The sequence below is a fragment of the Vidua macroura genome, chromosome 3, assembly GCF_024509145.1.
Source record: "Vidua macroura isolate BioBank_ID:100142 chromosome 3, ASM2450914v1, whole genome shotgun sequence".
Taxonomy (NCBI): Eukaryota; Metazoa; Chordata; class Aves; order Passeriformes; family Viduidae; genus Vidua; species Vidua macroura.
In genome coordinates, this window is record NC_071573.1 from 83914206 (window position 1) to 84202563 (window position 288358).

General features: G+C 39.6%; 4 protein-coding genes and 2 long non-coding RNA genes across 12 annotated transcripts; 5 read left to right on the forward strand and 1 right to left on the reverse strand.

The window, feature by feature from the left end:
- The first annotated feature begins 18826 nt into the window (after window positions 1-18826).
- FILIP1 (filamin A interacting protein 1) lies at window positions 18827-78970 on the forward strand. 3 transcript variants are annotated; one of them, XM_053972614.1, is made up of 6 exons: window positions 18827-19099; window positions 36528-36701; window positions 38737-38915; window positions 61430-64235; window positions 70268-70491; window positions 78183-78970. In XM_053972614.1, the coding sequence occupies exons 1-5, from the start codon at window positions 18827-18829 to the stop codon at window positions 70472-70474; spliced, it is 3639 nt and encodes a 1212-aa protein (XP_053828589.1). In that variant the 3' UTR covers window positions 70475-70491; window positions 78183-78970. The 3 variants fall into 3 exon arrangements, with proteins under 3 accessions (XP_053828589.1, XP_053828591.1, XP_053828588.1); XM_053972616.1 differs by having other exon boundaries at window positions 70268-70325; XM_053972613.1 differs by lacking the exon at window positions 78183-78970 and adding an exon at window positions 74085-74496 and having other exon boundaries at window positions 70268-70325.
- Window positions 78971-83645: 4675 nt separating this feature from the next.
- Window positions 83646-95950, forward strand: TMEM30A (transmembrane protein 30A). Its single transcript, XM_053972617.1, has 7 exons — window positions 83646-83946; window positions 89379-89495; window positions 90109-90216; window positions 90471-90558; window positions 91028-91171; window positions 92804-93010; window positions 93905-95950. Exons 1-7 carry the CDS (start codon window positions 83674-83676, stop codon window positions 94096-94098), a joined length of 1131 nt encoding a protein of 376 aa, XP_053828592.1. The 5' UTR covers window positions 83646-83673; the 3' UTR covers window positions 94099-95950.
- Window positions 95951-99203: 3253 nt separating this feature from the next.
- LOC128805735 (cytochrome c oxidase subunit 7A2, mitochondrial) lies at window positions 99204-103103 on the forward strand. The gene is made up of 4 exons (XM_053974615.1): window positions 99204-99312; window positions 100367-100456; window positions 101946-102030; window positions 102889-103103. Exons 1-4 carry the CDS (start codon window positions 99295-99297, stop codon window positions 102945-102947), a joined length of 252 nt encoding a protein of 83 aa, XP_053830590.1. The 5' UTR covers window positions 99204-99294; the 3' UTR covers window positions 102948-103103.
- Window positions 103104-110015: 6912 nt separating this feature from the next.
- Window positions 110016-119415, reverse strand: LOC128804711 (uncharacterized). The gene is made up of 3 exons (XR_008436168.1): window positions 119339-119415; window positions 112868-113007; window positions 110016-111711 (listed from the first exon to the last, which is right to left on the reverse strand). It is a non-coding gene; the product is annotated as an uncharacterized LOC128804711 (long non-coding RNA).
- Window positions 116644-215928, forward strand: COL12A1 (collagen type XII alpha 1 chain). 5 transcript variants are annotated; one of them, XM_053972769.1, is made up of 66 exons: window positions 116644-117053; window positions 119608-119715; window positions 128006-128122; window positions 128800-128943; window positions 129819-129875; window positions 130554-130817; window positions 130931-131095; window positions 131550-131723; window positions 132545-132835; window positions 133059-133661; window positions 135028-135300; window positions 137561-137833; window positions 138750-139022; window positions 150557-150826; window positions 152708-152974; window positions 154872-155064; window positions 156642-156763; window positions 159364-159513; window positions 159600-159719; window positions 160235-160399; window positions 160589-160735; window positions 161350-161489; window positions 162630-162759; window positions 163769-163914; window positions 164181-164310; window positions 165105-165244; window positions 165948-166077; window positions 167481-167620; window positions 167876-168008; window positions 168110-168136; window positions 168446-168588; window positions 170742-170871; window positions 171723-171862; window positions 172948-173077; window positions 173759-173901; window positions 174719-174848; window positions 175744-175886; window positions 177257-177386; window positions 177583-177702; window positions 178313-178459; window positions 179214-179330; window positions 179758-179904; window positions 179992-180066; window positions 180601-180740; window positions 182592-182715; window positions 182914-183057; window positions 184900-185064; window positions 187448-187486; window positions 187582-187720; window positions 189886-190028; window positions 190405-190514; window positions 195382-195531; window positions 195941-196018; window positions 196627-196713; window positions 197562-197615; window positions 198128-198223; window positions 199646-199699; window positions 200641-200694; window positions 201872-201925; window positions 203029-203100; window positions 208350-208385; window positions 208493-208559; window positions 209846-210034; window positions 211069-211137; window positions 212206-212376; window positions 212753-214428. In XM_053972769.1, the coding sequence occupies exons 2-66, from the start codon at window positions 119643-119645 to the stop codon at window positions 212761-212763; spliced, it is 9198 nt and encodes a 3065-aa protein (XP_053828744.1). In that variant the 5' UTR covers window positions 116644-117053; window positions 119608-119642; the 3' UTR covers window positions 212764-214428. The 5 variants fall into 5 exon arrangements, with proteins under 5 accessions (XP_053828744.1, XP_053828745.1, XP_053828742.1 ...); XM_053972770.1 differs by having other exon boundaries at window positions 213533-214428; XM_053972767.1 differs by lacking the exon at window positions 212753-214428 and adding an exon at window positions 214778-215928 and having other exon boundaries at window positions 116666-117053.
- A 35285-nt stretch (window positions 215929-251213) lies between these two features.
- Window positions 251214-253441, forward strand: LOC128805552 (uncharacterized). The gene is made up of 3 exons (XR_008436480.1): window positions 251214-251501; window positions 251836-252194; window positions 253279-253441. It is a non-coding gene; the product is annotated as an uncharacterized LOC128805552 (long non-coding RNA).
- Window positions 253442-288358: the final 34917 nt, after the last annotated feature.

The window sequence follows — 288358 nt, forward strand, 5'->3', positions numbered from 1 at the left end:
CCACTGTTGTATGCAGTTCATTAGATTTGTGACAGGGATCATTGAAGAAATGGGACCGGCATTTTGAAAGTTTGTTTGACAAAGTTTGACAATTATTGACTGGGAAAATTCCTATGAACACTGTATAATATTTGATGAACCTTTCCTGGAGAAGGTACAATTGCATTCACATGTTGCCCTTAAGAAATTTCAGCGACAGAGTTTGGAGGGTTGGAATTACCCTGGAATTACCTCTGCAGAGTGCTCCTGTTGGTGTGAGCCAATGGAAAGCAGAAGAGAATGTGGGTACAACTGATCTCACCACCTCCCAGGACACAGAGAAAAGGATGTTTGGTCAAATCCAGTATCCCCATGTCTCTTGTGCCATAGCTTCTTGGAGAACTCCAGGAGACTCCTGTCTGCCAGTTATTAAGACTGTGACAGCAATCTTTTTTTTGGCTGTTTTACTTGTAATCCTTACTGACTTGATAGTTTAATCAAGTTTCCAGGGGAGCTTCAGAGAGAAACTTTCCCCAGTTGTTCTGAGCCTGACATCCCAGTGCTTTGGATCTGGATCACTGCAGAACAGGATGTCTCTGTAAGTGTAAAGGAGAGATACTGGGGGAGCATTTGTTTTTCTACAGTCCTTCTTTTCTTGGGAATAAATAGGCTGATTTCCATTTTTCTGTCCTGTGGCAGAAGGCAAAAAGAGTTTTTGCAATATACAGTAGGAAAAGGGAAGCACAAATTTAAGTTACTACATGCACATATGAAGATCAATGAAAATGAAAGACTTCTAAAATACTTGAACAAGAGCAAAGGAGAATCCCAGCTGTGAATACAAGCAGTTAACTAGGCAATTAAAGAAATGCATGTCAGGGCACTGCAGGAGTGGCTGCTTTCTGAGGACTGGGGATGGCAATCCTCTGGGGAACAGAGACCTGAGGGAGACAGCTGGGCACAGCCCCAGGCCTTGGCATCAGACACATTCCTGGAGATAGGAGGAGTCCAGGATGGGCTGTGGGCCCATGGTGGCCTCCATGGATGGGCAGGGCAGGGTTGGGCTGTGTGGAGCTGTGTGGCAATCCTGGGACTGGGACAGGGGGGCTGATGTGGGGTCCTGGGTTCTTGGGGCACTGATAATAAATTAAATGGAACTATAATTCTAACAAACACTTCTGATAATAACAGTGATAGTCAAAGGGCTGATTTGATAGGAGAAGCTGTCACACACCTCCTGCCCCCATGGTGGCCTGTGGGTCGTGGGAAGGAGGTGCCCCTTCATGCACCCCAAAGCCTTGTGCAATGGTGCTGGTGGGGTGTAGGGTGCTTGACAAAATCAGCTTCATTTTGTGTCCTGTTCTGACTAACTGTGCACAGCCAGACCTCCACAGTAGCCCACCAGACAGTCTGTCCAGGACTTGCCCTTTGTTGTACGATGCCCAGTGTAGTTGCTGGGGCTTAGAGCTTGGAGTGAAAAGCAGCTTTGAGAGCTCTTTGCTTTCCCTGGCTTTTCCTTTGAAAATCCTGGGAATGGTGGCTTGTAGATCAATGGGAATATGGGGACTCTCACTGACACCTTTCATTAGGGCTTCTTGGCAAAGCTGCCAAAGAAAACTTCAGCTTTCTGCTGCGTTTGGTTTCCTGGTCCACGCTTCAGTGGGGAAGAGGGAGCATGTGTATGTGAGCAAAGAAAAACGAGAGGCTTTCTCCAAAACTAATCTACAGAGAATCAATAGCTTCTTACTATTCTGCTGAGAGTAACAAAGAAAAATTATTCTGCTTAGTGCACATGATAAAACTCTCAAGAGCTGGGATGGAAAAGGCAGCCCAAAAAGCTGTGATGTTATCACAGCCCTGCTAGGTTTAAGCTGCTCGTGAGGGAAAGTCTGCAACCAAAGCTTTGTCTTTCATTAGTCTAACAGGGGTTTAGGAGCATTTTGATGCACCTGTGTGATGTCTGTGAGTGAAGTATCAGCTGTGTTCAGATCAACAGCAAAATCTCATGGGCTTTTTAATACACCACAATGCTGTATAATGTGGAATAATTTAACTACTAAAGTGATATGCTCCTTGACTCTTTCTTTTGCTCACTATATTTATTGTATCATCACTTAATTAAAATGAAGAAGACATGTATAGGCATACATATTATCTTGATATATTTTAATGCTTAATGAAGAAAAAGCTTTTCCAAAGAGTATACCATGTCTACCTTATCCTGCTGCTTGGTCAAGTGGCAGAGGATGGAAATTACTTAAGTCCTATCTGTGTACCAGGATGTCTCTTTTTGGGAAGATATAGGTGTAATTACTACACTCGTAAAATGACTTTAGAACAATAAATAGTGGAAAGAAAGTACCTTAAGTGCCTATTTTAAACAATGTCTTCTGTGAACAAGGTTTCTACAAATCATGAATAATGCCGCTTTTGTTTGCTTACAGAACATCAGACTTCAATCTCATTTAGGCTGATGAAAACCCAGAGTAAGATCTCTAAACTCAGAAAAGTAAAGGCAAATGAGGTCAGAATTTGACCCACTAAGCCTTGGTCCACCCTTTTTGTATCTTAATAGCTAGTATGTGCTTGTTGACAGCAAACTCTTCTTTGTTTCTTACATTGTGTGAATTGCATTGCAAATTCAGCTCCTCATTACAAAAACATGACTCGTTTTCTTTTTCTAGGTCTAGATACTGTTAAAGACAGTAGTCTTGAGTTCTTCCTCCATTCAAATTAATGAAAAAAAACTCTCACTGAATTTTTTTGAAGGACAAACCTTTCACGAGCCAAAGAATTAATTATTGTAAATCCCATGTGCCTCATACAAGTTATCTCTGTTCTGCTTCTTGTGAATTGTCATGAGACATGTGATTTGGGGCTTGTGGGTATAATTGTGTGATAACCCGAATTCTTGCACACATAGGAAATGTTTTCTGCTATTCACAAATAAATAAATGGATGGGTAATTGCTCAATCTTTTCCAAGAAGTAGCTGCTCAAGATTGAAGTTCTCTAAGCAAATTTTCTAGAAAATTAAAATACTTATCAGTAAAATAACCTTCCTGTAAAGCTGTTTTCTTTAATATGTACGCACCAATTACAGCTGGTTAAGATTTCATTACTGTATCTCCCCTTATATTGCCCATAATCCAATAGGTCTTGTTCATTCCACTCAGAGCAAGGGAAAAAAGATACAAATTCCAAGTTGATACTTACTATTTTGCAAGGATTCTCATACAGTTTGTTAAGAAATAATAGGCAAATGGGTCATACACTGCTCAGAGTGCAACTGACTTCGATACTGCAGTAGTTCTGCTTTGTTCCTTGAATGGTAATGTTCCTTATATGACTATACTGTTATTAGGACTATATAAATTATTTAAATAACAGTCATTTTGTAGAGTTGAACAAAATTGCTACTGTTTTATTTAAAAAGATCACAGCTTCCCAGAACACCATGTTTTCCTTGCCAGGAAAGACCTCCACAGTCTCACAGCCCTCAGAATCTCTGCGAGCCCTCCAGTCCTGCCACTGAGCCTGCCTGGACACAGCTTTGCTCAGACCCACTGGCTCTGGTGTTTCCATGCCAGCTGTGTCTGGAGTGTATTTGACCTGCAAAACTTTGTCTGTGCCATAACCATGCTGCTCAGTCAGGAGGGTCAGGGCAGAATTCAGGGAGTCCACGATTCTGTTTGTTTATGCAACTTAATCAAATGCATGAATGTGCTTGTATCAACGTGAGACCCTGCCTTTGTCCAGTGTGATGGCTCTGATCCCCATCTGCCCAGCAACATCCCCTGGATGCTCTCCTGGAACAAAGCTCCTAGCTCCCTGCACATCTTCTATATCTCCACAGGATTTGGAATTGTCACCACGTCCCCAACCTTCCTTTGTTTTGTGGGCTGTGAGAGAGGGCGGTCTGCGTGTCTTGCTGTGCTGCAGGCTGGCAGCTCAGCCAGCCGCGGGAGTCCCGTGCTCCCGCTGAGCAGGCAGGACTCTGCAGGCTGCCTGCAGTGTCACTCATACTCTGCTGTCCTGTCACCACGTTGTGTCATTGCCCTGCACGTACTCGGCAGAGCTGCTCTACTCAGTGAGCAACCCAGCACATCACCTACCAGCTTTTCCCTTCCCTCATTACAGCTGCTTTTTTTTGGGGATGGAGGGATTTCTTGGTGTTGATTGCCAAATTACAGCAGAAAGCTGTGACTTGTGCTACAGCTCTTTGGAGGCAAAGGAAGTGTGAGGTTTCACCACCTCTGTACTGTATCAATCCTTCAACTGCCTCGCCTTGTGTATCCCGGATTCTTCAGGCCACTGTGCACTGTCACGGCTTTGGAAACACAAGGATAAAGTCAACAGGAGTCTCTAAATAAAATATATTACTATTTTCAAGCCACTTAAGGTGTGGAAGCCTGTGTTTTCTAGCTGGCCTGCTGGCTGGCTGGCAGACAAGCAGAACGTGCTGCTTCTCTCTTTGTCCTGGCATGCAGCCCCTGAGCCTTATCTCTTCTCTAGGGAGCAGCAGGGACCCCAGGCAGCCCAAGGTGGGAGCAGCAGAGCGATGGCACAGGGGCACCTCTACCCTCGGCTCCCTCCTCCCCACTCCGGACCTAGATTCTAGTGAAGCCCCTGCCCTGGGAGCATCCCTCGACACAGGTATTCCTGCACACCACGGGCTGTTCTGCTGACACACAGCTCCCAGCTGGAGCCACACTCCTAAAGAAGTAACATTCAGGATGTGCAGTTGCAGTAGCATGGCTGGAAAGCAATACCTGAGCTTGCTGCACATGTCAGCTTCAGGAGGTAACCAAAATGACTTATTTCAAACCAAGAGCATGTGAACATGAAAACCATGAGTTTTTCAAAGGCTCATCTGAATTGCAGAGCTGTTAAAGCCCTTGGAGACTGTTGATGATTCCCAAGGACATCCTCAATGCACATTATTTTCTCTGAAATTTTTTAGCATAATGAGTTAAAAATAAGCATCCTGAGTTAAGGACTTAGTGTAATGAGGAACTCTGCAGCAGGCACCAAGGAATCCTATGACCATATTACATGTCTTACAATATTCATCTTGGATTTTTCCTGTCTTTTAAAATCCCCATTGCTAGTATCCCATTGGTTAGACAGCATTCTTTATTTCCAGTTTTAAACTTCCTCAAGGTGCTAGAACATACTTTGAAACTGTGAACCCCGCTCAGAAACTGGAAGGCAAACACTAAATTATTTTATAAAAATTTCACTGCTTTTAGCTCAATATCATATCATATTTTTAAATGTCTGAGTCATTTGGAAAGTTCGGGACTGTCTGTATTAATTATGGCTCCAGAAGATCTATCCCAACAGTCAGAAAGCAACTCCATTTGTAGTCAAGGATTGCAAACACAATCTTCCTGGAACTGAAAGTTGCACATTGTGCAATTTTTATGGCTTGTATAGCTTTTCTATTTTTAGTTGTTTCAAACCTGCAATACATCATATAATCCTCGTTAAACTGTCATCCATAATGCTAATTGACACTAACTTGGCATAAGTGATTTGCTTTCTTAAATTTATATAGTTACTGTTTTATCTAACAATGTTACACAAAGAAAACTTCATTTTTCTCTGATATAAAATTGATGTGAGTACAAACTGGTAATGATGTATTTCTAGTTATGGACTTTAAAACAATTAACAAAAAAAAAATACTCCCCCTCCCAGTATTTTCTTTCTTTCTTTTAAAAATATGCATGTGTTATAAAGTCCAACAACTGTTCCATTATTTCAGCAAGCCATTTATTTAATATTTGCCTCTATAGACATTTGGAAAAGTTTCTCTGAGGTTTGAGGAAGACTAATATAATGGCACTTCTCAACTTTTTTGAATACACAATGAGAAGAACAATTTTCATGTTTTTTTCCTTTCTAGAAATGTATCTTCAAGGTATAAGAGATCAGTCAGTGACAAGTATTTACACAGAGCTCCCCAGCCTTGTTCTTGCTTACTTAAATAGTTGTTTGGCTGCCTGCAGAAATCCTTTGCAAGACCTTGTGCCACACCCTGGCTGAGCAGAGGACTGGGGACTTGCTACATCAGTTCATGACTTTTGTACCATAATCCTAAGTGTTGGGTTCTGCCAATACTTTCATTTTTTAGGCTTTCATATCCCTTTGATTGTAATTATTTGTCTTTGACATGTATGCTTATTCCACAAATCCAATGTTTGTCAAATCCTTGGTGTTTGCTGCTTCCACAGGGTATGGCTGGGTGAATTCTAGTGCCTGGAAATCCTGTGCTGCAGCCAAGTCATCCCACAACACTGGGATGTGCTGCTGAGCACTTTTTCATGCAGGCTTTTGCTTTTTCTTGATGGCAAAAAGAAATAACAGTACCAGAAGTACAGTCAGAATAAAGATACTTTTTGCAATGACAGCTACCTTAGGTTGAGCTCGTGGCCATCTGCCAGCTGCACAGAGTTTCTGTAAGTACTCTGGCCATTTCATAGCAGGGTGGTTTTGCAGGCCTAGAATTCACTAACAAACTGCTGACTGATTTTTCAATTTTTTGTTTTTAAATTTACGTTGGGGGTTTTTTTGCAGTCAATGGTGTTGTGCAGAATGGCTTTGCTGGCCCCACGTTGGGCTTCTCCCTGGGGGTTCCCCTGACGGGAGAAGCCCTCCTGGAGCAGTTCTGTGTCAGGAACCAGAGATGCATTGGACTTTTTTGGTCTTCAGTTTCTTGTTTATTGTTACCTTATCAAAACTTCAGCATGCCATCTGCAGCAGACCTTGCATGCAGGAAAACAGCACAAAAATGGCACCAGATGTACAGTTTCAAGGTCTTTTAAGGCTGAACTAAAACTAAACTACCCAATTAAGAAATGACACCTAGATTATTTTCCCTTTTAACCCAATAACTGATGCCTCAAGACCTGCAACGTGGACTTTTCTGTCCAATTGCAAGATACCACCCAAACCCATGAAGGAGGAAGAAGAAGGAATAAAAAGAACAACTTACCTCTGCCCTAAAACCTCCATCTTGCTTCATATCCATTACCATATTCTAAAAACCTAAACCTAAAGTTTTCCACCCTGTGATATGACACACTTCTAACTAACTACACACTTGTAATCCCAGTGCTATTAATCAAATTTGGAAGTCTTCTCCACAGCCTCAGGTCAAATGCAATATTCTCTTGTGGGTCTGCCTTTCAGCACAGAAAGTTTAAAATTCTCAGCATCCAGGATTCCAACAGTGGGGGAAGAATTGAAAAGATTTAGTAGGACACCATGTTTCTGAATTTACTTTGATTAAACGAGTTGCACAATTTAATATAGAGGCATAGGGTGTATGTATTCCTCAAATTCTATTTCATTTAGCAGAATCTTTCAGGTTTAAAGGTATAAAATATTCTTAATTAGTAGATGTAGGGAAAGGTATAAAATATTCTTAATTAGTAAAAGTAAGAAAATACTTATTCAACATGGGGACTTTGTTCTGATTTTTCTGAAAGTCTTGGGCAATATTTTCAGTATATACACAGTATATACAGCTGTTTAGTTTGAGCTTGCTTTTTTGGCACAGCTGTGCTTAGCAGTTGGCTATTGGATGCTCTGGAGACCTGCCCTTTAACTTTCATCTAGGCAGGTCTGAAAAAACCCTCTTACCTCTGAAATTCATGCAGTCTGCATGTGAACAAATGCAGATCAGGAAAAGCTCTTATCTGTGGTCCCTGTAGTGAATAGTACCACAGCAAGCAGTGGTAGTGAGAGCTCACTTACACACTTTCACTAGGCATATAAACCTGAGTGAAGTTTATTCTCACTGGGAGTAAACAGTAAATCAAATGAGAAATGTAAAACAGTAAATGAAATCTTGTTTCTTAAGTAGGTATAGCACCTTCAATATGACACTACATAACTGCAGGGTCAGACAGCTTTTCACTAAATAAAGAAAAGAAAACCAGTAATGTATTTATATGCTGCTTTCTTACCTGATCTACCAATAATATGCATCTCTCACCTCTCTCCTTTTTTTTTTTTTTTTTTTTTTTGGATGGTGACCAAAATTTTGGCATTATTGTGAAATGTCAAATCACTCTTTTAAATTTGTATTCCAAGACCTTCCAAGACCCAGTGATGCTTTAGTATTTAGAGACATCCTACCAATTATCTTCAACAACAGAGATCTCCACTGCTTTTCTATCACACAGCTCCTCATAAATAGGAACTTGAAAATTTTATGATTAATTTTTTTTCAGACTTTTCATTAATGAAAATTAATTTCTAGTTTCACTTTCCCTAACTGAAAGAAAGCTAAGGTAGATCCATTTTTATTGCTCTTTCTTAAATTAGTTGTTTTGTACAATTACAGCCAAATTCTCCCCACCCTTCCTCCCAAGAAAAGAGTTTAGCATGAGAGCTTGTAGCTGGAGTACCAAATGAGCTCATTTCCAAGGTAGGGAGCTCAGTAAGGGTCACCTATTGACTCTTTTCAGTGCTTGTTAGAAATACTGTGTTCTCTGCCCTCTCAGGCAGAAGTGTGCCTGCAGCACAAGTCTGATGCCTTGTAGAAAACCCATCCCAACAGCACGAGCCACTGCAGTTCGTGACTTCATTAATACAAAGTTGGCAGGGTCGCTTACAGCAGGACTGGGAGGGGTGGACACAGTCCCACAGCCTCTGCCTTGTCCTAACACTTGCCACCAAGTGTGGCACTGTGTCAGATACTGATAACGAGGTGCCAAATACCTGCTCTTGCCTCCCCACCCAGCAGCAAAATCGGCCTTTGTGATGATGCATTTCTGGATCCAGCCCTAGTCTATCAGTCAGTTCACTGATGTGCCCAAATTAAGGGTGCAACCTCTTTAGTGAGATTAACGCTGACTCAGAGGGGCAAAACTCTCCATGGAGAGGACTCCATGTCCTCTCACAGGGAGACTGGAACAACACCACCCTCTACCCAGCACCTTTTAGCACGGGAGGATAATCAGGGGATGCTTTCCCTGATAAATAGGAGCCAAGGAGGGCTTTAGCAGTGGTCACTGGAACTGCCTGACTGAGGAGGAGGACAGACCTGCAGTCCTAACACAGCCTCAGAGAGCTCAGGCTCTGTCTCAAAGACACTGCAGATTATGGATGAAACCTAAACTTCTACCTAAGTCACACAAGTGAAATACTTAAAGCTGAGCAGTATGAATTTATACCAGTGCAGACAACTTTAACATCACGTAGGCTTGTAAAACACCCACTCTGTTTGTTGGATCTCTTTTTAATATCTTTCCATGGCTCTGAGCTGAAATTACTTTCTAAGAAAAGCAGCTGAGAAAGTTTTTCTCTCTCCTAGTAAAAAAAAAAAAAAAAAAAAAAAAGAAAAAAAGAAAAAAAAGGAAAATTAAATCCTTTTAATGAAGTTAAGAAAGGTAGGGTGTTTGGCTAGTTGCAACAAGAAAAACACAATTAACTTCTATTTTATCCCTAATGAAATTGGATTTTAAGATGTCACGGACATTAAAGAATCTGGCAACAGGTAATCCTAGTAATGCTAATGGAAGACCAAGCCCATGCAGAAATATTTATTTGCTTCTTCCTTCTCCTTTCCTTCCTTACTCAAAGCAACTAATCTGTATTGTCAGCTTAGCCTGAATTTTTGCTCTGCATTAAAAAACCAGGTGAAGATTTAAGCAGATTAACATTAAAAGGCTGTTAAAAAAAAACATCAAAACCAGCTCAACCTGTACATGCAGGATAACTCTTTAGCTTCATTCTTTTCAAGTGAAGAAATTCTTGTCTAGGGATTTTGAAACCATGACATTACATTAGAAGATGCATGTAAATACGGTTTCTAAAAATAAAAACTATTAAAGTGGCTGAGGCCATTCTCAATGCCCAGGTGAGGTATCTGCAGGTTTTTGTGCTGCTCCCTGTCAGCATGAGACATTGGTATTATTTAAATCTTTTAGGCTGACATTTACTTCTTTACTTTCTTTGCCACAAGTTCTGAAGTCAGTGGAAAGCCTGCAGGATTACAGGGAAATGATGACAGTCACTGGGCTGGCACTGCCAGGAATGAAGTAAGACTCTCCTTCCCTTTTACCTCTTTGCAAACAGTAATGACAAGTGAAGGCCAGGGCTGTGAGTAATGCAAGGGTCACTCTGGAGCCTCACAGTGCTAGTCCCCTTATCAGTGACCCGAAGAGCTCCCAGTTTGTGCCACCAAGCCCAGCAAAAGCCAGGATAAGCCTGGTGTGAAGTGGGGATGATGTGCAACCTCTCTCTGTGCTTCAGCTTCTCTGTCTCTTCCTGCTCCTGCGGAGCCTCTCTATCACCAAAACATCCCTCAGTAGCAACTTAAAAATATGCCTCTAGAATAAGTACTAGAGTTCTGCATCCTTGACCTAACTTGAAAAATGCGGGTTTTTTCCTGTTTTCCCACCACCCACTGCTTATTTTCTCTCTCCAGACTGTGTATTTATGGTGAGTTGCACTTTCCCTTAGCACGGCTGAATAGTTTTCCATTTCCTTTGTTTGTAAAGGCTGTGGAAAGGAAAGGTTGTAAATTAAACAGCGAGGGGCATGAGCACAGATACTGGAAGGTGAAAGTCTGTCTGCTCTCATGCTAAACTCTTGGAGTGGTCCTTGGCACACTTCTGGCCAGGCTCTCAACACCCTCCCGACCCCTCTGAGAGCACGTTTTGGGAGTCAGCATGGGCTAGCAGCAATTCCCAGTGGGCAGTGTGGATGCAGCCAAGATGTTATGGATGCTAAGAGGGCTCAAGAGCCTGAAGTATTTTCCAGGACAGCTGGTCTCACAGTCAGAGAGGAGTCCTGGGCATGGTTAATCTCCAGTATACATGTAGCCAGAGGATTCTTTTTTTTTTTCCCAATGGGAAAAATATTATTGGAAAACCACCAAAACTGATAGTGAAACCCAAGGGCAGGTTTAGTATCAGAAACTATTTTTAACTCCTTGTTTTGAAACCAATTAAATTTCACAGAGGAGGAACCTTTTGGGAGGTGGAAGGCAGCCCAGTCTAATGGAGGGGGTTAAATTCACATCTCACCAGATGACAAGGCATTCATGTGCAAGCTGGTACTCTGTGTCTATCAACAACTGAAACTTCCTACAAAGGAGTCACTGACAGAGATTTGGAACTTGCTCCCTGCTTTGGTTGGCAGTTGAAATTTGAGATGCTGCAGATGGCTTTTTTTTACACTGTTGTCTCTTGGAGACTATATTTGTAGAAGATACAGGTCCTCTGTCTAATATATTTTTTTTCCTTTTTCTGCAAAATCTGTAAGGGTATCTACATTGTGATTATTTTTTTGTATTTTTTTTAAAACAAAAGAAAGATAAATTAGTCACATGTAAAATGTGGCTGTAGTTTACTGGTTTCAGCGAAATCAGAGCTGTGAAAATTATGGCTACTGAAAAGAAGATAGTTTCAAGATCTACATCAGGTCAGAAAGAGACAGCAAAATGAAAACTTAGAGTTTGCTTTTGGGACATTAATCTTCTTGTTTCATCTTATACTTGTTAAAAATACCAGTTAATTTTGAAATAAAAAGTAATTTCAAAGTGAAAAGTTGAAACTTATTTTGTAGAAAGCTAAGGACTTCCTCATTTTCTGATTGTATTTGCTATTTGCCCCATGGTTGATTCCTAGGTTAAAGCAGGCTTGCAAGGCTCAGGGAATGACTTTCGTTTCCGTGCTGTATTCCCTCAGTGATATATCATTTTTAGGTATTTTGGTTGGTCATAGTGAGGATACAAACAAGGCAAGACCTGTGAGGACTTTCAACCTGCTCCTGTGTACTGCTGCCTTCAGCAGTTTTCTACCATCTTGGCAGAAGACTGTGCATTGTTATAGGAGCAGTGGTCCTTAGAAACTACTTAGTAGAGATACTAGAGTTGTTCCTATGTCCATGGTGTATTTCACTTTGTGGGTTATCAGCTTGGTTCTATGCTGCCAACAAAACGAAATGACCAGTGCTTACCTAACACCAGAGATTTCCCAACTGCAGGAGTGAAAAATCTTTGGCAGGCCAGCTAATCTGCATCACCTCTCCTACCATTTTCCAGGCACGTTCTGGTTGTCAGGTGATAAAACAAATGTTTAGGAGGTTTGGACTGGAACTAATGGTGACACTGCTAGTGTTGTCTTAATGTGAAGTTCACAGTTTGATTTGAAATGGGTTAACTCAAAAGAGCAGAAAGCTGTAAAACAGTATGTGAGGAATCATGACAGGGCACAGTGCTCAATGCAGCACTCTGAGAGTGCCTGTGTCTCAAGACAGGCTTCATCAGCTGGGTGCAAAAAGCAGCAGCATTACTTTCCTCCAAAGATTCATTTTCCTTCAAATCAGAGATGTCCCTGGGCATGGGACACCCCAGTGGGCTGCGAAGAGGGATGATTAGTCCACCTCTCCCAGCTCAGCTGAAATGGGCTAGAAAGGCTGCACTGCTGCTGCCACCCTCCTTGCTCCTGCCTAGTCCCTTTCAGCCACATGGCCACTCCAGAGAATTAATGTCTCAGCCCTCTTCAGACCTTGTGGCATGTTTGTCTAGTGGTGTCAGCTACTTGAACTGTCTCCTCTGTGACTCCTGTTTGTACTTTCTGGCAGCTGGGAAGCACAGTAATCAAAACATGGGTAGGGTGATATATAAAAGTTTATTTTTTTGACTCAATTATGATCTAATAGCTTATCATTCCTCATGCCTCATGCATCCAAGATGTTTTTCCAGATGAAGCCTGGGAAACATGAATCTTTGTGAAACAAATCTATGTTACTTCTTAGTTGGTCAGCATGCATTACTCATGTAAAAGTATTCCAGATGAAACCACAAGTGTTCCTGAAAATGACAAAATTAATGGAATTATACCAGCATAAACCCTGTTCTTTATAAATCTGTGCCATAATTTAGCTAGAGAAGAGTTTACCTTGGAATTAGGAAAATGGAGTTAAAGTGGTATAAATCTGCCTTGGTGATGACTGTGTTTCCTCTTTTAATTTTGTGAAATCCTTTTCTGCTTTCATGCTGATTTTACTTATTTACAATGACACCTGGATATGGAATTTTCAGAAATCTATTTTCTTCCTTAGACTACATTTATGCTTATTCATCTTTTTTTTTTTTTCCCAAACAAAGGAAATATTGTTGATATAGTTCTTGGTGAACACAATCCATGAGTAACTATGCGGCACTGTTACAAGAATCAATTTTAAAATAAAAAACAAGTCTTTGATAAAGCAAAAAGGCTTTGCTGATTCTCATGCTGCACCTCAGCAAGTATGTCTGCTATAACTTTGCTACTTTTCTACACTACTTGCAAACAGCAAACCCCACCATGGCAGCAGTGTCAACAGGATGAAACAAATATTTATTCCTCAGCGCATGAGGGTCAGCAGTGGGGTGCTGTTTCTCTTAACACCTGAATGACAAACACTTTTCCAGGGCAGTAAGCAGACCAGGTGAAAGGATGAAAGCAGCAATGGTTTACATAGCCAGACTAGCCACAGGTCCTCTCCTAGTCTGTACAGGAATTACAGCCCTGTGGTTTGGTTATTCAAGCTGTTCACTAAATAGAGAATTGTCCTGATTCAAAGAGTATCCATAGCTCTGTGCCAAGAGTCCAACATGAAGGGCAAGCAGCAAACACGTGCTCTCACAAAAGCACATTGGCAAACTATAACACTGTCAAAAGGAACAAAGACCTTTTCTTGTTTGCTCAAATCATGATGCATATGAGGACAAGAGACTGGGGTTAGACAGCACAACGGATTAGTACTTTAGGCTTGAAAATTTAGAAATTCAGGAAACTCCAAGATTACTAAGGTCAGATATCTTTTCTGTTCTTCATTGTATTAGTCATTAGGTTTATGGCTCTCCTGTGACCATCATGACTGAAACAAACACTGGAATCATCTGCAAAAGCACATGCAAGAATGAGGTCTGCATTCCCTTGGCCAAGTTCATTCACAGTCTAGAGTCTGTCACATCCAGAGTCTGCTTCACGCAGCGTTAGAGTCCAACCACACAGCATTGCTCTTTCAACACAGCCACAGCTCCTACTGCTCCTAGCACAACCTCTGGGGAATGTGATTCCTTTTAATCTTGAAGCCAGACAAAATAATGAACATCTGCAGAGCCCAGGAAAATTACCTGGAATAACCAATATGAAAACTAATAATTTTAATCAGCCCCTGAGTTGGTATGAACAGTTGTATCTCTACATGATTGTCCTGTGAAAGTCACACCACTGAAGCCAGGTAAACTTAGTTGTGGCTATCCAGATCCCTTGGGGCTGAAGCCATCCATTCCCATCTGGGTGGTCCTTGCTGAGGACTTCTAAGCCAACAATGTCAATGTGATGCCCCCATCCTCCTCTCCTCCTGACATTTGAGAAAATGTCTTTTCCCTTCCCTTCCCTTCCCTTCCCTTCCCTTCCCTTCCCTTCCCTTCCCTTCCCTTCCCTTCCCTTCCCTTCCCTTCCCTTCCCTTCCCTTCCCTTCCCTTCCCTTCCCTTCCCTTCCCTTCCCTTCCCTTCCCTTCCCTTCCCTTCCCTTCCCTTCCCTTCCCTTCCCTTCCCTTCCCTTCCCTTCCCTTCCCTTCCCTTCCCTTCCCTTCCCGTCCCTTCCTTTCCCTCTTTTCTCTTGTCTTGTTTTTGATGTTTTTTTTTTAATTGGTACCTACTACTTTAAAATACAGGCTGACACTATTTTAAAAATTTTCTAGCTCTCCTCATTATTGGTGGGGTGTTTCAGATTTGATGGAGGTTTTGTATTATTTGGTCTCCAGTTTGAGTGTCTTTAAATTATTTTTCATTCCTAGTCCTATATATTGACCTGTAATCACCGGGCAGAAATTTGTCTTGCTCAGTGCTTGAGTTCTCCTCAATCAGCCCTGTGTACCCAGGCACTTCTGCACATCACTTTGCTCCTCTCCAAATTCCTGCACAGCAGAGCCCCTGAAAGATACAGTTCCCAAAGCCACAGCAGAGAAACAAATTCCAGTTTTGGTTCACTAACCCTGTTGCACTGTCCCTACAATACTTGGTTAGTCTGTCAGAAACCCACCACTTTCATGTCATACTCTAATCAGTTAGATCTGCAACTGAGATCCAGACTACAAACTTATTGCCAATGGCAACAACCATATCATGGCTTTCAATCAGCTCTTGTGCATGTGTGTATTATAACATTATTATTATTATTTCAGGGGAAAGTACAATGGAGCCAAAATCATCATGTCCAATTAGCAAGAGGGGCTACACATTAAGTTCAAAGAACCCCTTTGCGTTATCTGATTCTAACTGAACTAGTAACAGAGCCTAATCTAACCTGCCATTTCAAGAGCTTTAGGGAGAACAAATTGCCATCAGCAGGGGAAAGACTTGGAATAGCATGCAGCCTGTCCTCTCCTGACATCCTACTCAGCAAATTCCTCACAGATTTCCTCCTGATGTCAGTAAAACTAACATAAAGGTTATTTCATAAAATCTTGTGTGGATTCTAACTTGTGAAAACTGAAGGATCCATGCCCAGAACAACAATACAGGCTCATGTAAATAATCATAGCATTTGTCCTTTGTGCATGAAGCTTAACAAATGGATGAACCAGAGGAGGGGCTGAAGAGTTCCCATGCAGAGTACCAATGCTGTGAGCACATATTGAAATGAGTAGCCAATAAATGTCAAAATCAAGGTGACTGATCACATGAAGTCATCTTGTTTGACTGGAAATGGTTAGGAAAGGTTTCCAGTTTAATATGCAATATGATAAGGAGTGGGGAAAAAAAAAAAAAGTAGAGTTAAATTCTAAAGTTGTTATAAATCATATGAGTTATGTCTTTAGAGAACACAATCCCTTCAGCAGATCAGGAATGCTGTAAAATATGGAGATGTGATCAGGACTGACAGCAGGAGGTCATTTGTTCCCAGTGTTAGACTGGCAGTGTCCCCAGAATCGGTTTTGGAACCCTGGTGAAACAGCAGATAAGCAAAGTTTTGGGATTTGGATATTTGCATACTGAAATAAATACTCAGAAACTTTTCTTTATCGTGATGCCATCAGAAATGCAGACGGATATCCAAAATGATAACACTGAGCACTCCCTTCCAGCACACAGTATTGCAGCCAACATCACTGGTATGTTCTGGCTACTTCACGCTGCTCTAATTAAAACTCAGTCATCCTTACAGCTGCTTTGTGTCCCTGGAGCACTGCACAACAGCTGGATCATGCCGTTGATTTTGGCCCTTAAACTCCTTGGAAATGATAGTGTGAATATTGAAACCTTGGCCTTTTCTGTCACCATTTAAGCCTCTGTCACCTGCATCTCTGGTTTCAGCACATGACACCTTTGCATTTGGGTAACGTGTCGAGAAAGTATCAACATCATAAGGGAAGACAGAGTAAGTGTTAGCATTACTCTGATTTTGGCAGGCTTTCACACTAAGAAAAGCTGTTAGGGGCAGTGTCCCCAAGTGTGGCAGACTGTCTGCCACACTTGCTGTCAGGTAAGGCTTGCTGCAAAATAAATCTACAAGTTTAAAAGAAATTTTGAAAGGGGCCAAGTTTGATCTCTTTTTACAGCAATCATATGCTAATAATCCAGATGATATGGAACACCAGGTTAATTGGTTAAGCCTCTCTGTTGCCATTTTAATGAACATAACTTTGCATTTGTCCTTTGTGGGCCTCTACTGATTTACAATGAGCATAAGCACACTTGAAATATGCATTCCTAATCTCTCTGTTAACAGGTTGATAAGCCTGTAAGTCAAATGCTCAGTCTTTACATGGCCTCATGAATTGTTATCTCAGCTCCCACAAGGACAGAAGGATCAAAGTGGCTGTCTTGAGTTATGATGTGACTGGGTGACACACCACCTGTCATGAAGTCTAACATACTTAGCTAAGTGCACCTGGTTGATTATGCAATTTTCAGGTTGATGATGTGTCTCAACCAGACACAAGTTAAATTTAACTTTAATTGTGCACCTTCAGGTCTGTAAGTTGAGTTGTCTTACTACAGAGAAATCCCTAAAATGGCATGCTACTAAGCAGAATATACTGTAATATAATAATCTGTTTTACACTGCAAAACATATACAAGACAGTCTTCAAATATTTGTTCTTAAAACATGTGGGATGTCTTGGATCCATGAAGCTATTCACTGTAAGCCATAAAAAATAGGTTTGGTTTAGAGATGAAAGTGGCTGGAGGCTGTGACCCACAGGGACTCAGAAGGAAACACTTAGAAAATAGAGACAGATTGAATCCCAAGTGCTCTCTCCTGAGAGGAAGCATGGTTGGAAAGTTTCAAACCCATTAAAGTTAAACAAATTGAAAAGCCCTATCTGAGAGGAAACATAGTATTATGTTTATTTTTCCATTATAAATCTGAAACCTAAAAGATTTCCTGAGGTTCTCAGGTATTGTTCATGCTTATAATGGAGATCTGTTTTTAGAAAGTGTAATTCATGTATTTAATCCAAACTGTTTGATGAAAAACACCCTGCATAAGCATTCAGGAAGCTAAAGGCCATTGTATACCTGTATCACATATTGTTTGGATAAGAGCAGGCCTACAATGCAAGGAATCTCTTTGTGAAACTCTCTCACTCCAAAATATCGGGTCTAATTCTCTCCCTATTTATGCTGCTGGATGAATTCCACTGTATTAGTGAAGACATGAGTAACCAGTCACAATAAAAAGACAATCTTCATGCTGAGTGTGAAATTACAAAAGTGCAAGGCTAATTGTGGGAAGAGATTTATAATGCTGGCCTGCATCAAATATGCAGGCAAGTCACTGCAGTCCCAGTGTAATTTAGCAAAGCTGATAAGTCAATGTATTTTAGGTTTTGCTCCATCACTAGTGAACTGCTGCTCTGAACTCCTTATCAGAAGTGTGTGTGATGTTATTGATGATGAAAAGCATCTGTTTGACTAATGAACAAACTGCAAACTAACACTAGAGATTAATTTAAATGAGAGGAAATACTTGGAAACAGTGGAATATTTTTCATTAGATTTATTGCTATAAAAATTTAGCTATACATTTGGTCAAGTGACAGAGCTGAGGAATGTTTGCTGTCGTAGTCTAAGACTCAATGTAGATGCTTAAGAAGACAGAAATGTGAGCATTGAATAATAATGACACCTTTGGAGAAACCCTGAATTTTCTGGAAAGAGTGTGTTTACCTGTTAGTGATTTCATACCATTCATGCTCATTTTTCAAACTTCTTTTCAACTTTCCTTTATGGAACTTATTGTCTAATAATCCTGTGCAGTATTTGCCACCTGATTCATTCTGCATTCTCCATTTTTCTTGGTTACCTGCAAGAAAATCATTGCTTATTTCAGAGAAACAGCAGACTGGCATTTGTCATGCATTGGCACTGCACACTCGTAGAGAATTTATACTTCAGCAATATGCTTTTCAAAAATTTAATTCCATTTCTGTTTCTCAAGTAATGCACATGTTAAAATAAGATCTAGTTGACAACCTGCTTTGTTTTGTAGTGCTGAATTGTGAGTGATCAACATGTCAGCTGAAGAAAATAAAACACTGGAACATGTTGTCCCACATCAATTTTAAGTTCCATACATTTAAACTTGTATCAGCATTTGGCTTGCTGAAAAAGATGGCTAACCTTACCTCAGGACTCTCTGCCACACACAGAGTTGTTGGAATGGTTGAGCTTTCTACCACAGTCCCTTGAGCATGACAGTATTCTCCACTTTTTAGAAGACAGTTGTTCTTACCAAAGGCAGTATTTCCACTGTGGCTTTCTTTTTTTGTAAGTAATTTTGTTTATAAATGCATCTTTATGTTTGTTTCTTTCTAGGCAGGGATGAGGTCCCGAAACCAAGGTGGAGAAAGCTCGTCTAACGGGCACTTCTCCAGTTCCAAGCCTGTCATCAGCCACGCAGAGAATGAAAAACTTCAGGAGGACGCCAAGAAAAAGAACAAACCTCATCGGAAGGAAGATGAGGTCATGGTTTCAGCAACTGTCAAACGGCACTCAAAATCACCCGGTCCTAGTGAGCGAAAGAACAAGAAGTCCATAGAGCTTTCTAAAGAAGACTTGATAAAGCTACTCAGTATAATGGAAGGAGAATTGCAGGTAAATTAAAGATCTTCTAAACCATATTTTCTATGTACCTATCTATTTTTAGGTTGTCCAAAGAGCACAGGGCTGAACTGACAGGAACATCCATATTTAAGGCAAAGGACCACAAGGAGAGAGCAGTGGTAGCTGGTGTTTAACAGTCATAGTTTTAAGTGATGTTTCATTTACCACTGCAGCTACCCAAGCAAGATAAATTATAAACACCTGTCAAAGAAACACCTGACAAACAAATGTGGATCTGCAGGTGAGGCTGAAAACAACCACAGGGGAATCAGTGGTAGGTGGGAAGAAGGGAGTGGGGGGAAGACAAGTAAATATAGGGAATGTAATTACAATCATTATTGAAAATATTCAAGAGGCAAATATACAAGTCAGGAATACTGAAAATGGACTTAGGATGTCCCCTGGAACTTCTGCATATTTAGATGTTACTGAGGCCTCAGCCAAAGCTCTGCCTGTCTTGTCTGATTTCTGGAGTCCGGTGCTTTGCACATTCCTTGCCTTTCAAAGATCCATTAGTTTTATTTCATGGAGTAGTGCTTGCTTGAAAGTTTTCTCAGTTGTCCTGGTTTGCATGTTAATTCAGCCCAGTAGTAAGACCTTGATGGCAGTCAGCCAGATTTTGCACTTGTCCCCAAATGTCCATCCAGTTTTGAGATTCTCTTTAATGCTAATACATCATTGCACTCTCTGTAGCGTGAGCCTCCAGAGAATTTCAAAATAAGAAGCTGAAATGTGGTATTTCAAAAAGTCAGTATGAAGACTTGTGGCTTTTCAAAACTTATCCCCTTTTGTAGTAGGACTGCTTGTACTTTAGTGACCTTTCTCACTGAAACCATGGACAAGCAGAAAAAAGCCACCCAACCTGTGTGAAAACATTTTGTCTTAATCCCTTTATTCCAATTAACGATTACTGTTTAGCTTTTCATAGAAGGCTTTACTTTTCCCCTGAAACCCACATTGATAACATTATTACTTTAATGTTGAACATGTTACCATCTTATCTGATTATAAGCAAATGTTCTGTTAATTTTGGTACACGAATCACCATTAGCACAACTCTGAGATTCCATCTCAGTAAGTATCATTAAGTATCACTTTTTCTGCACATGATTCACCTCTAGTTTGTCAGAAACTACTGTCAAGTTACAACACATATGCATTCATAATAAATAATTTTGTCAAAGACAGAGAATGGTCATTTTACAATGACAAGCTGCAGGGAAAAAAAAAAAAGGAAGAAAATATGTTGAATGCAGTTTTGCAGAGGAAAAAATAAATTACCATTACAGAAAAGTAACCATTTTTACTATGCTTCATTTGACTTTATTCAAAAACTTGTATATGTAATTTCCATAGAGATGGAGCTAGCGTGCAGCTTCTGTGGTGAACAGAGCCAAACCTCAATACAAATGTATCATGCTCATGTTATTCTCAAAGATTTACCCTGAAGTCACCTTTGTGGTCTGGAAAGGGGAGGTGAAGAAAGTCACTAATGTTTCCTGTGTGGCAATAAATGTGGTCTTTATTGCTTGAGTAGTTCTCCTGTTCTTCACCATAGTCTTTCACTTTGTGGAGTAGTCACACAAGCTTTGGACTGCTCATGTTCTCATTATCCCTATGGGGATGATGGGAATAGATCCTGGACAATACTTTTAGGGTTTGTCATACATACAGACCCCAAAGAGATGCCAGGCACTGCTGAAGCTTCCTGGCTGGCAGGAGGGTATGGGGACACCCACACTGGTAGAGTGCATCTGTTCTTCTGCTCCTCGCAGACGGGCAGGGAAGAGAGTAATTCTTTTTAATCCACACAAGTTTTTAATTTCATGTCAAACCCCCCATTTTAGTTATTTCCCTGGTACCTGTGTTGACCCATTTCTGAAGTGGGCAAGGTACAGCACTTTGGCTTGAGATGAGAGCCTGGCTTTAACACTACAAAGGAAGATGAGCCAAGGAAGGCTTCAGCCAAAGTAAATACTCTGGTATTACCTCCTGGCTGTCACAGTGACCTAATGCACTGAGTCATTTCATGGCTTTTTATTTTCAGATATTTTCAGACATTTCTGGTGGCTGGCTGGCATTTTGTTGGACTGACAAATCATATTGTGGGTTTACTTTGAAGCAATTTCAATTCTGGCAAAACAAACATTATCTAGGCATATGTAAGAAGATTTTGTTTTGAGACTAACATCAGGCTGTACTTGTAGGGAGATGCATTATTTTCTGAATAAAAAAATGGGATAAAATACCATAATTGTTTACTCAACCATGAGCAGGGGGCATCTTATGCCCGTACCACGAGGGTGACACTGTCTTGGAACCCTCAAACAGCGAGCTAAACCATGGGAGGTAATCTGTGACCATGAGAACTGTGGGTTAGCAGGGTAAACTGGTAATGTATTCATATGCATCATGTGCTTAGTTCACTACTCACATCATCTGACAACACAGACCCACACCACATTGATCTTGGTATCAATACTGAGCACTTACTTCACAACTTGATGCTCTTCATTTTGAAGTCAAACGTGCCAGAAAACCAGGGAGAGATGCCCTGGAAATTATATTTATGTCCTTATTTCTACCTTGATTGGTTTTTAAAATTATAACACCCTCAGGTAGCTTGCTTGTGCTTTAGCTCCAAGTTGGACTCGGCTCTGCCTGTCTTCATGTTTCCTGGCTGGACCCTGTGCATTTACTGAATACAGAGAAGGAAAGCTTTTCATAAACATCTGGGGTAACCATAGCCTATGCCTTATTTTGTAAGAAAACAAAAGGGAAGAAAAAGTTTACAGAAGCTGCGGTGATGAGAATGTGTCCCAATATACATGGCAGGAGAGCTCTTAAGTACAGCCTCTCTGAAGGAGAGTGGGAAGCAAATGAACTGATGACAGGGATTTATTTTAATGGCCCTATAGCTCGGTGGAGTGTATTTTCTCTTGTGAGATCTAACTGCTCATATAAAAAAAGTAGTGATTACATGGTCTTTAAACCCATATTGAACATATAGTGGCAAAAAATCCATGAAAGATTGCTTCCTATACCTGGAAAAAAAATTCTAATTTTTAAATACTGTGAAGCTGATTTGAAAAGAAAACTTCAAATACCAGTAAAATAAATTGGACCACAAATGCATGGCATTAATTTGCCTGGTTGTTACAGTGATTTCAGTCAAACCCACATGTGAATATTATTAATTACAGAGCAGGGCAGGCAGTGTGGATCTTTACAATGATGATATAGTACTGTCTGTGGTTCACAGATTTTTGTCCAATTGCCTATGTATTTGTCCTGGCAGGAACATACTCTCTTTCTGTATGGTTTCTGAGCAGCAGCCATTAATCTTCAGCAATACCAACACTGATTTTCAACATTTCCTGACTGGGGGCCCAAAAGGAAATGAGGAGGAGTATTCCTACATGTTTACGACTCACTCTTTTATTGCATGTTTGGGGAAAAAACCCACAATAATAAAAGAATATTTATAAAGACAACATTTCACTACAAATCATTTGGTTTTTCAAGAAAAATAATTTCTTACCCAGATTGTGTGCCTATTGCTGGAGGGACAATTTAAGCTTGGGAGACAATTTCCTATATTTCACACCAATTCAAAAAGGAGCAACTTTTCCACTCAAGGCCTTTATTATAGTGCATGTTTTACTGTGTTTCTCCAGTGCCAATGTGGCATTCATCCCCTGCAGCTCACCCCCTCATTCCTGTCTAGGTCCCTTGCATGCTTTAGGGTTGAGGGAAATGTTTCCTGAGAGCCTGGCACTGTTGAGGAGCAGAGCTCCTCAAAGCCATGCAGCCATGGGCTGTAAAGGAAATACATGTTAAGTTGCCAGCTGCACATTTCCTCTGCTGCAGACCAGAGGGTGCAGATGGGCAATATGTGAAATGTGATGTCTTGAGGAGCAGTATGTGAAATATACAAGGAATATGTAAATTAAACAAAAGACACAATTTCTGACAAGTCCTCAGACTTCCAAATGGTCCAATGTAACACTGGGTTTGGTTTGATATTTGAAGGGAAACACTGTGTAGCAGCTATTCTGTGGTAAACCTCTTTCTATAGCATCCCTTGCTCAAAAGGAGACACCAAATCACTGTGCTGTCAAAGAAGTCCCTTCCTTACAAGTATTTAATCAAGACTGCATTTAATGGTTAATTGAGTGCTTACAGGAGGTGCCAGGGCAATAGCTTACTGAAGGGCAGGTATGGGAGGCTGCTTGCTGGTGGCTGAAACAAGACAGTCATGGGGGAAGGAGCTCTTTCATCCAACAGAGACAGGAGGAGCCACCTTCAGGTGGGCTGCAAGACTTTCTTCTCAACCTGGGAGGATCAGGGAAAGGTTAGCAGAGGACTCTGGGTTTTGTTCTCCCTGGTAAGGTCCTTATGAAACACTTTGGTACCAGTGGCTGCACGCCCTGCCACCAGGAAAATCCTCTCTCCTAACAAAGTCAATTAACTCACAAATGTATAGGTGATGAACTACCCATTGCATTTCAACATTTTAAAAGGTATTTTAGTATTTTTCTGTCTGTCTTTCTAGTAGAAAACTATGTAAATGCAAAGGAAAGGAAAATTCTTTACTGTTTCCATCTTTCTGCTTTCTACTTTCTTTCCCTTTTTAGGGCTACATATTATATAATACATTTTATTCCATAATTGCTCTGTTCAGCTCTTTTTCCTAAGATCTAAATTTCCCTATTCACTTTTCTTCCCTTCTTTATTTTTCTAGTTGTGACCTTTTCTCTTACTCTACCTTTTTGTCACTTCCCTCATCCTTATGGCTTCCCTCATCCTTATACTGCAAATGCATTGACTGACCTGAGAATTCTGGAGACAAAATTGTAGAAAATCTACTGTATATCAAATCCCATCATCTAATTTTTTAGCCAAATGCTCCCTTTAACCTTTGTTGTTAACTTAGTAAGCTGTGTTTTAAGATTAGGTAGGTTGTTTACTTTGACTACTCCTTTTGGAAAATAGTCCCAGAACTGAAAATCTTTAATGTTTATCTGATTTTTCCCTTTTGATTTCTGAAGCAATTTTAATTGTGCCTAGTGAAACCTTTATGAAACTCTGCTGTACAGTGATCCTGCTTTGAAAATCCACCTCTCTCCTCCTGCCTTTAATGCCTGATGTGTTTGTAGACGGGAGCCTTGCATCCTCTGAGCCTTTGTTTTTGCTGTGCTAGCCATAGCACATCCTTTCCATTTCCTCTGGCAAAATAGGCTCTCCACATCCTCATCACCCCTTGACCAGCAGCAGTTACACCCCGGGTTCACCCTTCTTGGTGTCTGTAGCTGGAACTGCACATGGTGCTTGCTGTAGGAGAGAGCTCCCTAGTGCCTTGTGCATTTGGTTTCATACTTGCCTTTCTCTTAAGGCATGGCATTACTTGGCCTTCCCATCACTTGTCAGTCTGACTAGTATAAGCAAGAGAATTTGACTCTGTAGCTGTTGTTGTGATGTTTTTCTCTCTGTCTCTTTTTCCTCTTGCTGCAATGTGTAAACTTGCATGTAATGCCTCAAATCGCTTTTGAATTGACTTTTCCAAGACATTCTAACAACACTGGGAGAGCCACCTAGTTGTTTAGTTAAAAAACACTGTACAAACGTATTTATTTTTCTTTGGTGCCCTTTTTTTAATACTCTTGCATTAATATTAATAAATACTAATAAATATTAATAAATACTAATTTATTAATATTAATAAATATTAATATTTATTAAACAAATATTTAATATTTAATATTTATTTAAAAGCTGAAAAAGCTCAAGCCTGAAAGCTCAAGCGAGGAATGTGGGATAGATAGGTGGGTAGAAACCAGATGTGTTTCTTGTGCAGGTACAGAAATCAGAAGAGAAAGCTGAGGCAAGCTGCCTTGGCACCAGAGATAGCAGTGAAGAGAAAGAGTTTTCAAATGGTCATTAGCAAAATAGCACAGATGAACAAACCGCAGATGAGCCAAGGCAGAAAGAACAGGCAAAGCCAGAGAAAAGTGCATGTAGGGTATCTGTGAAGTCTTGTTGATTGAATTGAAATAATTTAGGGTTTATGAGCATATCATAGATGAAATACAAATTCCCCACGGGAAAAACCTTGGCAAGTACAGAGCTACAGGGAAAAAGAGAAGATAGGGTTAATGTGAGGAGGGAGAGGTGACTTAAGCAGAATGGAATGAGGGGAAAGAGGCTGGGCAATAGAAGAAAAAGAGTGTAAGCAAAAGGGGAATACAACAGAGATAAATGGAGCCAAGCTAGAGACATGGAAAGTGGGCACAAAAAGGGCAAGAAAATGAAGGGAATGATGGTATCCACAGTATAGCAAAATAAGAGCCTAAAAACAAACCCTAAAAATGTCTGGCATATCAGTACAATGAGTTAAAAAATTCTCTCCTCTCTTACTGAACCCTGGTTTGTTTGTGTTTCCTGGTGAAGAATGCTTTTGCAGCACCAAAAAAACAAAAAAACCAAAAAAAACCCAAAAAAAACCCAACAACAAAAAAAAAACAACAACACGTTTTCAGACCATAGATGCTCTCTTCTATTTTTATTGAATAATTTATAACCAGAGATTAATTTTTTCCAGAATAGTATGGTTTATTTTCTGTAGCTTGCATTTGCTGCTGTGCAAAGCGCAGAACGTACCACAGGAGGTAAGAAGAACTTGTCTAGCAAATCCCAAAATCATCAATTTTAAAATAGAACCTGGCTGTTTTGTGAGAGGGAAAAAAAACCCAAAGGTAAGAGAGTATACTGGAATATAGTTAAATTGTGCTATTTAGGCAATTTCCCGCTCCATCTGAAATACAGGGCAGAGGTACTATCAACTGTAGGGATGAGAGCCAGCCATCTCTTCAGTACTAAAATTGCTTTAGAATTACATGTATGCTTTTCACAGTAACGATCCTCAGTGAAATGTCACTGTCACTGGACAGCTGTAGGCTGAAGACCTCTTTCACAAAGATATTTTAACATCCTTCTCTAGTAATGCCTGAGCTGTACTTAACAGTGCTGTATCTGTTGTGTTAGGCTTGAAGGATCAGAAGAGAGAGGAATAATTGGCAAGTGTCTCTGATCCATTGAACATCTTATCTAGAGTGGAAGGAAGAGTATGAACAGTTTGGGTTTTTTTTTCCAAAAATTCTTGGTCTTCTGTTCAAAACAGAACAGAATTGCCCACAACCAGCTTTTTAAGTCTTGGTTTTGTTCCAAACTGATCTTATCTTGCAAACTTTTAAAAATTAGTTTTAAATAATGACATAATTTGACTATTTATTTTTATTTTTCTTTACATTTACTTACTAGAAATTGTATATTCAGTGCAATAGCAATGAGGAGGTTTGTATCTTTTCTCATTTTTCTTGAACATTCACTCTGTGGGAGAGCACATGGCCAATCATTTTGCAATCAATGTTAAATGCATGAGCTTTCTGGCTTTAAAATATCTGGGATTCTTTGGAGAGCTTGCAATGAGCATATGTTTTATGTGTCATAATGCTGTCCAGTACTCTGAGTCACCAGTTGTTAATTTAACATTGCAGAGGTAGATGAACCTGTTTTTATTAACTTTGCTGCCCCAGTTCTGTGTTTATTAAGTTTTTGTCTGTTGTCCTCTAGCTGAGGATCAGATAAGCTCTTGAGAGCAAAACAGATTATTTTTTATCCAAAACAAGCTTTAATAAATGCAAATATAAATCTTTACATAATCATTGTGATAACATGGCTGAGAAAATGTCTTGTTTCTAGGGTTAAAGGCTCCACCTATTGGTTGACTAAAGTGAGAGAAATGTAACATTTTCACATAGAAAACTGCAGGTCCTACTGACCATCCTGTGCCTTGCCACATCTTACAAAATTGCTGCCTTGAGTGTTTGCGTGATGTCCAAAAGAAAAACTCTGACTTATTTCAGAGGGTGGCACCCAAAATGATGCACAGCTGAGGGAGGCACTATAGAGGGAAGTCCTTTCCTGAGACACAAAGGGTTTGGATTTTGCAAGTGATGTCTTTCTTACCCTGGAAATGATTGGTTTCCTGTGCAAAAAATTAGCATCAACTCTTCCATGCCAAAAAAATGAGTGGAACTGAACTAACTGAAATACAGTTGCATGGTAACTTCCAGACATTTGTCACCTTCAAGTATAAACAAATCAGAAACAGAATTATTGATGCAAATATGAAACCCCAATTCTCCAGTATTGGCTTGGGCAATCTCAGCAGTTCAGGTAATATAGTATTTTGAAGGGCTTCAGAGTCATTCCTGGAGTGCAGTGGGAGGATAGAGAGGGGAAAGGATGTCTTCAAGTGGGGCTTGGGGAGGGCAAAGGGAAGGACAGACACTGGGGGGAATCAGGGGGATTTTGGAGACAACTGAGGGCATCATGGGCATGGCTTGGAGCTCTCACTCTTGCACCTTTCATTGCCCACCCGCCCTAGATGCTTCATACTCAGAGTTTGGCCACTTCCCTCATTTCCTCTGACAACTCCATTCCAATAATTGTACTGGTGTGTGCTTGCTGTAATGCAGTCCTACTGTTCTTACCCATTCATCAGCCATCAGTAACTTGGATGTGCCTTGTGCAGCACAGAGTACTCAAAAACATCGTGTTGAAGCCAACAAAATGCTTGGACAAGAGAAAGCTGTGTATACAGTTTATTACACATGTACACAGACTTAGGTCTGTTAGTGTCCCACATGCTCCTGTCTCCACAGAGGAGGCAGAAGGATTGCCTCTGACTTCACCCTGCTGGCTCCAGCTTGTCTTGCTCATCCTGCTCCTTGTGTGCTTGTTCCTGCCAGAAGGCAGCAAGATCACTGTAGGAAAAAAAAATGCCTGGGCTGATTTGTTCCTCTTGGAGACAGGGTACTCACAGCAGCAGCTTGAAGTGCATCCCTGAAATTCAAGTCAGAGCATCTAATTTCAGATGCTTCTGTTCTTTATATTGCCAATATAGCACTTGCAAGGAGCAATTTAGACAAGATGAGTTACACGTCTAATGAAGATACCTTTTAGATTCTAATGGATTTCAACAAATTGGATGATAGTACAGAAGAACCTATACCTGGAGAAAATAAAATATAACAAATGGGGGAAAATTAATAGGAGAACAATGATATTGATGTCAGAGTGCCATATTTTTTGTAGCATTCACAGCATTTCTAGATCTTCTATGTACTTGGAAATTAAATCTCATTCATGAGAAATATTATTTCCTTTATGGAATGGAAATTGGAGCATAGTGGGGTTCATTTTATGTGTGAAGCATAAGAAAGAGGTTCTTGATCCATGGGTCTCTTGTGTCTTGGTCCAGACTTACTAATAGGGCCAGATGATAAGAGAAGAAAGAGGAAAATAAATGCTTTTCCTGTTATTGCCCTTTCATTAATCACTTTTGTTTTCCTCCTAAAGCGCTTCTAACGGATGACAAAATAAGTTCTGGTTACAAAAGGAACATGGCAACTTGATGGCTAGTTGGATCAGTCTGTGGTTTCTGCTTGCTGCTGGGTTTCAGGCCATGTGAAAAATATTGTACAGTTAATGCTGGCTGAGACAAAAACTCTATGACTGGATACAGCAAATGCAAAACAGCGGGTTTAGCCATTGTGAGGCATTGCTGGAGCATGTAGAACATATCCCAACATGCAGAGTCATGCACATATCTTGACAGTGACCCCCTGCCCTGGTGTCTCCTGTGCTGACTGGATCCTGACACTGTAATTCTATATGCTGCAGTAACTTCCCCATGGCTTGATAATATCAAGCAAAGCACTCTTTCAGTGTGAAAAGACAAGACAGGGTATCCCAGAGCATAATAATTCTGAAAACATCAAGCAGTGTGGAGTTAATACTTCTCAGGGCCTTGCCATGGGAATTTTGCTGGCTGTGGCCCAGACTACAGATAATTAATTATGTCAGTGAAAGGCTCTGGTGGCCTGTTTTCTTCAGAAAAAAGTGACATCATCCATGGAGCGCTCTGGCAATAAAGCAGAACAAAGCTGTGTGGGCAGGAAATAACAGACAGATGTCTTCTAGTGCTCATTTGATCTGTTTCGAGGCTTGCTGGAAGAAGTAATACATTGCTCAGTGCTGCTTCTCCTCAGCTCTGCAATCTTTAGCAGGGACTTTTTCAAACATAAGAGGCCAAATTAATTTCTGATGTAATTCTTCTGGAGCCACTTCAGAAGATTTATGCAGTGGCTGAGCTGGTCTATCATGTGCCTCTTCTCCAGTATTGATTTTAGAAGAGCTTTCTGAGCTATCACAAGATAAAGCATAATAAAATTAAAGACAGTGTAGAGCTCCAAAGGCTTCATACACAGACAGAAAGTTCTGCACGGTGTGGAGAAGACAGGACAGTTCTGTTCAATATCCTCAGGGTATTGAATGAACCCTCATACTCTGTTCAATATCCTCAGGGTATTGAACAGAGTATGAGGGTTCATTTGTATTTCTGGATATATATTTCACTTACCCTTTGTACAAAATCAACAGTGATTTTTCAGATATTTCATCACTGAAGTAATCTCTGCCTCCAGAGTACATCATGTACCTAGACTTGAATACAGAAAAGTTAAATTCATGCAAGTGAAATCCACAGTTTCAAGTATTAGGAAATTAAGCTAAGATGAAAGGTGTTAAAAAAGCTTTGCTGTACATAAAGTCTTCCATGCAAAAAACCCTGATGTATTCATGTTCCTGGTGCAGCCTTACTTTGACTTGAGTGTGTAGTTTTGGTGCCACAATATAAGAAAGATATAAAGCTATTAGAGCATGTCCAAAAAACAGCTGTGAAGATGGTGAAGGGTTTAGAGGGGAAGCCATAGAGCAGCTGGGGTCCCTTGGTTTGTTCAGTCTGGAGAAGACTGAGAAGAGACCTCACTGCAGTTACAATTTCCTCATCAGGGGAAGAGGAGGCACACCCTGATCTCTCCTCTGTGGTGACAGTGACAGGACCCCAGGCAATGGCCTGAAGCTGTGTCAGGGGAAGTTTAGGTTGGATATCAGGAAAAGGTTTCTTCACCCAGAGGGTGGTTGGGCACTGGAACAGCTCCCCAGGGAAGGGGTCACAGCACCAGCCTGACAGAGCTCAAGAAGTGTTTGGACAGTGCTCTCTGGCACATGGTGTGATTCTCGGGGCTGTCCTGTGCAGGGCCAGGATTTGGATTTGATATTCTCTATGAGTCCCTTCCAACTCAGGACTTCTATGATTCTATGATTTTATGTAATTAGCCAGCATTTTGCATCACTGAGTGAGTGATACAAACAAGGCTACTTCAGATATCTGGTAGAGGAGAAAAAAAAATTTACTGAATTTTTGGCGAAAAGATCCTTGTGTGATGCAATATGCAATAGAACATCTAACCTCCCCGCTTTGAAACCTGCTTTGTACAATAGAAGGGCTAGAGTGAGCAATCAGGCCTTTAACAAAAGTGTCATTCCAGCTGTCAGGAGTAGTTTTTATTACGTTCTGTGTACATATTTATAGTATTATGTGACAAAATTAAGAAAGTACAATTTCCTTCTAATTATTTTTGTTTCCTCCTAAGATAAGAATGAAGGGAAGTTACTGGTCTTAAACAGGGACTAGTGGATTAGTGTTAGGAAAGATTTTCAGATACAGGTGTTTGAGTACCCCTGCTTGAAGGTGCTTTCTTTCATTAAAATCAACTAATGAAGATAGTGATATCCACTCTCTGAGGTCTCTAATGGAACTTTTCAGAAATAAGGCTATTCCTGCCCTGATAGCAGCACATCATGTTCTGGATAGCATGGAAAGCAGTGTGAGAACATTTTCCTGATCTCCCTCTGGATGCCTTGAGTGTGATGTTTATTAACTCTAGGTGGAATATTTGTAAAGCCTAGTGGCATTTAGGAAATCAGTCACTGGTAAGACCCCAACATTACATGGATAACCTGTGACCTTATCTAGTTTCGGATGCTGAACAGAGCAGCTGTTGTGCTATAAATAACCTGAACTGTATGCAATGCAAGGAACAACAACACAAGTAGAAGTAAAGGTTCCTGTCTGTGGTTTCATAGTTATCTTTTGTCATTAATCACTGGCAAGAAAAATACAGCTTCATAAATATTAAACATCTGCTACTTAGTGCACTTCCTTGTGTAGGTATAATAAAGTGTCTTCATAACCAGAAAAGAAATATTCGAAAGCTGGAAATATCAGATTGCCAAAATATTACATAAACTGCATTTCTTGTAAACACTACTCCTGCTCCTGAATTTTCAAAACTTCTTTCATCTAATTAAGAGGATTGTTGTCGTGTTACTGAAATATTGAGATTTCTCTAAAGTAGTTAGGTGTAAAGCAGTTAGAGACCTCCAGACGTGGAGCTATGAAGGTAACAGTTACCAGTAACTGATTTTGAGAAAGACAAACTATAAATTTGCAGGAAGGCGACTTAGGAAAAAAAATCAGGAGAAGAGTTTAGGACATGTACTGGTAAATGATCTTGAGTTGGGTTTTACTCCTAGCTGACGGTGATTACTTCGACTCCATTTAACCCATCTTGAATACAACTGAATTTTTTCCCCGATTTACTAGATGCCTTATATGAAACGAGTTTGATCAGTTCAGTCCCATTTCCCAGGTGACAAATGGCCTGTGGCAAAAATTCCCTGTTTAGTGGGTGCTGAGTTTTGTCAGCAGGCTCATGGGAGAGGCCAAAGACTGTGGGAATGGGCAGAGAGGGCTGTGGTAAATTGGCAGGGCAGGGCATGAGGAAGAAGCACGTCTGAACGCCCAGCTCATGCAACAGTCTTTCCATTGACCAAGAATCTGGTTGCTAGGCTGCCGGACCCCTTTTACAAGCAGCAGAGTCATGCTATTGTTTCCTAAATGGTTTCAATTTTATGCAGGAACCTCTTTACATCCTTTCTATATCTTTTAAATATTTTACTAGGCATGTAGTAAAGCGAGGTTTGGAACACGGCCCCCTGCTCCGCTCAAGTCAGTGAGCAAAAGAAAGTCCTACTTTATTCTGCCAAAAAGTGAGTGTTTCAGGGTAGCCCTGTGTGTGAGGAGTGGGCTCACGTCAGCCTTCCATCTGGGCAAGCAGGGTGCACTCAGGAGAGAAAGGAAGCATTGTCTTGGATTTCCCAGGTACTAATGCAGACCCCATCTCTTTGGTAAGTGCACTCATGAGTGGGGAATAGAGGGGAGGGAAAGGAGAGCAGGCAAAACTTTGTGGGACAGCAGTGCTCCACAGCATCTCAGGCCCTCCATGGGTGGACTCAAGAACTGAGGTCATCAGCCTTTAGATTTTGGCACCTCCAGTGAGCATAAAACAGGCTTAGACATAGTTCAACTTTACAGTTCTTCTATCAGCGGGAGCAACCGAAGGAGTTAAATGAGTACATCTTTAATCTGTCTTTATTGCTCCTACTGCTTAGAGAATCTGATACTTGGGACACTTAATTAATGGAAAAGTCCCTTTATTTTCAAGAACTCATAATCTTAACAGTATAGACAGAAAGGTAGCTCAGAGTTTTCTGTAGGACAATTGAAGTAATGAAAAACGAATAAAAGTAAATTTTTAAAATTACGTATTTTGACTTTAAAGAGCTTCTCTGATTAATTGCAGTCTTCTGGACTTTTGCAAATAAGTTTCATTGTGTTACAAGCTGTTGCAATATGCGGTCTTCTTAAGCCTGGATGCTCTTTCTCATCACAGCACCAACAAAACAAAACAAAAGCAGGACTTGAGAGATGATTTTCCTGTGACAAATACCATGTTCCTTCTACCAAAACAGCTAAAAACTGCTCTCTGTGAGTTATACACAAGTTTACTTGCAGTTTGAAATATCTTCCTTGCGTTTGTCTCCTAGCTTACGATTTACACAAGACAGCATTGTGCTTTGGGGCAAGGGAGGCACCAGCAGTAGGTGCCCATAGGCAGCAACAGCTTGCCAGCAAAGTCCCCTCTTCTTAGCTAGGGCCCCCCACTTTGAGCCTCTCATGCTTCTTCACAGGTATGAATTTTGAAGTAGCCCCAGCGCTCCTCTGCAGGATTATTCTGACTTGTTTTCTGAAAATGGTCTGCTTCCTGCAGATCACTATACATTGGAAGAAAACATCTCTATCTGACTTCTCTTCTAGTTCTTTCAGGGGAATATTGGTCATCTGGAGAAATATGAAATCACAAGATGCACGGGCATGCTGTTTCAGCTCCTTCCCTCTATATTATCCTGAGGAGTTTTAGAGAGACTAACTGGAATTCACAAAACCCAAGGCTGATGGATGTTGCCTGGATGTCTTTGACATAGGTTAGCTGCCCTTCAGAATCTCCCTATGATGGAGCTTGTTTCTGACCAAATAAAAGCAAATTTGTCTCCAGTTTATTATTAGCATTAGGTTCCCTTTTTGGTCCAATGCTTCCTAGCAACCTGCGTGTCTGTTTGTCATTTGTTTTTCACAAACTGTTATCACAACTGAAACAAAGTACTTGGTGAATTAACCGATAGCCTTGAAAAGATAAGGCTAGGAGAAATGGCTGAGCCCAGAAAAGGCAAAAGGCAGCCTGCCACATTAACGTCATCAAATCCCGAGGGCCAGCAGAGTGCGGGGTACCCAGGAAGGGGTACAGGAGAGGGCAGCTGACTGTGCCCCTGGGGATGCTGCCACCCAGCCTGATTCTGGGCTAGGAACCCCCCCATGGGCTGCAGCACGGGGTGTTCAGTGCTGACTGTCCTACCCTCTTCCCTTGGAGCTAGGCACATCACTGCTTCCCTTTAAAGATGAAGCAATGAATGGGTTTTTTATTTCGAAGTTCTGAACTGAGCTTGGGCTCCTATTTTCCTTCTTGGGGTGTCAGTTCCTCCATTCAGCATCATCCGCTCCCCTGGCTTGGCTCCCTCTGGCTTGATTCCCTCTGGCTTTTGGCGACCCAAACCTGCAGCATCCAGAAGCCTGTCTTAGTTAGCAGGGACTTCAGGGACTCTTATTCCTACTCTCTTGTGCTAAAGTTGCTCCATTTTAACAGTGAGTGATGACAGACTAATGAAGCCTGAAGGAAAGTCAGGCAGCACACAACTGAACAGGGCCTGGGCACTTGCTGGGCAGAGCAGCTGCCTCCACCAGCTATTCCTGTATCAAATAACCACTGCAGGGACTGGAGTCCAGCTTTTTGCTCTGCCAATTCACAGTGTTAAATCCCTGATCCTGAGCTGTCTCTCTGTCTGCTCTGCCCAGCCCTGCCAGTGTTTAATTATGCCATCTGGGGTCCAACAGCTACAGTGTGAGAGAATGAACTCATCCTCCTCCCCTCCCAAATAGGGTCTGAGGTGTGCCTGTCCCTGAGGAAAGGGCTGTGTGGGGCATGAAGCTTTGTATGCTCAGAATCAAAACAAAAAGACGTTTCAACATGATTGGTTGTGTCCCTTGGAGCAGAGGGTAGAAGGGAGCTGCTCCCTCATCCCCATCCCTCTGTGCTGGTGCTCCCTTTGCACAGTGCTGTCCCTGAGCATGCCTGTGGCACAGGGCCCCTGCTGGGAGGCACACAGCAGGATACCAAATCAGCTCATTGGGACAGGATGAACCTCATGGCCTCAGAACTGCCTCTTCCTAAAAGGGCTTAAGACAACACATCATAAAATCTGGATATTTAGGAATTCCTCCATACTCCCATGCTATCCTATTGTATTTTTAAAGGCTTTTTCTTCAGTATAGAAGCATTGGCCTCATGGTGATGAAGACACTAAGACACCTGTTATTTCTACAGGAATAGAGAAAAGTAATACATTCTGAAACCTGTCAAGAACCTGCCTAAAATAACATTTTTCCTGTAATGAGAGAGGCACAGTCTCAGGATGTGATGTAGTGAGGTGCACATGCTCTTCTGTCTTTCTTTGAGACTAGCTCACATAATTCACATAGTTGTAACATCCATGAGTGATGAACCTTTCCCACTCTCATTTTGAAATAACATGAATTACCATTCCAATTTGCATTTTGTATCTTGCAGACAAGCGCAAAGACTTTAGTTAAGGTTACAAAATGTTATACAGTGTAATTGGGCTAGTTTTTAATTAGATGGCATGATCTTTGCCTGAAGTTCATTATTTATTTTCATGTTAGACTGTTTTAAATTAAAAAAAAAAGAAAGGGTCTTTGCCATTTCCCAAAATTATTTTCTTGCTTATTCTAAAATCAAGTTAAGTTTTGTTGAGCTGTGGTGCCTCTGTGGTTCTGGGTAAAGATTTAAGATTTGCTACAGGGATGAATTGAATGCTGTTATGAACAGCATGGAAAAGCGTGAAGAGTTGGTCAGTTCATAAATCTTGAAACACTCATTGCTTACATAGGGGCAGGATTTGTAAAGGATTTTTTCTTAAATGTCTGAACCTTTCCTTAGTGCTTAATTTACTTCCCAAACTCACATAGGTTGTCAGAAAGGCAGGCAAGAGAAAAATGCCCACATTCTTCTACTCCCCCATCCATTTGCACTTGTGGGAAAGATGTTCTCTAGGGAAATCCAGGAGCTCCCCTTTGCCCACCAAAAACCTGTAGGTTTTACAGTCTCTCCCTGGACTATGGCCTCATAAACATGCCTTGAAAGACAAGCAGGTGCCCTGCCCCCATTTTACAGATGGCTTAACAGGTGTTGGCAAGTATATTAGAAACAGGGCCCTGGCTTAAGTGTTTGTCCACAGCATAGCCCTAAAATGCTCCTCATTCACAGCCAGGTGGTCTCGCAGAGCTGTCTCGTCATGCCCAGATGTTTGCTCATGCTGCTGGAACTGGGGGCTTCCAGCTGGGGCAGGCAGCTCCAGGCTGCCCTTGGCCACAGGTGCACCCCTGCTCCCAGCCCCTGCTCCAGCAGCACAGCCATCCTCCATGGCTGGGAGGATCTGCTCAGACTTTCCATGTCTCGTTAGCTGGGGTCTGCAGCATGTCTAGGGTTTGTTTAAAGGAAAAAAAAAAACAAGAAAAATTTATTTTCAAAGTTACTTTAAAAGAGTATTTAGTTGCAAATTCAGTTAGGGAGTGACTAGGAAGTAGCTGTCTGAGAAATATTAGTTCAGCCCACTTGTGCTGCTTGTTCTCTTCATTTCCTTATCCGTTCAGGGAACAGCATGGGCAACAACTAAGATCAAGTGTATGAAGAATAATGATGTTCCCTGGCTATAGTTGCAACTCAGATAAAAATTCATAGCATTCAAATGTAATGTCATGCAGGAACAGAATAATTAATCCCTTATCTTCCCCTTTGTATTGTACAGATCATGTTTAATCTGAGATCTCCCAAAATTTTTATATTTGCATTGACAGCCTGTCATTTTTCTAATTTATTTTAGTGTATGCAGTCTGTACATATGAAATGCCCCTATTTTCTCCACGCTCCCTCTTGGTTCATAGGTTGACTCATGGTAGTGATTTGCAATATTACAGGCAAGGGAGGATGTGATCCACATGCTGAAGACAGAGAAAACCAAACCTGAAGTTTTAGAAGCTCATTATGGGTCTGCAACTCCAGAGAATGTGCTTCGAGTGCTACACAGGGATGCCATCCTTGCCCAAGAGAAGTCTGTAGGGGAAGATGTCTACGAGAAACCCATTTCAGAGGTAACTCTTCTTGATTGACAACATTATGTCTGTGCAGGGGGAAGCCTAACCAAAAGTGAAACTCCATATATTTTGGATGTACACAAAGCATGTAAGAAGGATAACACAGAATTTGTACACTGAAAATAAAATCTTTTTCACTCATATGCAGAATAATTTGTAAGCAAAGCCACTGGATTTGAACACAAACCATAAAGAGGTTGTATGCTTCCTAAGCCTGGTGTGTTAAGCAAGACCAAAATTTTTGGGTGCTAAATTTCTAGTTTTTAAATTCCTTTCAATTGCAGGCTTCAACCTCTACTGCTCACAGGCTTCAACCTCTAGCACTGGTAACTACTCCTTGATTTTCTTGGCATACTAGAACACTGTCATGAGGGTAGTTAAGGAAAGAAGACCTTTGGAGATTGACTTTGACCATATTTATGGGATCATAAATCCATATTCATTTTACATCACTTAAACTCTAGGACTGCAAAGTCAGTTCAGCCCCTAAAGGAGACTTATAGAATTCCTTGCTTTAAAATTTAAGCAATAAATGAATGTCAAGTAGACCTGAGAATGTCTGAGGCCAGAGTGAATGCCAAAATAAACAGCCATTGCTCCTGTTCCTAGTTTCATAACATTCCAGGTCATGGGGAAGGAGCATGCAACAACATAGTTCATCCAATTAGAACATTTAATTTATTCACCAGGAGTTGGGTCTACCATGGGCTATCTTTGTACTGTGTATTCTCATTGAAGCATCTCCTGGAATTTTTGGGATGTTAGTAAATAAGGAAATCGAACCATAGTATGTGGGAGCATACATAAAATACTCTCAGACTAGATTAAAATAGCTTAGCGAGGATTTTTCCAAAGAAGCTGATAATTTGACAGGGACCTCAATGTAAAGCTTTTGTCATGTGCAAATTCACAAGGCTTATATTGAAATAAAATAGAAAAATTCAGTGCAAAAATCTACTCTAAAAAGCTGAACCCAACCTGGCTCCTTTATAAAATGCAACGACTTTTTCATATTGACTACCATGGTCAGCTTTTGGAGAGCAAATTGCCATGGTCCTCCTACTCTCTTATTTCCCTCAGTTTACTGAGATATGCTGTGAAACAACAGCAGCCCAGGGCAGCTGGAGCTGAGGAAGAAGAGATTCTCACAGGATAAGGTTTGGGAGTGGGCAGAGCAGGCTCTGCCAACCACTACGCCAGGGGCAGGCAACCAGACAAGTACCAAAGCTGAGGGCTGCTTTGGCAGGGAGGAGGCTGGAGTTGGTCATCTGCCCCCAAGAAAAAGCAAAAGGAGCAACATGAATAGCCATGGTGGATTTAGAGTGCCCTGGCAATTTTTTAGACACACCTCCCTGGTTTTAATGTTTGTTTGAATAATAGTTGGCATATTAAATTAATAAAAAATGCAGAAGACAAAATGGGTAAAGGGTTGTGAATAAATAAAGAGAATTTCTGTCAAAAAACAGGCTGAGGGGAAACTCCTAAGGCTTATATTTAATTGTATTTGGTAATGTAAAACTGAATCTGGACAGAATCTAAATAATTTGGATCTTTTATCTCAGCAGACTTACAGGTGTATTAAAGATGCATAACTCAAATTTCAGCCTTCAGATTACACTTTATGCTCCACATGAAAGTGTCTAGTCCCCATACAGGTGTGTGAATGCAGGCTCCCAGGCTCTGAGTTCTGAGCTACAGCTTTTTCCTAGTGAAATTAAGAAAGTGTGCACAGCACCTCACCACAGGGGAAATACGGCACTGCAACAATATTATTTGTTACCCTAAAGCTAAGTGAAATTCTGTCCTTTGTGTATCTGAAAACTGTGCAAATGTTTATTGCTATTATGTCATCCAAATAAATCATTACTTTCACAGGGCAGTTACTCTTATTTCTAGTCACTGCTTTATGTAAAACCCAAGATATATAATTATGGGACTTGCATTTACCAAATACAACATTGTTGGTCAATAAATTAGATGCAGTAAGCAAGGAGACGTTTAAAACAGTCTGTTCTCCTTTCCTACAATTCAGCTGGACAGACTTGAAGAAAAGCAGAAAGAGACATACCGGCGCATGCTGGAACAGCTCCTGTTGGCAGAGAAGTGCCATCGTCGCACCGTTTACGAGCTAGAGAATGAGAAACATAAACATACAGATTACATGAACAAGAGCGATGACTTTACCAACCTCTTGGAACAGGAGCGGGAGAGGTGAGTAAAAGACTACCCCCAGTGTCCCAGTGCTTGTCCCTTCAGCAGTGACATGGCCTGGTATTTTCTGTGTTTAAATGACACTAAACTTATGTGTAAAACATCTGTTACGTGTTAGTCCACTCCTGTCATTTGTAGGTACGTTACTGTGCACATCTGGAGCTGGAGAAATACCACTGAATGTTCCTGTAGTGTGAGCTTGACTTAAGAAACAAATTTGTTTTGAATTAGTCATGCCCGTTTTGGGTTCACCTCCAGGTACCTTTTGATCAGATGTTATTTATGTTGGCTAAGTTTGGGACTGGCTTGCTTAGCTAAGTGCTAAGTTCTGTGAAAGACACAGCACTGTTGTCACAGCAGGAGGGCAGGGTAAGGAAAAACACAACACACATCAGGATACTGGCACACAAGTGGTAGGACTCTGCCATGCCCTTTGTGTTTAGGCTTGCAAAGTCACAAACCATTTGCCTTCTTTTTCACATTTTGAAGACACATGCCTCAGGCAGGTTATCTGGAAGAAAATATTATCATGCATTACAAGATGTGCCCAGCCTGTGATGGACTATCTGCGGCGTTTATCTCACAGTCTCATACACCCCAGATCTCTTTTTTTGGAGTGTGTATCCTGCTTTTTGGATGAGTAATTTGTTTTCTGTGTCTCTAAGAAAAGAAAGATCACCTACCTTAGCTGAAGACTGAGCACTCAGTAACAGCCTCAGTTTTTCAGTATGAATTTTTTGTGCTTATACCAAACTGCTTGAAATCAATCCATGTTGTATTGTTGTTGTTGTTTTTTTTTTTTTTTTTTAAAGGCTCTAAGAAAAATACTTAAGGCAAGTTCAAAGAAGAAATGCTTTTGAGGAAACCACAGGCTTGTGGCAGACATTTGCAAAAAGCCAGGAACAGAACTGTTTAGTGTATTTCCTGAATTCAGTTCAGCGCCAACTTTGAGTAGGTGGCACATGAGCTACAGTGACCATATTTCCTGGTTTAATAGGTTTTGGTTTTGTTCTGTCTTTACTTTCCTGGGTTGATTGGCAAAGTTTAAAGAACAAAGATGCTTCTGCATCTTAGCATATTGATTCTCACAGTAGAAAAGGAAAAATGTATTTTCAAGTAAGGACCAACTTCACATCTGATTCTCATAGAAGACATTTTGTCTCTCATATCCATGTATGTGTGGACATGCAGCCACTAAAACGCTACAGAAGTGGCATTAAAATACCATTTACTTTTGTCCTTACAGTTTAATATTCACATTCATTTGACAATTGTTGCCTTCTTATTATTCCCTCTCAATGTGTGAAAGCCACTAAATAGTCTAGTAGACTATTATGATGTGGGTTTAATTGACTTCTTTAATGAAGTGATTAAAGAGCTTTTTGTCAAGATATCATGTCCCATATCTGTGGGCATTTTCTCTTACCCTTCCTGCTCTCTCAAACTTCAAGTTTTCTACATTCTACAATTTTTGGAAAAACAGCAATAAGAAAAGGAAAATTTGAATTTGAATATGCCTTGAAAGCATATCTTTAAGAGCAACTAAATCCAGTGGTTTTATTCAGCAGTGCCTCTGTATTGGTGGCTGCAGGGGAATAATTGCAGTGCTGAAGCCCTTTTGATTTATGTTGAGTAACACCAGAAATCTTGATGTTTGCTATTGAATCCATTTTGTTTGTCTATGACACTAATTTGTTTCAAGATAGTAGTGACCAAGCAGAGAGAACGTGACATGCAGCTAAACATAGAAAACCAAGATGCATGTACCTCCCTCTTCAGGTTCCTCCTCTCAGATCACTTACAGAGCAGATTAGCAAAATCAGGATGGGCTGGAAACCACTCACTAAGCATAAAGTCTTAAACTATCTCAATTTCTTACCTTTGTTTTCTGAGTGCACATGAAACTGAGGCTGCACCCATGTCTTTGTAGGTATTAAAAACTAGAAGTAGTATTGTTTGAGGGCTATATTCACAAAGAAAGAGAGGGTGATAGGTTGACTTCTTAGGAAAGCCCCACAGTGGCAATAGATTTTGTCAAAAAGAAATAGTTTGAAGTGGAAAAATTAAATTGCAACAGATTAAAGCATACAAGAAACTCATACTCAATTTACATACTGGGACAGAGAACTGACCTGCCCAAAGGCATTTTTTAAGGTCCTGCATAGGCAATATTGTTTTATAAGTACCACTATAGATATAATTCATTTTACTGTGGTATTTGAGGGTTATTTTATTAAGAGCTGAACAGACTTGTAGTCTCCATGAAAACAAAAAAGGGACGCAGAGTTGAACTTTGCCCGTCAGCCACTCTGCTGCACTCACAGTTATAATATTAATGAGACAGGGTGAGCCAGAAGAAGAACAGTGCTGCAGGATGGCCATCTCACAGCAGTCTGCTGCAATGAGAGAAATAATAATTTCTGTACTGGATTTAAGTAATTTCAGCAGTTTCTTTCCTCACAGTAGTTTATCAATCTTCCCTAACCATTGTTGTCTACATCAACTTTCGCAGGCCACATCTGCTTTCTCTGTCTCGTGAAAGTTTGAACAAAGCAAAAAGGGAATTCTTTAAGAAAGAAATATGCTTCAGTTCAAAGTGATGTCTAACACTCTCTTAATGTATTTACTTTGGAATATTTTTTACATGCACTTTCATACATTATCTCTAATCCATCTACTACAACATGATATGAAAGCAAACAGCTCCTATGAGTGACTAATTATTAGGCCAGCTTCATACAGGAAGGAAGTAACAGGAAAACATGATTTCTCAAAAATAATGACACATGAAAAGTATAAGAGAGAGAAAACTGTTCACTGGGATATTCAAAACATAGACACCTGGGGATGTGGGGGTACACGGAGAAGGCTGAAGGGCCTCACTATTGCTGTTGGCTCTGCAAGACCAAGTGCAACTGACCTGAAGAAAGATTGTGGAAAAGGTTTGCATGTTACAGGAAAAGAGTAGTGATGACCATTTGCCAGGTGGAGATGAAAGAAATCTGGTACTTTTAGTGGAAGGTGCTTCTACAGACATGGTGGCTGAAGTGTTTTGGAAATTTCCCTATAGTAGTATAGTATCTAATGATGTTTGATAGTTACGGACAGTATTTTCTATTTTTCTATGCAATCAAATTTCCCTTTTCAACACTTGCCCACCTGAGCTGCTGTGCCTCTAACATCAAGTTGTACTTGGGTATCTCCGATTCTGGGGAATGCAGAAGCAGACATCTTCCTGGAGCCTCCTGAGGAGGCTGAGGAATATGGATAAGAGCTGGAGGCTCCCAGGCCCCCTCAAAGACTTGGATGATAGAGGGTGGTGTAAGGAGTCTCTGGTCTGAGAGGTGGAGAATGAAGGGTCTGGTCAGAAGTGCATTGATGCTGTGGCTTGCAGTGGGCACTTGGAGAGCAGCAGAGCAGGCATCAGCAGCCTCAGGGATAAAATTAGCCTTCCCAGCACAGGCACCCTCATGAACTTTAGTAGTGCTTTGGGGAGGGAGCTGGTGGCATGACTTTGGGCTGAGCTGGGCACAGCTAAACCCACTATTGGTACTTCATGACCCCAAAAATTATTGTATAAAGCAGGCTTAACATGTAATGGTACTTAGCTGTTCTCTATGTTGCCTAGTCCCAGCCCTCTAGCCTTCCCTTTTAGGGAATTGGGGGCAGGGTTGAGGGGAAATCTTTAGTTTATCAAATATAAACTTTTTCATTTGATCAGCAGGGCTTTTTTTCCTGGGGGAAAAGGGTAGAGATCTTTGTAATGTCAGCATTTCTTTGATGTTTTGATTAACCTAGGGGATGAGGTTTATAATGCTGACATTTTTAGAGGTTCTAATCTCTGAAATTTTTTCTTGTGCCCTTCTTTTAATCCTGTTGGTTGACAGCACATTTTGCTCCTATTAAAAGCACTGAAAGCTCCCGCTGATTTTAAAGGTTCAGAAAGAGGCTTGAGGTGAGGACCACTGAGCCAGTCCTGCCACCCAGGATGGATAGAAGAAATAGCCTGAAAGCCTGCAAAAATGGGAGAAGGAGGGAATTTCTTTTATATGGATGAGATGTAGATTGTTGAACAGAGGGTGTGATGTGGCAGAAAGGCTCTGTTGGAGCTCTGCTATGGGGGATCCATGCCACTGCTTTGTGCATGATTTGATCACTTCCAGCACGATCCCTGAGACTACTGAGACTGTCACCCCACCACACAGTGATCAGGAAATACACATCCAGTATCTCAGTGTTGCCTGTGCTAAAGGATAGATACGTTTTATTGTAAGACTTCACTGAAGTGATGAGGAATTAATATTGGTTCTTGCTTTCCTCAGTGCTTCAAATTATTCTTTACAACCACTGCAAGTGTTCTCAGTGCACTGAAGCATTTCATGTTTTCCTCAAAGGCAAGGCTGAGGATTCAGTCTGTACTTCCTAAGCACTGCCCTGCTAAATCTGGTTTTAGTTAAAACCTCTTTTTGAAGTACATGGCCATAATTAGATCTGCCTAGAGGAGACAGCAAGACTGTGACCCCAGCTCTTTCCTCCACAAAGTTCCCTTTCAGTCTTCACGTAAAATTGTCTCCTCTTTGCCTTCCCCATTGCAGCACCCCCAGCAAGGAATGCACTGGCAAGCCCTCGGAGGTCTGTGATAATACATTCCTCTGGACTTCAGTCATGCTGGCACCGAGATGCTCTTGGCTGCTCTGCTGGTGATGTAATTCTGGGCCCACATCACCTGCAAAGGAAACTGATCTGTGAGCTATAAAGCACACAGCCCTCTTGAAACAAAAATGGGAGTGTTGATGTTAACAAGTTCGCAAACTCCCTTTTTTCCCCTTTTTGCATTTCTGCTTTTATTACCAAAGCTTCCCTTCTCCCTTTTCCCACGAGACGGCAGCACCAAGCCTTTCACTGGGAAGTGCTTGCCTTTTTGTTTCCCTGTGTTTCATGGATCCAAGCAAGTGCAAAGGCTGGAGTGTGATATAGATTGGAGATTCTGTGTGTGTTGCCTTTCCAGTTTGTGTTTTACTCGATTTTTATGAAGTCTGTAAAATAAAGGAGCTGGCAGGAAGACAGCAGGGCAGAGTATCCACCAGTCAATTACTTGTTTAGAGAACAATCAAGCCAAAAATATGAAGTGTTCAGGACTAACAAATTTCTGTGATTTACCACCATAAAGCCAAATTCTGTGGTAAGAATAGGTCCATACAGAAGTATTGGGGTGAGGTATAAAATCCAAACATATAACACAGATTTTGATCTGTAACTATCATCTGTTGGTGAGTCCTCTAAAGTCTGGAAATTAGGTTACTTTACAGAAGTATTTTTGTCATCTTGTTTTTTTTTTTTTTCCCTGAGAGTTTTTAGCCATATTTGTACTCTGGCTTTTTTTCTCGTATGGAGATTGTTTCTGTGTCCTGGTTTCCAAATTGTGACCAAAAAAAAGGAAAAGCCATCCCAAAGGGACTTCACCATTGCCTACAGCAGTTACTCATCTTACCACACATTACTGGCCTTACTAGACCACTGAGTCACTCTGTCTACTTTTCAGTAATTGCACCTCTAAACTTTTAATATTATAATGTAGAAGACAAGGGCAGCAGTGCATTTTGTTCTTTCCTTTTCAGACTGACATACTATTGGTATGGTCTGGAAAAGCTGGTTATTTTCTGTCAATGTAATATATTCACAGGGTCACAGATCAGAAATTCTGGGGTAGTCTATTAAAAGAAATGAATTAAAAATCCTGGCAATGACAAACACAATTTCTGCACAGTTAAGTAAATCTGAAGGTCATCCATTTTGCAAGTCCTGTTTTACAGCTCTAGCTGACTGCAAGGTGGCGACAACTCAAAGTTTAACTAATGAATCTGGTCCCAACTTCCAACAAAATGGCTCCAAAGGTAATTTGAAAACGTGAGAACAAACAGGTACATCTGACTGTGGAGAAACAATATGAAAGTATTGCAAGTCTTACACAATGTGAGCTGGGACTAATCCAAATCCATCTCTTTACACTTGGATAGTCCTCAAAATTGTCCAGTCTTTCAGTCACTTCTGGGATTATATAAAATGGCATCATGTGTTGTTTCAGCTACTTTTCCAAATTTTTTTGTAAGCAGGCATCAACTTCACAGCCCTTGAGAGAGAATTATTATACAAAACTATATGTACTTCATTATTCCTAGCAAGTTTGCTTGCTAAAATCATCAATTCAAATGCTCCCAGGGTCAGACAGGGGGAAAAATTACTTCATTCAAAATCTACTCACGAACTCAAACTCTGTCCAGGGTGCAATAGGTAACAATTTTAACATTTAAGAGGCCTTTGGCATGTTTCAGAGTTATTATACTACTGAAATAAATATCAATTCACAGCTCTACTGAGGCCATCTTTTTACGTTGTCGTTTTTTAGGCAAAGAAAACAAGAACTGAATCAGGGTCATGTAGGGAAAATTGCTTCCTGATTCAGAAAGATTAGAAACAGGTTTCAGTTGAAATGCCAGGTTTCAGTGAATTTCTAAAAAATTTAAATAGATACCACTTATTTACAAGTATAAATATATAATAGGCTCTTGAGCTTGAATGTGTTGGATATTTGCTTTATGTTTAAGTTTACCTGGGCAGAGATGCACAGTCTAATTAGTGAAGTATATGACCTACTGCCCTAATGCCCTGCTAATATCCAAGACCTGTTCTGCGTGGTCTGATAACTTCTGTAAGTTGTATGAAGAACCTCAAGACATCATCTGACTAGGGGGGGTTATTCTGAATCAGTGAGCCTATATGGAAGCTTTCCTAACCCTAAACAGATGTGATGCTTTTTCTTTCCCCAAAAGGCTGCTAAGTCATGCATCTCTTCTCATTTCTGCAGTATCTCCAGCAGCAGTGGAGATTAGAAATAATGAGTTTTATATTTGCATCATTTCAGTTTTCATTTCTTTTTAAGGCTTGTATGCAAAGAAATCTTAAGGCAGAAATAAAACATCCAGGGGGTGCAAATATCCAGACAAAGCGTTCTTGTGAAATTTGACAAGGCCTGTGCAAATGTGAGGCCAGAGAAATGCAAAATGTGTAATTCACTTGTAAGGTACCTTAGCAGGTGCCTGACTATAATATCGTGTTGCCATAGGTAGTATTTCAACCAACTTTTTAAAAACTCATTAAGACATACCATTTTGGATGTAAGGCTATTATTAATGTCAACAAAGAAAATCTGGTGACCTAATTCACAAGACCAGCTAGTCAAAAAAAACCAAATCAAATAACCCTGTGATTATGCCACTCACCTGGACCACAACAGACTTTTAATCCTCTGTCAACTTGTTGGGACCTGAATCCACCTTTCACAGGAGGCCTTCCTGGTCACATCACTGGCTCCTTGGGGCATCTGTTCCCATTCTTCCTGGGGAAAATTGTTCTATATTAATTGTTATTTTTAAGCCACTTACATAATTTGGGGTTCGTTTCACCAAAGAGATGAAAATCTTCTTGTAGGTCAGGGCCTGAGTATTCAAATTTCCCAGACAGAGGAATTCACTGGTCCAGGCAGATCACTTCTGAAAAAGGGAGGATTTTTCACTTGTTGGTTTGGTGAATTGGGCCAAGCTACAGTCCTTTCTATCTCCTGCTTTTCTTAAAATGACAAAAATGGAAATGAAATTACTGATCTGAAACAAACAAATGTTTCACTGAAATCCACATGAAACACTTTTCTCACTTGAATGAGAGAAAAAAATTAAGCTTTTTAAAATATATTTTTTAAATTTTTGGTTTAGCTCTGAAACTGAAAAATCAATTACACAGCTTTGTTATGCAGTAGCTTATGTTAGGGAATGATTAATAGTAACGTAGCTGAACATGTAATGCCTTAATGAGGAAAGATAAAGAAATGAGCAGAAAATGAGGCTAAATTACAACGCAATGACAGCAATGTTTTTCTGATGATAGCAATTATGTCATAGCTGAAAAAGTGTCTCTTGGTGACAAGTGCATATATCACAGAATGAAAGTTCCTGTACAATTCCATTTAAATGTTCATTTTCAGAGGAACTAGAAAGGGATAGATGTATTCTCTTTCATCACTTAAATGTCTAGGCTTTTCCTAGATGACTTAACTTGTTTTAAAATGATGCACAGCTTTCAACATTTTTTATTTTGGAAATTACTGCCTGGGATGCAGCCGTGCTTTCCAAAACCAGCAGGGGCAGAGCGGTGTCCTTAGCAGGAGGGCAGCGTGGAGGACAGCTCATCATGGCACATGGGCACAGCTCATCCTGCACTAGAGGAGAGTCTGTCCTGCTTTCACTGCCTCGTGTCCTCACCTGACAGAGCAAGTGCTGTCGCTCCAACTCGCTTTCAGTGACAAGCACCATGGCCTTGTGCCCACCATTAGCACACCCAAGCTTTCCACATCCATCTTCTTCAGGTCTTAAGAAATAATTAATCCTGATGCTGGATTTTATGAGCACAAAGCTGGCTTTGTTGCAATTCCTTTGAAGTCAGTAGAGCTCTTCTTGATTAATGGGATTAATAGAATCAGAGTAGGAATTGTGAAATGTGTGTATGCTTGTACCTGTAGAAATCTATACATGCATATATAAATGTATTACATACAGCAGTTTCTTGGGTGGAATTATAGCTTCTGCATGGGAGTCTGCTCTCCAGAAAGTTAACTTGTCAGCAATACATATTTCCTGTAAAATAATATTATTATATAACTTAGAGATGCATTTTGGTTCATCATAGTAATTGCAATAACAATAGTAACAACACTAACAACAACAATAAACCATAATAGTAATAATAACAGTGATAACAATAATAATAGCAATAATAATAGCAATAGTTTTAATGACTATAATTTTTGCTACAACTTCCACAGCCAAATTACGCCTTTGTGTTTTGAATTATTTTTGGTCAGTATTGCCCATTGATTCTACCAAGGAGGCTGTAAGCTTTTGCCTCCTCCTGCCTGAGGCATCATTTGCACTTATGTCACTAGAAGATTTTAAGAAACAATAGTGATTTGTAAGTGAGGATGCTCAGTGAAAGTGAACACCTAACGACTGAATAACTGATTATAGGGCAACAGGGCCAGACTGCTTAAGCCCTGCAGTTATTTAGAGGGTAATACAGACATGGAAGAAAGAAATTTGAAGACAAAGGCAAGCACAGCACCTTCTAATTCCCACTTACTGTATGAAACTGGCCCAGTTTCTTCTTGCTTGCTCTCCATCTCGGAACCTGAGTTTTCCCTGTCCCTTTTTTTTTGCTGTTCATATACTCAACAGGCTACAGTCAGGACATGATCTTGGAAAGTGTAGTGCAAACTAAAAGCACTTCAGACTGAGGAGAGAAATAAAACCATACATGCTTTTTTTGTGGCAAGGGATGCACAGGGGCTGGTGCAAGTAAGTGTTTCTTTGAATGGAAGCACTGACAGCTCCTGTTCTTGTGCAAGGGCTGTGGTCAGCCCGTGTCTCTCTCGTCCTCAGAACAAAGCCCTTGCTTTTAAAGACTTTTATGTACTTCATAACACTCAAATAATCTCAGGTGAAGAATGACGTTCAGTTCAGGCAAGATGACAGGACTACCAAGGATGCGCAACAGCAAATCTGGGCAACCAAAATACAGATCTGCTCAAAAATCAGATGCCTGTGACCATTGATATTTGTATGTGTACTGGTTGGGTATTTTTGGTTTGGGTTGTTTGAGTTTTTTCTTTGTTTTTGTTTGTTTTCTTTTTATTTTCCTTTTAAAATTGTTCACTGATTGCATTCCAGATATTTATGGGAGTCTTTTTTGGATTCTGCTCTAAGCAACTAGAAGTAAAAGGTTAAAATAGCAGGCTCAAACCTTGGGTGAGTCTAGGCCGTGTGTGTTGGCCGGGGAGGGGAGCTGTGGGGACAGACTCTTCTCTAATTGTCTCTCAGTAGACACAAATCTAATGTAATCAGCAAACCTTAGAATTGTGTGAGCTGTAGTAAATAGCTATGTGGTAATCAAAAAGCTTTGTTTAGGTGCAGGGGGGTTTATTTGGTGTTTTTTCACAGGTGTGATGGGTTTGTTTTTTGTTTTTTGGAGGGGAGAGGCGCCCATTTATGCTGCACCTCCAGAACACAGGCAAAAAGCACTAGCAAATGTGGGGCTGTGGGATGGATGTGGTAGGCAAGTGTCTGCTCCTTTCTGTTCAAGGCAAGAGCTGAGGGGCCTGGCATGAAAAATAATGGAAATACCTTCACAGCCTTTCAGACTGAGAGCTGGGACATGGCATATTAGGATGTGGTGTGACAGCCAGGATGACTCGATGCTGATGTTGTTAAAATCTCAGTCCCTCTCTAGATCATAATAGCAGCTTCTGGCTGCTTTTTACAGCATTTGAAAATTTTTCTGAGGATTCATTATTTGCTAAATCATTGATAAGATGACACAAGGAAGTAATTTAAAAATCAAGAAGGAATCTCCATGAGAGTATTTATTTTTCTCTGCTTTTATAGGTGTGCATTGTATTATTCTTATGTCATTGTGACAAAGGTGGCTGAATATGATATGAACAAATGTACACAAAGGCTGTATTTCTAAAAATGTCTGAGATCCTGCATTGACAGAGATGAGTTTTTATATTGACTCCACTTGAATAGTTACTTGCTCTCAAGCTGCATTGCTCTTGTACAGCTGTGTGAGCTCCTCCATGCTTGACTAGCCCAGTATGTGTAATTATATTAATGATGCTATTCCCTAAATCCAGATTTTAGACTTTGTCACGCCTTTCTTTTTTTTTGGTGCACTTTCCAGTGTTTGCGACCCTCTTGTGGTGACTCCAGACACCCCGTCACTTGTATGGTTTGATGTTAAAATGAAGCAGGAATTCTTTGAATTCTGTTTTCTCTCATTTTTCCTGCCCACTAGTTTTACTCACTCTATCAAATTCTATATTCCAGTGGTGTATCAAATGCAGAGCAGTGAGGTACAAACCTTTAGTTTTAGGTGTAGGACCCAAGTGCCTTTCAATCCCAGTGAATTACTGGGTTACCTTGCTTGAAGGAAGGGTCAGTGGGAAGAAACATAAAAGAAAATAAAGTCCAGGAAAGGTCAGTAGGAGTGAGAGCAATGGGGCAAGAACTGAACTGATGGACCTGGATTGTTAAAAAATGAGGAATAGCAAAGAGACAGGCTGAGGCCAACAGAACAAAAGCAACAGAAAGGAGAAAATCAATCAGGATTAATTTTACATCCTGGACCCAGTTGGAGCAAAAGAGGCCAAGACACTCCCAAAAGACAAATTCTCTCTGGGTAAACTGAGAATAGGCATGGTTCTCCCTGCTTTTAAAGACTTGAGCTCACTCTTCCACTTAATTTTTCCCCATGAACACCTAGCACCTCAAAAGCCAGTAACTTAGAAGAACAAGGGTGGAGCCCAGAGCAGGCAGACAGCGTTAGTGAGGTGCTCTGATAGAGCACAGGTGGGTGAAGCAGCCAGAACTAACAATGGTGGGTGCACAGAGGGCAGCAGTGGCATACTGCCAAGTGTCCTTGTCTAAGCTCCTGGACACCTTTTCCTTGGCTCCCAAGACATTCTTGTTGAAGGGCCACAACAGGCTTCTATGAGACTCCCAATGCTTATTCCCAAAATATGACCAAATCATACTATGAAGCAATAACCATGACATAGGCAGGTCCTGCTTCAGCTGTGATCACTTTTACTTAAAAGAATCCCAGCAGTATTGGAGATACTGAGCTTTCCAGCTATCAAAAGGATGCACACAACTGCTAAGAAAGCAGAAAACCAAAAGGAAGGGGGTAGAGTGCAACGGGGAAAAAAAAAAGCCAGAAATGCTTTTGTTAAATTTTGAATCATGCTTCAACAAAATACAGCAGATCCCAACATAGGGTGATTTTCATGCAGTAATAAACAGAAAAATAATTTAAAACCTAGGCAGCATGACTTATTCTGAAGGATCTGAGGAGTAATAAAAAAGCCTGTGTGCAAACGTGTGTGTGCACACAGTTTCTTTAACAGCTGCATGGAACAACCTGTTTTAAATAAGAACAAAGGTGAACAAAGCCAGTTGTCAGGGCAGCTCACCAAATGAAGTTTTTTAATGTGCATGACGTATGCCATATAAAGTGTATTGCCTGAGATACAACAGCACAGAGTCCAACTTGAAGTATTTTTCTCAGGCTTTTCCTACAAAGTCATGTTTCAAGAATTTACTGCATTTATCTTCATTATTTATTTCTCTTCTCCAAAAGCCCAATGGATCACCTTGCTCACTATATCTTCAGCAGCAAATTAAAATCAGCCTCTTCCCTCCCTAAATATTCAAAATTTTCTTGTTCTATCAAGATGTCACTAAATCAATTTGTATCTGTTGCACTCAGAGCAGAAAACTGTAAGCAGAAAGTGGAGGTCAGGTCTGACTTACCGAATGAGTTTGACTTAATCAAGAGAAGGGAAAAAAAGAAAAACAAAACAGTGATGGAAGATTTTCACTGCTTTGAAGCTTTTGTGAACAAAAAAGAAAAAAGTCTGGCAAGCACACAGTGTACCTTTTCATGTATGTCAGTAAACACAAATTTAGGAAAAGCTTTGCTTTGCACAAACAGAAATCTTTGGGCTTTTTGTAACATGTTCGAGAACCTGGAGAGAGTTGCAACCTTTCTGCCTTCACTATAAATGTTACATGTGTTTCTGCACTGAAGGTAGAGAGGCAACTGAGAGCAGGGGCAATCTGCTGGGAAGGTTACAAAGCTCTGTTTACAGAGAATTTTAAAATCAGGCAATAATTTGTTACAAGTCTCAAAGATCCACAAGAGGAATCTATTGCTGCAAATAGTTAGAAAATTTTTAAAGAGAGCAGCTTATCAAATAAATGAGTAGTCTATTAGCACATCATTAATTTTTTATTTCTTTCTAATTCCATCTTTTGCTTCTCAGTTACTCTCCTCTGTAGTAGGCAATCATGCCAGATGCAAAGTATCATTTCTGACTTTCAGAGATGAGCTGAAATTTGGGATTCCTATCTATTCCCTGTGCTGCTTTTATTTCTTGTTGTTTTTCTTATCTGCTCTCACAATGTTGCAAGTGCTGCTTTACTCAGGAATGTGTTTCTTGAACTACTTCATCCCGATGAAATTGTGAACAAAAAAAAATCATGAGCAAGTTAAATTTCCCAGCCTTTGAAGTGACTTAAAGTTGAGGTACTCTTGAGAAATAACAACATATGGAGTACCTTTCTATTTTAATATAGACACAATGTGATTTCTAAGTAGTAAAAGAAAAACTGTAAATATTAAAAGGCCTGCCTGACCTTAGCTGTGACGTCCTACCTGATATCCCCTATAGGTCTGGTACTGGTGTAGTGCTGGGTACCCAGAGTTGTTGAAATGGTGATGGGAGAATACTTCAATTGTGAAATCTCATGGTGGTACAGACTTAACCAGTGCAGGTGTGTAGGCTCACCACTACTACACTGCACTTTCTCCAGCATCCTCTTGACATCCCTGACCTTTCCGCTCAGAGCTGAGACCATGAAAACACAGATGAGGGAACATGCATCGCTTGCAGTTCCAGCCTGGCCCAAGCTTGGCAACACAGACAAAGAACAGCCAGAACAGATACAAGAGGACATCCAGAAGGGTTGTTGATCCGGGAGAGGTGGGGGTTAGAAATGGAGTGCAGAGGTGAGGAGAAGCTGTGACTCAGCAGCAGGTGCAGCAGGACTGGGACAAGCTGTGCAGTGAGCTCAAAGCCCAGAGCCAGCTGGGATGGGGCGTGTGACCAGAGATCCTCCTGCCGAGCCAGCAGTGCTTGTGGAACAGAGCCTTGCTCCTGGCTGCTGCTGATCACAGCCAAACCCATCTGTCAGCAGATAGTTTTGAAACTTGCTTGCAAAGTGCTCTATGCCTTTCTAGTATCAAACTGCCTCGAGCCTGACACCCTGCTATTGCTATAAATTATTTTGTTAACTTAGAGTGCAGACTTTTATGCAGGTCATACAAAGGATCTAAGCTCTTCTGATGATCTATTAAAGTGCCCGTATAATGCCCCATCATTAAATTTCAATGGTCAAGATCTTAGTGTTTGCCATTGTGTATGCAATTTCCTCTTTTTAAAGAATGTTTAGCTCTTCCAAACCATTTTTGGGATTACAAAGGACACTGTAAGTAGAGTAAGCAGAACACTGGTCTGCTCAATGCACGTGATCATTTGTAATTGTACAATCAAACGCATTTTGTACAGAACCCTTTCCTCCAACACTGGAAAAATAGAAACAAACCAAGATGTATCAGCTTTGCACACAGGAAGCAACAATCTCTCTGTAGCTTCATCTTTTGGAAAGTATTTAGTAAATGAGGTAAGGGAATACGAAATGGGAGAGAATGATTAAGACTAGTATAGATTTCCCTGGAAAATGTGACTTTACTGTTGTGTTGGTGTGACGGATTTCCTACACGGTGCTAGTTAAGTCATGTGAAGCTAATTTACATGGATTGTGAATGTTTTTCACTCTAAGAATGGTTCTCATTTTGGGAAGCATATTGGATCTGGGCTCAGATGTGCAGGAGTCTGGAGCATCCATTCCTGGGTACAGGCAAAATCAGAGGATTGTGATCTGCATGCACCACCACCCCACTGCACTCTGAAACCCACACCCAATGTACTCCAGAGCAAGTGTCCAAAGCAAAGCCTTGGTCCCTTTGTACTTATACCTCCCACCCAGAAATTAATAATTCTGTTCTCAGCAGAGTCTGAAGAGGGTGAGGTAAATAGCATCTTGAATAAAAAGCATAAATTCAGTCTCTAAGCACCTGCTTTTCAAATGAGCTCTGCCCAGTCTATGGGCTGAAGGAGGGTCCTAAGAAAAAATAATGAAAGATCACTAAATTAGACAGTTTCTCAGAAATGTAAACTCACATCCATTTTTAGTGGATAATAATATGCTTTTGGCTATTGAAAGCTTCCTAAGAAAAGTGGAAAGTGAATGGGAAGGGAAAGAGGAAAGCAAAGGCAAAAGAGAAAGGGAAAGCGAAGGGAAGCCTTCTTCCTAGCTCCCCTCACGAAGTCTGAAAAAGTGACTGAGCAATACAGGGACTCATTAGGGAAATAGAAGGAATCCCCAAATTCTTTTATGCTGTGTTGGGAACAAAAGGGCTGGTTTAGGACTTCTTTAAAGCAGGGAGCTAGCAGAATGGTGCTTTTCAGACCTCACCAGACTTGGTTAGGCTTGCTACTATGCATGGATTTTCAAAAACAAACACGCCCGTATACTAAATCCCCAGGGGATTTTCTTCATGTATTCATGCCTTTATCAGCCGATCTTAAGATCAGCCAGCGCGTACCAGCAGTAGCACCGCCACTTCAAACACCGGCAAGACAAGAGGAAAGCAACAGGAACTTTTGTTGAGCCAGCGGAATGAATCGGCAGCTGGGACTGGGAAGCAGTAGCGCTTCGTGCTTCCCAGTCCAGTTAAGCAAAAGCAACTCCCAGCGGCTCTCTGCGATCAAATTATTATTTCTTAATCGCTCACCTATGAAGTGTACCTACACAGAGCCCGGAGGGACTGCCAATAATAAACCCCGGGAGAGGGGCTGCGGAGGGCAGCCCGAGCCGCGGCGCTCCGGCCCTGGCCCAGCGGCTGCAGCCCCGCCCGCCCGGGCGAGCGCAGAGCGAGGGGCGCAGCCTCACCTGGCAGGCCGGGCCCCGGCATCGCCCCCCTTCCTCGCTGTTCTGCTTGCTTTAAAAAACAAATATATAGGTCTAGTTATAAGGTAAGAGAATGTTTTTTTTTAAATTATTTTTTGGATTGTATTTTTAATTTGAGCGCCGCTAATTGCTGTGTGCATGCGCAATTCGCTGGTTCAGCGAGCGCACCGGGCACTGGCGTAGGCGCGGGCGGGACGGAGCGAAGCTGGAGCGGAGTGCGCGGCGAGCGGACGCGCCGGGATGCTCGGCGGCCCCGGCTCCGGGCGGGCTGGACGGAGCAGGACAGCGCTGAGGGGCCGGGCCGGCCCCGGGCTGATGTAGCGTTGGGCTGGAGCCTTGGAAGGTGCACCTGGTGGGGCTGTGCTGTGCGGTTTCCCCTCCCGAGCAGCGCACCGAGGGGTCAGGGAAGGATAACCGCAGCCCGGAGACAGGTTTGGCAATTCTCATCTCTCAGCTAAACGCTGCTTCGCCTTCGCTTTCTGATACTGTGTGCCTGCTTTCTGTGCATCCCCTTTCCCCTCTTCTAACCTCTGGAATTAATGTGGGTGTCGTCGGAATTAATGTACTGTTGTGTCGTCTGAAAGGATGTCGGTCGAGTTTTGTTCTTAAAGAGCTTTAGTGTTTTTCTTACGTGACCATTGTGCTGGAAAGGTAGGGGGGACACTGAATTTAGTAAGTGTTCGTATTCCAAAATACTACTTTCACTCACTGTTCAGTTGGAGTAAGACACTTTCAACACAAATGAACTATTTCAGCAAACTGGATTTTAATTTTTACAAAATCAGTGTTAGAAACAGAAGGTAAACTGTTGTAGATGACAAGCAATGTGTTCTCCTATGGAAGAAAATATCTACTTTCAGTATATTTTGGAAACTATCATGTAGTTTAGAAGCAGAAAGAATATTAATTTGCTTATAGTTTGATGTAGTTTTATATAGTTTGATACAATCACTTTCCAAAAGTTAATTCAGCACCAGAATTGAACACACACTGTTTTACACTTTGAGTTTGTATATTAGGTAGCCACATAAAATTGTCTTCAAGTTTACTAGAACTTTTTTAAACAAGCTTATGTTTGCTTTCAGAATTGACCCTCTGATAAACTGAACAAGAAGTTGGAAAGTTCTGTAGTAACGTCATTCAAACATTTTTCTCATTCCTTACCTTTAAAATATAATGGATAGTAAGGAGAAAGTAACACAGATGTGCTTTATTCTTTTTCTTGCCATGGGATCTGATCTCGTTTACATATTTCTTCTCCCAGTTGAGATGGATATATGGGAAGTAGTGAAGCTGATGATTCAAAAGTGTGACCTAATCGCCTAATTGAAGTCTTGGGCCCGATTGTTTTGTTTCCTAGAGAGCCTAGAGCCCCTTTGTTTCCTAGAGCCCTAGACCATCTTTTGGCTCTCTTTGACTTCAGCTCAAGTTGTAAATACTCAGAACTAGCAAAATTCAGCCTTTTGGATATCTCAGCCTGGCCCCAAACACAGAAGCACTGGGAAATAGTCCTGACATGTGGAGGATTTCCCAGTGGCTGTAGAAATAATCTTCAAAATCAGCTGTTGTACATTAAACAGGGAAAAAAAAAAAAAAGGGAACTCCTTTATTGAGTGAAACCACCTCTTGCTGGTTTTCATTGTCCTGGGATTACAGACTCTCGCATCACTTAATGGGCAGCAGCTTTCTAGCTGCCACTAGGAAGTTGTCCAGTCTCTCTAACTCTGCATGTACAGTAGCAAACTTTGGGTTTGAAGTGGAAAGATGAGTTTGTGAAGACATTTGCTTTCCCAGTGGAAATTCCCTTGGGATTGCTGTGTGACTGACACAGAAATGCTGTTGGCCCCTCAGGAGGAAGCAGCCTTCATCAGCCCTCAGTCAGCTGATCCTTAGAGTGACCAAGTCCTCATTAATGTATTTGCCTTAACCCCCACTTACTGGCCATCCGTGAAATGGGATAGAAGTCATTACACCCCATAGCAACAGACTTTTTGGAATGTAAATGGCAAAGTGAGGTACTACAGGAATGGCAAGTCACATGGCTTTGTGCTAGAGCAACAATGAGGAACTCTGTGGGTCTCCAGGCTGTGTATGAACTCAATTCATAAGGTCCCCTAGAGACCTTATCTGCTTGCCTCCTTTCCATTCTCTTCTAGTTGCTGTTCCTCCTGCTGCCGGTTTTGATAGCAGGAGAAATAGCTCTCCACTTCTCCAGATTGCCCTCTACATTAGCCCCTCCTTTGAGTGCTTAATTAAACACCGGGAGACACCTTGGGAAGCTTGGCTTTGTTTGTTTGCAGAGCAGGGGTCTAAAACAGGCCAACGCAGCTGAACTGTGGTGCTGAAATGTTGATCTGTATGCAAACCACGGGAGCAGCTTATGGCCTTTCAGGGCATCATTGGGCTTGCCCTGCTTTCCCAGGATTTCCTTGTGTAGGTGAGTGCCCATTTCTATGCTAGAGGTGGAAAAGGTTGTATGAGTACCTGTGATGTTTTCTCATCTTGACAGAAGTACAAACAGAAAGGCAGATACACATCTGGTATGATTTTCAGTAAATGGTTGGGAGGCTATTTGCTTTTGCATGCTCTGTTTTAAACATGTGGAAGTGAATGTTTTTTTGAGAGGAGCAATCACTAAAGAAATGAAGCTACATCTCTGGAGGGATAGAATTGTAGCTATCAGCATCCCACTGTACTTCTGTTGATCGATTTATAGCTTGGAGGCAGGAAGGGGAAGCAGAAAGGCTGTGCAGTGAAACACTTCAGCACCAAACCTAAAGGCAGGAGGAGAGGGAGAGCCTAGTTATTGCCCATCCCCTCCTACATTCCTCCTTGCTAGCTGCTTCAGCACACCTTTCATGAAAGTTGTTAAAACTAATTCCATAGTTGCTCTTCCTCCAGTCTGATGTCTGCTTTCTCTGCAACTGGGATTGGTTGTTGAAAGTTTTCAGGCTCCTGCCTCCCCAGCACGGCTGCCAACAGAGCTCCCCTGCTGCCCCAGCACTGCCTGGTGTGGCTGTGGACAGCTAAGGCTGGTGGGGATCCAGGAGAGGCAGCTCCCTGTGCAGCAGGGACCATGTCAGCTTGCAGCAGTAGCTTCCATACTCCAGCATCCTGCACCATGCCAGTCAGGCATCTTTCTTTATGGAACAAAATCGGAGCAGCAGCGTCCTGCTGTTTGTTTTTAACTGAGGCAGTTAACAGTTGTACACAGTTATCATACATGAGGGTTTGCTGCTTATTTATACAGTTCTGCAAGGGGTAATGTGCCTGTCTTGAGTAGTGGACCTGTTCCTCAAATACTGTGGCGTGGACAGATAGTAAGGAGAGGGAGAGACCACCAGGACCCCCGTGGCAGCCAAAGACCGTGTATTGAGGGACTGACTCGGGCTGCACGCTTTGCCATGGTACTTGTGGTAACTCGTGGGAAAAGAAGTGCCACACAGACTGCAGCAGTGCTGTCCACAGAAGGGCAGGCAGTGCCGTCCCTCTCTGGGCAAGGAACTGGATCACATCTCATGCTTTTTCCTGGGGTCTAGATGCCAAACCCCTGAGACTCTTGCTGATGAATGCAGGTTATCCAGTTGTATCCAAACATTTCTCATTTCTATTTCTAAAAAAACCAAGACACCACGGGCAGAGACTGGGCTAGGGCGTATCAAATTGTTGGATTGTCAGTGTTTTTGGTTGTATCTAATGTTTCAGTGTGAAAGGTTTTGTTTGTTTTGATTTTGATCCTGAATGCAGGTGTTTTCAGCCTCTTGACAATCCAGCATGCAGTTGCTCTGGCTAACACATGGAAGACCAGGTGCTGGGAGTCTGAAGGGCTTTTAGGGTTGCATAGGAGCCCATGTAGATCGGTGTTACTCAGCAAACATTAGCAGCAGCAGTCAGATGAAAAGCCAGATAGCAGCAAATGTGCTGTGAGGGTCAAGAGGGGACAACCTCACCTTGCAGTCCTGCTGAAATTCCAGTTTAACCACTGAGGTATAAAAGTTGTACAAAGATGGAAAAGTGGGAGCGAGCTTAAACTCAGCTTTATTTTAGTGTCTAGAAATAACACTGGAAAGGTGTAGATTTTTAAATTACTTTGGCAATTAACACATATATTTGTATGCTGCCTTCCAATTCCTCCCCCAGATCCAGATTTTAGAAGGACTTCCCATAGACATGAAAAACAGAAGTATTGTTAAGTATCTTCTCTGAAAGCTGGCTTGTCATATCTAAGACACGTAGTTTCCCTGTGCTAAAGCTGAGGCAGAATGAAGTGCTGAATGTTGTTTTATTTTCCCAGAGGGGCCAAGCTGCTTATTCCCCACTGCTAGCACTCCTGCAAGGCAGTGACAGCACCTAACATGTTTTCTTCTCTTGCTCAGCCTCATGACTGGCATTTTCTTGTCTTAGTTTAACAGGTATTTGCATTTTTTGTCAGTGGCTTTCTCGGCAGTATTCCCCAATAGACTCTCAGGTAATCACGTGGAACCACGTGTGGTCAGTGCATTATTTTGCACTCTGCTAAGCAGCCTGGCTGGTGTGTCCTGCCTGGAGCAATTGCTGGGTGAAAATCACATGTGCAGGTCTAGGAATTACAAATTAAAGACAGTTTTCTAAGCATCTCTAGGCATTTGGGTGTCAAGATTTTATTTTTTTAAAAGTTGTTTTCTGGGGTTTTTTAATTTATAGGGGTCACATTAAATTTTTCCTGTGGGACAAGGGAGGCTGGAAACATTCTCCTATATTTGTGCCTTTGGAAGATGTGCCATTTAGAGCACCACCAGGTTTGACTACGCTGTTCTGTCATGGCAAAGAGTATTTTTGTGGAAGGGTACATACTATTCCTTTAAAATGTAGCCTGGAGGAGATGAGGAACAGTTCTTGGCTGAAACATTTGCATGAAGCGCTGTGACAAAGCAACCAGGGAATATATTGCATGCTAATAAAGTTCCTTCTTCAGTGTGAGAAGTGCATGCTTTGTGAGTGACAGTGGGTCTTTTTTTACCTTTTGACATTCTTACTTGACCAATAATGAGGCATCCACCAGCACGCCTTTTCAGTCCTTTCCAAAGAGCTGCCACAACTAAAGAGACTTTTCTTTTGAGAATAATCTGTGACCCAGCAAGGCTGGCTGCAATGTTTGTTTGTTTTTCTCTCTACCGCTGGTTCCTACTATTCTCTTACTTCCACATCCTATCTGAGTCTTGTTTTCAAATGCATTCATTCTTCAGCCTTCTCCTTCCCTACCTACTGCATCCTGTGTTCTGCTTTCTGACTTCCTTCTCTTTTCTTACAGCTTTTCTTTTCAGTTCCTTTTGATTCTGGTCCCCCAGGAACAAGGAGTGAAACATTAACAGTTGCTGAGTACCGAGTTAATCTGGCTTTTGCTAGGAGTGTAGAGTTCAGGTGAGGGCTCTGGGAGACATCCTTTGTGTATAACATTGTGCCCCAGGGCCCTTGGCACCACTTCATTGCTGGAGTAGCAGAGAGGAATGTATATCTGTGCTCCACCTGCTGTCATCTACAATCCAACATGTAAGAGAAGAATATTGATAAAAGTTGATCTTTACTAAAATATGGCTATGGTTCCAGTTATTGCAAGTTAATTACCAGGCATTAATTGTTCTGTTATTATCACCTGGATGTGCATCTCAGTTATAAAAAGGAAGCTGAGAAGCTTCAGATTTAGGGTAAGGAAAGCAAGTGGATTTGAATTATCTCGTGTCTTGATAGAGGATGTGGGAATTGTAGGTGCTGTGACAGCGGTTTGGAAAAAATATTATTTCACAGTAAATTCAATGTGCATACCTGTGTCTTTCTAAGTCAGACTGCTGCTTTTACAATAAGGCTCTTAGATTGGTCGGGATACATCCCTGAGTTATCTGTACCCCTTTCAGTTGAGGATCACCAGCCTCATAAATCTGTGCTTAGAACATGTGCAGGAACTTCCTGAATATAAATCACAGGTATAAAATAGTTATATTACTCCATGTTGCATGGCTAAGGCTGGTAATGTATGCCATTGTTATCTTTCTGAGGAGACACCCAATTTGGATATATGGCAAGCTTTTATATTGTCTGAAAACGCAGCTTTAGAGACCACAGAGAAGAGCATTTTCCAGATGAGGTCAGCTATAGCCAAAGGTTTGACTAGTCTGGTCCTTGTGGTTCACAACATCTACTAAATGAAATGTAGAAGAAGAAACCTTTTAGCATAATAGTCACTGTGCTGGAAAATTTATCTTCCTGCTAATTTCATATGCCTGTGATGCCCAGATGGTTATCAGTTGTGTGCTACTGTAATCTTCTGTCCTGCTGGCTTGTTTGTAACCAGGATTGATTGGTCTGTTTATGTGTGGCTGCATATGGCAATTAGTTTAAGTCTTCTGCCTTACTTTACACATTTTTCTGTATGCAAGACATAAAGAGGAATCCACCTTGGCAAAACAAATTTGGTACAAATGGATTAGTGAGTAGATAATACCTGTCCTGTTGGGATATTATATACTTTTACCAACATCATCCTAACAAAGAAATAAATGTAAGGAAATTAAAACCTGATGTATTTGTTATCTGTACATCTATAAAATTTCAGATTTCTAGATGATTTTATGTATTTTTCATTTAACTTTTGTAATTCAAAATAATTGGTTTGGGAACACAACTGTAGTAGGTAGTTATTTCTTGAGGACTAAAATTTAATAAATTAATTATTAATTAATAAAAAAGAAGCTAAAATAAAGGTGATTTTAAAAATAGACAGATACACAGACATATATATACATTTTAGTCTAATGCATCTCTTTTGACTTGTTTCAGGCTGAAGAAACTTCTTGAGCAGGAGAAGATCTATCAAGCCCGGAAGGAGAAGGAGCATACAAAGAGAATCAATAAACTAAGAGAAGAACTAGTCAAGCTCAAATCATTTGCACTCATGCTGGTGGATGAAAGACAAATGCATATTGAACAACTTGGTCAACAAAGCCAGAAAATACAGGACTTAACCCAGAAACTAAAGGAAGAAGAAGAAAAGCTTAAAATTATTAGTGCAAAAACAAAAGAAGATGGACAAAAACTGATGAAATTAGAGGCAGAACTTGAACACAAAACATCATCATTTTGTCAAGAACATGAGGAGATGACTGCTAAACTGGCTAATCAAGAGTCACATAATAGACAACTAAGGCTCAAGCTAGTGGGGTTGACTCGCAGAATAGAGGAGCTAGAAGAAACTAACAAAAATCTTCAAAAGACTGAGGAAGAACTTCAAGAACTAAGAGATAAAATAGCAAAAGGGGAATGTGGGAACTCTAGCTTAATGGCAGAAGTGGAAAACCTCCGCAAGCGTGTGCTTGAAATGGAGGGGAAAGATGAAGAGATCACAAAAACCGAATCCCAGTGCAAAGAGCTGAAAAATAAACTGCAAGAGGAAGAGCATCATAGCAAAGAGCTGAAACTTGAAGTGGAAAAACTGCAGAAAAGAATGTCAGAATTAGAGAAGCTGGAAGAGGCTTTCAGTAAAAGTAAGTCGGAATGCACTCAGCTGCACTTAAACTTGGAGAAAGAAAAAAATTTGACTAAGGATTTGATAAATGAGTTGGAAGTGGTGAAGACTCGAGTGAAGGACCTTGAGACATCTGAAAGCAAGTTGGAAAAGGCTGAAATAAGCTTAAAAGATGACCTTACAAAGCTGAAGTCATTTACTGTAATGTTGGTTGATGAACGAAAAAATATGATGGAAAAAATAAAACAGGAGGAAAAAAAGGTTGAGGGCCTAAACAAGAATTTTAAAGTTGAACAAGGGAAAGTTATGGATGTAACAGAGAAATTGATAGAAGAAAGTAAGAAATTTTTGAAACTGAAATCTGAAATGGAGGAAAAAGTATCTAGTTTGACAAAGGAAAGGGATGAGTTAATTGGCAAACTGAGAAGTGAAGAAGAAAAATCATGTGAATTAAGCTGTAGAGTTGACCTATTGAAGAAAAGAATTGATGGTATGGAGGAAGTAGAAAGAGAAATTACGAGAGGTCGAACTAGGAAAGGAGCAGAGCATGGTTGTCATGAGGACAACAAGATTAAGGAACTTACCATTGAAATTGAAAGATTGAAAAAACGTCTCAAACAACTGGAAGTGGTTGAAGGAGATTTGATGAAGACTGAAGATGAGTATGATCAGCTAGAGCAGAAATTTAGGACTGAGCAGGATAAAGCTAATTTTCTTTCTCAACAGTTGGAGGAGATGAAACTCCAGATTGCCAAAACGAAAGCAATAGAAAAAGGTGAAGTGGTGAGCCAGGAGGCAGAGCTGAGACACCGGTTTCGTCTGGAAGAGGCCAAAAGCAGAGATTTGAAAGCAGAAGTTCAAGCACTTAAGGAAAAAATCCATGAGCTTATGAACAAAGAAGACCAGCTTTCTCAGCTCCAAGTCGATTATTCAGTTCTACAGCAGAGGTTTATGGAAGAGGAAAACAAAAACAAGAGCATGGGGCAGGAAGTTTTGAACTTAACAAGAGAGCTGGAGCTTTCTAAGCGTTACAGCCGCGCTCTGAGGCCCAGCATGAACGGCAGAAGAATGGTTGATGTTCCCGTGACATCCACTGGCGTGCAGACAGATGCTTTAAGCAATGAAGCAGCAGAAGAAGAAACTCCAGCAGTGTTTATAAGGAAATCCTTCCAGGAGGAGAATCATATCATGAGCAATCTGCGACAGGTAGGTCTGAAAAAACCCATGGAGCGTTCTTCAGTGCTTGAGAGATATCCTCCGGCAGCAAATGAGCTTGCTATGAGGAAATCCTGGATACCATGGATGAAAAAGAGGGAAGCTGGGGCTCAGACAGCTTCTGATAAAGGAGCCCGAGCCCACAGTAGTCCAGCACATCCTGGGGAGGTTGTCCTTTCACCAAAGCAGGGTCAACCTCTTCATATTCGGGTGACACCGGACCATGAGAACAGTACAGCAACTTTGGAGATAACCAGTCCATCCGCAGAGGAATTTTTTTCAAGTACCACTGTCATTCCTACTTTGGGAAATCAGAAGCCACGAATAACCATCATTCCCTCTCCAAATGTTATGCCACAAAAAGGAAAAGGCAGTGAAAGTCCCATGGGCCCAGATCGTTCCATGTCTCCAGTCACTATAACGACATTCTCCAGGGAAAAGTCCCCAGAGGGAGGGAGAGCACCCTTTGCTGACAGACCTGCATCACCAATTCAGATCATGACAGTATCGACGTCTGCAGCGCCGGCAGAAATCTCCGTCTCTCCGCAGTCACAAGATATGACCATGGGCAGGGCTGTTTTCAAAGTCACGCCGGAAAAGCAAACCGTCCCAACTCCAATCCGCAAGTACAATGCCAATGCCAACATTATTACAACAGAAGACAACAAAATCCACATCCACTTGGGTTCCCAGTTTAAACGTTCTCCCAGTGCCACGCCTGACGGCGCGAGCCCTGTGATAACAGTCCGACCAGTGAACATCGCGGCAGAGAAAGAGGTGGTAACTGGTACTGTCCTTCGATCACCTCGGAACAACCTGTCCCCGCGCCCTGCAGCCAGCAAGGTGACAAGTACTATCACCATAACCCCTGTTACAACATCTTCCACTCGAGGAACGCAATCAGTGGTAAGCAGTGTGGTCTCATGGTGTGGTCTTCCTGGTATGGAAAAGGACAAACTGTAGCTCGGGTTTGAGACACCAGCAGGGAAAATGGGAGAGGTGAGGAGAAACTCTTCCCTACATTTCTTCCAGGCTCAAGCTTAATTATATAATCAGAATTTGCTCAATTCATGTAGTTTTGTATCAGTGTTGGATGCTGGTACACTTTTGGTATTATCTCCCAAAGCAGTTAACTTCCAGAACGCCCTTCAAAGTTATTTTCATAATGGCAACCCAGCAAAATTACAAGTGAGAGACAGAGGGACAAAGAATGGTGGGCACGACAGAGCAGGAAACTATATTTTTATTTTTGATAAGTGCAATATCTAAATTTTGAAAATACACCTCATGTTTTTTTTGCTCAGCTGGCAAGTCTTTAGACTCTAATTATGCAGGCTGGCATTTCTTTGATACAATCCCATGATCCCCATATAATTCAGTTAATATCTGCTATATTACTGAGCTCCAAAGGAAAAAATAAGCAGACGTGTTATCATTGCTTACAGCTCCAAGCCTCTTTAGCCAGTGAATAGTAGAGCTCTTTCTGTTCCTCTGAACTTCTGTAAGTACTGTATTACAATAGAGCTTCCTGCATATTGTTTTTGCTTTCTCTTTGGGCTTCTGTGGTTGTACTCCGGCTTCTTTTTCATAGTGAAGGACTTCTCACCTCTATCTTTAACCATAGTGGGCAGTATTTATTGATAGTCCTTCCCCAGTTTATTACTGGACATACGTTTTTATTGCTTGAGTTGGAAATACTCTGGGAAAGAATTTAACCAGAGCAGAAAACCAGCAGTACTGTATTAGTCCAAAAACTTACTTAGCTAGACAGAGTCTGCAACAGATGCTTAGGGGAAGATTATTTTGAGTGGGTAAACACACTGTAATGTTTCCCTCAGTGTCTGTTCCCAGTTTTTGGCAATAGGTGGGTATTTCTCTCTGAACCAGAGCCTGTAGCCACATCTTTGTCTTTAATAGACCATGGCAGAGTTTTCTTCTATTTATTCTTTTAATTGCTTTTTGAACTCATTTACACTGTTGTTTCTACAACATCAGGGGGCAGTGAATTCAGCTGTGGGCTTTGGGAAAAGCTCTTTTGTTTGATACCTTTTATGCAATACCTTCATTGGTTACAGCCTTTTTCTTGTATCTTGACAAATACTGAATAGTCATCCCCTACTCATTTGTCCATGCTGCTCGGGAGTCAGCAGAGCCCTACAACACACTTTGTCAGCCATCTCTTCCCAAGCTGAAATGTTCATGTGTATTTAAGATACACTTTCACACTTCTGGAGAGAAGCTGCTATTCCCATTTAAGGCCTCTGAATTAAGAAAGCTTGCATTCACCACACAGATCTGTTTGGGATGGCACATGTGCTTGCTCTCTCTTTCCACTTATATAATGTAATGTAGATACTTTACTGTACAGTGTTTCCTTACATATTAGAGGCAACTGTTCATTTTTTAAAGCCTTGAATTAATTTACAAACTCCTTTGTCTCTCAGAAGCCTGGAAAACTTTTTTTTAAAACTTTTTCTTTTAACTAGATGTCTGTCTCTACTGTGATGATGCAGTGAACCATGGCAGACAAAACTTTTTTGTTTTTGTTTTTTGTTTTTTTCTTTTCTGTCTAAAAACTGGATTCTTTCTTCACTTTATCCTCCCTGATTTGGAATGTAAGGAAAATAGTTCAGCCATAAGATTTACTTTATCTTATACTTCCCTTTGTTTTTTAATGTCCCTAGTCAGCTGAGCAGGCAACTTGGAACAAGCTCAAATGTGTCTTTTCCTCCCCGGCCTTTTGGAAAGGAAAAAAAGTGTATTCACCATCTGTTTTGCAAATGACAACTTTACAAACACACTCCACTGCCCCTAGTCAGAAAACCCAAGCTGTGATCATTTACTCAGTAACCCTAGACGAAACCAACAGATACAATTTTGAGAGTTTAAGTTAATAAAATCGAACACGATGAACTGATACACAGCTGCTTTCTTAGCTCACTGGTTTTAATTTTTGTCTTAACTCTCCTCACACAAGATGCTTTGTACAATGTATTAATGCCTTTTTTATGGCAGCCTATGGATTTGGATAGTTCCCATAGAAATAGAAAAAATGGTGTTTAGTCCTCCTTAGCTTGATTAGAGTCAAACTCACTCCCAGGAAAATACTTGGACTATCCTAGCAGACCTAGGATATGATTTTTTTATTGCAAATGGACCACAGAGACCAGAGGATATGGAGATGAAAATGATCCTGCTTGTTAGTCTTCCCTTAGCACATTGGCCCAAATTTCTGTTCCCAGGACAGTTCATATCGTTTGCAGAAAAAATCCCACAGAATAAACCCAAGTATTCTTTGTGAAAAAACCCAAAACAGTGGTGCCTACATCCTGTTTGATTTAGGCCTTACATTTGATTATAGGATTACCGGTGAATGGGGATCTTCTTTGGCTACCATGATGGGTGTCAGTCCTAGAGTCACTTAATCCCTGTGCTGCCCTCCTCCTACAAGCCTGGCATCGAGTGCCATCTGTTTATGCTGCCAGGGTACACACTGACTCCAGTGCCATGCAGATCTGCAGGGAGCAGAGGGAATCCCGGCTGCAGCGGAGCCAGGACGGTGGCACCGCACCAACCATGCAGAGCATCCTGTGACCACGGCAGGAGGGCCCAGCTGAGAAGCTGCTGGGTGCCAGAGTGAAGGGGACAAGTGTTTATGTGGCTGTAAAGCCACTTGCAATTGGACAGCACTTACATTTAGATGCCAATCTCAAACTAACTCTGTGTAGGTGTCCCATGTCTGCTCTGAGCTGCTGCAGGAGCTCCTGGAGGTGCAGGGGGCAGCTCACCTGCCTGTGCAGAGGTGTCGTGGTGCTGGCTGCGTGCCTGTGGCAACTGAGACGTGTGTGAGGCTGGGAGGGATAACCAACCTGTACCTTTCTGCAGTGGCAGCTGATGGGACACCTCAGGTGGCACGAGATGCCTCAGTGTGAGCAACTGAGTCAGTCTGTAGTCATCAGTCCCCATGGCAGCACTGAGGCCTGTGTGCTGGCCTGTGGTGACTGGGGGGTGATCCAGCTGAGACAGGGCTAGCTTCTGTGTGAGCTGAATTGTCCACTGGCTCTGCTGACTGTATTGACTAGATCTCAAATGCCACCCTTTCAGGATAAAGTTACCTAATCATACTTTATTTTAGTGCCATTTTCAGTGCTGTCAAGTAGTCTACCTACCTTCCAGCTGCTTTATCAGAAGTTTTAGGTCTCCTCGGGTCATCTGTCTTGTCTGCCAGCCCTGTGTACATTGCTTGACTATCCCAGGGCATTTCAAATTGCACAAGCTGTCTTTTGGTCACTGAACAGAATCATTTCTGTCCAGGGCAATCTGGGGCCTGATCAGATTGAGAATAAATGCTGAAAAAGCACTTTTTTACTTAAAATATTCCAGAAGCCAGTATATGCATGAAAGCACTCTCTTTGTGCGTCAGTAAAATGCACCAAGCCAGATCTGTCACAAACTCCTCAAACATGCTACGTGTTCTGTATGTTCAGTTTGCTTTCTTCCTTTAATGGGACTGCCCAACCTTACTGCAACTTCACAGGTTAATACAGCTGTGTCTGCAGTGAAAGCTGATGATGACTGCACCATAGCAGCTGCATGTGTTCATCTCACTCTCAGTAACGTCCTGTGTAACCTCACTGGGTCCCTGTTCCAGCACCATGTCTTGCCTTGCCAGCTCAGATCCAGCATGCATTACCCGGTGTCTCACGGGGTCTCAGGCACTCCATTCCTGCTGTGGAAGGGTTAGTTTCTGGTTGGAGCCACATTCCAACCGGACCAACCAGAAGACAGCAGCCTACAGACAAACAGCTGGAAGGAATGGCTTTGAGTTCTTGAAGAAATGATGGAGAGACAGGCAGTCGTGTGGGTTCTCTGCCACAGATGCTGCAGACATGGACTGGATGTGTTCTCTGCTTGCTGCCCCTTCCCGTGCCCAAGGGGACAGCTGGCTGGGGAGGCACCTTTGTGCCACCTCACTTGGCAAACACAAAATGCTTTTGCAGCTGCCTGGGAAGCAAGCATTAGCTTCCAAGTTAGTATGCTGGAATGAAGGCAACTAAGAAATTTAAAGCAAGTTAGAGTCCTTTTCAAAATGCTTTTGAGTGATTTAGGCTTGAAATGAGTAACTTGAAAGCACCCAAATCCTTAGTTAATAATTTACATGTGAATAAAGCTGAAGAAATGCCTGAGATTCCAGCTACTCCATTTGATTGCCTCATGTTTACTCACTGTGGGACTCTTTCAGGGAGTGCAAGATGTTTGTCATTTGGGTTCCCTGGGATGTTGACATATTTTCCAAGGCTGATGGAATGCATTTGCATGTTTTGCCCTACAGAATTGTATGGGCCTAACTTGTTTTGACATCTACATGTGAGTTCCATATTAGCGTTTAGACTGCTATTGTAAATGTTGCTTTTAGTTATTGAAAATGGCTTCCTTCCTGTCAGGCAGACAGCATTCAAGTTTTCCAATTGTGATTTTTTTTGAGTGTACACATGGGGTTTTGAACTGTTCTTAGAAGATAAAGGAATGGTTTTCCTTTGCATGCTCAGGATGCAGACAGAAAGCTCTGATGCCACTGGCTGAAAAACATTTGTAGAGCAATTTTTAAGTAAATGTACAAATACATGTTGCAGCTGACATGGGCCCCCAGTCCAGTCTATTTCAGCAGTTAAGTTTTACTTTGCTTATATGTCATAAGTTGCAGAGTTTAGTCATTTAGCAGGTCTAGCTAGGATTCCAGGATCTTAGGAGAATTGTTCTTTTCTGTCAGATCAAAGTCTTAATCCATAATCTAAACAGAAATGTCAGTCACATAGGAAATTCAGCTGAGAGACTGAAGTTGTTACCAATAAATATCATTTGTGTCTGTATTGTACACTGCAGGAGATAAAGCCTGTTTTCTTTCCAGAATTGTCATGTTTATAAGTATTTTCTTAAAGTCATGGTTCATATGGGGTAGCTCCAGATTTGATCTTGAAGAGTACGTGCGTTATTGTCTGGCCAAAGCTGTGGAATAGCCTTGGCCTGGTCTCCACTTGGGGCTCCAGAAGGACACAGGAGGTGTGTTGGTTCTGCCAGCCCCAAGCCAACCACTTAGGCTGTTCATTTTTTTTATATAATTCTGATGTACTCAAACTTGAGGATAAGTGTGCTTGCTAGGCTGTTGTCCAGGGCAGAAGACTGGCAGAGATAGTAAAATTGCCATGTGCACACTGCCTGAAGGTATCCTTGGAAATCTGGATTAGCAGCTTCACCCTCACCAGAGTTTCTCAAGTCATGATTTGTGCTTGGACTGTGAGAACCCTTTCCCTTATCCCTCCTGCCACAGGAAAAGGAAATCCAAATATTTTCTCTGTCTCTTTCTCTCCCAACCCCCTGCTCTTCCCAGTGCAGAAATAAGTGGCCCCAGGCATGAGTTTAGCATACTTTGGGAAGTAAAATTCAATTTTATTTACAACGCTGAGTGATCATGCCTCAGCTCCTAAAATTTGGCAGTTACCCTGCGTTCATCATTAGCCTCACCTGACTATGCTGTTTTGAAGACCTGTCCTAGTGTCTATGCTCATCTGTTAGCAAGATGCTAATATTTTACCTGTCCTGACAGCCAAGCCAATGTTGTAGTTGCCTCTAAGGCCATCCTGCACTTTGTCATGCTGGAGAATGGGAGATTTGCACAAATTCCCATCCTTGTGACATCTTGATTCAAAACACTGCACCTCACCTCTGGGAAACTCGTTTGATTGCAACTGTGCCTTTGGCCCTATTCTAGCAGTATGTGCCATGGGCAGATTCCAAGTGTGAATATTACTTTGCTAATAGGTGTGATTTGGGGTATTGTTGTTTGAAATGTAAATGAAGAACCAAAGAAAAGTATAAGATGAGCATGTGTGAGAAGAAGTCCTTCATTCGCGGCATTTTTCTCTGTCTCTGTTTTGCAGACAGGACAGGATGGGTCATCCCCGAGACCTACACCCACCCGAATTCCTGTGTCAAAAGGTATGAAAGCAGGAAAGCCAGTAGTGGCAGCCCCAGGAGCAGGAAATGTGACAAAATTCGAGCCTCGTGCTGAGACTCAGTCTATGAAAATAGAACTGAAGAAATCTTCAGCCAGCAGCTCTGCCTCCCTGGGCGGGGGTCAGGGCTGATGGCAGTGGCTCAGGGGGTATGTTTTGCAGGTTTTACTGCTGCTATGGAAGTCAGCCAATTCCTCTGTCTGTGTAGTTGTTCACGTTTGCCTGTACTAGCAGCTGTCACTTAACAACAAACTAATAAGTGTGTGCATTGACTACTTAAATAACAAAATCCTTTTGTTTTCTTACTCAACTTAAAAAAAAAAAAAGAAAAGCTGTCAAAAACGCAATTTTATGCCAGGAAGGTTTTCTGTCTAGGAAGTGAGAATGAGGTAATTGCACTAGGTTATTCATCTAGTTCAGGAATTCTTAATGATAGACTTGGTCACTTTTTAGTAGATCAAAGGAGGTTTGATCACTTTTACTAGATTGTTTTCCACCTTAACGGATCACTTTCCACCTTTGCTGCTGCATGTCTACTTTCCTTCCTGCCTTGATCACACTGTTGAAATGCCACACGGCCTAGGGAAGCCATGCACACTTGAGGTCCTGTTTTAATGAAAGCCAGTACCTCATGTGTGGGAGAGGAAGAGAGGAAGGATGGGCACCATGTGGCCTTCTGTCTAGGAGCCTCCAATCAAAATCACCATTTCTCAGTGGTGAGCTGCTTTCTTAAGATAACTGTCTAAATTCAGGGGCATAGGGATGTTGCACAATGTTTGGCAGCAATTTAATTCTTCCAGAGAGAGGCAACACTTGTAGACAACACTTAGAACCAGGTCCCTGACTTACACACACTGGAATACTAGCTCAGGGCTCAGATGAAGGCTTGTGAGCCAGAAGGTGTTTAGTCTTCAGCAAAAGCTTAAGAAACACTATCTTTCAAAAATCAACACAGTTCATTTGTGCCTGCTCCAAAGACCACTAAAGGCTATGAAGCAACTCATTCCATTGACCTGACTAGGTTTTCAGTTTTCCTGGTTGGGTCTTATATTTAAACCTTACTTGCCAAACATCCTTATGTCTTAAAGGGTAAGTCAGCACAGCCTGCTGGTGGCAGGAATTGCTATCTAAAGGCACAGCTCAGGTACAGATAGTGAAAGAGAGAGGGTTTGGTAAGGAAAGTACCCTCAGTTTTCTGTTGTTTTAAAATATTTTGTCATAAAATGCAGACCACTTTACAATATCATGGTGATTCATCATTTTTCCTTCCCTCTTTGTGATTTCCTCATCTGTTATGTTTGCATTTTTTTAAGCATGTTTTAAGGAATTTTTCCAGCATGGAAATAGTGTGGATGCTGATGATTGTTATGGTTGTTTATTTAATAACAGTAGCGTTATTAAAGCACATTTCCATTAAGCGATCAATTTTCACAGAAGAAAGTCACAACCAAAAGAAATGAAGCTGACGAGACCAATAAATGATGGGTTTAAAGCTGCATAATGCTTCAACCACCTCAGCAAGCTGTGAAGGGCCCAGCGGTTAAAACAGAAAGCAAGGTGGTCAGACCACCAGTAAATTGTAAATAAAATTCACAGAAAGGAAAATGCACTGGTGGGTGAAATACGAAATTTGGCCTGGGAGAGGATATTTGATGGAAGAACTCTGTCACCGAAGGTCAACAAAACTATATTCAATCCAAGTAATGTTTAATTTTCCATCTGCTTTGCATTGCTGTCCAATTTCAGATCCAGATATGACAATTATCCCATTGTAAAGCTGGCATTTTATTATTCACATAAAGGGCATTTTTTCTTCGCCACATAAAAAAAAAAGTAGGTTTTGTTTTTTTACATGTGTAGCACCTAAAATGCCTGTTAATTTTAAGGTTCTAGTTCCTACGACATTCAAAAATCAGATTAGTATTAGTAGCATTATTTCATAATGCATATTCCCAGCACTTCAGATAAAACTTGGAAACTGGAATTAGCAAGCCACGTGAGTTAATATGTCAGAAATACATCAGATCCGCTCAAGGAATTCTTATCACTTAAAAGCCTCAGTATGTCAATAAAATGTTGCTGAGATCTTACTGTTCTTTTTGTAACACAGACTTTTTAACAGATATTGAAAGGAGAAAAAGGTCTTTTTTCTGCATATTCACTTTAAATACTGTTACTGAAGGAAGTTGTAAGGTCAAAACAGTCAAATAATACTGCAAACATGATCCCCAAGCTAATGTAGCTTGATACAGCTGCCTTAAGCCTTCCTTGTGTCAAAAAAAAACTTAGTTCCTTAGTTAACTGTTGCCATACTCAATGTTCTATGTGTGCCTGTGGTTTTTGTTTGAAGTCTAAGAAACTAATTAATCTGAAGAAACAAGCCAGTCTCACAGTACCTGAAATCTAGGGCACACAGACTGGCACAGCTAGAGCCAGAATTGCAGGCAGGAGTTGCTCCTGGAGAGTCAGTAGGATTAGATGAGACAGACTTCAGAAATTCCAGAGAGGTCAGACTTAGGATCCTGTTATTTTTCCCCAGGGGCTGCACAACAAAACCAGACTTTTGCTCTGCAGCAGAAGTCTAAAGAGTTGGAATCAGGCACTGGTTAAACTGTTAGCTAAAACCAGGTATTTTGCTATACTCTAAACTTTTGACATCTGTTTTAATTGACCTAATATTCTTGTTTCCTGAAGGTAGAAGAAGGGTAAGATGAAAAGAAAGCATATAGTTCAGAAGTCTTAAAAGTTCAAGCCTAACTATTTGTGTTACACTGAAATTTCCTCTGAATCTGAAGACAGTTATGTTTAGTGACTACAGTAAGATTCTCCATTCAGTAGGTCAGCTCCAAAAGACAATTTAAACAACCAAATCTAAAAACAATGGCTAAGCCCAAGAGGCATCCTGAAGATCATCCTGATGTTCTTCCACAGACCTTATCTAGTCAGTGTTTCTGTTACAACTTAAATGTAGCACTGCAGCCACTGTACCTCCCTGAGATCCCTAATTCTTGTATTTCCTCTGAGGCTTTTAAGTCAAGCCACAATTTCATGGTCACTTAAAGTCAGGATATAACTCCACACTGGACTGAAAAACTGTAGTCCTGTCTTTGTCACCTCCAGCCAAGAAAGTACTCACTGACTATGTGGTTGTCCTTTGAGCTGGTGCAAGTGTTTAACTGGGGAACTGATCTGAATTAAAAGGAATCTGGCAAAAAAAAAGCATAAAGGCTGGGTTTAATGTAACTTAGTGCCAGGCTCACAGGCCAGAAAAAGAAAGAAGGAGGGCACAGGAAACCAGTTGGCGTTTTAAAGTGACTGCAGGATCATGAGTGTCTTCTAATAGATCAAATACCACACAAACGCAGGGGTAGTGCTGCTTATTTTCAAAAGCTTTTGATTGAAACCTTTTTTCAAAGGTAGGAGACAGTATCTGAGGAGACTCAAACCCACATCAGCTGCAGGCAGGTTCACTAGTGGCACTGACAGCTGAGGAGGAAGAAGGTGGCATTCTCATTCCCTCCTGGAAAGGCTGTGCTGTTCTGCATGGAGTGCTTCAGTATTCACTGAGCAGAAAAGAGGGAGTGGTTGAGGGGTCAGGATATTGAACTAGGAAGGAGGCCCCCCCAAATGTGTGTCCCTGTTCCAAAGGCTGCCTTTGAGCCCGGCCTGGTTGAAAAGGAGGCTTACCAGATCAAGTGTCTGTGTTCATCCATCCTTCCATCTCTCCTTCCCTAATGAATAGCACTGAACAACCAGCCAATTTCATGCAAACCTGACAGAGCGATAGGGATCTCCAGAATAAGAAGTTTTTCCAGTTTAATGAAAAGGACGGCAGAGAAGAGGAGTAAGACCACAGTGCCTCACTGTGTGGAAGAGCAGGGCATGAGCTCACCTTCATACAGCATCAAAGAATGAACACAAGAGTGATGTCACAAATGCCACATGGACAAGCTTTGTTCAGACCTCAGATTTTACTAGGCACCAAAGAATCAAACTCTGACACATCGATCCAAAGGATAATAGGGATTTACAGGGCGTACGTGTATTCTCCATTACTGGATTATAGTGCATAATAAACTAAGCCTTCCTAAATGATCACTTGGAGTCACTCATCCTCATGCTTTCTCCCTCTTAACTTTTTTCTGTCATTTTGTTTGGGTGTTTTTGGTGTGTTTTTTTTCTTTTTTTTTTTTTCTTTTTTTTTTTTGTTTGTTTTTTTTTGTTTGTTTTGTTTTGTTTTGTTTTTATTTTGTTTGTTTTGTTTTTGTAATGAAGTGGAACAATTTCAGTAGCAAAATAATGCACTCAGAATCATAATGATAGTTACAATGCTTTGTCAGAAACTAAGATGACTGTGTAATCTTTGTACTTTTAGTCATATTCAGTGTCAGCTGGAGAGAAGCCCTGTTTTGGCTGGTGACATGGCCATATAAGCAGTTGTGATAACTCAAGGCCAGCAGTAGTAATACATGGCTGAGCACCAGCAGTAAGGTGGAGAGGGTGAATAGCAGGGAAAATGCCAGCCCATTCATGAGCAGCACACACGAGGTGCACCCTCAGTTCTCCAGATGATCTCTCTGATTTTAAGTCTGGTTCCTAACAAGTTTTCTACTGTGTTCCCTGAGTTAGATCCCATTGCCAGACTCACTGCTACATAGGGGTATTGCTAATGTAGTCATTAGTAGATAAATACATTTGAGTAAGTGTGACTGAAAAAGGAGCACAGAGCTTCAACTGTAATGCCTAGAGGGATTTCTCTCAGAACAGTAAACATCCTAAGCAAATGGTAGAAGAAAAATAGAGATTTTGATTTACTTTGCTCACCTTTTTTCATTTTGTGACACCCATTAGTGTGATTTTTCAAAACCCAAACACTTTGTGACTCTTTGTAATATGCCCATAGAGTACATGTCACTGTGTTTAAACCTCAAACCACTTACAGCACATAGTAATTGCCACCGTGGGAGTAATCTCTAAAGCCACATTAATATGTTGATCCATGCCAACAGGATGCCAAGTCATATGTCATTGCTTGAAATGTGCCATGCAGATTCTAAAATATGCTCAATATTTACATGAATATTCAGTAATGTTATTAATTACTAAATTAATATTTAGTAATTCTGATCAGATGTGGAAGAGCAGGTCTTTAGATAGAGTAAGCTACTATCCTGCTGGGTTTCAGGTACTTGGCATAAGCTGCAATAGTCAGGACAGTATTCAGACCAATTATATGTTCCCATCACACATCAGTGGCCAATTTAATTGAGTTGCTTTGAAACACATAGTTTGCTGGCAGGAGTTTTTGTGAGCTCATCTTTTGAACTTGCTTTCATTTAGGGGAATGGTTTTCTCCCCTCTGTCAGTGTGAGTTATCCTCTTTCTCTTTATTTTGCTTGAGCTCTCTTGGGCAAAATTATGTGCAGTATTTCTCATTATAGATATTAACTTTACTTTGAATCTTACTCCCTACACATTGCTCTTACCTTGGCTTTTTTTTCCTTAAAATGTAAGCAGGGTTAACTACTGTCATGTGCAGAGCTATCAGCTCTCGGGTATGAAACACTCAGGTGTGAATGGTTCTCTAAACAAAAGAAAAAAAACCCTCTCCTTGGGATTTTAAAAACAGAAATACTGATGTATGGTTCTCTTCTGTTGTTTGGGTGTGCATTGTCTGTGGTACATTCATTTTTGTATTATCTGGTGATACATGTATATATTGTAAGGAGAAATTAAACTTTATATGTTAAAATGTCACTTGATGTGCTTCATTATATGAACTGGTATCCTGATGTACTTCCTCAAGAAGTTCTGCTTTACATCAGTGGAACTGAAAGCAGAATTAGCTGTTTACATTAACTTCATTTTATTTTTCTGTCATTAAAATAAATTGTTTGGTTTAAGTGAATACTTAGCTCCTTGAAATATTCCAATCTGGAACCCTAAAAAAATTTATTTAATCATATCTTTCAAATATAATCATATTTCTACAGAGGGTGGCCCAAAAGAACTCTCACAAAATTTGCCCTACTCTAATTTTAGCTTAGTAACGTTCAGACACCTCTTTTAGTAACTACACGTGTGTGTGTGCACATATTACATATATTCATACATACAAATCAATATGTAAGGATCTCAAATAGAAACCACCGAGACAAACTTACAGTGTGTGTTCTCTAGGTGTGTGAGAAATGAATGAAAGATAAATATCAGTGGAAATTATTTGACTTTTTTAAAAATTATTTTTTTTCTCCTACTCTTTTCTGCACAGCTGCTGTCTACGTCTGTAGGAGAAAGGTGTCTGATTCAAACACCAACTGTAGTTGTGCTGTTTATTCAGTGACTGAGCCTTAACAAGGAGCATGATATTTTTCTGCTGCCCATTTTTTTAGAATTTTGTCTAAACTCGTTATTAAATGCACAGTGACTATTAAGAAAACAATTTTTATTTGAAAAATAGTATTTTTAATATTAAGAAAATAATTTGTAAATGTAGCTTTTAACATCATATTCCACAAGAGCTTCAAGTTAGAACAGCACTGGCTGTACGGTAAAATCATGCAATAAGTTTGTGGTTCTTTCACATTAACTGCTCAAATGTGGTGGAGCTGGTGTACATTTCTTGTTGAAAATAATTTGTTATTGATAAATTTGATGGAAAATAAATACTTCAATTCGGGAAATTCTATTATTTCATTGGCCTTAACGTATTTTATTGGACGTTGCCTCAACCCTGCTCTTGCTTCACCACGTATGAAAAGCAGCACTGGCGTCTGCCATCTAGTGGCAAAGTTCTGGCAGTAAGAGTACATGGAAAATATTTTTATTTTTCTTTCTTCTTAGAATGCAACTTCATGAAACACCTTGCTAATGGTTAGGAAGCAGATATAGGCAGAAGTCAATAAAAATGTAAAAGGCAAAAATTATATCAATAGTGTCATTTCTTGGGTCCCGTAAATTTTGAAAAATCTTCAGACTAGTAAGAAAGGAAGGTAACAAAAGTTATTTCAATTAAGATGAATATTTCTGAAAATGTATAACTGTATACTCTAATTAGTATTGGTACAGTTACATTATTTTAAATGCATAAAATACTCGTTTTCAGAGAAAAATGTTAATTGACAGTTAAATTCTTATATTAACAAAGTTGCCTGTAAGAGCTGTATATATAGGTAGAAGACAGAAGACCAGGCCGTTAGTACTTCGCAGAGCTCAGGGATTAATCAGGGGCAGGGACCTGTGGTACTACAGACAGGGAAGAATTAAATCCAGCCTTTTAAAGAAAATGCCAACATGTAGTTTTGCATGTGGCTGTGGCTGAAATTTATCCCCATTAAAGTCAGTTGCAAAATTCAAGAAGACTTGCTGAATATACACAGCATAGGTTTCTAAACCAAGTTTAAATTTAAAAAAATGAGAAATGACCCCATACCTCTTCCTCATCCCTATTTATGAATTGCCACCAGATTTGTGATGAAGTTGCTTAGACAAGATACTAGATGCCCAACTCCAAGTCTTTCTCTACCTAGTTTGGATGTGGAACTGGAACTTTGGTGTCCCTCTGCTTTAATCCATTCAACTGTACTACTCCTTTTTCCCTATGGACAACCAAATGATGGTCTTGACATTGAAGTGGAAGCCAAGGCTCTCTGAGCCCTTGACAGGTGCTAATTTAGTTTCCCTTTGTAGCATTAGCCAGGACAGTTTATCAAGCAGTGATGTGAGTTTGTGAGACTTTTTTAGAAAATGCCTTGCACTGCCATTGTAATTGTTCTTTCAAGTAAGCTGCAATGCGTTTGTAGTTTCACAAACCCAAATGTTTTGCTCTCTTTTCTTTTAGAGAGTGTCATCATTCACCAGTTACGCGTGAACTCTAGATGAGTTACCGCCTGCTAGAGCTCTCTGGGTGCACTACCCTCCATGCCTGTGGATGGACCACTGTAGAAGCTCTCTGCCATCAACACCAGGGTCACTTGTGCTACTGATTATTTGTGGAAGTATTAGTGCTTCCATTAGGTTTTATATATATATTTTTTTCTTGGTAGAGCTTTAAAAACCAATGGCCTTGCTGGTATTTTAAAAATATCTAATCAGAGAGAGAGCAGCAGTCTTTCTGCCAGCTGAATTTCACTCTTAATTGCAAAGCCTGAGGCACGTGCTTGATTTTGTTTGATATTTACCATATAATTTATTTTTATAATACACTTTGTAAAGTAGCTGTGCCAAAGTTGCTTATGACACATTTATTTGTAGAATACACTGTCAAATTTGCAATTTGATATTTTTGTTATAGAGAGTATGTGAAGAAAGAAAAATATAACTTCAGCAATGTTTTCTGTTTAAATGGAAAAGTATTCAGTACGTTTTTTTGCCACCATGAGATTCTGTGAGACTAAATACTCTGAAGACTGCTGTATGGAATTTGTTGTAGAATATTTCTTGCACTGTGTGATGGTTTGGCATAAAATTAAGTATTAAAGTCCAATGCCTTGAAATACAACCAAATTTACTCATTTAAAACTATGTAAGTCAGTTTTTAAAGCTGTGATTTTTTTCTATATAAAGTATGTTTTTATTCTGCCTGTACCAAAAAAGTTGATTTTCATTACACTGTAACTAATAAATTTTCACAACTATGCAAATGTAATCAGGTGTTTGCATTTCAACTCCAGTTTCTTATGGTTGGCAGTGCTCATCTATATATTTGTTTATGGGGACAGAATAAGGGTTAGGAAGTTCCTTTTTCTGACTGGTGTCTCATACAGTGCCACAGTACAGGGTGAAGCTGATTCACAAAATCATAGAATGGTTTGGGTTGGAAGGCCCTTAAAGATTGTGTAGTTCCAATCCCCCTGCCATGGGCAGGGACACCTTCCACTAGATCAAGTTTCTCAAAGCCCCATCCAACCTGGCCTTGAACACTTCCAGGAAAGCTGCTCAACAGCTTCTCTGGGCATTTTGTTCCAGTGTCTCACCACCCTCAAAGTGAAGAATTTCTTCCCAGTATCTAATGTAAACCTACTGGCCTTCAGTTTGAAACCATTCCTCCTTGTCCAACATGCCCGTGCAACTCTCCATCTTTCTTGTAGGCTCAGAAGTTAAGATACAGAGATGATCAATCACCAAGCCCTTAATGACTTAATTGTTTCTAAGCTTGTGCTTTCACAGCACAGGCAGGGATGTTTGACTGGTACTGTCAGAATCTTTGGTCCTGGACCAACACCTGGACTAGACACCAGGCACTCTGGCACATGCTGAGGAGCCCCTTTTATTATGGTGGCTGTAGCTTCTCAAATAGCATCCAGAGAGTTCTGTGGCAGCTATACTTAGGGTGATTTTTGATTGAATGATAAATAAAGCTACATGCAATCCAGGCAGGGTCTTTTTTTCTTTTACATTTCATAACCAATGATTTTTAATCTAAGTCATTGGCACATACTTAAAATACTGCAGATTTTTAACTGCAGAAGCTACTGGGAGAGATTACTTTTTTTGGAAAGGAAAACTGTTGCTTGCAGGAGATGTGCTGTGAGATGCCAGAAAGACTGCATTAATGCAGCATCCCACTGGAATGGTTAGGTTGGTCCATCTTTGAAGCTGGAATATCACATGGCTGCATAGTCAATTCTGCAGCAAATGCTGACACGCTAGAGAAGCAGGATATTCTGGGACCTGTATGAACTTTTGTGAAGTTGATCTCCATTGTGAAGAGTTTACTAATACAGCCATACTGAGGAATCAAAATGAAGTGCTGGTTATCCTGGCAGAAGAGTAATTTTGTTGGTATAGCTTATACTTAGCTGGTACACCATTTTTTTTAAGGAGTGTTTTTTTTTTTTTTGTACAACAGACAATATATGCCAATAACATAACTGTGTCTGTAGATTTACTTCAAGCTGAGAAAAATTCCAGCTTTTAGAGAGCAATACAGATGAGGTGAATAAAGTTTAGTGTGTGCCACATTTCAGTTTACTGCGCAGCAGAATGGACATTGTAGTGACCCAGATCTTCTATTTTCAAAACATTACTTGAGACTTGAAACCTATCCATGTTAAGATCTACACTAAGCTCAGCTGGACTGAAATTCCTGGCTACTTGAAAGTGACGGTGACATACCTGAAATAAACTTCAGCTTTTCAATATGAGTAGGACACAAGTAAAACGGTATTCCAAAATAGAGTCTAGATTTAAAAGGTCCCAGTCGAAGTAGAAAATATTTTTCCTTATCTAAATTTTAATATAAAGCCAATTCATTATGAGTGTAAGTTTATGATTCATAAACAAATACATAAACATTTATGGTTTTGCACTTATATTACGTTTTTAAGATTCCCAAAATAAAGCTTTGTTTAAAGCATACATACAATCATGGTGTATTGAAATGATTTGGATTTTAAAGTCTTTTTGATGAACTACAACACTTTGGAGTAGGAGACCGGTGATTTCATCTTGCATTTATGTTCCTAGTCAATTTTTTACATTACCTAACTTGGATATGAATCTAAGATAAATATGTAAAAAAAGTACATTAGCCACATAATTAGCCTGTATTTTGGGGAGACTCAGGAAGAAATCTATTAATATAGACTAAAGATGTGATTATTTTCTACAACTACTGTAATTTTAAAGGAGGTAATTGGGAAGAGCATTCACACTAAGATAATGTGAAATATAGATTTTATATATATATATGCTATAGATATCAGAAGCTTTTAAGCAATAGAAAACCAGCGAAAGATCTGCTTTTCCCTTAGAGATCTCTTACTGTCTAAAGAGGACTGAAAGACCTGTGTCGTATAATTATAATGATAAAATACAAAGTTTCAATCCATTAAAAAATCTCAAATACTTAGATTTCTAGAGATAAACTCTACAGCCTGTGAGTTTTCTTTTTGTCTTGTGAAACGCAATTAGACAAATTTAACATGCCCTTTCTTGCCAGTCCTCTTGTACCTGCGAGCATCAGGTCCCTGCTTCCCAATATTGCCCCTTGATTATCCTGCTGCCAGGGAAATTTCTTGCCATCTCTCACCACGGGATTATAAGATGTCTTGTTCCCTTGGGATCCCAGGTTGCATCTCCCTGGATTCTCTGTGACACTGTGGGAATAAAAGTTACTATAGCTGAAGGTAGTAATTGCAAACAGAAGATAATAAAGGCTGGTACTAGAGACAACGGGCTTACCTGGGGGGAATGGCAGCAAAAGTTGGGGTCCACAAGATAGTGGAAAAGATAAATTAGGAATGAAATACAGTCTTAGCATAGATGCCACAAGGAATATGATTAACTTTTGTACCCTATATAATTATTTAGGCACCAAATTAATACTTACATTTTAGATTTTTATATATATATCCGAATTTCCTACGCTATGTCAAGGAGGCCTTTTGTGCCTCCAGAGTGAAATACATTTGCACAAGTCAGGTGCTCCCCCCAGTGGTCTTGGCTGATGCTCTTGGTGCTCCAGAGAACTAAAAGGCATTTATTTTACATAAACTGTTCCACAGCCAGCTAAAAAGTCTTTAGATTGGACTACATGCTTATAAAGTATTTATTTAAATAGTTCTACTTACTTTTTTTTCATGAAATCAAGTAAATACATAAATACTTGCTGAAAGTGTATTTTGGCAGCACTCTATAGAGTGACTGCATAGGAAGGACTAGAGAGTCCTCACAAAACAGACTTTAATGCAGAAGTGCCAATGAAGTGAGAAACATGGATTTCCAAGGTTGCATTAGCTTGAGCAATGCCTGCTAAAGCAGGTATTCTGGGATACAAGTACATACTCCCACACTGTGTTCCACAAGGTGACTGCTTCTCCAGGGAAAGGGTTTTAACCACTGGAATAGGCGGCCCTGGAGGGGTGGTAGAGTCCCTGCTCCTGGAGGTGTTAAAGAACAGACTGTAAATGGTAGCCAGTGCCCTGGTGTAGTTGGCATGGTGGTGTTCAGTCAAAGGTTGGGCTCAGTGACCTCAGAGGTCTTTCCCAGCCTGTAATTCTATTTAACACAGTCAGATTAACTCCTAAGGGGAAACAACAACATCCATATGTGTAAGCATCTAAAGGGTGGGTGTCGAGTCAGAGGGAGTCAGACTCTTCTCAGTGGTACCAACAAACAGAAAAAGAGGCACCAGGCAGAAACTGATGCACAGGAAGTTCCACCTGAATATGAGGAAGAACTTCCCTGTATGGGTGACCATGCACTGGAACAGATTTCTCAGAGAGGCTGCAGAGTCTCCCTGCTGGAGATATTCAAAAACCACCTGGATGCAGTCCTCTGCCATGTGGCCTGGGATGACTCTGAGCAGGGGGGTTGGACCAGGTGACCCTCTGTGGTCCCTTCCAGCCTTACCCACTCTGTGATTCTGTATTCACTGCACTGATCCACTCTCACCTCCTGACAGCAGAGCAGGAGGACAGAGCAGAACAGCTCCCAAACGTGGTGGTCAGCACACACAACTCCATTGAGAGCAGCTCTCAAAACTCTCGTGCATTATTACATCTCTACAGTGGCACTAATCCTATTTATGAGGCTTGGAAGCCGAAGCTGACTTCTCCGTTTTTGACCCAATGGACGCTGGCTTGGGTGAGCACATGGCAGCAGGGAGGATGAAGGGCAGTGCTCCTGGAGCACTGACAGGGGTGACAAGGCTGCGGGCCCGGGTCTTACCCCAACCCTGGGCACGAGGTGGCAGGACCCCTGCCCAAAGTCTGGAATCCTAATCCTCACAGAGCAGAGCCTGCCTGGGCAGCACATAGAACACGTCCTGTGAGGAGCAGCTGAGCAAGCTGGGGGTGTTCAGCCTGAGGAAAAGGAGAGTTTGGGGGGGAACATCACTCTCTCTACAGCTCCCCGAGGAAAGGTTGGGGTGAGGCGGGACTGGTCTGTTCTGCCGTGCCTGCAATGAGGACAACAGGAAACGGCCTTAGCTGAGACAAGGGAGATTCAAATTAGATATTAGAAAGAAAATATTCACTATTAGGGTGGTCATTGGAAGAGGTTGCCCAGGAAGGTGGCAGTTACCATCCCTGGACGTGTTCCAGAGGTGACTGGATCTGGCACTGGGTGAGGTGGCTTAGTGGTTTAGGGGTCACAGGGGCAGTGCCGGGTGGATGCCCGGACCGGATGATCGAGCGGCTCCCTTCTAATCCGGACGATTCCGTGACTCCGTGACTCCGTGACTCCAAGGCGCCAAGATGCGGGCAGGCGCGTCACCGCCCGCGCGTCACCGCCCGCGCGCCCGCCCTGCCCCGTCCTGCGGCTGCCGCGGCCGAGTGCGCAGGCGCCGTGCCCCCGGTCACGTGTCGCGCGGCGGCGGCGGCGGCGCCATGGCGGTGAACTACAGCGCCAAGGAGGAGGCGGACGGGCACCCCTCGGGCGGCGTCGGCGTGCCGGGCGGCGGCGCGGTGGGCGGCGGCGGCGGGGGCGCCGTGAAGACCCGCAAGCCCGACAACACCGCGTTCAAGCAGCAGCGGCTGCCGGCTTGGCAGCCCATCCTGACAGCGGGCACGGTGCTGCCGGCCTTCTTCATCATCGGCCTCATCTTCATCCCCATCGGCATCGGCATCTTCGTCACCTCCAACAACATCCGCGAGTACGAGGTGCGCGGGGCGGGTGTCCCCGGGCCGGGGCTTTGGGAGCACCCGGGGCCCGCTCGGGGAGGCCGGGCCGGGCCGGGCGAGCGGGGATCGCCTGCCGGGAGGCCGCCTGCGACTCCGGGGAAATCCGCGGGGACCCAGGCGGGTTCTGTGCGGAGCGGACGCGGCGCTCGGTGGCTCCGATCCGGCCTAACGCCTGTGCTCGTCAGCACAGCGACCTTTAATTACCCTGAGCAGACACCGGGCTGCCAGCCATCTCCGCATAGGCTGTAGCTCTTCCGTGAGTTCTGTCAGTGCTCCCGAGGGAACTTCCCTGGAAGTTACTGCCTGCATTTAATCACACAGCCCAGTGCACGTTTTTTTCCTCAGCAGTACCGATAGTAAGCGCATCATCCGTGGGATAGCCTGTGGTAGTCCATTATTTATCTTCAAATGTTCCAGAGTAATTGTATTTTCAGGACAAAGCTCTGTGGTGAATGTATTGCTGTTATTCTTACCTGCACCGATGATTTAATGTTGATGGTGCTGTATGGGAGACCGAGGTGTTCAGAGTAAGCTTGGAAACAAGGATCGAAAAGTATGGCTTTTTCTAATTAACACTTATAAACTAGAGTGTGAGTTTATCAGATTTACAGTTTTATCAGATTTACAGCTGATAATCAGCCATGCTACTGCCGTGAAAAGTTGCTGAGCCTTAGCTGAAAACTGAACTGTATATCACAGATAGATCCAGTTGATAACAGAACTAGTTTGTGTTGAAAGGAAATAACTCACAGGGCTTAGGGATGGACAGCCTTGAGAAGCAATTGACAGCTATTATTAGTTTTGGTGAGCTAATATGACTGAGATTGATTGTAGGGAAGAAGGTGTGTGGTTGTTTGTTGTGTTTTTTTATTGGAGAGTATGAATTTTTGTGGATCAAATCACTCTAGTTACTGGACTAAGCTGCCACTTTCAAGTAAGTAGTGTTTAAGACAGTAGCTTGCCTGGTGGCAAGTTGTCACTGAAGCCAAATTAGCTAAAGAAATAATGAGGTAGGGAATGAATGGTGTTTCCATATTTCTCTTAAAATGCAAATAAGGTTATAATGAAACCAATTTTACTCCCTTTTATGTTAAGATATACAGTTACAGTTAAGGAGGAAAGCAGAAGGGAAAACCCCAAAAGCTGATGTGTATTTTACAGCATCCTAATTTGTATGTAAGCATATTTTTTAGAAAATAGTTGCTTCTTATATCAAGTGTTGGGATTGTGCTGAACATCTGAAAAATTGGCACAGGTGCTTCAGAGAACATGGCCAACCTGTCATGGGCACATAGGTTTTTAAATTGTCATGTGTAGCATATTTAAGGTAAATACAATTACAGGTTTTCAACAGTCCATGGAGAGAAGTATAAAAATATCCTTGCTAACTCTGATTTTTGTTGACCACTGCATTTAAAATAGCCATTTCTATAGTAAAGCAGTATGAGCAGTACGAAGTTTTATATCATTGTAATTGCACAAATGTATCCTTTTTCCATTATGACTGAATCTGCATTGATCTATGGGAACAAGAAATGCATGGGTTTCATGAGTCCAGAAACATACATGACTTATTGTGCCTATATTGCTGCTGTATGCATATACAGGATTTTTATATACTGCTGTTGCTTAAGCAGCTCAGTCAGGTACTCCTGGTAAGTTCCAGTGGAACCCAAAAATCAGCTGTTCCCACCTAACAATTGGCATAAAAGTCATAGGTGAGCTGGGAGCATTACCAATGCTCCACTACACAGTCAGGTTGTGTATATACAGCAGCAATAACCATTTGTAGTGGAGACAGCTGGCAGGCACAAGCCTTCAATCCTCTCTAATCTCAAAATACTCAAGACTGGAAAGAGTTTAATTTGTTTGTTTTACTGTATGGATTTACTCTTTCACCTTTTGAAATCATCAAAAATTTCTAGGCTTTTGTGAGGACAGAAGGGAGTTTGGAGTCTGTGGTAAGTCAGAAGGGGGAAACTCATGTTCTGTTGCCTGATCCTCGTACATGTTTTATGAAGTGCTTATCCAGTGACGTTCTGCAAGTGAGATTATCATCCTAAAGGCAGCTGAATTTCAAAAAAAAAAAAAAAAGCAAATTTAAATCAAAAAAGGCTTTACAGTTGCAGGCACAAAACACAGATAAAGCATTTTACCAATTAGGACCAGCATCTGGGCTCTAAACACCGCTGAGGGGTGCAGTTTAAGACACTGCTATCACATATGTGCTTAGATGGCATACATCCCTGCTTAGAACGCTGGCTTTTGTTATAACCTCCAAAAGTTACTCACAAACAGCTGTAAGTTTAGCTGTGGGAGACAAGACATCCAGAAGCTACATGCAGTGACTAAGCTTCTTTAGAAATGTAATGGGAGGAGGAAGCACAGGTGGTTATTTACATCTGCCTCCTAGGCAATAGCATACCTCTCAAATCTGTGTGTATATGCCTGTAAACTTAGTGTATTGGAATGGAATAGGATGTATAACTTGTGACCCTGGATACATATTTAGGTTCAAGTCACTCTTTCCTGAAATAAGGTATGGTAGCCATTAGTATCTCTGTGGACTGTGCTGTTCTTCTACAGGTGCAAGGACTGAGCAGCAAAATGTACCTCTTCCACTGATTTCCTTTATAAGATGTCTTGAATTCAAATGTGGAAGATTTCCAACAGTTTAAGTGTACTAGGACTATTGGGATTTTGTTATGTTTTCTCTAGCATTTTTTCATGGCTTCAAAAGGGTATAATCAGTCATTTATCTTGAGTCTGTTGTTAAAATAGTTCATTTGGGTGGAAAATTAATCAGTTATGCAAATGTCTTTTTGCCTGTTACTAAAGGATGAGAGAGTTCTGTATTTCCTGGAGGTGTTTTTTTTTCCCCTTTGGTTGTTTTTTGTTTTGTTGTTTTTTTTTTTTTTTAATATATATGAGTGAATAAGAAGCATTGATAGAGCATATTAATATATGATAAAATGTCAGGAATATACAAAGTATTAAATGTGTAGGAAAGAGATCTTTGTGCTGTGACTGCTGCTGTGAACTGCATAATGATAGATAAAAAGCCAGATTGACTTAAGGCATGGCTAGGAACAGATAACTGAAAGTAAGTACATTACTGTTGCCTACATCTTCAGCCTTGTGTGCAGTTCCTGTAGCCTCATGTCATAAATGATACAAAATTAATAAAACCTACAAAGAGGGACAGCAAAGAGGATCAGATTTATGGATTTCCTTTTATACAAGAAATGGTTAAGCAGAGTAGGACAAAATATGAAGTCTGCAAAATCACAAATAGTTTGGAGAATATGTGTATGCAGTAGTTAAGTTATTTCTATAGGTGTATGTCAGCTGGCAGACATCAACAGCCTGAAAGGCCATTGGTGTGGAGTAATGTGGATATACCCAATGTCCTTAAATCTGGAGTTATTTGGAAGGGCTCATGGTGTCTGGTTGTCAGATGTTGGCTGATCCCAGGGGACAGAACAGTGGGGTCAGGCAGGTTCTTGCCATGGACTCCATAGTCAGTCCTTAGCTCTCACAGTCAAAAGTGTTACTTTGTCAAGCGGTGAAGATGGATGCCTTCATCCTTTTAAAAAAAGCTCTCTTGAATGTAATCTGTAAACGTGGATGCAGAAAAATACACTTGTGTTGGCAGTTACTGTACAGGAAAGCTCTTTGATAGCATGCAAGCTGATAACAGTGCATCAAAGCATGGTACTGCTTCAATATGCATCAATTTCATGCTCCACAGAATTTAGTCAATTACGTTTTTAAAAGTGAGGTCTTTAGGTCTTTTGCAATCTTAGTCTTTAGTGTGTGCCCTTGACCTGAAACAACTTCTCACACTGGCAAGTTCTTTCTAAAGGAAATGCTTACTTTAGCTTACTTTAGCAGAACACACCCACCCCTGAGTTAGCCTTCAACAAATGAGATGCACTGTTCATTGAGAGCAGCAGTGGGGTCTGTCTGCTGCAGCTAAACAGAGCTCGTCATGGCTGCTGCAGCAGTGCTGTTTCTAGATCAGCATAAATTTAATATCGTGTTCAGCTGAGCAGCAAAGATCGTGATCCTCTCTTAATCTCCCTCTCTCTGGCAGGTAATAGCTTCTGAAGCTATCTAGTTTCAGCTAGGCTCATTAGCGTGTAGGTTTTGTCTGTCAGAAATCTGGCAGCAGAGCAAATGCCAGTCAATAAAAGTGCTTGCTGATGGAGCTGGTTGCAGCTTAATAGATATTGGAAAAATCACAGGAAGACAGACCCTGAAGAAGATGCCAAGGAAAATAGACTTCAGTCCTTTCCTGAACACACCCTGTTTGTCTATTTTAGCTAACCTTAATACGTGTATTGGGACCAATCATAAATCACTAGTTCTGGGTTATGCCTTTCACTACAAACATAAATCAGGACAAACCACTTGCAGCAGCCTTTCATATAACTGTATAGATGCTCTAGTTTAAATGCTACTGCTGCTGCACAGTTTTTTTGCAGTGAGGTATATATTTCACCTGAGTCTAAATTCTAAAATAGGTAATTCATGGTAAGTGTAGAAATACGTCTCTTATAGGTAGAGGTAAGCTTTACCCTGCCACACTTTCTGGAGCTACACATGAGAGAGCTGATGTGGTCAAGCTACTTGAGATGGCTTAGACTGTAGGGTGAACTTGTGGCTGCTAAGGCTGAATGTACAGATTTTTAAAAAATGCTTTTTAAGGGCTACAATAATCAAGACAGAACATACTGTATAAGCCAGATAAGTGCTGATCATCTTTCTTGTCCATATACTGATTATTTTACCATTCCTGACAAAACAATATTGGTGTAATAATCTTTCCTGTTTTAGGACAAGTTTTGCGCATTAAGTGATTTCTAAATTTTTTCTTGTAATTAGGTGACTAAAAATGGTCAACAAAGCAAGCTTTCTAATGCTTTCAAATCTTTTTTTTTTTATTAAATATCTAGACTTTTAAAAGCTTCATCTCTCTGGAAAGCATGTAAAAGTTGAGATCTTCTTTTCATAGTGTGTGTGTGTTTGGAAACATCATATTGTCTGGAGTGTCTGCTGGTTTTGTTTTGGTGTGGTTTTTTTTTTTTTTTTTTTTTTTTTTGTTGGTTGGTTTGGGGTGGGGTTGAGGCTCTGTGGGGGGCTTTTTGGTTTTGTTTGATTTTGCTCCAGGAGTAATTTCACCTCAGTGTTCAATTTGTTTGCATCTGAAATCAAGCATATAGTCAGAATCAAAAGCACATTTACATAATGGTTAAGGTTGGAAGAGACTTCTTCAGATTGTCAGATAGGCCTGAACGTGCTCTTGATGTTGAGATATGATTGCAAAATAAATGCCACAGCAACTCTCTTGCTTAATAATTTTTCTTTAGTCTCCCATTGTAAATTAATGACTGCTTTTCCTGTTACAGATTGACTATACGGGAACAGAACCTTCTAGTCCCTGCAACAAATGCTTAAATGTGTCCTGGGACAGCACACCCCCTTGTACATGCACCATCAATTTCACACTGGAACATTCATTTGAGGTATGCTGCCCTGGATGCAGGATGAAGTCAGAACAGTTTATATGATCTACTTCATATTGAAAATGAAGGTTTTGTCACTTAAGTTTTTTTTTTTTTCTGTTTTAGAGGATTAGTTTTAGTTTTCTTTTGAACTTGGATCTGATTTTTATGTTTCCTTTTTCATCAGGAGGGATGAGATGTTTCGTAATGCCTCCATTTATCTGGAAATGAAAAACATTAAGTGGAATGCTTGTGTTTTACACATTCAGAGTTACCCTATGGGTCACATAGCTGGAGAGTAGATCAGATATTCCTGGATGATACAAAAAATGTCAGTTTAACGGGAATTGGAAATAACAGATAAGTGCTTTCTGGAGATTGGAGGCAAATGGGGCTTATGGGTTCTGCATCGGACATGACAGCTATTGGGATTAGTGCCAGTGAATATCATTCTAATAGTTGGTGACATTTCTGTTGTTTGACTTCAGCCTTGTTAAGATAGTACTTTTATGTACTCAGTATGAAGTTTGAGGTTCTTACTTTATGAATGTTGCTATAAACCTAAGAGTTTAAGAACTTAAAACTGCAGGTTTGTGTGAACAAAATCCCTCTTTCCCCATCTTGCTTTTTGTAGAGCAATGTATTCATGTATTATGGACTTTCCAACTTTTATCAAAACCACCGTCGTTATGTGAAGTCTCGAGATGACAGCCAGCTAAATGGAGACAACAGTTCACTACTTGTAGGTATTCATGCTTGGATGTGAATGAGCAACTATTTTCTGACTATTGCATAAATCACCACATAGAGTATTTAGTTCCATGGTAATGAGGTACTAGAATTTTTGCATACCAGTAGGTAACCATAAGGAATTGATATTTTGTTTACTGAAAATAACTGTAAAGTAATATTATTCATGTTGATCGTGTAGTAAAAAGCAAGTTAGTTGTATAAACTAGCACAGACTCATTTGCCTTTTTTCTTTCTAACTGTCAGAATCCAAGTAAGGAATGTGAGCCTTACCGCACAAATGAAGACAAACCCATTGCTCCTTGTGGGGCTATTGCCAACAGTATGTTTAATGGTATGGTCACAATTTTAAGTTATCATTTATATGGGTCTGTGATCTAGTGTGTGTTTTCTGTTGTGTTGCACATTATTCTGGATAAAGACACCATGAGCTTTTTTTGTTTTGAATTAACAAATTTTCGTTGTTCAGAATAAAATAAATATCTTGTACTGCTTGTACTTGTTTAAAAATTGCTAGGAGAATTAATTTAATCTCATAGCATACAAAGGATGGAAATATGTGTTGTGAGAATCTGCTACTGCTGTGATGTAGAAACATAGATATCATACATGGATAATAAACTGCTGTCTCATATACACTGATTCTTACAGAACAGTTTGTTATTGTGTCAGGCAGAGAGTAAATGCCTTGCCCGGTTATTTTATTTTGTTTTCTCCTGGAGGTAATTGTCTCAGTGCTTATCGTGATCATCTAGCTAATGAATGTTTCTGCAGCTGGTTTTCTAATTTGATTTTGTCTTTAGATACACTGGAATTATACCGCATTGATAATGACACAAGGACTCCGATTACTTTGATCAAAAAAGGCATTGCATGGTGGACAGATAAAAATGTAAAGTTCAGGAATCCTACAGGAGATGGAAACAACTTAACTGCGCTCTTCCAAGGTAAAAAAAAAAAAGGAAAAAAGTGAAATTTTAGGGACAGCAAAATGCTTCAAACACCTTTTGATTTCAAACACATTTTGATTTCAGAGTTTTGCCTCACTGACATTTTACTGAATGTGCTAAATAAATGTTCTCTGAAGAAATTGAAGCTAAGGACTACTCTGCTATTTGAAAGGTTGTCTTTAAATAATAAAAGCTGCAAGTTTCTGATAAACATGTTTGGTTTTTACCTTTACTGTAATCATTAATTTGGTAGTTTTTAATTTCTGATTTTTTTTGTACTCTGAATACTAAAAAATATGTAATGTATACTTGGCAACTCAGCATCACACAGTGTCTCACTAACCATACCCTTGTTCAGTGGAAGGAAGAATTGGAAGGCTGAAAGTGAGAAGGCACATAGGTTGAGATAAAGACTGTTCAGTAATTAAAAAAAAAACCAAACCAAAAACACAGCAAGGAGAGAGGAAAATAAAACCTAAGAAAAATAAGTAATGCAAAAGAAAAATTTGCTCACTGCCATCTGAGTTCCTGAGCTAAAGTAGGCCCTCCCTACCTGTACCTGCCCTTTTCTATGGTATGGGATATCTCTTCGGTCAGCTGGGATCAGCTATTCCATCTGTGTCCCCTCCCAGTCTCTTCTGGACACCTCTCCTGTCTCCCCATAGGTGGGGTGAGGTGAGGAGCCAGAAGAAGCCTTGATGCTAGCAAATACTGCTTAACAATACAGAAACATCACTCTTTATCAACACTGTGTCCAGCACATATCCAAAACATTGTCCCATACAGGCCACTGTAAAGAAATTTAACTTTATTGCAGTCAAGACCAGTACAAGTTCTATTGTGTTTGGATTTAACTTACAAAGAAATCCTGCAGTTGTTGAATGAAACTCTTCATATGGAGTTTTCATTTAAATGTTGCTGTGGCTAAGTTGTGCTGTCCTCTAAAAAAATTGATTCTTTTTTTGTTATTAGAAGTGACTGTGTCTCATTTTTTAGGTTATACACAGTTTGGCAAATGAAATTTTCCTTTGGCTACTATGTCTGAAAAAGCCCGTTCTTAGTGCTCTAAGAGCATGTGTGTTTATGCAAGGTTTATAATAACTTCAGGCTTAACCTGATGTGGGTTTCTTGCTTAGTCATAGCCAAATTACATGTTGTCAGTGTGATGGCTACCCTTGGAGAAGCAGATACCTTTCCTTAATACAAGGTGGAATTGTATTTCCAATAACAGTAGCAAAAGCATTTGGACATAATCTGAAATAATGTTTACAATATTACATGCTCGTGGTTCAGGAAGTGGTTCTCAAATTCTGCCAAGTGAGCAGAGGGCTTATCGTCATAATGGAGAATTACCCACCAAGCAGTGCTTTGAGACATGACTTCCCACCTGTATGAGTTGTTTAAACAAATGGACAATTATATTATTTACTTATAGACTTTAAACTATTTAAGCTGCAAATAAAAAGTTCTTAATCAGCCTAGTGTGTTGTAATAGTAGTGAGTCAGCCTGTCTGTTCTTACTGTTTAGAAGTTAATGTGTTTTTTTGTGACATTAGAATGGATTTTGATGAGCCAGTGTGTTATTCAGTCCTGTATTTGAAATGCTTTATTATTTTTGTTTAATCCTAGGCACAACAAAACCTGTGAACTGGCCCAAGCCAGTGTATATGCTGGACTCAGAGCCTGACAACAACGGCTTTATTAATGAGGACTTCATCGTGTGGATGCGCACAGCTGCTCTGCCAACGTTTCGCAAGCTCTATCGTCTCATCGAAAGGAAGAATAACTTTCAGCCTACCTTACAGGCTGGAAAATATTCTCTAGATATTGCATACAGTATCCTTTGAAAGCAGGCCTTAGCTGGATTATGCAAATATATACCTGCAAGTTATCAGATGGAGCTAGCCTTTATTCTTAGCATCCCTAAAAAGAGACGGTATTGAGCTGTGATTGAAAACTGGCACTGAGACCCAGATAGACTGTTACCATCTTTTACTTCTGTGCTAGTTTTATAGCATTAATAGCTTCGTAGAGACTGGGAAATCAGATTGGTTGGGTGCTGGGAAGGAATTGAGAAAAGCATAGGAAAAGAGGAAAGAACAGAGGTAGCAGGTAGCTAAGGAATTTAAGAACTGTAACTTCAAGATGAAATGATATTTTGTAATGAAAGGCAGACTGACTCTGAAGGTCACAAAAATGACCTGTGGATCAAGTGAAGGTCTGTCATTCTTTTTTGGGGAGACTAAATATTATGTAGAAATGCAGGGGACTAGAGAAGGAGGGTTGTCATAGTTACTGAATTCTTAAAATTCAAAAGCACCTAATGATACTTTTTATATAGCTACTGCAGTGTTTTCCTTTGCTGTAAAACTGGGGAGTGCATGTAAAACTGAGAGAATGTAAAGAAAAATTTTGTAGTAAAATAGACACAAGGACTAAAATTTATATTTCCCTCACTTTATTTAAGCTGCTTTCATAAACACACAAAGTCATGCATTTTACTGTTCCTCAGGGTTAGTGTCTCCTAACATGGCTTTTGTTTTGAAGTAGCTGACAATGCCCAGATTAGTTTTATCCAAAAAGAACAGCTGAATGTTTCATATTTGCAATTCCAGTTCCAGAGGCAGCAGTTAGTATTTGGAACCTGAGTGAAACCACCCAAAATTTTCATGTGCCCACTTCAAGCTGGGTTTGGAAACTTGCTTCTTGTTTTCCTGAATGTTTTTTCAGATTATCCTGTACACAGTTTTGATGGACGAAAAAGGATGATCCTAAGCACCATCTCGTGGATGGGAGGCAAAAATCCCTTCCTGGGAATTGCTTACATCACTGTTGGGTCCATATGCTTCTTCTTAGGAGTGGTATTGCTGTTCATTCATCACAAATATGGCAATCGAAACACCAGTGCAGACATTCCCAATTAATCTTGCATTCTGAAAATAAATGTACTGCATGTGCATCAAGGCCAGTCCAGAATGGACCCAGTTTTTGAAAGACAAATCTCTACTTCTGTTATTTCTGAGACTGGGTGCATAATTTTAACCTAAAGTTCCCCTTTCCCATACTCTTGAAAATGACGGGTATACAATTAGCTGCATTGATTGTATCTCTGCCTATGTCAGAAACAGTTGTTCTGATGTTTGCCTCTAACTGGGCAGGCCACATGATGCATATAGCTCCTGCTCCCTTGATGCATCTGCTGCTTGTTCACGTGCTATGTAATGTCAGTATGATTCAGTACATTTAGATTGTGTGGAGAAAGATGGTTATAAGATATTGTAAATTGTTGACTTTCCATAATTCAGGTGTCAGTGCTGTTGGAAGAAGTCAAGTCTTAAATGTTTTCTTTGATTTACTGTCTTGTGTGCATGGGCTCCTACATTTCTTGCTGAGATTGTAATATATTTATACAAGTTGTTAAATATTTTTCCTATTTACCCACCTCTATTATATTAAATCCTTTAAGTGCTCTGTAAACTTCAGCACTCTGGATTCTTTGTATATTTACAATATATGTGCCTGGCCAGTAAATGAGCATCCTATGAAAATACCAGAAAACCTATTTGTTAATTATCTGTGTGAGACCCTTTAAAAGATTGGGACATGCTTGTTACAGATATAATCTTCTTCTAATTTTCTTCACTTTAAGTCATATCCAATCCTAGTTCACTTTTTGCTGGTTTTGCTTTTTATAAGCAGCACCAAGCATTAATCAAGAAGAACTTAAAAGGTTTTTTTCCATTCATACATTGGGGTGAATTCCTTTTACTGGGGTGACTTCCTTTTACTTGAGGAGTTTCCTAATTTTTTTAAAGCATATGTATTCTGAGCAGGCTTTGTTTTAAGGGAATTGTATGCTTTTTCCTTATTTTGAGTGAACACCACGTGATTTTTTGTGGTGTTAAGGAAGTAAACTACAGAAGTTCAGAAGCTGGGATGGCAGTGACATTCTTCCCTGAAATGCAGGTTTAGCTTGCTGTGAAACATAATTTAAATATTGCAGTTAGGCACAATGTGCAGGTTAGTGTCTTAAATTAAAGAAGGATTCACCTTTAGGTTAATTAAAAGTTAACTGCAATGTGTAAAATATTACTTTAGGTGACTTTTTTTTAGATGATGCACAGAAACTGTAATGTATATGGTGGAGATCACTTTATATGCAATTAGCTTGATAAAGTATGGAGTATATTAAAAGAGACCTAATAAATTCTGCAAACCATTTAATAAGAGGTTTGGTTTTGTTCTTGAACATACATTTATTTTTATCAGGATGAAAAGACATTTTTAAGTGTAAATGCAGTTTTAAATGAGTTGTATTTCTGGGATTGCATATTTATTACAAAACTGCGTGGTCCAATAGCTTAATCTACAGGCAACTTTAAACAAAACTATTTCTTTTTAACATAATCATATGACTGGTTTTACTTAATTACTTGTGTAGCCTAAGAGTTTAAATGTGTAAGTCTTGATAAACTGTGGAATGAGGCAGCATTTCCAGTGTGTGCTAGCTCTCTGTAACTACATAAAATAATTTATTTGCATAGTACAGCCTGGCAGAACAGGGCTTTCAAATAGTACCTTTCAAGAATTTATTTACAGTGTTGTATTCATGTTGCTGGAGTTACAGAATAACAGTAATGTACCCTTGAAAACTTCCAGAATGTGCTAAACTGGCTTTCAGCTGTGGAGTAGCTGCTAGTCCAAGATAGAGTAAATGAGCAAGGGGATGTCTCACAATTACTGGTTATTAAAATATTTCAGTTTTTAAAGTTTGTGTTTGTCACTTGAAATGCAATTATATTCTGCTTCATTCATAATTTCTATTTTTTCCAAGTGGGAAAAGCTGCTTTTTGGGCTGTGCTTAAAATTAAAAAATAAGTATTTTTCTGTCTTCACCTTGTAATATTTTTCAATGCCTTATTTTTTATTTTACTGACTATAGCTGTCAGTGTATCTTCAATCTCAATGAAATGCACCAGGGTGAGAATTGCTGTCTGGTTTTTATTGCAATTAAGTGGGTTCTCTGAGAACCTTTAGCAGTAAATACATGGGACAGTGTGCCTGTGGAGCTTAAAATGTGTACAAGAGTTCAAAATATTGGTCAAATTTGTAAACTCTTCCTTCACTCATGCTCATTTGTCTGGATGTCACGTTGGTAACAATGGAGATCCTTGGAGGATCCTTGGAATCTTTCAAGGATTAATTATGAATATCAAAACTTGAAGGTTGCAAGTCTTGTCTTTTTTTAATAGAAATCTTTAAGGGAAGAAAGGCCATGAGAGTGTAGGTCAAGTAACATCTGCAACTAGAGCAATGAGTATGGCTGGTTGGAGTGGATTCACAGGAAATGCTATTGACTGCACCCTTCTCTCACATGCCTTACTTGCAATGGGAGAACAGACTGAGTTGAAGAGAGTGCTTAGTGGAAAAGGTGATTTAAGGCTAAATCAGGTACCTACAGTAAATTTTAAAAAGTTACTGGAATGCAACCGCTGAAGAAGATAACTTTGCATAAACACAGAGTAATCCGATCTTCAAAGTTCCTGTGACAAGACAAGGGTTTCTGATCTTTCCTGAAAATGTGATCTACCCTTGATATTACATAAGTTGTTGGTTTTTTTTTTTGTTTGTTTGTTTGTTTTTTTTTGTTTGTTTTTTGTTTTTTTTTTTTTTAATTCAACAACTCAACGTGAAACCTCTCCAATACCCCAAAATGTTACACATACAAAAGGCTTGTCTGTATTGAACAACTTGCCCCAAATGCTCTCTTTTCAAAGGAGAAGAAAAAACTATGAAAATCTAAGTCAATTTTATTTGCTTCTTAGCAATGTGGCCAGTTTATAGAAGAGACTGCTTCTGGCTGTGTAAAAATAGACTCTGAAGATTATTTTCAGGAAGCCCAATTGTGAAAAGTTTTGGGATTTTACTTGTTTGATTAGTAGTAGTGTTAAATTTTCCTCAAAGCAGCAGAAGTATTTTAATGTAAGAATTCCCTCCCTTCTAGCTCACAGAATGTTTGGTCACCAGCCATGTTGCATTCTGTTGCCTACATGTGAAGTCTAATCTTATTTGACAGTATCAATTGAGACTGAAGACCATTATGAAATGCCTGATAAGAATTAGCAAGTCCTTTTATGACCTGAGTCTCAAGTAAGAAACTACCCCCTCATAAGCCTCCCAGGCTGAACATCTTTAGCCTGTGCTTTAAAGTGAAATGATACTGTCTGTTGTATTGTGTTACTTGGTTTCTCCCTGTTTTTCCCTCGGTTATAGTTTCATCCCAAGTTGTCTCCCCTTCTCTAAATGTCAATCCCATCCCCACTCCTCCCAAATCCCTAGAAATTATTAGAAACAAACACACTGCTTTTTCCTATCTGAATAGAGCAACGCTTGCATGTATTGCATTGTATAACAAAATTGTTTATCAAAACTCATTGTTGAACAGTTCTGTTTAAGCCATTTCTCATTCCCTCAAGTTTTAATTTCTTCACGAATTAGTCAACACTGAAGAGACCAGCTGTGCTTGCTCTGAGCAGTTATTATGTAGCTTTGATCAGTAGGTAACTCACATGCCAATCCTTAAGTATGGCTTTTCTGTTGTAAAGTGTAGTTTTACAGAAAATATCCCTGATATTAGATTCAGACCTACCAGAAAGTAGCCCACTCAGCAGAAATAATAATTTCTCTGTGAATTATGCTCCTTTTACCAGTATCTCAATACAACTAAGTGTATGAAAATCAGAATAAAATATTGTATACACTCATAAGACTGCAAGAGGAATGAATTTAGGTGTTATTCTATGGTTGCACTGCTTGAATGTTTGAAAACCATTTGTTAAATAATGCAACCAATTTCTTCCTTTGTTAAAGCACCTATTTGTCTATGACTGTGCTTTCAAAATGCTATTTTTAATATTCCTCACAGCTGAGGCTATACCTATAAATGCTTCTTCATCATTGCATTTTTAGTTTCTTTTTGGGACAGCTCCTAAGATTGAGAAGTGTTGTGCTTTGAGATATGATCCTTGTTATTTTCATACTGAATTGAACACTAATTTGTCATGTTTGACACACGTCGTTCATCATGAAGTTTGGCACCAGTGCAAAAGTATAGTAATGCCAAAAACTAAGTGCACTTAACTGCAGCAAAGCCAGGAAAGAGCATTCCCGACAGCATTTCAGCATAGCGTTGAAGCATGAGAAGATGCAATTACGGGGCACGATCTGCAATGCAGAAAAAGCACAGGCTTCTCAGAGTAGTTTCTTGAAGGGCAAATCATTCTTTCCTGAGACTCGAGTAGGTTTGTATTTCATACAGTTCCAGCATTTCTTCACTCTATGTGATTTATACATCGTGAAACACGAAGCTGAAGTTGGTTGGTTTTTGGTTTTTTTTTCCCCCCACATGCCGAGTACTCTTTATCCCAGCCACTGACGGAGTTTGAGGCAGTGAGCAGGTACTACATGGGGTAGTTTGGGGTTTTTTTGTGTAGTGGCCCAACAAAGGATGCCACATCCACCCAAGGGTGCCAGAACCCCTCCCCTGAGTCGGACGCAGGCTCTGCCTCGCTCGGCATCCTTGCCTGAAGTGGCGGCCCCTGGGGATGTGCAGCGAATCCATACGAACAGGCGCAGCCCAGGGTGCTGCTCTCCCAGGACACGCATCTCGCCCTCTGCACGTATTAAACTTTTCAACGAAAGGAGTTTTAAAATTCTGTATGTAGGAGCCCGGGGGGACGTTTCATGGATGTCCCAAAGCGCCTCCTGAAGGTGCAGGGAGGCGGCCGGCAACCACAGAATCCTGTGGCAGCGAGTTCCCCGCCGGGGCTGTGTGGCGTGGGCAATCAAACGCTCCCGGTGTGCCTCAGCCGCTGCCGGCCCTGCGTGTTCTGAGAGGTCACCGCTCCTCCTTCCCGGCGCTGGGGTCTCAGCCCGGGCTCCCGGGCCCCGGCCCCGCCGCGCTGCCCCGGCCGGGCCGGGCGGACTGGCGGGGGGCGCTGTGGGCTCTGCGGCGGCGCTCCGGGCCGCTCCCTCTATGATGTGTCCGCCGTGGGCGGGGGAGCCGCTTCCCCTTCCGCTGCCCTTGTTGCCGGCGGGAGGTGACAGGACCAACAGCCGCGATGTGGCGGAACGTGCAGGTGAGGCCCGGGGACAGCTGCTCGCTGCCTCGGCGGTGTGTGGGGCTCGCTCAGGGTGCCCGCCCGGCTGCGGGGCTCGGCCGTGGCGGCCTCTGTCCCTGCCGGGCGCTGCGGAGCGACCTGCGGGGGTCGGGGCAAGGTCCATGTAGTGCTGAGCTTCAGGGACTCGAGAGGATAAGGTTGAGTCGCGGGGCTCGGGTACGCTTAGCTCGTCTCTAAGGAGATATATTTTATAGTGTGTTTATTTGAGGTGGGTAAGGACAGGAGATGCCTGGTCCCGTTCCTTGCAGCTAGCATCACCTGTATGTTTGCTCGCCCCGTGGCTGCGTTTTCAGCGGTGGTAATTGTGTGGGGACGATATGTTGTTGTCCGTGTTGCTTGAAGGAGGCCGAGGCCGCTGGCAGCTTAGAGCTACCGCGCTTTAAGCCTTGACATTTTAGCAAAGGCAGATTAAAGAATTGTATATAGGTCATTGATTTTGGTAGGCTACCCTGTATGATCAGGCTGCGGAAACAGATTCCAGCTCAGGACACAGCAAGGTGATTTAAGCTGTGTGGTGGGATGAAGGTTCCTCCTTAGCACTGTGAAGGTTGTCTCCTGTGCTCGTGGCTCCTAGGTGAACTGCAGCAGTGACAGGAGTTCCTTGTCCTCACAAACACGTTTGTCAAAAATATGATTGTCCCTTTTGCTAGTCAGACACAGAAAATGGTGCCTAAAACTGAGGTCTAAGGGGCAGAGGCTGAGATTTCCCCTGAAAGGAAACCTGAAAGTTATGCTGCAGATCCATAAATCCGTTGTCTCTTACTGAAAGTCATTTTCCTGAGTTTCTCCTTTCCAGGGGTCTAGTTAAGCAGTCCTTTACATAGTTTGCTGGAAAATGTACTGAATTCAAAACTAGCATGTTTTGGTTAAGTTTTGTGTGTTTGTTTTTAAAAGCTTTTCTTTTTTTGCTATCCCACTTCTGTCTTGCTTTTCAAATAAGCAATTTCTACCCAGTGTGGGCAGAGCTGTAAAATGTCACTGTTATTAAAATATTGTTTATCTTTTATTTCAGGCTCTTCGCCAGATTTCCCAGAGAACCATAAGCACTGCTTCACGCAGGCAGCTTGAAAATAGAGTTTCTGAGAATCAGAAGCTATTTCAGGTAATGAATGAGTTGAATAATGTTAGTAGATTAACAAGGTTCTAGTAGGTCATAACTGCATGGTCTTTTTCTAAAGAAGCCTGGTCAGGCTCCCCTTTACACCTGAAGAGAGCTCTCAAACTCAGTTGTATGACTAGAGCTTTTGCAATTAGCAGTTATTTTCTGCAGAGGTAGAGTGTTTTTACACGCCTTCTTGACTTGCTGACTCTTTAGGGGTTTTTTTTACCCCATGAAATGGTTTGTACTGGAGTTTCTCGTAAGTATTAGGCATGGTACAAAGCTAAAGTACTCTGAAATTAGTTGGTATGGGGGAGTATGTCCAGTGAACAAATAGAGAAAAAGAATGAAAAGACAGAAATACAGTGAATAGGTAAACCTGAAATCTTACATCTCTTTCTATAGCTCCTAGATGAGACCCATAATTTTTAATTAGGATGTGGTATTACCATATTTCTCAAATATGAAAACTGTAAAGGTTTCATAATGATTACATAATTAAATCACAAGGATTTAAATTATTGGATTAATTCCCTGAAAATTATTGAATCTTTAAAAATAATTTCTGAATTACTCTGTTCCTGATTGATAGGGCCACTGAGTGAAGTAGTAAAAGCAGAGAACATTCAAGAGAGTAATCCCAGCTGTGAGCCACAACCTGGAGCTATAGCTTCATACTGAGGATAAACTGGTCTTCAGCTCAGTGAAAGGGACCAAGTATATTAGAAGCCCCACTTAAATAGTTTTAGTTTCTTATTCTTTTCCTTTCCCCTGAAAGAGAAAGCCAGTCTTGTTGAGACACTTGAGTAAGGAGCACAGTGTTCATTGTGAGCCAAGGGGAAGGAAATGGGAGGGTGATGTTGGTGAAGGGAGGGGGTCAGAGGTTCAGTTTCTGCTGGCAGAGATCTATAGGCATATCTCTTCCTCCTTTCATGCCTTTCTTGTGGGGCAGCAGGTTAGGCTGGGGTAAGGTGCAGGTCACCAGCACTGGAGGCTGGCTTGAAATCCAGAGCAGTGTCATCTTGCTGACAGGGGTAAAGATCATGTGGATCTGGTGCTTCAGAGTTTTACTTAGGGTGGAGCAAAACAATTTCCTGTATGCCACCAAGTGACACTACAGACTCCTCCCCCTTTTGCTCCCTGTAGCAGGGATTGACTATACTGGAGATAGATGGGTGGTTTCTAGGGGTGGTAATCACATCCTGTGCACCTGAGGGTCTGGCTAGTGTCAGAAGTGTTCAGGCCACTCACTGCTTCAGATATGAACTGTGCACATGATTTATTTTACTCCCTCAGTGAGTCACCACCTGATAGCAGAGCAAAAGCTCTCAGGACAGAGTGGGATCTAAATAAGGTTCAGGGTCTTTTGGGAGTCAGAAAGATAATGTGGGGTAGTAGTTCTTCTGATGAAGAAGGGTAGTCATAGTTATAGTAACACAATATTGCAAGAATTGCATATATATAATGAATTTTTGTCACTTTTTTCCATTAGGAGGATAATGGCCTCCCAGTGCATCTTAAAGGTGGGGCAAAAGATTCTCTGTTGTATAGAAGCACTGCGGGCCTGACAGTGATTGGTAAGCTAATACTGAAATACTTATGCTTTGGTACAATTTCCAATGTGCTAATATGAAAATATTTTTTCTTTGGTACAATCTCCAACAGGGATGGTGTTTTCTCTGTAAAATAATTATGTGATATCTTCAGTCTCTTCTTTAGAACATGCAAATTTTATGTAGAGAGGACAAAAACACATTTGGACTTACTTTGTATTCATTTGTGCTTTTCCCAGGTTTAGATTTTCATATGGCTTTTTCCCAGACTAAGTGCCATGGTCTGAATACTCCTTCAGGTTTCACGTATGGTGTTAGAGAAAAACAGAACTACTTCATCTATTCTGCAAAGGAGTAAAATGTAATTACAGCACATACCTGAACCAGTTTTCACACTAGCCTGACTCTAAGTTCTTAGTGTTAGGTGATACTCAGTATACTGAATTTTCATGTGCTGTGGAAACTAGCAGAATTATAACCAAGGTTCATAATACTGTATATATGTAATCTTTATGTTGCTTGTTACCTAATTTTGCAATAGCCTCTAACTTTAATGTGTTGATCAAATGGATTTTCAGTTCAGTTACTTTAAGAATGAGTAACTGTTACTTCATGATTGTGTAGGTTCCACAGACATGCCTCTCACCACTTTTTTTTTCCCTGTCTCTTTATTTTTGTGCAGCCTGTGGAGATATATTTAAGGGTTTTTTTTTCTCTAAAATATTAATCACCAAAAAAAATTTGAGACATGGCTGTGGAAATGTATTTTGTTTGAATTGCAGTTGCTTATTGTCAATATTTCTTCTGGAACAAACTGGAAAGCTGACTTCAGAGGAATTCTGTGTGCTATTCTGAAAATATCTTTTCTGTCTCTTAATTCAGGAGCAATGTATACTGTTTATTATCTGCTTGTCTCTTCAATGCCCAAGAAGCCGAACTGATTCCATTTGAGGATGCCTCAGCAACTAACATCTCTGTGTCCAGTTCCCATGTGACTGTGGTGGCAGCTTATTATAAGCAGCTGGCTTAATGATTGGAATCATATGTTAATTGTAACATGTAAACTGCAATCAATAAAGCAGTTTTTACGTGGTGTAGTGGGTGTCTGGACTGTATCATCTGTTTATGTGTGCGAGCATTTTTGGTCGTAGGGTTGCCAAGCTGGTGAAGAGGTTGCTCTAAACTAAGGTTGCTGGCAGAGGAAAGCCACAGTCCATCCCATTCCTCATCTCAGTTTGATGCCAGTGTCAGCCATAGATGCCCAGAGCCGGGGAAGGGATTGCAGGTCAGCAGGAGCACCTGCTGAGCCACACAAAGGACTCACAGACACTCCAGCCAGGAAGTCTGTCTCATCAGGGACACAAGAGTGGCTCTGTGGGAATGCACACATCACAGGGAATGAACAGGAGGAGTTAGAGACGTGCTTATACGTGCAAGGCTGTGATCTCAGCGGCATCACAGAGAAGCGATGGGATGGAAGGACCAGCAGGGAAGATGAGGTGCTACCCTCCGTGTCAGTGACCAGCCAGGGTGCATGGAACTCTGCCTAGGGATGGATGAGGAGTTCACGGGGAGCTTATGGGTCAGGATTAAAGGGAAGACAGGGACAGGTGACATTGTAGTGGGGGTCTGTTGCTGGCCACCTGACCAGGAGGACTGAGTGGATGAGTCTATAGACAGACAGGAGCAGCCTCATATTCACCAGCCCTGAGCCTCATGGGTGACTTTACCCCATTCTCTGTTGGAGGGACAGCACAGCAGGGCATAAGCATCACTTGTAAGGTACTGTTATGGCCCTTAATAGCTTAATTATTGCAATTACTGGGGAAAGTCATAATGGAAACATTGTAGCTGTGCATCTCTAGTTCAGTTTTATGTTCCTAACAGATTTGTGCCTTTTTAACTTTCCTGTCAAATTGCTACTTGTGGGTTATTATGACCAAAGTCTGGTGTTGACTCTGTAACAAATATGGGGCTTCTAAAAAAACCCAAACAATTTCATCAAAGTAATCCTTTTGTTTCTCTTCTCAGGGAAACACTGGAATTTTCAAAATGTGAAAACAAGCTCAAACATCTGGCCTCCCACTACAGTGCTATTTTAAGCCTCTTGTGGATTAAGTTTGTTTCCAATTTTTTGTTGCTATCCTGGAGAATGAGAATATACTTGTTAAACTTGAGGCAAACTGGAAGAGAAGGATGAGTATACTCAGGACTCTCTCTAGTAGAACCAAAAATCTTAAAAAAAGGTGAATGGGGGAATACTCCTCAATGGTAGCTTCTCTGCACAGGTAGTTTTGGCCAACTGCACGACTAAATGAATAAGAAATACCTGGTTGGATTTGTTGGAAGAAGGTTTGGGAAGTGGGGATGAACACTGATGCCTACAAAGAAGAGAAACCTCATGGCACAGTAAACTATACAGAATCTGAAACAATCTGTCTGATCTGTGCAATGCTGGTTAGGCTTCTGCTGCCATCACATGCCAGGGTTACCCTCAAGATGTGGACCAAGTGATGGGCATCTGGAAGGCAGCATAAGGAAAGATCAACGCGTTTCAAAAGTCCACATCTTTTCCTGCCTGCAGGGATTATGAAGAATTTTGAAAGGATTGTTCAAATAGTCCAAATTATAAAACACCTGTGATGAGCTAGGTAGTAAATTTGTGTGTACATGTTTGTGTGTGCAACCAAAGCAGAATGTGCAGCTGTTCGTGTTTTTGCACTGAGCTGTCTCAGAGTCAATGTCCCCGGGATCCGCAGCAGGCTGTGAGCTGTGGGGCGGGCAGCAGCCCTGGTGGGAGGGCATGGGGGGTAAAATGCAAGCTAGGAAAAAGTTTCATCCTACAGAGCAATCACTGTTTATAGTCAGAGCCTTGAAGTGTTATTTAAATTAATATCAAATGACAACAACTTGTTCTGTGAGAGTTGGGCGCAGTATCCCCGGGATACGTCCCTGGAGCTGGAGCAGGCGGGAGAGCGGGCGGCATTGCCAGGGCCGCGCTGTGCGGCTGCCGGGCGCTCACGGGGAGGCGTCCGCGATCTGCGGCAGCCAGCGCTCCGGGAGCTCTGCTGCTGCAGGCGCAGGAGGAAACCCAACAAAACCCACGGTCAGCTGCTCAGCACCATTCTATGGGACTGCATTACAACACGAGCAGGGAAATTCCCATCTGCTGTGCAGTCTATGCATGTATTTCATTGCAGGCTCAACCACATCACAAATTTTGAGAGGTAAACTGCGTGCCTATATTGACTGTATATTGTCTCTCTCTAGGAAAATACAAAAAAAGAAATATGAATCTTCTCTATTGCTAAAATATCTGAAGATCTTAACTTCAATCTCTCTGTGGGTATTATATGAGTAGCAGAAAATAAAATAAGCAATATCCATTACTCCTTGCTAATGTGAAAAAAGTTGTAACTATAAAGGAATTAAATGGTCACTGATACGAAGGCATGGGCTTCTAGCTGTTAACACCCTCAGTTTAGAAGTATGCCAGCTTTGTCAAAATGAAAAAACAAACTCTTCATGCCACTGTAAGAGAAATTAATATTCAAGTAATAATCGGATGAAACAGAAAATTAAATCCTCAGTACTGCAATTGCAAGTTCCACAATCCTTTCTGAGACTCCAGATGTACAGACCATGTTTTACTTTCTCCATTTGGAAGGTAGCTCAGAATGTCAACTCTTAGAATGGTGCCCTGGGCTACATTTACTTGGCTGCTGAATACACGTATGCATCCAATTAGCCTGACACATACAAAAATTTCCCCAGTAAAAGTCTGAGTACTAATAATACCACAATAACACCGCATTGACTTCCTAGAAGACACAGTGAAAAAGTTCAGAAACTCTCTGAAGTAAAAAGAAAACCCCAGGGAGATCTCTAAGTATAGGATCTTCATTGTACTTCTTTTTTAAATTTTTTTTCCAGGTCCCAAAGTAAAAATATCATGTTTCTAATGTTGCTCACCTTAGATATCACTGCTCTGAACTATGAGAAACCATGATGAATTTTTTTTTTTTTTTTTTTTTTTTTTTTTTTTTTTTTCATTTTTCATATTGTGCTGTCACTCCTTACTCTCCCAATCTTTCTCAGTTCTTTTCAATATCACAGCTGGAGATTTACCTTCACAGTTGCTAGGGTGATTCAGACTTTCAGAGGCAAAATCAATCTGATCAACCTGACTTGACCCTAAATAAGATATTTAGGGGATGAGTAAGTCAGAACTAATGTATCTTTTCATGTGCATGCTTGTGCGATTATTTTTTTAAAGAAGTTCCTTTTAGCAATAACACCACCTTCTCTAATCTAACTTGTCTGAGCCTTTCCACTTATTTTTTCAGTACTCAGTTAATTCTGCTGTTAAAATAATGGCTTGTCCAGAAACATCACCTGAGGAGAATCTCTTGGCTGGACTGTAGTTTTTCTGAATGTAAATATTCACAGAATCAGAGAATTAACTAGGCTGGAAAAGACTTTTGAGATCATCAAGTCCAGCCTATATCCAAGTCTTCAAACTCAGAGAGCAACACATATAATCTGTGATACATGTTTTGGTTTTGCCTCAGTATTTTTGAAGAGTTGTTATTATTCACAGGTTTTCCATTAGACTAACTGATCACAGCCTCCCCCAAAACACACCTAGAGCTAAAAGCACACTTGTACCTATTGCCTCAAAAATATGCATCCTTGTCAAAAGTGGTCATTGGCTGGGATTCCTGTTTATAAATGTGACAAGCCAAATTCATTCTCTGGGGGCCAGAGAGGTACTTGAAGGAAGGGTTATCCCACTGAGTCCCCAGTCAGGCAGTTCTGAGTTTAGATCCTCAGAGAAAACCAGTGTCTGTATACAGCTCACCAAGTTCTCCAAACATTCACTCTCATTGCATATAGCCTGCTGAGCCCTAGAGAAAACTGCCAAAGAGATGAATTTGTCCTTTGTTTATGTGTTTCTTTGAGTTCCCAATCCACAAGTATGAACTTTCTAAAACATCAGGATCTTTTGCCTCTTCAGTCTGGTTTATCGGGTGTAATCTTTTCATCTTCCTTCTGCCTCCATGGTATTTCATTCTTTTATTATTGTATTAACTCACTTTAGTATTTTCACTCATGAAAATATCTATCCCTTGCCTTGTTGGGTCCCTGCTCTCTGCAAGAAAAGGCAAGATTCTGTCTGGTGGGCATGGAAATAAGTTGGAAAGTGATGATGAGGTAAGATTCAGTAATATTTAAGCTTTATGTACACAAGAACATGGAAGGAGTTACAATAAAAAAGACCACAGGAAGCTTGGAGTTTTAAAGTTTCCTAAGTTAAGGTTTCCTAAAAAGAATTGTTGCAAACTAAATATGAAATGAACAAGGTCACAGTATTGCTTTAAAAGCATATTTCAGCATAAGCACTCTCCTCTGTGAACTACGTTTGACTCCTAACAGAGTTGTAAAATAAGAGAGAAGTAGAGTGTCTTGTGATATGTCAATCTAATAAAATTGTATCCTTTACCTTAGAGATATAGTGTGGAATAGCTTTCTTGAGGTTGCCTGTGAAGCTCATCTAGAGATACAGTTCCTTGTGATTTCACCAGGAGCAGCAGAATGTTTTCCTTGAAAGGAACACTAAGATGTTCAATGGAGATACTTAAAATGTACTAATTGAATTAAACATTTTGTAGAGGATTTCTCAGGCCCAAAGAGACATAGTCCAGTTTTAACAATATCTGAAAAAGCAGAAAAAAAAAATACTTTTAGATAGCTGTCATATTTTTCCATGGAAGTTTTCGATTTTAGCCAAGAAATCTGGGCTGTGCAGGATCTGAAGTACATGACCTGTCCAAAATGTTCCTTCTTACAGATTAGGATTCTTCTAAGAGTTTCTATGTAAAACTTATGGTATCATCCTCATAAATGGGACTGTAACATGATTCATAGATATTTGGAAATGCTTTTGGGAATAAAAGAGAGAGAGGGAGATTCAGTGGTGTTACATTTTATTGCAGGGGTTGAGACAGTTTGCTCTGAATAACTGTGAGCAGCTTCTGTTCCTATAGGGTTCCAAGGAGAAGTTTGTGATTCTGTTAGGACCTTTAAGTTACTAACGTGTTTTTAATAATAATTGAGTTATATATGTTTATGTAATATAAAAATGGTTCTACATTGTTTCATCTCAGCATGAGCACTTACTCTGGATGACTAATGTTCTGGGTCCTGAAATTTATAATGGAAAGGCTGACACACACTCAATCTTATCTATCATAGCACTATGCAAAAGGGAATTATATAATTAAAACATTATAATGATCTCTATTGCTCAGTGGGCAGTTACAAGTCCCACAGGAGTCAGGCCAACTGTGTTATCAAGGTTTATTCAGTCATGTCTTAGGAGCAACAGGCACATTTTGCTAAATATAGTGTGGTGTGCTAATAAGTGCTCTGTGTGGAACATTGCACTGGGATCACTGTGCCACAGAGCTGGGGTGCAGTGCATGGGATGTTAGCCCACCTCCCTTTGGTTGAGATTTTCAGAAAAAAAGTGCTTAAACTTAGACTGCTAAATCCATACTCTGACATTTACATAAATAGCCTGATTTTTCAGAAAAGCAATACCAAGAAATTCTCTTCTATTAAAATAATAACATAGAAAAATGTCTTATAACAATAAGGAAGGATGTTATTATTTCTGGAAATAGTGCTCAAATGTATGAGCAGATTTCTAGGGAAAGACAAGGAGAACCACAACTTTTTGGTTTCCCCATCTTAATTAATTGTGGGGTGCAAATGCAGTTTCTGAAAGAAAGTCACAAAACGGTTGTGGTGCAGGATAGACCTCAACACTATGGCTGGTCTGTATATGATATATTTTACAGAGCTAGGCAGGAATCTTTGTCTCAACCTGTACCTCTCTGTTTGGGCCTGAGATCCAATAGCAGAAAAACAGATGAGTAGGACCTGAAAATCCCATCTTTTGATCAGCTCCAGGCCCATTTACTGATCTTATTCTGGTTCTTGGTAAACAGGTATTTACATGAGTAGACTACAAAGCTTTGCACCAGCAGAAGACTTCACTGGCTAAAGTACCAGAGATGGAAAGTAAAAATGCTTGATCCAGTGCCTGAACTGGGGTGCCCAACACCATTTCAAGTTATACCTGAGGCATTTGCTTGGGGCTGGCAAATACAGCAGAGGACCTGCAGGAGACTCATACACTTGCATTACAGCAAGGGGGAACTATCAGGAGACCTGTAACACCCAAAACAGCACCGAGGGCTTGCCTCTGCCTCCTGGGTGGTCCAGAACAGTTTGAGATGTGTCAGCATATGTGGGTCCTTGTCTGTAGCTGGCAGCTTCACAGAAGAAGATCTCTGATGCTGCACAACACTGCAGATGGCTCTAGAGCCCGCTGTGATAGCAACTGATGCAAACCCCATGGATGGTGGGTGGCCAAACTGCTCAGGCACTGCTGAGTCCACTAACTCAGGTCTTTATCAGCCACTGCAGAAGTTTAGATGCTGGGTTCATGTGCAGGCATGTAATGTACCATAACCCAGAGCCAAATGCCACCTGAGCTGGCCATGCAGGACAGAGCAGTGGGCACAGCCAGTGTTCCTAAAGGGCAAAGCTGCATGGTGGGGCTCATGTCAAGCAGTACACATCTTCTGTCTGCCTTCTCAATCACTCTGGAGGTTAGAGAAGCTGACCTCTGGGTTTTTATTAGAAAATAAGGTCCCAACAGCTACTCCTGGCATAAAGGGAGTAGCATAACATCTTGCAGCAGCTGTTCTTAACTGGGGAAGAAGATCATGATGTAGTAAACCCCCATGTTGTGATATGCCTTAAACAGGAAATCCCCTAAATACATTTCAAAGGGCACTGGGCAGAGGGTAAAGGAACAACAGGTCAGATTTGACAAAAGCCTATTTGTTTAAAAATCCTAAGCAGATAAATTCACTCATTTATTTATTTTTCATTTTTGTTAAACAAATAAGAGACATTGGAACTAGTAGCAAACACATTTCTCTGAATAAAAAATACATGCAGAAATGAAGACAATGCCAAACCCAAGCCATGTTCATTAAGCTGGGCTGACTAAAAGCTAACAGAGTAGTGAGGCCAGCTGGAGAGCATCCAAGAGACTGGAGGAAAGGGCATATGAGAGGAGACATTTTAACAGCTTCAAGTGAAGCCTCTCAGCAGGCTGTAGAGGTGTTGATACCCAAGTGAGAGACTCAACTCTAACAGGTGAAAAAGGCTGTCAGCAAAGAGTACATGGAAGCTTTAAAAGTAGAAACAAAAGCCAATAGTCTTCTGTTTACACAATAGAGTGCTTCTGATACTGAAGCACAGGGCAACATCTATTTATAATCCAAATAAATCTTGTGTTCTGGTATTTGGAACTGTCCATATTGAACATATTGGGAAGCAGCAGCCACAAGGCTGCATTAAGAAATACTGTTTTAGATCTGCATTGTTTTGGTCCATGTATTTTCCTCCTTAGTCACTTGCCAGTTATGACTTTTGCAAAAGAAAAAGGTTTATTTTTCAAAGCTGGCTTATGTGGAGTTCATAAATGTTGTGACAGGTGATACCTAGGCTGTGCTTTTAATGCCTTTGAGCTAAACTCTTGCCTGACTCTTTTTTTCCACCTCAAACCCTCAAAGTTTCCAAGAGTCCATCAATATCTGTGACAGGTGACACGCAGATGAGATCCCCAGATGGTATGTCCCAGGAAAGTACACATAATTTAGGCTATCCAGCTCCTTGGGCCTGGTGCATTCCCTAGCTGTGTCCTAGCCCAAGTTTTGCCTCTGGTGCTCTTTCTTTTGCAGAGGAAAAAACTGTGATGAATGCCACAGTCTGCCAGTTTGAATATGAAGGCACTCAGATTGAGAAGCTGCGGGGAGTGGGGAGCAGGGATGGTGGTGACCATGGAATCCACCTCCCACAAAGTTTAGAAATTGGCAAAAAAATTACGTGACTATCATGTGCAGACATACTGTAACAGTAAAAGGGGTTTTAGCAAGACTGGTGGGATCTGTACCTCTGAGAGTCACATACAAGAAGGATTCTCCCAGTCTGGCTTCTTTGCTCTCTGAGAGTTTGCAGACATGCCAGTTAAGCAAGCAATTTTTCACAATAAACCAAGGCTATCTTTATGGAATCAAGAGGGTTGAAACTTGATGATCCTTAAGGTCCCTTCCAACCCATACCATTTTATGATTCTCTGATCCAAAGATACAGGCTTCTCTGGTGTAGTTGTATTTTTTTTATTTCTGATGGCTGTGCTCATAGTCATATTCTGGACAACTTGCAACTCACCTAGAACAAGTTATTATCTATTGTCAGCTGCTACAAAACAGCTCCCCAAAGTATGCTGTTAGTACTAAGTACGGTATGGAGAATTTCTCTTTGAAGTCCTGGGGTACTTGAAACAACAGGTCATGAACTAAATGGCCTCTAGGGATCTTTTCCAGTCTTATTTACTATGGTTCTGTGCATTCACATCAGATTCACTTGTAAGAATGCTTAAAGTTTTGAATGTTTGTCCTTCTGAACTGAGGATTTGGGGTTGACCTTTACATCCTCTAAACCTTCTTGGAAAGATACGTGCTGGGATAGAGTGCAGCAGCAGCTGATTATTCCCCCTGGACAGCTTTCCTCCAACCTGCTCTTCAGTCAGAGGAATCACCACATCCTCAATGCCATCTGTGTCTGTGGGGGAGAGAAGGCCAGCATCAGCAGTTGGCCTAATGACAAGATATTGAGTCTTAAAATTCCCCCCCATCATTAATTATTCCACTGTCTGCAACACAAGGATCAGGTCACTCATTGATCTAATGCAACCTGAACTTTCAGCAGCTTTGAATACTTTGCCCATTCAGACACAAGCTCATCTTTTCCATAAGACTACCTACCACCTACACACATCCTGCTGTCCTAATAGAGTCTGATATTTTTCATATATAGAAGTACTAAGAAGAATTAGCAAAATGCTCCTATTCTGAGCTTGGCACTTGACACTTGACACCATTTTAGCATTTGTTGTCAATTAATATTGAGAGCTTCTTCATAGGAAGAAATTACTTTGCAATAGTTGAAGTCCTACCAAATATAGGGAAACCCATGGCTATTACCCTTCAGAAGATGTTGAATCCAATTAGGTACTCAGTGAGCACTGTACTATAATGTTCTGCAAGTAGGCGCTAGTGGCTAGTGATTTCTAAAAATATTTTAATTTTTCAAAATTATGGGTTTTCTCAGTGAATCATCATTGTTTCACCAAGAAACTCTCAGCTACGTGAAGATGAATGCTTAGACCTGCATTCACAATTCTCTGTGGCCAGTCCATTGCTGTGACAGGGACAATTACATTAAAACATACAGTGATACCTGAAAAATAGAGTCACTGTCCTCAATTTATTTTCCCGTCCTCTTTAATCAAGCAAGATTTGAACTGGTTTCATAGAGGAGTTCTTCCTGAATGGATCACGACTCTGTCATGAAATAATGAACCAGCTTCTTTGAAAGAAAGCAACTTTATTTAGAAATGTTACAATATAAAGTGTGTTTGTATGTGTTTTATATATATGGGACTATAAGATCGTTGCATCTATTTTTTTCAATTTTAGTATTAAAGATCTATATATTTTTAAAAATTACTACCTACAAATTAACTGGACTTTCTCAGACTCACAAATTCCACTAAATACCAGCTTCTTTCTATTTATAACTCCGCTTTTGAAAGATTTATTTGCTTTTCCAGTTCTACTTATCTGGAGCCACAATAATTAACTTTCAGAACATTACATGATGGGAAAAAAACAATTACACAAATTAGAGAAATAAACAGTTGCTAAGGAACACATACCTGGTAAGGCAGATAATTATTTCATGGCTGTCACACTTTCCATCAATTTCATGGCTGTCACACTTTCCAGGGATGCTGCTTCTGTAGTTGTTCCACTGAATGAGCAGATTTCAGATAGAACAAATCCTCTCTGAACACTGCTAATATAAGAAGCCAATTCTCATTATGAGAGGTCAAACTAGTTCTGCCCTCTGAATTCCACCTCTGAAATGAACTTATCCAAATAAACAAACACCAGACTGAGTTTTTCTTCTGCCATTGACTGGAAATCTCTCATATAAGGAAGAGCCTGGTGGAAGCGATTTAATGTGTTTTGTGCTTCTGCATTTTATGAGCACAGATATAATCCTGTGCAATATTAGTCTTATGACTGATTTAATAGGGAATAGAAAATACACTGGAAAGGCTGTCCATTATGCAGTCAGGAATAAATGGGCCTCTTAAATGACTGTACTAAGACAGTGTTTGATTTAGATGCACTGTAGTGATATATGCAGTGATAGACTGACCAGCAAAGTACTTCCTGGGCAGATGTACTCTACTGACTGCAAGTCACTGGCAGCAGCACAGTTTTGCTTGTATAACAACACTTAATGCTTAATCTGTATATTGTTTGATGTTCAAAGAGCTGACACTATTTTTAATTCTTCCTCTGTGCAAAACATATACTCAAGTGCATATATACATATGAATAACACATTTACCATATTAATATGTAAAGCAGATGCAATTAACTGTCAGGACAATACAGAGGCCAAATCTAGTGTGATAGCCACATGGAAATGATATTCAAGGTTTACAGCGCTGAAATGCAGAATATACTGTTTTGTTCTGCCCTGGCATTGCAGTTTGAGGTAACAAAAAAAAAAAAAAAAAAAAAAAAAAAGAGGCGTCAGAAAGACAAAGTTTCCTGAATTACTCTAGATCCAAAACCATTTAAAATTTTCCAAGAAATTCGTGGTTACCTGCAACATTACTATTACACACCTACACCAGAAATGGAAAATATTATTAAAAGTATAAATATGAATTTAAATGTTGATTTTTGTATTTAAATCTGCCACTGTTTCAGTGTGTTCAGATTAGATAGCAAAGAAAATTGTGGAGTTGGAGTGCAATGGTCTTAATGTGTTTAACACTTGTCTAAGAAACAAGCAGACAGGAGAGTGTTAGTAAATGTTTATGCATTTCAGAAATGCCTTCTGCATCACATACTATGTACTCAGACTATGAATGTACATAGCAACAGTGCTGATTGAAAACAACCCATTTAATTACTGTGATATATAGAAGCACACACTCTAAATGCAATTTGTTGGTGTATTTTGCACGTAAATGATCTTAGGGGAATCATGGTTAGAAGAGTTAGAATAAGGAGTTAAGGATGGGAACAAAATCCTGCTGCCCTTGGAGTCAATTAATTGTTTGCTCTTGCCAGCTCTGAATCTTATTTTTCACAAAGAAATGAAGCAAAGCTGGTCAGATTTGAGGAAGGGGAGATACTCCCCCCAGCAGCATCTAGATCTGTGAGGGAGAATACATGAGATTCTTGCAGACCTGAGAGACCCCTTGCTTTCAAAGTCTCCACTAATGTAAATCCACTTGTACCAATACACCAAATCATTTAAACATTTAAAAACAATATATCTGAGTGATTTAACTTTTACATAAAATAATGCATATTTTCTTCCAGCTTCATTTTTTTGCATTAATTGCTTTTAACTATCAAGATAAAAACTTGGTTATCCTATGGTGAAAAAATCCACAGTATATTGTAAAAAAAAAAATAGTGTTGTAGTGCACAAGTGATAAGAATACCACATTTGCATTAATTCATTTCCTGTGGAAGGATATTTCATTCTAATCCCTGATGTCCATTCTTATGAAACTATTTTCCACACCACATTTATACTCATGTTCTTGGTGTGTTCATTCAGGGAACTAAAATTTAAAAAATGTATTATTTCTCAGAAATATTGCTTATCCATATCAGACCTGGATAGGAAGAAATCCAGTTCCCCATGCCAAAATGATGCCAAAATGATGCCAAAAGAGAAAATCCAGCTCAACAGCTGGGCAAGGGGGTTTAACAGGTCAAGAGTTTTATCAGTGGAGGAGATGTTGCTTTTGGAAAATGCATTCTATCAATACCAGACAGCTGAAACTGTGCTGTGTCCCAAAGAGGAGCTGACTCGCTTCCAAAGTGTCTGGAAATGTCAGCACATATCTTCTGGTTATCACCTTCTTTTCAGCATTTGGGTTCTTGTGTAGATGACAGGTCTGTTGCAGAAATGAAGCTCAGGAGACACAAGTCCTCCTGCCGACAGGCTCTTGATCTCCCAGTCCTGCGGAAAAGCGCCCAGGAGCGGTCCTCTGATAACATATTATCCGCTATCGGTCACTTCCACCCCGGCTGGAAACCCCGCCGTGACTCTGCCAGCCGCGTCGTGCACGGAGCCGACAGGGGCCCAGCGTGGGCCCGCAATCTCCGCGGCCGCTCCGAGAGGGGGTCCCAAGCTCTGCGCTGAGGCTTGGCCCCGTGTCTCCCTCTCTCCGCCCTTCCTGGCCCTGTTTTCCATCTCGGCCCCACAGCGGCGGCCCCGGGGCGCCGCGGCAGCCTCGGCAGGCGGACACGCGGGCTGCCGCTCTGGCGGTCGCCGCTCCTGCCCGGCGCCGCCAGCGGGGGGCGCTCCGGCACCACGGATGGTCCCGGTGCGGCGGGGCCGCGGCGCTGGGGCTCCGGGACGAGCGGGGCTGCGGCTGGGAGAAACCCGCAGGGAGGGGGAACCCTCCCTGTTTACCCCTGCTCCTCGCTCATCTCTGTTCCGCGTCCCGAATTTGTGCACCCGCTCCGAGGGGACGGTGACATCCCGTACTTTAGCCCGAAGGAGTCCCGGAGGACCGCGAGCATTACCGGACATGCCGCCCCCCACGGGTGTGGGAGCAGCCCCGCTGCTGGCGCGGGGCGCCCTGGGATGCTCTGTCCGGGCCCTCGGGCAGAGAAGGGCCCGGCTATTTCGCCGTGTCACTCTCTGGCACGGCGCGCTGCAGAGGCCGGGACACGTCGGGTGACCCGGATAGACTCCCGAGAGCGAGTGATGGGAGACCCTCGCGGAGCCTGTCCCGCAGCGGATTATCCGATTTTGGAAGGTGAAAAGGGCACAGAATTTCAGACATGGGCTACGGGCGCGGATTTTCCGCGGGGTCCGAGGGAGGGTCGGTGCGGCCGTACGCCCCGTCCCTCAGCCCGCCCCGCCGCAGGCTGCTCCCGGCGCCGGCGGCACTTTGTGCTCGAAGTAAAAACACCCATGTGGCGGAGGGCTGTCGGGGGGCAGTGTGTATTTAATGCAGGTTTAATGTATGTATGGCTGCACAGCGTTGCGGCCAGACACACCTGACCGGTGTCACAATGATTATTATCACCTTTGCCCTCAAGGCTCCCGGCCGCGCCGCCTGGAGTGCCCGCCCTTCTCTGCAAGACTGAGCTGGGGAGCAGCCCAGCCTCGGGTCCTCCGCGGGGGCGGCGGGGGCTGCGTGGAGGCCCCCGCCCGGGGACACCCTCCGCGCCGCCGTCCGTCGAAGCCTGCCCGGCGACTCAATTTTTCCACTGCCCTCCCGTGTCCTCCCCGTTTGGGAAGCCTAGGGGGGGAGGGAGGGGGCGGCGGGCCGGGCCCCTGCCTCCGGGCGCGCTGCCGCCGCGGCTCCCGTCTCATGCCGCAGGAATGCGCGGAGGTATGCGCCAGTTTCCAGAAGTGGATCCCCTTCCTTGCTGGAGCACAGCAGCGCATATATCACCCGGTGGCAGCAGTCCACCTTCCCTGAAGTTTCGTAACCGCTTACGAGGGTAAATTGAGAGTTGGGAACAGCCCTCTATTAAGTAGCAGATTGAGAAGAGGCTCTTCCCACTTGGAGAAGGCAAGTCTTCCCAGACAGACCCCTCGCATCGGGAGCTACAGTCATCGAGACGCCTCCTCTGCGCTCACTGTTGCCGCTGCTGCTGCTCCTCCTTCGCCGCTGCTGCTACTTGCTGCTCCCTCCACAAGGTGCCTCCGGAGCTTCATCCTTTATCCTCCTCCCTTTATCCAGGTCGGACGGCTGCGGCTCCCGCCGCTGCTGGCACCCCCGGAGTCATCACCGGCGGAGCTGTCCCGTCACCGACCCAGGCACCCTGCGGCCACCCTGGAAGGTCTGTGTGTGCCCGCGCAGGAGCGGGGTCCCTGCCCATCCCGCCGCCGACCCCCGTGTCCCACTCTGTCCGCACGCACCACGCACGCAGCCCCTTCCAATGCACCTTGGGCTGGAAGCTGACACGGGATTAGGAAGGAGCGTGTGTGCGCGCGTTGGGCATGTCAGAGCCGGCCGCGGCGGTGCGGCCGGGCGGGCGGAGAGGTGCGGGGCAGAGCGCCCCGGGGCTGCTGGCTGTCAGCCCGGGGGAAGACACGGGGGAGCCCGGCGGGATGCCGGCCCCGAGCGCTGCCGGCGGAGCGGTGCCTGAGCAGAAATGCGGGCAGGGACGGTGTTGTCCCGGAGACGGAGGCTCCCGGCGGCCGGAGGCTCCAGGCGGAGCCTGCTGTCAGCGCCCAGGGCGCCTGCAGGCACGCTACCGCTGCGGCTTTGGCAGGAGCTCTCGCTTCCCTCCCTTGTGTCTGCAGCTGCCGGTGATGCTTTATCCCGCTTCCAGTTTTTTATATCTTTGATAGGTAATGGGCTTTTCCTGCGTTTTTTTTTCTTTTTCCGTTTACGTTAGTTTTTTCTTCTTGAAAGTGTTAAATATCGTGCACCGTGTGGTTTAGAAATGCTTTGGCTAAGCTTTTGTCGGTTGAATTAGCCTGAGATGGGACTGGCACTGTGAAAGCTCGGGTTTGACTTTTTCTAAGTGGTCTCTAAAGATCAATGAGAAAACCTTCAGTCCTGACGCGAAGTCTGTTGTGTCCTTGTTGAGCCAGGAGGTGTCCTCTGCCACCTCCAGGGCTTCTTTCACACATCTAAATTCGCGAGAAGGAAACTGTGTTTCTAGGCTAGCAAACGAATACTTTGGCTGAGGTGGTGTATTTCATGAAACAAAAACGTGTGTCAGGAATGGTAGACCTGCATCAGTGGAGAATTCCTAGATGCCTTTGTGAGATGATTAATTTCTGCTGCTTTTCAAAATGATCAAAAGATGGCAGTCAAAGCTCGCACGAGATTATCACGACAGAATGTCCTTTTGCGTTGAATTTAGGCTGTCCTTAAACTCACTGCAGGATGCTGTAGATCTGCCCGGGGCAGCCGTTTCCCACGCAGAGCAGTGATACGATCAGAGCATTTTAATACTAACCTTGGCCTTTCTTGTGTTAGTGTCACTATGGTCAATACTGCTCTTCTGTTTAGCCACTGGAACTGCCATTAGACTGAAACCTTTGCTTAGGTTTTCATTGAGCTTTTGGTATTTTTGTGTGCAGTTAAGGCGTTTGGCTAAGGCAAGTATATACAGCTGCTCAAATGAAGCCTATTAAGCTCAGTGTCTTGTAACTGGGAAATTCCTGGATCTCCATAGTGTCTTCCCACCAAATGTGCCTTGCTGGGTAGTTCTTCAGATGGTAGAAGAATACTGTTTTCCCTTTCAGTTGTGTCTGCGGACTAATGATTTATGTATTCTTTTGTTTTGCTCTTGGAACCTTCCTGATACAATCTGTTGCCTAATTGCTTTTGGAATTCTCTTTCCCCCAGCCTAATTATGATATATGATGCATGTATGACTTTATTCATACAAATTGCCACCCTCCTACTTCTTGAGATAGAAAATCTGAAACTATAGAAACACTTACATGCATGTGTAGGTTCATATTAGACTTTACTTAGACAAATAAATAATTTGGAAGTTTTGCTGTAGTAATTGGCAGTAATTTTACATGAACTAGAGCACATAGTTATGAAGGTATGGCTGCTTGCAATTAAGAACCACTAACTTGGCCTAATCCCACTTCTTTTGCTAGACAGCCTGAAATGGTTGTGAGACTCTTATGCCTGTCAGCTTTATATAGTGTATTTTAAATATATTTTCTCTCAGGACGTGTAAATGAATTATCAGATGTTGAAACATCATGGCTAGACAGACGTGTCAAATTTCAGATGTGTGTTACACACACTTCTGTATAACCTATTTCAGACTTTCACGAAATGAAGAATAGCGCAATTGTAGGCAGAACCCCTCAAAAAAGTTTTATTACAGTTTCCAAACTGCCTTGAGACCAGTAAAACAAAGCTAACTAAGTGGTTCAACAGTTATGAAAAAGGAGCCGATTAAAATCCCCAGCTGAAAGAGACATTTAGTTGATCCAAAGCAGGAATGACCTCTGAATTAGCTATCATCACATTCAGCGATGAAGTCATGGAGCTCCCTTCTGGCTCCTGCCTGTGTGGAGGCACAGATCTTCACTGCACTTCCCCGATCAAATTAACCCTAACTAGGTTAAAGCTTCATGTGCTTACTGTGATTGGAGAGGGTTCAGCAACAAAAGGCACATTATTGCGAGATGAGACTCTCCAGTTAGTCATGCAGATCTTTTGTCGTCTTGGACAGCTTTCAAGTCGAGAGGTTTCAACCTGGTCCCGTGGGTGGGGGGCTGGGGATAAGGGAACAAAGTGAAATCCACGGTTTGTCTTTTTTATGTTTCATGAATACACCCACGCAATCCTTTAATCCACATGTATCATTTCCTTCTCGTTTCTCCCCCTTCCTCCCTTCCCCATCATTGCAGATTCATTCATGTTGTTGTGATCTGAAAGGGCAGAAATGAAGACAGCGCTGTGCTCGGCAGTCGCTGCTCTGTGTGCAGCCACCCTCCTCTCCTCCATCGAGGCTGAAGGTAACCTTCTCCTCCCTGCCCTCTTGCCCCGGTGCCCCGCTGACCAGCAAATCTCCCAATCAGCCTTGAGCTACTGGCTCTCTCCCTCTCTGTTTTTGAGTGTGAATACTTCACCTTGTTTCTTTCTCTCCTTCAGAGAAATGCCTCTCCTTCCTTGCCCAGCTCCTTCTGTGTTCTGTTTCTCCCGGCTAATGAGCCGGACCGTAGCTCCCTCTCTCTGTCCCTCTGGTGTGCTGTCCACACCACCCCACAGACAGGACGTCGGCCAGCTGGTGTGGCCACCCGGGCGCAGCGCCCCGAGGAGCCCATTGCCACTGGCGAGCAGCCCGGCGTGGCCGGGGACATGGCTCTGCCCCCAGGATGGACCAAGAATGGCTGGTTTCTGGCCTCTTTTAGTAATGTTGAGAGAGGAAACGGAAAACCTACTGCTCAACAACCCGCAACTTTGAAATAAAATGCTCCAACAGAGTCTGGCTCTCTGTGCCTGTGTGTTTTGTCCAGCCGGACACCTCGCCCCTGCCCCACCGGCCTGCCGGTGCATCGGCCTCCCCTGCTCGGCGGGGCGACCCCCGGCTGAGCCTTGGGGTGGCTGACCCTCCCTCAGGGACGCGTCAGCTTCCGTGGTGGGTCTGACCCGGGGAACACGCCTGGGAAGGTGCTGCCAGTGCCGTGACACGTGTCACGGGCACCGCCGAAGGGAAGGCTGGGCCAGGCCTTGCTGTGGCAGCCAAGGCTGCAAGGCTCTGGCATGCATGTGGTACTGTCATCTCCAAAAAGGCATTCCTTTTCCTTCTCCTCCTCCTTCTCCTCAGCCCTCAACACAGTCTTTCTGGAGGCTGAGGCCCCTGGCAGCCCTGGCAGCATCTTGCGTCCAGCTGAAGATGTGGGGAGACCCATCTTCACTGACACACTTGCCTCAAAATGGCCTGGCCTGGCATTTGCTCTCCAGTGGATTAACAGCAACTGTGTCCTGTGCCCTCAGTGTGAGCTGCTTGGCTTTTTGGTCATAGTCATGGCATTTCTGCCAGCAGTGGCTTCCAGGGGAAATAAAAAGGCTGAACGTCCTGCACTGAAATGACTTGATCTGACCTCTGGGACTTGACTCCATCGTAGGTGTGAACTCTCCTGGATTTACTGGAAAAAAACAGAAGCCAGCAACTGGTAATTCTTTTTTTCCTTCCTTCTCTTTCTGCCTTGAACTGAAAGAAATGCCCTGATCATGGCCTGCTCCCTTGTCTGGACGTGGTCACCTTGGCTGATCTCTTGGAAAAGCATGGGGTGTCAGAGATGCCTCTGCTGTGTTTGCCCCCCAAAGCAGTCGTAGTAGTGCTTGCTTGGGGCGTGCAGATGTAAAGTACATTGCCTTTCTGGAAAAATATGGCATTTTTGCCAGTAGTGCAACATCTGGTCACCCTAGGAGAGAATCACTCCATTGCCTTCCTCTCGTGCTGTGTTGCTGTTGGCAAAGGAACCGAAAAAGGTCATTTGAAGTCATTTCAGAGTTGCATTTGAAATGCAGGACAGCCATGCCAGAGAAAGCAGAGAAAGTGTACAGTTTTGATTGAGGGAGTGGATGTGTTTGTGCATTCTTCCCCATCTTAGGAGGGAACTCACTTAGAGCTGTAGTAATATTGCTGTTGTCTTGCACTATGAATTATATGTATGGAGTATATTATTTCTGAATGTAAGTGAAGGTGTTTTATTTAGCTACAGTGTAGACTAAACCAGTCATAGCTTCAGTACTGTTAAAGCAAGCTCCAAAAATGTATTTGGATGAGCAGAGTTATAACAGCAAATCTTGACACATAGCTGGATGACCTTGATTAGATGTTGGAGGATGCACTATTGCCAAGCAAAAGAATGGATAAAACCTGATCTTGAGAGTTGTGGAGGGCTCTTGGAAAGAACTTACATTACTTTGCACTCAGAAATGTTTGATAAATAAAATACCTAATTTACAGTCATCATGTTTCTATAAGAAAATTCTCCTAGCTCCAGAGTTTTGAAGTAAGAGCAGGGAAGTGTGGGGCAAAAATTGTGGTTCTGAAAACGGAGTGAGAATAGTGGTGCTGAAAATGAAAGTTCAAAACTAGGAGTGCCTTACAACTTGCTGTGGTGGGAACTGCTTTTCTAGTGGGGTTTTTGTTTGCACTATGCTGATCATTCTTCTGCACTGTTTTAGTTTTGTGCAGCAAGTTTGCATAATTTTGTAAATTGCATCTTATTTACTTAAGCAAGTTATTTCCTTACTTATTTACTTTATTTTGGTGTCATTGCAATTTAGATCCTGTCTGCTGAACTGACTTTCTCCTGTGAACATTTGTCCCTTGGTCTTATTTTTCCCAATTTCAGATTGCTTTGTGGCAAAACTATCCCCCTCCCCCTGCCACCAGTCAGTCCTGTGTCTCTTTTCTTGATTCTTTTTGACTCTCCATGTACATTCACAGGACATGCATTTTAAAATTTCTTTCTCAAAGGTGTGGGTAGACCCTTGATGGGATGAAAAAGAGAGAGGAGAATAAGGGAGAGGGCCATTTAATGTGATGAAGATTCTTGATATGACGTGGAAAGATGGGGTGAGAGCAGAGGAAAGAAAAGGCTTAGTTTTATTTTCTGCCCTCCTTCAGCTTTCATTTTTCAGTCTCCCCTGGGAGCAGACCTGGTGTTTATCTGATGCTGCTGTCCATAGATTCCTGAACTTTCCAGTATGAAACTGGTTCTTCATCAGCATCACAGCTGCTCTGAAGTCCTTTGTGAGAGCTGTGCTCTGCTGCTCTTGGCCCTGAGCAGTAAGTGAGCTGCAGTAATGGTGTTAGAGCTTTTCTGCAGAGGTACAGCAGAACAGGAGTTTCTAGTTGGGCAGTCACTGTAGGAGTAGAGGGGGGAAAGCCCACATATAGTCTAAATGCATTCATGCCCTTTCACTGGGGAAGTTGTTTGTTTATAATGGTCAAGGAAGCAAATTTGTTTTCATGCTCAGCATTTTTACTCTTTTCTTTTACAGTGAAATTCTTCTTGATTTATTTTGCAATCCTTCTGATATCTCTCTCTCAGCTTAAACTCCTTGTGTGTGATTCTGTATTTTATACTTAAGCATAAAGTTGTTCATACTTAAAGTTGGTTTGTGCCTTTTTAGTCCAGCACAGCAATACTCCAGTGCATTCCATGTCTGTCCACATGTCAGAATTTCTTTGTTACAGTAATTTTTCATCTGTAATCACAAAGAGCCAAGGGCTCTTATTCTAGTCATAGTTAAGTAAAGTATATTGGCATGTGAAGAATCTATTTATTATAACCTCAAGTTACTGCTGTGATGCTGTCACAGCTTCTGTAGCATATCACGTTTCTTCATACAGAGGGATTTTCAAAGGCACAGGAAATAAATGAGAAAATAATTGGTTTTGTGTAGCCTAACTGAGCTTCTGAAGGTGCTGACTTTTCAGTTTTTCAAGAATTGGTTCAGACCTAGAAAAGTCTGTTTTCTAGGCTGGAAGTAGGGAAGGAGGGCATCACTGATCCAGGTGTAGTACCTCTGTGTTGAGCATAAAACGGTTTGTCTGGTGAAAAATCTCTTACCAGGACACCCAGTATAGTAAGTGACAAATAATTGCAGCACAGCACTTGCAGAAGATTAGAATTTTTGGCTTGTAATAAAGCTGTGTTGAGTACATTAATTTTCATTGACTGAATGATTCAGAGGTGATCTGGGATAGCTGAAACTTTTGAAGTTTTGAAACTGCTTGGTAGAACCATTATTTTATTATCTTTTGATAGCAATATCTTTTGAGAAAGAAGCTGTTGATTTCAAAGTTCTTAAATAGAGAGCCATGTAGATTGACATGTGAAATTGAAATTTTTATATACATGAGGATGACCATACATCCCTGTTTTTCCTGCTGCGAATTAGAAGCAAAATATACATGCATGTGTAAGTGCATATACACATACATATACATATATATGCACAAATGTGTAAAATTTGGTAAATATTCATACATACAATGTGTATATATATATATATGTATGGGTCATGCTGAGATATGTATGTCTTTATTTGTATAGGTATATAGATTTAAATGAATTTTTTGAGGTACATTTATGAGCTATGCATCCTCAATTTTGAAGAAATTTCATAAGCATATATATAAAATTTAAAAATGCAAAGATACAGATGGCAATGTTTCTGTGTTGTGATTGGCAATGAATATCTAACAAGTCTGAGAAGCTGCTCTTTTTAGAAGCTGCTCTTTACTACATTTCTAGGCTGTAGGTCATTCCAGTCACATTGACAATGCAGGCTTCAGAGGAGCTTAACTGGGGTCATGATCTAGTTAGTGTTACCAAATTCATGCCATTTCTGGAAAAAACAGTAAATGAAGAGTTCTGGCACCTTCCAGCCTCAGCAGGTCTTACCGCTGGGATGGTAAGGCTGAGCTCACTCTTCAGCTTCTGTAGACTGTGTGATATTTTAACATGGGCTAACACATTGTTTTACATGCCAATTATAGCGTGTCCCTTCTAGTGATGGAATCACAAAATATGTTTCACATAGGGATTGTGGATGGCAGCTACTTCCAACTTATATCACTTTTAAATCTGGTTCTAGATATAAATTACTTGGTATTCCATTTACATTTTATTTCTGTCTTGTTAAGGTATTCATTGGGACCCTCTAGCAGTCACATCGTGTTCTCTGCAAAAAGCTGTAAAATTTTTATATTTCCTGTGAAGTAATACAAGCTAATATAAGACATATATGACCTGCATAGCATGAGAAAGATGCTTTGCCCTCTTTTTTTTTTTTTTGTTTTATAAGAAATTATAACTTTATTACATTATAATATGTATATATATTATATTATAATATATATATGGCAATGTTTTGAGTACATTATATCTGATTTTTTCCTTTTGTTTTTCTTTCGTGGTGCATAATATAGAAGATCCAGTTAAGGAAATTATCATAACACAATTCTAAGGGTGGTCAAAATTAATGCTGTGGGAACATGATTGTTGTACAGCAGGATATGTTTTTGCTACTCTGGAAACCTGTAGGGGAACCATACATTTCTGTGCATCAACAGATCACTGTATACAGCAAGACTACAACACCATGACACGTTATGATCATGATCCTGTACCTTGACAAGTCTGTGAGAGGTTTGGCATGGATTTTGATGGACAGAGGATCAGCAGTGTCACTACACTAAGAATAGCTGCAACTTCACTGCTGCAAGTAGCTTGACATCAAGACTGCTTGCTGCAGTTAAGCTGTACTCACACATAAGATTTTGTTGAGTGAAGTTTTAAGGTTTGTCCCTGTAAAGCGGCAAACTCCTACTACAACAACAAGGGGCATTTTTTTCCTAGATTCTGGTTTGATTCAGTATTGCAAATTTATTATTTTTCCACTGGTGAATTTACTTCTGGATGAAGAATTTTAATGAGATGGAGTAACGGTTACCCCGTTTTATTATCACAATAAGGTTTTTATCATCTAAACATTTTTCTATACTTCAGATCAGCTTACTACTCTCAGTCATATGACCATGGTTTGGTCGTCACCCCACAGCTGGTTTCACTTGGGTGAAATCTGACCCTTGTGAAGGTCCTTGGATGTTTTGGAGATTCTATTTGAGTATCAAAAGCTCACAGGCCATCTGGAAGACATTTTGATGACATTGAATCCAAACAGCTTTTTTTTTTTTTTCACTCAAGGAAGATTCCTTTTTGGATTTCTATGGGAGAAGTATTCAGTGCTTGAGTTTGATAAGCCAGCCATGAGGCTGAGAATGAATGGATTTAAAGTACAGCAATGAAGACAGGGATTAGGTGTCAGAAATAACTATGATGATAAAGGCAGTGAGGTTTTGGAGTAATTTCTGTGGGAAGCTCTCAGTCTTGACAATAGTGGAGGTCTTTAAGAATGATCTGAGAAAACATGTCAGGAATGACACACGGTGGCCAGTGCTGTCTTGATCGTGGGATGGACAAGGGGACTTTCAAGTTCCCCTGCAATGCCATTGTTTATGATCACCTGGATGAATGGATACATCACTCATGTGTCAATATACTATTCTTGTTACCTGCCAAGACCCACATCTGAATTTTCATGAAATGGAAAAACATCCTTTAAATGCTAAAGACTCTTCCTCACAGTCAGCTTTTTCAGTTTATCTGGAATCCGGTCATTTGGATATCAACAAGCTGGGCTGCTGCTGTCCTTCAGCAGTTAAAGCCTAAGTCTCTGCTGCAACATGCCAATTTACTTGCAAGGTTGGTGGTGCTACTTTTTCCATGTACTGAATTTTTTTTAAAAGCATGCTCAGGTCAGTTGTCTCTGCCTTTGCATTAAATTTGTCCTGAGCCATTGCTACTGAAACAATATTTTATAATGATATTCTTATAATCTAAATGTATTTTACTATTAACACATGTTGCATGATTTTGATACTAAGTAACTACCCTGCCATGTCTAGCATTGTGATGCTCATAAACTGAATGATGAACAAACTGTGCATGCAGGTTAATGGTCTAATCTCACTGCCTGTGTATGGACAACAGCAAAAATAACATTTACTTCAGTACTAGTGTTATCTATTGTATCAGTATTATAAAGCCATATTATCCTATGGTCAGAAATTACAGAAAATTAAAAGGAAAAAAATGTCATATATTTTTAGCTCAGTTTTACTTTTTGTAATTGGACAGTGTCTTTTCATAATTAAACATTCTAGCATTTACTACTTTATCTGCTTTTAAAATGATATTCAAATCTGATGTGAAATCTGACAAATGACAGAGATCTTCTATGAAACAGAAGATCTGTCTTTTAAAAATGCCTGCAAAACTCTCTCACTAGTAGTTAAGGAAAGTATGGCTGGATCTAATCTTACTTTGTAGACCTATTTAAACAATAATATATAATACACCATGCACTGACAGTGAGTCAGTAAAATGCTGCATGAATAAGCATGACAATTTTAAAAAGAGAATATCATTATAAAATATTTATTAAATGTCTTTGTGTAATGAACCTTGTACATGGAGGCTTTGTCCATTGTGGGAAGCTAAAAAACCAATAATCAACATTTCATTTACGTATGCATGATGCTGCAAATTAGCGTATGTAAACTATTTCTTCCTGTACTGTTCAGTTACTTCTGTCATCAGCTCCTACAAGTTTTATTTGCAGGCATTTGTTCAGTTCACTGGTGCCCTCTTTGCCGTTTTCTATAAATTCTGTAAAATAAATGTCCTTAAATATATTTTGATGTTGTCTTTTCATAATTAACCATTGTGTTGTTTGGAACCATACTGGCATTTTATGTTAAAATGCTGCTATTAGTATGGGTACACCTGCTGCAAAGGGAACATAAAAGCAATAGTTTACACCTTTGAAATTGTACAGAAATCTGGTGTAAACAGGTAGAATTTTATTTTTGAGAACTTCACATCAGCTCAAATATTTTGGCAAATTGCAACCACTACTAATGTCATTTATTATTCCCTTAGTTCCTACGCCCTTTGTTGCTATATGCAAAGTATGTCACTTCAGTGGCTTCTAGGAACAAAGGGGTGGAGTTCTCCATATTTTGTAATATAATGATACATCAGTGTATCATTATTGCTGATATACATTTTGCATGTCTATTCCTATCTAGACCCTAACAGAAATTGTTTTACTGAACATTAGATGCCCAGTCTTTTCCTGTATTCTTTAAATAGTTTATTTTCTCTGCCAAGTTTCTAGATTCGGTGAAATTTATAAGAAATATCATATGCAGAGACTATATTAAAAAAGCTGATCAGTTCTTTGATGTCTGATTAAGAAGAGTACTGTGTTCTCCAAATCCTAAATGATCTCATGATATTGTAAGCAGGTTGTGATTTGGCATGCTTGTACGGATTGCACCCAGCATGTAAAAAAAATTTCCTTTAATCGTTATGTGAAATGTTTGCATATGTGGTGATTATCTGTGAACTCATTGTACATGTATCCAAATGTGTTTTCTATTGTGCTTGATTTTGCTGGCCATTCTTGAATGTCTTGGCAACTCAAGAAACATATGTTCTGTGCTGTCCTCTGTAATGCATATACTCTTTGATGTTTTGTCATATTTTGTCAGCTTTTATTTTACTCTTTTTCCAACAATATATCTTTATATTTGTTGGAAACAAATTTATGCAAAGACAATTTTAGTAAGCTTTGCTCAACATTGTTTTATTTATTCATTTGCCAAAACTTGCTCAAGATTTTAAACATCTACCTGGTATAAATCTTTTGCAGTTAACCCACCATCAGACTTGAATTTTACAATTATAGATGAACATAATGTTCAAATGTCATGGAAAAGGCCACCAGATGCAATAGTGGGTTACAGAATAACTGTTGTTCCAACAAATGGTGAGTTCTGTCAAAATTTTTTATGTGATTCCATGTTTTGAAACACTGAGTTTATTTTTGCCTATATCTAACTTAGGTGTAAGAGTAGCCGTTAAAATCTCTTGGAAGTTAGTGATCAAGCCTGGGTAGCAGCAAAGGGCATACAGGAAAAACAGTGATTCTTCCAAGTTAGAGCTACTCTTGCCTTGGTGTTTACCATTTCAGGACTGAAAGTAACAAGTTTTGGATGCCTTTGCTTTGCAAGGAGCAAAAAGAAGGTAGAATCATCACTCCGCTCCTCTTCTATGATTTCACCTTAAAGTTCAAGAATTGTATTATGCTGTGTAAGACAGCCATTATTCTATTTCACTTTGAGAAATAATCAGTGTGAAAGTGATATTGAATCAGAACAGGACATGATTTGTTAGATGATAATACATTTTGTACGTGCATTTCAAGTTTCAAATTTCCTGTAATTTATTAAAAACTTTAGCAATTTTTTTCATTTAAAAAAAAGTCACATTAGGCTAAATTTTCATGTTTCAATATTTATACTTCATGAAAACAGAAAGTGTATCATTCTAAAATTATTATTGGTTTTGAGACAGATTATAGCTTGATGCATTTTGTTTTACAATCAGTTTATCAATATTATTGGATTTTAAGGCTGCATTGAGTGTTTTATATATTTATTGCAGATGGACCTACTAAAGAATTTACTCTTTCACCTAGCACTACCCAAACTGTCATATCAGATCTTATACCTGATGTAGAGTATATTGTATCAATAGCTTCATATGACGACAGAGAGGAGAGTCTGCCTGTTTTTGGCCAGCTGACAAGTAAGTAGCTGCAGTACAATTAGAAAGCCAATTAAGATAACTGAGCGGTCATTCACAAAACTTGGCTTTGATCCAGTTCTCCAACAAAATTGCCACATAGCTAAACTCTCCTTCGATGGAGCTGTCTGAACAGCCTTTTTCTATTAGTCCTAGTAGAAGCAGAGAAAATTTCCAAGAGATCAAAGGATACTAACATGGATATAGTGTCTGCCAACCTCTATAGAATTTTTGGCAGGAGGCCACTACGTTTTTTGAGCTATACCTACTTCAAATAAATTGCATCTGCTGAATTCAAGGGGAAGACAATCATTGACCTCAGTAACAAATGAATTGAACTGGCATCCTATGTGAGAAAACAAACTATAGAAATCAAATAATAATAAAATGTGACACGATATACCTAAATGCATACTAAAATATGGAATTTAAGCTTTAATAATTTATATTAATAATCAAAAAAGCATAAAATAAATATAATTAAATAAAAATGCACAGCAGACTCTTTTCTATGACACATTTTGTATCATGTCTCAGGCTTCACAAAGAACCATGGAAAATTATCAATTCCCCTAGGTATTAGAGAGGGATAATACTGGTATTTCTTCCAGGCATATTGCAGTTAATTTTCAGGAAATAACTCTACAAGATGTACAAATACACAAGATTTCTAGATATTTACATTTTCTCTATTTTTGTCATGCTGAATACTATGTTGTCAAATCTGTAGGTACAGGAGGTATATTCAGAACCTGCATTTATGTTTTTGTGTTCTGAGGCTTGTTAGATGCATGTCTCTAATTCCTTATGTGCTTTTCTTTGATGTTTAAAAATGTAACCCTGTTTCCCCCATTCATTCTGTCTTGTGCTTTGTGTAGTTCAGACAGGTGGCCCAGGGATACCAGAGGAAAAGAAGGTTGAGGCTCAATTACAAAGTAAGGTGCTTTGCTTTTCAACTTATCTGATATTTATCTTATCTGAAGTCTAGCTCGCAAAGTTAAACTGTGCTTTTGTGCTACCTACCAAGAACTTAACTTGTAAAGTTGTGCAGTATTAAGAAAACTTGTGAAGGGACTTGTGATAGAAAGATAAGCTGCACTGGAAGATTAAAGTGCAAAGTTGGTACTGAAACTAGGGATTTCATGCAACTAACCTGAGCAAGTCCATGAGTGTCTTGGTCCTATCAACAAAAGATGTTGTGCTGTGGATAAAAGGCTTTGCAGAAGAACCTGTGCAGATACAATGGGGAAATAAAGATGCAAGGCACAAATACTAACAAAATAAAATATTTCTGTAACATCGAACCATTGCAAAAAGTTTTGTATGGGTGTTTTCATCTGTTGTGGCATAACAGTTCTTGTGGATTAGTGTGAAAGGTGTCTCAAAGCAGTTCCCTTTTGATAATGACTGTTAGAAAACTCATATGGGTGTTCACTTTCGTGAGTAATATTTCCCCAATTAAAATATCCCAGATTAGATCAATCTTTTAAATATCTGTTTGCTTTGGCTTTTACCTACTAAGTTTCTATTAGACATTTCTCACTGATTTGTAAGAATGAAACTGATCATTTGCTAATAGAGTTGGTTTTCCTTTTTTCTCTGTTGTGTTCCAGGATGCTCCATAAGTGCAATGACAGATTTAGTTTTCCTGGTGGATGGTTCATGGAGTGTAGGAAGAAATAACTTTGGATATATTCTGGACTTTATGGTTGCCCTTGTATCAGCTTTTGACATTGGGGAAGAAAAGACGAGAGTTGGAGTTGTTCAGTATAGTTCAGATACAAGAACAGAGTTCAATTTAAATCAGTTTTTTAGAAGAAGTGATCTTATTGATGCAATTAAAAGGATACCTTACAAAGGTGGCAACACAATGACAGGTACAGATTTCCCACATACATGTTTATTCAGCATTTCATTTCATAGTTCAAATTTGCTTTAAATCGTAGTTCATGCAAGTCTAAAAAGACACAACTTGTGATGTTGGTTTTAGGTGAGGCTATTGATTACCTTGTTCAAAACACCTTCACTGAGTCTGCTGGAGCAAGAAAAGGCTTTCCCAAAGTAGCCATTGTCATTACTGATGGAAAAGCTCAAGATGATGTAGAAATTCCTGCAAGAGAGCTTCGCAACATAGGAGTTGAAGTTTTTTCCTTGGGTACGTTGAGTTTTTCTAATGGTTGAGAGATTAACTTTCATAAAAAGTTAATTTATAAGTTTGCAGATGGTGTGGTTGAAGAATTTCATTTTGCCCTCTTTTCATGTGTATGCCTTGAAATGGGTAATTTGTGCCCTCCAGAGTGGAACACATCAGTTATGTTAATTTGATGGTAATTATGTAGCTCCTGCATGGAGATTGATATGACTGACCAGCATAGTTCAACCTTGGCCTCATTCTTCACTTACACCACATTATTTTCACTGGTTGAAAATTGAGACTGCCACCTTATTTCATTAATCATTATTTTGTAGTTTGATTATCGATCATGACAGAAGGCAGAACTAATTTAAACTCAGCTTTACCCCAGGATGTTTTGATACCTCACGAGTACACTCACAGGTATCTGTATTTTATACCTACTTAACACAGCCCTGTCTATTACAACTTTTAGGTATCAAAGCAGCAGATGCAAAGGAACTCAAGCTAATTGCATCTCAGCCGTCACTGAAGCATGTGTTCAATGTGGCTAATTTTGATGGAATTGTGGATATACAGAATGAAATTATCTTGCAAGTGTGCTCCGGTGTTGATGAACAACTTGGTGAACTGGTTAGTGGGGAAGAAGGTGAGACACTTTATAAAAAAGTATTTGTAGCTTCAGTTTATCCCAATGTCTATTGAGGAGGCTATCCCTACTTCCTTTGCTTTATTTCTAGATTTCATCCGTTGCCTCACTTAGAAAGTGTGGAAAATTGGTTTCAGTTTTGTGTCTTTAAACGCAGGATAACAGAACCTGTGATGTAGCAGATTTGGAATAGCTCCCTTATTCCATAGTTTCAAAGGCAACACAGTGATGTGCAGCTATCAGAGTCAGTTTGGACACAGGCATCACTTCTGTGGAAAAAATGTATTAAAGGGAAAAAAACTGCTTGGTGAAGGGTCAGAATATGTAATGGATTAAGAATCAAAGCATGAAAACTGGAGAAAACTGAGAAAACAAAGACATGAAGCTGTATCACTGCAGCTTTCTCATCCTGTAAGGTTTTAAGTAACTAGTTTATTCTTTGACAAAAATGGCAGTAGAGATGACTCTGCTGTTGTAGTATTCTGCTCAAGTCTGCATTTGTTCACACTTTCTACCGTGTTCCTGTGAGTGTAGCTGTCACTTTTGGTTGAAACAGTTTTAGAGCTGGGCAGCACTTCTCCTGGAACCTATGCTATACTTGGGGGACCACAAATGCATTGTTGATATTTTTGCCCTCTCACTGATGTCTCATTTGGACAGTCCTGTAATTAATTTCTGTCTATTAATGCTAAAATACCCAAAAGTGATTTTTAGTAAAGATCAAGCAAAGATAACAAAACTTATTCCAGAAATAGAAACTGTTAAGAAAATGCATTTATAATTGTAACTTATATTTCGGATTTGCTTTTGATTTCTTTCAGTGGTGGAGCCTCCTTCAAATCTGGTGGCAACTCAGGTGTCCTCAAAGTCTGTTAGAATCACTTGGGATCCATCCACAAGCCAAATAACTGGCTATCGTCTGCAATTCATTCCAATGATAGCTGGGGGAAAACAACATGTATTGAGTGTGGGTCCTCAGACAACTGCTCTGAATGTTAAAGATCTCTCTCCAGACACAGAGTATCAAATTAATGTTTATGCAATGAAAGGACTGACCCCCAGTGAGCCAATAACAATAATGGAAAAAACACAACAAGTAAAAGTTCAAGTGGGTGAGTTTGGAGCCACCTTATTTTCAAATTGTAGCTCTTCATTGATGGAACCTCTGATGCTTGTTTTAATATCATACCTTTATTATTTTTGAGAAACAGCTTTGCTTAGCATAGTTTACTTTGTTTATAAGCAGTTGTGTGTGATACATGAATTACAGATATTATTGTAATGCTATGTGGCTATTGAAAATCTGTTTACAGTGGTTATTCTTTTCCTTTGCAGAATGCTCACGTGGTGTGGATGTAAAAGCTGATGTTGTGTTTTTAGTGGATGGTTCCTACAGCATTGGTATTGCCAATTTTGTTAAAGTAAGAGCCTTTTTGGAAGTGTTAGTTAAAAGCTTTGAGATATCACCTCGAAAAGTACAGATAAGTCTTGTCCAGTACAGCAGAGATCCCCATATGGAGTTTTCTTTGAACAGATACAACAGAGTGGAAGACATGATTCAGGCTATTAACACCTTCCCCTACAGAGGTGGATCTACCAACACAGGCAAAGCAATGACATATGTGAGGGAGAAAGTATTTGTTACCAGCAAAGGATCAAGACCAAACGTGCCGAGAGTAATGATTCTTATCACTGATGGAAAATCGTCAGATGCTTTTAAAGAACCTGCAATTAAGCTGAGGGATGCAGATGTAGAAATATTTGCAGTTGGTGTGAAGGATGCAGTGCGTACGGAGTTGGAAGCTATCGCATCACCTCCTGCGGACACTCATGTTTACACAGTGGAAGATTTTGATGCCTTTCAAAGAATATCATTTGAACTTACACAGTCTGTCTGCCTACGAATTGAGCAGGAACTGGCTGCTATAAGGAGAAAATGTAAGCAACTACTGTTACTTAGAGGAATGTAGAAAAAGAGGATCTGAACCAATGTTTTGTGCTTATAGCTACCTAAAGAATTTATTTTGATGAAATTGTCCATATACAAATTATAATTTTAATAACTGGGGATTTGCTTCTCATTTTCAAATGTATTAAAAGCAACAGGTGAAATTAACGGATAAATGGAAATGAAATAAAAATTGGGGAAATTTTTTACCCCACCCTTGCTAGGTACCTAAAAAGTTAATAAAATATGTGTCTATTGGAATGACCTTAGTGGATAAGCTCTGCTTTTGCACTCAGTGTTTTAAGTAAAACAGTTTCCAGAGCATTCTTTTTTAGCTCTACAAAATGAGGTGGCAAGTCTAAGCTTGTCTTTTAGATGTTCAAAGGCAATGAAGTAAGGCCAACAACTCTAGAGGGCAATTTGATTAAGTCTTAGGGTAAAATTAATGTCCCTCTGAAATGGGCTTAGACAAGACAACTTGAGACAGCAGATGCTAGGTGATAGTGATTGCAATCTAACTGTAAAGACTGAAGTGAAGCAGCACATGAAAGTCTTAACATGCATCCAAATTAGGCCAGCATGGATAATGTTTAACATTCAAAAGTTTTCTAAATGGCCAACTTTGGTCTGATAAAATTACTTATGATTAGTTGTACCCACAGTGCCCCTACCTATGCTTAGTAGGACATTAACATGACAAAGTCCCCATTGTTGAAAGCCCAGCTCTCTTTAAAATTAAACCTTTTGTTTCAGGATAGCTTTGAGGAACAAACCAGCAAAGCAGCCTTTGTTTTAGAGGGCTTGAACAGTTTTAAGATCCCCACTGACAGGGTGACTAGGCCAAGCAAAACAAGCCCAGGATGTCAGATTCGTGTCTGTGCCTCATGTCAAATTCCCCCTTTGACTTCATTCCTGAAAAAATACTACTTTTTATTTTATTTTTTTAATCTAGATCTGAAAAAAAACCCAACAATTTTTAGTTTCCATTGAGGACATAATGTTATTGCTGTTCATTGGACATACGAAATAGGGAATCCAACTTGATAATCAGATTCTAAATTAAGTTTTCATAAATTTTTTTTTTTTTTTAGATGAACTGTTTTCATTTGATCTAGAAATCACTAATTTGGTGCTTCTACTTACTGTGAATTATTTTAGGCAGCCTAGATATGATCTTCTTGAAATTTGATAGATATAAGCAAGTGTAGAAAAAAAATCTTGTGCACATGCAACAAAATATCTGTTCAATTAGAATAAATCAAATGATTGAGGAACATTTATTATTTATTTTAGAAATGTTGTGTTTAACATATTCTGGCAAGTGTGCCTCATATGCACATTTTTATTTCCATACAGCTTACGTACCTGCAAAGAACATGGTCTTTTCTGACATAACAGCAGAGAGTTTCAAAGTGAGCTGGTCTCCAGCTGGATCTGAGGTTTTGTCCTATCTCATCAAATATAAAGTAGCAGTCGGTGGAGATGAATTCATTGTTTCAGTACCAGCTTCAAGTACTAGCTCAGTTCTCACCAACTTACTACCTGAAACTACTTATGCAGTCAGTGTGATTTCTGAATATGAAGATGGTGATGGCCCTCCCTTGGATGGAGAGGAAACCACCTTAGAAGGTAAGATTCCCTACATTATTCTCAGACACAAGGGAGTCATATGTTCAAATAAGAATTTGCTTAGCTGGAGAACAGGGAAATGAACAGCCAGATAAGGCTGAGAAGCTGTATTGCAGTGCAGGATGAGAATAAACATTATTGTATCTCAATGCATCCGGTAAAAATTTAAAATTCTAATAATATGCAAGCATTAAGTTGCTAAGATTGCACTTTAATTTTTCTGAGGTTGGATGTGTTCCTCTGCTGTGTTCCTCTGCAGTGGCCTCCTTTCAAATGAAGTAGTGTGTTCTCAATATTAAAGTCCGTGGCATGAATTATTGTCAATATAGACTCAAGCTGGACTAAATGAACATTGTAGATCCTTTCCAACAGCACTATTCATTTCTATCCTATTCTAGTTAATAATTATAAGACAGATGCAGGAATGCATGCTGACCTCAATACATTTAAAGACAAATGTGTGCCTATGCAATTTTCTATGTCTATATCTAATATAACACTCATAGAAATCTTGTTCTATATACAGTAGGCTTAAAAGGCCTTGAGTTTTAGTTAACTGATTTTTTTAAATCAGAAATTCATTAGTCTGATCAAACAACTGATTCAAAACTTCCATTGATGTCAGTATGTGTTTTATGTGATCAGTGGCTGTAAATTTAAGCATGGTAGCTTTACTTTTTCTTGATAGAGTTGCCGTGATGCATTTCTCCTGATTGAAAAGAGCAGCATGACAGTAGATTTGATTTTCTATTCCAGTAGTTGAAAACTCAGTCTACTCTAAATTATGCTTTTAAAAATATTGATCTACTCTTTTTCATTATTCCATGCTGTCATTTGTGACCTTTGGTGACATAAATGGTTCCAAAGGAGAAAAAGAAACAGCATGAAGATTTGTTAATTCCTCTTTCCTCTTAAGACTGATAGAAATAAACACTTATAAAATTGCTTAGTTTGGATGTTAAGTTTGGAAGATACAGGTTTCACTGTCAGTGTGCACATTTCCATGACTGCACCAGTCAGAATATTTTGGCCACACATAATTTTCCCTTAGGAAAACAGACAAACTCTTGGCTGATAGAACATGTAGCTTGTGTGCATAAGGGACAGGAGAAGGAAAAGATTTAATAAAAATAATCTGTCTTCCCATTTGTAACTGATACTACCTTAAATAATTATTAACATTGTGATCTGATGATATCCCAGCACATCTCAGAAGAGAGAGTTCTTCTACAGCCACATAAACATCAGGAGCTCTCCATGCAGATCTAGCTAACAGTTTGAGCCAGATGGCTTTCTTGGCAATTAACTTTGGTTTCAGGCTTTTAAAGGATTTGAGGTTGAGTATCGTGTTTCTGATTAATAGAAGACAAGTTTATTTTTTTAAACAGGGATTATTAATTACTCCACTCTTAACTTTGAAGGACTATACTTATGGACTATGGATAGCAAACAACAAAAAAACAGAACTTTTTTTCCCTAAGTGACAATGCTATGTACTGCTAGGCAGTGTGCAGTACAGTAGATCTTTATGTCTGTTGGAAGAGTCGAGTCTTTTTTGCTGTGCCCACTGGGCTTATCTGAACTGCTGTACCTTTTGTCAAGGAGCAGGCTAGGTTAAAGAATTCAACACAGTTTTTTTAGTTTCTAGGATAACAAACCATTTCTTTGAGTTAGAGACTAAATTCAGAAACCTTTTTTAAAAATTAGATGCAACTCATATTGCAATGAATATTTTTTTTTCGAAAAATTCAAAGAAATAGAATTGGTTTGGTGGGGTTTTTTTGCTGTTTGTTCCATGTTTGTTCTTGCAAATAGGTTAGCTGCCTGTGTGTCGTCAGGTGTATCTGACAACTGCTGTTTTCCACCTGTAAATGGAAGGGGTGCAGAAGCAAAGGGCTGCAGCAAGGAAACTTATACCATTTGTTCTGTTAAGAAGTTTACTTGCTATGCCCAAATGTCCCTTACACAGTTCAGTTCTACTGTTACCATTAAACAGTCAGACTGTCTTAAGTTTCAGAAGCAGTTGTATAAACTGGGATGAATGTACTTTTGGAGACAACTTCATTCCACTGCTGAATGTAACAATGACCCTAAATTTTTAGAAATTACTAAAGGTGTGTGTACCCTCAAGCAATGGGAGGGCAATATAAGCAGTTTTGGTAAACTGGATGAGCGAACAGAATGGTTGACATGGTTTTGCTTCAGATACTGCTTCACTAAAAGCAAATATTTACAACTTACATGTGTATATTTTTTGAAGTTAAAGGTGCTCCTCGAAACTTAAGGATTACAGATGAAACTACTGATAGCTTTGTAGTTGGCTGGACTCCAGCTCCGGGAAATGTCCTACGGTACAGGCTTGTTTACGGACCACTTACTGGAGGAGAAAGGAGACAAGTGACTGTCTCAGCAAATGATAGGTCAACTACTCTGCAGAATTTGATCCAAGATACAAGATATGAAGTGTCTGTTGTTCCTGAGTATCAGTCTGGGCCTGGGAATTCATTGAATGGATATGCAAAAACTGATGAAGGTACATGATCAATGCTGTGAACATCGTAAGCATGAGAAAAACTCACTGCATGTTGACATATTCATACTGAAAAGAGAATAAACCACGTAGTCCATATGTATTATCCTAGATGAACAGAGAGTTATAACATTGCCCAAGCCTAGCTGAAGGACAACTTAAGACAACAGAATTTATCAAAACTGCAATATTTCAATTTAAAATATAGTATCTTGGACCTGATATGGCAAGGTAACTTGGGTGAAGGATCTACTTGTATGTTAAATTAATTGTCCTTAGGATTCTTCATATATAAATTATATACCTTTTGAGCAAATTCAGACTCTGTTTGCACTTCGTGTTGAATGTTTAACAAGAAGTTAATGAAACATTTAATTTTCTCGAGTTATCACTGTAGATTTAACGTATGTGAAAATGCATGATCCATTAACATGTATCATGCCTTATTAAACAAAATCCAGAGAGTACAGGCAGTATGACTGTCCTGATCATTGTTGAAGTTTCACTGACCAATGAAAGTCATCATCAAAAAGACCTCTTTAGGAAACCAAAACATGTTAATTTCACATTTTATTTGTCATCTTTGACTTGATTCTGAAGACAGTGACTTCAACATGGATCTTTGTTGAATCTGGACATATCTAGAGGTGCCAGTATGTATAAATGCTCCAGGACTGAGCCTGCTTTAACAGCAAAAAAAAAAATTAAGTGGACTTTATTGTGCGTTTTTGCCTAAGGAGGGTGGGGATGGGAATATACAGTCCTGATTACAGTAAAGGTACACTGTAGCAGTGTTGGTCCAGCCTATTAAAGAATTATTTTTTAGCATAAAATCCTATGTAGTGTTAGCCTAAGAGATAAACCAAGAAATTAAGCTTGCTTCAACTTGTTTTCAACATCTTTTATTTAACATGTGCAGTCCGAGGAAATCCAAGGAATTTGAGAGTTTCTGATGCTACAACATCAACAATGAAGCTGTCTTGGGGTGCTGCTCCTGGCAAAGTGCAGCAGTACTTTATAACATACACTCCAGTCGCAGGAGGCGAAACTAAGGAAGTGACTGTGAAAGGTGACACTACCTCTAAAGTGCTGAAAGGCTTGGACCAAGCCACTAGGTATGCACTGTCTGTGTCTGCCTTGTATGCCTCTGGAGCAGGAGATGCCCTTTCTGGAGAGGGAGAAACACTCGAAGGTAATTATTTATTGTTTCTGTTATTATTTATTCATTATCTGACTGAGGCTTATGGTGTCTTAAAGTGTCTTTCCAAGTTTTCTGTAGAAGTAAATATCTAAATGAAAAATAGACATAAAGACACTCTCCTACTTTACATGGACTTTCCAAATCTTCTGTCCTCAAAGAAAAAAAAGTGGGTTAAATCACTAGTTGTGGAGGTGACTGTGTCTCTTGAAAAAGCTATTGCCAGAAGCACCAACCACAACTGACTGTACTTCTACACCAGCCTCCATTAAATATTTTGTCTTATAACTATCATCTTCCAAGCTGTTTTAGTGGCATATTCTTCTTAATGTAACAGGAATAATTAATGGGGTTAAAGTATCTCATCGATTTGAAAATTTGCAGCATTTCTACAGTACTGAGTTTGAAAGATGTTCAGGGGCCATTTTTGCATCAGAGAAACAAGATGTAGTCTTAGGCATACAGAATCAAATCCTGCTTCTAACAAAGAACCTGAAGCTGACCATAAACAGAATGCTGACAAAAGTGTAAGTCAGACCCAAAGGCTTTCTTATAAGGAGGAAAGGCTGTTCTTTGACATTGAACAGATAATTTCCCAAACTAATTCTCTGTGAGCATTCTCAATGTGATCTGTAGATTGTCAGAGGATAGAGAAAGCTTTCTCGTAGGCCTTGAAAGGAAGTGTGACTGCTGTGTGCTGGCCAGGGATGCACTGCTGAAATCTGGCACTGCAGCTGTGTAGGCACCACACTTGAAAACATCTTATGGATGAATTATGTGGAATTTAGGCTTCTCTGTTGATGCTAGTCAAGTTACAGTAGGAATATTCTGATTCTCAGTTTCTCCACCAGTTCAACTTCTTGTTTATGACAAAGGTTATGAAAAAATCCAGAAAACGTATTTTAAATAGGAAAATGTAAAATCAAATAAATTTAAAAATCAGTTTCAATTATTCATCAATGTGCTGAATTCTTCCTATTAAAATGTAGGCACATGAACACTGCTGCTTGCAGCATGGGCTCCCTAGGATTCTTCTGTGATTGATGAAGAAAGGCAAATGCTTCCAGTAGGCAGATAGTCCATCTGAGATCTCATTTTTCCTTCAAACAAACATTTCTCTGTCCACTGACTATACAAGGAGTAAGTGGGAGATCTAGACACCAACTGCCTGCCTGTCCCACTGCCTGAGACCTGCTTACTCTGATGGATGCAGGTCAGAGAATCAGGCAACTTGCAGTTCATGCTGAAAGTTTCCTAACTCCATTGCTTTCACTACAAATGCAAGGTCCAAAGATCTTTTGTAAGAGAAAAGAGCCTATCTCCTGCCCAGAACATTGCTGAGATCCAGGTAAATGACATCTGGTACCAATATTCTGCCCATACCCTCCAGAAAAGCCAGAGATGATCAGGATATAATGAACTTCCCTGTTGGTGGTGGTGCTGACACTTCCTAGGTCCAACATGTTTTGGAGGGAAGAGGGAGGGTGAAAATGTAGATTTTGTGCTGTGTGGGAAAGTTTGAATTCACCTCCACACCCCAGCAGGTTCACAATACTGCAGAATATATTGGGCAAGAGTCTCTTTTATTCTTTCCCCTGAACAGGAGCTACTGTCCATCCAGGAATACAAATTTCACCCTCAGAACAAAACCAAACTGGGTCCCAAACAGGCATAGGAAGCTGACAGCCCTGCTTTCTCCTCTGTGCTATCAGTGCATAGAGGAAAGCCTCAGTCTTCCTTTGCAAATATTGAGAAGCATCTGTCTCACTGTTAAACAGATGGAATGGTTCACTTCCTTAGGGACATACCTCACATTTTAGTAAAGGTTTGACCAAGTTAGCTGTTTACATTTGGTGGAAACATTTTTATTGAGAATGTTTGCAGTAAACTTAGGAGAGCTCCTTTATTAACAAGGAGTTGTGGAGACATCAAGTATGTTTCAAATTCATAAAGTAAGCTTAGCATTTTATCCTATCATAAAACTTGAACAAAAAAAAAAATCTTTTGGGGCACTGCCTAGAGCTTCAGTTAAAACACATCCTAGAGAGAGTGGTGAATGAAATACAGTAGAATCCAAAAGCCAAAATCATCAGAAAAACAGAATTCAGTCTTAGGTACAGATTGTTTTGTCCTTTCAGTGCTCCCTGCCCTGTGTCTCCTTTGAGGGCTCTGATTCTTATTTGGACTTTCTGCATTGCTAAATTGTTAATAAGAAGAAAAACATTCTCAGCATTGGTTAAAGAGCCAAATAATTTAAAAGAATATTTGCCTCTATCTTATGAATAGGCTTATATGCAACCAGATGAAGTTTAAAATAGGTGTTGGATTTAAAAGGTCACAGAAGCATTTCTGTAAGAAATTTTGCTCTAAGCAGCTGAATTAAAACATTACATTAAAAATTCAGTGACAGATTTTTTCTTGGGATAAATATGAATAAAGGAGCATCCTATCACTCAACTGAATAACTTCGTATCCAATTCTTCAGTTGGGAGGAAACTAAATGAAAAATTAAATACCATTTTGACATGTATAGCTTTATGACTCAAGTGTAAATTCTTTGAAGATTCAGCAAGATTTGAAAATCCTATCAGGCTGCTCTTCAGAAAGCATTACTCTTCATATTAAAACTGTCTCTTAAATTTTCTTGATTAGATAAAATGTTAGTAAAAGCACTGTAGAGATGTCAATCCTTACTGGGTGATCAAAGGGAAGCAACAGAATACAAATTTCTTTTTGCATGACAGCAAAGACCTAATTCATGATATTTCCTCATGGAATATCTATCTTGTATTTCAGTAATCAGTATATCTGTGGTTCCATGGGGCAATAAAAGTACTTGAATTCGGCCAGGACTCTTTGAACATAGTCACAGATATTTTAACAGACTCTCTGACTAACAGTATGAAAGATTTTCAGAATATTTGTTGCAGCACATAAGACAGTATTTCACTGTATGGCCCTATCTTACCACAGTGAAGGATAAAATAACAAAACCTTTAAAGAAATCCAGACAATTATGAATAAAAGAGTTGCAATTTTGGAACTGAAAGGTAACATTCAAATTTCAAAGCTCAGTATAGAAGTTTACATGAAAAGAGATGTCATGCTGGCTGGGAAGCTAAAAGAAATATGGTTGGACCAGGATGAAAAGTTACATAGGTCAGTGAAGTGAATACTTGACTAATGAGTAGCTGAAATAACTTGTCTGACTGAGGCTGGAAATGGGACAGGTCTTAACTTCTGGAGAAATAAACTTATCAACAGTAATGACAAAAAAGCTGTGAAAGGAAGCATAAAAAAGTGTTTAGTATTTTAGCTAGTTTTTCCATGAGCCATGGTGTCTGAGAAACAAAATAGTGTGGTGTGTGTTTTTCATTGCCAGCAACCCAGAAAGACTGAGCACTTAAGTATTTTTCTGTATCAGGAATCCCTATGGGGCTTACTTGATGTCTTCACCATATGAACTCTCACCAAACCAATCGAGTCTGTGGTGCCATAGTTGCTCATCATATCAGGAGCTAGGCTTGAGATTGCCTTTCAAAGTGGGATGGTTACTAGTTCATGGAATTGATATGTAGCCTAAGAGGAGTGAGTTTGGGTGTAGAGAACATTTCAGCACTAATAGAAAAGTGAAAAAAGAAGAGTTGGATACAGTACCTTCTCCAACTATCTTATCGTCAAGTGGCAGGAAATGAAAAATCCAAACTCTCAGATGTTTATGGAATTTTACTGAATCACTAAATGGTCTCCTGTGATTAAGGATGTAGGCAAACATTCTTCCTACTTTCAGTAATGATTTATTTTGTTCTGCATGCAGTAGTAGAACTCATATGGGCAGTTACTCTCAGACAAGAGTATCCTTCAGCAGAGAGGAAAAAACCAGAAATTTTTAGGCTGCTCTAACCTGATCTGCATGGACATGTCTGCCCAGGAATTTATTGAAGGCCCTTCAGTTATGTTTGTTATCTCCAAAATATTTTGCAGTTAGAATTTGCCCCCTATTCCTCTGCTTTGCTCTGCATGGTAGTTTTGCAGTGTTTTGAAGTGGCTTGTTTGTTTCAGGATTCATGGGAAAATCAATCCACAGAAACCCAGGATCCATTCTGTGTACTTGATATAATTTACCATCTGGGTAATCTCAGTTTCTCCTTGTGTTTTTCTTTTTGCTAAGCATATGCTTGCCCTTATTGGTTCTCTGCATAAAACAGAGAGGGCAAATATTCCCCCAAGTAACTGTAGATAATCTCTTTTATAAACTGTTTGCATAGCTTTCTGGTCCAGCTCAAAGATAAACACATGCCAGAGGATCAGCATTTTATGAACTGTTCACAGACAACACAGTGTAGAGAGTTTAGCAAATGAGTAATCAGAAAATGACTCATTTCTGAGAGTGCTGTTCCATTACCAGGTAATTGTTATTCAGAGAGAGTAGATTTATTTCTTTTTTTTTTTTTTTTGTCTGTGTGTGTTTTTGGAGCAGGAAAAAGGAAACAACGTATTTGCTCCTTTGTTGAAGGAGTATGCTTTCCCTCTCCAGTAATCCAGATTTTAGGAAACTTAGGAAATTTTAGCCTTCTCATCTTTTATATGACCTCTTTCAGTCATTGGCTGATTTTGTCTACAGTTATGAAGTACCATCCAGAGGTGAAAATTCTGGAGCTTTATATTTCATACTGCTTTAAACATAACTGCATGTACAAAATATGTGCTGTAGAAAACTCTCCACTTTTATTCTCTCACTTTCAAAAGTGCATGGCAATCCATCACTGGGAAGCTTTGGTTGGAGCACCCCTATAAAGGTGCCATGGAAAAATTTTCCTCAGACATACTTTTTTGGCTATGATTCACCTCAGCTCACACAAAGTTGTTGAAACTGCTAAAGTAAATTAAATCAGTGAAGGCTGCCATTGGCCTTGGGGTGGAACAGGGCTTGTGACAGCTGGGGGAACTAAACAATTTGCACTGATGGTTATATTTGATGTTATGTAATACAGATTGAAGAACAAGCAAGAGGCACCCATGGAATGTCTTAGGGAAAAGTCTTTCTCTTATCTCCAAACAAACCATTTGGCTTTCAATATTTCTTGGGGTTGTATGATCTTTACATACACCAGAAATAAAATACAATGAGAAACATGGTGAAGGCAGTGAGTCTAAATGCAGCAGACAGCGGGCAGTTTGTGAGAGCTACTGTTTTTGTAATCTGTTTTTTAATAAGAGAAGTGGTTTTAAGTCTGGCAAGAATTTGATTTTCTGCCCAAATGCATGCTGTCAGATGAAAAGAACATACTGTACATTAGCTGCTAAGCAGATTAACTTTCATAAATTGCAGTCATTTTAAAGACTAAAAAATTCATTGCTAGATTAAGCAATCAATACAGAAATGCCTAATCCTAATACATGTCAAGCTGAAAAGCTTGAAAGATGAAGATCTGGTTTATGTGCCCTTTTGATGGCAGCTATATGGTTTGCAGAAAAGTTTTAAGAATATTTGAGTAACTGACTGTAATCAGGGAAGTCATTACACTTTTAAATACAAATTTCAGAGAAATTTAGGAAAAAGGCTGGTTCAATTTTTTCTCCAGAAAAATATTCCGTAATCAGGTTTCCATCTTGCTTCCACTGAGAAATTTCCAAGTATTTTCACTTATATCAATGAAGATCCTGATACCATGCTGTTGGTAAAAAAGAACAAAGTTCTTTGGCATATGTGAGGTTGCTGGTCTCCATTAGCAGAGGTGTCAGCCCATTTTGTTTCTTATCTCTGTGCTTTTTAGAATAAGCAAAAAGAGGCATATTGTATTATATTCAGGAGAGTATAAATACATTTGAGAGATAATTATGTCATTGTGTCTTCTGCTTTAGAAAGAGAATCTGTTTTTCAGTGATATAGGGCCCAAACCTTCCATCCTGTTTGAGGATTAGCTATTTGTGTTGTGAGAAGTAGGCTGTACCAAAACAAGATATGAAAAAAAGTTGTCATGACTGGATTATTTTCAGTTTGAAGTGATTTTCCATAATATGTATTTCTTATAGTTTAGGTTTGGGGATTTTGGAGGCAGGCTTGTTTTTGGTCAGAAAATGAGTAGCGGTTCTTTGCTAAATAAATGATTTGTTTTTGCAGTCTCTGTAGTTACATAAGAATGCTTTAGAAATGAATGGCCTCCTACAGACAGAACAGTACAAATTCAAGTGACATTTTCTTACAATGAGATTTTTAGCCTATCACAGGCACTTTACGTAATGGTCAGACAGCGTAGTGCTGCTTCCGTCCTGACAGAACAAGGACTCATTGTCCTCAGGAGACTTAATGCTGTATCATGCATTTTTAAAATTATACATTCCAAGATTTTTGAGTGTGACCTTTGAAACAGACTTGATAATCTGGGGAAAATTATCTTAGTTTTATCTAGGAATGTATGTATCAGAAAAAAAAAAAAACAGCGGGGGAAGGTTGAGTGAATAATAAGAAGATATTTCTTCGCAGTGTTAACTGAATAACTTGTGGAAAAGACAGATAAAATATTAAAGGGACAGAATGTGAGCACCTGTTGGCATTATCGTACATCAGGGACTCAAGAGTGCTCTGGCTAAAGTTCCTCTAACCATTGTTTTGGTTAGAACTGGTTAGAACTCTCCTGGTTGGCATCTTCTTGCCTTTCTGCAGAAGAGATCTTCTTTAACGGGGTCATGTGAGGATGCCTCTGTGTAGTAAGTCTTTGGCTTTCCCCTGCATCATGGCCACATCCCCTCTCTACTTGCCTGAGGGCTGGTTGCTAACCACTGTATGTCTTGGAGGGAGGGATATGAGCCCACCCAAGTGGTTGCCTCCTCCAGTGCTGAGGAGAGTTTGACCATTAGAATATCATCTACTATCTACTATCTAGAGTATTACCTGCTATCATCCCATCTAATACATGCACTTGGATTCTTGGCTGTGGCAATCTAGCCTGCTGACACAATGGCATCCTCCTGACACAATGGGATACTCCTGACTTTTGCCCATTGTAAACAAGGCAGGACTCAGGCCAGAACATTTTGGTCTATGCCTCTACAAGTGAAGGCTTATTTAGTTGATTCTGACATTTTAGGATGCTAGCTTACAGAAATCCTATGTTTAACTTAAATGAAACATGGCTCTGCACAAAATTTACCACTGCAGATTGATTTTGAAACCTGGTTTTAAAAAAACACATACAGAAAGTTGTTTAAAATTTGGCCCCAAATTGCATGTAAAAATCCCACTGAGATCAGCTGGAGCTGTGTAAATGTCTCTGAGGGGAAAGACCATTTGAATAAGGCCATTTGATTTTTATGAATGTCAACATTTTAATTTTAGCTGATTCAGTCTTGTGTTCAATAACAACAGTGATTGCTGGAGAGCTACGGGAAGTAAGCCAAGTGGACAGAGGGAAACTGCTTTAATATCATATTGTGTCTCTGGCACACTACAGTGGAAAAACTTAATATGGAAACTGGACATTACAGAAGTCCAGAATAGGATATAAAAGCACCTGATTGAAGGTTACCAAGTGAATTTTTGAAAGTGTGTCTGCTCTGAGCGATGGTAGAGATGTACAGGGGACTGTAGGCAGTGAAAAATGCTCTGAGCTAAAAACTGCCAAAGTGAATCTGATGGCCTGGAGCTGGTGCCTGGCCAGCTCTCCCAGGCAAGGGCTTGACCTGTCCATGCAAGCACTTTGTTTTGCTGTGTACGTACTCACCACAGCTTACAGCTGTGCTTACACCAGCTGGTTTGATGCTCCAGAGCATCAGAGGACTCATGCCTGTTAGGGAATAATTTTAATAAACCAACTCCATCCTTGTTTGCTGATGTTTTGGGGGCTGTATGAAGTGATGAACATATATTAGCTTCCATTTCCAGTCAAGGAAAAGCAGAAGTCTTTTGCTAGCCAGGCAGCACTTTTCCTTCTTATGATGTGCATTGTCTCTCCATGCTCCTTAACCATCCTGTTTAAACAAGCAGGCAAGATGTGGATGTTCAACAAGCATTTCTGAACACATTGACCAAAGAAGAAATATGAGTGTTCAGGTATTACAGTTGTAGATTTTTATGAGTGCATGAAATATAAGCAAGCTACCCAGGTATTTGGTTTTAATCCAAGGGAAGAATATTTCATAGGTGTCATTGTATGTTTGTTAGTGGCCACATTATACCATTGTTATTGTGGAGGATAAATGTGTTTCTTGATTCTGAGTGTAGCAGCTTTGATAATATTTCATGGAATCCTAACAGTTTAAGTCTTACAGTTGGACTGCATCTTAAACTTAGGTGTTCTCCTAATAATAAATTAAAAAAAAAAACCACTGTGGGAGATCAAATGAAGCAGAAAAAAGCTGTGAGTGAACTTCCACCTCACACGTGAGGTGCAAATCAAGTTAGCGTGTTATGTTGAAGAAATGTTCTCAGTTGCAGTGTAACATATAAAATGTCCAATTTCCCTTAGTAGGTAAGTTGTCTTGTCAGCAGTTTCCAACTATTTGAAGTAAAAATTTTCCATTTAGTTCTAGTGGTTTGGTAGAAATCCCAGTTCCTTTTCCCTCTTTTACCTTGACTTATAAAAAAGACATTTAGTTCCAAAGAATATTTCTTTCAAAACCAACATATTACAGTAACTGCTGTTCATTATAATCCATTCCAAACAAATTATTTTCCTCTGTTATTTAATGACCTCAATAATGACTTAATCAATAAGGGTTTTAAATAAGAAGTTATTTTTGCAGTATTTCCAACATATATCATTAGCTGTAGTATCCAAGAGTAGACTTGCAAAAAATTGTGCTGTGGTAGCAGATACTTGAATACTGAAATCATGTTGTGGCAGAGCCATGTTTTAAAGTAGCCAAAATAAAGTGACTTGTATATTTATATTACATTAAAATATGGAAAGAAAGGTTTTTATTGTGAGACATCTGTGCATTCTATCAAGTTAGGTTTTCCATATTTTTTCCATTTGGATTGACTTAATATTTTTTTTTATTGTATGAAAAAGCCAAGATTTGAGAGTAGGAGCTTAAGAGCAGACAGAAAAATTGTTGTAATTTACTTTTGAAGGCAAATCTTTTTTTCAGGCTTCCAGGAAAATTGTTATTTGGAGCTAAGATTCTGCCCTGGCTTTCATTTAAAGCAGTCACTGAATTCGGTGAGACTTCATGAAGCATGAGCTGAATTGGGCCTTTTCACTATAACTTTTTCAGTATATGCAATCACTATTGTGAAATGTTAACTGAACTTTACCAAACCCTCTGTATCTTAACCTTTATTTGAAGAGAAGATGCCATAAATTGTGTTAATTTATATTATGCGGCTAGAAATCAGTTTGAAGGGTACAATTTTAAAAACTGATGCAGAATTAGGGCAGAAAAAGAACTGTCTCCAGAAAAACATGATGGAATGTCCCTAAGACTGAATTAAAATCAGAGCCCCCCCCATAACACATATTCTGTTAGCTGTATTTGAGAGTCATGTTTGTGATTGTTATGGTACTCTCTGATTCTGTATTCTGTGTAGCTGGTGAATCTTTGATAGGTTGACATTAATTTCTATTCATCATTAAGTCATGTGGATTAGTTGTCTAACTTTTAATGAAGTTGCATCGGCAATAAGACGTTTCTAAAGCAAAACTTTTTACAGATAATATTTTATGCTCCACTGGGATTGTGTTTGGAAATGTTGCAGATTGTGGTGAAAGTAAAAGACTGTTGACTATGAAAAGTGAAAACACAGACTATGACTTTGAGCAATTTGCTGCTCAGCCTGAAACTGCTTCAGGCTTCTGAATGTAATGAGGTCTTTTCTTGCGATGAGACTAAGTAGTGGAAATTGGATAAGTATTGAATTCTTCTGTGTTCAAATAATTTTGATTCTGCTCCTGTGGCTTCTATGGATTAGTATAAGGATATATTTTTATCAGTGCGGGTAAAACTTAACTGTGATGCCATGAGGCCACCCCAAGTGTTTAAGTCCTCTTGCTAAGCAAGAGCCACTCAGGAGTCCTGTAGAGTGAGAAATCCCACAGAGAATACACACCAAAGAACAGTGTACTTCTTTGTCTATGTGGATCTGGTTTCATAGAGCCCTTTTGCAGATTTTTCTATGATGAGGCTGTTGCACTAAATCCACCAGTCAGTGCTCCTTTCCTGCTATCAAAAGCAAGCCATTGCAACAGGAAAATTGAACATATGTTATACTTAAACTACTGTTTAATTAGTACATATGTACTAATTAAACTATAATTAAACTGCTACATTAAACATTAAGCAGAGGCACTCCTTTCACTGCAACACTTTAGATCAATGAGCTTCACTTTTAAGCACAGGAATTACTCTGGTGTGTTAGGTGAGACTCACATATCCATCTGACACTGGATTTCACAGACTAATGAGCTGCTTCCTTTGTTCCAAGCTGGCTGAAACAAACTAACTACATGAGGAAAGAAGTACAGGTCTTATGAATGGAAAGATGGAGAGTGTTTTCTGCAGTAAGTGTGAGATGATGTAAACACGTGCAAATTAGTTGTGAACATAAAATGAAATAGCTGATCTAGTAAGTGGGACTCTGGAATATACTAGTACTAATAAAGAACAAAATAAAATTGTCAGAGAAAGGACTCTGATTGATTAGAGGCCTGGGCAATCATCAAGCATATGAAGTTCAATAAGGTAAATTGCCAGATTCTGCACCTGGGATGGGCAACCCTGGATGTACAGACAGAGCAGGGAATGAGATGTTGGAAAGAAGTGCCATGGAAAGGGACCTGGGAGTGCTTTTTGATGGAAAGTTGAATATGAGAGGGAAGACAGGAGCAGACACTGATCTCTTTTCTCTGGTGACCAGTGACAGGACCAAAGGAATGGTCTGAAGTTGTGTCAGGGGAAGTTTAGGTTGGATATTCGAGTAGGTTCTTCATCCAGAGGGTGGTTGGGCACTGGAACAGACTCCCCAGGGCAGTGGTCACAGCACCAAGCCTGACAGAGTTTGAGAAGTGTGTGGATAATTCTCTCAGGAACATGATGTGACTCCTGGGGATGGTGCTGTGCAGGGCTGGTAGTTGGTGATCCTTCTGGATCCCTTCCAACTCAACAGATTCTATGATTCTGTGAAAAGTCTCCATTATCTAACCCTAGGAAAAAAGTTACACACATAACAATGAAAATGAATGAATGAAATAAAATAATTTTTTGAGAGTTAAAATTTACCTAAGTGAGCTGCACCACATTTAAGCACTTCTTTGAATAATGTCATTTTTATTTTGCATATTCTAAAGCATGACTGCTAAGTATCTTACTTGGTAAGGATAAGATCATTCATAGTCCAAAGTTAGCTTAAAGCATTTTGTTGAAACTTTCATCTATTTTCTCTTGGGACTACCATTGTATGTTTTTGAAAATCATATTGATTGGAAAAGTTTGGTTTAGCTCTAAAGATCATTTGACTTTTAGATTTGTACTTTGCTAACTTTTGTTATTTGTGTTTGAGAGAGAATTTGCTGTTTTCTTTCTTGCAGAACGCGGTTCACCACGTAATTTGGTTACCACAGACATAACCGACACTACAGTTGGGTTATCATGGACACCAGCTCCAGGAACAGTTAGCCATTACAGGATAATATGGAAATCACATTATGATGATACCATGGGAGAGAAGAGAGTCCCTGGAAATACAGTGGATGCTGTGATAGAAGGCTTGGAGCCAGAGACTAAATACAGGATTTCAGTATATGCAGCCTACAGCAGTGGAGAAGGAGACCCAGTAGAAGGAGAGGCTTTTACTGATGGTAAGTGTAATACATTACCACCATATGTAACATTCTGGTTTGGATGAAATTATAATTTTTAATGAAAATGGACCTTATTTTTCCTAGTTTGTTTTTTTTTTTTTGGTGAAAAGTTTCCCAAACCAAAATGCCACCTCAGCTCAGCCAATTTTGACATTTTGTTGGACCATTAAAAAACCTACAAAAATCTCTTCTATGTCATATAGGTTTGGATTCAGCAAGAATTACTTACAAGTTAAGATATGATTTGGTCTGCATATTACTCTGAATTCAGCCTTTTATAGGTTTGGTGAGACTGCTAAAAATCAGGTGAAGGAAATACAGCTAGAGCAAGGAGGAAAGATGGGGTGCGTTCCCACAGAATCAATGAGTTTCCTTTCCAAGTTATTGCCCTTCCAATCTTCACAGTCCTCAATCTGAGGCTCACTGTGTGATTTTGATGTTTATTATTTGCCTTTCTGGGGCTCTTCTTTTTCTTATTTGCCAAACATTATGTTGTATTTGTCAAAGCAGGCTCAAGCCTCTCCTGCAGTGTAGGCAAAGTGAAAAAACACAGAGACTAGGGATGGCTTGTTTCTTTATAGAAAGAACTGGCAAGTAAAGGAGTCAGAATGAATGAAGGGATGTCCTGGATAAGGCTTGACATTTCTGTTGTTTGCCTAAAGGGGCCATGTGAAGACAAAGCCTGAGGGAGGGCTCTGGGGAAGCATCATGTGTGTTTACATGTTCTTGTGCTCTGTCCTAAGCATCTGTTTTGACTACTGTTGGAGACAGGCTGCTGAATTACGTTAACCTTTGTCCTTGACCCAGTGCAGTTGTTCTTAAGGTTTTGGAAGAGTAGTGATTGCTGTTGTTAGTAAGAGCTGACTCCCCAGAGTCAAAGCAGACTGCTGTCCCACGGCTTCCTTCTTGGTTCAAGCACAGCAGCACTAGCTGTTCTAGCTTTTTCAGGTTAGGTGGGTAGCATAGCCTTATAGTTTGTGCTGACTCTCTGTGTGCTGACTGAGGGAATTTGCTGTTGGCCCTATCAATAGCCCCAGACCTGGGGTTAATAGCCTGAAACTAATGCTGTATCTTTCTGGTATACACACAATTAGAAATTGTCAATTCCCAGGAACTACAAAGCCTACCTTACCGTGTGTTGAAATACTCATGGATTCCACCATGCCAAGAGAGTTCAGCTTTGCCAAAACCTAGATGGCTTATTTTGGCTGACAGCCAGCATTGCATACCTGTCATTTCACTTGGAATTATTTATACCATTTGTACAGTCTGGAAAATATCTCTTAGAAGCTGAATGCTTCAATTGTCGAGAAAATGCTTTATTAGTTCAAGGGCCTACTTCAGCACATATGCTATGTTGTGATGAGTGATTTTCCAAGCATTTGGAAAGTCACTCACCTCTATTTGAAGGACAGTTTGCATGGGGTTCAACAACCAGCTGTTTAGGTATTCACCAGTACCTTATCAGACCTATAAAGTCAAAACTTAGAAAATCTATAGGACAATGTGTTAATGAAAATTAACGACTTTATAATTTATCACTTTCATTTGTGAGTGCTGAATCCATTATTTAATGGATTAATAAAAAACATAACTAAATAAAACTCCCAATTATGCTGTGCCATCATGTGATTTATACTTCCCCCTTTTTTGTCTCAGTAGTGAAAACCACACTTCTGTTTGTTTAGTCCATTACAATTAAAAAATAATTACCAATGGCCTGTGAGATTCCCCTGTGTCTTCCCTACAAGCAAATACTGGAATTTTAAAAAGGGCAGTTTTATTTTTTAATACAGCAAAAGTAATTTTGTAGTCATGCATCTGAATATATCTGTATATGATAAAGTAAAAATTTATCCATATTTTTGCACTGAAAAGTGTCACCAAATGCCAGGACTCTAACAGTAGACAACGAGACAGAAAATACAATGAGAGTTACGTGGCAGCCTTCGCCTGGGAAAGTCTTGTCGTATCGTGTGAACTACAGAGCCCGCAGCGGAGGAAGACAAATGTCTGGCAGAGTAAATGCTCCTGCTACCAGCACAGTGTTAAAGCGACTTAAGCCCCGAACTACCTATGACCTAACTGTTGTTCCAATTTATGATTTTGGACATGGGAAATCAAGAAAAGGAGAAGGAACAACAGGTATGTACCACAAGGTTGTACAGGACTTCATAACACAAGTTTTTGTGCTTAAAATTAATAATCGGGAAACATAGAAAAGCATGGTGGAGTCTGCCAAGATCATGAATTGACAGGAAAATTGAAGAAAATGTTATAAGTTGAGAAGAGAGTTTGATTTTTTGTGAAATTTCACTGTGGCATAGCCTGAACACAGCTTTTTGCTCTTGATATTAAAAGGTGTAAGTACAGTGTAAAATCTGAAAATATTAGAATTGTTTTGAAATGCTGTCATCAGAAGTTCAAACAAAGTGTTTTGTGAGGAAGACAGGCTACTTAATCAAGTGTTGTCAGCTGTTGCATATTTTGCCTTTTGCTTGTGGGTATTGATTAAATAGCTACCCAGCATCCTATTATTTAGGTTTGTCTTCTCTGGTCATCATATTTTCTGTCGAAAACCCAAGGTACTAAAAAGGGGGAGTAGCTGATCTTGAAGATTCATCTGTGGAAGTCTGATGTCATGGTCTTTTGGACAGGCTGTTTTCTCCCTCAGAAACTGAAACTTTAAAAAGTTTATTAAGTCTCAGTGAAGGCATTTTTGTGGTAAAAGCAAAACTCATTTTCTACTCTACCTTTAGTATGAATGTGATGCTGGTCTTATATTTTGTAAGGAAATGTTCTCTATATGTTCAGATCAATCAGATTTAGTGTCAGTTTTCTGCTTCCATAGATGGAAAGCTATTGCCTAAAGAGAATCTTTTTCAAGATGTTTCTGCCTGTCTGACACTAGTGCCATTCACTGAGATACTCTGTAGATAGTTCATGCCATTCTCTGTTTTCTGAATATATGTTACATTGAATGACAGGAAGTAAGATAAAGGCATTCTAACAGTGGAGATATCAGCACTGCAGTTACTGAAGAAAGGTTTCTTCTTAACCTAAAACATGGTTGATATAAAGGAGTCATGAAAACTTGCTCAGCTCTTGACCAATAAGTAGTTGTTTAATGCTGAAAATTATACTGAGATAAATTTTAGAGCATCCAGGTGCTTTTGATTTTTGAACTGTTCATCTTGATACAGATATGCATTTTCTTTCAGTCTAAATAACTGTTGTGATAAACACCCTTTGGAAGCAAGTGATGCCTGAGTCATCTTCTTAGTTGAAGCTATCATGATAATTCAGGGAGTATGATGAGAGATGAGACAGAGAATCTGTACTTTCCTTGTGAGTAGGAGTGTATCTACTGTTTCTCAGCAGAATTTACATTTTGAGGACGTTTATGATCTTTTGGCTATAGCTAGACAATTGCATAGGCACAGGGACAAGACAAATTTTTTTTTCTTCTGTCTTTCAGGCCAAAGCTTTTTGTTTACTCTAATTCCCCTTTTTTTTGACCTTTGAGCTTACACTGATGCAGTATTTTCCATGACTACGCTTTAGAGTTGCACACAAGCAAAAGTTGCACAAAATGCAGAAGCTAGCAACAGCTTGTTAACCATTGTCTGTGAGTACTGCCCTGCAGTGGGCAGCTGTTAGTCTTCTGAGGAAGTTGCTCTTGACCTAAAAACCTCAAGCTGTTTGGCTGGCACTCCTCAGAAGAATTGGTTTTTGACACACTGCCACACCTGTGGTTGTAGCTGCCAGGCAATTTATCCCTCAGTACACTGACTGCAGAGGAAGCCTCAACAAGAGACTTAGCTCATGTGCCTATTGGTTAGATAGCTAAAAGTAAGTGTCAGGAATCTCATCTTTCATCTCTTAATACTTGTCTTTGTGTCTTTGTGTCTAAAGAAATGAGCAAAGAGTTTAGGATTGTCACTAATACTAGATTTGCATATATATATACTTAAAAGCATACTTGTTGATTTTTTGCCATGTGCAGACCTGATCTAAACTCTTTTGTTTCCCACCCTTTCAGCCTCTCCCTTTAAGCCACCTCGAAATCTGAGAACTTCTGATTCAACTATGTCAAGTTTCAGAGTAACCTGGGAGCCAGCCCCAGGGAGAGTGAAGGGGTACAAAGTAACTTTCCACCCTACTGAAGATGATGGGAGTCTTGGAGAATTAATTGTGGGGCCGTATGACAGCACAGTGGTATTGGAGGAGCTTAGGTATGAATATTCCCTCATATTGGTTTTTGTTTTGTTTTGTTTCCTTTAAATAACTGTAGCCTAGGGTTTTGTTTAATCCTGATCTGGTATTGAAATGCCTGGCAAAATTTACTGTAAGTTAAGCAAGTAATTTTGTCAATTAACTATGAAAATCCTGTTATGCCATCTCTGAAAGGTACCTGACAGGTTTCTTTCTACGATTATTCATTTACATAACTTGTGGTGTTCTCACAGGAACTGAAGGAGGCAAAGATATTATATGGCTGGGGCTGTATTCTGTATTTCACATATGAGAAAGATAATGAAGAATATTTGGGATTTCTAAAGTTTCCTCTCAAAAGTTTCTTGTCCCATGTTTCTAAAAAGATGCTTAGTTTAGCTCTTGATTCATCTTTCTCAGAGACTTGGATTTTTAAAGCAGGCTTCACACCATGTCAAAATCTGTTAGGCAAGTATACTAAATATAATTAAAATAGGATCATTAAGTCAAAGAATCACACAGTCATAGAATGGTTTGGGTTGAAAGTAACATTAAAGATCATCTAGTTCCAACCTCATTGCCATGAGCACTTTCCAGTAGGTCAGGTTGCTCAAAGCCCCATCCAACCTGGCCTTGATGCCCTGGGATGGGACACCCACAACTTCTCTGGGCCACCTGTTCAAGTGTCACACCACCCTCACAGTAAAGAGCTTCTTCCTAATATCTGATCTAAATCTAGTCTCAGTTTAAAGCCATTGCTCTTTGTCCTATCACTACATGCCCCTGTCAGAAGTGCTGTTCCAGCTTTAGGTTCCCTTTAGGTGCTGGAAGCCTACCATAAGGTCTCCCCAGACCCTTCTCTTCTCTAGGCTGAACAACCCAAACTCTCAGCCTCTTGTCACAGGATAACTACTCCATCCCTCTGATCATCTTTTTGATCTTCCTCTGGACTCATTACAACAGGTCCAAGCCCTGCTTATATTGGTGGCTCCAGAGCTGGACACTGTGCTTAGAGGGTGAGAATCAACTCCCTTGACCCGCTGGTCGCTTCTTGTGATGCAGCCCAGGCATCACTTCCAGTCCCTTAATTTGCCCTCTGTGACCTTCCAGCAGCGTGGCTGGAGCACCTTCCAGTGAAAACTGAGGCAAAAGTATAATTCAGTACCTCAGCCTTTTGTATATCCTGGGTAACCAGGTCTCCTGTTTTCTTCTGGAGTGGGCTCATTTTCTCCCTAATCTTCCTTTTATCATCGACGTACCACAGAAACTTTTTTGTTGCCCTTGATGTCCCTGGCCTGATTTAATTCTATAAGGACTTTAGCTTTCCTAACCTGATCTCTGGCTGCCTGGACAATTTCTCTTCACAGAATTAAACAACTTGAATGAGGAAGGCTATAAATTTAAGTATAGAATGTAAAATCAGCTTTTAAATTGTTGAAACATCAATGTCTTGTGGAAGAGCCAGTATCTGGGTTTCATGTTTTAGCACCTTCTTTTCCATGAGGTATTTTTTCCTGTGACAATTTAATAAGTGAAGTGTTTAGCATTTAACTAGCCAAATGACTTTAGTTAAAGTACACCTTTTCGATGATTTCAGGGCAGGAACTACCTATAAGGTAAATGTTTTTGGGATGTTTGAAGGAGGAGAGAGCAACCCTCTGGTTGGACAAGAGATGACCACCCTTTCGGATACTACTACGGAGCCATTTTTATCTAGAGGTAAACATGAAGAAAAGGCAGTCATGTATTTTGGATAAAAAAAGATCAAAAGTTTACTACATTTCCTTTTTGGTTTTCTAATGCACATACATACTTGTTTACAGGATTCATTATAGTCCCTTCCCTGATGACATAAACCCTGTTCTGAAATGACCACAAAGCATGCCCCAGTTCACAGTTCTAGTCCTCTGCACCCCACAGATGATCTTACAAAGATGATAAGGCAGGCAGCCTGTGTTTTGCTGATTATTCAAAGCCATCTGCATTGCATTTTCAAGCTGTCCACATCTGTGTTAAATCACATAAGGTCAAGTTTTTGAACAGAGATCATGGCTCATCTAGGGGGTCTTCACAGGAGTAGAGCAAGGAATTTTAAGCAGATTGTTGGCCCTTTGCTTGTCCTTATATGGTGACTTTTCCTTTTAAGACTTAGATGATATAATGAACAAAGATATGATAGTTGGGAATGTCCTAGTGTTAATATATATTATTTAGGTTCATATTCATCATAGTCATTGTTTAGTCTTTTCTTTTTCTTTTCTGTAGTAGGAGGAGACTTTTTCACAAAGGCAGCTGCAGAGTGCTCTCCAGTATCTCTTTGGGAGCTGCTCACTGTGTAGCTAGTAAACCTTTCTTTCAAGGTTTTTGTGATTGTTATGATATTATCTCCCTTTGGTGTGGTTAATAGGCCTCTGCATGTTAATATTTGTGCTCACTGTACTTTCAATACCACCTGAAGAAGGTTTCAGGGCTCAAGTCCTTCATGGAAAGCATAAAAAAGCAGGTCTGCTTCTGAATAGCCAAGTATACATGAATAAGTAAAGCCTTTTCTCCTCTGCCATTTCAATGCTTGCATAACCATCAGAGGAGAAAGAACCTAACTGCAAAGCCCTTTCAGAGTTAAATAAAGAAAAAAAGGTTTCAGCTGACTATATTGCTTTTTGCTTAGTCCACATTAGGCTGTGTAAAAAATACTCATCTTGTATATGACTTTATTGAAACATTTTTAGAAACTTCCTAAATAATTGGTGTCCTACTCTGTCTAATAATAGAGGGCAAAACTGAAAAAAAAGCCTCTAGAACAGGCCATCAATGACATTAGACTAAAGCTTTAATAAGGCTGGCAATAAAAAATTGCACAAAGAGTGGTTTGTTATTTTTCATTATAGCAGCTCTCATTTCTGTCTTCAGTGTTGCACTCTTTAAAATAATTAGTTTTATTAATGCATGGATTTGAGTCATGGTGAATGTGAAAAATGAATTTATATCTTGGACTGCAAATGTAACAGTAAATTATTTATTAAAGGGGGGAAAAATCACCCTAGATCTGGCACATTTACTAGAATTTTCCATGTGAGGGACTATAATATATTGGAAGAAATATAAAAGTCAAAATAGATTCACTTTTTTAATGTACATAAAGTTAACTTTAACTTTCATAATAAGGTTATGCATGCAATTTTTTTGAACTAACATGGTTTGACTTAAACCCCACTCCCAACTGATTTTATTGTCCTGACTAAAGACTAGATCTATATTTTCTGTGCAGAAGAGGATCATGCTTTTAACCCCAGGTACATGGAATAGTTATATTCATGAGTCTACAGTGTTGGATCAATTCTGTGGAACATATATGAAATCACAATATCTTTCAACTATGATGAGTGTGGATGATTTTTCTCAATGGGATTTCTTCCATATAAAGACCAGAAGCTCTGATGGCAGGAAGCCAGAAAATTTGCAGCTGGTAACAAAATCTCCAGGAAAAAAGAGAGAAAGGATTTTGGCTTTTTTTTTTTTTTTTTTTTTTTTTTGGCACATGGCTGTGGATAAAATTATTGTGTCTTTCTGTTTTGTATAAATATTTTGTTATTTTCCCTGTGATGAAAACAATATGATGCATATTTTATTTTGTAATTTGTAAACTGAAGATATCTGAAATAACTTCCTACCCTTTGAGAACATTGCAGCTTTATATGAATGTTTGTTCTTGTTCCCTCTGTATCTCTTGACCTGTGTTTATGCTTGTGTGTCTTCTCTGGATTGTGGTCTTTCTTTTCTGTACATGTAAACTTCTATACCACACATATTATTATGTCTTTTTCCCCTGAAAATTGAGGAATGCTGTTTATTTGAAAGTGATTGTAATACATGCTGTTAATCCTACTATTATATGGTTGAAAATTAATCAGTAGTTTAGCTATATGTGACAGACCAAAATATTGTAAAATTGTATAATCTAATAGTTCTTACTGCCATATCAGTGGTTCATTTAGTAGCCTTGTACAAAACTTCTGAAATCAAGTTATCAGCCATATTTAAAGGCCAAAACAGACAATGACATGACAATAGAGAGCACTGGCCTTGACATTTGCAAAGGCTTATTTTTAAAAGGAAACATACATGAAGGAATTTAGACAGCTTTTGCCATGGAACCACTGACTAGTGTGAATAATGCTCTCAAATAGGTCATACTTGATGGAGTGCCAGTGAATAAAACTAGAGCTATTTTGGAAGCTAACTCATGACATATGTCATCTAAAAGGATGGGGAAAGAAAGCTATCATGCTAAGGCTATATTTTTCTGGTTGACATGGCAGGTTTAGAATGTAGAACCAGAGCTGAAGCTGATATTGTGCTACTGGTGGATGGTTCATGGAGTATCGGGCGGCCAAATTTTAAAACCATCAGGAACTTCATTGCCCGTATTGTTGAAGTTTTTGATATTGGTCCTGACAAAGTACAGATTGGTAAGTTCTCATATGTTGAAGGAAAAATGGAGCATAACTGCTACAGAGACACAGAATGACTGAGCAAATGCTGGCTTTTTTCCCAGGTCTTGCACAGTATAGTGGAGATCCCAGGACAGAATGGAATCTCAATGCTTACCGAACCAAACAATCTTTGTTAGAGGCTGTAGCCAACTTACCATACAAAGGAGGCAATACTCTAACAGGTAAGTCACAGGGCCAGGATTTCACTTAAGCTCCAGTGAAAATGATTCTAGTAGCTGACCCTGGTATTATTCAGTGAACCCAAATGTGTCTGTGATGAAAGGGACTTAAGAGTTCAGCTCAGTATGGTTGGAAGAGATCCAGCATAGTCTTCTAAACTCAGGAGAAATGTGTTAGAAGAGGTTTTGGGTGATGAAGAGCTTGTGTTGCTGTTGAGCCTATGAGAAGAAGAAAGGTCAGTTCCATGTCAGTGTTGGGGTAAAGATAACCAGGGACCAGAAGGAGGAGTAGTGGAAGTCAGGAGGGTGATGCACACCAGGTAGGAGAGCACCTGAATAGTACTAGTTCCTGTGATCTAGATGCTGGGCTGCAATTAGATTCAAAATGCTTCTATAAGGAAATAAACTGTGGAACTATGTTGTCAGAGTGAAGTCACTAGGATGCGCTAATTTCTTTTACTGTGACTACTATATGAAAATAATTTACAGTGATGTTTACTTTCTTTGTGTCATGCTAGGAATGGCCTTGGATTTCATCTTAAGAAACAACTTCAAACCAGTTGCCGGCTTAAGGCCCAGAGCTCGCAAAATTGGTGTTCTCATCACTGATGGCAAATCACAAGATGATGTAGTTGCCCCTTCAAGAAAACTCAGAGATGAGGGAGTGGAACTGTATGCAATTGGTAAGTATTCTATTACGGGGTGGCTTGCAGCAACCCCCTCCTGCTCGTCTGCTAAATGTGCAGAGAAGTGGCCAGATACATAAGTACATAAAGGGTTATTCAAAGGATGTGTTTAGGGACTTAATTGCATGTTATTGTGGTTCATGGCCATAATTTCTAACAGGTTTTGCTTTCTTCTTGTCTTGTAAGGTATTAAAAATGCAGATGAAAATGAATTGAAGCAGATTGCAACAGATCCAGATGACATCCATGCTTACAATGTTGCAGATTTCTCCTTCCTGGCTACCATTGTTGATAATGTAACCACAAATCTGTGTAACAGTGTGAAGGGTCCAGGTACATCACATTTTCAGTCTATTTCATTCTTTATCCATTTACATGCTTGCACTGCTAGTTCCTTTTTATTACTTATTGGGAACACAGTGTTAGCTGTGGGCTGTTTTTTCAGCTGGTGATGTGAGGAAGTTGTGCAGACCACCTGGACTACCCTGCAGGGGTCCTTCCTTTCCTTCCAACAGTGACTGTGTTATAACTAACGCAGCATGACATTGCTGGATGTGCCTTCTTTTTCTCCCCAGAATTGTGAAGTATCTTAGTGTGTCAGCTTTTTCTTCATTGTGGCATGTTTTTTGATGATACTCATCCAATAAGGAAAATTTTAGCAGCCCTGCTCTTTTCAAGTGTTAATGTCTAACAGCCCAAAACCCAAAGCTGAGCGTGAAAAACCAGTAATGTTAGCTGATGGTTCTTCAGTGAAACACTGCTGCTGAAGGTAGACTAGGAATTATAGGGAACTTGTTTAATCTTGAGCATGTTAATATGAACTATCTCTTCATGCAGTTGTTTTAAGAATTCCTGAGGAAAAAGAAATATAAGCAACTACACAAAGTGGGATTTCCCCCTTCTGATAAGATAAATGAATAACTTTTTAATTTACTTCCCTCTTGCAGGGGATTTGCCACCTCCTTCAAATTTAGTTATTTCAGAAGTGACACCTCGTTCTTTCAGACTGAGATGGAGCCCACCTCCTGAGAGTGTTGATAGATACAGAGTTGAATATTATCCTACCTCTGGAGGTAGCCCTAAACAGGTTAGTATTTTATGTTCATCTTTTACATTGTCCAGGATAATCTTGGGCTTCCACATCATGGTAATATCATTCTGAATTTGTGCTGAGCAGGGTGTAAAAGCAACGTAAAAATGTTCCTAAGGTCAAGAATATCATGCCTTAGTAAATGTTACACAAAACTACAAAAATTAGGAGCATATATATTACTTCGGGTTTTTTAATGTTGTTAATCCAGAAGTATAATATATTTCTTATAAAGAGTTGTCTTCTATTTCTAGTAACTCCTTTATTTTCATACTCCACTGTCATATATTAGTTGAAATATGTCTGTACGAGAAATTTTCTGACCATACTGGGTAGGTCCCCTGTCATTTTCATACATTTCCTTCTTTGTAGAGAACAAGACAGTGGGGGATACAGGTTGTAAGAAGTGCTTAGATTAACACTATATGACTCCAAACTGTTTATTGCACAGGATAAAACTTGTGGTTGCTACTTCTCTACTCAGAGAGCCAGTGGCTGGCAACTCTTGGTCCTGTGAAATCTGAATTGCTCATTGCTGTCTTTAACCAAACAGAGTAGTATCTAGGAAAATGAAGTGTTTAGAATAACATAGTTAGTTGCCTCTGCGTACCTATTTCTGAACATCCCATCTCTGATTATGGCTTTAAATCTTATATTTGGCTCATGGAGAGTTCAAGATTAGGCCTTTGATTAAAGTTTGAGCTGTTGTTCCAGTGCACACTGACTTTACAATTTGACTTCTTCCCGGCATTTCTGTTCAACAAGGTGTTTCCAATGCCTTGTGCTGTAACCATATGGATTATCCTGGATTTTGAATTTTTTTCTCAAATTTTTCGCTTGTCCATTCTTTATGTTCTTTAGTGATGTAGAAGTGCAAACCATATGTAAAATCAGAGTGCACTTTAAGTGATGCTGAGCAGATCCAGTGCAATTTGAAACAAGTGTCTGTCTGAGATTTCCCTACAGCTTACTTTGCAAAAATAATGCTATATTGTCAGACAAAATGTATACAAAATTAGGACCAGAATTATCTCCTTGTCATTGATTTCTGCAGTTTCACAAGGAATGATTGTTTTTCTTAGAGATAAGATTACAAACATATTTTTCTTAGGGTGATTAACATTGCTTCTCTTGCAGTTTTATGTAAGTAGGATGGAAAGAACAACAGTTCTGAAAGATCTACAACCTGAAACAGAATATGTGGTTAATGTGTTTTCTGTGGTAGAAGATGAAAGCAGTGAACCTCTGATCGGCAGGGAAACAACTTGTAAGTTAGAAATGAGTTTTGAATAACATGTTAACAGCCAGTTTGGCATCTGGGGAACTGTCCAGTAGAACTTTCAGCATTTTCTTCTTAGCAGAAGTAAAATATTTAATTTGAATTACCAAACTGTATTGTGTTACTCTGGTTGTTCAGACCTTGTTGTCTTGAAGACTTCAGCCAAGTGAAACTGCAATGTGGTACAAAATATTTGTCCCAGTTTCTTTCTGGGAAGCATGGCTGTACAAAACTAGAACAACAAACATGAATTACAAGACAGAGTTTATAAATTCCTGAAATCTGATGATAAACAAATTGTTTATGTTACGTAATTAATTCCTGCTACTACCAGACAGAATTATTTCTAATTCGCAAAAGCTAATTCAACACAATTATGCCACTTCTCTGAGTTATATATAGCTCAGCTATGTTTCTCCTATGAGCTGTCTACATTGATTTCAGGTATATTTATGCTGTATGCAACTCTTCTGCCTCTTTAATAATATTGAATGTCTGCTGTTCATTTCACTTCTTTACTTTGTATTGGACTTGTTGAAAATCCTTAAAATGTGTATCATTTCCATGAAGTCTGTGTTACTTTTTCACATGGTTTCATGGAAAATGTTCATTTATTTTAATTTATTTAATAATGTGAGAAATACAGAAAACAAAAAGAAAGGACAAAAATCCTTTGTTAAGATCCCAAGCCAGTCATGTTGTTTCATATTTGAATTTTCAAGTGAGTTAATATTGCTTTCTACAAGATTAAAATGTTTCAGTGCAGACTTATTAAAGTTTTAGCTGTGTGTATAGAAAATCTGTGGCCACATTCAAAACAGTATTACCATTACCTCAGTCTATACTAAGGATTTAAATACCACTGTTTGCAAATCACCTCTCTACTACCCATAACATGGCCTAATACCCACGTGCAATATTCTTCAGTGGTATGACCTGTGGTATAAAATATTAAGAAGCTGAACGAAATAAATTAATATATATTTTTATTTGACAGTGCCAATCTCTTCAGTTAGAAACTTGAATGTTTATGACATTGGATCAACTTACATGAGAGTGAGATGGGAACCTCTCAATGGAGCTACTGGTTATTTGTTAACATATGAACCTGTGAATGCTACAGTGCCAGCCCCAGAGAAAGAGGTAAGAGAACTTGTCTTTGCTACCTGTACTCTACCAAAAATAAATGAAGAAGAAATGTTAGACTATCATAGTAATCAAAAGACTGGCATGCACTTCTTGAAGTGCAGTGAACTTACTGGGATATTATATACAATGACATCAGTCAGGAAACCGTAAATATACTGTGAATCTCACAAACAAAATTCCTTTGAAGTTAAATCATTGTTTGCTTTTCTGCCCTCGCTTTCTTCAGTTTTTAAACATGGTGTGTTATTTTTCATGCGCAGATGCGTGTGGGACCATCAGTGAATGAGGTGCAGCTGGTAGATCTCATCCCCAACACTGAGTACACGTTAACAGCTTACGTATTGTTTGGTGATATGAAGAGTGATCCACTCACCACACAGGAAGTGACGTGTATGGACATCTTGATTTTGCTTTGTTATTGCTTCAGCAACACCAAATTTTAATTATATTTCATGCAACACTTTTTATATCATCTGTTTCTTTTAGAAGACCATCTTAACCATGTTTTATGCATTTTCTAATACTACACACTTCCCAAAGACCTCAAAGGCGATTTCAATGTGAAGGGTCCAGCTACTAAAAGGGCAACAATATAATTTTTAACTTAAATAATGAAGGAAATATTGAGATCACAGTGTTTTTAAAAGGTTTCAATTTTGCTTGTATTAATTTAGAAACCTTGTTCCCAAATTCAGACATCCTCTAAAGCTTAGAAAATACTAAAGAAACTTACTATATCAAGAAAAAAATAGATCTAAAAATGGCTTTTTTTTATGCCTTTCCTTAAAAATTTCCTATTGGCAGAGGCATGCTTCTGGTCTAGATGCATGCAGCATGGCTACTTTTATGTCCTTAAAAATTTTAAACCATTAACCATAGATGAAAAGTGGCTATTGTCACCAAACATTATGGTCTTTAGTCCCTGTTACTTCTGGAAGTGTTGTGCTCATAAGTTACAAAGGTGAAACTACCATAGTTTATAGATATTTTGCTCATTGCTGGGAAAATAAGCTTCTGAATGCTCTCATCTAATGCCCAGGACAATGAACTTGTCAGAAAATGGTTGCCTCCATTCACTGAAAAGACTTTAACTGAAAGACATGAAAAGAATTCACTTCCATCTGTGAGAGATTTATACCTCTGCTATGAATAGCATTCACTTACTACTATCATTATTTTTACAGTACCTTTGCCTGGACCAAGAGGTTTAACGATTCAGGATGTTACTCACAGCACCATGAACGTCCTTTGGGATCCTGCTCCAGGAAAAGTTCGAAAATACATCCTAAGATACAAAATAGCTGATGATGCTGATGTAAAGGAGGTAAAATTTTTAAAGTACTATGAAAGTTCTATTTTGAGAAGCTAGATTACTAAAATAATAGTAAAGGTACTATTATAACTCACCAGTGAGAGTAAAGAACATCAGTTCATAGTGATTGCAGTCAGGAAAGGGTACGGATTCCTTGGAAACTGAATAAGCACAAGAGAGATTTCTTGGGTACTCCCATCTTCCTCCTCCTCCTCCTCCAGAGAGAATTTTCATATCTTTTAGTAAATAGCCATTTCTATGCTCTGCTTAAATATCGTACTGCCAAGGTCTGAGAACAGCTTCCAATTAAGAGGGCAGGATAGTGGAATAAAGGTATGTTAGCCCCTTTGCCTACTGACAGAACATGCGTGAGCATTGTTAGAGATGTCTTTTAGTTATGTACAAGCTTTCCTTGGATAATTAAATATGTCTTTTAAAGGAACCAGAATTTTCCAAAGGTTCAGTCTGCATCCTTGTTTCCAAAGGAATAAAGCAGTGAATGATCCACAAGTAGTATGTGTATCTGATATAATATGTTTTGCAAAGGAATTAGTAGAGAACACTCAATATTCAGGTGTAAATTTAAGGGCAAATGGTAAAACTTAGTGCAGAATACTTCTTTGTTTTTCAGTGCAGGAATTTCTGCTGTTAGACCAAATGCAGAGTAAGAAATAGAACAATTTACAATTCGTTAAGTCACGATTTTTATTCTTAGGTGGAACTTGACAGACTCAAAACCAGCATTACTCTCTCTGACCTTTCCTCCCAAAAACTGTACAATGTAAAAGTTGTTGCAGTATATGACGAAGGGGAATCCATACCAACAAATGCAGAAGCTGTCACTCGTAAGTTTTCCTAAAAATCATTCTTGTGGTTGTTTTTTGCCTTATGTTTGATTTAAGTGATGTGTGTTGCAATATGTTATTGAATTTAGGTGGAGCTCTAATTTAATCTGAAAAGTATTTGTACTTGTAGCATTATATATATTTGCAATATAATAAACAGCAGGAATCTTAGATGAGCCGTGTCTTACTGCAGTGAAGACTGACATTGCAGTCTGCAGAGAGGTGAAGAACCACTGAAGCAAAACTCTTTCTATTTAAAGACTGAAGGAGAAGTGTAGGTGTAGAATTGATAAGAAAATATGAGGACAATAGAGGAAAGGTTTAGCAAGTCTTCGCAGGAATCTAGGCAAGTGAGTGAGAAGCTGGGCCATATACTAGAGGATCAGAGAGACATGATCCTTCCTCTGATCCAAGAGAGTTTTTGCATCATGGAATGCTCAAACCACCTTTACTTTTAGAGAATCATAAAGGTGGCATTTGAATAACCTCAACAAATGGAGGCAAGGAAATGGATCTGCACAAGCTGTAAGAGGTGATCTCCATACAAGAGATGTGACAGACTGAAAGGAGAAAGCAACTATCAAGGAAGTTCTCATCCTGATCAAGGCTTAGGATTTAAGAATATAGTTAACCAGAAAAGCTACAATAGAAAAGAGTAATTTTACCTTTTCACTGCCCCTCCATCTGGTGTGAAAAAGAAGAAAAAAACCATTCATATTCTCTCTCATTTTTTCTTCTGAATTTTTCATTTGGTAGTCTGATGTGTTTAAAAATGCCTGTGAGATTTCCTGCTTGCTGTTGTGCTAGTCTTTGCTCTGTACCTGTGGTTTTGTGTGAATGTGTGTGTAAGGAAAGAAGAGGAAAGGTCTGCCAAAGAAATTATTTCAAGTTTAATTCTCTGGTTCTACCTATTTACATATTTTTTCCCAGTGGCTATAATATTTTCCCTCCTTAACCTACAGTTAACCTCTGTGAATTCTTTCTAAATAAGTGGTGACTTATTTGGCTTATAGAAAGAATTTTAAGATTTGCAAGAAACTCAGGAACTTGACCTGTGTCTATGGGAGTTCATATTCACTCCATATAACTCCAAAATCCAACAGCCAGGGCTTCAGTTGTTTTGAGTAGACATGTGAGTTGTGACCTCTGCTGAGGTCTGTTTTATCAGACAATGACCTAATGATGTGACCTTATGAAGGATAATTTGCTTAGTGTAAGTGGACTGAGTTATCCTACAGGATTTGATTGTAGTCATTAGAAGCATGGTAGCTGAGAGATTAATCTTCTAAATAATCTTCTAAACTCAGACATTATTTGTCTGAGTAATTCCTTTGTTTAACTGTATTTATTTTGTAGTTACATTAGGTACATTTTGTGGAATATTTTTCTTTTTCTCATAATAGAGCCTGTGCCAGCACCAGTCAATCTCAGAATCACAGATATAACTACAAATAGCTTCAGGGGTACTTGGGATCATGGAGCTCCAGATGTCTCTCTATATAGAATAACATGGGGGCCCTATGGAAGAGCAGAAAAACAGGAGGTAAGAACACACAGCCACCTTAAGCTTTTGTGGGCAGTCTCTCAGAGGGTGTATTTTTAAAATCAGAAATGTAATTGATAAATGGTCTATAACTTGGAAATTCAGTGAGAAGGTGTAGGACGCATATTTACAGCATGTTCAAGGATGTTACTGAGTAAAAACTCAGTTATATCCCACTTTATTTGCCTGTTTCATTTGAATGTTTCAGTTTTGTTTATATATATTTTCCTTTTTTTTAAAAAATTTCTTCACAAGACTATCTTAAATGGGGAAGAGAATAGTTTGGTCTTTGAAAATTTGAATCCAGATACATTATATGATGTCTCAGTTACTGCCATCTATCCTGATGAATCAGAAAGTGATGACCTCATTGGCAGTGAAAGAACATGTAAGTAAATTAAGGGATTCTGCATGTTGTTATTCATAATTATTGAAACAGAAGGCATACACATACAAGAATACTGAAAATTCTTTCTACTTTTTTCCTAGTACCCTTGGTACCTATTACTACACAAGGTAAGAATCTGAATTTCCAGGTACCATTTTATTGAAGGAAACTCATAGCTCTCTTTTTCTAAACTGTGATGAATGTTGACATTAAAAGCTGAGATCATTTGATAAATATTATTGTGTATTTAGAAGAATACTAAACACTATATTACCACATGTTTATTATTTTACAAACATTACAGTTTATGTTCCCCTGTACTTAATACATTCTGCTCTTGATCAGGCATTCATGCAGCCTTAAAAGTAAGAATGAAGTGTTTGTCTCTGCTCTTTGGTGAGCTACATATTTATTCTTTTCTTTATTATGCTTCTCAGCCCCAAAGAGTGGCCCACGAAACCTTCAGGTGTACAATGCAACTTCACACAGTTTGACTGTCAAATGGGATCCTGCCAGTGGTCGAGTGCAGAGATACAGAATCATTTACCAGCCTATCAGTGGGGATGGCCCTGAACAGTCGGTAACTAATTTTGAAGTGCTAAAGTTATTCAACCTTAAATGCAACCTTCTGCAAAGCAATCAATTTGAATAATATCTTTTCAAAGCACAACACTGTATATATTAATTACCTTTTATGTGAAGATTTATATTTGTAGTGGATAAGTATATAATCCTACCTTTTTTTCTTCCCCTTTCAAATCCAAGTTAGAATACTCTTAATTGAGCAGCAATAATTTTGGATGCATCCTGTTTTCTCAAAAATCGCATAAACACAGACTCATTTAGGTTGGAAAAGATCTTTGAGTTCATAAACTCCTACTGTTTGTCCATGGCTAAAACTAAAATAAAGTGTGTTGAGGAATAAGTCAATCAGCATCTAAGGCTACAAGTCAAAGATAGAGGTGTCAGGACAATCAATAATGTGAACTACCATGACTACTTTCATAGTCCAGGGTTTTCCATCATTTCCATAGTGTGGTTCCCATGTTATCAGAAGATTGCCATGGAACATGCTGTGAACAGTTGAGACCGTCTTTCACCACTCTAGTATCAGAAAAAACACACAGAGTTAGCACTTACAAAGAGAAATACATGCAAAACATGCTAAGGAAGTATATAAGGTTTTTTAGACTCTTTTACTATGATGAGAAGCTGTAATGCTATGGAGAGACAGTACTTTAAGATCAGCCAGCTTTCCTGTGTTGTCAGCACGAATGGTTTTGGCTACTGGCAGCCTATGCAACACAGCCTGGGAATGGTAATTCAGTCAGGCTGTTTATCAGAAGTGTGGGCTACTTAAAAATGCCCTATTCTGTAGTGGGAGGCTGTTGTGGTTACCGTCAAATGAGTCAGAGGAGCAGTCTCAGATGAGAACCACATTCATTTAGCTCGCCTCTGTAATCGGAGATCACACATGTTCAGAAGTATATCTAGGAATATTTACTTTAGAAGCAGTTGGATATTAACACACCCATTTTAACTCTCTTCTGAACTACATGCATTTGGGTTGAGGTAATTGAAATATATATTGAGCAGTCAAACACTATTTTAGTGAGAAATCACTAGAGGAATAAGGAACAGCAGTAAGTTTAATTAACATCTGTAATTAATTGCTGGCAGTGAAGTAAAAAGGAATTATGATCATTCTCTTGAAAACTGTGCAAAGAATATTATTAATAGACTTAATTGCTTACAGCTTGTTATAGAGTCAAGCAGTGGCCGTTGGAGAAAAAAAACTCTATTTAAGGAGAGCACACAGAACTCTCCTAGTCTACTCATGGCATTTAATGTCTGTTTGCAAATGATTTGCAGTCATATGATCATAATGCCTTGTCTTCTTTTGCTACTCTGATATTTTATTAAACTGTAGGTGCTGGGTAGGCAGTAGAATAGTCCCCACCAAAGTATTTAAAATATAATTTCTGGGGGCTTTTCATTGCCCTGTCTGACTTTTAATAGTGTCAGCACCAAGAGGAATCACAGGTGATTTGAAGACAGTAAAAAAAGGTCTGCAAAATCTGCACACTGAACTGCAGAGACCAGCATGATCATTTAGGGTCAGGTTTTGAAAGGCAATCAGATACTAAAATGTCGAGGCAGCCATGATGAGATGATAAAAACATTTGTGCTTTGAAATGTGCTCTATACACTTGAGTACAAAAAACCCCTTTGATTGTAAGTTAAAATAGTCTGCTTATAAATTAAAATAATCTACTGCTATGAAATGTGAAGATGTGTAAATGCTTGCTCGTTGTCAATTCTTCATCATCAGATGATTTGAAGTGTTATGCTGAACATGTTAGCTGAATAGGCTTTGAAAATGTGCAGATAGTCTTAAAAGTACAAAGAATGATAGGAGTTACAATATAGTTTGTGCTGGTACAGAACTGGGAGTTTATATATAATTGTGGTTGTATTCAAGTTTGGAGACCTTAAAGAATAGTGGCTTTGTGTCTAAACTTGCTAAAACCAATATGTACTAAGTATTACTACTGTTCAATGTGTACTGTCAGTGTCAGTCACAAGAAAATTGCAGCATTTGATACATCACAGTATCAAATACATCACAGTGTTTTCCACTCTGCATCAAATGCTTGCATTGTTCACTGTAGCAATAAGCACAAAAAGAGAATATAAAAGGGATTTTAATATTTTCCTTTTGTTTTGCTGCAGACTACTGTTGGGGGACGACAGAACAGTGTGGTGATACAGAAGCTGCAGCCTGACACACCATATGCTATTACTGTGTCATCAATGTACGCAGACGGTGAGGGCGGACGAATGACAGGACGAGGCAGAACCAGTAAGTAATTTCTTCAGGTCTTATTAGGTACAAGACAATATCAATGTATTGCTTTTCAGAAGAGCTGAGAAAACTTTCTTGTGGTAAAATTAATCTCATCTCTATTTGTCATTTTTCCTTTGGTGGCTTTCAAGTTTCTGAAGTAAGAACTCCTGTCAGTCTACTGGCTGTATACAAACCCTGGACCACTGCCTTTGACTGGATGCCCAGTTTTTACAGCTGAGAGAAACCCTAATCTTACTATGGAACTTCTTCCTCATTTTAATTTGTTTAATTGTTTTATGCCATAATTTAGTAAACATCTTAAAGCATCTGAGGGCATGTTACTCTCATATATGTGTGCTTTTAAGCACATTCAGTTGAGAAGCTGACCTTCATAGTGTGCACTTTAGGACTCCCCCATTTTATATTGATGCATTCTTTTGATTCTGCTATAGAAATCACTGAGTGATTTGCTATCAGAGACACTCCAGGTATAAAACCCATTTCAATATATTTACTTAAAGAATTGTATAATGGTAAAATTAGTAATTCAGTTTCATTTACTTTAATTATGAGCTTTCAATGGAAAGTCAGACACAGCAATGGGTTTGGTGAGGAATGAAGAAAAAATCCGAATGAACTCATTGCATAATTCCAAAATAGTGTCCAGCAATAATTTTTTTCTAACTAGCATTGTTTGTGTTGTTGGATAGGGCCGATGTGTTCTGATTGATTAAAATAAATAACATTTAACATGAGCTACTAAACCTATTCTTAAAATTTTCTAAGGATAAATTACAAAAGTGTGTTCTGACATCAGAAAGGAGAGAATAGAGTTCCACATTTCTGACATCTTATTGATCTTTCAGAACCTCTCACCACTGTGAAGAACTTGCTAGTTTATGACCCAACCACTAGTACTCTGAATGTTCGATGGGATCATGCAGAAGGAAGTCCTCGCCAGTACAAAGTGTTTTATGGACCTACAGCTGGAGGAGCAGAAGAAATGGTAAATTCTTCGTGTGGATCTCACTAACCATCTCAGATAAATTACAGCTCATGGTGGTGGTGAGAGAAATGCTGCTGAGTGAAGTAGGTCTTTTTTGCCTATGCTCTGGCTTTTTTTTCTGTTCATAGCCACCCTGGAGAAAATGTACAGCACCTCCATGAAGTTCCTTCCATATGTATTACAGATGTTTGATTTCATATAGTAGACCATCAGTGATTACTTCTTAGCATGGGATATAATACCACACCCAATTTTTTGTTTCTTTATCCCTAGGGCACTGTGTGTGAATGTAAAGCTGACTTCAGGGTGTACAAAAGTTTATAAAGTTAGCAGATTTCATTTCTACCCATTTTTACTGCTAAGAAGTCATGTGACTGTAAGCTTCAATGGTATTTCTGGAAGCAGAAAAATCCACATTCTAATCTTGCAAAATTGCTTAATTGCTAAAGAGCTAACAGAATCCTGAAAATAGGAAACCCTTGCTGCAGTCTGGGAAATATTGTCTCCCAGTTGTGTTTCTTTTTCTACATCAGTGCAATTCAATGTGCACATGAAATGAGTTGTACATGAATGCCATTGTTTCAATAGCAGCTAAAGTGCTACTGATGATGAATATTCTTAAGTGCTGTGGAGTTTTATTTCCTAACATGAGCTGCTCATTACTTCTTGTCATTAGCATGTTGTGGCGTTATGTAGTGGGTTTTTTTTACTTAGAAAGTGATATTTTAATGCCTCTGAGCTGCTAAATATTAGTCATTAAAGAGATCACTGCAGATTCTGCTACTTTCATTAGTAAAGCAGGATCTGGACTCAAAAGTGGAGAAAGCTGTAAGGGATTATATAGTAGTGCATAGAACTCAATTGTATTAAGTCTGAGACAGAATCTTAAAAATCAGTTCTAGAAGATACCACAAACCATGTTATTTTAAGCTTCACCTTTTGTAAGGTTTTTATCACATCCAGTCTGGAAATTAGATATGTTAGGGGAGTAAGTGATAAATAAAAAAACTTAAACTATTTTTTTTCGTTTTTGTTTGTATGTTTTTGTAAGTTTCTTGACTCTTCTTTTCTTTTTAAATTTATAGACCACAGTACCAGGAAATACAAACTATGTCATCCTGAGGACTCTTGAACCCAACACACCTTACACTGTAACTGTGGTTCCAGTTTTCCCAGAGGGGGATGGTGGACGTACCTCTGACACTGGACGCACCTGTAAGTAAAATGGCCCTTTTCAAGAAAATGTTAGGATTTTTTAAATGAATGGCCTCAGATCATTAGAAATTGATTTTACTTTAAAAGTTTACCTGCTTGGTTATTTTTGCAGCTTTGTAACTTATTCTGCTTCCTTTGCTTATTTATTTGGAGGCTTTCAATCCACTTAACTCAGGCAAGCTTAGCTCTAAAAGTTTTGCAGCACATTTAGTGTTTACTTCACAGAACAGTAAAATTTTAATTGCAGTGCTAGTAGAAATACTTGTGAACAAAGAGTGAATATTGGTGTCAATCCATGCTAATGTCCATGTGTGTACTTAAAATTTTCTAGGAAGTTTGGGCTACTAATGTCAGCTTGACCTGACATTACTAGCCCAAATGTGTAGTTTGTGGTTATTTTTCATACATATCTGATCAACAATAGGATAACAAAGTGTTATGATCATATTTTCAATTTGCAGTACAAACATGTACTTTGCTGCCTGGTACGGAAGTTTGGAAGTTTGGAGAGACTGAACATGGAGATTCTTAGCTTTGTAAATTTTGGGCTAACAAAAGTAATGTGTTTATCTTGGGCTGAGGTGCTTTTCAGCTTCTTTTAAGCACTGTTGTAAATTCATTTAGAAATAGAACTTACACAAGCAACTTTGTAAAATGTAATTTAAATTATCCTTGATCTAGTGGAGAGAGGAACACCAAGAAACATTCACGTTTACAATCCCACACCAAACAGCATGAATGTCCGTTGGGAACCTGCTCCAGGTCCAGTACAGCAATATAGAATTAATTATGCTCCACTGTCTGGCCCAAGGCCATCAGAATCTGTAAGTAATTTAGCTTTTATACTATTAGTCAAATGTGTGTAGAGAATATTGCTTCCTTCAATGAGTGTAAAAAAGAATAGCAAACTCGGGCCAACTGTCTGCCCAGGAGAGTCTCTGCTGAAAACACACTTTTTATAGCAGTCTAGTCCATTGTTAATAAAGGCTTAATTAGGTAAAATGAAAGAAATAAGACTCTCCCATTTAAAACTCTGTATTAAGGATTGAGTATCCTTTTTCATATTGCAGGTAAATATGAGTTAAATCAATTTTTTTTCAAAAGATATTTATTAGGAATTGTGTAATTATGAAACCAGATGCCAGGTTTATGTGATTTTACCACCAAACCATCTGCTTACCCCATATCATTACTCTTTCATGGGGGTTGGTGAGCACTGAAATCTGGATATGGGTAAAAAAGTACCCTCCAGGTGTGAAGTAAGAATTCTTGGATTTCTATAGAAATAACTGCAGTTTTAAAATTTCAACTACGAGTGTACTCACACAAAATGTACACCCATATTGTACATGTAGATGTACATGCTTTTGTGTAAGGAATTGTAAGGACTTTTTAGTAACAATTGTGTTTGCAGAATGAGAGCTCTTTATAGTATTTGTTTTTGTTTTTGTTTTTTTTTCACTGCTATTGAATTTTTATCAATATTACATGTTTATTTTAAACTTATGCTATTTTTCTTGGGACAGTGTGCAACTTGGTCATGTTTCCAATTTTTTGTATATTTCATTCAAATTGTTTTCTAAGAAAAGATGGTATAAGCTGAAACTTTATTTATATAGGTGCTTGTTGTTTCTGTTTTAGATTGTGGTACCAGGCAACACTCGTGATGTGATTCTTGAGCGCTTGACTCCTGACACGGCTTACTCAATAAATGTTATAGCTCTGTATGCAGATGGAGAGGGAAATCCAAGCCAAGCACAGGGAAGAACATGTAAGAGACAGTCAGTACTTGTGTTGTGAAATATAAGTCAAAACTGGCGTGTGAAGAACTTATAAAATTTGTTACAGTTATAAATAATGTAAGCTATTTAATGCAACTCTGAATTAATGCATCTGAATTATGCCTGCAGCAATTATAGGCCTCTGTGGCAGGGAACCTTTCCTATGCTGTCTGTCAGTTGTGGTACTTGAACAATTAGTAATGTAATTTTAAACTGTGAAATAAGCTTAATTTGAATGTGTAAGAGTTAAAAAGCTCTTTTCAAAATCAAATTACAGGTGAATAACAATTTATCTTTTGTAAAACAAAGCCTAATAAGATGGGTAGAATTAGTTGTCAGTAGAAAAAAAACGGCTTCATGTTCAGTGTCTGATACAGTAATTGTATGTGTTGGCATCCCCAGCTCTTTGTTTTTTGCTGCAGACACCTAAACACCTAAATCTCCTTGTTGCAACTTATCTCACAGGATCTTGGTTGGGTTATGCTTAGATTCTTTAAAATCCATACTAGAAGTAACAGGTGCAGAACCTGTCAACAACAATAATTTTGCTTCTTCTGTGTTTTCCCTGTAAAATCCCCATATTCAGCTAAAACCTGAAGATGTGACAGGCTATAGTTATACTTGTCTGCGTGATTTTGAGAAGCAGAATGTCTGTAGATGCTCACTTTTCTCATCTGGATGTTCTCTCCCTTCCGTACTGCTCTAGTTCCTCCAATTGGGCTCTTTCTATTTAAGACCTTCAGGCACTACTGCATGATCATTGACTTCATCTCCTTATGTAAATTTATTTATTCAGGGTTTTCAGGGCAACATTTGAATTGATGAGGGTGACACTGATCTAGAGGTATCATGCCCCATACAACCTTCTGTATTTTCATTCTTCAGTGCCTCGCAGTGGTCCAAGGAATGTGAGAGTATTTGATGAGACTACAAACAGCCTTTCTGTGCAATGGGACCATGCTGATGGGCCAGTCCAGCAGTACAGAATCATTTATTCACCCACTGTGGGAGACCCTATCGATGAATATGTAAGTTCTGTAATTCTTTAGTGAAAAGACTGAGATGTTTTCAGTCAATTCTTTAGGCTACAATAAAAATAAGACACTTGTTCTACATGAAGTACACTGTGCAGGCTCTGTGGCTTTTCTGGTCATTGTTGTCAATGTTAGGAAGACATGGTTTGTATAAAACAGGTTTTTTTTTCCAGGAAGGTACAGAAAATATATGGTTTCTTGAACAAATATGTGTGTGAAATAATGTTAAATATGTGAGTCACACATTTATCAGAAGATTCTGAACAGAATCTGCTTCCTGGCATTTCGTTGAAGTGTGATGCATTGAATAGCCATCTATTACCTCATACTGTATTCATGACAAAGTCAGTGTTGTAGGATACAGAATAAACGTAAGTCTGCATTTCATAAATTGAAGAGAATTGACAGTCTAATAAGACAGCAATGGAAACTTTGATTCAGCACTTGCTGTTCTAAATTTCAGTATGAATTGTGAGTGTGTTTCATTTCCTGCACCTTAATGATAACACAAATTATTCTGAAGCTTATAAAATTCACAGAGTATTTATAGCAAGTCTAAGCTCAGATCCTATAGAGGACAATAGCAGAATTCATGCCAACTGCCACCAGCCAAAATGACATGTTTATTACTTTTATATTACTGTATAGCACATGCTGAAAATTCACTGTTTGAAAATTCCCTACTGGACTCATTAATCAAGACACACATATTGTCAACACACAACATCTTTTCTTCTTTGCAGAAAAGATTGGACAACCCATAAAAATAGCAAGTCTCAAACAACTGAAAATTTTAATCAAGTATTCATAGCAAGTACTGACTGGCATGCACTTTTGAGATAGATACCTCAAGTTACTTCCCTTAGTTTCAGTGCTTTGTGTCTTCCTTATGGAGCAGGATCACTTTTGGGTTTACACCTACATTTTCATTAGAAGGGAGCAATAGTGCATGGCTGCATAAGGAAGTTGAGATTGAGGGATGCATAAATAGGGACATTTTTATATGTCAATGAGCTTCTCTCTCAGAATAACTTGTTTCTGCCAAGAAAAAAAACCACATCATTATGACTTTTATATTTCTGTGAGGGAAGAGTATTGAAATCTTGGCAGAGAACTGCAGCATCTCAGTCTGATGTGAGGGTTGGGACTGAAGAGTCAATTTGATTTATGTTTTTGTGATGTTCACAGTGTTTAGTAATTCAAAATAACAAATCCTGATAATTGCTTATAGGCTGTTACCCTTAAGGTATCCTGAATGACTTTTTCTATGGTGGACATAAAACAGAGTGTGCCAAATGTCAGAACAAATTTTTGTTTCTGACAAAACTGTGAATATGTTTACCTCTGTTTCTTTTGTGTTCTAGACAACAGTTCCTGGCATAAGGAATAATGTGATACTACAACCACTACAATCAGATACACCATATAAAATTACTGTTGTTGCTGTGTACGAAGATGGAGATGGTGGACAACTGACTGGAAATGGCAGAACTGGTAATTATAGTTTTCATATTGATTATTCTTTTTTAAATTTAAGACATATTCTTTGAACACTTCAACATTGTAAAGGTTTGATTAATTTAATTATGTCCTTGATGTGATTGTTACCTGCAGAGTAACAATCTGCATTTCTAAAAATTGAAAAACAATTACTAGCCTAATTAGAATGTTGGTTTTTCTTTCTTTATAGTTGGCCTACTTCCTCCTCAAAATATGTATATAACTGATGAATGGTATACACGTTTCAGAGTTTCTTGGGATCCTTCACCATCCCCTGTTCTTGGCTATAAAATTGTATACAAGCCTGTGGGTAAGAAAACTTGTTCATTCTGAGTATACCACTTTCAGAACAGTGAATAGCTAATGGCAGACCAGAGTAGAAATCATATGTATCATTTTGTGTTAAAGGATCTATTTATTTCCTCTGTTTACCAAGTCTCATGAGAACTTTAGTCTTATGATCAGTATTCTATAATAAACACAAACTATCAATTGCAGTTTCATACATTCAATTACAGGGATTGAATTGTATAGTTAAAACTTTATACAGTGACTTGATTTGTTTTTAGCCTCTTCAATGCCTCTTGTCCTTCTAAGACTATGAACTGGTGTATATGAGATAATATTGGACAGGTATTTGGGTACTAATGGCCTGCAGAACTTTTTGTTTTATGTGGCCGTCAAACAATATACATATCTTTCTAGAAGCTGAACACAAACATTGCACAATAGTTTGTAAAACTATGTGTATGTTCTGTTTGCAACATTGTAAAACGCTAAAGTTTAAGAAATCTATATGCTTTGTTTTAGAAAAAATGAGGTTAACATTTACTGACATTTAAGAGACGGAATAGTTTTGTAGCTCATGTAATCATGATTCTTTCTTTCTTTCTCTGTTCTTAATGTTTCCCTGATTCAAGGTTCAAATGATCCCAGGGAGTTTTTTGTGGGAGAAGTGACTTCCTACACTTTGCATAATCTGTCTCCCAGTACTACTTATGATGTGAGTGTTTATGCCCAGTATGATTCTGGAATGAGCATACCTTTGACAGATCAAGGCACTACATGTAAGTCAGAACAATTTTATTGTAGTCATACTAGATACGTATGCTGGTCTGAGATAACATTGATTAAGAGAAGATTTTGATGGCTGGTTGCTAGGAAGCCTGAGCATCCTCTTGTGAAGAATACTTGTCATCTGTCCATAATGTAGATCTTAAAAACACTAATCTTGGAAAGAGGAATGAAAATATGTTTTAAAGCAATGACTTGATGAAATAAAATTTTCCAGTCCATTTCCTAAAATTTTATTAAGCTATACTTGGAGTCAATCTTTACCTGTCTCCAGGGTACTACAGAATCTAACCATGTCACTAAGCAGGTCTAGGCTTTTTGATACTCTGCCTTTACCTCATAGGAATGTCCAGTAATTTTGATGATGGCCTCAGCTAAGAAACTTCTAAAAATTTCTTCAATTATGATGAATCAAGCATCCTGACTCAGTACATTCTTTTTGTGCTGCTATATATATGTGTTGGATTTTTATTTTTGGAGGTTTCTTATTTTGTAAAGAAATTAACTTCATGTGAAAACTCATAAAATGGGCTGTTAGCCATTATGGGATCTGGGGTCTTTGAAAATAGCTAGGCGAGGATCTATAAGGTGTAAACGAAAAAAATTTGACTAGAACTGCTCTTTCTTTCTGCAAATATTTTTAAAAATCAAGTTCCAAGCCAGCACTGCTAATATAATTTTCATTTTGTTGTGCTTTATCTATTACATACTATTTTCCAGAGAAAAACATTCTCTCTCTTTCCACAGTATATTTGAATGTCACTGACCTCACAAGTTACAAAGTGGGCTGGGATACTCTCTGTATCCGGTGGTCACCTCATCGGTCAGCAACTTCCTACAGACTGAAGCTAAACCCAACTGATGGTAAGTGTGTTCTATTTTTTGCATTTTCTAGAAACCTAATTGTCTTATGTCAGTGACAGCGCCGCTTATTTGGACTGTGGCAAGCACCAACCATAATGATACATCTGGTTGAACTTGAAAGCTCTGAACATAACCTGTTTTTCTTGAGTGGTGAAAAAGCTGCAAAGAGGGAGTACTGCTTATTGTCGAGTGGACTACATCTACCAGTTGGCTGGTTTCACATGTGCGCTGCAATTGGACTTTCCAGTGTGCTCCAGGGTTCATTATCACCACACAATTTTGGTCTAGAAAGGTGGTTATAGGGCAAGAATAAGAGTGCTGTCCCAACCTCCTCTCCAGAAGTTTCTTCATTTCTACACTTATGTATATATACCTTAGAAGGGAAGTAATAGGTTCTAACTTTCTTTCCATTGGGCTTTTTTGACAGGCTCCAGAGGACAGGAAATCACAATACGTGGGTCAGAAACGAGCCACTGTTTTACTGGCCTCTCACCAGACACAGAATACAATGCTACTGTCTTTGTTCAGACCCCTAACCTTGAGGGACCTCCAGTCTCTATGAGGGCACATACAGGTAGGTAACAGATACTGTGAACTTTAAGTTTTAGCTATAGAATTTGTCTTGTTTCAGCTGTAGAATAAAATTATTATTTTGTTTCAGTCCTCAAACCTACTGAGGCACCAACTCCACCACCTACACCTCCTCCACCTCCCACAATCCCTCCAGCTCGGGATGGTATGTTTATTTCTAGAATTATTCAATATTTTTGTGTAGTTGCTGTACTGCATAGTTTACCTCCATTTTTCATAACTTTAAGTGGATTTAAAACTAGCACAGTATTTTAGGGAAATGAAGATTGAGACCTTTCCTACTGCCGTCCCTTTGTTCCAGAGCTTTATTAGACTTCAGCATTTCCTGGTTTAGAACAGCAAGATGAAAACCTTTGGGGAAAAAATTATTGATATTCTATAGCTCTGCAGAAAGTCTATTAGATTATCTGCTCTCAGCAGACAATTCATGTTTTCTGGTAGGGAAAAAAAAGTAATTTACAATATTTACATTTTATTCTTGAACTCTTTCACATTTCTTGAAGTTTTCTTTGATATAGTTTAATAAGTGTTTTTGTGTAGTGTATTAGTCATGTACCAGGTTGAATGTGTGGTATTTGCTGAATATTTGTCATTCTTGAATTTTCAAATTTTGAAGCAATATTTATTTCATGGTGGTATGGTTGATGTATTTTAAGGGTTCCTTTTCTTGGACTTTCAGTATGCAGAGGTGCCAAAGCAGACATAGTATTCTTGACTGATGCTTCCTGGAGTATTGGTGATGATAATTTCAACAAAGTAGTGAAATTTGTTTTTAGTACAGTAGGAGCCTTTGATTTAATCAGTCCTGCTGGAATCCAGGTAGGTTTGTTATTCCCATTGGGTACATTTTGGAGGGAAATAACTGAATTGTTACTTTCTTTCAGAATGCTGTAATTTTTTGTATTAGATTGTTGTAAAAGACATGTATATGGGTGTGCATGCCTATTATTTATTAAATATATTTGGCATTTTATAAATAAAAGGGAACTCCAGGCTATTTTGAGATGTTAATATTCTGAAATACAAAAGTTACAGTTTGTGGGAATCCTCCAGGTAGAGAAACTGGGACAATGTATGGTCAATTTTCTATTTTTGTTTATTTGCATACAACATCAACAACTGGCACACTGCTTAGTTCTTATATCCTAGGTTTTGTCTCTGTCATATCAGAAAAATTTTTTAGGGATATTCTGACTTTTGATTGAGGGCTACATTTAAAATTCTCAGTGTAAAAGCTGAGTCCTGTGCCTGCAGGGTCCAGCTGGCTTGCCATTGCTGAGCTCCCTAGAATCCCACTGCACTACATAGCAGAATGCCTTTGAAAAAGGCACTTGCAGAAGCCTTTTCATGCTGTGGTAACATGGGGCCGCTCCACAGTGGGCACAGTAAAAGGATGAAAGGGTCCTCTTAATGAATTAGTGCATTTTGAGAGAGTCAACAGTAATAGCTAATGAGGGATGGACTTTCAGGAGTTCTGGGCTGCTCACAGTTATGTCAAGGTGACTGCCTGTCAAGCTTCTTGCCATAAGCATTGCACCATTATCAGTTTTCCTCTACTTGTAGGAAGCTGGATGAAATCAATGTCTATAGGTTCCCACAACCACTTCTCTTTCACGAGATGAAATGAATGACATGAGGTCTGAGAGAGCTTCTTACATGGTACTTCTGGTTGCAGAGAGATGCAGGTGCAATGCATTTTCTTTGGTTAGAAGGCTGACAGGATATTTACATTGTTAAAGGTCTGCTTTTCATCTTCTAGGCATAGTTTTAGTCATTTGATTCCCTACCTTTAACTCTCTAGACTTTTAAAGGAAATTATACTCCTTAGAGTCACTCTGTGTCAGACAGTCTTTACCTTTCTTAAATCTTAAATATCTCTAAGCTATACTGGGTAGATTTCCTTTTAATTTGTTTTTTGTTTCATATATTTTTCTTGCTAATATATATGGAAGTGGAGAAGACAATATAGGTGACAGACACATATAAACACTAATGTTTAATAAAATAATGAAGTCACATACCACTTGAGATGCAAAAATCTCAGGTTTTTAATTGAAAATTAATAATTTTAAAAGGGGAATTTACTATCACAAATGTGAATATATACATACAGAAATATTTCTATTCAGCATTAAAATAGTATGCTATAATATTGCAATTTTAGAGAATATTAAAAGAAGAAAAAAAAGATTATTTAGCAATAAATTTTCAGTGATTGTATTTCAGTATATAAGGCAGGAGAGTATACACTCATGTATATATTCAACATTATTGACGTTCTATTGACAAATTATTTTTTATCCCTAAAAAAAAGCTGGAAGAGGTTTAGTAGATAGTGTATATCTGCTCAGAAGTAGAGAATAGGCATATATACTTCATCATAGTAATAGCAAGAAATTGATCATATACATTTAAGGCCATATCACATTTTATACACAGAAGAGAAAGAAAGAAAACAGGAAAGAAGGAAACAAAGAAGATAGTTGTGTGCTTATGTCCATGATGTCTATATATAGAAATATATATGTGTGTACATAATCAGAAATATTTGGAAAATATTTTTTATTATTTAAGAATTATTAATATACAAATTTACATAGTTCAGTGGAGAAAGTAGGCCTGAATGTGGAGGTATGAGACTGAACACTGTGTTGTTATATTCCATTTCAGGTTTCATTTGTGCAGTACAGTGATGAGGCAAAATCGGAATTTAAACTGAATACATTTGATGACAAAGCCCAGGCCCTGGGAGCTCTTCAAAACATTCAGTACAGAGGAGGAAACACAAGGACAGGTAATTCTGGGCTGTAACTCTATTTATTTAAGATAAAACATTTTCAGAAAATGTGTAAAAATGTGTAAAATATTGCATGGCTGAAGAGGTAGGTTTTTCTGTTGTGTTTTAGCTCTGTGGCTGTTGCCCTTATGAAGTAAAAGAATTCTTCTCTTGTGGATAATATGGATGATTCCTTGTTTATTGTACACTTTGCAGGCAAAGCCCTAACATTTATCAAAGAAAAGGTTTTGACTTGGGAGAGTGGCATGAGGCGAGGTGTTCCCAAGGTACTTGTTGTTGTCACAGATGGTCGGTCTCAGGATGAGGTGAGGAAAGCAGCAACAGTCATACAGCACTCTGGTAAGCAATTCACAGCACCTACCTGGCTGTTTCTTTTCTGTATTGCTTCAATTATCTGGGAATCGTTTACTCATCCTTTATGGACTCAGAAATGTATTCTGAGTATTTGGGAAAACCTCAGAACTATTAAAAAAATTTGTGCTCTCTGGACCTAGACTTACATTTTTTTTCTTAAGCCTTCTCTCTGGGGAAGGATGTGGCTTCCCAAAGATTTCATATGCATATTATTTCAAAGATGTGGCTTTTGGTTACTTCTTCCTCTTTTCGGTGTGTGGACCCCAGAAATCATTGGGAAGTGTACTCCATAGTAGTGCTTATGTTTTAATGGGCCTGGTTTGCTGAGGTTTATCTTTTATCTGGTATAAACCAGTGGATCCACAGTTTAAGTAACTGTTTTTGAAGGAGCTGGGTCTGAACAGATTCTTCTGCTGCCTTTTGTGCTAAGAAGCACTTCCTTGTCAGATTTGATGATTGTGGCTTATGTGAGTGTAATAAGCTGTTCCTGTCCCAGCACTCAGCATTTTGCATTTCAGTGCATGAACTACCTAGTCCTGATCTCTGAGCAGGGAGATGTTGTACATCCTTATGGGAATCACATGCATGTAAAGCACAAGTGGCCATCTTCTCTGTCTCTTTAATCTGGAAGAATTAGCTCTGTCTAGATGGTTTCTCAGTCTCCCTGGACAATATGCTTCAGTGCTTAACTACACAATTGGTAGGAGACCTTGGTCTTGCATTTCACCTGAGTCTTTCTCCATACTAGTGAGATTGTTGTCTTCATTTATCTAGTTAACCAGGAAAGAAGCTGATCACTGTTCACTGTAATGGGCCTTTGTATTTAAAACCTGTTGTCATCTCCTCTTTTCGTCTTCTCTTTTCTAGACCAAACGAACCTATTTCCTTCAATGTCATGTTGATCATGTTTTTGAAACCCCTTATCATTTTTAGTTTCCTCTTTACTTGCTTTGTTTTCTAAACATATCAAAGCATGCTCAAAGCTGGACAGAGTATTTCAGCCAAAGTTTCACCAGAATTGGCTACAGGGGAATAAGTACCTTCTTAAAAAAAAAAAAAAAAAGTTACTTTTATAGTCTGGAATAAATGTGAATCCCAGTTTCAGCCTCCAAGTGGCTTTTCCAATGTCTGTGCAGTTTCTCTTCAATGAAATTTACACCTGGTGATATAATTGACTTCTATAGTCTGGTTCTTCTCCTTTACCTTAAGACATCTGACCACTAAATGTCTAATCTAAGGTTATCGTGTAGGGTCCTTTTATGACTGGTGAAGAGAGCAACAGACAGGCATCTATAGACAATGACTTTTCCTATCGTGAATTCAGCATGTGAGGGAGCTAAGCTGAATTGCTTTCTGAATCTACCCATGTCTATCTGATGATTATAGAGAAAAACTAGAGAACTTAACTTGGAAAGTAGAAGTTGGTGAGGTGAATACTACTCCAAGAAAGAGAAACTAAGAGGCATGAAATGCAAGAAATCAAAACAGATAGACAAGTGGATAACCAATGGTCTGTACAGTTTTTGGCCACAGAACAGATTTAAGATACTGTAGAGTTGAGAGAATTGTATGCTTTGTATTAAAGAGTGAGGAGACTATGTAGCCAAGGGCGCATGAGATTGGATAATGCCTCAAAAAACAATGAAAGAGGAGAAAGTTTTGAAAGAAAGATGTGAAACATCTTTCAGAGCTTTGACAGGGTGAAAAGAGATCTGGAATCTGTGCTCATAGGTAGCTCGTCACAAGTCAATGGTTTGTGCAATATTGACATAAAATAATGTTAATGTATGTTTACTGCGTTTCAAGTAACAAGTGTTATTTTTACAGGCTTCAGTGTCTTTGTGGTTGGTGTGGCTGATGTGGATTACAATGAACTGGCCAAGATTGCCAGTAAGCCCAGTGAGCGTCATGTATTTATTGTTGATGACTTTGATGCCTTTGAAAAGATTCAAGATAACCTCGTCACCTTTGTGTGTGAGACAGCTACCTCAAGTGAGTAGAAGACATTGGTTTCCTTTTTCCCAAATTAATATGTTTGCTTATATACAGCTAAAAGTCACCTCACCCTGGGCACCACAGGAGTACAGAGAATGAGGGCTGTGGTCAGTTCATCACACGTTGTCTCTGCTGCTCCTCCCTGCCCCAGTAAGGGTCCCTACCATGGGAGACAGCCCTCCATGGACTTCTCAACATGGGTCCTTCCTATGGGCTGCAGTTCTTCATGAACTGCTTCAGTTGGGGTCACAGAATCACAGAATCCTCTTGTTAGGATTGGAAGGGAGCTCTGGAGATCATCCAGTCCAACACCTCTGGTCACCTAGAGCAGAAACACATCCAGGTGGATATTGAATTTCTCCAGAGAGGGAAACTCCACAACCTTCCTGGGTAGCCTGTTTCAATGTTTTGCCACCCTCAAATAAGAAAGTTGTCCCTCATATTGAGGTGAAGCTTCTTGTGTTTTAGTTTGTGGCCTTTGCTCCTTTTTCTGTTGCTTGGCACTCCTGAAAAGAGTCTGGCACCGTCCTCTTGACACCCACCTTTGGATATTTATATGTATTAATGAGATCCCCTCTCAGTGTCCTCTAGACTAAACAGGCTCACCTGCCTCAAAGAGCTGCTCCAGACCTCTCATCTTCATGCTTCGCTGCTGGAACCTTTCCAGTAGCTCCTGGTCTTTCTTGCACTGAGGAGCCCAGAACTGAACACGGCATTCCAGATGTGCCTCACTAGGGCTGAGCAGAGGGACAGGATCACTTCCCTTGACCTGCTGGCCACTCTTCCCAATGGAATACTGATGAAATAGGATACTATTGGCCTCTCTGGCTGCAAGGGCACTGCCAGCTCATAGTCAGTCTGTTATCCACCAAAGGTCCCATGTCCTTTTCAGCAGAACTGCTGTCTAGCAGGTCAGCTCCCAACGTGAATTTGCAGGATGGTACCCTTGCCCTTGTTGAACCTCGTTAGGTCCCTTCCACATGGTGCAGTCTTTCAGGCACAGCATGTTCCATTGTAGGTATCTTATGAGGTAAACCAGTCCTGCCAGCAAACCTGTTCTGGCATGGACTTCTCTCTCCAGGTGCCGTGGGTCCTGCCAGGAACCTGCTCCAGTATGGGCTTCCCACAGTGTCACAGTCTCCTTCAGATATTCACCTGCTCTGCCCTAGGGTCCTCCAGGGGTGCAGGCAGATATCTGTTCCTCTGTGGACTTCCACAGTCTGCAGAGTGACAGCCTGCCTCACCATAGTCTTCACTACAGGGAAGACCAGGAATGCAGTGGAATCTCTGCTCTGGTGCCTGACAGAGTTGTTTCTCTCACATATTCTCATTCCTCTCTTCAGCTGAAGGCTGTTGTGCAGTTCCAACTCACACAACCCCCAACCCCAGCCACCCCCTCCTTGTTAAATTAGTCACTGCCACCACTGCTGGTGGGCTCAGACTTGGCCAGCATCAGGTCTGTTTTGGAACCAGATGGAACTGACTCTGTTGGACACAGGGGAAGCGTCTGGTAGCTTCCCACAGAAATCACCCTTGTATCTCCCCCATTACCAAAGCCTTTTCACACAAACCAAATACAATTTGCCATCTTATTTAAGGTACATCATATGTTCATATTAAAAAGTTAGATTTCAGAATAACTGGATATAGTTCAGGGGAGCAGGTTACTTTTTAAAATTTTGAAGTGAGTATTGTGTTTTATGTAATCTAATCTTGCATTTCAAAAGTACTAGTAGAAGAAGAAAAGAATAACAGTCACTGACAAGGTTAAGAAGTAGAATGATGCCTAATGTAAACTGCAGGGCACAGCAAGTCATTTACCACTGGAATAGGTAAATGGTGCTAAAGATGTATAGCTATAGTGTGTGATGCTGTTTTAAAATTATCTAAGCAAAGCTCAGTTGTTTATTCAAGTGAAATCCTTCTATGGCAAAAATAAGAAATTCTCAGGCCTGTCATGTGCATCGGCATGTTCCCTAACTGCCTCCTCTGCTGGCTCCTGAGAAGCCACATAAATTTGCAGTTATTTCTTGAGAATCTGACAGCTATTATGCAGCTTGACTCATGCTTTAAATATTAATGGAAAGACTATGTCATTGTCCTCCTTTCTTCTTATGAATTATAATCTTAAAACATTTGGGGTTCATGTGTCATTCCATACAATTTTTCAGAGTAGAAATACCCTACTAAAAGTGATGAGTAAAGATTTTGACATTATATCTACCACAGCTCAGGACACAGTATGACAAATGTAACATAAACTGTCTCAGAAATAATAATAGCATAGACTTCTTGGTAATAAAACTTTCTGAAGTATACACATGTTCATATCCTGTTAGGCCTAGTAGTTTTGAATTATATATTGTTTCATGTCTTTCAGCCTGTCCCCTTATTTATTTGGAGGGATACACGTCACCTGGTAAGTAATTGTCTAATATTTTAGCATAGGTTAATTTGTATCTTTTACAACTCTACAGTGTTTCTTATTTTTTTATTTTCTTTCTGGACTTAAAGGTTTCAAGATGCTGGAATCATACAATCTAACAGAGAAGCATTTTGCTTCTGTACAAGGAGTTTCACTGGAATCAGGCTCTTTCCCAAGCTATGTAGCATATAGACTTCACAAAAATGCCTTTGTCAGCCAGCCAATACGGTAAGTAAACCTCTAGATTTATATTTAGGGTGACCAGGTGATGAAGGATTAACAGAGTTTATAGATAGCATTTGTGAGTTATGGAAGATGGATTCATTTAATGTTCATTTTACTGAGCTTCAAGAAATACACTCTTGAAGAACATCTATCATTGTTTTCATTACACGCTAATCTATTTCTTCCACTGCAATCATAGTTCACTATTAATCTAGTTGCTTGTTTTTCTTTGAGTTTATGCTTCTTACCCCATTCAAGTTGCACATAATCCACAGTTTATACCTAGGCTGTTGAACAACAACCTCCTTAGTCCAATGAATTCCACGTTGCTGGACAGAAATGGTTTCAATATGGAGGCATTAGCATCACTTTTTCCAGAAGCATTGTTCTTACTGCAGTAGGCAGCACATTGATGATGCTAACTTAGGTTAGTTTCTCCTCGACTTGACTTGCCTTATTTGGCAAATGGAGCAGAGTTTTCAAGGGCCTGTGGTCTTAGAGTTGGTTATGGATGGGTAATATGATGGTTATTCTTGCCAACATTTTTTCCCAAAGAAAAAAGGACTTAATTAGTAGTTACATTTACTAGAAGTGGAGCAGTACCTTTTTCCTTTTAATTTTTTTTTTAATTAGTTTCTCTCCCATCTACTTAAGTAAGTTTCAAAAAATGTTATTCTGGTTCAGAGGAGATGCCTAAAAATAGCCCATTGTTCCTATTAAATTTAGGAAAATTAATTTTCTTTTCATGGAAGTCTTTGAAATCATCTGCAATCCTGCCAGAATGGATAAAGATAAGATCACAAGCACAGAAGCTGAGGTTTATGAAGAAATAATTTATTTTTGCTAGCTTTCTGAGATCACAGCTTCAAAAGTGGAGGACTTGAGGAGTCTTAAGTTCATTGACATGCCATTAATACCTGTGGGGATGACAGGTCTCTGACAGCATGGATTTTTGCAGTCTAGGGAAATACAGATAATCCCAGTTTTGCAACTCTCTCGCATTGATAGATATTGCATTTAGGATAAGTTGATGAAAAGACAGTAAAAAGATAGGCTTCATATTTATTTCATTTTTTTAGAAATGTTGTGGTACGTAGTTTAATGTTTGCTCAAGATGTGGAGTAGACTTGCCAGAGTATTCTGGACCCCTATTTTTCATGAGAATCCAGAAAATAAAACTCTAGACTGAGTCAGCAAAGCAATAAACTCATACAGATCCTAGTGGCATAGTTGTTTCCATATCTGAAATAACTTATTATCCAAGTTATAAATTGTGTTGCTATATCTACTTTAATATTTGAATTCTTGCACTGTGCTGTATGATGTTTTTGACTTAGTGATATGGTTTTTATTGCAGTGTTCCTAATTGTATGGGTTCATAAGCTTTGTCCAACATACAAAGCAGCTCCTCTTTTCATTTTAAGGTTTTTATGTTTGTGTTCATGTGGCTAAATCTCCTTCTGAGCTCCATTATAATGGTTAAGGAGAAGCAGTGATCACCACTTTTCTTGCTGTTCTCTTCCTCCATTCCCTCCTTTCCCTTGCAGAAAATTCGGGAGGCCATTTCATGCATGTTTTTATGTACTTTTGGCTCTCTGCTTATTTAATCTGTAACAGCCGAAATATCAGAAATTTAAACCTGAGCCACTAAAGAATGAGCTGGAGCCCAAATGCATCACCAATTGCAAAGAAGACATTAAATATTCCATCTCTGTATCTGTGCCTGAAGGGCAGCAATAGTTAAATGCTGTTGCCTGACTGAAGCAGGCCAGATAAAAAAAATGAATAAAGCTGTGGTCTTTTTTTTTTTTTTCTGTACTTATCAACAAGGAATCTAAAACATGTGTAGTTTATACAGAATTTTGCCACAAGAATACATATCCAAGAGTTCTTGGTCATATTCTGGCATCCTCTGTAATTGTGGTGCTGGGACCAACTGCAGTTGTGTGTCGGGAAGACAGTTGTGAGTTCATCTTAACAAATCACAGTGTTTTTATATCACAATGTTTTTTTTCTATTTGAGAGAGTAGTTTAAATGCTCTGTTCCACTAAATACTGTGTTTTCCCTATTACTCTTGTGTCTTTTCTTTGAAAAACAGCAAATGATGATGATCTTATTTTTGTCATCTGTTTCCATGTGAAAAAATGTCTTTGTATTGTCTTAACAGGGAGATTCACCCAGAGGGGCTGCCACAGGCGTACACTATCATTTTGTTATTCCGTCTTCTGCCTGAATCCCCCAATGAGCCTTTTGCAATTTGGCAGATTACAGACAGAGATTACAAACCACAAGTTGGAGTTGTGCTTGATCGTAAGGATAATTATGCTTATTGCATAGAGAAGTTACATGTTTTGTTACTTTGCATGTGTCCTTACCAAGTATTTCCAAACCCAAAGCATTTCTACATGATAAAAGGATTATACATTTTTAGTTTTAAGAAATATCTTTTAAATTTTGTACATCTATAGTTCAACTAAGAATAATTAATCTAAACTGCATTTCAACTTTAGTATTAACTCTAAAATCAAAGAAAAGTACATCTATGTACTTACAGGTCATTAAGATCATTTATGATTTGTGTTCACCCAAATAAGGGGTAAACTAGATTTTTATCTATAAGGTTGTATTAGTATGGTGGTTTCAGTAGTATGCATGAAATGAAATGTGTTATTTTTATTTATTGCAGCTGCCAGCAAAGTGCTGTCATTCTTTAACAAGGATGCAAGAGGAGAGGTTCAAACCGTAACTTTTGATAATGATGACGTAAAGAAAATCTTTTATGGAAGCTTCCATAAGGTAAAGGATTGAAATTATGATGTTGCTTTTTGAAGTAATGTTCTTTTAAATTGAAGAAAGCCAAGCACAAGTCCCTCTCAGGTGACTGTGTCTGTTTTTTGGATAGTATTTTAAGTTGACATAAGGACCTGCAGATCGTGTAAAACAAGATCTATGAAGTTATAGGTCTTCTTTAAATCAATGTAAGAGATTTGTCAAGAATTTGTTAAGACTGTGCAAGTGGAGGGATATATCTGAAGAATAAATTGTAGCCTGGTTCCTGCCACATGAAAGAGGAAGAATAAAAGTTAAAGTGGAAGAAAGAAAGGAAAGGAAATTGTGGTGAGAAAAGATTGTGTGGGAGCAGTGATTTGAAATTATTCAGAGCAGAGGAAGATACAGCCAGAGAAAGTGAGTAGGCAGGGAACCAGTATTGGGAGGTAAATAACATATTGAATAAGATTTGTATGTTTAACAAACATAATACATGTGTATGTATATATTTAGTAAATCTGATTTTTTTTTTGCTGAAAAACACCGGGCTTAAAATATTCCAATGTCATGTTAACTGAGGAAGCAACAAGAAGGAGAGAGAGCCCATAAAAGGTTACTTTATAATGTAGAATGAAACTTGCAGTTTTTGAATTGACAAAATGGCTAGTGAAATCTTTACATGGTGCTGCATCGGCCTTCATTTGTCATAGATCTGTGCTTGCTTTTCTAATTTTGTGCACCAAGTTATGAAAATTTGATGTTCCTAAGCTTCCTTACCTCTAGTCATCAGGAGGTGCTTGACTCAGGTTACATGTACACCAAAAAATATTTTTAAAATGTTTTCTTGCTGTGTTAAGTATACATGTTTAGGGCAAGAAAGTGAGCTGAATTTGCAACATTTTTGGTTAGCTGAAATGCACATTCTCATGTTTTCATTTATCTCCCTTCTATTTAGTTTAGTTTTCATCTGATGACTAAATATGGCTTGAGTATTGCATTTGTTTTCTTTATGATACCATCTTCTGCATGACTTGTCATTACCAGCATTCCTTTGAGGATACTGATAAGGGGTTGCCTCTATCAACTTCCATATACTGGAGGCCAAATTGTCAACTGAGCTTTGCTAGACTGAAAGCCAGGAAAGATAACTGGTAACATTATAATGTTTTGTGACTTCATCTGTTTAAAACACAGGTGATAATGAAAATAACACAGTATAAAAGTTATTGGTTTCTTCAGAATTTGGAGTAATTTCCCAAACTGGTCTTATATCCAGTTATTCTTGTTTTAGAATTTATGCCTGGTTAGTTTAGAATTTAGGCCTGATTATTTTTGACTATATGAAGAAATGTTTATGTCATTGATTTTGTAACTGATAGTTATGAGTAGCTTTGGATCATACCTACATTAAGCAGCCTTTATTTTGTCTTTGACATTTGCCTTTTTTTTAATACCTTAGTAGGACAGCACAATTTTAAGGAAATATATGAATCTATTGGGGTGAGAAAAACTGTCAGTAAAGGCTAGGATGTATCTTGTTTTGGTATGAAGGTTGAGTCATCCGCAAGTACTGTTTAGATGCAAAGCATTATGTAGCATGCCTAATTTTAGATATCACTGTGAGAGCTGACACATCTTCAGGTCAGTGGTGTGGAGCTCTCTACATGCTGTACTGCCAGCAGTCTCTCTTAAATATCTGTTGCTGATTTAGTTGATGTTTAGAATCACGTTTTCCCTTATAGTTTCTCTAAATCTGATAGAGCTGAGCAAACTTACCTGACAGCACTTTCAGTGATGTTCTGCTCATTTATCAGAGCAAATGGGGAAAAATCTGTGACCCCTGCTAGCTGCCAGAAATTAGCAGTTATGTAAAATTGTTTACCACACTTTATAGTAAAAAAAAATTACACAGCAAATAAAAATCCAAAATTTGGTATCATTTTACTAGTTAAATACACAAATACATATGGAGAGAAAGTGATCCTAAGATGCCAAAAAATGAACAGGAATGCAGTGATTTGCAAATTATCTTAAGCTTTACAATTACAAATTCTTGCTGAAGAGACTATTTCTTAAGAAAATAATTCTTGGTTACTTAATGCAATGTGTAATTCCCTGTCTTTTTTTCCCAGAAAGGAATCAAAAGTTCAGATTGTGATAGTATTGAAAGTAGCTGGAAGAGCCTTGGTTCAGAGCTATATTTGGCATTTTTCACCATGAAACAAAGATGACTTTTCTGGCTTCTCTCCAGATGATTACTAAAATTGCTATCTCAGTCAGGTTGTTAATGATGGCATAATGGGCTTCCCCAGCCCACCTGCTGGGAAAGCTTTATGCATCAGCTGTGTTAATTAGCTCCTAATAATGGATAGCAGTAGTTTCAGATGCATGAAGGAAGGAAAGTAAGATTAACACATTTCTAAATGTATGTTTACCATTTCTCCTACCATCCAGTTTCAAAGAAATGACAAACCTTTACAATGCAAGGAGAGCTTTTCCAAAATATTAAACATTTTTGTAGCTTTCGTTTGATGACTTACTGGCTCATTCACTGAAATACAGTTAACTACACCTAACTGTGGGGAAATTTACTTTGGCATACTTGAACACTCTGTGTAGCAGAGCCATGGTGAAAGCTGTTGAATCTGGCAAGTTCCATAGGAAAAATTCTGACTGCCTGAGACAGTCATTAAATTTCCAACTGAAGTTTTGGAGAGACAGACAGCTTCTACTTTCTTATCCTTACCACACTAGACTTCCTTTTAGCTTGCCATTTTGCAGTAGTTAGCAAGAGGAAATTTGATAATGAGTGTATCTCTTTCCCCTGATAGACATATGGAATATACATATTTGCTTGGCTTATTGATGTGATTCACTTAGCAGCACATCAGAACACCACCAGACTTTATCTTATAAGGCAGCTGGAGAGAAAAATTAAATTATGTTTTCTTTCCTAAAATGTCATAAATGAAATAAATAGTCAGAACTAATCAGAACAGATTCTTTATGCTGGTGTGTTAGAAACTGTTGAAAACAAAATATGTTGGACTTGAATACAGAGGCGTGTTATTTACTGTAAACACCAGATGCCTCCTTTAATTAGATTTATTGCCTAGGCCGTGAGATTCAGGCTGGAATTCAGATCTGGCAGTAAATCTAAGTTTAAGTGACTGAGTCAATGACTTGGGAGAGCTCTCCTTATTTTTGATTGTTGGGATTGCTTCTTTGGATGGATAGGTGATGCTCAGCAGTTATTCCTGTTTGAACCTTTTCAAGCTGATTGCATTCAACATTCTGATGTAGATTTATCCTTCCTAAATTGTTTTTTTGTGCTAATGAAAATATAATAATCTATATTTGCTATGCAATGTGTTTTATTTCATTTAAATTGTGACAAATACTTAACATTCCAGTAGAAGGACTTGCATATTAAGTACCTTTCAGAGCTAGTAAATTACATCCGTGATGTGTTTAAACTGGATGATGCAGTAATAATTTTTTATTATTTGTTCAATGAATACAGTTGGGAATTTTAATTAAAATCCCCACTTGTATACACAGCACTGAGATATAAAGTATAAGCACATAATTTTTAAAGAGTTTAGATAAGCTGTGCTGATGCCTTGGAGACAAGTCTGCATGGGAAAATATTTAAAAGGGAAAAAAAAGTAAAAATTCCCAGGAGATTGTTCAGGCACTAATTGATTCAGGACATTTAGGGGAATCTCTCAACTTCATGCCAATTTTTAAAGCAGTCATCAAATAACAATATGCTTCTGAATGGTTATGTACTGTGATAAGAGAAGATTTAAAAAATAAATACATACTTCAGAGATTCTTTATTTGTGATCTTAATGTGTTGATACTTTAACAATTACATAGATATTATAATGATGTATATGAAATATGTGCAAGGTATATAAAGCCCCTGAAAACTTTCTGTTGCCTGAAGATGCTCTTTCATCAGCTGCATATGCTCAAGTGGCCCTTTTTTCTTTCTCAGAGACCTCTAAATATTTTCTGTGCTGTCAGAGAAATGTTGCAAATTAACTTTTGTAACATTTGCCATACATACCATAAATGTTTGGAAAGATAATCTTTGCTTAGGTTTTGTATGTTCCTCTGTTTAAGGTTTACTATGTTTTCCCCAAGCACTTCATTCTTGTCTCCTGGTAAACATACTCTCTCTTTACTACAATCATTCCTTTATCCCTCCTAAGTGTCTTCTATTTCCAATAATTAATCTCTTCCTCTTCCCTGTTTCCCCTTGTTTTGGCATATGTTTTTGTAACCAGATTTCTTTCATAGAAATTTTTTCTTGCATCTTCCATTATTTTGTCTTGTTCTGGGCAGGCTTCTCTGGTCACTTCCTGGATCTCAATGTAGTTAATGCCTCTGGTTGAGTCATCTGTGGAAACTGAATTCTGTATCTTTGGGTCTGAAACAATCCACCCTCTGAACTACAGAGTCTGTTAGCCAGTGGGCAGTCCCAGGCTTATAAACATCTTGTGTGGTCCCAGCCATCAGAAGAGAACAAAAAATGCTTATGTTCACTTCCTCTCAGAAGTTCTTTTCTTTTTTTTACTTTTATGCCATCTTAAAAAAAATTGAAGGCAAGCTTTTAAAATAGTTAATAATAGTTCAGCTATTACATTAAATAGTATTTCTTAGCTGTGCTTGTGTGTTCATCTTATTGACCTTCAACACATTCTAAAGAGATTATAAATGTCATAGACTTTCCATAAGTTTGAATGTTTCCAGCAGTTGGAAGTAAAGCAGGATTACTGGGAATAAAATTTAAAACAGTACTATTGAATCAATGAAATACTATGAAGGTGTTAAAGTAACTGTGCCCGTGTGCCATGTCTCAATATTTCATTAAACTTCTTTTCAGGTCCATATTGTTGTAACTTCATCAAATGTTAAGATTTACATTGACTGCAGTGAAATAATGGAAAAACCAATTAAGGAGGCTGGCAATATTACAACTGATGGCTATGAAATACTTGGGAAGCTTCTAAAAGGGGACCGAAAATCAGCAACAGTAAGCAATAAATATGAATCCATTCATTATTGCAAGACTTTGAAATTTTCTGAGGAGAGAGATTAGGGATTGTTGGGAAACCACTGTTGCGTCCGAAGCTTTCAAGCATCTGTACTGTCAAACCCAATGGACTTAACTGAGAGGTTTAGTCTTTACAGCTTCTTGTTCTAGCAGAATTGAAATAACAAAAATGTAATAGCTGGAAGTTGCACTCAGGTAAATTCAAAGAAGGGTGGGAAATATTTTTCTTTTAATAGGGAGAGCAAATAGTAATTGAGTGCATATACTGTGGATACTCTATAATTAGAAATAAATGGAGGAGTGATTTTTAATGATAATGTCAATAGATTTCATACTTAACAACACACCTAACTTAATGATCTTTCAAGAGTATTACTTTCTTTTACAGTTAGAAATCCAGAATTTTGACATTGTATGCAGTCCAGTTTGGACTAGCAGAGACAGATGCTGTGATCTCCCTTCTATGGTAAGTATAAATGAAAAAGAGGCTATCCAGAAAAATGTTACTGACAGTAAATTTAATAATATTACTATTAGGCTGTTATTAAACCTTGTACTGACAACACATTTAAATCACAGTTGTCAGAGCAGCCAGTCAACTTATTTCAAAGTTTTATCATCTTATTTTAAAGTTTTGTGTCTGAGACAGTAAAGCTGTAATGCTAGAATTAAGCCCCTTAGAAGTTGTGTAAAAATGTTTGTTATATTTGTATTCCAGTGATGTTTCAAAGTCTAGGTATTATAAATAGGGAATTTATTTATTTAATCTGTTCTTGGAGTGGCATTCAAAAAGTAACTCTTCTTTGTCAGCACAAGCTGATTGTCAAATGGATATAAATACTAGAACAACATTTTGCTTGTGCCTCTCTTGTTAATGGCCTAGCATAGCTCACAGAGAATATTTGCTAAAAATATAAAAGATCCTGTAGAAACATTTCGAAACCACAGTTTAGCTGTGAGTTTTACTTGGAAACAGGATAGTAGGGAATCTTCCTGCTATTGTTTCAGAAAAGCATGCTGCCACCGAGTACATTTCTTTAAAAGGACAGTAATAAGTTGTGATTAAATTTTCAGAGAGATGAAGCAAAGTGCCCAGCTCTTCCAAATGCTTGTACCTGTACTCAAGACAGTGTTGGACCTCCAGGACCTCCTGGACCAGCTGTAAGTTACCAGCTGTAACTATTCACAATAGAAACATTTTCTGATTTTTAAATTTATGGAAGTAGTTTTATGTTGGTCTGTGGTTTTGTGAAACAAATGTCAGTCAGAGACATAGTTTCTATCAATATATCCTTAACAAAATGGTAATCCATCCCCTTTTCATCAGCTCCCACCATGTCTACCTTGCTTGTATGATGTTTTCCTATATTTCCAGTGTGATCACTGAGATTAGCTCCTCATTGTTTGATAGGCTGAAAGACTCTGGCCCAGTCTCTTGCACATCATGTACAAGACATTTTTAATGGACTGCAGAAATATTTTTCCTAAATACAGAGTACAGATTTCACTCCAAGGAAAGATTCTTTACTCTGCCAGGGAAATAAATTACTTTTTTTTTTTTTTTTATGGGAACAGATATTAATTTTTGGAATGGACATAGTCTTATCAATTGCTTTGAATATTAGGGAGTTATAGTCAGCCCAGTAGTCATACTTTGAAGCTATCAAAAGTGCAGCATGAGGAATCAAAAGCCCAGTTAAGTTGTCTGGTAGTCTACTAGAGAGGTATTCAGAGTTTTTGATGAATATAAATTGAAGTTTATGTCTGCAGAGACAAAAATCAAAATAATAATTTTTCATGGGCTGAATTGGCAAGGCTGAAGCTGAGGTTTTCCTGAGTTCCTGATGCATATTTCATTGTACTACATTTTCAGCAGTACAATCTGTACACTTCAAAACTTTGGGGCTTCACTTAAGAGTTTGTTAGAGAGAATTCATAATGCACATAAATATTATGCACCTTTGCTTTCTGTGTATGAAATATATTCTCTTTCCAAATACTCAATTTAGGGTGGCCCAGGCGCTAAAGGTCCCAGAGGTGAAAGGGGTTTGACTGGATCATCTGTAAGTATGTTTCCCAACTTCATCTATAATGATGTTACTACAGGCTTACCTGTATGAAAATTTTTATGCTTAGTTTCAGTGTAAGAATGTAGATTAAAAATTTAGTTGAAAATATGTCTTTATGTTACTTATGTGCACCTACCTATTTGAGACTATATATCACAGTCTACGTAGCCCCAAAGGCATTGGCCACATATCAGGATACTGGGATTATGTGCATCAGAGTGTTGATACACACTCTGCAGCATTATTGTTCTCTCATCTGTACAGAGGACATGGCAATACTTCTTATTGGCACTGCCAGAGGGTGTGTATTGGCCTGAGACTGCCAACATGAATCAGAGAATAGCTTGTGAAAGAGTATGCCTCTTGAACAGCTATTTCCGCCGTTGTTCTGAACTATTAAATGTGTCTCCAGGCTTCTGACTTACCTTAAGTGTCTAACCCAAAGGATTTTGCAGTTATGGATTTCAAATGGGACTTACAATTTTGTTTTAATTTTCTGCTTTAAGGGGCCTCCTGGTCCTCGTGGTGAGACAGGTCCTCCAGGCCCTCAAGGTCCCCCAGGTCCACAGGGTCCCAATGGGCTGTCAATCCCAGGTGAACCGGTGAGTGCCCCTCTTGAGTGCCATCAGCAGGCAGTGTGTGTGGAGCCAGAGCTGCCCATGGGGATGCTGGTCTTGGGAAGAGGGTGGCAGCTTTGCCAGAGCATTTGTTTGTCCCTAAAATGCAGTAGCATTGTGAAACACATCTCTTTCTGAAAGAAGTCTCTTAATAAAATAGCATTTGCTGTCCTGAATGTCACATGTGCTTATGGGATTCTAAAGAAGGGACAAAGTCTGAGTGCAGCAATGTAAGTTGTGCTACTCTGTTGTCAGTCTTTTCTGTAGAGTTGCTAGGCATTCCAGTTTAAGGACTCAAAACTATCAAACTGTGGTACAGGAAAATTAAGCATGCAGTATTACTTCGAAGACTTTTTCACGGACTTATATGTTCAACTTCTATTGTCTGGCTTAAATCAGTAGCTAGGGGTTTTCTTAGCAACAACATCCATGTTTTAGCAAGATGCTATTTCTGATTTCATGTGCATGCCTTCAAAGCCAGAGTAATTCTTATTAACACTGATGAAGTTTCACTATGTTCTATTTTTTATAGAAGACTGCATGCATAACCCTGCTTTGTGAATGTATTAAGGCTACTTTTGCCATATTTCAATAAATAATCACCCTAAAAGCAAGAATATAATTCTGATGTTTCCTGTTTAGCATTAACTTGAATTTTAATGTATTCAGGAGCTTTTTTTATGAAGTCTTTGATCAAAATATAAAGTCTATGGAAAGAAGAAGCGATGTCTAATTGCATGCTGTGTCATTTTTCATTTGAAAATTGGTTACCTGCTCCATCTCTAATGGAATTTGGGAAATGGAAAACAAAATGTGCTTTAAGATAGACATTAGGAACAGCTTCTGTTTTGTAAGGACAAAGTAGAATGATTTTGTTACCCCCTGTAGATTCTTTTCATGCTTTTTTTTTTTTTTTTTTGTTATACACTGGGAGGAAAAATTTATTAAAGATGATCTAGAGGTATCAAACAGCAAAAAAGGAAAAACATTCCTCTTGCATGTGCAATGCAAATAAGACATTTATTTGTTCACTTGAAAAAGTCTGAAGAATGAAAACACCAACATTTGTGGAATTTCTCATTAGCTAACAAGAATTTAGAGCACTTTGAGTCATGTACTTTTCATTTTTCTTATTAATTGCGAACCACATTTTCAGTCTATGTTTACAAATTTTTGGATAAGTACCAATTGTTAATGCTGGATTATCATGAAAGCTACTGTAAAAAATAAATATTGTATTGTCAAGTTTAGCTCATGTGGATTTGGACTGTGCATTTATACTACAGTGCTGTAGCATATACAGAAGGCCAGCTAGTTGTGAAAGGCAACAAATTGCTTCTTTATATCCTCCTACACCTTGCATGCTGGAAGTATGATGTATTCTGTAATCATTTGTGAAAATTACAGGGCCGTCAAGGAATGAAAGGGGATGCTGGCCAGCCTGGACTCCCAGGGCGATCGGTAAGGTGACACTTGGACAAGGTGATGTCGTTTTGCTCTATTCTGGATGCAACTTGGCTGCTGGACAGCTGTCTTTGATATCACTAGGAGCCATAGGCTCTTATACCTGCCTGGGCCACAGTTTTGGAAACACAGTTATCTTACATTTAGAAATTTGAAATGTAGGCAATACATTTTGCCATTCAAAACAGCAAATGTGAAAAAAACAGCTGTACTTGGTCAAGCCAAATGTCCATCTGGACAGTTGTGAATGCACAATGACAGACCATTCGATTAGGAAGAGTACTCTGGTAATTCCCCAGGAAGGTCTCTCATCTTCTGACCACTTGCAGTTAAATGTCTTCCTAAAATCAAGATTGCAGAACCTTTGCTGCACCCTTCTTTAGCAATGTTGTCAAATTACTTTCTACTTTTGGAATTCAAGTAGCCTTGGGACATTAATTGTATGCTTTCTGAAAGAAGAAAACAATATTAAAGTTCAGTTACTTGCAGGTTTCTGTATTGTGAACTATACAAGGAAGAAAAAAAATTAAGGTCTTTTTAAATTTGCCATGTTTATAGATAAGATAAGGTCATTGATCTGCACATGTCATGACATAATGAATATTCCTTGGTTACTATATTGTCCCTAATTTTACTGATGATAAAAAGCCTACATGAGGAATGCTTAAGTGTTGTTGTGGACTTAGTTTCATGTATCAGATAAGGTCAGTCATGGGCCAAGGGCCTTGTATTCTTTATCTGTTTCATTAGTCCTTATAACCCCGAGTAGTATACTTTTAGGGAGTAGTAATGTCCTGTAGGAAGCAATGCTACATGTTAGTGTACAATGAGATTAGACAGAAAGGAGGGAAGAACAAATATACTTGAGATATATGGAATGGCACAGCAGGGCTGTTTGTTCTGTCATGGATACAATTTCTCACTCTTTCTCCATCCAGGGAACGCCAGGTTTACCTGGTCCACCTGGACCAGTGGGACCTCCAGGAGAAAGGGTAAGTTTTCCTCAGTTTATGTTCTGAAAAGACCAAGTAATGTTATTTTTATGTTTTGTTGGATTTTCCCCATTCTTTATATATCTTCCAATTTTCAAATGTTTTTTCAAGAGCAGTCCTTTTATCAGCATCCCTTCTGGAGAGACAAAAGCAGAAGGGTTGGAAACACCTCAGGGGTGAAAACCTCTCCAGACAGCTATTGGTAGACAGATAGGTTCTGTAAAAATTGCTCCCTCCCCTGACTAGGTTCTCAGCTGCCTTCATCCTTAGAGCAGTATGTCCCCTGGGCAGGGCTCTGCTGAGGGACTCAGCCCTGCTGTCTTCCCCACATTGTTGCTGCTACAGGGGATCCCTTGGAAACTCTGCTTATCTCAACATCTAGGAGATGACACATTCATAAGGAATCTGTGCCAAACTTACTGTGAAGGTTAGGCTTGCCCCTAAACCTTTGGCTGTCAGGAGCTTCTTTGGATGGAGAACTCAGAAATGTCTTCCTAATGAAGGGCATGTACACTGGTTATTTCATTGTGGAACTACAATTCCTTTCTTCAAATTGGAGTCAAGTAAATCTCTTTTGTCGTCATAGTGGAATATCACCTTTAAGATAACTGGAGCAATTATTTGCCTTTACAGTCAAAAATAATGGCTGATATATGCATTTATAGCTGTTCTTCAGTGGGAATTCATAGCTGGAAAGGAAAACAGATGAGCGTGTGATAGCCAGTTGCCAAAGAGGATACTGTTGGATTGGTGGGTCATGGACCATCAACATCAACTTGTGAATGATTGGATTACTGAAATGGGATTTCTCAGCCTTCATTCTTGCAGGGGAAGTATCTGAGAGGGAGGGGGCTCTCCAGTTAAGTATAAACCTCTGATGGTCCAGTTAAACTGTGAATGAGAGAACAGTGAAAAGAGAGATTTTGCTCCTCTGGGATAGAATAATGATTACTTTAAAAAAAAAAAATTAAGAAACACGTATTTCATTTTCAGTTACTCAACAGCAGCTGAACATCTAAAGTGTCTGAAGCTCATTGTTCCGTAGCCTTCTCCAGCATGATTTGTGATAGCTATTTTATAACTTGTACTGTGAAAAGGTTTTAAAAGAAATGCTAGTAGTAATCAGGAGTATTGCAATTATATAATTTTCTCTAATCTTGCTTTTGTTTTTGAATAGGGTTTCACAGGAAAAGATGGTCCCACAGGTCCCAGAGGCCCACCAGGACCAGCGGTAAATAAAATTTTGTCTTTGATATACTCTGAATAAAGAGACCTGAGCCAAGGGAGAGCCACATTGACATTTTCAATTTCTGTCAAATATGAAATGGATCCTTTGCTCAATCTCCTAAATGGGTCTGAAAAACTCTTGGTAGAAGGTGAGCAGACAGTTGGGCAAAACATATATTCACAAACGCTTGTAACAGTAGTTTTGAAACTGATTTCTGCCAGGATAAATAAGGGAAGAACTAGTTTATCTAGCTCTTTAGCCATGATCTTTAAATGAATAGCTAGTTCTTCTGAAACAAATTGGCTTATTACTTGGACACTGGTGAAAACAAACACTGTTAATAAAAGTTTTTCTTGACAAGAGTATTTGAGGACTATTTTTTGCTTACAGAGCTGCTTCACTGTGTTTTGTGGGACCATGCTAGAAAAGAGGCTGGCTGTTAGAGAAAAGCCTATGTTGGATCAGACAGCCTGAGAGAGGCAATTTGCTGCAGCCCCGTGTCACCAAGTCCAACCTATAGCAAGTTGGAAGGTGCATTTCCAGAAGGGAGATGCACCCAGAACACATAGTTGCATTACATATATAGACAGCAGTCTCTAAGGCAGGGGATTATTTGGGCTGGCCCCACGCCCCCACAATTGTCTTTCTCATGTTCCTTTGTGAATCTGCAGATGAGCTTTTGTCGTGTAATCTGATGCTGGTCTTTTAATATTTTGTATTTATCTAGTATCACTAGGATGGCTTATGGTGTTCTTGTTGTGGATTTTCACATGGATCACAGATCTGCTAGGCGAACTTAGAAGGCCAAACTGTTTTGTACTGCTTTAGGAATCGGTCATTGAGAATGATACCAAAAATATATACACACTGATACAGTGCCAAAACACCTGTTAAACTGTGGTGTCACATAAAAGAACACATTTCCAAGAAAAAACAAACTATTTATTCCATAAAAAAATTTTCAAGCCTGATATGTACCTAACAGAAAACAACCTGGTAGGAACTACTTTCAATATTGCTTTGTACTCAATACAGTAACACATTTCTTATTATCGCTTAGGAAATTGTGAATTTCCACAATTCATTTTACATGCCTTCTGTTGCAGGGTGCTCCTGGAGTTCCAGGAGTTGCTGGCCCAAGTGGAAAACCAGGGAAACCAGGAGATCGTGGGACACCAGTAAGATAATTATACACTTGGAGTATCAAATTTAAAATTACAGTCTGTTGATGAACATGAGACTTCTGCTGCTTTAAGTGGTTGTCTTGCACTTATGATGGTGGTTAATACAGTGGAGCTGACCTAAACCCACAAGTCTTTTTTAAAAAATAATTTTATTTTTACAGTATGCCATTTTGCTGAGTTTAATAGTTGGGGCTGGAAATTGTGGTCTCTGGTTTCCACTAAAAAGATTGTAGGCTATTATGTGCCAAGACATATATTCATTCCTACACTGCATAAGCATGGAAAACTAGGTCAGCAAAATGATTGTAAAGTCTTTACACCAGTGCATGTGTGTGTAGTAAAAAAGTGATAAACTGCTGAAGGTGGACAATCTTTGATAATATTACATAATCAGTTCTGTTTTACAAATGTTTAATTATTTTTACAATGTTATTTCACTATTATTTAGGAGTAGTTTCTGTGGGTTCTATTCAAACTTTTAAAGTGCTTCCTGAACAGGGAGAAAGAGCAGGAGGTGCTGCCTCCCACCAACAGTTTCAGGAGAAATTTAATTTGATTCATTCATAGGATCTCTGAGAAATTATGCTTGAGTCAGGAGTGGAGAAGGCAAGTGAAATGAGAACTCACTCATTACTTATGGATAATGTATGCCAGTCATCTAGAATTTTCTATTCTGCCTCAGTGTAGTTGTATATAAAACAGCTGGATAATTTGAAAGAATATGTAGTAGGCTGGGAAACTTGATGGCCATGAAGTGGAAGCTCCCAGGAGCACCTGGAAGCTGGGTCATTTTCTCATACACACGTTGAATTCAATATAAATTCTATTTCTCCTTGTAGCAGAGGACACGGAGTGTCTTAGTAAAGTCTTGAAGCTTTCCTGCCTTTAGATGTACATTGCTAATGGGATATTTGTGCTTGGTTATATGTTGAATAGACATGGCTGGACCACAAAGTGCTGTGTTTTTTTCACGAGGGAGCTTTAAATTGTCAGGTGTATCTGATTTTTCCTTCACCTGCAACAATAGATAGCTGACCTAGTTCAGAAGTAAAGATCTTCTGCAGGTAAATAATGTGTTTAGAAGGAAATCTGGCTACAAGCCCAGTTTAAAGGCTTTTGCAAAGCAAGACAGTCAACTCCTGTCCAAGCACCATGTCTAAATTCTCCTGCGCTCTAATTCTTAAGAGTTCCTCTCAATTAGAAATAAATGTTTTCCCCTGCAGTCTTGTAATGGGACACTACACATCATATTTACCATTTCTAATGTTTCTAGAACATATCCCAGCAGGAATTCTGGCTTGTACCTTTTACAGATGTTTTATCAGATTCCTGGTGGACAGAATTTCAAGGCCTTCCTTTGTTTGCAGTATTACAGCTGCCAAAGGTGCAGCCTGACAGCCAAATGCAACTTGCACTGTCATGAATCACAATTCTGCTTGAAGAGAGAGATAATGAGGCTTCACTTCGCCTCTGGTAAATACAGGGAATAAATTTTTTTTCACCAGATCCTGCCAGTTTTTCTTCTACCTGAACAATCTGTATTGCTAGTACTATTAAATGAAAGTGAGGAGAAAGACCCCTGCAAACCAAGGGATATTGCATTCCAGGTAAAAGGTATACAGTTATCTGCAAATTATGAGCAGCCTTGGTGTTCTGAAGTTACTCCCAGTGAATGTGGTCAGCTGGAGCTCCTTCCTGATGTATTTAATACCACTAATGTGCTAAGCTGAGGCAGACCACACTGTAAACATTTCTCTACCTCACTGTGTACTTATACTAGAACAAGTAAATCCTAGAAGTGTTAACTGAATTTTCATGGAAATAGGAAATTTGGCTTTTTGGTCTGCTTACAAATAGCTCCAAGAGAAACTTAGGTGTTTTTTCCAGTGTAGCAACAAAATGACTGAAAAAGGAACCATAAGAACATAAATGAGTTGGTAATTTATTGAGAACTGTATGCAGACTATCCTAGAGGAGACTAAAATATCTGCTGTCTGTCTGGTGAGAGAGTGAGAATTCCATAGTGGTTCATACACATATCATAAGGTAGCAATCATCGGCAGTAAGAAAGACTCATTAAACTGGAAGAGGACATTGGTTCAAGAAGAAATGGATGTGTTTTCTATGAATAAATATAATGGGAAATAGAAGATGTTGGACTATTAGAGAGGAAAATTCCAGTGCTTGTTTTATAGGTGTGAGACTGGAAACAGTATTGATGGGTAGGCAGACTAAGTTGTGTTAAGGTAGAGCTGTCCTGTTTATAAAACAGACTCTCTGACAACAGGGTCTGACTTGTTGATTTAGACAGTTCCTGGGAAAAAAATGCAAGGCATTTAAATTTAATAAGTAAGGTGCTATTGAACTGATGCCTCCAGGACCACATAAGCTGTGAAACCCTTTCGAGGGTAGTCCAAATCTGTTGTGAGTTACATGCTGGTTTTGAGAATTTTGCATTCTCTGCTGCCATGTGTTCACTGCTCTTGCATCCATCTATGCAGATGTCCTAGATGAAGTCTCAAAAAGGCGCTGCTTTGGGAGCAATGAGCTGGTGGTTCTTGAAAGAAGCAAACATTCTTTTGGGAAAAACAATTGAGCACATTATCTTTAAAAGTAAAAATAGCAAAACTTCCTTTGTTTTGTCCTCCTTCAGCAGTAGAACTATGCTGCAGCCCAGCCTTCATCCCACAGCTCAGAAAAATCCCACATGCAGCATAAACCAAGTTTTCCTTGCACTGACCCCAAGTGACTCCCTCACTGCAGGATAGCAACAAAACAGAATGCCAGCAGCAGCTGCTGTTTCTCAAAATGCTGTCAAGCAGTAGGTTAAACTGCACTTTTTTGTCTATTAAAAGAAAATAAACTGAAATTTAAGAGGCATATAACCAAGCGGGAGGAAGATACAAATAGTAACTCAGTAATTGCAGTTGTAATTTTTTTTTTAATTTGAATCCAGGCGGAAAATGCATTTTATTGTTAACATAGCCAGTCAGCCTCTAATCTTCACATTTTAAAGTTAGTTCCAAATAGGCTCTAGACTTCCAGCCACAAGGCTGAATCAGTGTGCGTTTGCAAGGTCACAAATTGAGGAATGAGGCTCATTTTATTTCAATGAATTTTAAAATTGACTGACATGGCATTAGCATTTTCCTAGCTGGGGGACCTTATTGCCTTGTCTTGCCTCCTCCCTCTCCCTCTCTCCTTACCCTGTGAATAAATAAAAGATGTACTGTATGATTTCCTTCTGGTAGAAGGTCTTACTATGAAAGCCATAGAAAGAATGAGAATAAAACAAGTATGTATTATAAATACATGCACAGCAGATAATTTCAAAGGAATATGCTTGCAGGAAATAGAAAAATTGGCAAGTTTCAAACAGGAAAAGAAGCATGAATAGTTTCTTTACCACTTTCCCCCAGCAGATTTTCATGTAATAGACTAGTGCAATTAAAAACCTACAGTTCTCTTCAATGAATATTTCAGGTACATCTAATAGTTCATGAATGAGATGTTAATGTCTGTTTATTTGGGAATCACATTAAGGTTTTTTTAGAGTTTCAATGCATCATCATTTACCACAAAGTTAATTATTGGAGAATGACAGAAATGTCATATTTTCCTGATAGTTTTAGTTGTTACCATTTATTTATGGTATAGCGTTTACAAGTCCATAGTCTGTTTCAGCATATGGCTGTAATAAGCTAAAACTAAAAGACAAATATTTCCCCATGGACTTCACAGAGTAAGAAAAATATAGATGAAAATCAAAGGACAGAAGGGAAAGGCTATTCATCAGCTTCATGGGTATATTTTATACATATTAGCAGCTGCCTCATTGGTGGCATAATTTATTCCAATGACACATTTATGGTGTCACCATTCTAAATCTTTCATTCGAGTCTGTACAATTAATTTTGCAAGAACGATCTGTTATTCATGATGCAAATGTACCGTATGACAACTACTTAACTCGGTGATGGATGAACTGTCTCATATTTTCTGTGGCATGTCATGGGGTAGGTGTGTGCAACTCTGCAGCAGAGAAGCTCAGAGACCACACTAGGTTCACACCCTGACATACCCCAAGGGCATTTGTCTGCCCAAACCCTTGACAGAAGTCTGTGAAACAGTGTCACCACATTCGAGAGGTGTCTGCTGTGACCTCAGTGGAATGATTTGGTGTTTCGTGTTGTTGGAATTGATTGCGGGTACTGTAGGAATGTTATGAGAAACAGCTGCAGCCCACATTTGGCCTTTGCTTTGTTAATGGTGATAAATAGATTCCTTAAAGAAATACTACACTGTAAAAAGCAGTAACACTCAGGATGTGTGTGTTACTATGTAGAAAGCCATGCAAAGCAGCAGATGACTAAACTGATCTTTCACCTTTGAAATATGCCTTATGTTCAAGATGTAATTTAGGCCAGAAATCAAAATCCATGTGAACTCATGCTAGCCCCATGATTACTCCCGGTGTTTTTCACATACACATACATACATAAAAATTAGAATCAGTCCTCCTGGTTTGCTTCTTACATAGTACTCTTGAAAACTGAAAACCCCACAACCACTAAACTATTAAAAGGCAAATGGAAAGTGCTGCTAGAGAAAAGTTGGCAAATGTTAGTAATTATAAAAGAGCTCAAACTAAGACTTCTATGAGACATTTTTAAGACTAGAAATGGTTGAGAATTAAGAGGAAAGCTGTCATTATAAATAGAATAAGCACTCTCTCCGTGTTATGTGTCATCTCTGCATAACTCTATTTCACTTAATATAGAATACTTTTCATATGGATTCAAGAAGACAACTATCTTTCCTTGACATGTGTTAGTCTTCCTAACATACCTTCTGTAATAAGTTGTCTTAAAACTTAAAATTAAACAGTCATATATAACTCATACACGACCATTGATCATTTACACAAATATGACGCTAGAAATTCAACTTTGAAATTGACAGTGTGATCCAAGTTTCAGAATGCATCTATTTTTTGGTCCTAGTTTGAATTTTTCCTTCAGATCTTTTTCTTCTGCATCTATTAGTGTGTCTGATGACAGACAAAGATCATTGTTTCTCCACTCTTTTCTCACACCTGTTTTAGCATCTCTGAAATGAAAAGTTAAGGAGAAACAGATCTTTCTTCTTCAAAGAGTCAAAACTTTTTTCTAGAATTGCACACTTCTTGTTGGGGTGAAATAACATAATCCTTCATTTGCTTAATTTATACTTATTTATTTTAGGGTGCACCTGGAATGAAGGGAGAAAAAGGTGACAGAGTAAGTCTGCTTAAAAGTCAGTTCTTCTCATAATTTTAAAATTAAACACCATGTCTTTAAAAGTACAAAGTGCTAATGAAACACCTGTTTTGCATTTGATTATTTAGGGTGATATTGCTTCTCAAAACATGATGCGAGCAGTTGCAAGACAAGTTTGTGAACAACTGATAAATGGTAAACAGTGTTGCTTGCTTTGTATCCCATACAAGTAATTAACTACTTTCTTAAAAGGATAAAACAATGGTTTACATTTGAAGTGACAGATATTGGCCACAGAGCACAGCAAGAGCTTGACAATTTGATAGCTGTCCAATGCAAATGATTTGGTGGAAAAAATGTGGCAGAATCAGTGATGCTATGCAAGTAGAAACAATATTTATTTGGAAAAGGACTTCGAATTGAATTTCAGTCCTCTACTGCCACATAGTGCAGCCCTGCAGCCCATGAAGTTGCTCTCTACAGAGGCTTTCTTTCTGATCTTGAAGCAGTGCTTTTGCTATCAGTAGACTTGCCAAGAAAGAAGCAAACTGGTTTTTAATGTTGTATCTGTTACAATGTTAAGTGTTGACTGAGGAAAACAGGTATACCTTTTGGATCTTTCAGAGTGCCTGTATACAGGGAGGAGGAAATGTCCTTTGAAATGTCTGTGATGACTGCTAATAAAAACGTTTCTATTAGTTAGACATCACAGAAGAAGTAAACTACATTTGTGAATGTGAATGAATAAGGATATGCTTATGAATAAGGATATCATGTTAACGATCTTTTAACATTTCTTAGAGCATCCCTGCCTCATTTTTTTCATGTTCAGCTGATCTCTTCAGTGTTATACTAGGACTGACACATTATACTAATCAGATGTGTCTCTCCATTAAGGCTTCCCTCCTGCATAGCTTCAAAATGGTGTTGCTTTTGTTCACAAATCCTTTTTTTTGGAAATGAAATTTGCCCATATGCAGAAGGTGTATAGGTACAAGCCTGTGCATCCTACAAGCTTAAGAAAATTACTTCATCGACTGTGCTGCTAACTCTACATATGAATAATTTTTATTGCCTGTGGTAGCTGCAGAGGTCTGAAAGTACATAGAAATATGATCCTACAGTTTTAGAAGTGGAGCAAATCCTTTCTGTTCTTCAGAGTAAAAACAACCTCTAAATAGAACTCCATGAGCAAGAGTACTGTAAAAAATTGCCTCTTTTTTGATTTTAATAGTTCTGTGATAATTGTTTTAATATCATTAACTTCCAGAAGCTCCCTTACCTTTCCTCTCTGATCCCCTCCCTCCTCCATTTATGTTCAGCTTTCTTATCGGACGTTCATCTTAAGTCTTTCTAATTAATCTGTACTAATTTATTGAGTAGAAACAAGAATAAGATTTAATTAAGAGAGATAATATTTTATTCCTTCCCATTCTGAGAAAAGATCTTCACTCATTTCACATTTTAATTTTCTTTTGAAGGTCAAATGAGCCGATTCAATCAAATGCTGAATCAAATCCCGAATGATTATTATTCAAACCGAAACCAGCCAGGGCCACCAGGTCCACCTGGTCCCCCAGGAGCTGCTGGGACAAGAGGAGAACCTGGACCTGGAGGAAGACCAGGATTCCCAGGACCTCCTGGGGTTCAAGGACCACCTGGAGAAAGAGGTGAGTAAATTCCAAGGCAGCTGTACTGTGGACACAGTGCAGAGGTTGCCAGAGGAGCAGTCTGCTCCTTTACCATGTCGGACTAGGAAGCCCTGCTGGCCAGTTGGGTTGCCCAAGGGACACTGGTGTACTGAAGGACAAGGTTAACTAGATCAGTGCTTTCCTGTTTCTCTCTTGCTCAGGTTTCATGAAATACAAATTGGTATAACATTTTGGCTGCTGTCTGAGACTTCCACATAATATCCCAGGAAAGCAAATGTTCTCAGATCTCTTCTGGCACTATGCAGCTGCATCTTGAAAGGCTGTTTGGAGTAAGACAACTCTTTGCAAAGTAGAACACTGATTAAGAGAGAAAATGAGTCATTAACAAGTATAAATGTAGGACTTTAAAGAATTAGCTCAACACCCTTAGCTCTTTACAATATTCTGAGGGAGGGAAGCAACTGAACTGAATGTAAACATATGGGTAAACCTACTTTATATCTATCTTGGATCACTGCAATCACAAGGGGTGTCTGTAGTGTACTCTTTTGTGGCCTTTGCTTATTTCCACTACTCTGCTATAGGATAGACTCTGTGCTATGCTTTCTAGGATGTATTTTATATACTCTTTTAGAAAGGCTAAGAATAAATCAAGTTATTCAGAAGAATTTCTTAAACTTTTTTGATTATTACTGTTCCTAAGAGAGTGTAAACCATCCTTTATAGCAGAAGTATGCAAGACTGAAAATATCTTTCTGATTGTAGTTTAAAATAAAAATCTGTTGTGCTTCAGTATCTCAAAACTTTTCTATGTTTGAGAGAGTTTATTCATGCTAAGTTACATCTACATCCTATTTTATTCTTGGGTTACTGTATTAATATCCAAATTATTTTGCCAAATTCACATTTGAACATCTGTAGAACATAAATTTCAACCACTCTTGTATTAAATCATGGGAAGTAAATATTAATGTCAGTGAGAGTGTGTTAAGAAATATCTGTTGATGTGGTTTCCTTTCTTTGATTTTCATTGCCTTTTTATTATTCTGTAGGAATCCCTGGAGAGAAAGGTGAAAGAGGGACTGGATCCCAAGGACCACGAGGTTTGCCAGGACCACCTGGTAAATATTTTTTGTTTAATCAGATTACAGAAAAGTAGGAGAAAAGCAAATATTTTTTTAAAGAGAACCAGACTTGATATGGTGAATGAACATCCTTTGGCAATCTCAAGTTTTTGACATATATTAGAGTTTACTTTAATGAATTTGTAGGAAATCACCACAAAAATAGCAATTTAGAAAGATTTTTGGACATGGCTAATAGGTGTTTATCTTCATCTTTTAACTTATTCATCTGGCATGCTTGTTAATGTGAAAATGTGTTTCATGAAAATACATTGTCCAAATATTTGACAGCTATTTTTCATAAGTCTTATCAGATGATTGTTTTGTAGTTTGTAGAGTTTGTTTTTTTTTTTTTTTTTTTACTTGCTGGACTACAAAATACTCCTGAATGCCGAGTTACCAGATAATAGAGACAGGTTATTTGATAGTTATTTGACAATAGAGACAGGTTAGTTTTGGTTTTCGCGTTATGAAATTTTGTTTATGCCTTAGCATAAATCAGCTGCATCACTTGTTTCTGCTTGTAGTTTACTAGGCTAAAATGGTTTTTCATTACAGGAACCGTAATATGCTTGCAGCAAATTGTAGCCCCAGTTACTTGAAGCTTTACTTTTCTGCTAACCATAATAAGACTGGCTCCAAAAACAACATTACCTCATCTATCCTGGGGCTACTGGGCAGTATAATTGATGTACTCCTATATTTTAATAGAAATCCAGTGTGCTTGTTTAATCTAGTAGTTTCCCTTGAGATCATCATATCTTACACAAAGGGGAAATGAACCAGAGAATATATTGACATTTCTTACTTGGCTCAAACCTTACTAAATTAGTTGCTAAGAATAAATACTTAAATAAGCCACACACAGGGAAGCAACTCATGATGAGTCACATTTCTAGATTTCTTTTGTACTTTTTTCTGTTGACCCCCATACAGCAAAGAGTGTGAGTGCTTTCTCATCAGAGACTGCCTGGGCTGTATGGTCTAGACAGAAGTATTATTAATTGTTTTATCATGATGTCTCTTAAAGAAAACAACCTCCCAACCTCTCAATTCTAAAATTAGGTCCACAAGGAGAATCTAGAACTGGTCCACCAGGCTCCACAGGATCACGAGGACCACCAGGGCCACCAGGCCGTCCTGGAAATGCGGGTATTCGAGGTCCCCCAGGGCCACCAGGATATTGTGATTCATCCCAGTGTGCTAGCATCCCTTACAATGGCCAAGGATTCCCAGGTAGGTTATGAACAACTTAACCTTGCCCTAAATAGCCTTCACAGATGTGGCTGTTGATATTGAGCTGCTTTACATGAGACAGCCCTGCTAATCTGAACATACTGAGTCAGGAGGAGATGGGTGCAGTGAGCAGGCCTGCCTCATTGTAATGTGCAAGTATATGAGCAGCCATTTAGAATTTGGTGTAGGATTACTTGATGCTATGCATGGTTTGTTTTAAATAGGAAGTAGTGAGTAAATATTGTAGTCTTGTTTTGTTGTTTTTTTTTTTTATGTAGATGGTTACTAGCTGGTAGTGTTGCTCATAGGATTTAAGTGACCAATTTCTTCTCTTCTTTTTTCCCCCTCTATCACCACCCCTTCCAATCGTCTTCAGAACAAGGTTGAATTCTCCATGTTTCTCTTGAGAAAAAAAAAGGAATGCTGTGGTTGGCAGTTTCCATGTGTCTCTTTTTGAGCCATGCCAGGATTATTTATACAAAATTGATTCCTGAAATAAAAATTTTCCACAAAGGAAATCCATTTGGTAATAACAGTGCAGACAACAGAAAAGCACCACTGTCCTACAATATCTACCAAGTTAAACGCCATGGAGTCTCTGATTAGGCCTGAGTTCATATAAGCCTTCCACTTTGTGACATTGCTCAAAGCAGTAAGCTGCTTCTGGAACCAAAATGAAGGGTCACAGTGACCACCAATTTTTGACTGGAAAGATTCTAATATATTTTAACATGGGGATCCTGCAGGACCACAGTATTGTTAACAAATTAATATGTATGCCTTGCCAGATCTCAAAATTAGTGTATGTGATGCTACTATTGGATATGGTTTGCTGTTAGTGTAATTGTGCATGTATCCATGAAAAGCAAAAGAAAAGGAAATATATATATATATATATGTACACACTTGCAGACTCAGTGATACTGGTTAAAGAAGCCAGGTGGTTGTGCAGATCTCACAAAAAACTCTTATTTAAATGAAAAATAAAGAAAATTGTGCGTGTGATTCAGCAGTGTTCTTTCTAGCAAGCAGCTATGTATACATATATAAATATATGCCTAAGAATTAATTGTTATGTATTTAGTTGGATGAAAGTATGTTTTTGCACATCAGATGGACTTTTTAAAAGACTAACATCATCTTTGACCTGTTTCAGGTTTCGGCTAACACATTTTCTAAGTCGCCAGTGCTGCTTACAGTTTGAATACATGAAAATCCTGTTTCTGAGATGTTTGCGCACGTGCTTATTAGAAAATGAGTCCGTATGGATATTTCACCACGGATATGGTTCTTGAACCATGTTGACCTCATAGAACGGGGAGATACTTTTACTAACACAACTCATGAATGAGATAAAGGACAGTGACGTCAATTCATTAAGCCTATTGCATTTCAATAATAAAATAGACAGTCTTTCTTTTTTAAAAAAAGACCTAGACCACCAAAAAACCTCAGTGGCAAAGGAGGCTTGTAAAACTACTAACCAGCAAAGGTAATGCCATTAGAAGAGAGACAGATTTAACCTGGAAAATGAGAAATAACTTATGTAAATAGTAAACTAATTGTGGCTTGTAGATTATTTGTATGGGACTGTATCCACTAAAATCTGTTAACAACTCTATGTGATACTTTTGCATAAAAGCCTGCTGCTGCTTGCTGTATGCCAGAATAACATCTTTGACAACTTATGAAACCTACCTGTCTGTTGCTTGTTACCAATGTCTGAATTGGGGCATATACCTTTTTTATGTGTAATCTTGTTGGATCTGTAACTGCAGTTATAAATACCAAAGTTTTATAATAATTTTTCTTCTGTTTTGCTGTAGTTTTTGGTGTTCCTGAAGCACCAGCTGTAACTCGGTTTGTTACGAGGAACAGCACGACAAAATGACATGTACTGTATATTGCCGCTGGTGATAGTTATGTCTACACTTCCTTTCCCATTCTCAGAGAAAATTAGCATATGCCAAACCCAACTCTTCATTTTACCTGCTCCATATCTTCTTTTAATTATGCAGTTTAAAATAAAGCCCAATGCTTAGATTTACTGAAGTAGCTGTAAAATAGTAATTTTATTTGATTTTCTTGGTTTTGTTTGGGTTTTTTAGTAGTTTTACCATGATTTGTCCCTTGCCTAATTTATGACTCTTTCTGCACTGTTTTGTGTATTAAAAATACAAAGCCTTTCAAGATGAATTTCAAACCTTTTATTATTTTACTGCCAAAAAAGCGTTCATGAGCAAACCTGAGAAACACCCCCAGTGAAATAATTATTTATATATTTATTATATGAAAATAAGGTTGAACTAACATTATGTAGACAGACTAACTTTCTTTGCATATGTGGATTCAAAGACATGCGATAACTATTATGTTCAATCGGACAACTATTTTCAACCAGAACCATACGTGCCTGAAAGTGGACCCTATCAGCCTGAAGGTGAACCCTTTATAGTACCTATGGAGTCAGAAAGGAGAGAGGACGAGTATGAGGACTATGGAGTTGAAATGCATTCACCAGAATACCCTGAGCACATGCGCTGGAAAAGATCACTGTCAAGAAATGCAAAAACAAAACCGTAAAAGATCTGTGTGTCTTGTTTTGGGTTTTTTTTTTGGTTGGTGTTTTTTTTTTTTTTTTGGGTTTTTTTTGGGGTTTTTTTTTGGGTTTTTTTTGGGTTTTTTTTTTTTTTTTTCTTTTGCTGTGCTTGCATTTGCAGATACACACAGGGAGAGTGCATCATTCCTGTTGCAGTATGGCTTTCTGGTCTTTTCATATCAGACACACCCCTGTTTTGTATCTTGCTTATGTGGGGATAGCAATGTGTGTACCCAAACACTTCATGTTGCCCTGGAAATGCTTGTAAAATACTGTTGCTTATAGTGGTTGCATACAGATTAAGGTGCGCATTCAGTTATCCCAGTGCTGCCTTTTCATTAAAATAATGTAACAACAAATACATTAAAAAAAAAGAAAACCAAAAAACCAAAACAGAAATAACCACAGAGCTGTTGCAAATTTTCTAAGGACTGTCTGCTTTAGCTCTACATTTTTCTTCTTTTTCAAATGCATGTTTTCAGTTCAGTCAGATCACAGTCTGCAATATCTAGTTAAAGAGAACCAAAAATTTCCCTCTCCTTCCAGTATCATTGTAATTTTCTTCTATTCTGAGTTACAATCTGCAGAGCATGTACTGCTCTTATACATCTCTAAACACCACAAACATTAAGTAACTGAAATCATTGTATCAACTGGGTACAGTTTAATAATGCCTGAAATCTCCTTGTCTGTAGGCACAGTTACATTTATGCCAAATTGCAGTCAATCCTGCAGAGATGGAATTGCATGTTTATGTTGTATATTTAGTATGGATTTTTTTTTTCAGAATACAATGTTTCTTAGTTACCGAAAGCAGTTGGAAATTGTTTGCAAGACTATGGATATAGAATTGCTGCTTTTATATTTTAACTGCAAATTGTGAATTTCACTGCCTTATATTATTTATTTCTGAAATGAAAGAGGCATTTTTCAATAAAACTACTGAAAATGTATGTGTCTATTCATTTTTTGAAAGGCATTGTGGGACTGATGTATTTGTATTGTATTAGTGTTAATTACTCAATAATCTGGAAATGCCAGGTATCAAAAGTCAATTAGAATGGGAATAGTCTAATAGGTATTTGGGCTCTGGTGGCTAGAGGCAGTGGGGTTGGAAGCAGGAGATGCCTCCTCTGTCTGAGGAATGAATAACTTTTAAGAAATTCAGTCTGCAAGGTTTTTGGTGAGGAAAATGAGATCGACTGCAAGGAGTAAATGCTGTCTTTTGGGGGATTTCTGGTGGATGGCTGCTGCAGGGAGAGAGACTTTTCCACCTGAGGAACTACTTGAACTGCAGAGAGTGCCTAGAGCTACACAGCCTGTAAGTGCTGGTGTGCTGTGAGCAAAGTGGCAGCACCATTAGCAAATAGCTTGCTTGAGGAAGCAGGGTGTGGTGTCTGCCAAATTCCTTCCTTCAGGGACTGTAGGAGAGCTGGCTCCTCCCTGCTTGGGAGGTCATCTGTGTCCACACAAGCTCTGACCACAGTGGTGGCCATGATGGAGCTTTACCTGCAGAGGGTGGTAAGAGCGATTTGGGAGAGAACAGCATGGGCCAGGAGAATCACTTACTAACTGAGGAGGAAAGAGTGGACTGTGGTGATCCTTCTTTCCCATGGTGTCTCCACTGTCTTCCTGATAAGTAGGAATGGCTTTTGCCATAGAACCTGGAGCAAAGCCTTTTGACATAACTGGGAAAATTGGAGCTGTGTTTCTTAAGATCATGCAAGACATCTGTCACAGAAGTGAAGCTAGATGTGCAGGCTGGCTTCCTGATCACTAAATCTTACTCTGCACTGGGAGCTGCACAGTAAATTTTAGTGTCCACAAATGGAAATTACACAACTCCATAGACTGCCTGACTTGTTAGCAGTGAAATGAAATAAAAACAAATGGCATTTCAAAGAGTGATCCTGATTGCATCCTCGTCTTTTAGACTGCAAGAGACTAATTCTGGGTCGAACTGAGGAAGAAGAATCAAAGCTATTAATTCTTTATGCTTTTTTCTAAGTGTTCAGCAGTTTCATGTACAGTAAAGAAAGCCATGTGTCAGGCAGTAAAAGCAAAAGATACTGGTAGAAATTTGGAGAAGTGATTAAAAGGTTTATCTGAATTGTATTTAACAATAATGTCATCTTGCACTGATCTCGCATCTGTCTGTTTCTGGCATTGTCTCTATGACAAATTTAACTAGATGCCCATGTCTTCATTTAAAAGATTCCTTTCTGTCCTTTAAACAGAAAATTTTACCTTTTTCTTAAAGTATATATTTTAAATTATTTTTTATTTCTTCACAAAATACACCAAATGCCTGCCAAGGATGCCTTGTATTTTTTTGTGTTTTTATCAATATCAATCCTAATAGAGATGCCACTATTTGATTATCTGGTGGCCTGAAATATTTGAACATTCAATGAAACCTGAGCATTTTGGTAGTCAATACATTTTTAATGACAAAATTCTGATCACAGATCTGTAGGGTAGATGTAAGCTCTAGGTTGTATGCTCCCTGCAGAATTACAAAGTATGAGTTGTGACCATCTGTATACTTGAGATAAGTGCTGATAAGCATTTATGTTTCATTTAAAAATCCCCATAATCCCCAAAGCTGCTTAACCCTTCTTTCACCTGTTTGACATGTGTCAGATTTCTGACTACATTTTGAAGCAAAAAGAACTTTCACTGGGCCATGGAGAATATGAAGAAAATATTTTAGATGTTTGGGCAGCTTATAAATGAGTGTTTACTGTTTGAGGCCAACAAAGAAGAAAACTTTCCAGGAATTCTCAGGGTAATGGCTCTAAGGAGGTGGTAGGGGCTACTGATGACACTTCTGGGAAAGATGTTGCAAAGGCGAGCCAAAGAAATCCTGGAAAAATACAGATTCAATGCAAATACAAACAAATTTCAGTTCCTGGATATTTCATATACAACTGAGCAGTTTACATAGTCTGGCAGTTCAAAAGAAAGAAATGGTTTGAAAGCAGAATTTTAATTGCATACACATTTCCTTTCATTTTGGCAAAAGCTGTGGATACAGACAAGCAGGTGGGAAAGGGCTGCTGCTTGCTTGCAATCAGTATGGAGCCCTTGATAGGCTGAGGGAGGTGAGTGCGTTCAGCCTCGAGAAGAGGGGACCTCACCAAACTCTGTAAGTACCTGAAGGGAGGGTGTCAAGCAGATGTTTCCAGGCTCTGCTCAGTGGTGCCAAGCAACAGGACAAGAGGCAATGGGCAAAAACTCTTGTACAGCAAATTCCATCTGAATGTGAGGAAGAACTTCTTGACTTGTGAATGACTGAGCACTGGAACAGATTTCCCAGAGAGGGTGTGGAGTCTCCCTCACTGGACATATTCAAGAAACATCTGGATACAGTTCTGTGCCATAGCTCTAGGATGACCCTGTTTGAGCAGGGAGGTTGGACCACATCACCCACTGTGATCCCTTCAAGACTTGCCAATTCTGTGACTCTGTGATTTTGTGATTCTGTGTTTGCAGAGAGGAGCTTAATGAAGACAGTCTTTGTTCCACAAGCCCCCTGCTCAGAGAGCAAGTGCTTTGCATTTCTGATAGCATGGATAGCCAAACTGAAAAAATACCCAATGTCACTGATTTATGGAGGCTAAATATTGTGGTAATACATCTCTGCTGAAATCTCTGTGCAACAGTGGGCAAATATGGAGCAAAGGAAAGGATGTAATAATGCTGTCCTTCATTTTTACTTTTGCTGTGGTTTTGCAGTACTATGTTGAATTCCCTAGTGCTGACTGCACATAAAGACTTATAAAAGAAGATACAGGGGAAATAACTGATTTGGCCAGACACAAAGGGTTTCAAAAACAACACAAGCAGTTGATATTTGTTCCCATGAAGGTCTCTGTAGTAAAAAAAATTAAAATATATATATTAGTGGTAAATTTATCAATCTCTATAGATCTTAAAGGCAATTATTCTTAGCAAGTTTCAAAAATATATTCTTCTGTGGAGAACACATTAAAGAAGGCACATAATCCTCGAGGTTGTCCCTTGCTGTTAAGAAATTAAATAATGTGTTGGCATTTTTTGACTGCAGCTCAGATCACAGCTATGAATGGGGAAAAAAATTTGGGAAGATGTTGCACTGTGAGAATAGAAATTGTTTTCATGTCAGTTTTTAAATAAGAATGAACACCTTGTGTATAATTTTATTTTTGATGCACCATTGAACCTACTGGTATGAATGTAGTTGTATTTCTGGTCTTTAAAGTAAAAAAGGTCATACCCTATATAGCTTATAGCCATCAAGAAAACACAGCTTCTAATAAAGGGTTTATTACCTTCAGTATCCTGCAGAAGGCCTCACAGTTTTGCCTTGACCAACTAGTTAAAGAATGCTTACTGATCACTTTCACATTCTGGAAAAGGACTTGAGGATTAAAAGAAACTCTCTTGAATGCTTCTCCAGATCTGAATATTTCTTAGATGACACTCAGCTAAAAAGAATAGAATACAACAATGATTTTAGTGCTGATACACTCTTGGTATCTGAAAAAAAATCCTCAGTTGCGTTTTCATTGATTTATGCTTAATATGTTTCCACCTTTTTGTTTTTGCTATTTTGTGCAATTATTGAGCTAATTGTGACTGTTACAACTCTGAGAGTGATTGTGAAATTCTCTTGTACGGTCAACTATGTTTTTTTCACCAAATTTAGTGAGGTTGCATTTTTACTCCTGCTTTGAGTGAACAAATCTGTTCCCTAAGCTTGGAGATTTAGAAAGCCCTTAGTAATCAGAGATTTGCTTTTTGATGAGGAAATGCAGCAAGACTGTATTGAGCTGTCACACAAGCACTGGTCTCAGTTTCACTTATGTGTCAGCTTTGTGGTTATGAATTTCTTCATCCTTGAGCAATCTTGTTTGTTTCTGAACCATTTGTAAAGAATAGTTTTGTGTGCAGTTTGACTCCCACATCTGTCATTCCTCTATAGGCAGCCCAGGATGTCTCGAGGTTTTTATTCATTACCACTATGTATTTTCTTTGTGAAGCTCATATTTATTATTTCCTGGACTGATGCAAGCTACTCACTGGATTTTCAAGAGTTCCTAAAGTTTTAAGAACATGACATTTCTGGGTGCTTACTTTGAAACACCCATTGATCGCTGAGTTTCAGAAAGCAATGTGGCCCTAATAACTTGGCCTCTTGAACCAGATTTGAGTTACCTTCCAAGTCACTACAAAGATTATTTCTATAATATTAAATATTGAACAAATCAATGAAAATGGGACAGAGAACAAATACAATACTTTCTCATTTTCAGAGTGTGTTATCCCTGTAAAGTTCTGAATTTAAAAATACTGAAGGAGATGTATTTTCTTCCTTCATCTGTAATGAAAGTAGAAAGTCTTCAGATGCACAGGAAATACCAGAAAGAAGAAAACAAAAGCTGTCTCTTTTTCCATGAGAGAGGGAACATATCCAGGGCCTACTGTCATGAACTTCACCAGAATTATTGGTCTCTGAGCAAGAAACAGAGCTCCAGCATTATGAAAAAAAAAAAAAAAAAGTGTTCTTGTCTGGGATAAACAGAAGTATATAAAGCTGATAAATACCTTGAGTAATACCGGTTTTGCAGCTGCCAAACTCAAAAAAAAAAGTGGGACATTTATCATTTTAGTACCCAGATGTTTAAGCCTCATAGCAACCTCTACTGGAAAATTGCAACACTTTATTCAATGTTTGCAGCTTTGGGTTCTGTTCACGACAATGAACAGAGCAAAGTAATTAAAATTACTGAACATGGTACAGGAGCATTTTTGTGTCTCATGTTATGCCAACATGTCGTGCCTGGCACGGTGTTCCTTCCCTTCTTCCATGCCCTCTTTCCTTCTTGAGGCTTATGTGCTGTTCCTCTCTCTAAAGGCCTCCTGCCTCTTTAACTCTGGGAAATGTGAAGGATAAGGCCATGTTACAGCTGGTTTGTCTGAGGAGCACCAAGGGGTCCAGGGCCTGGAGCACCTGGTCATTGCACGAGTTGGGGTTATTTAGCCTGGCAAAGTGAAGTCTGACAAGAAAGAATCTTTCTGCTCTCTTCCACTCCCTTTTGCCTTCCTGCTGTTTCAAGGGCTTACTATTTTTCTGGCAGTACATGAACAAAAGATTAAGAAAGTCTCTAGGGTTCCTGAATCATGTTCTCCATGTGACTTGCATTTTGCTATTACCCATCTTGCATCCAGAACTCCAAAGCGGAGGATTGGACACAGAGTTTTAGGGTTTCTTATAGCTGATACTTTTATAAATATTGGCCTTTCCAAGTCCCCTGTATCTTTTTGAACTGTTAGACCTCTTCCAACTTTTATATTCCTGTTGTGATAGATTAACTAAAGTGGGAAATCTTCTGGGTAGATTATATTATTTTCTTCTTGTAAGTAGCTTTACATAGTTGTCAACAATGGAGTGAGATGGTTCAAGATGTGATTTTAACCTAAATCTATTACTTCTATGCAATTCCAAGGAACAAAAGTACTTTTTTGGTTCACTGGAAAACAGTGGAAAAGATAAATCTTTTAACTACAATGGCCTTTAATCTTATTTTGCATTATGAGTAAATAAACAGAGATATAAAACCATAACCAATGTTTGAATAGAAAGCAGGAATCCTGGCCCAGAATCCATTCTTAGATGTTCATCCTTTAATCTTCAGTTCCAGAAACCTTGTTCATGTGAAAAATGTTAGCATAACATCAAATAAAGGGTAATCTGCAGGCTTGTTTTCTTTGGGAGTTCCTCAGAATACCATGAATACTCTCTGTTGTTATTTGGCAATGCCCTTGTGTACAGTATATTTGACAGAAAATGCCTGTAGATTGTAAAATCTCCGCCAGTACATCCTCTAAGGTAGTATCCTGCAGTTATATTTCTCAGTCTCCTGAGCTGTTCTCTTTTCAGTAGAAACAAAAGCCAAAACAGCACCAAACATTTCCTATATCTGTCCAGTTTCTGTCCAGTCTGAAAGATGTGTCTTCCTTTTATGGCACTTGCTTCCCTACAAATGAGGCAAGAAATTTCCTAGTGAAATAGGAAGCTTTCAGAAAATTGAAGAGAAAGATGTTTAAATGTATAGTAAAGATCAAAAGCTTTCCTTAGACAGTAGTATGAAATTAAGGTGTTTTCATAACAGTGCTGGGGCAGGGGCTGATTGCCCCTGGCTGGGCTGAAATGGCTTCCTGGAGCATAGGAGGGTGGGGATGTCCCCATGTTTGTTTGGAAAGGACAGGCTCATCATTTGTCTCTGAAAATACTATTTTCTGCTCATGCAGTGTTTTAACAATATTTAGTTTGGGGAATCCTTAAATGAACCGTCACTGGGACTATTCCTTCACTGGATTGGATGGTAAAGCTGCACAAAACCTCTCCCTTAGGACAGGTTTGTATGGGCTGTTCCTGCTAAGGCTGAAGGTCTGCTAGGAGGGGCAGTGGCTGTTGACAGTGGAACGTGACTCAGCACAGCAGTCTTGCTGGAGGGATGGAAGAGAGTGAGTTTTGTCACTAAATAAAGATGAACATGAGGCCTCTGCTGGGAACAGAGAAGTGGAATGAATTAAGAACTGAGATATTGCACATATTATACTTGAATTACAGACACTGATATAGATGTAAAATTTAAGAAAACCCACAGTTTTGCTCACAAATCTTCGTCTTAATATTTAAGGCATTGCTTTGTGCTGTGATTGAGACTTACTGGGAAAAAATAGTCTGATGATCTACAGAAATATAAAAATAGAAGTAAGAGGCCTACCCTTTAAATAAATGTATCCACCATCCTTTTCTGGCAGAAGATACACAGGCACAATTTCTGCATATTCTAAAAATACAGTAATTGGAAACAGAATGTGATTGATATTTTTTCAAAAGGGAGTATGTTAGAAATGTGAATGATACCTATATCCTGCCTTATGTACCAGTATACAGAAACAGTCCTAGAAATGTAAAATGGATGAGTCACAGGCAGTTTTTATAAATAGATATTTTAGACAATTCTCATTGAAATTAGCTCTAAATGGAAAGACATTAAAAGGAGACATAAATGATAAATCTTTCAGCCAAACTCTGACTGTGTCAGGAGCAATATTACTGATTTCCTGAAATAAAGATTTTCTTTAACAACCTTAATCATTCAGCTGTGTGACTGACTCAGTCCATTTTTGATGTCTCAAACTCAGTCTAAATGCATTACTTAGACTAGCAACTTATAATTTTAATTTTCTCTTTCACATAAAAAAAAATTGTTTTCTTAGTTCTGAATCATTCTATGTCTCTTATTCGGAGATGAATGGGTAATGTCATGGCTATATATATATATATGTGTGTTTGTGTGTATACACCCATATGATTAGATATCACAAGAAGAGTTTTTCCCATTTTCTGTATAGTAATACAATGTATTTTAATAGATCCGTCTTGCACATTTGAGTAAATGAAGAGTTATTGAGGTCTCAAAACCAAAATATGTTATTCATTCCTTCATAAAAGTACTTCTAAGATGGTCTCACAAGATGTGGTGGTGTTCAAACCGAACTTAGAAATGATAGAGAGGTAAAAAACCCTCTGGCTGGACATGTGCAAGAACAGTTTCATTTCGTATCAAGGTATCGGTCTTACCTAGAAGTGATCAAAAAAGGCAGATCTCCCTTATTTTTGTTACCTGTCAACAGTTTTTGTCAGACTTTGTGCGTATATTGCAAGTCTTCAAAAATGTATGGAGGTCAAAATATAACACATTGGTTTTGTGGTAACTTACAACACCATAACTTTCATTTAAATATTCTTCATTTTGGAAGAAACGCTTCTATGATACCTAGACACTCCACTACATGGTAAATTAAGAAAGTGTAGTCAACTGTGCTTTTTAGAACCCCACAAGATCCAAACAGCTTACACTTCACATGTAAATGGCTTTGTTTTCCCCTTGTTTTGCATTCTGTGTAAACAGAGTGAATAGAATGATAAATTAGGATCATTATGACAAATTATGATAATTACAATAAAATGTTTTGTGATTCTTAAGTTGTATATCACTACCATGTCTTATATACATGGTTCTCATATACAACTGATTTTGCAGTTTTGAGAATGGCTCCAGCTACAACAGCTGGGAAGATTCTACTTTTATACCAACATAGTATGGCATTTTGTTTCAGTTTAAAATTCACCTTCCTTTATAAGCCGTATTGGATTGTACTCTTGCTAGTCTTTCCCCAGGTTGCACACCTACCCAAATTGCTGCAAAAGGATACATATTTCTAAAGCTGAATGAATAAATTCAGCTCTGGCAGCCAAATTTTACAACCAACATTTCTCACTTAGAATGCAGGTTTTTGGCACATTACATTGGACTATGGTTATGCTCTAACATTAGTAGCATTGTGCATTGTACTGTGGGAAAAGCCACATCTCAGTGTGGTGGAAATTCCACTGGAGAAAGAACAAGTTCCTTCCAAACCAATTGAGTTTTACCTTTAATGAACTCATTGGAAATGGATCAGCATGGAATTTCATGAATTATGGCCAGGTTTTCAATAGGTTTCAGTACCCTGAGTTAAGTTAGATTTGTAACCCAGAAAGTTCAGTTTCTGTTTGGCACCGGGGCCGGTTATACTCTGGTTTCAGACATGAACTAGCTTTCTAAAGAAGTCTGTTTAGCTGTGCTGTCATGGTGCTGAGCCCTAGCTAGCAAGATCTGATGATAGCAGAGTATGATAGCAGTTTTTGCTGAGATCTAGTACCACATTAATACATCTATGTAACTTTTGAATGGGAGGTGACTTGTAACTCCCCATCTTCAGATGGGATAACACATGCCTCTATTCAGCCTTAAGTTTTCAACCTTTATGCAGCTCTTATGTTTTCAAGAATTCCTTCCACGTAAGTACTCATTGTGAGGCTTCCATGAACATGCATATAGAGCACTTTTTAATTTACTTGCCATCCATAGCTACAGTAAACTCATTCCTTTTAAATCATGAAACTGTGCTTTGCAGTCACCCAGTGCTTTCCATGAGGAAGGAGGAGGTGCCTTCTTACAGAAAGGTGGAGAGCCAAGAGTAAAATATGAAGCTTTTTGCTAAAATCTTTTCCTCCCTGATGAGCCAACCAGGACATTTAGACAGAAACTGCATAGCAAGTGCTCTGTGGTGGGGATCCCATGCCTAGTTTATGTTTTGGGATATAAAACCTCAGTTCCTGTTGAACATCATCAAGCCAAAGACTGGGAAAACATCATCTTTTCATGAGTGAATTTGGATCTCTTAGCTAAATATGTTACGTACATTGCACAAAAGCAAAATGCAGAGTAATTTTCCTGTGGGCAATTATGAGTGTAGAAACCAGAAAATGCTCCAAGGAGAAATACAATAGATAAAAGAATTGTGTCTTTCATATTAAAAGTATCCATCCATCTTTCCTAAGAGGCAAGACACAAGTGGCACATCTGCTCAAAGTATCTCCCACTGAACAGAAGCATATGAGCTAACTTATATAAAAGCCAAATTATTTTAGCAAAAGATGAGTAAAAATGACATCAGTTTTATAATTCTTATAAGTCTCTCTGTCATCATATAGATTTAAATGAAATGTAGGTAGTTGAATAAGAGCAATTTGAAAAACACCATAACCAGCAACTTATCTCTCTGCCTTCTCTTGCAGTTTAACATTTACAATATTTTCAGAGGTTGCTTCCTTCCAATTGTGACTTCATGTGTATTGAAAAATGAGGTCAATTTTAATGCTGCTATTCTAAACTGGGGAAAAAGTTGATGTAGTAAATCTCTATGTCGTAATCATCTAAACACATTTCAAAGGGCACTGGGCAGAGGGTAAATAAGCAGCAGGTCAGATTTACCAGCTGGACATTTACACTCAAGAAAATATAAAGGCAGTGGATGGAAGAACCTGGCTGGACTGCTCATTCTGGGCAAGAGAAGGCTCAGGGTGGATCTCATGAATGTGCATAAACACCTGATGGAGTGAGAAAAGAAGACAGAGCCAGGCTCTTTCCAGCAGTATCCACTGACAGGAGCAGAGGCAATGGGCACAATCTGAAACCCAGGAGTCTCTGTCTGAGAATCAGGAAAACCTTTTTTGCTGGCTGAGTGGCTAAGCAGTGCCATAGGCTGTCCAGAGACTGTGTGGAGTCTCCATCCCTGGACAGACATTCAGAAACTCTCTGGACATAGTTTGGGGCCATTGGGTCATCCCCATTGGCCATCCAACCTAGGTAGATTGGACCTCCAGAGGCTCCTTCCAGGCTCGACAGCTCTCTAATTCTGTGGTTCAGTAATAGGCTCCTACTTAATTCTTGTGATACAAAGTGGATTATACCTGCATACAAACCACTTGGGTAAATGTAATAAAATGAATGCAATTTGAATTTCTGGCACAATTGCTCCTGCTGTAAAAATAATTGTTGAGGTAAAGCACAAGGATGTTATTAGCAGTGTTCTATGATTTCCTCAGATTTTGATGTCTTGCCAGTGTAGCCTTCCCCCGCAGCTCCCACTGCAAACTTATCTCAAAGAAATGTTGAGTATTCATCATAAGCAAAGCAATTTTCCAAGGATTGTGAAATGCGTCATGTAAATTTATGCAGTCACTGTCAAAGTATTTAAAACAGAGGCTTATTTTCAGAAGTGAACCCTTAGAGAGGACAAAATTTTTATGTAAACAGATGACAAAATACTGAATAGTGGCTGCAGTTTTGGTAGAGGATGTGTGCAGAGGTGGCTATAAGCATTCTGTTGGGTCCTCCATGGACCCAGTTCCAGGGACTGCGTAATTTTCCACCCCAGGTTATCCAGTATGTCATAGCTCTGATCCCACACACAAAGGAACTGTGTGCTTTGTCTCAAACACCAGTTTCTACCATGGTTTGAAAAACTGCAGTTCTGAACTGCTTTGTGTAGAATTCAAAATTGAAGTGATTTATTTGATGGAAAAGCTTTTAGGGAAGGAGCCATCTTAGGACTGAGGAAAGGTAAAGGAGTTGGTAGGTCATAAAATAGCTGATTTTCTGACTGTACTCATCCAAATCCTGCTCTTAACCTTTCCCCAACACCTTGCAAAATAAATCATTGTAGACAGCATGGGAAGTGAGATTTTTACAAGAACCTTTTTTATTTATAAAAAAATTAAGCAATAATAGATGCAGCTCTTTTTTGTCTCATTTGGTTCTCTTTCCTCATAAGGCTCTGAAAGCAATGGAAGAGAAAGAAGTGGAAGACCAATCTTTCCCTTCACTCAGATGCTCTGCTTTCAAATTAACCATTAGCTGCCACTCAGAGAAAACTGTGGAGTGTGGACCCCAGCACAAACTGGAACACCAGTGACTTCCCCAAAGTGGAACCTTCTTATCCATTGAAGGAGTTTGTTTTTTCAGATCACTGACATCCATCTGTTTTCAGTGGTTTGTCACTTTGTGGCACATTATTGTTTGGATGTAACATATTATTTTGACATTGTCACTGAATTGTTCTTTCTGGAGACAGATTCAGACCTTTCAGTGGAAGCTTGTTTTATTGCCAGGCATTATCACAAACACAAATATTTTCAGAAAGGGATGAATTATATGTTTATACATGTCAAAGTAGTCCCTCTTGGTTCTGTTACAGTCAATATACTGTGAACAAACAAAAGCATCTGACCTTTCAATATATAAACCAGCAGTTCACCTCCCTGCTAGGAGGAAAACCATGCCCCATAGCACTTTCTAGCTATGCTGCTCTTCAATAAAAAGGCTGAAATACATAGTGTCAGCAGGTGGGAAACTGCCTTCAGAACTTGATGAATAGAGGAAAGTCTTGATGGCTTGTTTTTCTTTCCCCTCTGGGGTTATTCAACAACTCAAGTCTAAAATTAATGCTTATGACACTTGAAGCAGAATGAAACCCTAGTATTGGAGGCCTTTATGGATTGTGATGCCATGCCTAGGGACAAGTTTGTTTATGTGGCTGAAGGAGGATTTACCAGTCTTTCCCATTGCTTTTTGTCTGTCCATGCCAGTACAGTCTGTTCTTGAAGAATGTTGGGTTCTCGCACATGGTTTGGAAGGAAAAGCAAACATTATCTTTTATACCTATAGACATCTTCTCTTTTGATCTTTTATTTGTCATTTTAACTTTTCTGATGGGTTATCCTAATCCTCCTTGGCACTAATCCAGTAGTGATTGGATTGGTCAGTGGCCTTTATTGCTCAGTGTTTACCAGCAACTGGAAAACCAGGTGGATTTCTATATTATCCTGTTCTTATTTTTGCATCCCCAAAGAGAAACTTTGGTTTGATGTGTTCAGATTTATGATGAACATTTCAATTACTTCAATCTTACAATCAAATTTGGGTGATTTAAAACCATAACGCTACTCCAGAACATTTGGAAATTCATGAATTGGAACACTTGGCCCTACCTTCAAATTCAAACTCAGAAGCAGCCTCACAAGAGCAAGGGCACAATAAATAGACTGTTTTCATGGCAGGACCTTGGGCTCAAGAAGGACTTAGACCATTCTGATTGTCTCATGGCAGTGAGAGCTGGGTCCTCCTCAGCGGGGAGCAGCAACGGGGCAAGGTGGTGGAAGTGGCTGTATGTGCAGTGCCTGGATCCCAGGGCCTCCACGTGCCCACATGTCTAGAAAGGGCAGCAGGTTCACCTGCTCTGTTCCTGGTGCCCTGAGGTGCTCCTTGGAGACTGAACCTGGGCTAGCTGTTCTATTACTATTAAATCCCTAATTTTTCCTTATGCTGCTGCAGTGGCTCTGGTTGTACACGCTGACACTTGTGCCACCTCAGTGAGACTGCTGTGATTCCATGGGATGGAGACTCAGCAGGGCCACTGCTGCTTTTCTCAGCACCAGCTGCACTCGTGCAATTAGCTCATCAGTGTCCCAGAAGCTCTAGCATTTCCACTCCAAAAAATCCAAGTTCAGCAGCCCCAGGCACAGAAGTTCCTGTGCTCCCTTTCTCAGACACATTAAGATCCTTTCATAATAGTTTGCAGGGAAAATCTTCTTTTGCTCACAGGCTGTGCAAAGAACCCAAAGTTTTCATTGTGCCAAGTTTTTCCATTCTTTCAGGAGCTCAGTTCAATTGTCACTTAATGAAACATCTAATGATTATTTTACAATTTTGGCAATCTAACAATATTTTTTGTCAGTGAAAACAATCAATAACTTCCGCTAGAAATTTGCAGAAATATTTTTTCTAATATACAAAAAATACTGTGTCTGTGGTTCTAGGGTAGAGTTCCACATTATTCTTTTGTTAATTTCCATGGCAATTCTGATTGCTGCAGTGTTTCATAAATGGATCAGCTTTTGTACAAATCATACCTTCATAGTGATAATCCTGTTTCAAAGCTTTCCTATTTGTTTTCTGCACATTATAGATGATGTATTATCTCTAGTGAGCGTTTGCTACTTACTGATTTGTTGTTTTGGGTGTAGTGACTCACAGTTGCTGTTTATGCCCTTTGGAATTTTTCTGTGAAGAAGGGAACTTTGTGCTGAGGCACTTGGGTCTTTGTTTTGGACCATTATTTGGAAAATATTTGAAAAGGCAATATGGATGTGCTACTACGTGGAGAAAAAGCAGCAAAAGACAGCATGTATGTTCTAGCCTTATGAAGTATTCCTGGTCCAGAGAGAATGGAAGTCAACCAAAAGTCTTTCCATTGACTGTAGTGGGTTTTGGATCAAGTCTTGTGTATGTAAGTGGCGTCCAAATATCTGAGCTGTTCATAAATGGTCCATGTCTGTTATAGTTACCAGGAAATGCAGGCAGTGGGCCAGAGTTCAAAGATTCAGCTTTTTCAAATCCAAGTCACACTTACAAAAAGAAAGATACCTTTATCCAACCTGTTCCAGTCCTCCAGGGTGCTGAGTCTTTGTGTGACTCAAGTCCTCAGCTATTAAAAAAATAACAAAAACTTTCCTAGCGAGATGCATATTGGGCAGGAACTAGTACATCTCAGGAAAAGTGGAATGTTATTCTGAAAATGGCCTGGAAAGTAGGAACACAATGATTTTTGAAAGCAGACCTTTGATGTAAGCTAAACCTACAAATGCACTGAATTTTGAGATGAGGACTGGTAAGTCTAAGGAGGGGAATCTTATGGGAGCAATCTGATTCTGGCAAAATTGGTAGCCAGAGAGTGTCTTAGGAAGGGTTTACATGGTACAGTGTCTGCCATTGTGGAGACTAGGCCAAATGAATATATTTATGCTATGATAAATACACTGAAGACTGCAAGGCATACAGCTACCAAGGAAGCTGCAAAACCACACAGGGGAAATTTCTGTGTACACTCTATCAAGGTACTTAGATAATCTCTTCAGGTGTAACATAACGTCATACAGTACTGGAGAACAGTCATGGGTCTCAATTTAAAAGTTATTTCTCATGTTGATTTTAAGTACAACATTTAAGAGATTGTGAGTGCTTTGAAATTTAATTTCCCATCATCACATTAAAAAAAATACCAGAAACCAATGACCTGAAGAATTCTGTTCACTGGAACAAATTAGACTATTGGTAAGTCATTTTCAGGGAACTTAACGTGCACAGATGGAAAACACTGCAAGAATAATTACATAAACAATAACCAAAATAATTAAGAATTTGTTGATCTTTTCTTGAGAATTGGTGGTCTAAAAGACAGCTGTTTGCTGTACTGGCAGCTAGTTCCCCATAAGTATTCCTGAGAAGGACATGTTAGCATCTCCAGGTGAGCATAATCAATGGCACAGTTAAGTAGAATGTAAACTGCATTCAGCATCTGTAACCTTTTACTCATCTTGGCTAAGAAAATAAAAATTACTTCTGGCAATGCTTCAGATATTCCCAAGAGGGTTTAGTGTGTATAAAGAACAGAAGTGAGAATACTGGAAAACTGTTGCTCCTTGCTTACACATGCTTCAAAAATGATTAACAATTGTTTTCTTCAGAAGGAATCTTATAATCTGGCCTGGTTTACCAATCAGTTTCAGGAATAAAGAAAAAATCTTCAGCTCTGTGGCACCTTCCCAAATATGGCAGAAGATGTTCAAGACTGGGTCATTACCAGTACGTCCATTGAGAGGAGTGCTAGACATCAACAGCTGAACACATGACAGAGGGCAACATCTAGTTAGACAATTATTCACTGTTCTGGGAAGTCGTGGAAAATTCTCCTAAAGTTATCAGGCTATCATTGTCATTTGATTAAATCCTGAAAAGTAAAATTGCAGATAAATCAAAATATGAGGTTTTGTACATGCACTGGGTGCTCTTCATGTCTTGGAAGCATATAGATTTTGAGAAAAAAAAACAATGAAAATGGATCATAATTAAACACTTTGTATTCAGACTTGCAAAAATGCCATGAGAAAAGTAGCACAGAAGAAGAATTTGCCTTACAGAAAATCTATTCATCCCTATTTTCATCAGTGGTGACAACAGGAGCCCAAAAATGCTTTACTTAACTGCTGAAAATGAAAGGTGACTCACACAGGCAGTGTGAGTAAGTAAAATTTTCAAAGACTGCCTTTCATATTTGACCAGTTTAGTGATTATGTTGCAGACCTTTTATGGATGATTTGGAGTACATGTGAGCACAGAATGAATGTGGGGGTGAGGAACAGCTTTTTTCCCACATATAAACCCTAATTACATTAATCTTAAAGAAGCCATAAAGCCATAGTCCAAACCAAGCCCACCTGCACTAGACTGCGCTCTAGATTCTTCTTAATTTGCAAAAAGAACAGGAAACAGGAGCTTGTGCCCTTTTCAGAGTCTGTTTAGGACAAGACAACATAAGTCCTGGAAGACTGGAAGCAGAACAACCGCTGTCTTCCCTTAATCAGAAAGGCTGTCACACATGGCCAGGTTGTGCCCATAGACTTGATTCTATTCCCACCACAGATATTCTTAGGGCTATTTCTCCTCTCTTCTGCCTGGCCAACCCCCTGCATATTTCTTTTTTTCTCTGTGGATCCAATCTGAATTTGTCTGCAGGCTTAGGGACATGAGGAAATTTCTAATTTATCTGATCCCTCCTGTTGTCTAGCTGTTGTGAAGGAAGAGTTAGGTGTAGCCAGAGTTGAATGTGGTGATGCAATAGAACAGAACAGTGCAGCTAAAGCATGGGACACTGGCTATGGGACAGAGAAAAGACATACACTGGTTAAATTATTTCAGTCCTTATGTCCTTCTTTTTGGGTTCACTGGGAGTACCAGCACCTCCTCTTGCCATATAACCTGTACTTCCACTTCTTCACGAACAGGAGCAGCAGACAAACAGATGTCCATTTCAGGGGAAAAAAAAAATCCTATTGTATGCAGCATTATCCTACATTTGATACATTCATGACCCTGAGGCACTAATTGTGGAAAATCAGTACAGAAGGAAGGCAAGGGGATATGGAGCATTATCTTTGACCACTCCCTAACCTTGGGAAGGTTTTTTTTCTTACTGTGACCAGGCATGCAATTTTACATCATTTTGCAGCTGGAAATGCCAAAAATCACGATGATACTTAGAAATTTTTGTTCAGCTTCTAAATCTACATTTAAGTCAACTGGGGCTATGGTTCCTTGCAAGTTCCTTTAAAAATCTCTCCTTTTTAATGTTCAGATTTTTAATTTCCTGTTCTAGACATATCACTTCTACAATCACTTAGTTACAGAATGTATAGCTTAAAAACCAGTTGAATTTACTTTTGGAAGTTCTCTGGAGATATACCAACAAGAAAGAGGCTGTTAGTCAGTAGGAGCAAAGCTTTGTATGCATGGTAGTATTTTCAGTAATTCCTTCCTGATTTATAACATATTAGTGTTCTGATCAAATTACATCACTGCTGGGGTTTTCCTAACTGCATTTTTCAATTTCTGAAATTGTGTAGTGCAAAGTGTGTCAGAAATAGAAATAATTATGATGTATTGTCTTTCTGACATTTTTTATGCTGGAATGAGTTAGTGCCCTTGTAGGGATCATCCAGCTAATCCCTCTTTTCAAGCAGGTCACTGCTAGAAGTCACTTGACAGCATCTGGAGTGGATTGCCTGAAGGAAATGTAGGCAATCTTTAGATGTCTGGATTTTGTCTATACCACTGTAAATATTAATGCTGATATGATGCAAGCAAAGTCCTGCTTTCCTGCTCAGCCTTGTCTGCAAGCAAGTTCCTTAGTGCTACTGGGACACCAGACTGTTTAATCTGTCGTGTAGGCAATTTAAGGATTTCCACCGCCCTTTTCTCCCACCAGCAGCTAGAAGAATGAGCAGGACCACACAGTCATAAAGAGCCTTAGGATCTGTGTACCAAACCCAGCTAGTCTAGAGTTAGGATGTCTCTGTTCTTGCATCAAGGTTTGGGGTTTTTTTTGAACAAGTGAACACTAATGCATACAGAGCAGGTGTTTACTATTTGATAGCTCCTTGCACCTTCTTTATTTGCTATCTAAAGCCAAAGAATTAAATAGGTTTTCTATTCTTGGCAAATCTGGGTCATATCCAACACAATCCTACGTCTACTTTTAGCTTGTAAGACTCAAGACAAAGAATTGAGAAGGGTTCTGTGTTTTTTATTCCTCATTTTTGATATAAATCACAACAAATAGTCAAGGACCCCAAGTCTTCTTTTGGTATATTCAAAATTTTGCTCTGCTCAATACTTTTTTTTTTTTTTTTCAAGTAATAGTTAACTCTGCTGACAGTTGCAGGACATGACTTCTATGAGGCTGCTTTGAAGCTTCTTGCACTGGTTTGTAGAACTCCACCAGATGTTCTTCCTGAGCTTGCAAAAAGGCTGTGTCGCTGTAGGGAGATGAGCCAGGACTCAGCCCTCACCCTGAGCTCCACTCACTTCTCTGTTTCTTCCACTGCACTCTTTGGCAGTCCCGTCTGCTGCAGAAGTCCTCCAACTCTCCAGCTGGGATAAACATTTTTGAGGAACTGCTGCCTCAGATGTAACTAAGTAATGCACTGATGTCCTTTGGAGCAGAAAGGCACAGCAGACATCCTGTATCAGCTCTTGCTTCCCCTTGCCTCTAGTCTGCCCACCAGAAGGGTCTGTCAGCTCCTGGAGGGGTGGATGTAGCTGGGAAACCATGGAAGTTGGAATAAAGGATCTGTTGAATAAACTTTTTTCTTAACACAAATTTAAGCCATATAGAACCATTATTCAGGATATCTAATGGAATAAATAAAACGGTTAGATTTCCTCCTTTGTGATTGCAGTTTAGCTTCATATTAGCATAGTATTTTAGCCCCTGACTGAAAAATGGCATACCAAATATTTTGGCTCCTAATTAGGAATACTTATGCAACTGTTATTTTCCTTGTCCTTTCCAACTGCACTGAAAAGCTGTTTTATCATCTATTTATTGCCAGTGCAAGCTCTAAGCAATACAGTACCATCCTTCTATCACATATTTATGAGAAGCATCTTCATGCATTTTCCAAAGTTGCTCTTCTGATGAGATAGAAACCTCTTCATATGTATTCATAAATTCAGTAACCCAAGAGATGTTTTAGCATCTGCCTTTTCTATAGTACCTGAGAGGCTCTGAATTAGTTGGTGAAATGCTGAGAGAGTTGCCTATCAGGTTAAGTACTATCCATCTATGTAAATCTAACTATTGGCTCTTCCTTTATATAAATTTTCTGTGTAGTCCACAAGGGTTCTGAATGTGACTGACACACAGAGGTGTCACTAAAGCAAATAATCAGTAAAAAGTAGCAGTAATAATAGTCACAAGACACTCCTCCATGTGTCAGGGGATGAGGTCCCATCCTGGGCTCTGTTCAGGAGAGAAATGAAAAATTATCATGTGTGCAGGAAATGGAGAAGAATCTAACATCTGTTATTAACATGTAATTAATCAGGCTGTGTCATATAGGGAACAAGTTTGGAAAAAAGTGAGATAGAAACAACACACACACTGTATTTTTCCTGCAAATCTATATGAGCATATACATGCTCACTAAAATGTCCTTCTATTTTATGACAGACAACAGACAATTAACAAAAAAATTGATTTGCTGAGCTAAGGAATGTTTGTAAAAACACTGTTATTGTTCAAACACAAAATTATCAGAGGATGTGGTTTTCAAAAAGCAGTCAGGGATAAGGTTTGAGCATCCTGAGTTATGGTTCACCATTTTCATGATGCTTTGGATTGTACTTTTAAAAAGAAATCTTGTCTCCCTGATTTTCTGATCTAACGTTCACCTCAAAAGCGATGCAAAACTGCACAAACTGCCATGTCATTACTATGCAGCACTTTGAATAATTATGTATGTAAAAACCTAGAGGCAGCTCACAGTATTATTGTTCAGGTCACCTATTACAAGCTAAAGCACATTACCCAGTAACTAACAATATATTACTGTTCCATCATTTATTAAAATAGTTTCCCATGCTTCTCCATGGGGATATCAATTTAATTTGCTGAAAAAATAAAGCAGCTTAAAATAGAAAACAAAATGTCCAGCAGTTGGAAATCAAACCCAAGTAAACCAGGTGACACTATTGACTATGAAGGTAACTATTAAAATGCTGTAACTGAGGAAATGTAATTTCTCACAATTTAAATCTTTAAGTAAAAGCTGTGCACACTTTGGAAACATATGATCTGGTTATGGGAATAACTCAATGAAGATCCATAAGCAGAATAGAGAGACAGTCACGAGAGAAGAAAAGTTAAATGGTTTTCTCTATCCTGGCTCAGATTTTCCAGGCTTCTTGGCAAAATAGCTGCTATGAATATTGGCTTTGTTCCTAATGACCCATTATCTGGACTTGAAATCACCTGGGATCTAAAGATTGGACACAAAGAAGAATACATTAAGATTAGTTAGTTAATATCTAATGTATCCCACAGGATGTGCCCTGATATGGAAGGATAATAGACTTGAGAAAACCAGGTGAGTGGGGAAACAAGTTCAAGTCCCTGTGTCAGAGAGAGATGTCTCACAAGGTCTCAGGAGTCCCTCTGAGGTTTGTGTAAGTCTTTCACAAAAGCCAGAAATCTTGGGATCATGTCCAAAGGCCTGAGTTACATATGGGAAGCTGCTTTCCCCAGATGGCCATCTTTACAAGCAAAGGGAAATGTTCTTCTCCAACAACCTATAAGTTGTATTTCAGGTTACTGCTTTCAGGCCCTTCTCCCCTGAACAGAACAGGTCTGGGGTACTGGATGAAATTTAGCTCTTGGGAATACTTCTTTTGGTACTTCCTTTCACTTCTAAGCAAATAGTCCAAGGTGGCAGAGTTTTCCAGTTTCATTAGCTCTGCCAACCTCTCTGGCTGATGAGTTTAAGGGCTTGTATTGTTAAGAGCAATTGTTCAGTCCCGGTCTGTATTGGTCAAACAATGTCTGTATTGTTGGGAGCAATATTGCTCAGAGTAAGCAAATACTGCATTGACCCCAGAGGAAGCCTGGAAAATACTATTTTGGATAAACTGCATTTTTATATGTGTCCAGAGTTTTTGTCTTGTTCCAAGATTGGTTTACCATGATGGGTCATTGTGGTGGCGTAAGGCAGAGGAGGAGCCAAAACACATGACTCTTGCTAGAGCTGTGTCTCTGTTAACATCCTCATTTGGACATTTACTGGCTACATGCAGGCTCAAATCCTTGTCTGCAGGGACCAGCTTGGCAGCCTTGCTCACTGGCTACTGCTTAGCCTCGCCCAGTCAGATGTTTGGCATCTGTGACTCAGCCAGCCAGCTGCCAGCACGCTTACCCACAGAAGGAAGGTCCAAAAAGATAGATTCTGTTGGGTTTCCCTAGGAGCGTGGTTGCAGAAGATCAGTATATGAAGCTGTGGTTTGAGTAGAAGTAGTGAGAAGAGGGAGGGCAATGTTGTGGTTGTGATTCAGAACCCAAGAGATCTAGCACTAATTTAGCTCCTCTGCTGCTCCCTGAGTAACTTCAAGGAAGTCACGTAGTATCTCCAGGCTTTGGCTTTCCATCAGTATGTTGAGTTAGCACTTCTCCCTTCTTAAGCTTTGTCAAGACATGGTTTCTGAAATACTGGGGCTTTACGTCCTAAAGTGAACTAATGTCATTATAGAGAGGGCATATTAATTATATAGTCTTCAATGCATAAGCAGATTTAATTTCAAATTTAATATTAGCATGTTCTGTTCATGTAGTCAATATATGGCAGGAGCACAGGTCAGAGTAGGAGCAGCCATGCTGACTCAGACCAATATCCTTTTACAAGAGCAAGGGGAATCCTAGTGGGCAACTAAGGAGGTACTTCTCCCAGATACTCTTCTCACCTCCAACTATTTCAGCCCAGGGAATATCCTGAGACAAATATCACACTGAACCATACTAATTTGAAGAGTCTATTACGAAGTAAGTTGGGCAACACAGCCAGATACATACAATGTATCCAGCTGTTCAGAGATTGTTGGAGGTGGGAGCCTAAATAATCTGCTTGATGGTCTTCTCTGTGCTGCTCTAGATTCCCTGCTTGGCTTCCAAACCCTCTACCCTCCACTTTTATAAAGCTGGTTGGGATTTCTGCGCCTTGCTAATGCTGGCTTTAACAAAGAGAGTAGCTGGAGTAAATGTAGATTAACTGCAGATAACTGTTACACGGCCAGTTATAAAAGCCTGACCAACAACGCCTCAAGGACAAACAATCAGAATACCACATTGAACAGTAAAGAATGAACCACCTTCTGCTCAGAAAAATTTGTAGTCCCAAAGTATCTGTTTGTAGATCTGCTGCCCTTAAATTTGTTTAATACCCTTTTAAGCCTGCTGATATTTCCTGTCTCCACAAACTCCTGTGACAAAAAGTTCTAGAAGTTCACTACTGTTGGGATCCTTCCCCATGCAATTGTTGGTGTTGATGCTTGGCACCGATTGACGGTGGATGGGAACTGACTGTCACTGTTAGTTTGTTATTTACTGTAAGACTTTCATACCTTCTTGTGGTGGTGTGTTATTTTTCCTGGTCCCGGGCAGCTTCGTAGAGCCCAGAATGGGCGCTGCTTCTCGGCAGGGACCGGGGCTGCCACGAGAGTCCCGGGCACTTCTCCCTTCCGCACCGCGGGGCGGGGGCTGGCCGCTCTCTATTGCTGGCATGGGGGACAAGGCGAAGAGGGAAGGAATTGTCCACTCCATCCGCGCGGGAGGCTGGAGAGCTTTTATTTGCCACGGGGAGCTGCGACAGAGAAGCCACAGCTCGCTCCTCTGTGCCCGTGCGGACAAAACGGCCCCAAACAAAGGAAGGCATAGGGTGTTATAGGGAGCAGGCCGAGGGAGGTGGAAGCCCCCCTCGCCCAATGGGGGCAGGCTATGGGGGAGTGATGTGGACTGGGGTGACCAACAGGGGTGGACTGGGCTCCAGGGCAAATGGGGTTGCGGGAGCGGGGTGACGGGCACCGAACTCTCAGGAGTGAACAGGGGGGTGGTTGCAGGACTGGCATGGTGATGCTCCAATGGTGAGAGACGCAAAGCGGACCACCGCAGCAGGGGGGAACACGGGGGGTGCACAGGGGTACACAGAACTGGCTAACTAACACATATCAGAACCTCTAATCTGAACCCAAACCTGGGATGCAACACCTTCTCTCTGTGAGTTCTCATGGGCAGCTCCTTGCAACTCTGACTCCTTTTCTTTCTTTCTTCCACGTGCTGGCCGACTTCTACCTGTCCCTATCACAACCACCTGACCCTATCTGTCCCTAGTAGCACATACCAACACTTACTATCCCTAGCACAAACACCTGACCCTTGCAGCAGCACAGCCAGCTGACTCCAACTTCCCCCTCAACCAGCTAACCCACTCTTTTATAACACCCATCCTTATTGGACAAAGCTGTGACCTATTAAAGGCGAGGCTCTTCCTACTCTTTGGTAATTAGTGCAGCTGCAAGGGGTGAGATTGCCTTCAGCACTGTCTCTATTCTCTCACAATCCATCCTCCTACACACTACCTTTTGTATAAAAAATGTACTTCAGTTTAGAGCTGTTTCATAATAACCTCTTGCTAATTCAGCCAGTACCTACTGTTATGGTCTTGTGGATTATGCTGAAAAAAGTTTTGTATTCTTTTTAACCACTCTATAAACCTCATGAATATATCCTTCAACCTCCTACTTTCCAAATTCAAATGACCCAGGGTTTTTAGTTTTGTACTGTCTGGCAGCTGCTTCATCCTCCTGATCATTTTAAGAGCCTTCCTCTGCACTTTATTTATCTCCTGCTCCCTATAAAGGTGACGACCAGGACTACACACCTTATAACAAATGTAAGTGTGACAAAGTTTTCAGCATTGGCAAAATTATGCCCGTGAAGTTCTCCATGCCCTTTCTAGTGACAAAGGGCACTGCAGTGGTATTTTCTAGGCTGTTCCTGCACACTACGCCAGTTTCAGAGAGCTGACTCCGAATGTTTGAGTTGCACATAGAGTTGCTGAATTTAGACCTGAGAACTGCATCTGTACACTACACATGATATACATAATTTCTACTTCAAAGAATTACAGAGTTGCAGAATGGGTAAGCTTGGAGGCCATCTAGTCCAATAGCCCTTCTCAAGCAGGGTTCCCCAGAGCACCCTGCACAAAATTGTGTCCAGATGGCTTTTGAATGTCTCCAGAGAAGGAGACTCCACAGCATCTCTAGGCAACTTGTTCCAGTGCTCAGTCACCTGCGTAGTAAAGAAGCTCTTCCTCATATTCAGGTAGAACTTCTGGTGTTCCTTTATTTCCTGTTGCCTCTTGTCCTATTGCTCAAGCAGAGCATCCTCTTGACACCCTCTCTTTGGATACTTGCATGCATTGATAAGTCTCCCTCTCAGTTTTCTCTTCTTAAGGCTAAGCAGGCCCAGCTCCCCCAGCCTTTCCTCACAACTGAGGCCCCAGATCATATTTAGCCCTGTATTTAAATGTATCACCTTTTTTTTTTTCCCTATACTGAAACTCACCACGTTTTGCCCACCCACTGAGCGTTTTAGTAGGTGAAAGGTTTCAGTATCATTGCCAGACTTTGATAGTTCATTATGTTGTTGTATAACCATGTTCCTCTCATCAGATCACTGATAAAGATGTGAATTAAACCAATCCAAAGAGCACATCCCAAGGGACGCTACTACTGAAACACTGCTTCCTCTTGTCTAACCAATTCTAATTTCACAATAGGACATTTAATACAGTTCTGTGGTAACTTAATTTCTCTTATTTTCAGGGTCTGAGGGCAGCAATAAGCCTTAATTGCCCCGACCATCTTCATCTGGGGCCACATCCACACCTATAACTGAGAGCCCAGGGGTTTCAGTTCAGCTCTAGCCCTCAGTCGTGCTGTGGGTAAATATTTTTCTTGGCCTTTTGTTCTCCTGCTCTGGGTGAGATTTTACTGTACTGCTGGCTTAACCTTGTCTCTAGACCTATCTCATGGTTGGACCTATGCTGTAATCTCCTGCTTTCTCTCCTGCTCCTCCTGGCAGGACATCCTGCACCAGCCCTGGGCCTGATTCAGCGCCTGACTTTGCCCTGCCTGGTCATGACTGAGTAATGGGTGTCACCCCCCATGTTCACCCACCTGGCCTTGGAGTGCTGTGGCTCAGAGCCCAAAGGTGAGGGCTCTGCTTGGGCTGTACTTACACTTGTAAAGTACTTTCCCCCTCATGGAACTGCCCTTCTCCTGCTGCTTTCTGACAATAATAAATTTAGTTTGGAGCGTTATAAAAGCTTTTCAAAAATCTGAATATATTACATCTGTGGGCACCAGGTTAGTGAGGCAGCATTTTCCCTTTGTAGAAGTCACACAGATTCTTTCATGATGGACTTGATTTATCTAGGTGTCCTGTGTTATAGATCATAATTATAAACCCTGTCATCTCAGGAGGGCTGAGAATCTGTCTCTTTAGTCTATGGTGCCCAGGTTTTCCTGCAGAGTCCCCTCTGTGGAAAGGAGTTGTACCATTAGTTCTCTGGCATCATGGCTACTTGCGTGACAGGCTGTATACCTCAGCCAGAGTTCTGCAGTTTTATGTCAGAGTTACTTCAGAGCTCTTGAGTGAGTGGCACCCTGTCTATTTATTAGTACTTTTAAATTTCTTTCTAAATTGCAGAACTTAGTATTGAGGTTATTGGAGTATGCTGGTGTTTTTTGAAGCATCTTTAGTCTGCTTGTAGGGATTGCAATTTTTTGTGAATTTAATGTGTGATTTCTTTATGTTGGTGCTTTGTGGTTTATTTGTTTATTTTGTTGGTGTTTATTTTCCCCCCTCTCCCTAATTTTCTGACTTAAGAGAGTTCTCTTTCATGAAATTTCTTGTGATGCATTGATTTACTTTACTGGCTGTTATTACAGCTTTGCAACCTATTGCAATGTGAATGTTACTGAAGAAGAGTCTTCCCATTGTTATGTTTTGAACTCAGCCCTGTGAACACTCAAGGTCAAATCTGGAATATAGGTCCCTCAGCTGGATGGTTGAGGAAGAGTTTTTTAATTTGAAGCTGAAAACTCTCATTATAACTACATCTTCAATATTTGCAGCTTCTCTATTCCTGATCAGCTTTTCCTGATCACTATTTTAATTCCAAAATTAGCTCAGTAGAACAACTCTAGTATTATGCTTTTCTTTTTGGAATGAGGGATCTCTCCCTTTAGAAACTTCAGGGTGTTTATTTTTTCATTTGATACTGGAAGTAGCATTTCAGGTGCAGCACTACCCCCTCACCTATTCATCCTGCTCCTCTAAAGCTGGTAACCTACAAACAGTGGGTTTCAGGCTCCTTTCAGGAGCCTGATGTGCTGCTCTATCAGGTGACTACGCATTTTCTGCCCAATGCTTCCTCTGTCCAAATTTCTGGATATCTATCACTGGAGTAGAAATACTTTCAGGCCTTGCTTTTCACCTTCTGCTCAATATTACAGCCAAGCTCTTTTTTTTTATTCTTATGCTATTTATTTTTCTCTTGGCTTTTTCGGATGTCTCTGATGTACCGATCTAACTGAGCCTCTTGTCATTGCTCTGAGCCCAGAGAACTTCATCCTAACGTAAACATTCTATTGGCAGTGTTTCAATTACTTTTGGCTGCCTAAAATTATCCTAGATACTTATGTTTATGAATCTGAGACATTGTCAGTGGGCCAGGAGATATGATACTGATATGACCTTTGAAACCTGCAGCTGGAGGATGTGTAGAGTACTCCTGAAATGGCATCAGATGCTTATGTGTGGAAAGATTAATCAAGCTCTTGACACTAGCAGCATGCTCAGTGCTGATCAAGGTTAAAATATACAACTGTTTTTTCTTGACACAGCCCCATTACATGTACATCTGTGCCTGAACACAAGGGCAGAGGATAAGCATTTTTTTTAAAAATGTTTTTCACGGTCATAGCGTGAGATTTTTGGGGCATCCTTGTGTAAGTGTAAAACAAGAAAGACTGCTGTGTGATTGGCAAAGACTGAAAAAAGCTGAATAAAAACAGCAGGAGGAAAAAAAATAATGAAAACAGCAGGGCAACTGAAGCATTTCTAAAAATGTTTAGCTTTTGGAATAATTTTTATCATTTCCCTAATGGCCATTTACACTGCCAACATTACTACTATTCACTACAGTATTACTTCCTACAGATAAACCAAATTTCCACAAAGACAGAGCTACATTAACACTGCTTAGGGTAAACCCTTCTCTGAAGTTTTTGACTTATGGGCATGTAAGATACTGTACTTTTTCTAGGAATTAAGTTGTTAAAAGACTTTGTCCTTAGACATTTTGTCATTGGCTTAGAAGATAAGTGAAATATCCTAGAAGGAAGATATATTGTAAGATATTAATTGTGGTCAGCTTATGATATTATGTAGCATTGAACTTCCCCTTCTTTTCATAGGCCCTAAAATGTCATTGACATTTCAGTTGAATTATTGACCTTAACAGATTTTTAGGCTTATACTCAAATTTGCTCTATGTTCTGAGTAGTCACTGATCTCAGGGAAAGTTTTTTTTCATAATTATTCAGGCCCCAACAGAAACCCTTTATAGAGATCATATCCATAGCTTGTGCTCTTACACAGGTAGGATTGAACCTTAGGGAATGGGAGAATAAACATGATGAGTCAACATAGGCACATATGAGAGGTGGTTAACATCATTATCTCCCCTGATTTGAAATCTTTCTATTTATTGCCCCGATGTTGTGTGGGGTCAAGGTGATAGAATGTATTTAAAGTCTAAACTACAAACTTCCCTGTTTGTAAGAGTCTGGAAGTTTTGGATGACCTACTAGTGCAAAAGCATTTTTGGAAAACAGCATGTTTAAAAATGACTCTTTCTACCCTCTGGATATCAGTGATGTTTATTGACCCAGATCTACGGACCTTGGAGAAGTGTCCAGAACACTCCATAAATAAGATTCCATGGGTTAAAATTGCATTATTTCTGTTTACGTAAGCTCAACATCCTGACACCACAGCTATTTCTTACGGGTTTGATACAAACACCATATCTGGAAAAAACCTCGCATAATAACAGACTAGTGACAAAGCCATAAAAAAAACCCCCAAGCAATAACCACTAAAATATTTGAAGAGTGACATCTTCACTTTTCAAGGAGTGTAAATGTAGCAGCTGGTGGAAATTTATTTACAAGAAACAGCAGTGGAAGATTAATTCTTGAGGTAATCCTTGAATCCAGATCAGAATCTGAAGAGTAGTGTCCTTTTTGAAGTCAGCTGTTGGTGGGATTACTAGCTATTGCTAGATCCATTACTAAGGATAGCACAAAATAAGGAAGGAAACTAAATTCCTACATCCTATAATTTGTTCTAAAATTTTTAGAAGCTCAGTCAATTGTGGAAATGCTTTAAAATATGCTGTCTGCACTGGGTGACCATTTCATTGGTAAAACAGGACAGATGAACAGAAATCATCCCAATGAAAGGGCCTTATTTCTGTTTTACACTTTAATAATTTTTCTGGTATCTTTAATTTTCCCCCCTAGGTATCCTTTTCTATACTTTCTCTTTGCTCTCACTTGGACTCTCCCTAACTGATCCACAGTTTTATCAAACTGCAGCACCTTTAACTGGACAAAATACTTCCACTAAATTCCTGTCATTTGAACCATATGAAAAGGATTTTTTTAGTCACGTACTTTGCAGATCCCAATTTCTTCATCAGAATGGGATTTTTCTGTTTTCTTCAACAATGGAGCATAGGTGATCATTTCAGTTTACAAACCACCAAAAATTCCAGCTCCTTACAGAAGATCTGATGCTGAATCCAGCATTCCTCAAGTATGTACTTCATCTGCTTACAGAACATTCAGGATAACCAGAAGGGCACCAGTACTTTAGACGTTTCTAGATTTAGGAGTTGCCAGACTGGGCAACATGGACCGTTCATTTACTTATAAACACATTTTACATGAATTGTGTCCTAAGTTTACAAATCCTTTGCCAAAAAAGCAAGGGACATGCTCAAGGTCTCATGGAGATGTAACATGAGCTTCTCTGCAAAAGATAAATGCCCCCTGAGACATTAAGGATGAATGAGACTATCACAGTATGAATTGAAGGGTCCTTAACTTCCACTGACATATTACTCATAAAACTCTTAATGGCAGGGATGATCATCATTCCTGGGAACTTAAAGGGGTTCAGAACAGACTGTGCAATCAGTCAAGTCTGAATACAGTTTTCTTCTGGTAATAAGCTGTTCTCCAGCCCAGACTTTAGAGTGAATTATAAAACAACTCTCAAGAGCTTATTACTGCATAGTACCATGCAGGTACATGAGGCCTACACAGCTCCTGTCCATAGAGCTGAGACACAGAAGAGGAAGGATGCTACCTGAGACAGACAAGTCAGAGACACTGGAAGTTTACTTGATTATATGTTATCTGCCAGATTACCCTTTCAAGCAGTTAGTGGCAAATAGGCAGTAAAGGAGCACCATTGTAAGTGAAGGTTGGCCAGTTCTGTATGCATGTTTATTAGCAGCATTTTGAATTGGTCATGGAATTTTAGAGAAATAATCTTCTGAATCCCCAGACATGAATAGGTCCATTTTATAAGCCCACACTGACTTTAGATTTGTGACCAGAGACAGCATGAGAAATGTCGAGTAAATTGAAAGAGATAATTGTAAGGAAAAGGGTTTGTTATAAAAAACCAGCAAAAATTAGAACTTTGATGTATGTCAGGATGTACGTATGTCAAGATATAATGAAACAAAACTCTTACATATAAGTGTCATATCATAGAAGAGATGTATGATTGTTAAAAAGGACTTTGAACTTCTCAACTGAGTTTAGAAAAATCAGAGGAGTATCTGTGAACATACATGACAAAGGCAAGTAAAGAGAAAATATTCACCAGTTAAAGTCTGGGGAGAGAGGAAAATTTTGGGAGTTTTTTTTTTTGTTTGGGGTTTCTTTTGGTTTTTTGTTTGTTTAGGTTTTTTGTTTGGTTTTGTTTTTCTTTTTCAGTCAACAGAGTTGCAATCTCTGAAGATAAAAGAAGAAAAACTGATGGAATAGACACAGGGACATTCATACATTCATTTGATGTACCTACTACATTTTTATTGGCTGGGCAGCAGGAGAAGGCCCCTGGCTAACTTGTCCTGGATGCTGCTCTCTGGGACAGCTGTAGCTCCTGGGAGATTTCTCTTGGACTATCTAAGCATCTGGAGCAGAAGATGGAATGGTCAGTATGGAGCATGAGGGAGGCAGCTGGAGGGAGTCTGTAGTGTTTAGATGTAGGAAGTTTTTTGAGAGGTTTAGGGAACAAACACTTGTCTTAAAGGTGGTGGGAAGAAGATCTTTCCAGTCCCAGTGGACCTCATGCAGACTGCCAGTGTTTGTTGCAATGTAGAGCATCAGGAGAAAGATGCTGGCTTGAGGGAAGGCTGGTGAAAACGATCTGTATGCCAAAGGGCAGCTTTGTTTTCTAACCTTGTATTGTAATCTTTCATCTGTTGGATTTGACTCATTTTGATGTCAAAATTACTGCTTTTTGGGCTGCATTTTCAGAAATCTTGGCTGCAGAGATCTAAACCTTTGCTATTTTTGGCACCCTCCCTATAAGTGCAGACAGATGCACCTCAAAGTAGCAGCTGGGTTGCAAGCCTTTCAGAGTCAGCAAGGCCTGGGTATGTCCCACTGAGCATTCAGCATAAAGCTGAAATAATTAAGGGAAGGAGAAACCTTTCCTAACTGCATTTCACAGAGGAAATGTACGTTTCAGCAGAAACTTCCTCCCTAGGAATGCATTACCAGGCACACAAGAAGTTGACTGAAGGACCAGGAAAGGGCAGACCTGTTGCTCCTGGTGATCAGCCCAGCACCTTGTGAGCCATAGATTCACCCACTCAAATGCCAGGAATTTTTCTCCAAGAGGGCAGAAGTGAAAATGCCTTCCTGAGACTGTACAAGGTTGTGTCAGGCTGAAAAAGAAGGTGGTTTGTGACAGGCTTTTTCTTATTCTGAATTGCCTTACATTGGTGCAACAAGACAAACCCACTGTTAGGTATACTGGATCCAGGACACCGGCTCTCATCCAGCATTCTGTATTTCTGCAATATAGATCAGGTATCTCTAATAAATGACATTTCTATTAATGCCAGCAAACAGTGCAGTGTTCTCTTTTACAGCAGACCCACGGCTGCTTACAATTGAGGGGAAACATTTCAGATATTTTCGGAATAATATCTCCTCTTTCTTTGTTTGAAAGTTCTTGTTGAGAAAAATGAGTAAAGAGCTGAAGTATGGAGCTCTAAGAGTGAGAGCAGGACTCCTGGAGTCCTCCCAGCTCTTTTGGGAAGCTGAGTTTCCTATATATTGCCTAAAGGAAAGAAAAGAGAGGTATCAGAGAACCTCATAACTGAGTCTCTTGAAAAATACTTGCTTTGACTAATAGGAGAACTTGCTAGCTAATGTTAAGAGCTACAGGGTGGCTGCCATGCAATAGCAGGCTGCAGCTTGTCTTATCTTTTGGAAGAGTGGGTTTTATAAGAAAAAAACCAACCTATTTTTAAAAAGAAAAATACCCCAACCTCTGCTTACTTACTTATTCCATATACATAATTTACAAGTATGTCTCTACATATTCAATATCTACGTATTTCTGACAGTTGCATCTTTAGTGTATACACTGGATTGCTATTAAGAGGTTTCTTCCATTAGTCACTATTGCTCTGTTGTTTTTAAAACTGAAGAATAAAAATGAAAATGATTTCTGCTAAACATTAACCAATATACTATCAGTTTAGTCACAAAAGTGGGGTTTTTTTAGTGACAAAAATATAGATTTTGTGGACCTGTGACCTCAGCAAAGAAGGGTTACTGTCTGGTGAATGAGAAGAACATCATTCACAACAGTCAAAACCAGCCTGTAGCCCATGAAAGCACTGCGGGGGTTCTCAGCAGACATCCATAGATACTAATAACAAGAGTCTTTTAAACATATACATTTTCAAAGTTGCATGAGGTTTTAGCCTCCTGACAAATGTGGTGAAAATCATGGGGTTAACAGTTATGCAATGCTGTAAAAATTCAGAAGATTGGGAGCATTTGATCAGATGGTATAAGAACCATACAATTAAAGTGTCTCTAATTCCAAGTCCCAAGATAATGGCATTTTCTTAAGGCTCTTTATGTCGAAAGACTGTAAATAGCTAGAGGAATGCAGCGGGCATGGTGTGAGTTCAGAGAGCACTGCACTGCTGGGTAGATGGATCTACAGGTATGCAACTGTGAGTTTCCCCATACATTGCTTTTTTGCCCCCGCATTATGTTCCCACATATTGTAGTACAGTACTCAAATAGACAGGTTTTATCCACTAAGTTGAGATAGAGGCTTCTATTATGATCAAGAGTTTTGGTGCATCTGTCACAATTATAAAGACCTGTTATAAATGGGCCTTCAGTAACCTGTTGTCCTGGTTCCACCCCAGCCAGCAGCCAATCCCCACACAGCAGCTCTAGCCCATCAGTGGGATCAGGGAGAAAACTGGAAGGCTAAAAGTGAGAAAACTCATGGCTTAAGGTAAAGACACAGTTTAATAGGAAAAGCAAAAACTGCACACAAGCAAAGCAAAAGCAGGAATAATTCAGTGCTTCACATGGGCAGGCAGGGGTTCAGCCATCTCCGGGAGAGTGGGGCCCCATCGTGTGTAATGGTGACTTGGGAAGACAAATGCCTTCAGTACAAATGTCCCCCCTTCTTCCTTTTTTGCCCTATTTTATATACTGAGCCTGATGTCACATGGTCTGGAATATCTTTGGTCAGTTGGGATCACCTGTGCCAGCCCCTCCCAGCCTCCCAAACACCCCCAGATGCCTCACCAATGTATAAAAAGCACAAAAGGCCTTGGCTCTGTGCAAGCCCTGCTCAGCAATAACAAAAACATCTCTCTATTATCAACTCTGTGTTCAGCACAAATCCAACACGGAGCCCCACGCCAGCCACTGTGAAGAAAAGTACCCGAACCAAAACCAGAACACCTGTGTATAAAAACGAGGATCCTAAAATACTGCCAATATTGTAGAACAAAAGAGTTACTGATGTACACAAAAGAATAAAGAAGGTTATAAGAAAGTAAGTATTCAGGTAATATTCACGTCAGCTTTGGCTGTCTGAACTGAGGTGTTCAGGTTACAGTAGTTTCACCTTGTAAGATAAAACACATATCTGTATCCAGTTAGATGCCCATTTTATCCCATCTTTCTTCTCCAGAGTTTACCTCCTGAATGCAGCTCTGCCCATCCTATTGTCATTTTTATTTCTTCAGGACTTACTTTGCAGTCTGTTCACAGACCTTCTCTTAATATATATTTTTTTTAATTTCTGGATTGTTCTCCCTTCATTATGTTTTTTCTTCCCTTCAGCAGTCTTGCTTTTTTTTTTTTTTTTTTTTTTTTTTTTTTTTTGCCAGAAGGAAGAGGAATTAGTGACAAATGGGTGAATCCCAGAAGTTTGGTTCCTTATCTGATGTCTCTTATGTTATGAACTTTTGTATATCCAAAATTGGCCTACAAAGTTCATGAGAACAGAAAACTCATGAGAAAAGACTTTCTTGCATGATTTTGAGTGTTTTCCCCTTTTCACTTGGCTGAGGATACAATTTGAAAGGAGGACTTTGGCATTCTTACTTGTAGAAGTTGCCAGAAACTGGAAGCACAAAGACATGCAAAATGAAAATAAATTAGCCAAGAGTTTTGAAGCTAAAAATAATTTGGTTTGAAGAGTACAAGTTTTAACCAAATGTTCAGGGTCAGGAGCTGGAAAATATCTAATTTGATATGGCTTAAATTTATCTATTGATACAGTTTTCTGAAGTTTTACAATTTGGGCCTTGTAATCAACATGGGTCTGAAAGAAAGGAGAGTTGTATTTATTCTGTCAAATTCCTGCCTGACTGGGGATCAGTGAGCTCTGTCTCATGCACCAGGTGCATTCTTACACCATAGAAGTTATGATCACTATCATAAAGAAGATGCACTGCAAGCAGGCAGAAAAAAGGTTTATTTTCCAGAATATGCAGTTGCAAGGAGTGCTGGTGGCAGATGCAGGTGCAGGATTCTGTTTAGAAGCAGATCACCAGAAACTATTTTTGGCCTTGAAGAAGAAAGCTTTCTAACACTATTAATTCTAACAACAACCTGAACTCCAGAAGCTGGAAGCTGACTGTAAACCCCATGTGGTCAAGAGTTTCAAAGCAAACTGAGTGTTACAGATGTGTGATGAGGGTCATAGTGATGTAAATGCCAATGCTTCTAATAGAAGCTGCCTTCAGCCACCTCTTAAAAATCTTAGGCTTTATGAGAAACTAAAAGGTGGGGTTTTTTCATGTGATGGAAATTCTAATTTAGTTTTCCACGAGTATTTTTTTTCTTGCCTAAAATAGTGACAATGTAAATCTAAAAATATTTTCTATAGGATTGGCTGGCACCTAATACAAAACACAAGAATTCCAAAATCCATTTTATAATAAATTTATTGGCAAATGGGTAATGTGCCAGAGCAGAAACAAATATGAATAATGAAGCACAGCACAATCTTTCAAAAAGAAGTCATAAAAACTTAATGTATCTGGAAGGAAATGAAGTCCAAATGTATTACATTACATTTAGGAAACCAGAGCATTTTAATAAAACTTACCATTTTTTACTGTAAAGTTTGTTGTAGTGCACAATATAATGGCTAGAGGAAAAGAAAAATATTTTAAAACAAACTGAAAGTAAAATTATGTTAGTTGCTGCAAATAAAGCTACTCACTGACTGTAAGATAATTCATACATGGATGCTCATACAAATGCTTAGTATTGTTGTGAATAATGTTCAGTGCAAATGCAGAGAATCTGGCAGTTAAAAGAGCCACAACAGATAAAATAAAGTAAAGATAAATAAAGTTGATCTTTCTGCAGCCTGAACTAGTAGAATTCAGTAGAAAAAAAGGTTTAAGGTGTTGGTATGACATTTCAGCTCTTTCTTATATGAATCTAAAAACTTAGCACAAAGAACACAAGCCCTGGAGTCAAATTATGGATCCAAGGATGAAGAGCACAAATTTGAGCTTAAGATTCCAAAATGAATGCTTTTAATTTACCTCTGCAATTTATGTCAATATGCAACTATATACAAATATTAGGTGTTTTAGTACAATTTAAAAATCCCATTTGCTCCTGAGAATAATTGTGCATAAGCTATTCACTTATTCCTACTTTTATATGGCTTCATTTAAATATCTAGAATGTTTCATTGCCCTTGGAGCCTTTAGTGACCTCTCTTGATGAAGCAGGAGATCAAGGTTTGTGGAGACAAAAGGTGGAGCCAATCTCAACAGGGTCTGTTTGCATCAGACAGGGAATATGCTGGGAAGGTAATCCATGGAGCAAACAGGTCATTGAGGAGTGATATCCAAGGAAAATAAGGAGCAGATTATCTTTTACGTTCACAGGACTCTACAGGGCAAAAGTAGAGGTATGCTAAATTGAAAGCTTCTGCATCAGCTTCAGAGAGGAAAGTAAAACTGAGGACATCTTGGAAGTCTGCCACAGACCCGATTGATAGAAAACAGGGGAAGAAGCCTTCTCCAAACAACCAGTGGAAGCCTTCCACCTGCAGGCACTTGTATTTATGGGTGGTCTCAGCTGTCCAGAGAACTGCTATGAGGTCACTGTGGCTTCATGCAGACAGCCCAATGTTGCATTTGTGGGTGACACATTTCCAGTGCAAATGTCGAGAGGTTGTCAGGGTGTTGCTCTGTAGGACTTACTCTCCACAGACTGAGAAGGACAGACAAACACAGTCACTGGTGGCATCTTAAGCTGCAGGGAGCACAAGGCAATGAAGCTCAGGATTTGGAGGAAGTCTGGAAATAAAACTGCAGAACTAGGGTTCTAGACTTTGCAGAGAACAGACCTGGTTATTCAAGGAATTGCTAAGCAAAGTCCTCTGTGAAGCAGCCATGCAGCAGCAGGGTATCCAACAGAGCTGGGTGACTCCTTCAAAGTGAACTCATTGATGGATTGTGAACAAGGTATCCTTTTATGTGGGAAAACAGTAAGTTTCAAAGCAAGGCCAGCTTGCCTGAAAGAGTGTTTCTTGATGAACTGAAACACAAACACTGAAGGTGTTTGAAATGGAAACAAAAACAGGCAACAAAAGAAGAATATAAAAGGATCACTAAGGTGCTTAGGGACAAAATCAGGAAAGTCAAAACCCTAAAGCTGAAAATAGCTTCATTATATTGAGCAAGAAGGACAAATTGTAAAGGAGAGATTTGGGGCTGCTGGTGTATAAGAGACAACACAGCATGGATTATATGGAAAAAGCTGAAGTACTCAGGGACTTATTCACCTCTCTTATCACAGGCAGAACCTTCTCCCTGATCTCTGCCAGTATCAGAACAGTTCAGGAAGGAGCCAGTGCTGTGAGAACAAGCTAGAAACTGCTTCATCTGGACATATTCATATTCCTGGGACTGACCTAAAGGTGCTGGAAACGTTGGCTGCTGTAGTTGCCTTCCTGGCTGCTGTGATTCCAAGACTGCTGTGTATTGTCTGTGAAAAATATTGATGAATGGAAAAAGCAAACAATAAAGTCATGTTCAAGAATGGCAAGAAATAGGATCTGGAATGCTATCAGCTGCTGGCTTACCTCAGTCCCTGCAAAGATTATGGTGCATGATCCTCTCTTGGAACCCATTTCTAAATTCAAACAGGACAAGGAGGTAATCAGAAACAGACATCCTGGTTGCTTTCTGTAGTGAAATGACTGGTTATCAGAATGAGGGGAAAGGGGTGGATATGCTTTTAGTAGGGTTTCTGACCCCAGACCTCTCATCTGGAGGCTGAGAAAGGATGGGCTGGGTGATCAGACCATTGGACGAGTTGAAATGGCTCTATGCTCAGGTAGTGGTCAGTAAAAAGCAAAGTATTCCAAGGTTGATAATGGAGCTAATGTTCCTCAGTATTATCGTCCATGACCTGTATAATAAAGCAGAAAACACTGTTCAGCAAATTTACAGGCATCATTAAGATAAGAAGGAGCTGCTAATACAGCAAAGGACACAGTTTATATTCAGACTGACCATGAGAAACTTGATGATTGGGCCAGCATGAATTTCAACAAGAAGAACAAATATATGCATGTGGAAGACTGGGAACAGGCTGGCTGAGTAGCAGCCTTGCTGCAGGAGAACTTGGGAATACAGTGAGGGACAAATAGTTACTGACTCACATAGCTTGAAGAAGTCTCTGGAGGTTGACTAGTTGAATCTTCTGGCATTTTAAGATTGCTTAGGGTTGCTTAGGGCCTTGTCTTACTGTATTTTTAATATCTCCACTCCTCAACTTGATATAGTGTTTATCTACTCTAATTATATCGAGCTTATTATATTGAGCTTATATTGAGCTGGAATTTTCTGTGTTGTTCTTTCTGCACCTCAGAGGAGAGTGGCCCTATTCTCTCTATACTCTCCCAGTACACTGTATGTAGCAATAGTATCTCCCACAGCTTCTTTCTTTATACTGACCAAACCCAGCTCCTTCAGTTTCTCTTTGAACATCCTGTGCTTCAGCCTACCGACTACCTTGGTCACTCTCCTGCTGGAGCGATCCCAAAGCTGCATATCTTTCTTGTACTGGAGTGAACCCAAAACAGGATACAAAACATGTGGCCTCACAGAGCTGGAAAGAGGGAATAGTCACTTCCCTTGACTGTTGGCTAAACTCTTTAAATACAACCCAAAAGCTGGCTGTCTTTCTTCTCCGCATGTGCACACTATTGACTCATTATCAGTTTCTTTTCCACAGGGATAACAGAGGATTTTCTGAAAAACTACTGGAATAAGAGACAAAATTGCCATTATGAACAAGGAGAAGTGGATAATGAGCTATGGCACACATTAGGAAGGTGTGGTCAAACAATTGGAGGAATTTATTATAACCCTCTGCATGGCTCTGGTGAGACTACGTCTGGAATGCAGCAACTGTTTTAAGTACTGCTTTCAAATGGATGTTGAGAAAGGGCAAGAGTCTGAAGCAGACCTTCTTCAGGGGGCAGGGATTTTGAACAGAGGGCCTTTGCAAAGGGGTTAGGACAGCTGGCTTATTCAGTGTGCAAAAGGGGAGTGAAGGGATAGTCTGATTCTTCAATGGCAGTTGTAAAGGTGTGGATCTTATGTCTTTATAGTAGTGGCAGGTGGTATGAGACAACTGCACAGAGTTCCATTTGAGAGGTTGGAGAGACAGGCCTAGGTCAGCTAGAGAGCTGATGGAGTTTCCATTCTTGGAGGTTTTCAAGCCTTGGGTAGACAAAGCTATGCCAGGCCTGATCTAATACTGGCAATTGTTTCTCTCTGAGTGGGATTTTGACACTTGCAGAGGTTCTTTTCAGAAACATTTCTGTTTCTGTGATCTGATGCTGTTAGGCAGGAAAATCTCATATGAATAGACTGTGCTGCTCACCAGAAATCACAGATACTTTTCAACATTCAAGGTGGCACAGTTTATCAGCTTTCCACTGATAAGCGATATGAAGAATGGAATTATTTTTTTTTTTAATTTTAACTTTTCTGTAGTGATTCACATGTGTATTTTGACCTTGCTGTTAAATCTGTGTAATTCTCTTTAGCTAGAAACTAAAGCATTTACCTTACAGTAGCTAAAAATGTTAGAGGATTAGTGACTATTCTTAAAGAAGGTTGAAAACCCTTTTGTTACTATTTCTTCTTTCACAGAGATTAGTGTTCTAAAACGAAAGGTGGTTAGGAGGGTAAATTTGCTTGGAAATTCTGGTGAATATTAGGAAGCTGGTACTAATGGCTATTGGTGTGGCACCTGAATTTCCCAATGAACCTGACTGGTGATTTAGACAAAACTCTCTGTGAAAGAATCCAGACATTTTAAACAATGCAAAAAAATTATTAGTTTATTCCTCAAACTGCTGCTAGTACAGATGGAAGTATCACTAGAGAAAGAAGCCCATATCTTAGTTTGCATTAGCTTAGTAATGTTTTTAGTATACTTATAATGTTAGTCTATGTTCAATAGATTCCTCCTTTTTCACCTCAAATATTACTTGATAAGGGAGTACTGCTTTATGTGTCACATTTATATATGAATGCATTCTCCTGGCATAAGAATTGCAAGAAATGTTGGAAAAAAGGATTCTTTTTATTTTAAGTTATGGAGCACAGTACAAGTAGGGTAAAAGAGTTCATGCCTGGTATTCCTTATTTTGAATGAGCAGGAAGCATGACCTGAGCTACTTTGTTTATATGTGCTGGCCAATAATGCAGATGCTGGAGGGGAACCTGGTGTTGTTGGCAGCATTAAACAGCTTGTTCTCTGCAGTGAGAAGTGAGCATTGAAGTTATGAATTGTTTTATTCCTACAGAGGTAGAAATAAGGCATAGCTGCCTGCTCAGAACTCTGATATAATAGAATTTTAATTGTTCCCATTATGAAAGTTTTGTTAAGTGCACATATTTAAGTGAGGTTTTTGCCAGCATACCAATAGCTGTTCCAAGCTGATCTACTTGGAATTTTTTAAAATATTGTGCTCTATGATGTTTATTGGAGTCAGACAAAGGGACTGAGGGTTTCCAGAACTTTTACTCCTCTTGTTCCAAACAGCAGGTTAATTTTTAAATGCTTAAACAGCGTTCACATCTAGACCAAAAACTATGAAACACTGCAATAAAAGCAAATAAGAATTCCTTTGCAAAGACAAAGCTTAACTAAAGAGCTGGAGGACTATGCCATTTGGAAAGCAGATATAAAGTTAATCACTGATCTGTTTGGATTGGAGTAATTTAGAGAATGGGAAATTTCAAAATGTTTTGGATTAGCCAATATTGTTGAAGAGGTGACCTGGCAAAGCATAAAGCCTGTGTGCCAATAGCCAGAAAATCATAACATTGTGATTCTTCTTGAGTCTAGAAAAAGCTTGCACACTATAAACCATAAAAATTTCTTTTTCTTTTAATACTTAAATATCCAGGCCTTTACTTCAATATTTCCCCAATAATAATACCAAACGTCAGTTGTGTGCAGTGTGACCCCCAGTTCTACAAATACATATGAACTGCATATTCCACTTATGAAGAGTCCTAAATCAATGGAAATATTTTTGCATGTGAAATTAATTATGCATATAAGTGGGAGATCAAGGCCTGAACAGTGTGTTTGCTTTCTTTCCTCTGTATTATGTTAGAGCCCTGCCATGGGAAAACCCTGAGATGTTTTTCAAGGAAATCTAGTTCAGAAAGTAGTTCTTTTTCAAGGATTGGGGTGAAGTCAAATACAGGCACTTATAAGTCTCTTGGAAAAAAAGTTTCTCTTACCTAAAGGCTAAGAAAGGCAGAAGCTGCTGAGAGAGTTCAAACTGGGAACAGGGCCATAATGGTCCTTTTATAGCATAACTACCTGGATAGATAGAATTGGCTGTCTACAGCATCCAAGGTATGCAGAAAACAATCCAGAAATGTCTTATGACCTGACTTCTGCAGAACTTCTAATAAAGACAAATGGTGCAGAGCGTAGTCTGACCTCTGTCACAATTAGAGGAAGTGTGATAAATACACTGAGGCTCTGGTTGCAATTTTTAGCTAAGATCTGCACAGTCTCCAATTGGTGATGCCCAGAAAGTAAACTCTTGGTTACTTTATGGGATAAGCAGAACTAGTGCAGTTATGAAAGTTCTCTTTTGTTCTATTTTGCAAGTTGATAATGTTCTCTCAAACAATGAGAAGTTGCTTTTTAGGTAGACAGAGTATGGTCACTAGAGATTTTGAGAAGAGTTTTCCATGAATTTGAAGAATGTTTTGAAGCCAGTGAGAAAAATAAACAAATGTATTTCTCTAACAGAATTTACTTTATCCTTCTTATTGTCATATGGTTAAATATACCAGGTTCCTACTGTATTATAGAGCCCTGTCTCTGAGTTTTCCACTAAGTCTTCATGCTTTAACCTTTTTTCTTTTAAATCTCAGTTCAAATGTGAATAAAATTAATAGACTGTGACTTTTTTGTGTCATCTAACAGCCAAATCAAAGAAATAAGATGAAGCTGATCTTCCTCTATGTGAGTGATAAATAGAAGTAATAATCCCTTGTTGAATTTTTCGTAAGTAAAATAGGTAGTAGAAAGCAGTCCCAGTCTCTTGCCCACAGGGTTTGTAACACCAGCACACAGAAGAATCTTGGACATGCAGTGATTTGTTGTTATGAGCCAATGGTAACTTTGGAAAAGTCCATCCTAACATGTGCAACTGCTGGCAGCTGTAAGTGTATCAGCATGAGTTCAGGGTGGGGTCTCATTACTACAGACCCCTACAGATTCCTGAAATTCTACTGGCAAAATTAATTAAAATTAAGAATTACAATACTGCTCATTTCGTAGAAGACTGGGAAAAATCTACACAATACAAGCAGTTTGTCACAGTCCTTTGTGAAAGAACACTATTTATTTGAATTTTCTTAGCATAAAATAGCCCTGGTTTAGGGTGCATTATTCAATTTGCTAAGGTTGCCTGAGAAGTAAGAGGCTCTGGTCTGAGGAGTGGTTCTCATGTAATGTAATGTTGTGTACTTTGTTTACTCCAGGTCCTCCTCTCTGATCAACCTTTATGTCAGTTATTATGACCACATTGTGGCTTAAACATGTTGTCTGGTGTTTTGTCTAGGTCAGAGCCTCCACATTTTCTAATTTGGATCCTGCCATTGTGCAGATGGTAAATATTAGCAGGGATGGTGACAACATCTCTTGTTTCTCTTGTATGCACATGAGGAGAGATTTATACTGTGAATATTTTCCTAATCCTTCTCTCACATATTTTCTCCTCCACAAACTCACCTGGTTGAATTTTCTACCACTTGTCTCTCTCATCATGCTACATTTTTGAAAGAAATTTAGAAAACTCTCCTGTAAGTTTACAGAAAGAAAAAGAAAATACCAAATGCTACTAATCATGAAAGTAGCAATATGGTGGAAATTGCGACCAATTTTTCATTCTTGTTCTGTTGCTTTATGGACTTTTTTTTTTTTTTTTGAAATTATAAGTAGAATGTTCCTATGAAGACACCAATGCAGAGTCTGATAGAGATAAAACGGAGGATTTTCAGCAAACTAAACCCAAGTTTTAATACATTTCCTTTTCTAAAAATTATTAGGCAGTCCAAAAAAGGAAGTTGGGAAACACGTATTGCTTAACAAACTGTTGAAATAGAATGCTTCACATTAGCACATTTTGCCTTTGGCTCTGCCAGACTAAAGTGTGATGCCTCCAACTCATCACAGAAGCTAATACCAGCCTGGTGGGTAATTGGATAGAGAGACCACCTGGGAGTTTTCAGTGCTATAAACACAAGCCAAGAAACTGTGGCTGAACCCTTGGCAAATATCTGACAATGGAAACCTAGAGAGTGGGAAGACTTCACATGACCCGATTGTCATTTCCAGCTAACAGACCAGAGCAGGAGAAAGTTACTGATTTTTATTAATTTATTTGAGCAATACGGTAACAAGAAGAAATTGGGAATATCTTTAATCCTGGAGACATACACATCACAGAGTACTGACTTATTTTACAGAATAAAAATAATTAATTATGTGAGTTATTTTTAGGAATGACTGCTAATTGTTAAGGTGGATTTCATACAGTAATATCAGTGAATTCTTATCTGGAGTTGTTGACTCACAAAAGGGTAGCACTGCCTTCAGGGACCTTGATATGCAGGCTGACAAGTATCTCAAGAAATTTAGGAGAGAGAAAAGCAAGGGTCTGCATCTTGGAGGGAATGAACTCAGGCTGGGAACTGGCTGGTAGAGAGAAAATCTGTAAAAGGTCTGGTGGTCCTGGTACACAAGAAGCTGAACAGGAGTCCAGAGGATGCTCTTGCAGAGAAAAAGGCTCATCACATCCTGGACTGTAGTAGCTATTTGGTCCTGAACCATAATTAGTCCACTCTACTCAGCCCTTGTGGGTCCATATCTGCAGTGTCCAGCTTTCATCTCCCCAGTATTACCTCCCCAAAGAAAGCTTAGCAAGGGATGGTACCCAGTGCAGAACTGCCAAGATGTCTGGGGGACTGGTACATACAATGAATGAGGAGAGGCTGAGTGGTTTGATTTGTTTAACTTGGAGAAAATTGACTTTAAATAAAGCCTGCAGAGCTGACCCATGTATGAGCAGCTAGATCAGTACATGGCCCATGGTCCCCAGGTGAAGACTGAGATGCAGCCCTAAGAAGTTTCAGGATGACATCTACTTGGGACTCTGATCAAAACTAAGCTATTATGTATGATTAAATATCTTGTAAGATATTTCTAAAGCGTGATTCAATTTCTTATCACTTGTAACAGAATTCTGCAGCAACAGGAATGAAAGCAGAAATGTTAACATCTCAAATTGGTTCACTCTCTGGATAACTTTGAAATTCTGGAAAAAAAACCAGATACTGGTTTAATGTATAAAATGTCTATAAAAGTGCATATACTCCTGAACAGCTATGTGTACAGCTATCAGGGAGCTAAGAACAACTCTGCAAATGAGATCTGTGCATGGGGCCTTTGTAGAGGGTTAGCAGCTCCTTTTATTGGCATTTGTTGTAGGCCTGGACTCAGAAGCACTTTATGGGCTGGCATGAGGTACATCAGACCACATCTATTTCATCTGGGAAATAGAAAGCTAGGCAGAATTTTAAGATTAAGAAAATGTTTTCAAGACTAACAAAAAAAAATCCTACAATTTTTATTAAATTTATTGCAGACAAGAACAACCTTTACTGCAGGGACAAGAAAAGTTGGCTCTAAAAAGTGGGTGTTTCACTTGAACCAACTTTAAAATAAATCAATACAACAAATGAACCCCCGCTGAAGTACACTTTGGTTCACTCTAAAAAATTATGGGAAGATTGCAGTAAACATCCTTATTAATGAAAATTTAGCACAGCATGTGAAACTATTTAAATTTCAAAATTTACCAGAGACCAATCCCTGGCAATAATTCTGTTATTTCCCAACAATTGACTCCAAGTGGTAGTCCCTGGTCATGCTTTTCCATCTGAACTCCTAGGTTACTTTTCAAATATGGAAAGTTCAACTGATTGGTTTCCATGTTGCCAAGAGCCTGAGCCACAACCCAAACTGTACCCCACAACTGAGTACTGAACCTGGGGAATCTGAAATAGTTTAGAGACATCTATTTGTTTGGGTAAGCACAGCCCTGCAATCACTTTTCAAGGCCACCTTTGGCAGCCCCTCCACTCGTGAGGCCTCTAAGTACAGCCTGAAGCACGAGGCCCAAGTACAGCCTGGAAATATGGACCCAGTGGGGTGTGGGGGATTTCAGCCCAGGCACATATCTGTCCTTTGCTCCCTGTATGAAATGAGGCCAGAGAGCAAACAGGAAGGGTAGTCCCAGCTTCTGCAGCTCCAGTCACTGCTTGGCAGTCTGGCACAAAGATAATCTCTAAATCCCATCGAGTAGGCTTTGCCATGGGCTAAGGTCTCCAAGGGACACCTGTGGTATGTAGAACTTTTCTAGGCTCCTCTGATGAATGATGAAATTCCCACAATCCTGACATATTTTTTGTAGCTCAGGCGCACACACATCCTGAGTCCCAGCCAGATGGAAGCCTCACCTCACTGGTTTCTTCTGCAGAGACATAACAAGTAGACTATACAACATCTATAGGTCAAATTTGCAGGAGAGCAGGGGAAGTCTGGCTGTCCTTCAGTAACTGATCTAGATGAAACATAAACCTCTACAGTCTTATTCATCACTGTAAGGTATTCTTAGGTCCCAAACCAGCACCATTTGTGCTATAAAATACCTTTCCTGTTCAGTTCATGCACTTTCTTATGAATCATGATCCTCCTTTACTATGGGCAACTAGGTCTGACTTGATAAGTCCCACAGCTAAACAGCTTTTCTCTAGTATAAAAATGTTCTCCTCTCCTTCTACATTGCTTTTGTTTGCCTTCTGACATACTATGTTCTCTGTGTTTTAAGTGCTATCAGTAGAACTTTTACTTCAAAGTTCTGTAGATGAGGGTTTTTCAGTCCTGAGTACCAGTTACATTCAGGATTATGGAACAGAACTTTATCCTAATTACCTCAGCAGCTCATCCCAGACGTTGTTCCTGTACCAGCTGGCAGTGAAAACAACATTGCGCCATCACACCTGACTGGGGAGGAGGGCAGGGGAAATGAGGGTTTCTCCTGTGCCACGGTGGTTCACTCCATACTCACAGCCATGAGGAGATTCATAAGAAAATGTTCTCTTGCTATACTGCACTCAAAGACTGCTTCATCCAGAGGTATGTACCCCCAAATGATAAGTGCAGTTCCTTGACATATGTCCTGAGGTCCTGTAATATAACATGGATCAAAGAGCTGTAGAGCCTGAGCTGTTGCTTGCTTGTGGGTCTTACTTGTGGGTTGGCTTCATGCCATGCTGGCACAAAATCAGAGCCTGAGTGCCCTTTACAAAACTGCTCTCAGGGTCTTGTCAGAGCTTTACTGCTTGCTGACAAAGACAGAAGATAAGGTGGCAGGGTAATGCTGAAAAATCCGTATTTACAATCTAAATGACAGATTTAGTACTGCTGAAATGAAATGAAAAGGTCTCAGGTGAGCCTCACCAGTGTAGCCATCTACTGTGAGTGATGCACAGGGGTGCATTAGCAGGGTGAGGCAGGTGTGAAAAGGCATCTGGAGGAGGCAGGGAGGTCCAGGTGTGCTGGTGCTTCCAGGGAGGGCTGAGCAGAGCCCTGCTGCATGCTCTAAGGCCAGCTGTTGATAAAATCAGCACAACCGCTCCAGCTACGCTGCTCAACACGGTAAAACCTTTCATTACATTCTCTGGGCAGGCAAGCACAGTTTTTTCACAGAGTTTCACATAATTATCCACATACACCCCCAGCACAATAATGACAGGTGTTTCTGGTTTACATGCCATTTTCACTTACACACTTCTGGCATGGATATGCCTGCAAAGAGAAGCTGGCAGGATGCCATCACTTTGAGGTGCTGCACACTCCAGCCCCTTGGCTCTCTCCCCTTCCTTGGCTGAAAAAAATTGCATGGGGATGCCTCTTTGCAAAATCAACTTCATTAAATATCTTCTACTTCTCAGAGATCCCCAAATAGTGTCTGTGAAGGCAGGACACCTGTTTTTGCATTGGAAAGAATTCTCTAGGACCTCATGGCAGGATTTTATGAAAGCTATATGAAGTAATTTTGGTTTAAAACCTCCTGTTTAAGATGCACTGTATTTCCAAGGCAGATGAACCAGCTCAATTTACTTTGGGTTGCAACACTTGCACACTCTTCTTTTCATGCTCTTCTTTCCTTCTCTTTTTTCTACTTTCCCCTACTTCACCCCCTCCCTTATCCCCTCCCCCTTTTTTTTCCCCCTCTACTGTCATATTAGAAAGTTTTATTTTTGGAAAGAGATTTAGGTTCTTAAGCAGAATCATTTTAAGTGCTCCACAGTGTCTGAGGCACATCTGCATTGGGTTGGCACATACAACACAGGAGGTGAAGACAGATGCTTCCTGATGTGATTCTGGGGTATGTCACATAGCAAAGACTCTCTAAGGCATCTGTGAGGCCAGTAGGAACTGCTGAAATCCTGTCTTTGGTGCCAGGGATAGGAGACGTGAAAACTGAGAGCCTTGACCAGGGAGAATGCATGGGTTGGATGGCTGTTGTAGCTTCCTTTTTTAGAAGAATATGGACGAAAATGGGGAAAGACAAAGAATGGAGGAAGTATAAATATATAAACAGACATGGGTTTACAGGCTTCCCACAGCAAAGACAGTCACTCCTTTGCTGGAGACCACCAGGATTTCCAGCTTACTCTTCTTGTGTTATGCACTTGGCAGAAGGGCACAGGGCAGTAAGGACTCTCCATCACAGATGCCCTTTGGACTGCAATCCAGAATCACTGGCAAATGCATTCAGTACAGACATATAAAATAGCAGTCACAAAAGCTAGAAAACAAAAATATTTTTTTTTCCATCCAGAGTAAAAATAGCTGGGAAAAAGCCTCTCTGGACCCAGAATGCAACGCCCTATTCAGGAAAACAAAGGAGTAAGGCTAATGGGAAAAACAAGTTACAACTAATTAACACTTTGTAAAGGCTTTGTAAAGGCATCCTTGGTAAAGGACGCTTCTTCAGAGGCTGAGAGGCTACATAAACAGTTTAAAATTAATTAAATACAGCAGTTGTTTCATAGCAGCTTCCAACCCAAATTGGAAGGCTCTTTTCTTATCTGTATTTACTTACCATCAGCTGGATGTTCTACAAAACACAGAAGCCCAGCAAGGAAAGAATTTGTTCTCAGGAGCTGAGAGACAAAAATACATGGATATGTGAAGGAGTAGAGTAAAAAATCCAAATGTAAGGATCATTCCATTAGATGTTCTTAGAAAAAATTTGTGTACTGTGTGGTGTTTTACTATTGCTCAATTAATTTTTCAGTTGGTAGATGATCTTGTTTTTGGCTGCAAGTTAAAGATAGTAACTTGGTCACCAGGCAGATTGAACTAAAAAAGCTCTTGTACTCCAATAGCAGCATCGAACATCTAAAGGGTAAGAAATAATCAAATTATCTTTCAGCCCTCAGTTGCTCATTCATTAAGCAGCTTCTTTCTAAATCAAACCTTTTAAAGCTCTTGTATATCCTCAAGGTTTTGAGTAGTTATCACCAGCTGGGGTGCACCCTCTTGGATGAAAATATTCATAAACTCTGCAGTAGAGCTTTCCATTTTCAATGATGTACACATTCAGGTCAGTTATATTTCAGCTGCATCCCAAAACAGCAGTGGGATCAACTTTTTGCAATAAATGACAAGGCATTACTAGAAACAAAGTGTCCTGCTGAAGCTTGCTGCTGGCACTTGGATTTCCAGCACCCCCTTGCATGCTGTGCTCCGATGCAGCTCATTTTGCTGCCCTTTTTGCTCCAGTGTAGGTGTCACAGCTACCAGAAGCTGATGGAGCAGGAGACCTGTAACAGCCCTTTCAAGAGGAAGGGAGGGTATCTGTAACCTGATGTGCATTGTTATCATTAATTGTTCCTGTAATGTGACTTTCCTCCCTATCAGATTCCATTTTGGTAAAGGTTTCCTTAGAAAGGGGTATTTATGGCTTTTGCCCTAATGTCCTTTCCTCAAGGCTCTGGGTAAATGCTAGAATCTAGATAGTCTTTCTTTGCTTCTGAAATCTGAAGTTAAACTGTTGAAAAATATGTATGTACCATCTATCTCCTGTCATTATTTGGATATGAAATTTAATCAGTCCCTCAACAATTCTTTTTTATCCTCCTAAGTGTTCTCTGTGCATCTTGACTTTTTTTTTTCTTTTTTTCCCTTTTTTTTTTTTTTTTTTTTTTTTTTTGTTTTTTGTGAGAGTTGGTGATTCCTGAGAGGGAATAGGGTGCTAGCAATCCATGTGAGCACTATGTGGGCTGCTGAGTTCAGGATGTATCAGAAAGACTACTGCCATCTGCACCAGCCATGCACTTTCTAACTACAGGGCTTCTGCTGCCTCAGGGCAGTGCCTCCCTCCACAAGCATAGTGTATTTGCCAACACCTCTTTCAATAAAATTAATATAGACTGGTTTTATCTCCGTGTGACTCTTCATCTATCTATTTCCACTATTGTTCCTCTCCTTAAAGAGCAATATGAATGCTGGATGCTTGGGTTTTAGGTGTTTATGAGTGTTTTTAATAAAGTTTGGTTCATGACAAGATGCTACGGCATCCACAGTAACAAAAACTAGTTATTTTCAGTGTGAGCATTGGCTGTGGTTTAACCCCATCTGACAGCTCAGCACCACACCTTGGAATGGCAGGCAGAATTGGAAGGACAAAAGTAAGAAAACTGAAGGGTTGAGAAAAAGACAGTTTAATAAGTAAAAAAAAAGGAACAAAAAACTTCCACTCCTAAAAAACCCAAAATGGAACAAGTGATGCAAAACCTCACAATTGAAGCCCTGGCAAACTTTCCCTCCAGCTTTTATTTCTGAGCATGACGTCATATGATAAGGAATATCCCTTTGATCAGCTGGGGTCAGCTGTCCTGGCTGTGCCAGCTCCCAGCTTCTCATGCACCACCAGATTACTCACTGGTGGTGTGATGGGCAGAAAGGCCTTGACTCTGCAAGCCCTGCTCAGCAATAACTAAAGCATCCCTCTGTTATCAACACAGTTTTCATCACAAAGCCAAACAAGCTCCACAAAAGCTACTATGAAAAAAATTAACTCTGTCTTAACCAACTATGCTGGAACTACAATCTGCCTCAAAGGTAAAAGGATAACCAAATGAAATGTGCTAGTGGTAGTATTAAACATTTTCTGGCACAATATGAGGTGTGAACAGATCACCTTTATTTCTTTATCATGACCTTGATCCACAGAGAAATAAGGTGACCAGATTTTTTAGTTACTTTCTATTTTGTTACTTTATCTTCTGAGGTGCTTTTGTTGGTGTACCACAATATAATATTTAGTCAATATTATATGTATTACACATTCTCTCTGTAGATGCATATTTAATATAAAATATTATACATATAGTAGTACTTAACAAATATCCAAGACTGACCAGAATAGGCCACAGTTTCAAAAACTAGTATGATCATAGTTTGTTTAAGTGCCTGAAATGCTAAATGGGGCACTCTATCAAAGACAAGCTCAGTATACCTAATTTGTCCACTTTATGATCACTCAGTTCTTTCTGCACTTCAGAGTTCCACTGCAAGTAAAAAAATCCTGCAGTAAATGGAAGTCATTTAGTGAATGAATCGGAGACCACATCAGGGCTGAAACTTCAAATAAGTAAATGTCATGACAGATTTAATTGGGTCCATGTGTTCAGTATCAACAACTTCTAAGTAGTGTTTGTTACTGATGAAGAAGAACAGACAGCAGGAAATAGTGGCATGCTGAATTAAATTTGAACACTCTAATCAAGACAAGGCATGGGTGTAAATTCTGTTCCTTTGATGTATAACTCTCCAGTGTTATTAGCTAACAACAATTTGTTCGCTCTATTTTGTTGAGGCAACGGATGGGGTGGGATGACATATATTTTCTGTGCTATTGGTAAGAAGGACAAATAAAGATTTTATACAGTAATTTCAAGGAAAGGAATGATTCAAGAAAAATTGCAATGCCATTGAAGGGAAGAAATCCTACTTGCTTATACAGTGTCTTGATTAGTGCTGCTGATTAAACAGTGCCTTTTACTGTGTCCAAAGAAAGAAATAAATGCTAGGAATAATATTTCACAAAAAAGAAATGTTTCTATCATAGGAAAAATTCATGCAGTGTCTCTGATGCTAAACTTAATCTGTGCCTTACCAAGGGAGCCTCGATTGCTTGGAGACATAAAAATACATCCTTTCCTCATTGCATTCACTGATGGGGATAAATAAATGGTTACAGGAAGGTGGCAAAGATACCTCCAGCCAAACTCAACTTAATTTTTCATCTATAGCTAATAATTTCAAAGATACAGTTGCTAATTGTGTAAAGTAGTGTTAGTTTTTTCCTGCCTTATCAAAGGGCAAGACTGCAGTGCAACTGGTTTAGGGATGATTATTTATTTTATGGAAATTTTCAGCTGTTAATCAAAACAGTAGACGGATCAAAGCTCCTACTATTTATAGTATTTTGAAAACTCTTTCATGCTCATTTTTATAAGTCAATGAATCTCCTGGTAGCATTAAAAAAAAAATCTACTTCTTGTGTGAATCGATGATGTCTTAATAATGAGCTACCTTTTTCAGAGTATCATATGATGTTCATGGGCATAATTTTTAACCACTGATAGTACGGCAAAATTTTAAAGATGAGATGATGACCACTAGACAGTATTCCACCTGGTAGCCCTTTGCTGGTTCTAATGTCTTGGCTGCTCCTATCCATTTCCCACCTTTCTTTTGGAGTGAACAGGAGCAGCTATTTGAAGAGAAGACCTCCTCGGAGAACTGAATAGTCCTGGTATGCCTGTGGCTGTTTACACACGTGCAGAGACCAGTGCTCACTCCATGTATACATTCATGCATTAAGGCCAATGTTCCAAGTGTAAAAGCAGAAATAGAATTCTTTCTCAGGCTGTCACATTTCTTTAGGATATTTGTCACATTTCTTTCCAGATCAAATTAGGAAATACAGAAGATCTAAGTAATCTTTTCAATCAATCTAGTTTTATTTTGCATTCTGACTTATTCAAAGTCTCAGGTGATGGCAGCAACTGGCTTGGGAATCTACATGGGGAATCTACAGTATATACACATTGGTATTGCTCAGAAGACTATGCTGCATTCCTTCTGTCTTGCTCTGCCCCATAAATGGCTCTGGTTACTCTGTTTACTCTCAGAGAAAAGGACTTTGCAAACAACAAAGATAAACCCACAAAGTGTTCAGCTAGAGCTGGAAAAGAAGCTCCTTATCATAGAATCATAGAATATCCTGAGTTTTAACGGACTCATGAGGATCATAGAGTTCAGCTCCTGCCCCTGCACAGGACAGGCCCAAGAATCTCACCATACACATGACAGCATTGTCCAAATGCTTCTTGAAGTCTGTCAGGCTTGGTGCTGTGACCAGTTCCCTGGGAGCCTGTTCCAGCATCCAAACACCCTCTGGATGAAAACCATTTTTCTAATATGCAACCTAAACCTCCCCTGACTCAGTTTCAGGCCATTTCCTTGTGTCCTGTCACTGGGCACGAGAGTAAAGAGATCAATACTTGCCCCTTGATTGCATCAGCTCAGGAAAGCACTTGGGTTAAAATCTGAAATTTCTATGCCATTAATAATTAATTATACTCTGTTCATTGCAATGTGTTCCTGTATATCCTGCAAACTGAGTGCAGTATTTCCTAGGGTGTAGTTTTAAAAGGGAATCTTACAAGGAATGCATCATTGTGGGGCACTGTACGTGAATTCAGCAGACTGAGGCATTAGTAAAAAAGTGAAAATTTTCATCAAAAAGCACAAAACATTCCTCAGATGGGAGTAGCATTTCAGATCCAGAACCAAAATCAAATATTATAGGCTTATCTGTGTAATCCTCTAGTCCTCCAAAAGCCAGGTTCTTAGAGCCAAATAGCTTAGGGGGCCTAAATTTTATGGGAAAAGAAACTGGGTGTGTAAAAAACTGCACGTTATACATGTGTCTGTGTCTGCTTGCTAGAGGTGATCTTTCTATGAGATGAACTGCCACTGCTATCTATGACTGCGGATACAAAATTTAGACATCTCTTAATATGATACCTTTCAAATATAACCTATCTGGCTACTGGGAAGAAACACAGTGATTTAGAAATAGTCACAGCAATAACAAGTGAGCAATTGTCCAAGAACCCTCTTTGCAAGACAAAACAATGCCAAGACTATTCCAGTAGTACTGGACCAGAATTCAAACCATTCCAATAGTGAAGACTAAGTTTCCATCAGCAGCAGGTGATTCTGGTGCTAGAATCAAGAAATTGTATCCTTTCTCAGATGTGAGAGACCAAAGAGTATCTCAGTTGTAAGGCTGAAATTATCCACTGATTGTGAAACTTTGAACACCGTGACTGAAGAGGACCTTAAATCTCAGCCTGAGGTGTTACAGAGAGCACTGAAGTGTTGACATGTTTATTTGAATCTTCAGAGAACATTATTCAGAAAATCAAACTGGTAATCCCTTCAGATAAACCTTTTGAAAACTTTTTAATACTAATACTTCTTGTTGAAGTAGAAAGCCATGGGCAGATCCAAAAACCAAAGGCAATTACTGGGAACCAGTGTTCATTAATGACTTCAAAGGGCTTTGGATCAAACTCATTGTGACAGCAGGCTTTCTCCTGGTATTTTAATACTTCTGTACTCAGCTTTATCCAAAGCAGGCAGTGAACTGAAAGGTGAAAGTAAAGCAAATGTTTTTCTGATCTTGAAGGGAACCTGAAGAAGAGTGTAATTGACAAAGAGAATCAGTTCTGACGTGAGTAGGCAAGAGTAAGAAAGAGAAGATGTGAAAGGAACTGATGAATGATCAGTGGAAAGTGAGGGATAATAAAAGCAAAGTGCCTCTGCTGCAGATCAAGCTCCCAAGGCAGTGTTCACTCCATATCTGTTCCTTTCTGTGTCTGGAAGTAATTCTGAAGTGTGCATATATATGGTGCTGTATGTTGTGCAAGCCCAAACGTGCTTAGGGAACTGTTTAGTGTGTCTCCATAGAAAGAAAATAAAACCCCAAAAACCCCTCAAGTCAACATTACTTATTTTAATCTTTTTTTATAAACCAATCTGTCAGAGGTGGAAAATTAACTATTTATATGTAATATGTGTAGTGTTCAGACACTGGGTAGTAGTAAGATCATTTATAGGTGCATTTCATGGCAGCGATGCTGCCAGTTATTCAGTTACTTATGAAGGCACCAAGAAAATAATTCATTGTTGAAAATCCTTGGAGCGAAATAGAAAACATATAGATAATTATAATGGCATTTTTCAGCAGAAATATTACATATCTTTTCCACAATTCATAAAACTTTTAAAAACCACATAATGTGTTTCCTTTGCTTTCTAGCTATTCAGCACAAATGTGGTTGTCTATTCCTTGTTCTAGTTAGCTACCTCCTTGGAAACCTACTGCTGGAAGCTAAAAAAGGGTGTAATTGATATCCCCACATTCTGAATCCCCGGCCCTTACTGAGAAAGGCACAGTTGAAATATTTAAGACGTGTTTTGAACCTGGTTCTCTTTTGGAGTTGCAGTACCCTTTGAGACTTATTTACTGTAAGGACTATCTATCTTTTCCATTTTCAAATATATACTTACCAACCACAGTCATGGTTGCTTGTCAGGAAAGGACTATTGCCACGTATCATTATGAAATTAAGGTTCATTTTCAAGGCGCCATTACAGTGGCACAAAAGCATGAGGGTGTACTGGAAGGCAGTGAGATGGTGCTTGCTTTGGACTGTCTGCAACGTCTCTCTTTTCTTCTTTGTCCCACTCCTGACGCTACCTGTCTGTTTGTATCAGATTGTTCTCTACTGTTTGTGAGGTGGGAGAAAGGGAGACAGGAGCCTGTGCAATGCCCACCACAGGCTCTGGAAAATCAGAAATGGAAAAGGTTAAGTCAGCTGATTACCCGCATCAACTGGTTGTGTTGGATTTTAAATGGGAAGTTTATTATCAACATGTGTTTTGTCGCAAGTTAACAGGGAGTGGGCTGTGCCCCATGCAGGGGCAAGCTGTCATGTGTAAGCACTGCAGACCATCTGACCAAAGAGGAGAATCAGTCTGACAGATTGAGAGGTAGCCCCAGTGTTTTTCCTTGCTGAAGGCAAAGTACACACTGACAGACATAACTAGTAACTAGTGGATGCATCAACCAGAAACCACAGAGTGGAGGTAATATGCATGTAATCACAGTGAGGTCTAGGTTATTGACCCTTCAACTGATTCCAGGATGGGCCTAATAACACTGAAAGCTACATATGCAAAGGGAAACAGCTAGGACTCTTCTCCTGCTTCCTTTCATACATTTTTAACACTGCTTGTTTGATTTTTTAAGTAAAAAAGGAAAGTCGAAGCCAGAGCCAAAGTTTCACCTCCCCCACACCCTAATCTGGTATCTGAATGTTAAATCTTGCCCAGTCAAAGCCACTTCAATCAGTTTTCTCCAAATCACCTGTAAGTAATACACATAACATAAATCTCTTAGTTACATCCATGCTGGAGGGTTGGAGGAACCTGGGCTCTGAACCTGCCAAAAGTAAATCACTTAAATGTTTTGTTTTTTCACTTGTGAAACTGTGATGATGATAGTGTCTGTGTGGAAAAAAAATGGCTACAGGACTCAATTTTTGCCCTTGTAAATTCTGTAAATTTATTCAGCTTCCCTTCCTCTGCAGTCTCATCAGCTTCATCTGGAATTGCAATCTTCACCTCTTCGACCCCCTCCCCATGACTCTTCCTTAGCTCTGCTGTGCTTCTCTCCCAGACCCTCTGCCTGGCCAGGATTTCTCATGTCAGCAGTGGGTGTATTTTTTTGTTTCCCCCCCTCCTTTCTTCCCCTATACTCTTCATGTTTCATTTTACATCCTGATTTCCTTCAAGTACCTTTGGGAACCCCCAGGCTTGTCACTCATGGAAAATAGATTGCACTGAGAATAAAGCACTGGCTGGGATAGGGCAGCAAAGGAAAGACATCTGATGAGGAAAATGCTGGCCCAGAGTCCTGAAGAAACCACAGAGCAGCATTAACATTTCCAGGCAGCTGGCTCAGCAGTGATGTAGTCTCCTACTGGTTAAGCAGTAGTCACTTTCAGTGTTCTCGGAGCGCTGTGCTCCACAGGAATGAAGGGAGTAATAGGATAGCAGTGCTATGAAAAACATGTGCTTGCTTTGCTTGTGGTCAGAGCAGGATGCACAAAGCATAGCTCAAAAAAATTTCCTCTGCAGCATCTTCTCTTGGTCCATCTGAAGAAAAACTGCAATCAGCAGAAGTTCAGAAGAGAAAAAGGACCCTGGAGTCTCTCCAGAGGCAAGGAACATAATTGTAGCTGTTGAGCCTGTGTCGCCACCAGCATCTTAGTGGTGGTGAATGTTCAGTGGTAATTATGATACATGTAAGTCTTTAAGCAAGCCACACTGCCATGAACACCAGCTGAAGGCAGAAATGTCACATGCTGACAGATGCAACCTGCAGCCACTTGTGGTTTATAGCCAGGGACAAATAGTGTAGACAACCTGGATCTGATTTTTCTCACTTGAACTGTTGAATTAGCACTATTATGCTGCTGTAAAGGAAAGACCTGTAGTGTCTTGACAGGTTTAATTGAGGACAGTCTGTATTTAAAGGCAACAGGTCAGCCCATGCTTTGGGCTCTGTGCCTGCACAGGGGCAAATGAGGATGCAAAGAACTCCTTCCCTGCACACCAGCCTTTCCATGTGCACTGTCTCTGACCTCGTGTCCAGGCATACAATGAAAAATGGGCAAAGGCAGCTTACCAGTGTTGTCCTGCCTCTGGATACAGTCATGGTGTTAGTATGGAACAGATATTCCCTGTCTTACTTCACAAAACATGAACTCTACCAGGAAATGATAACAGGAGTCATTTGTTCTCTTACTGCCAGCAAGTAAAGTCACTGACCCTTTCTAGGGGAAAGAGCATGGAGGGCAAAAATCTTCTGCAGAAGAGTCACATAGGAAAGAGAAGGAAGTGTATGGGGATGTCTGTACTGCCTTGAGCCAAAGCTGGATGAGGACAGTGACGGATTTCATATTAGGCTGAAGCACACACAGAAGCATGACTGATATCTTATACTACTTAAAAGCACTGCCTGAATATCACAGTGTTAAAAATAAAATGCAGTAGTTCCATCTCATAGAAATCTCTCGTTGTAGAATATTTTGTGCTACTTACCATGTTTCTAAAAGTTTTGCTCTTCTGTTGTAGCATGGGAAGTGACAAAGCACATTCTGTGCTGCCTCATAATCCTACCAGGAACTTTCAAATGCAGCAGCTGTTTAAAGAACCATCAATACAGGATGAGAACTAACACTCTAGAAGGGAAGAGGTTAAATGTCTTTGAACTTATTTGTTTCACATTTCTTTTCCTTGTTTGAGCTTTTCCTACAAGCTTCTATGCTCGCTTTATTTGAAGCCAACCATAAAACTCTCCAAGTGATCCAAAAGCTTTGAAGGTAGAATTTTCAGGGATAGAGTTTAATTGTTTATAAAACCTCCATGCACACATCAAGAGCTCAGGGAGGATTCCTGCAGGCTCACCATCGAAAACCTGTTTGATTTATATTTGCCAGCTTGCCTGGTAATATCACATGCTCACTTTAATTACCTAATTAGAGGACCAAGCATGAACTTACAAGAGAAGTGAATACATATTATTCTCATGCTGTTTAAATATGAGTCATTGATAGTGGCAAAAGACAGAACAAAATGTGAACGCTCAGGCATGCAATTAGCTATCTTATGGAAAACCATCTCTGATGTTTCACAGCTTCTATTTTCATAATATTTGTTTCACTTTTCTGTCTTTGAGAACAGTCTATTTGCACACAGCTGTCAGCATCTGTGAAAAGTTATCTTTAAAGATCTAGAGTCTATTATGACAATTTCTTTTGATCCATTTTTTTCCTTTTTCTTATAAGAAGCAAACAAACTTACAAAACAAGTTTTTGAACCACAACATACAATGCTGCAGGAAGACACAAGTTCATGATCTAAAGGAATGCTGAGGCAAGCACTTTGGGCCATTTTTCTGACCCAGAGTTCTCAAAAATTATGGTAAGAGATGCCAGGAATTATCTGTCAGTTGCAAAGATCATTAAACAGATTGCATTCAAAATTATTTACTTCTGGTGTAGAGAAAAATACAGACATAAGATGTGTCTATCATCTTTGAAATGAATAGGTTTGAAATTGGGAAAAAATCACTACATGGATGTAGTGGAAGATACGGAGATCAAGTTTTGTCTTCTGCTACAGTAAGTCCTGCCCTATGAAATAAGTAAAACCCAGAATGTATTACTGTCTAATGTTCTCTCAACTTGATTACAAGTTTTTGCAAGCTAAAACTATTTTAAAGTAAATTTGGAGATCAAACTGTCTTGAGGATTTCTTCTCAAATTCCTGTACTGAACACTGCTCAAAACCTCATCATGCCCAGGTCGGAGGTCTACTTGAGAAAGCCATCTACAAGAAACCATTTTTATTTGGAAACCTGACTAGATACTGGTTTTTGGTACTTGTTTGGTTATTTGGTTTTGGGGTTTTAATTTTTTAATCATTATTTTAAATTTTTAAAATAATTTATTTATTTTATCCAGCAAATATAAATGCCAGTTTTAATAATCTGTAAAACTGTGGCATAATATTGTATTGAACTTGTCATAACACTAAAATTTGTGTCCAGATACACCCCTGAATTTCTGGAGTTTCTCATGTCATTTGAATTTTGTGCAGTCTCCAGGCAAGACTGGGTATTATTGGCATAGAACAAAGAAAGAACAGGAAAAAGAATAGAAGAGGTGCTTCAGAATCTTTTGAGCTTTTTTTTTTCCTGTTTAGGGGTTTTACCCATCGTCACCCTTTGATGTGGGCACAGAATTCTGTTCCCAGTCTCACATAGTTTATTCTCACTTCTTGCTCTGCAACTTGCACCTTATAGCTGTGGTTTATCAGTAGGGATATCTCCAGATAAGTACTTGATAAGTAGGGAGGAGAGATATCTGGCTTATCTCCTGCTCCTGTGCACCCTGGCATTCTTATGAGAGTGATCTAAGAGTCCTCATACAGTCATTTACTGTGCCTGCCATGTCTGGAAGATGTAACCTTCAGATGAGGGTCATTAAATAATAGCTTAGGACTTGATGAGCATATTTGTCCTTCCTTACGGTGTTTTGCTGACCTGCACTGCTTAGCCAAGGAGGCTTTCCCTGAGAGACTGCTTCAAATGCTGAGAGACTTGGGGTTTGGCCTGGAGGAGATTCCAGGGACACCTTATTGTGGCTTTTCAGGACCTAAGGGGGGCTTATAAGAAATATGGGGACAGATTTTTTAGCAGGGTGTGTTGGCATGGTTTAAAAATTAAAGGGGGAACATTTAGATTACATGCTAGTAGAAGTTTTTCATTATGAGGGTGGAGGACCACTGGGACAGATTGCCCATAGAGGTGATAGAGGCCCCATCCCTGGAAACAATCAATCTGATCTATTTGAAGTTGTCCGTGATTATTGCAGAGGGTTTGGACTGGGTGGCCATCAAGGGTCCCCTCCAACCCAAACTATTCAGTGAGTCATGATAAAGGCTCGAGACCAAGGAACTGTTGTTTTTCATTCAACTTGCATGATTGGTGTGTGGTTTATAGATTAGTTTGTGGTCGAATCTTGAGTGATACAACTGGAAAATGCCTAATGCATTTTATTAGAGTAAATAGCAATGTAAGAGTATGGAGAGGAGTGGCTTCAAATAGTTCTTTTACTTAGGGAGACACAATAGATGGTTCCAAAGACTGAAAAGAAAGGCTCAAAGCCCTACTCAAATCCCTACTTTATCATCATCCTACTCAACAGGATGATGATGAAGTTACAACAAAAGGGAAACTTTTAAAAGCCAGGCACAGGAGGCTGTAATGAAATAATATACAGAAGCAGAGTTAGAAAGAAGGGGATTTTAACTCCCATTTCACTTAGAAAAATGTACTTGACAAAAGTGTTGCCCCCAAACTGAAAATGACAGTCCCACTGTTTTTTCCAATGATCCCATCAATTTTCATTGTGAGCGTAAACCATCAAACACTGCTCACAGCAAGGGTAGAAATCTTGATCAGAAAAGGGGGAAAGATTTACCAAATGTCAGCATGCTCATTTCAAGTGTTTGGAAACCTTACAGAGGCCCCTATCCAACTTTCCACAATCCCAGTGGTAATCCTTCTTCCCAGTTGATTTTATTGGGATCCAGACTGACTCTGTAGAGCAAAACTGGTGCAACCAAGATGGAAAGTTAGGGTTACATCAAAATTCCTGTAATCTGCAGCTTTCTTGGAAAGCTTGGGTAAAGTTTGTACCCTTCCATTGACATACACACTGAACACCAGCCAGACAGGACACTCAGACTTAGCAACTTTCTAAATATTTCTTGAAACCTCTGGAATGTTTTGTGGAAGATCCAGGAAATGGAAAAATATAATCGTGGAGCTTCTTAAGAAAAAAAAAAAAATAAAACCCCCTGATATTTATTTGAAAGAGCCTAAATTTGGAGTGACTGAGGGTACCGAAAAGTTGCTGAATGGGCAGAGCTGCCGAGTGAGGTTGCAGTCAAAGGGACTTGTGCTGGAAATCAGAGCCACGCAGCCGAGACTGAAGCTGCCAGGCTCAGCTGAGCTCTGCCTGGGCTCGCAAGCGCTGGAATAGCCACCCACAGTGCCATCTAGTGGGTCTGGGACGGCTTTTAACCATTTTTTTGGGCTCCTGAAGCAGCCCTGAAGTCGGCTAACTGAACTGATGGCTCTGCAAATGAAATACCTGGTACATTGATTTTCTCATTGGCACTGTGAAGCACTGCTGCAGAAATAAATATGAGGCAACACACAAGATGTCAGGAGGATCAGAAATTACTGAGAAATTGCATGAGACTGAAAAACAGCAGGGAGAAATACTCCTCAGAACTGTAGGAAATAGCTTTAATAGGGCATAGGAGGAGTTTTTTTTAACCTCAAAAATGTAGAAAAACAGAGGCAAAAGCATTTCCGTCACTTATTTCTCACCAGCACATTGTGGATAGAAGGACAATTTTTTTTTTTCTCTTCCTTGCCTTCTGTTCCCTGACACTGATCTGGGACAAGTGGGGTTGAAGATATTTCTCTCATTCCTGTCTGCTCTCTCTTGTTCTTGTAACCAGAGTTAGACTAATCATCATGATGGCTTCAGGAAAGAATTCTTCCACGGCTCTGACTAGGAAGGATCTTTGGATTTTTATTGAAAGTACAAATTTTCTGTTGTGGGAAGGTGCCAAGAATATTTTCTACAGCTCTTTTTGTAGTAAAGGTCTGGGAATTATTATAAAATGTTGCAAAATACTCTGAGGGTTTTGCAGTGTGGGAAAGAGTAGAGTTCTTTGATCCAGCAATATGTTACCTGGTTGTGGAAAGGGAATGATGATTCATGTAATGTCTTCTAGTCCTTTTTTCCTCCCAGGGAGTGTGTCTGTTCTTCTTTTTCTTCCAAGGAAAGAAGAGTGCAAGATTTCATCCCCTGGGTCAGCTGCAGACTGCTTTCTCACTTTGTTTAGCAGCATGAATAACTGCTGTCCATGAGATAATTTAAGCATGTGAACTCACTGGGGGATGCAAACCCTGGCCTTGCTTGCTGTGCAGAATGTGCTTAGAGATGGCTTTCAAACCATCATGAATGTCTTGTTTGTGCTAAATAGTGGTCTGCCTCTTGAGACTAGTGGGATTCAAATGTTCATGTTCCCTGCAATAAAAGTTGCCTGACACATCAGGTCATAGTTTTCTTAGTATATGTGCAGAGGATCCTATAAGTAGACGGAGTAAGAAACAATGGCACATCAAAGGTACTTGAGGGAGACAAATGGTGAAAGAAACAAGTGAAAACTTCAACTTAGTGAAGGAAATACTTTTTTTAAAGCTTTAATATGGCCTCAGCTTTACCTTTCCAGTATTATTGCCTGCATCAGCCATTTCTTTCTTAAGTATTTAAAGGAACCAGACACAGATGGCCATTTTGTAAACTTGTGCATAGATATTTCTGCTGATTTTCTTCCTTAGCATGCATAGATTTTGTTCTTCATATAGCTCCAAGCAGAGGAACATATTTCACCACAATGAAGAAAGAAAAAGAATAAGAAAAGAAAGAATACAGACTTACCAAACTCAGGGTATCTAGTGTGACTTGATTCCCATTCTTCTGGTTTTAGATTCCAATTTTGTTAAAGTGACATTGTGAATGCAATTAATTTGGATTAATTTTTTAAAGAATATTGAAACAAGGACAAAAAGTCAGGAGAATGAAAAAGAATAACAAACACTTTGTCTTCTCATGGCAAAGGTTCTCTACGTACCAGTAGGGAACCATTGCCATGAGAAGGTTCCCTACATACCAGTAGGGAACCTTCTCTATAACTCCTAAAAAAAGACTAAATCACTCCAGTAAGGTCTTCATTTGCAAATAGTTAAGGAGACATTGCAACCTTATAGCAAATCTGAAGTCCAGTGACAGCTGTGGAAAGAACAAATCCAAGTCGCAAAGGGAGGTCAATAGGACATAAATATACATAAATATACATAACTCTTCCAGTCAGTATGTAAGCCAATAATTAAATAACACATTGTGGTAAAATATGAACACCAATTAACCAATCAGCACTTTGTGTTCTGATGCAGGAAAGAAATTCAGCATATTTTTGAGCATGTGCCTGGTCCCTTTGAAGCAAATGGAAGATCTAATTGGGGTCAGAGACTCAAAATAGGGATTGTCCATTTATTCACTTCATTACCTCCTACACAGAGACAGCTCGTGGCTCTCTGCCAGGTGATGTGCACTCCCCTTTTCTAAACCAGGACTGTCCTCATCTCCTCTTGCCTCTTCCCTGAATTATCATATGAGCACAAACAAATACCACCCATCCAGTGGCCTGGAGAGCCAATTGCTCAGTGACCCTTACACCAGTCTCTACACAGGTAAATAACCTCTCTCTACTCAGGTACTTGCTGATGATCAGAGTGTTGCATCTGGTTGAAGTCCATTTTCCCACAGCAGCCCTCAAAGTGCTGTGCTGTGCTGTGCACTGGCAGCCAGAAAGGTGTTGATAACCCTCCAGTGTTTTGGCCACTGCTGAGCAGTGCTTGGCACAGCATCAGCACTTCCTCTCTAACATTCCTCCCCCCACCATTCCACCCCTCCCAAGGGGCTGGGATTGGGCAAGATCCTGGGAGGGGACACAGCTAGGACAGTTAACCCAAATTAACCAAAAAGATATTCCATACCATATGACATCAGCTCAGATATAAAAGCTACAGTGTTTGCCTTCCAGAGCAACCTCTATGTGTGCTGAATCCCTGCTTCCTGGGAAGTTCCTGGCTGAACATTGCTCGCTGATGGGAAGTAGAGATTTATATTTTTTCCCCTTTACTTATACGGGCTCAAACTTTTGCTATGTTTTTTGCTTTAGTAAACTGCCTTATTTCAACCTACTATTTGGTTCCCAACTTATTTTTCTCCCCTCTGTTATGCTGGGAAGGGGAGTGATAGAGTGGCTTGGCAGGTGTCTGGCATCTAACCATGGCCAACCCCCTGGAGTTTCCACCCCTCACCTATGTGAATCATATAGTTATGCTCATTATCATTAAAATCCACATTCATCACATGACCTGCACTTGGAACAACTAAACCAGCCAAACCAAACAAAACAAAATTTCCCCATAGGAAAACCAAAGTAATATTATCACAACACAGTACAGAAATGGACAATTTACTCAAAATCCACCCCTTCACCACATCTGCAACAAAAGTTCCCCACAATCATTCTACTCTTTGATATTGCTTAGTACTTGTTTTGCCCATTACCTCTCCCAATTACTGTTCTCATCTCAAAATCCTCATGGTTCCCCAGAATTTCCACCAAAAAGCCTATAGTGGGTTTATGCTGGCTGGGTGCCAAAGCTGCTCTCTCACTCCCATCCACAGCTGGACAGAGGAACAATACGTTCATGAGTTGAGATAAGGACTGGGAAAGATCACTCACCAAATATCTTAATGGGCAAAACAGGCTAAAATTAGAGATATTAATCAAATTTATTACTAACGAGATTGGAGCATGATGATGAGAAGTAAAATAAGACCTTAAAAACATCTTCCTCCCACCCCTTCCTCCTTTCCAGCTCTAGTTCCTTCCCCAGCAATACAGGGAGACAAAGAAGGGAGGTTATGGCCAGTTCATCACAGGTTGTTTCTCTCACTGTTCAGGGAGAGGAGTCTTTCCCCTGTTCCATCATGGGGTCCCTCCCATGGGAGACAGCTCTCCATGAATGTCTCCAGCGTGAGTCCATCTGATGAGCAGCAGTCCTCCCCACACTGCTGCAATGTGCACTCTTCCACAGGCTGTGGTCCTTGAAGGACAGGCTGTTTCTGCAGGTACTCCCTTCTCCATGGGGTCACAGCCTGTTCTCAGGCATCCAGCTGCTCCATTGTGGGTCTCCTCCCCAGGCTGCAGGTGGATCTCTGCATGCCCATGGCCCTCCAGGGGCTGCAGGGCCACAGCTGCCTCTGCCTCACCATGGTCTGCACCACGGGCTGCAGGGGAATCCCAGCTCTGGCACCTGGTGCCCCTCCTGCCCATCCTTCTCCACTGACCTTGGGGTCTGCAGAGTTGCTCCTCTCACATGTTCCCACTCCTCACTTCTCTGGCCACAATTACAACTGTGCAATAACTTTTTTCCTTTCTTCTTACATCTGCTATCACAGAGGCCTTCCCACCATTTCTAATTTGCCCAGCCTTGACCAGTGGCACATCCATCTTTGGAACTGCTAGGGATTGGCTCTGCTGGACATGCAGAAAGCTTCCAGCAGCTTCTCACAGAAGCCACCCCTGTAGCCACCTGCTACCAAAGCTTGGCCATGCAAACCCAACAAATTTAGTGGTTAAATTCTTGTGTTAACGTGTTCCCACAGGGAGAAAGGCTCAGTACAGACAGAAGTAGACCTGCTCCCCTGGCTACCACCAGCAAACTGTAGTGATTCCATCTAAAGCAGGATTTCTACCTTTAATTGGTTTGGCAATCATTATGTGCAGAACTGGTCTGAAACCATTCCAACACCACTAGAAGTACATACAGCAAAGTCTGGGAACCACTGTCTGGAAAGACCCATACATTTACTGGAGAAAACCGTGGTCCTGAATGTCACATGCCTTCCCTCATGAGCCATCAGACACATCTTTCATTTAGGCAGGCACAGAATCAATACTTATTCCAGTTACAAATATCTGACTAATAGGATAGAAATGTCTTGCATGAGTCATTCACGATCTTTGCTTCTCTAGCTTGAAGGGTCAAAAACCTGTGAAATACCCACCAGAGAGAAAAAAAAGAAAAAGAAAGGAATGTTAATATTTGTACTGTGTGCAGGAAATATTTGGTGAATATATATGTCTGAAAACTTTCAAATCCTTTTTCTACAACAGAGGCCTTTTGTATTTCATTGTTTTACATCTCAAGCACACTCTTCTGCTTAAGAGTTATACATGTATTTATACATTTATATCTTTATTTAATGTCTTGTTTTCATTTGACTTTTTTCCATGTAATTTTCTTTTTTTGCATTTGGCTGTGCACAGCTTTTTCTGAAAGAACATTTTGTACCCAGTCTCTAAGCAGGTTAGTTTCATGAGCATTGCCACTAAAGGGGCTGGGACTGGCAGCACCAGCTCATGGAATTTGTGGATCCCCTCACGCTGCTTTTTGAAAACTTGGAGGGGGATACTTTTAGACCAGAAAGCAGGAAATCGTATCCAATTCCTTTGTATATGAGTCATCTGTACAACTCATACTTACTTTTCTGGAAATGTATTTGGAAGATAATATTTTATCTTATTGCTAGCAGCAAATAGCAAATAATTACTTTGAATAATTTATCTTTTTTTTTTTTTTTTTCTGTTCTCTGATCTCCATGCTACATGCTGAGCTTATTTCTTTTTTAAACAGGTGTCCAGTTCTTTTTTCCTTCTTGTCAGCAAAACAGCCCCAACCAAACAAGGGCCATTTAATGACTGATTTCTGTCCTTTCACCTCTCAAGTGGATGGACAGCAGGATGGGGACTGGGAGAATGAAGTTCCTCCCATTGTAAGTAAAATTCAGGTTTGTGACCACCTGAGGAAGCTGAATGTACATAAGTTTATAGGACCTGATTAGAAGCATCCCAGGATCCTGACGGAATTGTCTGATGTAGTTGCCGAGCTCCTGCTTATGATATTTGAAAAGTCATGGCAATCAGGCAACCAGAGAAAAGGAAACATTGTGCCCATCTTTAAACCCATCTTTTTACTCATCTTTAAAAAGGGTAAAAAGACCCTGACCTACTGAGCTGTCAGCCTCCCCTCTGTGCCTGGAAAGGTCACAGAGCAGATTGTCCTGGAAGCTGTGCTTAGGCACATGGAGGACAGGGAGAGGATTTGGGACAGCCACCATGGCTTCACCAAGGACAAGTCCTGCCTGACCAACCCAGTGGCCTTCTGTGATGGAGTGACTGCATCAGTGGACAAGGGAAGGGCTGCAGATGTCATTTATCTGGACTTCTGTAAAGCCTTTGATGTGGGTCCCCACCACATCCTTCTCTCTAAACTGGAGACAGAATGATTTGATGGGGAGACTGTCAGGTGGATGAGGAATTGGTTGGATGGTCACATCCAGAGGCTTGTGGTCAATGGCTCTGAATCCCAGTGGACATCTGTGATGAGTCCTGACCTTCAGGGGATTGTACTGGGACCAGTGTTAATTAATGTCTTCATTACTGACAGAAACAAAGGGATCGAGTTCACCCTCAGCACATTTGCAGATGACACCAGGCTGAATGGTGTGGTTGACACACCTAAAGGACAGGATGGCATCCAGAGGGACCTGGACAAGCTCAAGAATTGGGCCTGTGGGAATCTCATGTGGTTCCACAAGACCAAGTGCAAGGTGCTGCACCTGGGTCAGGGCAATCCCTGGTGTCAGTCCAGTCTGGGGGATGAACAGACCTAGGGCAGATCTGCTGAGAAGGACTTGGGGGTGCTGCTGGAGGAGAAGCTGGACCTGACCCAGCAATGTTGGGTCCTGAAAACCAATGTATCCTGGGCTGCATCCAGAGCAGTGTGGGCAGCAGGGCCAGGGAGGTGATCCTGCCCCTCTCCTCTGCTCTGGTGAGACCTCACCTGCACTGCTGCATCAGCTCTGGGGTCCTCAGGACAGCAAGGACCTGTTGGAGCAGGTCTAGAGGAGGGCCCCAAGAGGATTAGAGGGATAGAGCACCCCCTATGAGGAAAGGCAGGGATGAGTGGATTTGTTCAGTCTGGAAAAGAAAACACTTCAGGATAACCTAATTGTGGCCTTCTAGTACCTGAAGAAAAAAAAGTGATGGGACAAAGAGGGAATGGCTTCAAAATGTTTAGATCAGATGTTAGGAAAAAGTTCTTTATTGTGAGATGGTGAGGTACTGGAACAGGTTTCCCAGGCAAGCTGTGTATGACTCAATTCTGGGAGTGTTCAGGGCCAGGTTGGATGGAAGGTGTCCCTTGTTGGAAGGTTGGAACTTGATGACCTTTAAGGTCCCTTCTAGCCCATTCTATGATAATACGACTGTACAAGGAATTCCTTCACTAGAAGAAAAGGTATGTGCATGCCCACAAATATAAAAAAGTACACTTAAGATCTCACTCTCTCTCTCCTCTCTCCCTTATTCAGATAAATAATATATTGATGTTGAGAAGGCAGGAAAAGCAAGATAATCAATGTTCAAAATGGTTTTGTCTTAAAACATGCTTGGTTCTTCTGGAAGCTGTCACTCTCTGGACTGGAGTTTTCCATTCTGGTAATCTCCTCCTACTTGTAAAAATACTGGCTCTCTTGGGTGTAAAGCTGGAGAAACATAGACTCATGGAATAGTTTGGGATGGAAAGGACCTCTAAAATTCATCTCATTCACCCAATCACAATTAGTAGAGACACCTTCAGTCACTAGCTGTGGGATTTTTAGAAAGCCTGTCTGGATGCAGAGCATCCAGTAAATAATAGCTGAGTTGGGCAACATATAGGAGCTGTTCCAGACCTTTCAGAACAATCTAAAATTTTGTATAGACAAGAAGAAACAGGAGAAGCATAACTGCATACCCTTAAGCTTACTGTGCAGATCACTCAAACTCAGGTAGTTCTGCCTAAACCAGACAGCATTCTATCAATTCCCAGGCATGTTGATGGTATATGCCAAGTATATAAATAATCTGTGTACATGTGTTGAATGATCATCAGTCCAAATGGTGGAAATATTCCTGGGAAAATATTTAGAATAGTGTAAAATGTGTTCTCTTCCACAGATAAGGTCCCAGATCATTTATCTATAAAAACAAACAAGCAAACAAAGAAAGAAACAACAAACCTATCAGAGAAATATTTTACCTATTTTATCTTCTGCATCTGGGTCCTTTCTTCATCAAGGGAGTGTTCTTACCATACTAAGCCTTTAAAATATGTTTGCTTTATGCTCTCTATTTTCAGAACTCAGATTTATTGACTTTGGTGATTTTCTTACCTTTTTTTTTCTTTCCCCAGAAGCTCTCTTTAATGATGTGTTGTCTATATTATTTGTCAGAGCGCACACTCAGTGTATATCAGCAGTTTTGCTTAAATTGACTTTTTCATGCCCTTCTGTCACTTGTACCACAGCCAAACAAAAAGAGCAGAATGAATGCAGTGACCTGACTGCATTGTTTCTTGACAGAGATGGTAACCTCTTTGACATTAGAACGTATGCTAAAGAGGGTCCTGAGAGACCTTGTTTTCCTATAAAAATCCAGTCCAGACTCTTCATATTCAGCCCCAGAATATGAAATCAAGGGAAGAATTTGATCTAGATACTGTTTGCCAAGGATTGCTTCCCTCTGCCTAGGGGCTGGTAACATCAGTACTGCTAAAACAGGATGGACAGGCCTGGGGAGACAAGAAACATATGAAGGAAAAACAGAATTTTGTGTGCCTCATCTTTATTTATTATCAACTCATATGTGGAAGTGCTTGGTACTTTAAATCATGTTAAAAATAATTGTTATGGTAATATGAAATAAATTTTCTCATTCAATAAAAGAAAAAGAAAGCAAATATCTGATCCCGTGTACAAGGGCAGGATTGACTTTTAATGAACTCTGTAGCTCTGTTAGTTTTTATGCTTAGCCATGTAGCTTTTGACCTTTTCCTGGCATGCCAACCATTTCAATGGTTTATAAAGCCATATCCATAAATAGAGCAGCTTTAAAATTTACTTTCCTGGATATACTTTTCAAAGAGGGATGCCTGCACTCATACAAGGCATACTCATATTTGTTCCTTATCATTAAAAAATTTACTTTAATTGGATTTGATAGGTGAAGGGTGTTTTAATTTAAGAAAATAACAGGTCTTTATGAGATATTTGGGATAATTTGTGGCCTTGTCTTTGTAATAAAAACAGACTGCCAAACAATATAGTGAAAGCAGAAAGTATAGTGTAGCACATTATCTATTTTTTTATCTTTTCCAGTAAATTGATTTTTCTGGTAGGTATTTGATGAACACAATCCTTTCCTGGTAAGTTTTACCTGACAAGCTGTGTTTATGAGCAAAAAGTTTTCTGGAACAATTAAAAGGACATCACAGATTAAGAAAATTGAGTATTTATTCTACAGATCTCTCAAAACCAGGGCCTAATTTCTGCCACTATCTTGTTCATTTTTCGGTGTCCTGTTCATCTTATGATGTTAGTGTTATAAGAAATGCAAGAATATCAGTAATGTAGCCATCATTTATCACTGAATGAAACCCAAGCTGTGTGTTCATCAACGAATTGTTGTGACTTGCTTGCTAGGTAAGTGGAAATGTTTAACACAGTCAGGTGTCCAGATCCTGCTCCTTTTCTGAATTGCCTCACTGTTTGCTCATGGCTCACAGGTGGAATGATGGCATTACTGGGACTGGGGTAAGCACCTCTGCTTGAAAAGAATTGATATGAAGATGAGAAAGCAGTGCCACATCATGCTCCCATGAAAGAGCATTTGTGGCAGATCTCTAATGACTACTGAAAGAAGGGACCTGAGGAAGTAAGAAACATCCGCCAGGTGAACAATGCCTTAGTTGAGTTATGAATTCCATGGAAAAGGCTGATAATCTCTAGGAAAATAAAGCTGATTTTTTTAAATAATTAAAGCTAATCTCCATCTGCCTCCTTGCTTGAGTACTTAATTCCTACATTGAGAAAGTTAAAGGCATTAAGGTCATTTAGTGAAATATACACATGAATAAGGAATAAATACACACACTACAATTTAGAGATATTCTACACAGTGGCTGTTTGTCAACATGCCATTTTCTTCTCAAAAGAAAACAATGAGAGAAAATGTTAAGGCAATTCACTCCCTCCTCTATTTTTTCCCCTTTTTTTTTTTAAATTGCCTTTCCTTATCATAACTTTATTTCGATTTTAAGGTATAAATAAATTTGGCTAAGGGGCTGCTGATTCAAACTAGTGTAGTGTTTGCCACATTTTGGAAGATTACTACAATGCATGCAATAAGTAATTGGATGAAAATGAATGCAAAGATTCAAAGCCTAGACATGTATAATTACCTCATGTACCAAGTATGGCACTTGTTAATGATCCTTATGTACTTAATTTGCAACTGTATTGCTCATAAATGAATTATGTTGTTATTTAAGTCACTAAGGTATATACTGTATATTATTTATAACGATGCACAATATAATGAGTAATAACCCACATTAAATTTAATTATATTTATGTAATAAATGATAATATTTTGTATAATGACAAGATTTTACTTAGATAAGTAAAACCTCTTTTGAACCACCCTTGCTTATTGTTCCTGGTTTGATAGTGAGCCCTTGGTAACTACTCTTTCAGTGTAGATTGCAATTACTTATTTACCTATTCAATACTGACTAATTACAGACCAGTCATTTTGTGCAACCCAAATACTTGCATAAACAACTGCATTTTTTTGTTTGAGCTTGTAGTCTAGTGACAGTCATGACCCTAAGTGTTGCTCATGAACAAACTCTCTAGACTGTGTTTGTGTATGAGGCTGTTGTGTGAGGCACTATCACAAGCTTATTAAAGCCAGACATATCATGTGTACCACGTCCTGCCTATAAGCCACTTTTGCTGTCAAAGGAAGAAATTTGATTGAGCTGACAATCTCTGTTGACTAGCACTCTACCAGGTATCAGTGAGACCTGCCAAGATCTGTCTTGGCAGCCTCTCCCATCAGAGCTATGAAAGCTGGTGGGGCACAGAAAAGCAGATGGTGTGCTTAGTCTGAGGAATTATTTGTAATGACATTTTTAAATGATAAATCTATGCTGAATGTTTCTTATCACCTTAGGAGTTTCCATATTTGCATTCCTTCACCAGGTGAGACCCATGACTGTGGAGGTATTAATTATTTTCTCTGATAAATTATGAAAAGAAGCTGAAGTTACACAAGACTGCAGAAAAAAATCTTGTGATGCATTTCTTTAAGAAGGGAGATGCTGGAAAAAAAACCCAAAGAACTACATCGTAGTCATCATTGTTTTTATTTCTGGGCACAGGCATTTAGAAGGTAAGAAGATTATGAATAGGCAGCCCCAGGTCATAGTGAGCCATTCAGAAGCCTTGGCCAGATTTTCTGTGGATGAGCAGTGCCAAACCTAACAGGGAATGTCAATGAAACACAGTGACTGAGATGCCCTAGAAGGGACTGGCACCCTAAAATCCATGATTGTGTCTGCCCACAGATGAGCACTGCTGGCAGGGGAAGCTACACTCAAACAATTCCCAAATCTGCCAGGCTGGGGCACCTAAGGGACCACACCCCATCCCACTTCCAACGAGGATCCTGACTTACCTTTCAATGGTGGTGGCATGACGTGCAAAAAGTAGCTGAGGAGACTCCAAGGTGGAAGCCCTGTACCATTTGCACTGAAAATGTACAGGGATATTTAGGAATAAATGGTATTTTATTTTCCTGACACAGACTAGTAGATATAAACAATAAGGCTTCCAGCTGCAATTCATTTACTGCACTCAAATATCAGCATCAACTACATCTGTACTGACCCATCTGTTCCTTTTCACCAGCAAATCAAAAATGTCATGGTTTCATTCTTACTAGTGATTAGTGTATGTTCCCTGCAGAAGCCAGTCTATTCAGAGCAGTAGTCATCCCACTTTTGAAGATTCTCACATATATGAAAAATAAGATTGAATTATTACCCTGTTAGGAATTTCCTGTATCTTTCTCTTGGCCTACCAATTTGGTAATTTCCTAGATTGACAGTTTCCTGTCTTGACACTGCATGTCAGTTCTCATTTCTTACACTCCACTGGGAATTGGGCAGGGAGTAATTTATAGAATTCACTCTTTTGATGCCTTCTACACTGGTCTGTCTTCAAATTGAAGAACTCAGAGTTGGCCAGTTGAGGGTCGTACCAAAATACGTACCAAATACCAAATACGTACCAAAATACCTGGCATTTAAAAATCCCAGGAAATGTGCACACAGCATTTAGATATGGAAGGGCTCTTGGAACTTTTGGCAATGTCTTTTGGTGCCAGAGTAAGGCACCTTGAGATTTCTCATATCAATAAATCTCTGTCTTCTGACTCATGACTGCCTTGCAGGTATCTAGTGCACACCTCATGAAGCCTGCCTGGCTTCACACATCTGGGCATGCAGGGTCCCACCTGCCCCAGAGGGATCTCTGCAGCTCAGATGGAGTGAAGGAAATGGATTAATTAGATGATGACTGCAGTTTTGGAGCACCCACAGCAGTCTGATACAGTCACTGAGAATTCTGTGGGCCCAGCAGATGAAGAGAACTTATCAAACAAGGCATCTGCTTCTGTTTGTTCTGTAATTTGGGCTTGGTGGTTTTGGGTTTTTCCCCCCTTTTCCCACATTGTTAATTAATGAATTAATTTTAACTTTTCTGGATGAATACAGCATTCTTAGGGCTGCTTCTCTAACCCCACTGATCTGAGAAGATGCCAGGTGTCAGTACCAATTACGGCCACCACAAAAATGGAGCTCTACAGTGAAAAATAGCATTGCCAAGAGTCCATCATTGGAAACTAAGCTAAATAAGGAGTAGAATAATTGCAATCACAAAAATAAAGTATCTTTTGAGGAGAGAACAAGATAGCACCATATTTTTTCTGATTGTCATAAAGTATTTTGTCAAAAGTGAATTTTGAACACATAAGAGCTATTTTGCCAATTGCAAAAGAAACCTATATTCAGTAATTAAAAAAAAAAAAAAGAAAGAAATTGACACATCTTCAATAACAAGCTATAAAAAAAATCCTATTCATTAGATTTAATTTTGGTTGAATCCACAAAAATGATTGTGTGGCAGCAGTTAATTGGTTTAAAGTGAGTTCTACTGTCTCCTAAATATTTTCCCTGACAGCTCTATAGTTATAACATCTTTTTAGACATTTTTTTATCAGAAAAGCTACTGTATTTAATAGCTTTCTTTCTATTACCCTTTCAAGGATATAAGAAATCCAGGATGCAATTGGAATAATTTATGGAACAAAATCT

Coding starts and splice junctions, on each gene's coding strand:
- FILIP1 (XM_053972613.1), top strand. CDS start 18,827: ATGAGGTCCCGAAACCAAGGTGGAGAAAGCTCGTCTAACGGGCACTTC. Junction 38,916..61,429: donor TTGGAACAGGAGCGGGAGAG/GTGAGTAAAAGA, acceptor GACTTGTTTCAG/GCTGAAGAAACTTCTTGAGC. Junction 70,326..74,084: donor CCGAATTCCTGTGTCAAAAG/GTATGAAAGCAG, acceptor CCTAATGAATAG/CACTGAACAACCAGCCAATT.
- TMEM30A (XM_053972617.1), top strand. CDS start 83,674: ATGGCGGTGAACTACAGCGCCAAGGAGGAGGCGGACGGGCACCCCTCG. Junction 90,559..91,027: donor TGCCAACAGTATGTTTAATG/GTATGGTCACAA, acceptor TTTTGTCTTTAG/ATACACTGGAATTATACCGC. Junction 93,011..93,904: donor TTCTCTAGATATTGCATACA/GTATCCTTTGAA, acceptor ATGTTTTTTCAG/ATTATCCTGTACACAGTTTT.
- LOC128805735 (XM_053974615.1), top strand. Junction 100,457..101,945: donor AGAATCAGAAGCTATTTCAG/GTAATGAATGAG, acceptor TTTTTCCATTAG/GAGGATAATGGCCTCCCAGT. Junction 102,031..102,888: donor TGCGGGCCTGACAGTGATTG/GTAAGCTAATAC, acceptor CTCTTAATTCAG/GAGCAATGTATACTGTTTAT.
- COL12A1 (XM_053972767.1), top strand. CDS start 119,643: ATGAAGACAGCGCTGTGCTCGGCAGTCGCTGCTCTGTGTGCAGCCACC. Junction 159,514..159,599: donor TCCTGACAAAGTACAGATTG/GTAAGTTCTCAT, acceptor CTTTTTTCCCAG/GTCTTGCACAGTATAGTGGA. Junction 203,101..208,349: donor CAGGAGATCGTGGGACACCA/GTAAGATAATTA, acceptor TATTTATTTTAG/GGTGCACCTGGAATGAAGGG.